At 40.7% G+C, this 288,358-nt stretch overlaps 7 protein-coding genes across 20 annotated transcripts in view; 1 reads left to right on the top strand and 6 right to left on the bottom strand.

Moving 5' to 3' along the window:
- Positions 1 to 27,634: 27,634 nt before the first annotated feature.
- LOC113011702 (potassium channel subfamily K member 5-like) lies at positions 27,635 to 39,556 on the bottom strand. 2 transcript variants are annotated; one of them, XM_026151375.1, is made up of 7 exons: positions 39,492 to 39,556; positions 37,311 to 37,384; positions 37,041 to 37,151; positions 35,458 to 35,572; positions 32,743 to 32,909; positions 32,477 to 32,645; positions 27,635 to 28,472 (listed from the first exon to the last, which is right to left on the bottom strand). In XM_026151375.1, exons 3-7 carry the CDS (start codon positions 37,131 to 37,133, stop codon positions 28,210 to 28,212), a joined length of 807 nt encoding a protein of 268 aa, XP_026007160.1. In that variant the 5' UTR covers positions 37,134 to 37,151; positions 37,311 to 37,384; positions 39,492 to 39,556; the 3' UTR covers positions 27,635 to 28,209. The 2 variants fall into 2 exon arrangements, with proteins under 2 accessions (XP_026007160.1, XP_026007159.1); XM_026151374.1 differs by having other exon boundaries at positions 37,041 to 37,384.
- Positions 39,557 to 43,350: 3,794 nt separating this feature from the next.
- LOC113011704 (potassium channel subfamily K member 16-like) lies at positions 43,351 to 48,594 on the bottom strand. Of its 2 annotated transcripts, none has more exons than XM_026151377.1 (5): positions 47,933 to 48,594; positions 46,123 to 46,237; positions 45,875 to 46,041; positions 44,871 to 45,039; positions 43,351 to 44,771 (listed from the first exon to the last, which is right to left on the bottom strand). In XM_026151377.1, the coding sequence occupies exons 1-5, from the start codon at positions 48,143 to 48,145 to the stop codon at positions 44,563 to 44,565; spliced, it is 873 nt and encodes a 290-aa protein (XP_026007162.1). In that variant the 5' UTR covers positions 48,146 to 48,594; the 3' UTR covers positions 43,351 to 44,562. The 2 variants fall into 2 exon arrangements, with proteins under 2 accessions (XP_026007162.1, XP_026007163.1); XM_026151378.1 differs by having other exon boundaries at positions 44,603 to 44,771; positions 44,875 to 45,039.
- A 4,839-nt stretch (positions 48,595 to 53,433) lies between these two features.
- kif6 (kinesin family member 6) lies at positions 53,434 to 127,423 on the bottom strand. Of its 3 annotated transcripts, XM_026151361.1 has the most exons (23): positions 127,259 to 127,423; positions 123,881 to 123,990; positions 121,458 to 121,532; positions 112,647 to 112,794; positions 112,389 to 112,498; positions 109,465 to 109,594; positions 105,961 to 106,167; positions 102,269 to 102,412; positions 101,910 to 101,996; positions 95,964 to 96,067; positions 92,996 to 93,101; positions 88,243 to 88,402; positions 81,468 to 81,656; positions 70,749 to 70,851; positions 67,065 to 67,120; positions 59,310 to 59,360; positions 58,593 to 58,680; positions 58,335 to 58,470; positions 56,524 to 56,612; positions 55,787 to 55,873; positions 55,560 to 55,664; positions 54,505 to 54,617; positions 53,434 to 53,730 (listed from the first exon to the last, which is right to left on the bottom strand). In XM_026151361.1, exons 1-23 carry the CDS (start codon positions 127,316 to 127,318, stop codon positions 53,714 to 53,716), a joined length of 2,475 nt encoding a protein of 824 aa, XP_026007146.1. In that variant the 5' UTR covers positions 127,319 to 127,423; the 3' UTR covers positions 53,434 to 53,713. The 3 variants fall into 3 exon arrangements, with proteins under 3 accessions (XP_026007146.1, XP_026007145.1, XP_026007144.1); XM_026151360.1 differs by having other exon boundaries at positions 53,434 to 54,617; XM_026151359.1 differs by lacking the exons at positions 53,434 to 53,730; positions 54,505 to 54,617 and having other exon boundaries at positions 54,897 to 55,664.
- A 27,591-nt stretch (positions 127,424 to 155,014) lies between these two features.
- daam2 (dishevelled associated activator of morphogenesis 2) lies at positions 155,015 to 266,605 on the top strand. 9 transcript variants are annotated; one of them, XM_026152814.1, is made up of 27 exons: positions 155,015 to 155,214; positions 196,012 to 196,298; positions 210,527 to 210,616; positions 223,269 to 223,343; positions 229,933 to 230,027; positions 239,799 to 240,132; positions 240,755 to 240,865; positions 241,415 to 241,518; positions 241,931 to 241,997; positions 242,092 to 242,209; positions 242,340 to 242,478; positions 244,530 to 244,553; positions 245,019 to 245,077; positions 245,197 to 245,381; positions 245,489 to 245,791; positions 246,603 to 246,710; positions 248,074 to 248,103; positions 250,858 to 250,964; positions 252,786 to 252,870; positions 253,403 to 253,509; positions 254,253 to 254,341; positions 256,749 to 256,917; positions 257,854 to 257,961; positions 258,176 to 258,236; positions 258,541 to 258,672; positions 264,404 to 264,574; positions 264,664 to 266,605. In XM_026152814.1, exons 2-27 carry the CDS (start codon positions 196,131 to 196,133, stop codon positions 264,874 to 264,876), a joined length of 3,252 nt encoding a protein of 1,083 aa, XP_026008599.1. In that variant the 5' UTR covers positions 155,015 to 155,214; positions 196,012 to 196,130; the 3' UTR covers positions 264,877 to 266,605. The 9 variants fall into 9 exon arrangements, with proteins under 9 accessions (XP_026008599.1, XP_026008596.1, XP_026008602.1 ...); XM_026152811.1 differs by having other exon boundaries at positions 245,486 to 245,791; XM_026152812.1 differs by lacking the exon at positions 155,015 to 155,214 and adding an exon at positions 180,839 to 181,138 and having other exon boundaries at positions 245,486 to 245,791.
- A 6,397-nt stretch (positions 266,606 to 273,002) lies between these two features.
- Positions 273,003 to 274,618, bottom strand: LOC113011919 (molybdenum cofactor biosynthesis protein 1-like). Its single transcript, XM_026151777.1, has one exon. The coding sequence runs from the start codon at positions 274,610 to 274,612 to the stop codon at positions 273,962 to 273,964; it is 651 nt and encodes a 216-aa protein (XP_026007562.1). The 5' UTR covers positions 274,613 to 274,618; the 3' UTR covers positions 273,003 to 273,961.
- Positions 274,619 to 277,298: 2,680 nt separating this feature from the next.
- On the bottom strand, positions 277,299 to 281,299 carry LOC113011918 (interferon-inducible GTPase 5-like). Of its 2 annotated transcripts, none has more exons than XM_026151775.1 (3): positions 279,829 to 281,299; positions 279,062 to 279,645; positions 277,299 to 278,827 (listed from the first exon to the last, which is right to left on the bottom strand). In XM_026151775.1, the coding sequence occupies exons 2-3, from the start codon at positions 279,621 to 279,623 to the stop codon at positions 278,223 to 278,225; spliced, it is 1,167 nt and encodes a 388-aa protein (XP_026007560.1). In that variant the 5' UTR covers positions 279,624 to 279,645; positions 279,829 to 281,299; the 3' UTR covers positions 277,299 to 278,222. The 2 variants fall into 2 exon arrangements, with proteins under 2 accessions (XP_026007560.1, XP_026007561.1); XM_026151776.1 differs by having other exon boundaries at positions 280,719 to 281,299.
- Positions 281,300 to 288,085: 6,786 nt separating this feature from the next.
- The window catches only part of mocs1 (molybdenum cofactor synthesis 1), a 27,879-nt gene continuing 27,606 nt past the window's right edge, over positions 288,086 to 288,358 (bottom strand). The window contains exon 12 of the mRNA XM_026151767.1: positions 288,086 to 288,358. This exon is cut by the window's right edge and continues 418 nt beyond it. Within this exon, the coding sequence (XP_026007552.1) occupies positions 288,143 to 288,358 (216 nt within the window). The 3' untranslated portion in view covers positions 288,086 to 288,142.

Raw genomic sequence — 288,358 nt, 5'->3', positions numbered from 1 at the left:
GATAAGACAAGCAGAAGCGCCACATCAGATAAAACAACATCCACTGTGGGTGAATTAAAACAATGTTTCATTTGGAGGAGACAATCTTTGTAGAGATCTGTTTTGACATTTAAAAAATAAAAATGGTTTCTGTATTTACTGAGAAATGTTAGTTTTAAAGTGCACAATAACAGCTAAAGTACACCATTCAGCTGTTATTTCTTTTCTCTGATCTCTCAAGCTATCGCACAAATAGTCTGTCAGATTTGCAAATAGAAAGTGAAAGAACCTTCTTTGTGGAAGCAAAAATGAAACTTTGAGTTCAAAGTTGGATTAGCTGGCACTGTGTGTACTTCTTCCTCATTGCAAAAATATCCTTTAGGCACAAAGCTCACCCTCCTGTGTAATCAATTCACAGTCAACGGTTATTTCCTTTAAATAGAAGAAAATGAAATACTTTATTCCTAAAGTTGGGATCTTATAGAAGAAGCGATTCAAAAAAACTCAAGTTACTCAATAAGGATCCTAAAAATCATCGTAGGTAAGATGAGAAAATGTTAGAGAGAATATTTAGCTGCACAGTAACCAGTACAGAGGGTGGTTAGCATCTCTTGATTATCCACAGCAGTTACAGTTATTTGGAAGTGCTTTTTGTCACCTGATGGAGGAATCCAAACAGCGTCGATTCAAACAGCAACAACAGTGAATGACGTGGATGCATACCCAAATTTAGTGGCTCAATATTCAGGACATAGAACCTACCTCTTGACAGAATGTCATCTGGGGTCACATCAGTTTTCCACATTTCTTCCTATTGTCCAGGTTAACATCTCTGTCAATGTTCTAAAGCCAGGTACTGTCAGAGGATTGGGAAGTGTGACTGTGTCACATTGCAACGTTACATCGAGGGCATCAAGCGCCACTCATCCTAATCAGCTCACCGAGTTTATTGATATTATTTTTGAAACATCCGCTATGATGATTACTTGAACAGCTCCAGTGCAATGAAACCCTGTCATTTCCTCTTTAGGTCCTCCAGGATTACAGCCCTCACTCAGGAGGCAAAACAGTGAGCACGATCAGCTGGTGTTGCCAACAATGTAATATGACGAAAAAGCACCGGTACACTTGTAAAAATAAACAAAATCGCAACAAGCAAGAAAAACCAGCCTTTTCCAGCAATAAAGTCAAAATTTTAAACTAAACAAGTAGATAACTACAAAAAGAGCTGCTTTAACAGACTGCCACTCAGCATGACACCAAAAAAATGGACTGTGATATTGTTTTATGCTTTTATAAACAGTAGTGACTGAAGGAATGAAATCACAGATACAAGGGAGGTTATTTGAGGTGGTTCAGGCATCTGACTAGAATGGAGGAGGCCCTGTAGCAGACCCAAGACATGCTGGAGAGATTATATCTCTCAGCTGACCTATGAAGACCTTGGTGTCCCTCGGGATGAGCTGGAGGAGGTATCTGGAGGAGGAAGGTTTTCTGCTTAAACTGCTGCCCCCATGAAACCGGGCCTCCGGATAAGCTCCCAGGGTAACTATAGGTGCATGCGTGGATGGATGGAAAATGTCCAGTCCTCCATTCCTTTGGCGTAGTCGCAGTGAGATTCTAGATTTATAAGCTAGTAGTTTAGTGCCAAAACCCCACAGAATAGTTTCTAGTTGTAATAGTTTACTGTGTAAACCTTTAGTCATTTTACTTAACAAAGTAATTTTTAGTGGATAAACAAGATGTTGCTTCATTATATTGGCAGCATTTTTGAGCAGTGTAATATCATCTTTTACAGACTGTAACAAATGTAAGAAGATGCATGAGACATATCTGTCAGTGTTCTTCAGGTGCAATAAATGGCATGTCATTAAAATCTTTACTACAAAAGGATGAGAAAAAAGAAATGATATCATCCAAAAACTACCAGTATGGTGTCGGTACCCGTGACTGGGGACAACCACCAAACACAGGAGGAGAGGACAGGGTCAAAATAAAAGCCTACAGTGAGCACAACTACTAACATGACTCAAAACAATCCAACTACACTGACCATCCTAAAATTAACAGCAGTCATTGCTTTCCCTGTAAACAAACAGAGAATTAGTAAGTAAATATAACGTACAAATACAGAAATAAAACATTACAATAAATAAAACATGAACTTATTAAAGTATCTTTGGGTCCAAACCATATAGCGAACCCAGCACAGTCGAGGAACGTGCACGATCTGATATCCTCGTGTTGGTGTTGTTCCCAGATCATCATACTAAATGTTGTTCCAGGATCAACATTGCAAGTGACCAATCAGAATGTTGTGACGTCATACCTTTGCGACTTTGGGAAAAACCGGCGTAAAACAAAAAACTGTACTTAAGCTGCGAGAAACCGCCTCTGTCCGCCGATCAACGGACCCTAACCCTAACTGTAACCCTTTAATAAACAGTAAGCAGAATTGATATTGTCCTTGTAACGGTTAGTTATGTCTATAACTTCTGTTCCCTGAAGGAGAGGAACGAGGTACAACACATAAGTATGGGATATCACGCCCTCGCGTGTCCTGGCTGAAGAAACCTTTATTCACGCCTTTACGGCAGATGACGTGTGATGACACGCGCAAGGCCCCGCCCGCACATATAGCCGCTGCCATCACCGTCATCCCTCAGTTCGATAGCCGCTCTTCACCGAGCCAACTGCTCAGTGGGGCCACCCTGTGTTGTACCTCGTTCCTCTCCTTCAGGGAACAGAAGTTATAGACATAACTAACCGTTCCCTTTCAGTCGATTCACTCGGTACAACACATAAGTATGGGACCTATATACACGCCCCGCAGAGCAGCCACCGAACCGGAACGGGACCACCACATCCTCAGTGAGTGGTAGACCCAGCAGAAAGGACAGCATGAGCCACCGAAGGGGCTGTAACGTCCAACCGATAAAACCGCACAAAAGTGTGCGGCGACGCCCAATTAGCCGCTGCACAAATATCAGCCACAGGCACCCCTCTAAAAAGAGCCCATGAGGTCGCCATCCCCCTGGTGGAATGAGCTCCCACCCCGTGGGGCAACGCAAAACCTCCGGTGCTGTATGCCAGCGAGATAGCTTCTACAATCCAGTGGGACAGCCTCTGTCTGGACAGAGCTCTACCTCTATTCGGATTAGCGAAGCAGACAAACAACTGGTCACACAAACGCACATCCCGAGTGCGCTCAATGTAGGTGCGTAGCGCACGCACCGGACAAAGAGAATGCACCCTCCTCAGCTCCTCAGATTCAAAAGGAGGGGAGCAAAAGCTCAGCAACTCAAACTCCATTGAACTATAAGATGCAGGCATGACCTTGGGAAGATAGGCGGCATTCGGACGCAATACGACCTTGCGGCCATCAGGAGAAAACTGTGTGCAGGCAGGATGCACAGACAGCGCATGAAGGTCCCCCACTCGCTTCGCCGAGGCCAAAGCGAGAAGTAATGCGGTCTTATACGAAAGAAGTTTCATATCTACCGACTCAACGGGTTCAAACGGAGGGCCACAAAGGGCCTCCAGCACCAAAGACAAGTCCCAAGCAGGGACACTGGACTTAAGCACGGGCCTCAGCCGGCGAACCCCTTTCAGAAAACGCACAGCGAGGGGATGCGCACCTGGTGTCACCCCGTCAAAACCGATATGACAAGCAGATATAGCCGCTAAATAAACCTTGATCGTCGAAAACGAAAGGCCTTTATCCAACAGCTCCTGCAGGAATGTCAAAACATCCACAATAGAGCACCGAAATGGGAGAGTGTGGCGGTCCTGGCACCATCGCTCGAAGGCTCGCCATTTGTAAGCGTACAAGCCTCTAGTAGACGAGGCCCTGGCGCTCTGAATCGTCGCTACCACACTAGGTGGCAGACCCTTAGCAACCAAGTTTAACCTCTCAGCAGGTAAGCATGAAGGTGCCACAGATCCGGGCGCGGATGAAACACTTCCCCCCCCCCGCCTGAGAGAGGAGATCCCTGCGGAGAGGAAGCTGCCAAGGACTTGCTGCAAGCAGGCTGATTATTTCTGCATACCACGACTTCGCGGGCCACCAAGGGGCCACCAGGATCAGAGAGAGGGAATGCCGACGCACCCTCTCCAGAATTGGAGATATCATTTCCACTGGGGGAAATGCATACAGGAGCACGTCTGGCCATTGGTGCGCTAGCGCGTCCAAGCCCAAGGGTGCATCGTGGTCGATTATGGAGAAGTACAGGGGGCAGTGAGCATTCACCCTGGAAGCAAAAAGATCTATTTGCGCCTCGCCAAATAGATCCCAAATCTGAGCCACTATTGAAGGGTGTAACCTCCATTCTCTCACCAGAGGACCCCCCCTGGAGAGAAGGTCTGGCCCCAGGTTCAGGTGGCCCGGGACATGGGTGGCTCTTAGAGTCAGAAAATGAACACTGCACCATAACAGCAGAGAGCGAGACAGCTGCAACAGGGGAAGAGAGCGTGTTCCTCCCTGCCTGTTTATATAAGACACCACTGTTGAATTGTCCGTCCTGACTAAGACATGCTGGCCCTGCAGGACTGGACGGAAACGCTTTAGAGCTAAGAACACTGCTAACAGCTCTAAGTGGTTGATGTGCAGCTGGCGCTGAGCCGCGGACCAGATCCCTCTCACTGACGCACCCTCGCACAGCGCTCCCCACCCACTTAGGGAAGCATCTGTGGACACCACCTTGCGAAACAACACCCTCCCAATCCGAGAGCCCTGGTGCAGTAGCCCGGGCTCCCTCCAAGGACGGAGAGCTAGCATGCAAGACGCAGTTACCGGCAGCCTCCTCCGGAGGTGACGCGAAGCACACAAACGGTGAGAGAGAGTCCAGCGTTGAAACGCTCTCATTTTCAACAGCCCAAGCGGCACTACGGCGATCATAGATGCCATCATGCCCAACAAGCGCAATATCGTCTGGAAACGCAGTCTGCGTCCCAGCTGAAATTGAGCGAGGCAGCGATGAAACGCGGCCACTCTGTGCTCTGACAACCGTGGAAAGAGAGCATATTTCCAGACCGAGAAAAGCGATCTGTTGACCTGGGATTAGCGAGCTCTTCTGAAAGTTCACAGAGAACCCCAGTGTCTGAATGTGTGACAGAACCCGCGACAGCTGCGTCTCCGCCTGTTCTCTGGAGCAAGCCACGAGAGCCCAGTCGTCCAGGTAGGCCAAGATGCGGATGCCCCTCTTCCTGAGGGGCGCTAGCGCTGCCTCGGCACATTTCGTAAAGGTGCGGGGAGCGAGCGACAGCCCGAACGGCAGCACTAGGTATTCGTAGGCTACGCCCTCGAATGCAAACCTCAGAAACTGCCTGTGTTTCGGGTGTATAGCGACATGAAAATAAGCATCTGTTAGATCGATTGTCGCAAACCAATCTCCCGGGCCGACTGCACTCAGGAGCTGTCTGAGTGTTAGCATCTTGAACCTGTACGTTCGCAGGTACGTGTTCAAGACTCGCAGGTCGAGGATGGGACGAAGCCCTCCCCCTTTCTTCGGAATGACAAAATAACGGCTGTACCAACCTTTGTCCGTCTCCGAAGCGGGGACCACCCGTATTGCTCTCTTCTGTAATAGCGCCTGTATTTCCTCTCTGAGTACCAAGGCTGCCTCGGGGTTGACAATCGTGTTCACGACTCTTTGGAAACGAGGCGGCTTGACCCGGAACTGCAACCGGTAACCCATGGCAACGGTTTACAGCACCCACGGAGAGGGGGCGCAAGCGCGCCACTGAGGGAAGTGAGCAGCCAGCCGGCTGGCCTGCAGCACTGACGGCGGGGCGCCGTCGCCCCCCAGTGTGTCTGCAGGGGACTGCATCCCCTGCCTGACCTGGCTCATTTCGCCTGCAGGTTGAGCATTTGAGATTGTTTGAGAGTAAACCACACTCTTTATTGATTGCAACATGGGAACATGTACATTTATACATTTTGTTGGGTGCACCTTTTCCGGGGCATAACAATGAAAAACAGCGGGAACACTCGATGTGGTCGCTTGAACATTCAACACATCTGAACCGTGTGCAGGGGTTATGTGCTTGGGAGACCGCGATAGGGAAGTGCAGCGCCTTCTGGGGCTGACAACCTGAACAGAACTTAAGCGGCACCTCTTGTGCGGCAACAGAGGGGTAAGAGCAGCGTCTCCCTGCTGCCGGATCCCTTCCCCACTCGCAATCACAGCTAGGAGGGCTGAGGCTTCTTCCTCCTGGGCGTCGGGTCCCGTCGGGGGCCCGGGGGAGGGCCTTTGCCCCAGGCCGACTGGCGTGGAGCTCGGGCCGGAGTACGTGCTCTCGCCGGCGGCCCTCCCACTCCAGCAGTGGGCGCCGGTCTCTTGCCAGCTGTCAGAGGAGCGGCGGGCCTGTGAGAGCTAGCAGTGGGCTTGGGCTGGGGCTGGCGTCTGGGGATGATGTCGCGCAGAGCTTCCGTCTGCCTCTTCCTCAGATCGAATCTAGCCTGAATGGCTTCAAGTGAATGTCCGAATAACCCAGCCGCAGACACTGGTGCGTCCAGATACACAGCTCTGTCTCTATCAGGGACGTCGGAGAGGGTCAGCCACAGGTGCCTCTGCGCCACCACTGTCGAAGCCATCCCTCTGCCCAGGGAGAGCGCTGCACAGCGAGACGCACGGAGGATGTAATCCGTGGTGACTCTAACCTCGTTAAGAAGAGGTGACAGCGGGCTGTCCTCCGGAACCAGCGATCCAAGCTCCGCCAGGCACATTGCTTGGTACGTCTGGAGCATGGTGACGGAGCTCATGGCTCGAGCGGTGCCGGCCTGAGCCCGATAAATCTTCTCCAGCTGCGAGGCCGAGAATCTGCAGTGCTTGGACGGCAGAGTTGCGGGGCCACCGACACCATGGTTATGGGACGGGGCCAGATAAGCAGCCAGAGACAGCTCCATAGGGGGTGGGTTAGCTAAACCAGCTCCCTCGGCGCCGTCCAATTCCATGTACTGTCCATAGCCGGGCACAGTGACGCGGGTAGACAGAGGTTTGTCCCATGACGCTGTTAGCTCGCAGAGAAAGTCTGGGAACATGGGGAGGCAGTTTTTGGCCGTTGCGGGCTCCGGTGGAAGGAAAAACCCCGCAAACCGCGACGGCTTCCGAGCTGGTGGAGGAGAGGGCCAGTCCACCTGCAGCTTCTCAGTGGCACGGCGAAACAGGGAGAAAAGAGAGGTGTCATCGTGGCCGACCGGCGCAGCAGCGGCGGCATATTGGGTCGACAATGAGCTCTCCTGCTCATCCTCCGACAAACCATGGATGTCCAGGCCGATGTCCAGCACGTCATCGTCTTCCTGGGGAGCGCTGGCGGGCTTCAACCCAGGCTGAAGCCCGTCAGCGCTCCTGCATGGTTCCGGTCCGTCATCGGCTAACCCGTCAACGTATTCCATGTGGTCAGCCCAGCTAATCGCGGGGACATCGACCTGAAAATTTTCGTCTTCGGACTCGGACGAAGCCGGGGCTCCAGACTCGGAAAGAAGAGGGTCATGCCGTGCGACAGCCGAGCGTCCCAGCACTCTTTCCACAAACGTCACCCGTCTTTCCAGGGTCGAGCGTCGGAGCTGGCGACAAAACGCACAAGCTTCGGGCTCCGTCAACGCTCTCCTAGCGTGGACGATCCCCAGGCAGACAGGGCAGGCATCGTGCTGGTCGCTGTCGTGCAAAGAGAAACCACATCCCTGAGGACAGGGGCGAACAGAAGATTTCTGCTTTGCTCGCTTCGGTTTGGAGTCCATTCCCAAAACGCAAAGCGAAACGCTGCACAAGAAAAACTTGAAAATAGCGCTCCGCGGGCAGCCTACGCACCAGCTGGGCGGTGGAGGCTAACACCAACAGGGGCAGTTAAGCTAGGTTCAAGTTGGCAGACAACGGAGCTAACTAGCAGTAGCTAGCTAGCCCAACTCAGCAGAGGTGTTCTCAGCGAGGTGAAGAGCGTAAGAACTGAGGGATGACGGTGATGGCAGCGGCTATATGTGCGGGCGGGGCCTTGCGCGTGTCATCACACGTCATCTGCCGTAAAGGCGTGAATAAAGGTTTCTTCAGCCAGGACACGCGAGGGCGTGATATCCCATACTTATGTGTTGTACCGAGTGAATCGACTGAAAGGGAACATTGGAATTTCATAAATGCACGAATGGCTTGGCGCGCAAAAGAATAACGTCACAACAATGTGATTGGTCACTTGCAATGTTGAACCTGGAACAACATTTTCATGATGGTCTGGGAACAACACCAACACGAGAATATCAGATCATCCCGAGGGGCACATAGCTGAGAGCGCCTATCACCTATTTAACACTTTGTGCCTCACCTCTGATTGGCTAGTCTCCCACTTAACATCCCTGTGCAACAACACTATAACTCATATTCAACAGGCTAACAAGCATCTGCCCTGTTAAACAGTCATTATGCAAGAAGAGCACACTGCTCTGTATCTGTCAGTGACCTGTGATTTTAGAACAGTGAGCAGGAGCAGTTTCTCAGTACCATTAACTTTACTACACACTCAAAAAAATAATTCATTGGATGAACGTAATTTTATCTTGCCACTTATATTCCATCTAAACAAATCATGTTATATTAATCCATCTTGATTGTGTTGTGTCAACACGATATATGTGTGTAGGTTTAACATAATATTAACATTAACATTCAATTAATTTGACTTTTGTTCAATCAACATGTTTGCACCACGTTAGTCTAATTAAATCTATTTAAATCCATCTTATATTGTTTAAACACTTTAGCACATCAAAAATCAGTCTTGTTACATGAACTAGTAAAATAGCTGTTTGTTACACCAATGATAATCTTGTTGAATGACTGAAATGTAACTTATGTCTGTAGTACATGTTGTATTCATATTAAGTAATGTTCAACCAAAAAAAATCAATGGATTTACAGCAACTTCCAATCCACCCATCTTCTTAGCTTTATCTGGGCTGCGGAAGTGATAGGGCAAGAGGGACAGGGTACATCCTGGACAGGTCGCCAGTCAATCATACAGAGACAAACAATCATTTGCACTTCAACACCTTTGGGCAATTTAGAATAACCAGTTACCCTTACAACTGCATGACTTTTAACTGTGGAGGAAACCAGAGTACGCAGAGAGAACCCACTGCAAACTTCGCCACATTGTGGATTTGAACCCAGGATCTCCTTGCTCTGAGGCAACAGCACGAACCACCATGGCATTAATCTGTCAATACAGACTTAACAAAAGTAGGAAAGCTATGCTTGATGATGCTTTATGTTGTTGTTCTTGACAAGTTAAACCATAAGAAATAGTAACAGCATACACGTGGTGTGGTTGTCTTCCTCTTGTAACCCCACTGATTTTCCTGTGGTTTGACATCTAATGTGATCTTGTGAATTTCGTGAGTCGACCCCCAAAATGAAATTGGGTGGTTGTTGCATGCATAAGATCCAAACTTGTAATTTGAACTAAATAATTCCATGTTTTTATGGTGACCGTAATTAAATCATGTAGGATCTGCATGAAATTCAGCAACTTAATTTGTTCTTGTTGAGATGACATCATACAATCTAGTAAGAGCGGTTAGTTGCCTGGATCCAGCCACTCTTACTAGTTCAAATTACAAGTTTGGATCTTATGCATGTAACAACCACCCAATTTCATTTTTTTGAGTGCAACAAATAATTAAATTTGCAGCTGAAGTATTTTTGTGAGGACATTAAAACAAAATTTAGTTTCCTCTCAATCACTGAAATGTCTGTTTATGGCAGGTTCTTCCTGTTTGTTAATTAATATTGTACGCCAGCCCTTTGTAAAGTGATATTTTTAGCACGTCCGGGTGTATAGAGTGATTTTACCATGTGTAAAGAGTGAGAAACTGCTTCCTACTTTCCCATTGTTTGATGTTTGTCTTGTGTGTTTTCCAAGCTTCTCGATAGGAAGGAAAGCGGCACAATCAGCAAGCTAATTTACCTGGGGTTTGTATGAGTTTCTGTGAATGCACATCGTTACTGTATGTGTTTCCAAACATGAAATAGAGGACAAATGGACAGAAGCTCCCAGGTTTTTCACATAATACTTCTTTAATTAAGTCTTAAACTTTGGGGCTACTAATTTAGCTTATGCTATCACGCTTTCTATATTCAACTGTAAAACAGATGAGTAAAAACTCGTTTTACCAGCTAAGTAGACAGATTTTTAAAAAAGTAACTACTTTAAGACTATTATAAACTACGGCCTTGACTCAGGGCAAGTTGTTACACTCTGTTTACTCCTGCGGTTTCTCTGACTTGTTGCATAACAAGTTAGTTCATCATGCAATTCTGAAGATTCCTCTTCTCGAAGATTCTGGTCCTTTGTAGCAGGACATAGCAGGAGTAGTGCAGTCTAAGTGTTACTATTGCTCCTGCAGATTTTTCTGCAACGTGTTTGCTTGGAAGAAACTCCAATTTGATTTTATTTAAAAGCTATCATAGTTAAATGCGCTCTGTACAAGTTAGCTTTTCATACTAAACATTTTCCAAGCATATGCACTAAATGCACAGAAGCTAAAAGAACACTTTTTACTGTGTTTGTCTGAGAGATTCAAACATTTTGGGAAAAGACCTGAAGCTATGTCTGCTTGGTTTGATTCTATAGAAAAAAATAATACTCACAAATATATTAAATGCCCAAAACACTAAAAGCGTTGTTATAAAACAACAATGTTGCACACTGTGCATGGCATACAGCATTATGAAATAACAGTGCAGAGCAGTCTGTGCATGTCTCATCCCTGTTTGGGCTGATGGTAGTGTGGAGAGGGCATTCACATATGTAAGAGAACGCGAACTGCAGTTCACTGCGGGTGTCATTAATAACAACGGTATGTCGAAGTTACACAAAGCTAATTTAAAAATGTGGCAAGAGTGTTTAAATGTTCTCAATGTGAAGGGATATTCATGGAACAAACAGACTGCTTCAGTCGGACTGAAAAATGTGAAGTCCTGCTCATCTAGTTTAACATGGGGTGTTTGATTCTGGACCACACAGTGGGAACATAAGCAGCTGGTAATGAAGTACGCATAGTTTCATAGAGAGAGTTAATGGGAACTTGAGGCCTACAGACACACATTCATTGTTCCTTATGAACATGTAAAGTGTTGCATAACTGTAATTATCATGGCATATGAGAATGCACCGAGCAACAGGTTGGCACAGGCTACTAAATGTCTATAAATAACACACTGAGAATCTCAGCACTTTAGTGGCCTTCATTGCAAAGTGTCACATACAAAAAGGTTAGTTTATATCGAGATGTTTGGTGTCAGTAGGACGGGCGTTAGCTTCCTGTTTATTACTGAGAGGCTTCAGACTGAGATAAAATTAAAGAACAAGCTGTCTCAGTGACGCAAACAACTTCTGAGAGCACCTAGCTGCTGTTTGTACCAAGCAATATCCTGGATCAAAGTGAATCTTATTCTGCCATTTCCTTACTTTTGGTCGTATATACACTGTCGCAGCAGTGGGTGAGCATCTTGCACAAGGTCAAAGTTTCAGATATTTAGCTCATCACTGGTCTGAGGGCTAAACCCACAGAACATGTAATATTTATGTAAATATTGTGACTTCCAGAGGCACACAGATGTCAGAGTGATTTGAATAATTTTAAAAGGCTGTAATGTAATTTAAAAAGGAAGGCAGTAAACAAAAGTAAATGATTTAAAGAAATATTCTAACACTGCCACTGCACAAATGAAAAGGTTTACTTATTCAGCATTTCGTGTCTTTGAAGTTCAAAGGTTGGATTTTCATATTAGACATAAACAAAAACTAAAATGTGTATATATAATATTCATACAGAGAGAGAGAGTGACACTTTAAGAGGGGCAGCGAATCAGACGATAGTTGTCTTTAAGTGAGCCTGACCTTATAAGGGGAGGAGCTAATAGCTTGTTTTGACAGAGGGGCTAAAGACATTAGAATGAAGTCATTCTGTCTGTTCCTCCATTTACACTTTTGTGGTTGTCTCGTTTTGATAAAGCCCATTGTTTTATTGTTTCATTCTCTATAAGTAGAAGTGATGCAGAGGTGCAAAAGGAGATAGGCTTGACTTCTATTTATTATTATTTGTTTGTCACAGGTCTCTAAATTTATTCCCTTTGTCCTTTAATTTCCTGTCAAATGAAGGACAAGAGTTGTGATTACGTATCAGACCACTGAAGGTCAGTGTAGTAAGTATTTACCAGGCTACACTGCAACGAGAAAAGTATATCAAATCACAAATACACTCCATATGAAAACCAGATATAGATAAGGTTCCTGAGAATGCTTTTCAAACACTAGTACTGGGAAAATGTATTTACTGCCCAAAGTTGTAAGCAATCTCCCAAGAGGCTTTAAAAAAGCCAAGCAGAGGTGCTGACTAAACACCACAGGTTGTTTATGTTGCTGTTCACCTCTCATGCACAGGCTTGTCCACGCTGAAGAGAGGAAATGCTCTGGGATGAGTGAAGGCATGCCATTGGCTTGAAGTATAATCTCTAAATTCACCTTTATGAGATTCCTGAAAAAAGGCATGACAGAGATTATGGTTTCCCGTGTATTAGAAGTGCTTAATTCCTGGAAACCAAAACTCAGCTTCCTTTATCGGAGTTCAAAGTTTACTTATATTATCACACAGCTTCATTATGTGTGTTATTTAATAGCCAGATTACATTAGGGTCACCTCTCACCTGTCCCTCCGTAAATCACAACCTTATCATTGTGGAGGGGTTTGTGTAGTCTAGTGATCCCAGGAGCTGTGTTGTTGAGGGCAGTCTGTCCCTGATAAGGTTTCACAAAGGAAATGGTCGCAAGTGGGGTCAAAAGTTTATCATGCACCTTCTGTGCTCTGTGCCCACCACCTGCAGGAACCACCATAGGGATTTCATGTAATTAAATGGCATCACCTCTCACGGGGAATGAGTCTAAACTAATGCATCGGGTTTAGAGGTGATTAGATATAGTCTGAGCCCAAGAGACGGCCACACTCAATGTTTAAACTCTGTCAAAATCTTTGACCAAATCCATTTTACATCCACTGCACCCAAGTGTCTTTTCTTTTTGAATTAATATCATATCAGAAATGGTTCATTTAAATTATTTTGACCCATAAGGAATCACAGCTACAAGAGTAGGCAGCCATTGAAATGTAGGCAATCCAGAGACCCCTCATGTGGGCTTCATTTTGACTAGTTGCCTGTCAAACATTTTGATATAAGTCTTCAAATTTTTGTGGAAAGCATTTTTAAAAACATATCATCCAATGAGTTACCAGAACAGATGACACATCCAGGAGGTCAATGGCTGCTTTTGTTTCTCTACTCCATAGACGTCAAATTGGTGCAGTTTTGCTATTGCAACTATAAAATACTATGTTAATACAAAAATATCATTATAGAAATTTTTACAAGGCTTCAGTTAATATGCCTAAGACCATTTAAGATTTTAGACCCCCTGGACTTTAAATATTAAAACATTATGAAAAAAAAAGAAGAAAAATACAGTTTTAAGAGTTGCTTTTTAAAGGTCACTGGTACAAAGCTTTCATTCAGCTGTAACAGCCAGTAATAAAGACAGCAAGAGTTTTATTACAGGCTCATATGACAGCAGTCACAAAACAGTTAGTGTATGTCAGTAGAGGCGCCTTTATAAATCTCTGCCCTTTACTGTGAACATGTGAGCAGCAGCCGGAGGAACGCACCCTGTAAGGATGCATTAATGTCTTAAAAATATTTTATTCACACAGGTCTTATTGAGAGTTATGTGGCATGAGTTCAGTAAGCGACGAGGAGGAATGTGCAGTGGTTTGAGTTAGTAAGCTCATCGGAAAACTTGTGTAAACTTGTGGATGATTCAGTTTGCTTTACCAGAAGCCTTTGCAATGCAGCTTGCACAAATTGTGACATTTTGTGTTAGAAAGGAAGCGGACTCTGTGTCTGCAGACTGGGTGTTCCTTTGAAAGATGTTGCACTGTTGCATTTTAGCATTGTGTCTGAACAAGTTAAAGTTCCAGCAAAATTCATAGTATGATACCCAGTTTTAGCATGTTTCATCACATGGGCTTCATCAGGGTCTAAGACAGGTTATCCAATGGGTATTCTAGGCACTTGCTCAGGGTCCAATCCAGAAAGAAGAAGGAAAAAAACTAAAACTAAACTAAACACACTTTTATTCTCTTAAACTTTAGTTCTTGTAGCCAGATTATTTATTTATTTATTGTTAAAAACATGTTTGTACTTCACCTGCCCCTCTATCCCCACCCCTACTGAGACTAACACTCTCTCCAAACTCAGCTATCTATTACACAATGTTGACAAAATGAATGACACTAACAGAAGAGTGCTCACATGACAGAAGAAAATATACAAAACAATGGGGATGCATAACCTTTATGAAAATTGCCATTTTTTTGTTTAGCCAATTCAGAATGAAAACACAGCAGTTGATGTTATAATTGTTGAAACATTATTCGGCAAAATGACACTCAAACTCAGACAGGGAGGAGACAACAACAGGTGTGTGCATGTTATTGGTCATCTTGTTCATGACCCTGAAGTACATGGGCATAAATCAGTTCACACGAGGCTGGATTTAAAAATGAATGTCCACAAACATGAACAAATAGATTACTCCTTTGTAATTATCTTTTGATAGGAGAGTGGACTGTACACGTCTAAATGTTAGCATTCTTTTTTTTTAATGTAAAACAACTGTAGGAGACCAGAGGACATTACTATGCTTTCACATTGACCTCATTGAAGATGGCCTGAGACCTCGTGGAAAAAGTTCCTGTGGTCTCACCAATCAGAAAAATCATGGACGCTGCATCCTATGGGCTAAAGAGAAGAGGGATTATCAGCTTGTTATCAGCACACGACTCATAGCCAGCATCTGTGATGGTATGCAGGGCCGTAAAGCACATGACAGGGATAGCTTTCACATATGTAAGGGCCCATTAATAGTGAACAATATATAAAGACTTTGGAGTGACGTATGCTGCCAACCAGAGGATTTCTTTATCAGTGAATAACGTGCATTTAATAAAAACTGTGTCATTGTAATTATTTGATGTTTTATGTTAGAAATGAGAGGCTCTGAAGACAGTAGAAGAGGAAAAAAGAAATTCATCCAGTGGTTGAAGTTTTGTGGTAAAACAGTTGTTTCTTAGGCTGAGAAATGTTGGGGTCTTTAAAAAAACACCCACACACACAGGGGCCTAATAGTATGTTTTTAAAATGACTCTTGAGAGACAAACACACATATTGTCACTTTTGAGAGATTGCTGTGGTTATCTTCTCCGCTATTACTATGGATTGCACATCCGGATTTCTCTGATACGCAATTTCTTCCGCAGTCTGTGGTGAGTCAATTACGCACACATAAACACGTCTCTGCTGACAAACACACAGTCTCAGACAAAAGTCGTGTTTTTGTGCGCACGCCGTGTAGTAAGTATGTTGTGTGGGTTATCAGCGAGTGTGTAAACAGATCACTGTTTCAGCTCAGTTAACCCAGAAAAATGTTGACATTTAGGATTGAAGGTCAACACAAGGTCAGCTTTTAAGGAAGACTTTGGGTGCGTGCCAAAGACATTTTTCTGTTTAGTGGTGATACTGGTGTTTAAGGTGACATAAAATGAGCAGACCCAGAAAATAGAGACGTCTTTCTTTCTGGTGCAAACCCAAGATAACAGACTAAAAAAATGTCACTTTTTTCTTTTCTTTTTTTTTTCAGACATATTAACTTTATGATCTCATGACTTTTCCTATTTTTGGCATCATCAAATTACAGTTTTAATTGGCAGATTCTATATTGGGCACAGTGACCTTATATAACTGCTATTAGTGTCATTATTTGTTATTTTCTGGCAAGTTACTTCATTTATTCCAAAGTGCTACATAAATACGCTCAGTTCTAAGTCAAATATGTTCTAGTTTTGGAAATAGAAAGGCTGTGTGTAGAGTGCCTTATCTTGTTATATTAAAGAAAGTTATCGTCACCAAGTTTCAAACCAGGTTTACGCTCCAATGTTTGTGAAAAGCATTGTCAGATGGGCAATAAAGCACATTATGGCTTTTAAGCCATCATCATGTTAAGCCTGCCTTGATAATTAAGCTGAGTGAGCTTTGCAAGCATATACAGTGTTGTAAATAATTATTCTATCCCATGCTGTATTTGTAAGTTGGCTCATGTACAAATGAACAGTGTAGTTTCATTTTAATGGAGAGAGAGAAAATGTCATCCATGAATCCAGAAAAAAAAAGATCTCCAAGTAATGCTTCATCCCTTTTTTCACACCTTGGGTCATGTGATGATGCACATGATTAATAGTGGGTCAACAAACACCTTTAGAAGGTGGTATACCTGAGACTCTCCACTCTTTGATAAGAGGTGATCATCTTCAAAAAACAAAAACAAGTCCAATCACCTTCTTTTAAGCTCTTAACAATAAAAGGAAGTTCAAAATAATCTCCTTTAACAAAAGGATTAAATCAATAAGATTTGGACCAGTTTGTAGCTTAGCCAGGCGTTATAAATTATACAAATGTTCACCCTCAGTCTCATTCAGTTGGATGAATTTTGTGGCTTGTTTAACTAAGCTTGCTCTGTTTACATGTTGTCTTTTTGGAGCCCGAAGGGTTTATACTAAGACAAGAGACCAGAGTGCAAAGGAAAAGTTGATATCCCAAGAAAGGTAATTGTGGATGAAGACTCACACAGGAAGAATACAAATGATCCTACAAAGACTCAGAAAAAGAAATACAAAGATGTACAAGCATTATAAAGTGTATATACAAAGAATATAGAGAAGACACGGGAGGAAGTAAAGCATAGATGGAAACAATCGACCAAAACATGACATATAAACTATCAAATTAAAACACGGAATATTTCGGATTTTCACTTGTGCATGTATATGTTGTATGTTTACCTTAGTCAGGATGGCTCATTTTAAAGCAGACTATTGATTTTCAATCCAGTTCTTGTGCAATAGAAGCCTTTGATCTCTGTTCTCTTTCCTTAAGAATGGCTTCTTGACAGCCACCCTCCCACTGAGACCATTTCTGATGAGAACAGTAGATGGATCAACTCAAGAGCCAGATGCATCTCTCAGTTCCTGTGTCAGATCTTTGCTGGATTTTTTCCTATTTCTTAAGGTCATGACCTTCAGATACTACTCATCTGGACACACTGAACACGATACCAAGATATGCCAAGTTGGTGTAAAAGTATAAACTGGAATTGTGTTGCCATTCACTGTAGATTAAACTAAGGAAATGTGAATGAATCTGTGTTTTTGCAACAGGCTGGTATTAACAAAAAGCCTAAGCAAAGAAATTTAAAATGAGTTCTTTGATAAGTTTTCTGTCATGTGTAGACACAGCACTGGTTCTGTCTTGAGTTAGGTACTGTTTTCTTGAGTCAGTGAGTCATGGTTAAGTGGCTTACCAAACAAACAAAACGAAAAAAAACATGCCTCAGAAAATGGCCAGGTACAATGACTGGAGTGGAAACCTGGAGAACAATTGATCAAGACCACAAAACTTCAAGAATGTCTGGCTCCTTGGAAGTAAAACATAAAGAATTAAATAGTAAAGGCTTTTACACAGCACAGTGGTGCCAAAAGGTTCACACACAGTAAACTACAGTACAGTAAACACATTTCCTGCTGAGGTAAACAGTTGGAAGTGGACAGACGTGTAGCTTTGGCTCAGTGTGTATGCAGACAGACATGTTTTGACACATGTGCTGTGAACAGGGGAGAAACGGAATACATGTACCAGCGTTACATATTTAAAATACGTAAGGTGAGGTGAACTCTCATGTTTTGGGCAGGTCAACTTGTCCTGGGAACTTTATCTGTCGACTCTGCTCAGATAGTTTCAGTGTGACCTTGCTCAGAGCTCTGTGTTTGTTGGGCCGTCAAAGCGCCCGTTTTAATGCCAAACATCCTGCTTTCACACGTTCTCTTTCGCACGTTTTGTGTATAGCAGGCGCTCTGATATCAGGGTAAAAGCAAAAACACAGATGTGTAGAGGGCTGGCATACACCCAATACAAAAGCCACACTGCAAAATTCAGCCATCAACATGGAAAAAATTATAAAGATGGGAAATATTTCTTAAAATAAAGGAACTCCTCGAAAAACAGAACAGAAAATCTTTTAAATCAAAACCATTTCTCAAAGAAACCTCAGATTAAAAGTATCATGGGGATACAGAAAACAAGATCAATTGATTGGATATAGAAAATTGTTATAAATTATTAGAATTATTTACAGTTGTCTTAAAAATGAGTTCAAAGGTATATCATTGAATATATTTTTGATAACACCCTTTAACTTTTACAATAGCAAAGCACCAACACAGCAATCCAAGTATCAACCTCTGGAGTCTGCAGTTCCTCTAATGGCCACTTGAGGCTGGCTACAAAAATTATTAAATCCTTATAAACTTTCATGTTAACATTTTAGACGTTTGCAGTCAGATTTGGTAGCTTTTCCCCTTTAGATCTATAGATTTTCCACTTATAACAGTTGTTTTTAATCAATTTTATTAAACCTCAAAAGTCAGTCAGGTGTGGTGTTTTCAAGTTATGGATGGATGCAAGCACAAGTGGATATAGCACCTACCTATCTGCTTTGATGCTACTGAAGTAGTCTGAGTCCTTAAACCGGACCAGTTGATGCCTCTTGGAGTAAATTGAATGCAGTTATCCGATACAAAAATAAGGTTTACTGTACAGTTAACTATACTATTTTTTTATTTTATTTTTTTGTGTGTGTCCCGTTTGGATCTTTAGCCATCAGAATTGTTGTCTTAAGGCCAAGAAAGATGCCAAGCGGATTTATTTTACCAAGTGGATCATCATGGCCTTGCCATATTGGTCCATTTGATTGACCTTTATTATAATTATGAATTTATTTTATTTTCAGTTGCTACAAACGGGACAGACATGACTGGGAGATAGGACAGGGAGAAAGAATGAAAGAAAGAGAGGGAGAGAAAGAAAACCAAAGGGGAGAAAAGACGGTGAGAAGGGGGGGAAGAAAGAAAAAAAACAAAAAAAACCAAAAAAAAACCACCTGGGTCACCTGTATGGAGAAAAAAAACAGAAGAGAAAGCAAACAACAAAGAGCAACATAATAAAAAAAACAGCATCATCACAATAAACTAGCTAGCAGTAGATATCAGTAGATACTAAATAATAAACGATATTGTGCAGCACGCAAGATAGACAGCGCACAATGTGCTTTGAGGCAGCAGCCAAGAAAGCTGTAGTCCGCGTCTGTGAATACCCGTGTGTACACCTGTGTGCATACCTGTGTGGATCAGCATGCTTGCATTCCAAAGGTTTCTCCATGTAACGATCTGCTAGGGAGTGTGGGGGGGCCACAGCCCCGTCCTCCAGGGCGTGAAGCAGGTATGGAGGAGATCAAAACTCCAGACATCCAGAGGCCCCCAGAACACAAGAGACCAAGGAAGACCAACAGAGGGGCAGCCGCGCCACTGTCCCAGTAAGAGCTGAGGAGAGTCCCAGATGAGGGCTCACTCAGCAGCCGCGGAGCAGAAGCCAGGGGGAGTTGCAGTGACGCGCCCGTGAGCTCCGCCGGCAGCCAGCTGTGCCTGAGTGACCGAACCCCAGGCCGAGAGGCCGGGGGCACCCCACCTCCGAAGTGGCCCGAGCGAGCCCCAGGCTCCAGGCCCCGATAAGCGGCCGCCAAGGAGTGAGCCGGTGTGTACCCAGACGCCCACCCCCAGACACAAAGAACCACCAACGCACCGACACCTGAGGGAGTCCGCCACTGGCAGGGGAAGTGGTGGTGGGTGGAGATAGGCCTCCAAACCTTGGAGGGCCTGAGGTGTCCCCAGAGAGGTGGCGTCTGATACCCAACCTGACATATAGACACAGACATACAGGCACACACAGACACAAACATCCATTCCCACCCTCATGCTCTCATATGCACTTACTCCACACTCAACCAACGTGGAGACAGACATAAAGAGACGTTGTACACACGATCACACTCCCCAAGCGTACTCTACAAACCGGGTCTAGGTACCCTTGCCCCTGGAGGGGGGAACTGCACCCAGACCCAGGTGGTGTTACCCTTTTCCCTGCGGTGGGGAGAGGCAGACCACCCCGACTCCGCAGCAGCAGGGAGGCCCCACACTCCAGACCGCAGTCGGACGGCCAACTCCTCCTCCTAGCCCCCCCGCTCCAGCAGGTCGCAGAGAATGGGGGTGAGAGAAGACTCCAAACCTCCCTCCACCCGCTCATTGTAGTGTTGATGCATGTGTGTTGTAAGGTGCATTTAAAACCCAGGAGGGCATGGAGCTACCTGCCAGAGAGCAGCAGGTAAGCGCATAGTCCCTCCTGCTAGCCCTCCATGTCTACGTGTATTCAGTTAACTATACTAACATACCACAAACGAGTCAGTGCTCCAGTTGTGGCAAATTAAATCCTAGCATTTTATTACAATTATAAAAAGACTGAACAAGTATGGCTTGTTTGGAGGGGCTACCAGAAGACAACATCTCCTCACTAGAAAGAACGTGGCAGCATAGCTTAGGTTTGAAAATTTGCAACTGAACAAACTACAAGACTTGTCGAACAGTGTCCTTTGGACAAACCAGACCAAAGTGGAGATGTTAAGTCATCATGGCACAGCACTACATTTTGGCAAAACTCAAACACAAAACACCACAAAAACACCTCAAACCAATTATCAAACACGGTGGAGGAGGGGTGATGATTTAGGCTTGTTTTGCAGCCACATAGGGGAGTCACTCAATTGACCAAAGTATTCTAGACTTAAATGTCCAATATCTAAAGCTTGGCCTAAACTGGGTCATGGAAAGAGCATTGATCCTAAGCTAACCAGAACCTCTACAACAGAGTGGCTGAAAAAAAACCCCAAGAGGTTGCAATGGTCCAGCCAAAGTCCAGACCTCAAGCTGATTAAAGATGTTAGAACCTCAATAAAAGGAGACAGAGCTAAATTATTAAAAAAACAAAAACAAAAAAACCCCAACAACTATTCGGTCATATAGTGTAAATTCAGAATTAATTTCTCTGACTTGTTCAGTTTACCAGAGGCTATCCTGGTTTGGCTTTATCTTTGCGCTGCAGTTTTTTAGCAGCAGCGCACACTGTTGTTAGCTCCGTTCACCTGATTACAGTAATTATTAGGATTTGTGTGAAGTGCAGCTTGAGCCGCGTAAGTAAACAAGTAGGCCGGTCGATCAGACAGGTTCAGAAATGCACACAAACAGAGGTTAGGTATTACGTCATAGGTGAGAGGTTAAAGGAGGGTAAGTGTGTCACAGCAAGGCAGATCTGGCAGAGGAGGAGGGGAAGGTAAGGGAAAATAATGCACTTTAGAGGTCGAATATGCATTTTGTCTTCTCATTGGCTCAAAACAGTAAGCTGAGGTCCAATGAGTAGGATGGAGAGAGGGATACGCCTAAGGCAAACATATCAGTTGACTAATATGAGAGCCAGCTTAGGTAGATAAATACTGATCATTGATCATACCTTCAATAAATATCCTCAAACACTTCTGAGTTTATCTTTTATCTGTCACAGTTTTGGAGTTTTACTGCAGCGTTTGCCCTTTGCAGCAGTAAAAGATTTATCTTTATTACCCAGAGTTATCTGCATCGAGTTCTTTCTCTTTTATCACCATGATTAGAGCAAATGTTCTGCTGGTCAATGACTCATAACCACAGAAAAGTTTAGGCTGGCTGTGGAAGTAGAGCAGATTGTCTACTAATCAGAAAGTTGGTGGTTTGATCCCTAACTGCTCCAGTGTGTGTGCCAAAGTATTCTTGGGCAAGATACTGAACTGATACATGGAAGTGTAATGGCGAATTACATGAGGATAGCCTTGTCCAGCTCTTCTCATGTAATTCGCCATTACATGAGGAGAGCTGGATAAGACCATAGAAGGACATCAACCCACCAGCAGGACGAGCATCTTTTCCTGTGTGTTAAGAGGAATGACCCACAGATTACTCACATGTATATTTCAGACCAAACTGTTAGAAACAGACTCTATGGATATAGCATGAGGGTCTAGCAAGCTTTAGTGTAGTCTTTCTTCACAGCCCAGCCACTGTGCAGCCTGATTTGCATGTACCTGAGAACACCAGAACCTGTAGGTCTGCTGTTGATGCCCTGTTCTTTTATCCATATACATTTTTTCTTTGGTTTAGGTTAAGCTACCAAAACTGCTCTGTTAAGTTCAGGAAGAGGCCATGATTAAGGGTTGAATTAGATGTTTTCACAATGATTATTAGCCAACATGGCCAGTCTGCAAGTTAATGTTTCCTTGGGCAAGGTACTGAATACCGAGTTGGCACACTGAGCGTTTGTGAAAGTGCTCAGAAATAGATAAAAGTGTTGCATGAATGTGTGTAGGAGACTGGGTGAAAGAGACTTGTAGTAAGAAAGCACTTTGAGTGCTCAAATGAGTAGCAAGGTGTTGTATGGGTACCAATCCAATTCTGCTGAAAAGTTGGATGTGTTAACATGGGAGTCTATGGAAACTGACTCACTTTTGGAGCCAGCCTTAAGTGGATATTAAAACGTCTGCAGGTTTGTGACATTCCTCTGCACGTTTAATAAAGAAGTCAAACCTTAGCAGCAGTGTATCCCATTGAGAAATATTCAGGTTCACATTGCTGTCGGTTATAATAACAGTGTCACCTGGTTTTTGCAGCCTGCAGCCTTGTTTGTGCTGTAGGAAGCAATATAAGCAAATGATTTATAAGCTTTAATCACTTACTGTATTATGTGCTTGAGTGTATTTACATAACAGTAAACCCCAAGTTTGCCGTCACATTTACTGTTTAAACAAAGCAGAGGGTCTGAGTGGGGAAAAATGTCTCATGTCTTATATCTGTTCTTTTTAAAATTGGGTTTGGGGTTTTTCAAAACAACATTTCTCAATGAGGTGCCAGAAAAGGCCAAAGAGAACATCAAGCAGGTCACACACAGGAGCACTGAGAGCAAATCTGCATGATGAATAACCCTGGTCTCATGGAAAATCACAAAATAGTCCCGAAATGTGATCTGTTTGTTCATGCACACAAATTTTCCCTTTCTTTGACCAAACCACAACTAACCTCCAATGACCTACCACCTAAAGAGAAGTACTGGGCAGCAGACAGTACTGTGGAAAAAATACCCGTTCTGTTATGGAAGGCTGAAAGTGTCGAAATCAGAACTAATAAAGAAATGAAAACTATTAACTCCACTGCAAATTATGCTAAAATAATTGTGGGCATTCATTAAGTTTACTGAATGGCCATCTTTGAATGACATTCCTCTTATTTACATAGTTAATTAAGAATCAAATGTAGAAAGAAATAAAGAAATAAACAGGTTAACTGCATGTATATGTATGTATAAATAAATAAATAAATAAATAAATAAATAAATAAGAGAAATAAACTGGGGGAAAGAAGCAAATAAGAAGCATTTAAGTGATTTTGATCAAGATGACCAAATGTCATATTTCAGAAATGATTAAATATCTAAAAAAAAAAAGTCAATTTATTTTTTATGTACATTTATTTGGCATATTTATTTGTGTCAGGGAAATTTTTATCCGTTATATGATTTTGGCTGTTTTGGTCCTCCATACATATATATTATGACGTCAACTGGAACCTGAAAACTAACATGGCATTAAGCAAGCTGAAGTAGCACTCCTGCATAAAAATAAAAGTAGCACGTAGGGTCTGGGCGACACAGATGGGCTGTTACAAATGAAAAATAAAAGGTGAAATGTCTTTTTTTTCTTCTCCAGGCTTTTATCACTTCATTTAGCCTAATTATAACCATGAATTCCTGTGTTTCTGTTATAAGTGTAACAACATAGACAGCTATGTCACAAAAAGCTGTTTAGTAAAGTTGTCTTTAGCATCTGTTTTTGCTACAGGGAGAAAGAATAACTGATAACATCAGGAGATAGGTCAATAATCCCGTCATCTTTGGTCACATGCAGACATGTGGTCCACACAACACAACAAAGGTAAATGATACTGCAGCCAGCTACTATAACTAACACTAAGTATCAGCTATTAATAATTACCACACTTTTAGTGTTCTACAAAAGATTCAGGGCACAGAATACTTTATCTGTGAATGACTCAACAAAATATGACTACCCATAGTCATATAGACAACAAGCCCTAAAGTGATTCTCATTGCAGTTATATTCACCTTAATTTCTCAGGTTTTCTCCCACTGCTAGCTGGATCGTCTGATAGAAAATCAGGAAGTGCTTCCCATCTGAGCCAATCAGAATAAGCAGATTGTCTTTTTGGAATTTCACTGTATAAACTGTATTTCGTTACCCTATATTCATACATGTGTAATGACAATAAAGTTGAATCCTAATCCTAGTCAATGAGGCCATGGCTATTAGGTAAAATTTGACACTTTTTATTGCCGTCTTTCTCCAGCTGCTATGTAGATGTTGCCTGAAATTTTTAGGGCCAAAAACGATATTTAAGCTCTGTTAAAAAATTCCACCAAAAGCGCCACTCGCATAGCTCATTGCAATCTAAATCCAAAATCAAATCTTGTCATTGATATAATGAGATTACAATAATTTCAAAAGCAAAACTGAATCAGCTTAATGTTTATGATGTACAGTAATAAAAACAAGCAGCTTTAAGGGTGCAGGGATTGGCCCACTGACCTTCAGGCTGTTAGACGTGGATACCTCCTGAGCTACAGCTGCCCATGTATGCATCCACCCCTCAGCCTGCTTTCGTGTCAAGAAATTATTTATTCTATTCAAAAGAAATTTAACATAAAAAATAAAACTAAGACATAAACTAGTAAACAAAACTGAAATTGGATAGTTTCAAACAATAAAAGGTAAATGGAAACTAAATAGAGCCAACTTTAACTTCCACTAGTGGGATTGATTGTTTTTCAGGATCATAGCCTGAGCGTGTGTGAAAGTGCTTAGAAATAGATAAAAGTGTTGCATGAATGTGTGTGGGAGACTGGGTGAAAGAGACTTGTAGTAAGAAAGCACTTTGAGTGCTCAAATGAGTAGCAAGGTGTTGTATGGGTACCAATCCAATTCTGCTGAAAGTTGGATGTGTTAACATGGGAGTCTATGGAAACTGACTCACTTTTGGAGCCAGCCTTAAGTGGATATTAAAACGTCTGCAGGTTTGTGACATTCCTCTGCACGTTTAATAAAGAAGTCAAACCTTAGCAGCAGTGTATCCCATTGAGAAATATTCAGGTTCACATTGCTGTCGGTTATAATAACAGTGTCACCTGGTTTTTGCAGCCTGCAGCCTTGTTTGTGCTGTAGGAAGCAATATAAGCAAATGATTTATAAGATTTAATCACTTACACTGAAGCACATAATACAGTATTTACATAACAGTAAAATCTCAGTCATATAAAATCTGCACAAACCCGAAGTTTGATGTCACATTTACTGTTTAACCAAAGCAGAGGGTTTGTGTCAGGGAAAAATAGGTCTCATATTTTGTTTGTTTGTCTCATATGTTGGCTACACATATAGCCAACATTCTGGCCAGTGTTAGCTGACCCTAGCTGACAGATGAATTGCAAACTACTTGTAAATCAAGTAGTTTGTGGGCATCTGATTTTGTTCTTATTCTGCTAGTAACATCACTGAGATGTGTATAATTCCTAAAAAAAAAAAAATCCCAAAAACACTGTTTGAAATTTTCACTACAGTGACCAGGTGACACACGAACGTGAACCACACCAAGATAACAGGAAGAAGAGTAGATCGTGTCTTCATCTGTGTAACTAGGCAACACAGAACCCCTGAGACTTTTCTCCATTTTATCTGAGCTCATGCTGGATTTTGTGTTTTTCCTTACATGAATAAATGCAATTACAACATAAACCTGACCATAAAGTGATACCATCTGATAATAACATTACATAACAACTGGTTCTCAGATGCGAACATATGTGGGCTGAATTTCAAAAGGCACCAGGACCAGCAATGGAAAGAAAGAAGTAGGACTGGGGACAAAAACTCACTCTGGAAATGAACTTAAACTAATCTCAACTGTATGATAAACACTAAAAATAAAAACTGATGATCTAACATGAAGCTGTCATAACTCTGGCTCCAAGTTTGGGGCCCAACTATTTTTGATTTTTCCTTGCAGAAAAAAAAAAACATCACTGCCTCCTCTCCCTCTGGGGGTTTTCTCACTTTCCCTCAGATATTTATCCTTTTTCCATCACCTCCATCCTTCACCTTTAATGCCAACACTTTTCCACGCATTCAGTTTTCCTCTCCACCATCTGTCTTTCTCATTGTCTCCTCCTCAGTGCTGACTTTGTATGTGAACATTAGGATACTGACCGATACTGTATGCTGTGCTATGGCAGCATAGAAAGCATGAAAGGAAGTGAGGAAACCAATGTGTTTTGGTTTGTTTGCCTTTAATTTGACAGTAATTTCCCTCCGCACTTTGTATTTGTTGCTTTGCTTCTGTTTTTAACAGCCAGTTTGTACACTATTGGTACAGCGGCGCCACCTAGTGGACATAGACATAGATGTGACTTGCACCCATACTCATGTTTCGTCTTTCTAATCACTTTTATTTCCATTTAAAATGAAGTGAAGACAAGATGTGAAGGAGAATTTATGAAGAAGTTCAGAGAATCTGACAGTACTTTCAGAAATTTCCTAAATTATACTGACATATGTCCGCTGTGGTGAAGCTACAATACCCTGAAGATAGACTAAAAAACCTTACCGTGCTGTTTCATGCAGGTCCTACAAACATTTCATAATTAAGGTTGCAACTTTACAGAAAAAGGAATAATTTTTCTGAATAGCTGCTCATGTTGTCCATTCATGTTCCTAATGGAAAGGTTATCCAAAGCAACTCCTGCTTTCACAAAGGACTCCTGTTAGTGAAGTCTAAAGTTACTCATGTCTGTAACTAATGCAAACTAAATCATGGTGACCCTTAATTTTACTCTGATTAGCAATCTTAATTTACAGAATTGAATAAAGTAAATCAGTTTTATTCACCTATGGAATGGATTAATCTGTCCAGCTTTAATTATCCCTACTGATATTTCAGGGTAAATTAAACTCAGTGAGGAAACTTCCTAAGACTGACTATCTGAACCTTGCCCAGATCCCAAGAGGTAGACTGAAATGTGACATATCTAAAACTAAATTCATGCAATGAACCATGCCCGTTGCAGGTTTTGCATTTAACAGTAAGGAAGATTATATTTTATTTAAATGCAACTTTCCCATCTCTCTCCCTCAGTAAATAAACACATTAAGGATCTAAAGAAGCTAAAGCTTTTTGTTACATTGTTCTGTTTGTATTTTTATATTGCCTTTGACCATCCAGGCAGCTGTTAAAACCGATGGTAACTCTTACTTCCTCTTAATTCCACAGTATAGAAATTGACTGCAGCTGCAAAAAACTAACAAACAAACAAAAAGGATTTTATTGTAATTAACAGCATCGATCACTTGTCTGAATGCATTATGAGGCGGTTGTTGGAGGGACTTCTGTTCTAAGAGTAGAATAACTGTGAACCTCAGCAGTTAGAGCAGTCTGGCAGACAATAAGGAAAAGCAGAGCAGGTCCCTTTTAATAAATATTTTTAATTTGGTTTGGAAGTGTTAAAACAATACTTAAGACAAAAACTTTTTACACCTTGACAAATGAAATAAATTTTCCTTCTCTTGCTCTTCTGTAAGGCCAGTTAATTTACTTCACTGTATTTTATAACCTAGGAAATTCCACCACCTCTTAAAATATGCTGAATAATAATAATCCCCAGGCCTCTGTGGGCCACGGAGTCCCTATACCATACAAAGTAGATCATTTTAAAAGACTGTGGCTTTGACTACAGCCAAGCTGGTGCCACGGAGTCGGTAAATGACTTGTGGTCAGCTAATTAAGTATAGGAAACAGGCTGACTGTCCTGTCTACTAGACCACAGACGGACAGAAGTGCTGAGTCCTTCTCTAAACTTTAATCTAAAGGGTTTTAGATTAACAAGAGGCACTTAAACAGTGCGTGAATGCTGCTGTCACATAAACCTGACTCATCAAAAATGAGCCAATAGTTTAGTGGCAGTTACGGAGAAAATGTCTAAAACTGACAAACAATAACTCAGGCACGTATCAAATCACCACAAACAGATGTAGGTAACTCTATAACTAGGTGGACTCAGTAACTGGAGGCTGGGTGATCTCGTCTTCCTCCTCCATCTGTGTCTCTGGGTTTTTATCAGCTGTACCGTCTGCCTCATCCCCCTGTTGATTATCATTCTTTTTGAACTGCTTTTTAAAGTAGTTGTTGAGCCGCTCCAGGATTTCGATTGAGTGGTTGATAACCAGCGCCAGCCAGGCCATGCCAAAGAAGATCCACGAGGCTATGAGGAAGCTGTACCAATCTGGGTAATATTTGTCTGGATTGCTATCTGGAAAGAAGAAAGGATTTGGGGATTTTACAAGATAAAATTCAGTTTGAGTCGAGTATACAAAACAGATGTGATCAGAATGCGATCATTTCTAAAACGTGGCTTATACTTTTTCAAGGTTTTCTCACTGTGCACCACTGAACCACTTTTCCTAAATCACTTCTTAGAAGTCCTCTTCTAACTTCCTCCTAAACGATGTCCCTGGATTCCAGAGAAGAGAATCAACTTGCATAGATGCAAATTTGATAAGCAGGGTGAAAGGTGAGCAAAGCGTGCTCAAGTTTCTAAACGTAAAATGGGACCCGGAGCTTTCACCTATCAGACTCTTCTCCTGTGTATTAAGTTTGGATCCAGAAACTCTACTCAGCTTTAATATTAAACTCAGATTTTTTTTTCAATAAACCTTACAGTTAGAGCCCTAAACCATCCGTCAACTATTCTTTTATAGGCTCAGACTGATGCATGACTTAATGTGATTCACAGAGTTCTTCTTCTCTCACTTGTTTTCATTTCCAATGTGTTTATACACTACTAGGGCATGCCAGTACATTTCTGTTGTTTCTCTTCCCGTTAAAAGGGAAAATTTAGAGTATTCAAGTTGGCTTTATAGTGATAGTTTTTAAAAGCATTAGCTAACTCCTTAGCAAATGATAGTTGAAGTGGTCAGTTGCAATATTGATCCTGGCCCATAATTATTATGTTGATATAGGAACAACACCAACACTGGGATGTTGATGTGTCTCATATCCCCGTGTTGATGTTGTCCCACATCATCCTAATAGTATTTGGGTTACAGTTCACTATTAATACATATACTATATGTATTATCTGTCATCCACTTTGCAGAGGTGTGGACTCGAGTCACATGACTTGGACTCGAGTCAGACTCGAGTCATTAATTTTATGACTTTAGACTTGACTTGAAAAAATGTTGTAAGACTTGTGACTTGACTTGGACTTTTACACCAATGACTTGGGACTTGAATTGGACTTGAACCGGTTTACTTGAAAAGACTTGATATTTCACCCCAAATATAAAATTTAACACGCATATTATATAGAGATTGAAAATGTGACGTCATTCACGGGTAGAACCGCAAAGGATTCTGGGAACTCGTGGCAAGCGGTAGTAGCGCACGCAGGCTTTCAATTAAAATCAGTCACACAGCGATAAAAAGAAACACAAAAATGTCAAGAAGCTGTTGTATTATTAACTGCAATAGCCGGTCGCATGACAGCCACGGGAAGCCGACGGGTAAAGAGATCGGTTGTTATCGGATTATGTCGTTGAAGCGAAATTGTTCGAGCCATGTTTCCGAAGTAACAAAGAGGCGACTGGATTGCAGCCATTCAAAGACCAATTATAACGTCCCAGAACACTCCAGCTCACAGGTTAGTCTGCTCCAAGCATTTCCACACAGGTCAGTCTGCTGTTGTAGTTAATGCGTCATTTTTCTTAACATAATTGGTGATATAGGTTACAAGCAAGTCTGGCGCTGAACAGAAATTGTCGCGCTATGCTCCTTTGTTTATTGTGCATGAATAGTGAATTGTCCTGACACAATATTGCGTTTCGCTTCTGTTATTATGGTACATTGACAAAAACATATACTTTTATTCACAGGATAAAACAGGTTTTTTGTATCACTAATTGCCCAGTGCGATTACAGCATACAGTATTATTGTCACTGCTACATTTCTGTGATGGGTACTGTTAGGTATTTTAGTACCATGGGAGCATTTACTGGATATTGTTTTATAGTGACATTATACAGGAAAACTCTGTCATTCAATAAGGCCCCTTTGTTTTAGTTATTTTTCTCTTTGACCCAAGAATTGATGTGTGAGAATCACAGGCTGGTACAAGGTTGAAATACCACAGAGATCACTCCCTCAGCTACATTAGTTTCTTAATCTTTTAGACGCCTGTTGAAGGCCAAATGGTTTGTTTCAGATTTCACTAATGAAAGAACTCTTCGTTTTGTGCCTTGAAAATATGTCGCTGAGATAATCACAATTGTAGCTGAACTGATACACTACACAAAGGATGCTTCTTCACCCAAGGGCAGGAAGACGCTGCCTTATCTTGGTCTGTACTGGTTTAAACTGATAAATCTGCTGTCTCATGAATTTTACCCTCTATATAAACTGTTGTACTTGTGAATAAAGTTGAGTCACTTTGGGAAGACAATCTAAAGCAGTCTCTGTTTTCTTGTTCTCCCAAGCTGCTCCCGAGCTCGTACTAACACGCTGAATGGCATGCTTGAATATTACTTGAGAATATATTTGACTGTGTTACAGACTAAGGGACATTCTCTGCTGATAGGTGAAGGTACATTCTCTGCTGATAGACGTCCACGCCTCGAAGGAAGTCGATCCACGGATTAGGCCCTGGAAACAGTTTCCTTCAGGTACCAGAAATTATTTCCACTACTAATTAATTACCGTTGAGCTCAAAGGTCCTATTAATAAACGGTTAACGAATGTGTATTTATGACGACGATTTGTGAGACTGGTAAACTTATGATACGTACGATGGTCTTTCGTTCTACACGGTGCATTTCAAGGTCCTGTACCCATCCGTCGGTAAACTGTACCTGGGCTTGTTGCAGTGACCGGAAGTTACTAAACTTCATGAGTGTATGCACTCACTCCAAGAACCGTATGATTATAAATATGCATATAAATATGCTACGATGAGATAGCTGACTTCATCTAACTAGCAAATGTTTTCCAGGCTACGTTGGTGATTCAGTTTTTTTTAATATGTATGATATTTTTGTCATGCGATTTTAAAGCCTGTCCTACAAGCGCATCCAAGAATAACATGCAGCTTATCTCAGAACTGTCGGTGAAAATTATTCTTGGAGCTAAGTTTAATTGAGCTGCATTTTAAAGAGGTGCAATTTCACAATTTGTGTATATTTTCTAAGTTCACTATTTTGTCATGTGTTGAGAAAAACACAGATTAAAAAATTACATGGTCTAATATTTACATTTAGCATAACTGCAACATGCTTTTTTTCGGGGGTTTTTTAAAGACTCGAAAGGACTTGAAATTCAAAGTTTCAGACTTGTGACTTGACTCGGACTTTTACACCAGTGACTTGAGACTCGACTCTGACTTGCCTGACATTACTTGAGACTTGACTTGAGACTTGAGGATAAAGACTTGAGACTTACTTGAGACTTGCAAAACAATGACTTGGTCCCACCTCTGCCACTTTGTATTGGTAATTTCTTAGAGTGACTGATTTAGCCAATGAATGAGTTCGAGACTTCCTGTTCTGGACAGCGAATGCAGATGACATTTTTTTAGAACTGGAAAGTATAAAGATACTTTACTGGTTATCCATTCCATTTTTATCTGTGCACAAACAAAGCCTGCTCAAACAGGCTCAAACAGATTAGTCAGTAAAACACGGACTGCAAACAGGAACCCAGAAGCTCCAAGTACCAAAGATCTGGTTCCTTGCCAACAAGAATTCTGAATATACAAGTACAGAATTAATGAAATGATATCTGTGAATGTTGATAAAAATTATGGAGTAACAGTTTTGTTAAAATTATAGGCGGATGTTAGAGACCCAGTGTTGATCAGCAGTGCTGAATGATTTTAAAGTCAGGCCACTCTGACTCTAAAGTTAATATTTACCCTCTGCACACGTTTGCCTATGATTTTACCATCAATGTCAATGTGTTAAAATAGGACCGGAAGAGGCCAAGAGGTGCATACAAATTTCACACTAAATATGAGACCTTAAATTGCGAAATCAGGTATGACTTTCCATTTTTACAGGCAATTCTATCTTGCAGAAACCGAGCAAATGCTGACAAGTCTTACGTAGGACTGCTATTTAAGCTCCCTTAGTCTGCCTGGAGCTGCTGCTCAAGTGCAAGCTGTTTTAGTACTCATCTACACCACAGCACTTCTTTTTTCATGCTGTTTCTTGACTCGATTGGTGTCACGTCTGTTCTAAACAAAAAACACAATTCTGCTTTACCTGCCACAAAATCTCCAAAGCCGATGGTGCTGAGGCTGATGAAGCAGTAGTAGATGGCCTCTGCATGTGTCCAGTCCTCTTGCTGCTTGAACACAATCATGGGCATGATGAAGAAAAGAACCACTCCGCAGATGTAACATACAAAGTGGATGAAAAAGCGGGTACATGTCTGCAGCAAGACATGGGAAAGAGAAGCAGTGTTAGTCATCCTCTACAGAATAATCGCTCCTTTTCAAAAGGTTTATCTAAAATCAGGACATCCTTACTTTTCGACTAGTCTTTTTCTCGAAGAAGTCTGAGATGTTCCTCTCTATGGCTAGGATGTACTTGCCCACTCTGTTGAGAACCACAATGTTGAGTGGTATACCGAAGAGCGCAAAGAACACGCAGAAGATCTGGCCACCTGTAGTGCTGGGACATATGTTCCCATAACCTGAAAAACTTTAAACTGTTACTGTGGTGGAAGGAGAATGGTACTATGGAGGGGTGTACTGCATTGTTTAAAGCAAACCTTTAAAGTTATAGTGTTCAAAATATCACAATTAGATGTCTGTAGATCGCAGTCATATCGCAAGTGCAGGGGGCTACTGTACCTCATAAAGGCATGTTTCTACTGCTATCTTTGTTAAAAAAAAAACAACAACATTTTTTGTGCACACTATATTTGAACATATTTAAATAACACTTACACAAACTAATACAGTCAAATATTTTAAATATTTTTTTGGTATTTTAGGTTTCATTGGTAGTGAGTGCACTCAGATAACAAAGTGACTCTAGACCAGATCTGCCCGGGAGTTTTCTCTAAGTTGTCGGGCCACTTTTTACCTCAGCTGTCAATGCCGGGTGAGATGCTCAACTAGTTACACGATCAGAGGCTATAAAACTTTGCAAAAGGAGTCCAAAATGAGTCAGTAAAGTTAACGTCTGCCCAATGAAAGCGATACTAAAATGGTAAATAAATGGCCTGTATTTATATAGCGCTTTACTAGTCCCAAAGGACCCCAAAGCATTTTACACAACCAGTCATCCACACATTCACACACTGGTGATGGCAAGCTACATTGTAGCCACAGCCGCCTTGGGGCGCACTGACAGAGGTGAGGCTGCCGGACACTGGCGCCACCGCGCCCTCTGACCACCACCAGTAGGCAACGGGTGAAGTGTCTTGCCCAAGGACACAACGACCGAGACTGTCTGAGCCGGGGTTCGAACCAGCAACCTTCCGATTACAAGACAAGCTGCCAACTCTCCACGATCGACAACTTTTCTGTTGTTAAGTACAGCTGTTAGCTGCAGTGAAGCCGTCTTTGACATAGATCTTACATTGTTGTACTCTGACACTTCATGAATAAACTCTCATACAATGTGACAATGTAATCGATCTGTTTCTCAGAGAGAAAGTGCCTATAATATTAGCAGGAATAACATTAGCTTGCAACCAGTTGTTGTTATTGTTTAGTGGGCTTCTTGTCAGCTGTCTGGAAATCGGACAGTCACATGCTAAATCTGCTGACAATAAGTAACAGCGAGAATTTCAAGAATGAATGCGCACATGTAAGCAGGCTGTCATGTATTAGAGCCCTGGCTTTAGTTCAGGAGATCAGGCTTGAGGTGAGGAGGTAGAGGATGACATTTTACCAAGATATTGGTAGCACTGTCCCTTTCCTTCACATTTTTGCTTCTTTGGTGAAGAGGACCCCTTCACTTTTCTTTATTTTTACTACTTTCTACACTGTAGATACATACTGAAGACATCAACTATATGAAGCAAGATGGAATTATGTATTATGACAAAAGTGATAAAAACTGATAGAAAGATTATATAAAAACTCATATGGCAGGAACCAATAAGCTAAGTAAAGAGGAACCACCGTCCATTATTACTTTAAGAACTGCAGTTGCAAAAACCATAAGCGCTACGATGAAACTGGCTCACATGAGGTTAGCCCCAGGAAAGGAAGACCAAGAGCCACTTCTGAGGATAAATTCATCTGAGTCACCAGCCTCAGAAATCACAAGTTAACAGCACCTCAGATCAGAGCCCAGATAAATGCCACATAGAGTTCCAGTAGCAGACACATCTCTACATCAACTGTTCAGAGACTGTGCAAAACAGGCCTGTATGGTCAAATAGCTGCAAACAAACCACTATTAAGGAAAAGTAAAGAGCAGAAGAGATTTGTCTGGGCCAAGAAACACAAGGAACGGACATAGACCAGTGGACATCTGTGCTTTGGTCTGATGAGTCCAAATTTGAGATATTTGGTTCCACCCGCCGTGTCTTTGTGCGACACAGAAAAGGTGAAGCATGGAGGAGGAGGGGGTGATGGTGTGGGGGTGGTTTGCTGGTAACACTGTTGGGGATTTATTCAAAATAAAAGGCACACTGAACCAGCATGGCTACCACAGCATCCTGGAGCAACATGCCATCCGATATGGTTTGCGTTTAGTTGGACCATCACTCATATTTAAACAGGACAATGACCCCAAAACATCTCTGGGCTGTTTAAGGGCTATTTGACTAAGAAGGAGAGAGATGGAGTGCTGCACCAGATGGCCTGGCTTCCACAGTCACCTGACCTAAACCCAATTGAGATGGTTTGGGATGACATTAACTGCAGAGTGAAGGCAAAAGGGCCAAGAAGTTCTCAGCATCTCTGGAAACTCTTTCAAGGCTGTTGGAAAAGCATTTAAGGTGACTACCTCATGAAACTCATTGAGAGAATGCCAAGAGTGAGCAAAGCAGTAACCAAAGTAAACGGCAACCATTTTGAAGAATCTAAAATATCAAACATGTTTTGAATCTTTTCATACTTTTTTGTTTACTATATAATTCCATATGTGTTCATTCATAGTTTTTAGCCTTCAGTGAGAATCTACAATGGAGATAGTCATGAAAATAAAGGAAAAACATTTAACATTTAAATGAGAATGGGAAGAAAATATATATATGGTTGTTCCCTTCCCTCATAGCTGACCTATAGTTGTGACCACAGTGGCAGCAAACACAGCTGAGCTGGTGAATTTCCAGAAGCCGTCTGCCGTGTAGTTTCTTTTCAAACTCAGGCCCACCTTTGATGTGTCTTTAACAACCTGAAAAACAAATTAACAATAATAGAAGTAATAACTATAATAAAAATAATAATGCCCACATTTTTATCTTGGTTTTCACTAGTTCTTGACCTGACAGGAACATTTCCCATAAGATCTTATGAGTCACAATTACGTAACTGCTTTGCATACTGGTCCACCTTGTTAAAGAGGTATTGAAACACAATGACCTTGCTATCAGACAGAAAGCAGCAGAAGGTAAATCAATAAGAATATAAGTTAAAATTAAGATAAAGTAAAAAAAAAAAAAGATATGAAATGCAATATATATATGTATATATGGCAAGAATGGAATAAAAACATTAGCAACTAAAAACAATCAACAAACCAACTTTACAAGCTGTCTGCATTTGCTTTGACACAATGCAAATCAAAGCAGCTTACATCAACAGGCAGAAGGTTTCAGCCATTTATTACATTGTGATTACCATTTCTACTCTTACATGCAGTATAATATTCATTTTTGAGGACAACTTTCTACCTTTAAATTAAGTTTATGAGTTTCATGGGGAATTGAGTATAGAATGTAAAGCTTCATAAATGAAGTCTGGTCAAATTCACAGGCAAAGCAAGTGCAGCTGGGAATGTCTGAAGGAGCTGCTATTTGCATGTAAGCTTGTTTTCCTTGTCACATGAAAACATGTTTATAACTCAGGCTCATTTTCACCTGTTTTGACCCATTACTGTTGCCAGTCACTTAAATAATTTACTGAAGGTATAAAAGACTGAGCACATAAACATCCTGCACATCTATTTTGAATGTACTTTTTCGAATTACCCTCTTCAAAATGTAGGTAATTCAACTTTCACCACCAGGGGGCAGCGTTTTACCAATGTGTGCTCAGTTTGATGGTACAAACGTTTTAATAGCTCTAATAATATTTTATCATACCTATACAATTTTCCTTACCCATGACAGCAATTGTAAAACATTGCAATTAACTATAGATAACAATGACTTTTATCCATACAGGAGTAAAATAAAAATCAAACAAACAAGCAAACATGAACAAAATATAATTATTACGTATAGTTACAGTGTATTGATTAGTGTAAAATTACCACAAATTACCGTCAAATTATTGTAACAAAAAACATAAAAATGTGTTGAAGTAAATTAACAAATTTATGGTAGGAAACATTTTCAAAGTTCACAAACAACATATATCAATATATACTAAGCCAGTTTAAGCATATATTTAGATCTAATCACTGAATAGTTCCAAAAAGCAAACTGTAATAAATTAGTTCCTTCTGTCAATGTATTCAATGTTCCACAATGGTGGACTGTCGCCATAAAGGAATATAAAAATGCAAAATCATTATGGTTGTGGTTAAGATGTAAATACAGTGGTAGAGAAAGCTGCAGAAAAGGTCTATCAAAACGCGCAATCATAAATTGCAGATATGTATAGAAAGTTTGTTTCATTTCCACATTTTTGTTTCTCACCTGAGCTACGGCCTCCAGGCCAGCTTGGTTGAGACATGGGTATGTGCTAAGGAGCCTTTCTTTTTTTTCAAGCAAGTAGCTGACGTCCTTCATTCCGAGGTCTCCCTCCAACTTCCAGAAAACCACCCCACCGATCAGCACATATGCCACATAAACAAAGCCGAGCACAAGAATGGAGGGGATCTGCATCAGACTTAACTTTTCCTTTACTCCCATCTTGGCAAATGTCTCAACCTATGCAGCCGGGGACAGACACTGCTCAGGCTTTACCTGCTTTTGGCTTCTCGTGCTGCATTGCAGGCAAATGAACCTCCACCTGTGCTACTGTTTCAATCACACCAGGCCTGCCATGCAAATCCAGAAGGACAAAATAAGAAAAGGCACATGACAAAATCTTAATCTTAGCATTTCAGACCAAGTATGTAGAATTTGCTGATTCATTCTTTTTACCTTAATATTACAGAGAATGGCACAAATGGTAAATGGCCTGCATTTGTATAGCGCTTTACTCAGTCTCTAAGGACCCCAAAGCGCTTTACACTACATTCAGTCATTCACAGATATGATAGTTCAAGGTTGTGTGCTTGTATGGCTGTATTTCAACATGTATTTAATAAAACTACGGCAATTTTACGATTGGGGGGGGGGGGGGGGGATTTCAACACCATGCTTTTATTAGAATACATCAAATTTAGCAAAGATACAATAATGGATTTATTTAAATCTACTTAAGCTCTCACAGTGCATTAAAAATACTTTAAAAATTGGACATTGAATTCTGCTTTCCCCCCTGAAAAGTGAAGACGTCATAAAACTGACAAAACTGCAGTTCCTTTAATGGCCTCTTGAAGCTGTCTTCAATCCCCATAGACTCCCATGCTAAATTCTCAGTTCACTTCAATTCAGTTTTATTTATACAGTGCCGCATCACAACAACAAACACCTCAAGGCACTTCAGATTGTAAGGTAGACCCTACAATACAGAGAAAACCCCAACAATCATTTGGCCCCCTATGAGCAAGCACATTGGCGAATGTGGGGAGGAAAATCTCCCTTTTTAACAGGAAGAAACCTCAGTCAGAACCAGACTCAGGGAGGGGCGGCCATTGGCCGCGACTGGTTGGCGTGAGAGTAGGAAGACTGGATAAAAGACATGCTGTGGAAGAGAGCCAGAGATTAATAACAAGTATAATTCAAGGCAGGCAGGTCTGTTAACACATAGTGAGAAAAGTGGCTAAAGAAGAAATACTCAATGCATCATGGAAACCCCCCAGCAGCCTACGCCTATTGCAGCATAACCAAGGGAGGATTCAGGGTCAGCACCTAACTATATGCTTTAGCAAAAAGGAAAGTTTAAACTTTAAGTAACTTTAACTAAAAGTAGAGATAGTGTCTGTCTCCTGAATCCAAACTGGAAGCTGGTTCCATAGAAGAGGGGCCTGAAAACTGAAGGCTCTGCCTCCCATTCTACTTTTTATTACTCTAGGAACAACAGGTAAGCCTGCAGTACAAGAGCTAAATGCTCTAGTGGGGTGATATACTATAAGGTAATTAAGTTAAGATGGGGCCTCTATGTTTAAGACCTTTATGTGAGGAGCAGGACTTTGGATTCAGTCCTACTTATTTCTTTAATATGTGCATTGAAGGACATATCCTGGTCAAAAATGACTCAAAGGTTCCTCACAGTGATACTGGAGGCCAAGGTAATGCCATCCAGTGTAAGCATCTGGTTAGATACCATATTTCTAAGATTTTCAGGGCCAACTAGTTTAACTAATTGGTGTGTGCTCTCTGGCTTCATGGATAGACAAAGTTGGGTGTCATCTGCAAAGCAGTGAAAACGAGAGTTTGATCCCCGGCACGTGTGGTGCGGAGTGAAAAACCCGGTTAGACACATAGACACCAACAGGTTGGTGGTGTACCAGGGGTTTCTGTTTAAGACTACGCTTCCTCCTTGCCGTCAGTCAGCCATCCTGCTTCCCCGGCTGCTCGGACAGTCTGTCGGGGGTCAGCTAGCGGGGCCTACGCTACCTCCTGCCTTAACGGCTACAGGGGCCTGGCTAGCTACGAGTTTTTCAACGGTGCGAAGCCGAGTCTCCAATTCAGTGAACCTGGCCTCCAGAGCTGCAGATAGGCTACATTTATTACAAGTATCGAGGCCGATGATTAACTAAACATCTGACACAATGAGCAGAAGAACAGACAGGTGAAGAGGCCATGCCGCTAACGAGTCGGCTACGAGCTAAGGTAAGCTAGCGAAACCCTAAAGACCAGTGAGTGAATATTGTCAACATTATTTTGCGAGTGAATACACAGAGTGTGCTGCTAATTAAGCACGTGGAAATTACACTGTGAAATAAGAAGTTATCTGTATCTGTTATCTGTAAGTTTTTTAATTAAATTGCTACACAAAAATACAACTATGTGCTGAAACAGGAAGTGATACTCTACCGTAGAGAGTGACCAAGTGACAGTGCCACCGTGCGTGGAGGGGTGATCATAGCTTATTTCTACGATCGATTCGATTCAGATTCACAAGGTCCCGGTTCAATTTCATTTGAATCGGGGAAATTTTGCCCCAGACAGTCAGAAATATTATAATTCTGATCATTTATCAGGACATATCCATATTTTTTTATCTATAAAAAGAAAGCTGACGCTTGCGAGACTTTATCAAAGGTGAATGCATCACATCAGATGTCTTTGTGTCAAAGTAACTGAGCATAAAACACAGAAAAACATGGAGATTTTCCTGGCCTGGCTTTTTTATAGCAGATAACCACCTTAAAATTTTCTGCAGTAACATTACCTGATGCTGCTGAAGTGAAGCAGAGCAAAGTTACAGAGGTTTAATTAGAGACACAACTAATCATTTTGCAATTTCATGTAATTTTAAAAAGTTTGCATTTCTTCAGTATTAAACAGCAGAAATGAGACTTTTTTTTTTTTGTCAGAAGTGAGTTAAAAAAAAAAGCGTCCGACAGCGCTGTACATAGACTGGTGGGTAATAAGCAAGCGAATAATGCAGAAAACAGAGATTTGACATGGGAAACTGTTCTTGAAGTACACTGAGAGGGAGAGAGAGAGCTGTGCATGAAGTGTGATTTTTATTTCTTTATTTATTTTTATCGTGGTGGAAGCAAAACATCAAAAGTAAGAGGGAATTCACGACGATGTTTACAGTGGGATGCAAAAGTTTGGGCAACCTTGTTAATAGTCATTATTTTTCCTGTATAAATAGTTGGTTGTTACAATAAAAATGTCAGTTAAATATGTCATATAGGAGACACACACAGTGATATTTGAGAAGTGAAATGAAGTTGATTGGATTTACAGAAAGTGTGCAATAATTGTTTAAACAAAATCAGGCAGGTGCATCAATTTGGAAAATAATGACTATTAACAAGGTTGCCCAAACTTATGCATCCCACTGTATGTGAAGCGAAATGTGAAGAGTAGTTTGGATCTTCTTTTGCTGCTGGTTCAATAAATTTTGGCTGGAGAGAGACAAAACCTACAGCTTCAGAATCTAGCGCAAAAAAAGCCAACCTTCTCAAAAAAAGACGTAAACACAAACATATATATATATATATAATTTTTTTTTTTTTTTTTTTTTTTTTTTTTTTTTCAGTGTTGAATGGATTTATTTTTTTTCTTTTTTCTAATAACCATGTTTTCAACCTGGTACAAAAACCAGTTTGGACATCTATACATATACAAATATATGGGGGTAGTTTATTCTATTATTAGTTTTTTAAATTACAGACTGTTGAATTACAGGTGGCTGAGGGCTCCAGCTGTGTGCTAGTGTTTACGTCAGCTATCTGAAACCAACCTTGTTTTCATTTTACTTCCTTTTGAAGCTTTTTTTTTTTTTTTTTTTTTAATTGAAAGTTTTGTAATTATGACAGTCATCTACATGAAGAAAACAAAAACAGCAAAAACAAACAAACAAACAAAAAAACAAACAACAAAAAAACCCAGAAAAACAAACAAACAAACAAACATAATACGCACTGACAATAACATAATGGCACAGTGAAACTCTCAGATCTGCCCGGTCTGGGGGAGCTCCCCTCCACCTCTTTACAGGTCCCATGTCGTCAGGTTTTTGCTACTGTCCACGCAGCACTTTACAGTCCATCCCTGATGATATTCGGAAGGGTATTTCCAGTCTCTTTTATGAGCTACCTTATAAAAAAACGTGACCACGTCCTTAGCAGACCTTCCTTCTTTCAGTAGTTGCGTGAAAATACTTAGTTAAGCTCTTGTTATATAACCCACCACCCCTCATCCCACATTACCACCTTCAACAAATCTCTCCCACTTCCTCCAGTTTTTATGAAATTGGTCCATTTTGAGGTTAAAAAAAAAGTAAGTTTTTCCATTCTATATATTTCCTCCATTATTCCTATCCAATCTTTCTTTGTTGGGGGCTCTTTCTCCAGCCACCTTCTGGTAAGCGCTTTTTTGCCCGCTCCCAACAGGATGTTTATCAAATATTTGTCCTTTAAGGAGGCTGCTGATGGGATATCGCCCAAATACACAGTACAGAAATCCAAGTTTAATTTGAGACCAGTCACCAAGTAAATTGATTCAACCACTTCACTCCAGTATGGTTGGATTATTGGGCATTTCCAAAATATATGAAAATGATCTGCCATGTTTTCCCCACAGTTTCTCCAGCATTGTCCATCTGTCAGTTGACCTTTTTGTTTGTATTTTATTTTGGGTGTTATAAAAAACCTAATAAAATTTTTCCACGTGAATTCCCTCCAGTAACCCAAACTAGTAGTTTCCATCTGTGTCCTGCATATATTTAACAAACTGTCCTCTGATATGTTGATTTTAGCCTCCGTCTCCCATTTAATTTTGATATAATTGGTTGATTGATCCTTAAGTGATTGTAAGTTCTGATAAAGTTTAGCAATCAATTTATTTTTAATCTGACCTTTATAAGCTTCTTTTATAACGGGGACTAGGCCTTCACTATGTTCTTCTGTAGTTTTTATATTACTATTGAAATAGGACCTGACTTGAAGATATCTGAAAAAATCTTGGTTTTCCAAACCGTAGGTGTCTCTTAATTTTTCAAAACTTTGTAATCCTTCTTTTCCTAACAATGAGCAAAATGGTCCGATCCCCCTTGTTAACCAAGTTGTATAACGTCTATCTATTTGTGCAGGGATAAATTCCTTATCATGTGTGACCCATCTGAGTTGTTTGAGACCAGCTCCTGATTTAAGACTTTCACATTCATCAAACCATATCTTTAAAGGAGTTTTAGTCCATTCGTTTAAATTATTTTTCTGTTCCAAATATAATTTTTTATCTCCTAGTATTGTCTGTAGTGGTAATTTTAATTTTGTCACATCTAAATATTTTCATTTTGCTTCGTACGACGGATCACACCAATAAATTAAATATCTTAATTGTGCTGCTTTAAAATAACTTTCTAAGTTTGGGAGGGAAAGTCCACCTCTTTCCTTAGGTAGTTGCAATGTTATATACCTAACTCTGGGTTTACGGCCCTTCCATATAAATCCGAAATCATTCTGTTCCATAACGCAAATTGTTTGGCTGGTATGTGTACTGGTATAGATTGAAAAAGGAAAAGCAGTAGCGGAAGTATATTCATTTTGATCAGGTCAATCCTATTATACAGATCAAGTGGCAGTAGGCTCCACCTTTGAATGTTTTCTTTCAATTCCCTTGTAATTGGTGAGTAGTTTAATTCACAGATTTCTGTCAGTGTTTTGGGAATCTTAATACCTAAATATTTAATTATTTTATTTGTATGAATTTAGACAGATTTTTGATCTTTGTTGTGGGTACATAATTGTATGTGATCACCTGTGTTTATTTGAATGTTTATTTTATATCCGGAAAGTTCTCCAAACATTTCCATCTTTGACCATAACTTAGCTTCTTTCTGGGTCTGTGAGGGTCAGCAAAACATCATATGCAAATAAACCCATTTTATATTCCGTATTCCGTATCCATATCCCTTTAATTTGTTCATCCTCCCTAATAGCTTGCGCCAGCGGTTCAATAAATAAAGCAAACAAGGCTGGGCTAAGCGGACATGCCTGCCGACATCCTCTCTGCAAGTCCACTACTCCAGTTAAGCTCCCATTTATTTTTATTCTTGCTGAAGGTAAATAATATAAATTTTTAATCAGTTGAATAAAAGGGTCTCTGAAACCAAACCGCTCCATAACCAAAAATAAGTAAGTGTTGAATGGATTTAAAACAAACTAAAAAGTGGGACAGGTAAAAGCCATCCTTTTTTTTTTTTTTTACAGCTCACTTCACCATTTTGATTAATGTGTTTGTCTAAGATAGCCCTCTGCATTCAATTCACCTGAATTTTCCATCACTACACAAATGCAGACATGCTCTCAGAGAAACGCACACACACAAGAGTTAATAAAAAACACAAACGTGTAGCAGAAAACATGATTTCCGCCTGAGTAAACACATTCTCTACTAGATCATCTAAGAATATGTTGAAATAATGTTTACAAAACAAGAAAGGCTCTAATGCTGAGAGTCAGCTCATTATGGCGGTGCCTTTAATTGTTTTATGACTAACACTGAAAAAGTTGATCTTCTTAACTTGTGTTTCTGAAGAATGGCTACTTTTTATTTTGCAAGTCACATACTTACATTTGTTTTGTTTTTTTTAATGGCAGTCAGTTCTTGGAGAACCATTACCAACCAATCACACTGGTGGTACTCCTGAAGATTTCAGAGCTGAAGCTAAGTAGAGCGCTAATAGGAGGGATGTTAACCTATACTGATACCAACACATGGAATAACATGGGCAAAAATGTGAGCTGACCCAGTAGGGACTTGGGAGCTACCATGAGTGCAGTATGAAATATCATGGCATTGTTACCACATTCACACTGCCTCTAGTGTTTTACAGCATGAATGTTCCCTTCAGGTTGGACCCATCAGTGCAGAGTTCTGGAAGAACATCCCAATTATTGTGAGGGAGGAAATGTGACAAAAACATGAACTGTGTGCAAGAACACCTGCACAATCTTAAGATGCCAACTGACTCACTTGTCAGATTTTCCATTAAGTTTTGATTTTGACAAACTGGAGGAGATCACAAAATAAAGGGGGGGAAAGGGAAATGAGAAGACTTCTGCAATGAGATCTAAAATCTGTCCAGAGGTGCATGAGAAAATAGTGCTGAATGGGAGATTGGCCACATTTAAATGAAGTCAGGCTTTTGATTTTTTCCCCCTTCTGTCAACCTGTTCTCATAACTTTCTGAGCACACTTTGTATATAATATGTAAAACATTTTGCTCTCAGTGAGAATAATTAGAATTAATTAGAACAGTGTTATTTGTGTGAACTGTTTGCATTTTATGACAGTTCAACGCAAATATTTAAAGCACCGATTGTGTGGCCTGAATGAGGTAGAAGTCATCCTGCTTTGTCTATTTTAGCACAGTCTCGCTAAATATATTTTACGCACTGTATATGGTGCTATCTGCAGTCCATTTTCAGATCTTTGATGTGGCTTCTATTTCACTGGATGGCATGTTCTCTGCCTCCCTTTGTTTCCTGAGGCTCGGGTAAGTCTGGTCCAGCACATGCTCCATTATACTAGCTGCCATGTTGAAGATGAGAGCGAGCCAAGCGAGGCCAAAGATGATCCAAATGCCTGCAACACTGCGGTACAGATAGATGTAGGTCTTTCCAGGGTTGGTACCTGCAAAGACATTACGTCCAAATGCCTTTTACAGTCCACTGGATAGAATCACAAAGGTTAGGTTGACTTCTGTGCTGTTTGTTTGCTCTCTCTACTCACCCACCACATAATCTCCAAAGCCAATGGTGCTCAGGGTAATGAAGGCGAAGTAGAAGCCCTCGCCATATGTCCAGCCTTCCACGTAACTGAACAGCAGAGGGGGGATGACCAGAAACAGGAAAGTGCCAGCGATAAAGAACAAACTCGCTGCAACAGCCTCAAATGCTTGCTGCAAAGGACAAAAGGTTTGATATTATACACAGAGATAAAGGCTATCAGCATGCTGTGGCCTACACATCCAATCAATGCAACAAATGTTGATGTCTTTTTGGCAGCACTTTAGTATTTGATAAACAAATGAACAGAGTAGTTAGAGTATTTCTGTAATCTTTTGTTTAAGCCAGTATTTGCTTTCAGTATCTGAAGCAGGTCCAGAAATGTGATGCTTGGCTTGTAATATCTGCCAATTCACATGGGAGCTGTGTAAGATTAGGTTTTGTCAAAGCTGTTAAAAAAGGTATAGTTTCAGAAGCTAAAAGAAACATTTTGGTGTTAGAGGTTTTAGCCAGGAGTTTGTTTGTTTTTTTTTAAAGCTTTTCCACTTCGGTGTTCCAAAAGGCGCAAAATCTATAAAAAGATGTGATTGTTTACCAAACTTTAAACCTGTCCCTAGATTGGCCAGCAGTTACCTGGTGAAGGTTAGGAAAATAAGTGGTATGTGAAAGTGTGAGGGCACTTATCACCTGTATTGCTTGTTTACATGGGCTCCCAGCTAGTTTACCAAAGAAACAAAAATGCTGGAAAGTTGGTGAAGTTTCTTTCTATACATGTCATTTTTATGTCGTGGTGACCACTGATGGTGCTGATAAGGTTCTTCACATCAGAATCTCATCAACACTGGACATTTTAACACCTCATTTTTATTCTTTGGCTTTTTCACTAGACTGTACTAGATAATAGGCCGACCTATGTTAGCTTTAAATGTGCTTATAAACAATTTTGATTTGATGTGATCCCTAAAAAAATTTAACTCCATGCTGTAGCTAATGGACATGAAGCGGTACCTTGTGAGGAACAACTGAGACCAGTCCCTTCTCCAGCCTCCCCAGGTGGATAGTGAAACACTTCCCCAGCTGTTTGAAGAAGGCCAGGTTCAGGGGAATCCCACAGAAAGCATAAAACACACAAAACACCTGGCCAGACACAGTGCTTGGGGAGAGGTTTCCATAGCCTGTGAACCAGATAAGGAGCCGTTATTAAGCGGGGCAGGCATTTCCCACAAATGGGAAAACTGAAATGTGAAAGTGCTCACCGATAGTTGTGATGACTGTGCTTGCAAAGAAGAAGGAGCTGCTGAAGTCCCAGTTACTGGGGTTTGTGGAGTTTCCTGAAGGATTTACTCCATTTTTCTTGGCATATAAAATGACCTGTGTACACACACACACACACACACACACACACACACACACACACACACACACACACACACACACACACACACACACACACACACACACACACACAAATGCAAGCACAGAGATAGTAAAATCAGGATTAAATGTGCCTGAACATTTAATGACTCATGACACTAAAGGGAGCCAGTAATCTCACTGGCAAATATTTTAGATTAGAACACACTAAATGACTCATTAGGTCAGGTTACAGTCAGCTATTATTACCATGTATTTAACATAATGGTGGGGCCAGCAGCTATAATCCTGTATTCACTGTGTCCTGTATCTGACAACAGCAGAATCTATTTTTACATAATTGAACTGATTAATGTCCGTTGAGATGCATTTAAGGCTGCATCTTCTAAAAGAGTTATTGTCATGATGTTAAAAAAGCTTGTAGTGTAATAATTGATTCTCGTGTAACATCACTAGATATGTAGTTCATTGCATTATTAACATTTATGGTGTTGATAGACATTTATCATGGCACTAGATCTGATGCTGAACACATTTTGGTAGAGTCTGATAATGTAAAGATGCAGCACAAACTTAAAATTGGTAGAAAAACTACTCACATATATTAACTCATTCACTGCCATTGACGTCTATAGCCGTCAATTGCAGTGAATGAGTCAATGGGTTTAACTCATTCACTGCCAATGGCTGGCAGTGAATGAGTTAATTAGCCAGGCAAGGAGGCCTGAATTTTTTAAAAACTGCTGACAATCAGTGATCCACTCTCCAGGATCACTGATTGGAGAGTGGTGAGAAAGCATTTGTTATAACCAAGGTTCACTCTCCTCAAATGACCTCACCAGATCTCAATCCAATAAAACGTCTTTGGGATATAGTGGGCTGGAATCTGCATCAACTGTGTGATGCTATCATGTCAACATGCACCAAAATCTCTCGTGACTGTTTCCAGCAACTTGTTGAGTCTATATCACAAAGAAAAAGGGCAAAAGTGGGTCCAACCAGGTGTATGTAATCTAATCTAAAGTCTCCTGCATGTATGTGTACGGCTCAAGAGCTTGGTCTTATTAGCTACATTGTGGATGTGAGGGGTATGGGTGTAGCAAGAAACTGCGTCCATAATCATACAATTGTTCATTCACTTTCTGTTTTTGGAAGCACTACTGACCTCCCAGTACATTCTTAACCATCCAGACCCATCAGGTTGTCTGTGACAGTCTCCTAGGATAAGTAGCCAGGCAAGTAAATTACAGTTTTCTAATCAAAATGAGCACTCAAAGCTACTTACTGTCAAGCCTTCAACTCACATACACACACTTTATTCTATACTCAAGTGCCTTATCTAATGATTTATTATTGCACTGGAAGGAACTCGGGGTTAAGTATCTTGATGACTTCCTGAGCTACAGCCACATCATTTTTAAAACTATGATTTAAAACTATGGAGAAGAAGCATTCATTTTTGGCTTTTTCTCTTTGCTTTTCATTTCAGATTATTTTATGTTAAATTACACATATTTCAGTCTATTTTCTATCTAGAAGGTCTTACATTTTTGTAATGTTGCTAATTTTACATGAGTACCTTTTATCTTTTAATGTAAAGCACTTTGAATTGCCTTGCTGTTGCCTTGCCATCACTGTGTTGGTAAAGTTGGGACTATCAAACACATGCTGACAGTGTAATAAATGCCAGACCTTAACAAAGTACTCCAAGGCATCTCCATCCAAGCAGGTGTAATTTGCTAAGAAATTCAACTTCTCCATCAGAAAATGGTTTCGATTGTAGTTTTCGGCCTCTCGCTCCAGTATTCGGAAGATGGTGGCTCCAGCCAGCAGGTAGATGAAATGGGACAGAGCCAAAAGAGCCGTCCAGCTCACTCTGACCCGCACCACGTGAAAGCTCGCCATTGACCTCCCGCCACCAACAGAAAGGATACGATACCAATCAACAAACTTGTTGGAGGAGTTGGTTGTTTTTTTTCTTAGTTCAGAAAGAATTGAAAGACAAACCCTCGTTCAGCGTGAGATTCTTTTTGAAAACAGGCAACGAAAGCGGTTTGCTTAAGGAGAAAGCATTTCTACATCACAGCAGGATGAGGGCAGGCTAATGTTTGGTGAAGCTCTGAGTCGATAGGTTATCAGGTCTCATTCTGCTTGGTCAGAGTCCTGTAAATTTATGGGTTATCTGGGTAATGGCCAAACTTACTTCACCTCCATTAGTGACATCTGGGCACACACATACACTTCCAACTGTTTCCACTAATAAGGGAGCAACATCTTGTCAGCATAACAGAAGTTAATGTTTGACCAGCGGCAGCACAGGCCATCTGATCCCAGCCTGTACACAAGCCCAGACTCACCTACCTCTATAACTTTGGGTTTCCCCACATGCCTATTCCAAGTTTCGGCTCTGACTGTGCTCATTATGATTATTAAGGAGAAACTTAAACAGGATTTAGTTTTTCAGTCACGTAGGTTACAATAATTAAAAAAAATGTCAACACATCAAGAAAACAGCATCAACCATTAGGCATATATGGCTTACACACCCAAAGGTTACCAATTATTTAGAGGCATCTGGAAAAAATTAATCAAACAGATGTCAAATATTTGCTCTGTTTTGGTTTCTGTCATATAAAAAACGGACTGGATGTTACCCAGTGTTTTGTGATTTCCTGTTTTAAAGCCAAGAGTTCAACATTTTTGTCGTCTTGAATTTTGAACTGATATTACATGGTTATGAAGGAGCACCACCCTTTTATCCTCTTTATACTTTACATAACAGTACCATCATTTACAAACTGAACATCATGTTGTATTTCATTGGAATAACACTAGTGACTAAGACCATAATCTCACTAGGAAAGTATACTGATCTTACTCCAAAAATCAAAGCAGGAAAAAATGATGCTTCAGACCATTTTTCTGAGATTTCACTCCAGCAAGTTAAAGGGACTCAGTGGTTTGTACAGTCCTCATGTTCTTATATGCATGCTTGACAACATCAGGGCATGCTCATAATTAAATAGTATTCTGGGGGATCTCCTCCAAGATCTGGACCAGGGCATCTTTGAGCTCCTGGACAGTCTGTGGAGCAACTGGGCTCCACAGTGCAGGGAGCACAGGGCCCTTTAAAGGATATTGTGTCATCAGGCCACCTCATGAAGTCTGTTTTTGATTGTCTGGCCTGCTGGAGTTTATTTTGTAGGGTTCTGGCCTGTTCTTCCTTGCACAAAGGAGCAGATACCAGTCCCGCTGATAGGTTCAGGACCTTCCATACCCCCATCCAGCTCTCCAAGACTAACCTCCCGTCTACTGGAATCTCCTCCTTGTTTTGTGGGTTGTCTCATACAGTGCACCTGTTCTTAATTTAGTTAAAACCAGACACTGAACAGATCAGTATCCCAAAGTTTTAACTGACCTGATGCTATACTAAAATTTAAAAGTTGTCCTTTTTTATGAGCAGTGTACGCAAAGTAAAACAGCTTCTAAGGAACTAGTGCATTCTGGGAAGTGCAGCAATCCTAGCACATCCCTTAAAGTGTTCGGTGGGGGGTGTAAAAGAAGAAGAAAAAATGCATGTCATTGTTGGTCAGAAGATTTTTTTTCCATGACCAACTTTAGATCAATCTTTAGATTATTGTATTCTCTGCAGATTTACACAGTTTTCACATTTTATTTTTATTAAAAAACAAAACGAAACATGCTTCAGCTCTAATTAGGCAGTTTTTCTTCCTGGGAACACCCTCTCTATTACAATTACCAGTGAACCCAGTGATCGGAAGTGATGTTCCCGAGGGAAATAACAGGTGTAATGACGTGACCGAAAAAGGACCTTGCTCCAAAGCCACTCAGCCTCGATGCAAAGCGTGCATGTGTCAAACAAATTGATGCAAAGCCATGTAAACCTGTTGACAGGTCGTCTCTGTTTGGACAAATGGCTTTGAGGTAGCTAGGTAGGCAGACACAGCTTATTAGCTGATGCTGATGGAGATATTGATTTTTTTTTTTTTCAAACCTGACAATCTCCCTGAGATAGCAGTAAACAAGCCTCAAGTTAAAACTTATATTATCGTTGCTTACTGTGGAAATAGGTGCAGTGATTTACTAACGTGTAGAAACATGCATGTAATGACAGTATATAAGACAAAAACTGTCTAATGAGTCGGTATTTAGTAAGAAAACCTTAATTATTGAACACAGCCTGAACTCTCTATTTTAAACTTCCTTGTCAATTTTTTATGGAGTCTTCAGAAATAGTTCTACGGGTTACTTGAAAGACATCCAATGCTCTTTTTTGGATGGTGGTTGCTTTTTTTGTTCTCTGGCAGATGTAGATGATCCCACACTGTTTCAATAATGATGAGGTCTGGGTCACAGCAGGCTAATACATGACTGACTGTGTTTCACTCTATATTTTTTACATGCATACTTTCACATTAGCATTTGAAATTTGGGATCAGTGTCATGTTGAAAGAGGAAGCTGCTACCAATCGGCTCTGGATTTTTCTTTTCAAAGGACACGACTTTCAGATAGTGTTCACCTGCTATAGGTTTTAGGCCTGGCACTACTTCTTTTGTCCTTCGCTTGTCTAGTTTCCTCAAAATCTTTAAGGACACACTGCACACCATGCAAAGACATGGCAAACTTTTACCTAACTAGGAATTACTGGAGTGAAAAAATAGCCAATGGCCACAAAAAAACTTCAGAAAGAACTTCAGAAAGACTGGACAACAATTTCTCAATTCCTCCTTGAAAGTATAATATAAAGAAATGAAGGGTGTGTCAAGAGCTTTCGCTGTTCTGTGTCTAATAATAACTATTTAGTTCAGAATCCAACAAGAAGAGTTTGTAACACAATCTGAATAGAGCTTTTTACCGACTGGACACTTCTCCATGGGTGTTTCTTTACCTTTGGCACAGTGCATGCTGGCATCATTTCCCTGAACAGCAGCTCAGATCAGCTGCAGTTCCTGTAGCGTCCACTTGGTGCTGGCTCCAAAAGTAACTCCTATGTTAATGTCAAACTTCATAGCAGAAATAGATATGTTTACAGCCTGTTAACATGTTAAGGCCTAAAGTTTACATTAATTAGAGGTGTGGCTTCCTTAGTGACAGGTGAATACAGACACAGGTGGCTTTAGGTGCAAAGGGAAGGAGGGGCTCAGGAGTCAACCCATGTAGACAGCAGCCCAGTCCTGCTGCCAGTCTTCCAGTGCTGGACAGATCTGCCTGCCTAATTTGGATGGGAGTAAAGGTTCGGAGGCATTTGGAGGGGGGAGGGGGGTGAGTGTGTGTCTGTGTACATGAGAGATTTGAGTGTGTGTGTGTGTGTGTGTGTGTGTGACCAGTGTTCAACTTGAAAGAGTGTCCTTTCACCCGGTTAAGCAAAAGTCAACAGTCCTCCAGGTGATGCAGGTGACCTTGAAGTATAGGAGCAGATAGTCAAAACACAGTCCTGTTATCAGGGAAATTTGTTGTTTTGGGCAGTCTTGGCCTTGACAGTCTTGAGTAGCTGCATGAAGGAGATGGTTATTTGGGTTCAAATTAACAACTGCATTCCAATTTCGCATTTGGTCTAAATGTCCATCACTGGTCATCAGGTCTCTCAATTCCCGATGCAGAGCCGTGAGCTTCTCCAAGATCTTATCAATATTGCGTTCAGTAAACACAGTCTGAGTACTCACGGCTTGACCATGGTCAATCGTGTTGGCCAACCTTGTGGGGTTTTGAACAGCTGTAACCGCTTTTTTTGTTCTTCGATAAGCCAGGTCCGCTCCAGCTCCAATCAGCCAGAATACTGTTATCATGGTCCAGAACAGGTAGATCTCGTTCAATGCTGTCCAACGAGAGTGTCGCCAGGAAATGACGCAACAGCAGCAAACATCTCTGCAGGAGAATCGGGCTCTCATAAGTCTTTAAGTTTTAGAGAACAAGACTGAGAGACTATCTGAGGGTCCGAGTGAATGCCTGATGTAATTTTAAATCTGCTGCACAAAAACTGTTTTTGCTTATATGATCTCATACAGATCATCTTCAAATTTCAGGGAGACCTAAGAGATACTCTAATTTTTTCAGTACAGCTGTTAGAACTATAGTTGACAGTGGTTTTCCACTTTTCCAGTTAAATTCCAAAGTGAAAAAAAGCCACTGTTACACCTATTACATATTATCAAAGAGAAATAAGGAAGCACTCATGAAAAAAGATTTATTACTAATATAAATGGCAAAAGAAAATGAGCTTTGTGCATCAACAGCTATGATCTGTGGATTTTAAATCACAAGGCAGGCAGAGTGGAGAGTTTAAAACTAATACACAAAACAAGAAACTCAGAAGTAAGAACAGCAGTAGTGTGTGTCATAGCATCGCACAATTCTGCTTCATTTTTTTTGTACATTTTAAATAGGAAATGTCCTGATATTATACACTTTTACACCCCTTTTGAATAAAGTAAAATTAGATGGAAATATGAAAGTTATTTGTTTCTGCATCATTTACATAGTTATGATTCATTACTTCCACAAACTGGAGGAGCCGGCTTCCGACTGGCCGCTCCTTCTTCTGATATCTTGAGACAAAATTTGTCAAACAGTCGGAGCAGGCTGTGATTTCCACTCATGACCATTATATCACGTCATTACCAGGAAGAAGCCAGTAACTGAGTGTGCACATTTGACAGCAGGCATAATGTGTGCGCGTGTGTGTGCGTGTGTGTGTTGTATTTCTTGGAGAAGCCTAGTACCCATGTACCGGGTCATGAGTAATTATTTCAACTGGTAGACGTGGTGTCACGGTTCTGGGTCAGTTTCCACCCAGTATTTTGAGTTTATTATATTTTGGTTTAATTTTGCATCAGGGATTGTTTTCTTGTTCTCTTGTTGTGTTAATGATGATGATTATGATGTTTATTATTAGAGTTTCATGTTTCTGTTTGTGTTTAGGATTTGTTCTTCGGTTGTGTCTGCTTAGTATATGTCTAGTTCCATGTGTCATTTTCTGTCTGTCTCTCAATGTCGAGTCTGCGTCTTAGTGTGATGGTTTCTTGTTCCTGTTTTATTGTGAAGGTCTGCGTCTCATGTGAGTGTGTTCAGTTTTACCTCTCGTCTCGTTAATGACTCCGAGCTGTGTCTCCCACCTGTGTGTAATCTCCCTGTGATTCTTTGAGTGTATTTAAGTCGTGTCTTCTGTGTTTGTAGTTGCTGGTTCGTCTGTGTATCCACCCTGCTTCATCTGTGTGTTTCCCTGCTGTCAATCGGTTTCTGCTCGCTCTCGTTCATGTTCAGGTTCGTGTTCTGTACTCAGTTTGTTCCCAGTATAGTTTAGTCTTTGTTCGGTTCGCCTTTTGTCCATTTTTATTTTGTGTTTAATAAACCACCATCACACCTTTACCAAGTGCCTGCGTTTGGATCCTCCTTTATTTTCCACACGGCTCATCTCACTCGCCGTGACACGTGGAGGTCAAACTTGAAACACATCACTGCTGATGTTTGCCTGAAATTCAGAAAACAAAGAAAAAGTTAGAATAAGCTATTGTGTGTCGATGTTCAAATGCCTTTGCTAGTGTTACTACACTTCCCAGAACGCACTAGTGTCTTGGAAGGTGTTTTGGGAAGACGTATACATAAATATAGAAAGAGTAAAAATTGACACTGGTAGTGCCCAAATAAAGTTGAGGAAAGAACTTAGTAAACATTTAGTGGCGAAAGCTATAATGATGGAAGAAAAGACAAAGAAAAACAGTTTAATAAACTAATAAAGCAAGAAAACAAGCAAGAAGAAAGTCAGCAGTTATTTTCCTGATAACTCCTGAGATTAAAAATCTTTTTGCAACAGTGTCGTGACCAAGAGAGATAGCATTCAAGTAACACACATGAATCCATACAGCAAAAATACTGTATTCAATATTAATGTTCAAGCAATTATTGAATTAATTCAACCTCAAATTCGCTCAGTAAGACTAGCTCCCTAAGTTGTAGTGAATGTAAGCTGGTAAGTAAGGTTTGTAATAAACCTCAGGGCTTTGTGAAAGGAGTGTCCACCATATATGTATGCTGTCTGTGACCATAATGCAACACTGTGACAGAGAAGTGGAAGCAACAAGTCTCTTTATTCCCTCAGTGGACAGAAAACGAGGATAAAGAAAGCTACGAAAAGTCCTGAAAGAAGCTAAACTTTATTGTCAGGCCAGCAGAGGGCGGTGTTGAATGCATAATGCATACTGTGCTTAAGGTGCGTTTTTTGCATGTGTGTATCTGTGTGTGTCACCTGCCCTGCTGACGAGATTCTGCCTAGCCCTGATAAAAGCCAGGATGTCAGCATCAGTTTGCTGGTCTCCAGTCAGCGGAATAGAGGATGAGACTGTGGCAGAGGTGAGGGTCCTGAAATGTATGAATAGTTACTGTGACAGGCAGCCATCATCATTCATTGCTTTAACAACCCAGCAGTCCTGTTATTCTTGACTATTCGTAATCCAGAGGTTTATAAGAAACAGGTAACAATGCAGTCTCTGCTGGTGGAACAAAAGCACGAGTGTTTAACTGTGATCGTAAAACGGTAGCTCAGGCAGCAGTGAGGCCTGTTTGATTTGTTAGCACAGTTTGTAGACATTACTTCACAAAGATATAAAAAAATCATAGCCGTGCTCATGACTGAAAAAAAACAAAAACACTGCAAATCTATAAAATCTACACGTCTCTATACAGATTTAAGTGCTTCAAAATGTCGACAATAAATCCAAAGAACTTTCAGTTTGTTTTAAAAATGTAAAAAATAAACAATAGACAATACAAGGACTGTGATGTCTCTTATTTCTAAAGAGATATGAGTGAAGTCAATAGTTCCTCTGAACATGTTAAATGGCAGAACTCTGAGAATATACTGGAAATAAAGCTCTGTCACTTTATTCTTTACAAGTGAAACAATAAAATACATGCACCCCCATAATTAGGTTCATTAATCTGTATTAAATCTCACAGGATCTCCTGTGAGATTTAAGAAATGTAAGCATTTTATTTGTAAGTATTAGTTCAACGATGTCATCAAAACTAAAAACATAATAAAGATTGAAGTTAATAATAAAGATTCAAAGTTAAAGGGCACACGATAATGATCATAAAAACCCCCACGTAGCTACATGTGACAAAAGAAAAAATATTTTTTAGTAACATGTATACAAAGTTATACTTAACAAGGCTGTGTCACTGACACTGTAGGGCCTAAATATGTTGTTCCAAAGGATTATTTTGGCCAGAAATAGTTTAAAACTCCTCTTTTGATTGTAATATTTGTCAACCTTTGTTCCAGGCCACTGATTCACATACTTCCACTCAGAAGAAGGGGTGAAGTCTGTCACCTTCCTGTTCACAGGGTTATTCTGCCACGCTGGCACAGCTGGTCCTGGAGGTTTGCTTTCAAGGGTAAAACTTCTGAAATTCAAAGAATCAGTGTATGTGTATATATATAGTGTTACATATCGTATGGCTACATGCAGTATAACCCATCAGTACCCAGAGCAAATAAATGAGAGGATCAGTGAAGCGTAGCTGACCTGAGCTCCTGAGCAGAGATAGAAGGATCTGGATTCAGGTGTCGGCCTGCTGGCGAGTCTCTCACAGTACTGCTGAGAGCAGGAGCCCTAATTAAAATTAGAAGAGTATTTCATGAAGACTGACAACAAAATACCACAGAACATTATATCATCTGTAGGAAATGTATGCATGTACATGAGCCAACCACCAGAGGGCGCTACAACACAAAAATAGTTTGTAGCAACATTTTGTTAATGGAGTTTCTGCAAAGTTCACTGAGTTAAAACTAAAGCTGCCATATTCTCAGCTCCATTTTTCTAGTTCTTGTACTATATTCCTTATAAAAAATGGTGGTTAATAATTTCTTTAATCATTTTCAACATTTGTGATGAAGTTTAGGTCTTTTAGTATTGTTTGTATCTTTCACATAAAAACATTGTTTTATTGATTTAACATTGTTCCAGCAATTGTTTGCTATTTATTAAAGTAAAAAAAGGTTTTATAGAAACAAGCTGCAGGTTGCTGGCTAAAAATCAAGTGTTCAGGCACGGAAATGAAAAGGAAACTATAATATTATTAATAAATCAGTAAAAAGAGAGTGGTTCTCATTATAACTTCGCTAGTTTTTATACGTGTATGAGCTGAATAGAAGCTAAAAATGTCTATTTAATACACAGTTAATATTAAGAGTGCATACCAGCCAACTGGTCAGACCTTTATTACATCTTTTGCAAGGCTGGGCAAAAAGCAATCTCACCCAAATCCCAGAGCTCGAGGTGTAGATGGCTGTATGGTCCTGTTCAGTGTCCCAGTGTGACTTTGGGCTGCAGCCTCTGACTCAGACTCCTGGTTACAAATAATGAAAAGTTAATTTACTGAAATATTTCTGTACCACTTCTCTACAAACAACATCATGCCAGCCTGGTAACAGTTAAATGCAATGTGGCCATAGTTCTCTTTAAAAGGACCAGACAACCTTAGGTATTTTGTGTCTTCTGGCTTTGTCATAACACAAAGTTTAAGCGATCACATGTGTGCAGAACAATAAACGTGTGAACAAAGCTGATGAATATATACAGGCACGAAAAAGGACGTCCTGCTTTGTGGACTCAAACTGCATGTGTAAGGCCCGTCTGTTGGATTTCCTCTGCTTCCCATTCGTCACTCAGTGACACATTTCCAAACTTTTCTCAGATGTGAATGAGATATTCTTCTCCATTCATAAGATCAAAACCAAAGAGCGGCAGCCAGCGACGTCTGCTCATCACATGTTGGTGCCTAACATCTTCTATGCAGTTGGTTTCCGAAACCAACCACATGACAGCCATCAAGGCTGAGGAAAGCGTGCAAGTGGAGAGACAAGTCTAACTTGGTTTTAGACATGAAATTTTATCAGCTTTTCTCTCTTTAAACTTTTGCACAAGACTTATCTCTTATTACCCACAGAGATCACAGACAGATATAGCCATGTAGATACTGGTAAAGTACTTACACATCATACGGTAAAAGCTCAAAAGTTGGTTAAAGGTACAACTGAATGAACTATATTTGAATTTTTTCTAGTATCTATACTGTGAACTTTTTCACTGTGACTTTGACTGGACCATCGCAACACCGCGATGCTTTTTCTTTTTCAGCCGTTCTGTTGCAGATTTGCTGCTGTGCTTGGGATCGTTGTCCTGTTCTGTGACCCAGTTTGAACCAAGCTTTAGCTGTGAGACAGATGGTCTCACATTTGACTGAGATGTAGCTCTTGGGTGTTTTTACAGTTTTGCTGAGCGCTGAGTGCTCCGGACCTGGGGTGAATTTCCTGGGATGTCCACTTCTGCGAACACTGTGGCATTGTCCCGACACACATCTGAATGCTCCAGACGGCAAAATGCCAAGGCTCCTGCTTTTATAAACCTGCTCACACATCCTGATAATTAATTAGTGAATTGGATTATCAGCTATTTAGCCTCTGAATTCCTATGGAAGCAGTACATAGCTGTATGGAAACTTTATTCTTCACATGTCTGTTAAAGACTGTTAGCCAACAATTTCAATAGCTAAATCTTTAGCTACTAAGATTTATGCAATATTTATAGCGTTATGGCAACTGTTCTCCACTATGTTTAGCTGGCTGCCTCCACTGTGTGACATTTTGTTCCTGTTAATGCTATCTGCTGGGACTGTCCATCATCTGTTGCTGTTCCTCTAAGCTGCTTTCCAGGCTCTTGTTTGGGTCACAAAGAGTTCCATGAAAATGTCTTTGTGTGTATTTGCCTCCTACATATCTTCCCCCCAGGACCGACTGAGCATGATGTTGAACAGAGGCTGCAAGGGTCACACTGGTGCCATAAAGGCCCCACAAGTCAAAGACAGATGCATATCAACTTACACGACCACAGAGCCCTGCATTCAGAAAACAAACGAAAGAAGACATCCATAAACAGAAAGACAAAAAGCCAGAGACAAGGCTAATGTCAAACACGTCTTTAACACTCTTCCCTGGACTTTACATCAGGCTCCCAGATGCTTTATGTGGTGTTGTCACATGGATAGGTAGAGGAAGGTAAGCTCAGCCACCTGCAGACTGGAAGCTTCCTGGCTCCACCACTTATGGAAGTCCTTCTGGAGCTTGACCTTTGACCTCTCCAACAACAGCTGCAGATGCTCAATCTCGGTCCTCAGCGCTTTTAGATGGCCAACGATGCTCTTGTAACTGACAGGAGAAATTAACGGTACTGAATTCAACTTTTATCCACGTTACGAAGGATCTGCTGTATCCAGTCAATGCAAGCAGGGTCTGCCATAGTAATTCATTAAAAAGCACTACAAATTCACCCTTTTTTTTCTTCCTCAATGTGCTTGCAGAGGTTTTCTTCAGCTGGGTCAAACTCCTCCTCAGACCCTGTGTGACTTTCCATGACACCTGTGGTGTAGAATTGATAGGTTGCAGAGAGGACAAAGGAGTTAAAAACAAAAAAGAAACATGGTCATGTTTTATATAAAATGACAAGTGCAAGATTAGAAGCTGAGAATTTGTGTGTGTCATGAGTCCATTGGCTTCAAAGAAAGCATTTAAACTTTTGGCCTCGGATAATGGAAACCAGGCTGCTGTGAAGAGCTCTCTGATGCGGATCTCCAAATAACAAGAAAAGCCTTTGGGTGGGAGGTGTTTGCATGCTTTAGAACCAGGTTTCCCCATCAAAGGTTTTATCTCACTGATCAAAACAGTCAGAATGGAGCAAATGAAGGCGTCTTAGAGCCTGAGCCGCCCAGTCTTTGGCCAGTAAGCTTTCATTCACTGAGGCTTGCTGCAAAAGCTTTGAAGTGGCCACCAGTAACAGTTGAAAAGGGGCCACAATGTGCTCAGGGTTTATCATCCTGTTTTGAGAAGAGTTCAATATCAAAAAGATGATAATAAAAAGACCTGATACTTCCTCAAGCTGCAATCCCAATGCAAAGGCAAGAAATGTGCAGAAATGTGGTGAATTTTAATTGCTTCACATGTTTGTTGTTTAGATGTTGGTGTGGGCAGAAGTTATAAATAATTTTTACCATAAGCGGCTCTCTGTCTCCTCCGCACATCCAGCTGCTTCTTCAGTTCAGCTGAGAGAAGGAGAACGACAACAAAACTTTTTAATTTCCATCAAGAGACTCAAAGCACATCAATCTCCAAGGCCACTGGGCTTCATAACTTAAAAAAAGTCGCCTGGTTCCACATGATTTCATAAAAGTCAAGCAAGTAAATGCATGACATTGTTTATGAAGAAACATTTTGGATTGTCATTCACCTACTTAAAACCCCTGCAATGCAAAACGGTTAAAACCCATGTGCTGCCTAATACAGGGAGTCCTCATAACCCAGAAGAAAAAACATTATTTCAAACATTACTCTTGATGATCGGCATGTTTGATTTGGTAAGACATTCCGAAAGCTCTCTCCCAATTTACCTAGGATTGAGAGTGGCACCAGCTAAACTTCTATCCATAACAGTTCTTTCAAATCTCACACTTCGTTTTTGTAATTCAACTGTAATCAACAATCTCACGCAAATCCTAAAGCTCCCTCTGGAGTTGGCCTGTCAAACTCTATTCTTCTTAGACATTTGAACCTATGATTTATTTCCAGATGATTAACCTTTTCTGCACATTTCTAACTTCTTATTTTTACTCTTGAACTCTACTAGACTGGCTTTGCATGACTTACAATTCAGAATAATTCATATTTACCTTATTTATCTTATAAAGTGCGTGAGTACAGCCCCTCAGTTCATCCTCTGCCTAATATCTATATGATCATCATCATCATCATCATATCGAGCCAAGAATAGAAAAAAAAACTGTGAAACAGTGTTTGGAGGAGTATGAGGCCTCACAGGGATTACTTCTATATACAATGACCTCATAAGTTGAAAAATTTCCCAAGTTTATTATGATTATCTACTATACAGTACTGCAGGAAATAAATCAAAACAGAACAATAGTCAAGATGGTGCTGATTTATAAACTTCCATAGTCCTCTAAATGAAGTCTTCAGTAAGCAAAGAAGCAACAAGAAGGAGGCATTCGGGTGAATGTTGATTCTCGTGGCTATAGTGCAGTCTTTACATATGGGCAAGTCATTTACTGTTGCTGAACTGAAGTGTTTAATTACATTGTTGGAGAAATTGCTAATAAACCGCTTCGGTAGTAGAAGACAGTTGTAAGTAAAGGGACAAAAAATGTCCAGGGATGCTTTTGCCATAAGACGAACACAGGATACAATTTCATGTTTATTTCATGTTTAGATCAGAGCCAGGCTACGAGATAAAAGCAGTGTTGAATGGCAGTATCTTCTGTGGTGTTTCCATTAAAGTCCCACAGGTGTCATTCACTTATAGACGCTGCTGTGCTGCAGCTCTTTGTATAATACAACCCTATCTCAAGTGGAAATCAGAAAATGGGAAATCCAGATGAAGTATGTGGGGGGGAGGAGGGGGGTGGGTTTCTGTAACACCTCACATGACGCCACAAAATGGTTGGATTAGAGCTCTTGCTCGGCTTTCTCCTGTGGAATACTTTAAATCTGTTTGCAAAGTGCCCGTGTAACCAGCTCGTCTTCCAGGACCACTTTTCTGAGGGTTTCAGTAGACAGCAGAGACATGAATGGATGATGTGAAACATTACAAATGAGCAGCCCTGACACAGTGTGCCCATGATGACAGTGTTTTTCCAAATGCCTATGGAGTATGAAGCTGGGTTGTGTGTGGATAGCTGAAAATGTAGTTGTACTGAGACGCCCTGTGGCTTCGCGTTGTGGTGAGGTGGGCAGCCTGAAACTTCACTAACAGACACAGCTCTCTCAAACATGACCCACAACCCCTTTCATAATAACATAAAAGGATTAAAAAATATTTATGCCATGACCACGCTATGATGACAGGGTACAAAAAAGGGGCAGGGAGCACGTGAAGGCAACATAAAAAGCACTTTTTTTTTTTTTGGTTGGCTTTTGTGTTCACTCTGATCCGTACATGGTCATGGCCAAAGTATTCTTTAACAGATCTGTTATATTCGCCCGAAGCCCCTGCATGGCCCCACCCTTTTATTTAGCCATAAATTTTCCAAATATCTTCTGTGTAAACTCGTCACACATCTCTCTTAAAGGCTCATGGACTGCACCCAAGCAACGATCTCTTTAAAATGGGTTTGAAAAATAAACTACAAAAACTGCAGTACTTCTAATGTCCACTTGAGGTGAGCTACAAAAGTGAGTACTGTATTGACTCCTATGGTACAAATCAAACTTTAAAGCTGAACTAACCATCTTTGCAGCCTAGAACAAACTTTTAAAAAAAAAAACTTACTTGTTTAAATTCTTTTAAGGAATAAAGTTTGTATTATTAGGGACGTAGATTCTAACGCAGCCAGTGTTTTTGACACCTTTCTGAATACTTTTAATGCAGCTGTCGGACAAAAATATGGCTCATTTACAGACAATCCAAGAAATATGTTAAGTATGCTCCAGTTTTAGTTGGTAAAGTTACTGTCTATAGATCCATGTCTTTGTCTCCTGCCTTCCTCCGCTCACCCGGTCACGGCAGATGGCCGTCCCTCCCTGAGCCTGGTTCTGCCGGAGGCGTCTTCCATTAAAAGGGAGTTTTTCCTTCCCTTTATCGCCAAAGCTCTTGCTCATTGGGTGTCATATGATTATTTGGGTTTTGACTGTTTTCTCTGTATTATTATAGGGTCTTACCTTACTACATAAAACACCTTGAGGTGACTGTTGTTGTGATCTGGCGCTATATAAATAGAATTGAATGGAATTGAATTAAACTGAACTGCATGTAGCCATCCAAGCTAACCAGTGTCCCATTCAAACATGGTCACTTCTGGCTCAAACACAAAAACAATCAAAAAACAAGAAAGCAACAGGTAAAAAGCTCCAAAACAACACAATAGGTGACAGCACCACTGCTACATCTAACTTTTATGTACAGTCTGTGCCTGAATCAGACAATCTGATTCAATGATTTTGACCAGGATTAGACAAATAACCTAAACAACTACCGGTAAATACCATACCACACCTACCATAAATGCAGCCAAAGTTTGAGATAGAAAATGTTCAATAGTGACTGTGTGAACTGTGTTTACAGTAAAAGACTGAATACTGGCCAAGGGACAAATATCTCTTATTTCTTCAGGATCTGCAGGGTATCAGTGGGAGGGAGGAGACACCATATACCCAATATGACTCTGGTTTCAAAAGGTTTAATGTACAACAGATTTACTTTTTTACCTGTCCCAGCAATGATCAGAGAAATAAAAAAGAATCAAAACTTTTTGGTCACAAAAGCCAGTTCAAGTCCCAAAACAGACCAAAAAAACAACAACAAAAATCCAGGATATTTGTCAAGTAAAGGTGGGGTGCAGACTTCAGTGCTTCTATTCTCCATCCAGGACAAGATTGTGAGCTCAACACCAAAAACTCTTCCAAACCACACAGGGTTTCCCCCCCACACCACCGTCAGTAGACGTGCTGTCGACTTTAAAGGCTGGTTTCAAGCTACAAGCCTCAATAAATATTTGGTGATTTTTGTGGCCGGGAGGTTGAATGTGATATGCCACATAAATACCAAAGTGAGGTGAGATTTGAGCACCATACTTGCAGCCCAGCTTTCCAGCATCTGACCTATGTGTAGATGAAGAATAATATCCACAAGTAATCTGGTAAATGTTTAAAATTCACAAGACAAATAAAGAACCGCAAGAACACAGGAAGCAAGATTTGTTTCTATTAAACAGAGAGCTGCACTAAACATTCTCCATTTTTGTAGGACAGCTGGGTTCATGCTGCTGTTGACTGAGGCTTTGACCTAAACTATGGACTTTTTATAAACCACTTTAATATACGGCTAATAGCACAGGAATTAATCACAGAAACAGTCAGCGCAGTAAAATGCAGCTCATGTTAACAAAGACTACAATATTTCTCTTCTGGTATTTGTTCTAAAAAGTGTGGCACATCTCCGGCTCCATACTCATTTTTCCTGCATCTGTGGGTCACTTCAGCGAAGGTGAAATCAAAGTGATACCAAAGACGGTGTCACATGCTTGGCCCAAATTCCTCAACAAAGTAAGAAACAACAGAACTGCCCCACCAAAACTGGTGTAAAAACAGGTGTGTGTTTCTAGGAACATTATATAAGAAATCTGGAATTTAGAAATTTTTCTCAGGAATAAATATATAACCAAACCACTTGAATATTCAGAAAGCGCTATTGATTTTGATTTAGGACAACCTCCTGCCTCCACAAACATGCATTTGGAACTGTAGCTGCCTTGTAAAAATACGGCAAAGTATTACTGTGCTGCAGAAAACAGAAACACAAAACTGAGACATAAAACAAAACACAGGAAAACTGAAAGGCATCACCAGAATAACTATGAAGTAAAACAAAGAATGAAAAGACTCAAAGATGTCACAGAAAAGCTTGCAATCTGGTAGAATAAAAGAAATCAATACAGTAATCCAAGAAAAATCCAACAAAAACCAAAACCAACACTCCCGGACTATGACAGCTGGGGTTCTTCTACAGTAAATTCAAATAAATAAGAATGTTCAGAATCTACGTTCTTATACAGTGGTTTTACTGATCTAGGTCAAATCTGCACATACAGTATCTATAGCAGCGTAGCATTGGGAACAGACTAAACAGGATATTCCAGACGTCCATCTCCCTAACAAAATGTTCTGGTTCCTCCAAGAATTTCCCAATCCAGATAACATATATAATTTCTCCCTTTCCAAATTGGGAATGCTCAGAAAACCTCCAAAGAAACAGAAGAGCAATAGCTTTATTCTGAGCTCCATCCTGATGTCCAAACTGTTCACCCTATGTGTAAACCTGCATTCATGAGCTCACTTTCCTGACTACTGCTCAGATCTCAAGTACCGATGATGACTGAAACATAGATTGACAGGTGTATCAAAAGCTTAGCCTTCTGGAGCCATGAAACCACGGTCTCAGACTTTGAGGTACTGATTCTCATTCTCGCCACTTCACACAAATTGCTTTAGTGGGAGCTCAGAATCACATCAGTCTCATACTCCTGCTACAGAAGATGTGCATCTGTGACTTTCTAAATAGAAATCTCTTCTTTCGACCTATGGTTTCAGAATGCGTCTCTGCAGTAGGACTGATCTCTAGAGTCATAGTGAGGCCAAGAAATACAGCATAAACTAGAGACTGATGCTTCCTCTAACCCTCAAGTTGGGTCCTTTAGAAAAAAGCACCTCATATTATCCTAAAAGTTTCCATGTTCTCCTTTAACCATGAGACACAGGTGGTGTAAAGTTTCCGAGCAAACCCTCCAAGATGGCATTAAAACACAGCGAGCCACTCTCCAGCCACTAAAAACACCATCTCTCATCCAGGAAGAATGCAGCTCTGTGCACCTAAAAATGTAATAAGCTTTGACAGCATTGAGATGTTTGACTAAGATGAGGAATGTGGATAAATTAGTAAAAATCCAGTTTTTCCTCGCTTCAGCCTCACTGTGTGGTCTGCAGAACACATTTAAAGAGTTAATAATCTGCATGCTGTCAGGGTTGATTTCTGCATGACATGTGACAGATTCGTCTGTGTCAGCACCTCATGCAGTGAAGGCTAAAGACAAAAAAAATGAATTCAGAGGGTGATAAGTGTACACTGGCATGTGTGGTGCTAACGGGCAAATGCTACTAAACCACTGAGCGTGCTCGGAGGCAGCGCTGGTGCCAGGCGTTGGTGTAAACCTATCCATTTCAACGGCATGTGAAATGAGCCACAGACAGAGCAGGGAAATTTATAAATGTAGCTTGCAGTAGTAAACGCAAACCAGATAAAAACACATTTTAACTGCTCTGAGTTTACTGGAAAGTTCAACCAAACATTAATATCATTTAAACTCACTGCCAGCGGCGACAGGACTCGGCTTTTAGTGTTTCTGTAAACAGCAGCAGGTTATGACACAATACTGAGCTTCTAACAAGGCATCTTTTATGATTTCTATATTAAAGTGCACCTTCTCTGCTTTTCCTTTTTTTTCTGTATGGAACAGCTCTAGGAGTTTTTAAAATGAAGGTTTTTTTTTTACCTGCACAAAACTGAAATGGAAAAAAAAAAGCAAAAAATAAAGAAACGCAAAAGTAACAAAAGAAAAAAACAAGAGAGATCAGTAATAACTAATAGTTAAATGCAGAGAGGTGTATAAACACATAGTGAGTGAAGAAGAAGAAGACGAAGAAGAAGAAGACGAAGAAGAAGAAGAAGACGAAGAAGAAGACTCAGTGCATCTAGCCAACATCAAGAAAGTTATCACTGGAATGTTTTCAGATGTCTGTTGCTATTTAACGTAATTCTTTTAGCTCAGTTCCTCAAAAGGCTCTGCATTCTCAGAGCGTTGTTCTTAATGGAAGCCTCATCTTGTGTCATAGAATGTCGTGTTACATGGAAGTATGACAGACTCCTAGTTCAGCTTGTTTCAGGCAGAGAATGAACTCATAAACCAAGTTTACAATACATAAGAATTATTTTGAATTATGACTCAATTAGAATCCAGAAATAAAAATATTTACTTGGAAATAAGAAACAAAGTGCAAATGAGACAGTCTCTGTCTAATCTTCACTTTGGGTCACTTGTGGGCATTTAGAAGACACACATTGTGTAGTGAATATAGTCCCAGACTAACAACATAAGGCTTAGAACCACTAAGCTTTGGCCTAAGCCAATGCCAAGTTTACCCGTTATGGATATCACACAGAACAGCACAAGAGTGACAGCCAAGTAAAAAGCACAGGTTGGAATCTTCAGTAACCGGAAATCCAAATGTGGAAATCTTCAGGCTGTTTCAAATGTATTAATATGGAACTTGTTAAAATAACTGACCAAAATAACTAAATTGGGAAATATTCAAAAGTAAAGACACAAGACAACAAATCCAAGAAAAATAAAACTGCATTATTGTCGCCTATTGTCAGAAAGAAACAGGTGAAGTAAAATATGAAACTAGTTAAATATTAAATATCAATCAAGCTGAGGACGTTATGTTGCCATAGTAACAACAGAAGCTTCCCAACATCAAATCAACGCCCTTTCAGCTTCTTCCTATACAGTGGTATAAAAAGTCTTTGTCCCCTTCCTTATTTCCTATTTTTTTTTATATTTGTCACACTTAAATGTTTCAGATCATGAAACTAATTTTACTATTAGACAAAGATAACTTGAGTAAACACAAAATGCAGTTTCTAAATAAAGGTGTTTCTTATTAAGGGGGAAAAATCCAAACCTACATGTGAGGAGCAGGGGCAAGCACTGTTTTTACACCACTGTATCTCCGAACACACAGAAAAAGAAAAACCTTTTGAAACATATAGCGAAAGGCTGTTGCTATCGCAGCATGAACCTCCAAACTGCTCGCTCTTTGGTCTTAGCTTGCTTCATGCTATGTTAGCTCTTCTGCTGCTGATGTGTGGTAAAGTAAACACAGAAGAACACACCACAGAACTCAATGGAGCGTCTTATCAACTGTATCTCAGTTTCCATTAGGATGATCAAGTCCTTTTGCACTGCTTCCCAGCAATTTGCTCTCCGATGTGTGCCTTTCTCTTGTTTTGTATATATCCCTCTCTTCTGTTTGCTATTAATTCCTGATGATGTCTTTACTATTTATATCTTTCTTTTGAATAGAGGGCTCTATTCTATTCTATGACAGAAGACTGCGCACCTGAACATTACGCAGCTCTTGAGTGCAATGTGTTTTTCAAAAAGAATGAGAAAACTTACCGATTCTGTTTCTGGCTTCATTCAGTTCCTCTCCAAGTTTCCGGGCCTCTGCTGATCTGTTCAAAAGAATCAAAGAATTAAAAGCAAAGTTCACCCCCAAAATCACATTTACATATGCTTCCTCTGGCCTGTTGTGCTGTTTATACATCTGGATTGTGGAAATGTCTGGCATCTCTTAAGGATAGAAAATCCACTGAAAAACAATACAACAATAATGTGTCTTTACTAGAGATGGACCGATCCGATATTACGTATCGGTCCGATACTGACGTAAATTACTGGATCGGATATCGGAGAGAAATAAAAAATGTAACCCGATCCATTAAATATCAATAAAGCACCTCACAAAACTTGCGACACAGCGTAACTCGGCCCATAACCATAGCACGGAGCAGTGTGCTCATGTGATAGAGCGGTTGTGTGTATTTGGAGCCTCCTACCAAACCGGCATTTCATCTCCGAGGAAGTGATCCCAGAGAGAAGTAAAGCAAGTGTGTAAGTTAATATCTGAATGTTTGTAAAGCATTCCCACGTTAAGCTTAACAACCAATATATGGAGCGACTGCCTCTTCTCTCTCCCTCCCTCTCCTGTTGCTACTTCAGTCATGAAACTGATTAATGATCAGCTGATCGGCTTTTCTGTCCAAGTCCGTCTCTCTTCTTTGTTTTTGGCCCACTTTGCGCCAGAAAGAGGAAACCAGTGGCTGAACATCAGCAGAATGTTTAACCTTGATAAGCTGTTGTTAGAATTTATTTAATATTACTTTCTGGACCAGGATCTTTTTCTACGCAGCTGACGGCTGGTAACTGTGCAGGGGCGGATCTAGCAAAGTTTAGCCAGGGGGGCCGATAGGGCAGGGAAATGGGGGGCACAAAGACATACTTTTCTTTCTTATTCTCATTTAAAATGTCTAGCTTTTAATAAATAATTATCTGAATCTTACACCCAAAGTTTTAATCTGATGTAAAATGTATAGAAGTCCATTACTGTATATACAGGGAGTGCAGAATTATTAGGCAAATGAGTATTTTGTCCACATCATCCTCTTCATGCATGTTGTCTTACTCCAAGCTGTATAGGCTCGAAAGCCTACTACCAATTAAGCATATTAGGTGATGTGCATCTCTGTAATGAGAAGGGGTGTGGTCTAATGACATCAACACCCTATATCAGGTGTGCATAATTATTAGGCAACGTCCTTTCCTTTGGCAAAATGGGTCAAAAGAAGGACTTGACAGGCTCAGAAAAGTCAAAAATAGTGAGATATCTTGCAGAGGGATGCAGCAGTCTCAAAATTGCAAAGCTTCTGAAGCGTGATCATCGAACAATCAAGCGTTTCATTCAAAATAGTCAACAGGGTCTCAAGAAGCGTGTGGAAAAACCAAGGCGCAAAATAACTGCCCATGAACTGAGAAAAGTCAAGCGTGCAGCTGCCAAGCTGCCACTTGCCACCAGTTTGGCCATATTTCAGAGCTGCAACATCACTGGAGTGCCCAAAAGCACAAGGTGTGCAATACTCAGAGACATGGCCAAGGTAAGAAAGGCTGAAAGACGACCACCACTGAACAAGACACACAAGCTGAAACGTCAAGACTGGGCCAAGAAATATCTCAAGACTGATTTTTCTAAGGTTTTATGGACTGATGAAATGAGAGTGAGTCTTGATGGGCCAGATGGATGGGCCCGTGGCTGGATTGGTAAAGGGCAGAGAGCTCCAGTCCGACTCAGACGCCAGCAAGATGGAGGTGGAGTACTGGTTTGGGCTGGTATCATCAAAGATGAGCTTGTGGGGCCTTTTCGGGTTGAGGATGGAGTCAAGCTCAACTCCCAGTCCTACTGCCAGTTTCTGGAAGACACCTTCTTCAAGCAGTGGTACAGGAAGAAGTCTGCATCCTTCAAGAAAAACATGATTTTCATGCAGGACAATGCTCCATCACACGCGTCCAAGTACTCCACAGCGTGGCTGGCAAGAAAGGGTATAAAAGAAGAAAAACTAATGACATGGCCTCCTTGTTCACCTGATCTGAACCCCATTGAGAACCTGTGGTCCATCATCAAATGTGAGATTTACAAGGAGGGAAAACAGTACACCTCTCTGAACAGTGTCTGGGAGGCTGTGGTTGCTGCTGCACGCAATGTTGATGGTGAACAGATCAAAACACTGACAGAATCCATGGATGGCAGGCTTTTGAGTGTCCTTGCAAAGAAAGGTGGCTATATTGGTCGCTGATTTGTTTTTGTTTTGTTTTTGAATGTCAGAAATGTATATTTGTGAATGTGGAGATGTTATATTGGTTTCACTGGTAAAAATAAATAATTGAAATGGGTATATATTTGTTTTTTGTTAAGTTGCCTAATAATTATGCACAGTAATAGTCACCTGCACACACAGATATCCCCCTAAAATAGCTAAAAGTAAAAACTACTTCCAAAAACATTCAGCTTTGATATTAAGTTTTTGGGTTCATTGAGAACATGGTTGTTCTTCAATAATAAAATTATTCCTCAAAAATACAACTTGCCTAATAATTCTGCACTCCCTGTTAGGGATGGGTATCGTTTAGGTTTTATCTGATACCGGTGCCAAATCGGTACTTTTGAAATGGTGCCGGTGCTCAAACGGTGCTCAAACCGGTGCTTAAAGAATGGCGAACACAAAATTGGTCCAAAAACCTCTCATATTCAGCTGGTTTTTTGTAAAAAGATAACAAAGTTAGCCTTTTCTGCAGCTATGGGGCATATATGGTATCACTCTTGGCTGGAAGCAGTGCTTAAACAATGTAAAAAACACAAACTTTGTCCAAAAACCTCTCATGTTTAGCTGTTTCCCTCTTTTTCTTTGGTCATTTTAGCCTTTTTGGCCAGGGTGAAGGGAGTATCTGCCATCAAACAAGAAGACAGCCGCATGTAGCTATGATGATGTTTGCTAGTTCACCTTACATGCATTAATGTAATAACGTGGTTAGCCTACTCAACGTAAATTACACACGAACAACATTAAGCTACTCACGCAGAGAAGAACGGCTGCTGCAGCCATCAAATACGGCGCATTTCTCGGCTTTTAAAAAAAAACCCCGCTATGCGTCGCCAGGTGTTTCATCGGATTCGAGGTGTTATCTCCTTTGACAGTATCACAGTATCAGCTTAAAGCACTTGTTGCAGGCTGCTGAGTTTGCATATTTTGCTGTGAAGTACAGCCAGACTTTTGACCGCTTCGCCTTTGGGCATTTTTAATCTGTAGCTCTGCATAAAAGAACGTACGTACCTGGCCCCGCCTACTATCCTCGGAAACGTAAAATGATTGGCTAGAAGTGTATCACAGCTCAGGAAAAAAAAGCACCGAAATAAAGCACCGAAATGTGCGCTGCTTTTCGGTCTGGTTACTACCGTTTATGTCAGAACACCGGTACCCATCCCTACTCCCTGTATATGTAATTTGAATTTTACTCAAAACTATTGCTCCGTGTTTATGAGGGCAAAGAATCATTTTCCTGAGTGAACGTGACTTTGTTAACCACATTCATGTGACCACTCAGACTGATTCCTGGTGTTAGAGAAAGAGGTGCCCGAGAAGAAAACGATATCCTTGAAATGCTGAACTTTGTGGTACTGCTTATACGTTGAAGTAGTCTGCCTTAATTTGGGCATTATCAGGATAATATTTTGTTCTACTAGTCATTAACCTCTGTTTCAGCAGACTCTTGTTGTCTTCAATGGTTAGGTGGTCTTCATGGTCTCTTATGAAGATCTCAAAGGCCTCTTGTTTTCCCATTGACAGCTTGGGGCCTGAAAGAGAGAGAATAAAAATCAGCACTGAGATGCACAGTGTGCTTTATTTTATGAATCAGAAACACTGTGTATATCAGCAGCTCCACGGTAAAAAACATCATCTAACTTGAGCACTCATGCCAGGTCCTGCTGTGCAAATAATAATGGATAATAATGGATTGTATTTATATAGCGCTTTTGAAGGCACCCAAAGCGCTTTACAATACCACTATTCATTCACTCTCTCATTCACACAAATGTGAACATGTTCCCACATTCACCGGTACTCTACTCCAGTCTGGGAGCCAGATGTGCGCTACAGAGCTCTACTGATATGGCTGATTATCGCGGCATTTGATGATTAGCGAGAACATAAACACAAATATAAACAGCAGTTCTGAACATGTCAAGATTACATAGCGGATATACCCCACCCCTCGCTGCTCAACCTCAGCAGTGCATCGCACATCAGGAAACATGATGTTGAACTTCCTGCTCACTGCTCAAGTTTTTATTAAAGCTGTACACATCTGCTTTAAATACTGCACTTCCACCAAGGGGATAAAACACAACACAGCAGAGAGCGTTGATTTGGTCTCCTTCTGAAAATGCGATTGAATTAGAAAGGCTGGATTGTAAATTTTATTCTCAGGAAGGTTCCTAAAGGAGTGAAATGACCCAGAAGCATCTGTGTGGTAACCATTATGCACCATCTCTGTGTCCAAATGCACCTGGAGTCTAACTACAAAGCTATGGTTAGACTAATATAAACACATTAGCAAAGGAAGGATGTTTATTTGTAGGTTAAATAGTTCTGAATAAAAGTTCTTGTTGAGATTCCTGATGGGCAGAGGCAATTGTCATCATATGGCAGAAAGAAGACACCAAAATCGGACCAAACTCGACCTAAGAAAATCCTTGAGAAGAGCCCATCCACAAGATAACGTTAATATGTCACTGCATGGTTTGGATTACTTGGGGAAAGGGGAAAGGATCAGTTGACAAAGAGCGAGCGAGTGAATTCGACAAAGTCGAAAGCTGACGGCAGCTCGCGGCCCTTGCTGTCGAGGTAGGGCTTCATGTGTGACAGACAGTAGTCTGCCTGCTCTTTAGTCAGGTTCTGGTAGAGCTCCTCTTTAGTGACGTTCACATCCTGACCTTAAATACTGACACTGCAATCTTAGTCAGTCAACTGTGATTTTTTTCTGTTGCCTCCTTAAATAACACAATGAGATCAGTACAGATTATATTGGTATTAGAGAAAAATCTTACAATTAGCGCACTGTTATTTTTCATGCTATTACATGATAATAAATCTGTTGTAAAAACTTTATTTCTCTTAGTTTAACACAAAATGCTAAACTTGTATGTAGACATTAAATGACTGGGAGCTATTTATTATTTATAAGTGCTGCATGTATCATGGTGACTGGAATTCACTCTATTTTTTTTCTGTTTTATTAAGAAGGCGAAAAACAAGTTGTTGTTTTCCTCTCTGTTACCAACTGTTTTCCAACTGTTCCTTGGAAAATCCAAAATGCCACCATGATTTCCAATAATCCCTGCACCCCCCGTTAAATCTGTGGACTTATCCATTCTAACCAAAGACATTCGTACACAGGACACTAACTCATGTGAGATTAATCGTGGGACAGTTAGGAATGCTGTTTCTTTATTTTTGGAAAGTCCTGATTAAAACCAACTTAGACGTGCGCTACAAGAGCCAAACTCTACAAATCAGCATGAGGGGATCTTGAGGGGAAATGCACTCCGGTCGACTCTTGTAAAAAAGCAGCATTCCAGGAATATCTAAGGGTGATATAACATCATATTATGTTGTGCTCACAGAATTTGTGGGGTAATGAGATCACACGGTCCTCAGGCCAACTTTCCTCATTTTTCTTTTCCGTGCTCCAAGTGCAGACAAACCACAGAGGTTTGAATGTGTTGTGACTGTTGTTGCTGCTTCAACAAATTTTAGAGGTGAAATGCCAGCAAAGAGAAGAAGCTAGGAGCTTTCACAATTATTTTTGGGTGAATTTTATGTTCCTACTGCACTTTCTCACTCACTGAGGTGTCTCCATTTGGTCCAGATCACAGAAACGTGTGGACGGCCTGCTAGAATCATCAGCGTCTCATTACAAGCTAGCCGGATTTACGTTAAGATCTAACTCTCACTTAAGACTCGTCTCATTTCTGGTTAATTCAATTCTTTAACAGTCTGAGCCACAACAGGAACACCTTGTCTTTCTATCAGCGCTCTATGAAAAGAACAGGAAGGAGACACTGTACATCTGTACCTTCATAAGACTCTAAACACTCCTATTAGTCCTGTTTTCATTGTACAGCAAACGCAGCAGAAATCCAGCTCTATGACGTAATGTGCGCAGAGTGCTTCTACAGAGACAGTGGTAATCAGAAAACCCTTCCTAATGTCCAGGTTCTATTATGTGTTGGCTGAGCTAGGAGGCCAAGAACAGAAGGAAAAAACAGAGTCTGACAGTATGGCTTTCAATCATCACAAATGGTTTCCATGGAAAGTTCATCATCATTATATTTACAGTGCATCTTCAGGGGACAGTGATTTTTATCCAGCGACTGCAGCAGCAGGACCCAAAGATTAGACCTAATTGAAATGTACATAAACAGTCAGCGACCCTCTGAGCATGCGGACATGATAAGTGTAGCGCATTTGTTTTAAATTAAGACAGAATAAAGAACAATGATCTAATGTGCATATAGTTTGAGTCTCCAAGTGGGTCATGGAAACCAGCCGCTGCAGATGAGAAACATATGATATCTGCTCTATTGTTAAAGAACTGCGTCAACTGTGTGTCCCTCTGGTATTCTGCTCATTCTGTGTATTTCATAAAAAATGTATTTAGAGCACACATAAGAAGACGCACAAGGACAGCTGTATTTTTCTTATCCTTTTTTCTCAATGCGTTACTTTTAAATCTATGGGTCTAAAAATTCAATAGTTAGGTACTGATTTACTACTGTGGCATATTAAATAAAGGTAACAACAGAAATAGTAAGGTTATTGGAAAGAGTGCTAAAGTGCTTTGCAAAGAATAAGAACATATATAATAAATAAATACAAAGGAAAAAAACAGATACTATAAATAAATAAAGCTATACAAAAAGTTAACTGTCAGCTAATAATAAAATTCAAAAATCCTAAAATATTCTAAAGATGGAAAATAAATAAATAAATAAATAAACAAACTGGGAAAAGGAGGTTTCTAAAAGATATATATTTAAAGGCACAGGCAAAAGTAGGAATAAATCCGACATTTTCTGATATGAAAATTGTAACTATTAGGAAGAAAACCTGTGAAATGAATAATAATAATAATGATAATAAAAAATACACAGATGAAGGGAGGCAACATTCTGAAAAACAAAAGGATGAGATATGTAAGATTAGACTTCAATTTACATGAAAAAATTGGACATTTAGAAAAATGAAAGCCAAAATAAATAAAGATAAAAAGCTGAAATTCTAATCCACCAGCCTCTGTAAAACTGCTGTTTTACTGCATGAAACTGCAGAAACAACAGATGTTGCACAAAGCTCGTCTAATTCAGTGTGTAATTATGTTCTGAATCCACCCATTTTATGACAGTGTCTCTTTAAAGCTTGAAATTAGAGTTAGAGCTACAGTTATCAGGATTCCCTTAGTGAATTTGACTGCAAAGTGTAATCTTTTTTTGTATATTTTTTTCTAGATAATCTACAAAATATTGTGCATTTTCCCTCAAAAATCTAATCTCAGAGTTTGAGAGTTTTTCTCAGAAATGGTCTCTTTTTAAACAGAGAATAAAGAATGGACCTCATAAATCTTTGTAGAAATGCAGCATGAACACCAAAGTCTAAAAAAACCAAATAAATAAATATTGACCCCACCTGTGCTCCACATAAAAAGCATTACAACTGTAGGAAATGTCTTCTCTGATTCTCCTGTAAGTACTCAGTGTGGTCTTGTGCTTCCCAAAGTTACAGAGTCTCCCTGGACAGCATCAGGCTGAAAGAGTCAGGAATTTCTCATGAAGTGTGAGAAAATTGGTTGAACATTCCTGAGTGGACGTGTAACTACTGCAGGATCTGGAGATTTCTGGGGGTGTGCAACTTTCCCCACAACAGAGTGGACAGTACTAATACTGTTGGCAAAATTAAAAAATGTAGTCATTATATAGTCTGGTTTAAGAATGAAGTCATCTACAAACACCATCTCAGTCTGTGACTCCACAGCAATGCTAAATCAGTCTTGGTCAGCATGCCGTCCACCATTGTTATAATCCTCCAGCCTGGAAAAGGGCACACATTTTATTTTCTTGAGGCAAGAATGCTGCAGCCTCCTTATTTCTGATGTAAACCAGAAGTGCCTCTTTCTTCTACAAAGAGTACAAAATGCTACAAAGTTGCTTAGGTCGTCACCGATGATGACTCAGACGTATGTAGCACCATACCTCTGAGTCTTTATGTAGCACCAAATCACAACAACAGTTGCCTCAAGACACTTTATATAGTAACGTAAAGACCCGACAATAATACAAAGAAAACAGAGAAAACCCCAACAATCACATGCCCCCCTATGAGCAGGCGCTTTGATGACAGTGGGAAGGAAAAACCTTCCTTTAAACAGGAAGAAAACTCCTGCAAAACCAAGCTCAGGCAGGGGCGGCCATGGGCTGCGACCGATTGGGGATGAGTGGATGAAGACAAGACAAAGACATGCTGTGGCAAAGAGCCAGAAATTATTAAAAACTGCAACAACATAACTGCAAAAGGAACAAAAGAAAAAACAAGAGAGATTAATAATAACTAATAATTAAATGAAGAGTGGTGTATAAACACATAGTGACTGAAAAAGGTGACTGTAGAAAAAATACTCCATGCATTTACAAGGGGTCAACCACAGTGGTTGATCCCTCCAACGTTGCTTTGTGGAGAAAAGAAGATACTTCGAGAAGGAAAGCCATTTCTGCAGCACTCCACCAATCAGGCTTGGATGGTAGAGTGGCCAGATGGAAGCCACCCCCCACTAAAACTTTGTCAAACTGTGACAACCGACATGTAGTTTGCCAAAAGGCACCCTAAAGACTCTCAGACCATAAGAAACCACATTGTCTGACCTTATGAAACAAAGACTGAACTCTTGGGGCTGAATACAAAGCGTCATATCTGGAGGAAACCAGGCACCACTCATCACCTGGCCAATACTATCCCTACACTGAACATGGTGGTGGCACCATCAAGCTGTGGGGATGTTTTGTTTTTGTTTTTTTTTTCGAGGGAAAGATGAATACAGCAATGTACAGACATCCCTAGCACACAGTCAAGATAAAAAAGGAGTGACTTTGGGACCCGTCTGTGAATGTTCTTGAGTGGCTCAGCCAGAGACCAGACTGAACAGCTCTGGAGAGATCAGAAAATATCTGAGCACCGATGGAGCCTGAGAGTTCCCAAAAACAGGTGTGCCAAGCTTGTAGCATCATACTCAAAAAGACTTGAGGTTGTAATTGTTGCCAAAACTGCTTGAACAAAGTGTTGAGCAAAGGCTGTGAATACTTATGCACAATAAGTATGCGAACCTCAAGAAAACACTTTGTCACTGTGGGTATTGTTTGCAGAATTCTGATGTGAAAATTTGAATAGAACTGATTTTGGAGGCTTTAACATGACAGCTGTGGATCAGCTGTAGTTGCAATGATCTATGTTCATTAAATTTATTTTCACAGCTGTTAATACCTGGATGGACTGCCCAAGTAAAACTAAGAGGAACCAGAATCCATGGAAGTTCATGTCTCACAAGAGAGAAAGAAAGAAATAAAATGGCCTTTTGAGGCCGAATGAAAACAAATCTTCTGCTGTGACAGCCCATATAATAATGTTAACTGCATATCAGATAATCTAATACATATGGAACATCATTTATCAGTGATTTTAAAAACCCCTGTTCATGGTCTTTGTTACTTCTATAGTCCTTTATGGACAGACTTGAAGTGTGTATTTTGTTTTCAAACAGGCTCTTCTGGTCTTATTACTGCACTGGGCACCATGACACAAAAATGTCAGAGAGGATGAGAGAGCTGTGGTTAGCAGAGACAAGAGCGCAGGCTTGGTTTGATGAGTTTCTGGCTCATACCGAGCCTGATGGCTATGACCAAGCTTGTTACAAAGGCTCAAGTTCATCATCACTCGAGGCTCCACTTAACCAAAATTAAGCAGGAAAAGCCAAATAAATGCCGCCTTTGGCTGGAGAGCTCATCCAAAAGCTTAACTTGCTTAACCTCAGCATTCCCCTTACATTTAAACCAAGTTTATGTCTAAAGAAGTTCAGCTGCAGCTGAAGTTTCTACTTCTAAAGCTGCCACCTTTGGGTCATTGTTATCATGTATCTTTAAACTTTTAGTTCATAAAGGCTGTCAACCACGCTTAGGCTGCCAGTTAAGTAAAACAGTATGGTTCTTTATTATGTACACATTTGCCAAAACGAAAGAGTAAATATCCTCTGGCATATTTACTTATGTATTTATGCATACATTTTTGGATTTGAATTGAGAACTACAAACAAATTACGTATTTGGCATTCATAGACAGGATCTCAGGGCACACTCAGAGTAAGGAGGGTGTTGGTTTTAAGAATCTAATGCAGTCCTTTGGCCTTTCTGAATATGACTGTTAGAACGCACAGTTACAGTGGGGCAAAAAAGTATTTAGTCAGCCACCGATTGTGCAAGTTCCCCCACTTAAAATGATGACAGAGGTCAGTAATTTGCACCAGAGGTACACTTCAACTGTGAGAGACAGAATGTGAAAAAAAAATCCATGAATTCACATGGTAGGATTTGTAAAGAATTTATTCGTAAATCAAGGTGGAAAATAAGTATTTGGTCACCTCAAACATGGAAAATCTCTGGCTCTCACAGACCTGTAACGTCTTCTGTAAGACGCTTTTCTGTCCCCCACTCGTTACCTGTATGAATGGCACCTGTTTGAACTCATCATCTGTATAAAAGACACCTGTCCACAGCCTCAAACAGTCAGACTCCAAACTCCGCCATGGCCAAGACCAAAGAGCTTTTGAAGGACACCAGGAAAAGTATTGTAGACCTGCACCAGACTGGGAAGAGTGAATCTACAATAGGCAAGCAGCTTGGTGTGAAAAAATCAACTGTGGGAGCAATCATCAGAAAATGGAAGACATACAAGACCACTGATAATCTCCCTCGATCTGGGGCTCCACGCAAGATCTCATCCCGTGGGGTCAAAATGATCATGAGAACGGTGAGCAAAGATCCCAGAACCACACGGGGGGACCTGGTGAATGACCTGCAGAGAGCTGGGACCAAAGTAACAAAGGTCACCATCAGTAACACACTACAACGGCAGGGAATCAAATCCCGCAGTGCCAGACGTGTTCCGCTGCTGAAGCCAGTGCATGTCCAGGCCCGTCTGAAGTTTGCCAGAGAGCACATGGATGATACAGCAGAGGATTGGGAGAATGTCATGTGGTCAGATGAAACCAAAGTAGAACTTTTTGGTATAAACTCAACTCGTCGTGTTTGGAGGAAGAAGAATACTGAGTTGCATCCCAAGAACACCATACCTACTGTGAAGCATGGGGGTGGAAACATCATGCTATGGGGCTGTTTTTCTGCCAAGGGGACAGGACGACTGATCCGTGTTAAGGACAGAATGAATGGGGCCATGTATCGTGAGATTTTGAGCCAAAACCTCCTTCCATCAGTGAGAACTTTGAAGATGAAACGAGGCTGGGTCTTCCAACATGACAATGATCCAAAACACACCGCCCGGGCAACAAAGGAGTGGCTCCGTAAGAAGCATTTGAAAGTCCTGGAGTGGCCTAGCCAGTCTCCAGACCTCAACCCCATAGAAAATCTGTGGCGGGAGTTGAAAGTCCGTGTTGCTCGGCGACAGCCCCAAAACATCACTGCTCTCGAGAAGATCTGCATGGAGGAATGGGCCAAAATACCAGCTACTGTGTGTCCAAACCTGGTAAAGACCTATAGTAAACGTTTGACCTCTGTTATTGCCAACAAAGGTTATGTTACAAAGTATTGAGTTGTATTTTTGTTATTGACCAAATACTTATTTTCCACCCTGATTTACGAATAAATTCTTTACAAATCCTACCATGTGGATTCATGGATTTTTTTTTCACATTCTGTCTCTCACAGTTGAAGTGTACCTCTGGTGCAAATTACTGACCTCTGTCATCATTTTAGGTGGGGGAACTTGCACAATCGGTGGCTGACTAAATACTTTTTTGCCCCACTGTAAAGCTGACAATGAGGTGACAGAACATAGTTAGCACCATCAATGGGAGACCATGATTCTCATCCAAAAACAGGAATGGACAGCTGCCTCTGCACTAGAGGAGAGTTGTTGCCAAAGAACTTGAGTATCGTGAGATAATTACTGATACATACACGTTGATCTTATCAGGATATCTCCTAGTTGTCTAACTTTGGATGGTCAGTTGGGAGGAGACCCAGACTAAAGAGATTATACAAGATGTGATCAAAAAATTCTTGGATAGATCTATTTAAAAAAAAATCTAGATTTCAAGATCATCTCTTTGTTCAATTCTGGACAGTATGGCTGCTCACTCTGCAAATGTTCACTCATACTTGTGCCTGTGCAGTGTGTGCTGGATCTCTTCTGGATCTACACAGAAGTATAGAAAGTTGTAGGGAGGCAAATTTGGCAAGTGGTTCAGGGGTGCCTGTGAAGATTGTGTTAGTGTAGTTAAAAAAAGCCTTTCTCAATGTGTTTTGTACAAGCATTTGATGGCAAGCACCACTCTTCGATGTCGGTTGACAACCTCACCCTGAAAGACAGTTTTATAGTGCACAACACGCATGCTTCTTTTCTCGCTGCTCAGCTGAGTCACTGGTTTCAGAATTGGAAACGGCTTGTTTGTAGCAAGAGCTCCTATCACCGTCATCCGTGGGTGTTGTTTGTTAATGTGCGTACCATGCTTGACTTTGAGAACCGTGGGCGCAGAATACAAATATTCAAATCGGGACTTCCTGGATGAGATCTGGGCAAGCAAGAGACAGCGATCTTGAAAAGGAGATTAAACATATTTTAATCAGGTAATCATGAAGCTCATCTGGCTTGGCAGCTTCTCGTGATACTGAGGATGAACTGGATGTAGAAAACTGCGAGCAGGACTTCTGGAATAACCCTTTTTGGCCTGCTTCACAAAGGCACAGACATTCTGTCTCTAAATTAAGTGGATGCTTTCTCAAAAGTTGTCAGTCTAGGTTTAGTGTCCTGGTCACATCTGCATAGCGTCTCTTGTATTTACATTGCAGAAGTCTTGGCTCACGGCCTCGGCTTCACGTTCCAGTCAGTATTACAGGTTTTAAACCCATTAGCTTTTCACCAGCAACAAATTACAGGTTTAAAATACCATACTGTCCTTTTAATACATATAATCCTACTCATGGCATTGTGTAGAAATAAAGAAAAGGGTTCTGGTATGTCAGACCCTTACCATGCAGTAAAATCCACAAATCAGGAATTTGTTATGGCCCAGAGACACACAAAAGGCACAGTGAAAATCTAAGACCACAAAAAACAGCCTACATTCCAACCGAGAGAGATCACCTGTCTGTAGGCTTAGCACCTAATTTTTCAAAGCTTAAAAAGAGCGAGTGTGACGCTTAATGGAGTCAACATCTGTGAAAATTTGATTTAATTCATACAGTGCTTTATTAGTCCATGTGGGACAGGACCTGTTCTGATTATTTTGGTAAGCGTGAACAGCATTAGTACTAGGTCAGCTCTATTTCTGAGGAATATTACCCAGCCAGTTTTCATTTCTTACTTTTAGTCTTGAGCACTGATAGCTCACATATATCAAATACCACACCAAATGCAAAAATGACATTGGTTTCACTCTCAACATGTGGACAAGTGGACACTTGTCTTTAGAAACACTGAAATGCTTTGGAAATGCATAATACTTTAACACACACACATGATTAAACTCTTTTCATGTATTAAATGCTTTTTAAAGATATTGTAACATAATGTAAAACAATGAAACTGTCTCTAACAGGCCTCTAACAGCCTGGACTAAAAACATTCCATTCTACAAACAGTTACATTACTAGTTAGTTGATGGATGTTTTTCCTTTTAATTTGGGTTTTTTTAAATAGTAGAAATAAAAAAAAGACATTTTCTATTGAAAGTAGAAAAATCTAGAGAACATTAGACAAGAAAGGAATTACATCAGAGAATGTTTGCCTATGTTATTTTTTCCTTGAAAGTACAGACAGCTTTTATTGAGATAAGTCCCTCTTAAATACCACTAGTTGTACTACCTGTTCTTTTTTTTTTTTTTTTGATAATTTGGCTCAATGAACTCCTTTTGAGTTGGTTGAACCAAGTTATATGGCCTCATTTTAAGGCCAGAAATTGCTATGTTTAGGAAAAAACATCTGAAAGAAGCTGGACCTGATTCACACTTTGACTCTATATCACAACATATCAGCAGTCTTTCAAACACGATTTTGCATATGTAACAAGTAACATGCCAAATCTTTCAATATTGCCTTTTAAGAAAAGGGGAACACCTTGAGGTTGACGTACCTCTTTTCATGTACTGTATAGCTCGTCCTCTGTGGTCTGCTGAGATGGTCTCCATACTTCCTTCTTGTGACAGCTCCACCGTGGACACACTCGATGTACTCTGACTCTGGCTGTTGGTGATGTTTGCAAGCTGAGCAGCAGCATCCTGGGCTCTTTTTTTCTCCTTCTTCAACATCTTAACTAGGATGCCTGTCGCAAGGAATTAAAGAATGCACTTGTCTTTGTTTTGGAGGTAAGATACTGCAAGAAAATCTCCCTCAATTCAATTGGACAGATCACAAATCAAAGAACTTATGTCAAGCATATATGAGGACAGTTAGGTAGCTGCTCTAGAGTTAATTTTTGACAAAATTGTTATAAAAGTATTCCCAAATGTTTCAATATTTGATAAAGGCTGTGCTATTTGATAAAGGCTGTGCTTCTGTAGAGATTTCCTAAATGACATCCGACCTTAGAGAAACGGGAAGGTGCAATGTCTGGCATGAGTCAGTGGAGAGGAGCCAAAAGCCTGCAGAGATGACACTGCCAAGAATTTCTTGGGAGTCTTTTCCCACTGATGTGGTTGTCTGCTCAAGAGTATAACTGAGAATAACTGAGTGACTGTACTGACTCTTCTTAGATCTTGTCCCAGGGCTGGTTCGAGCTGACTACTCTTAGGTCCAAAAGTATTTGGACAAGGCCTCTGGCCTATAATTTAGGAATTATAGCAGTTTTTATAATGCGTCCCTTTTAATGGGCTCAAAACTAACTGGACACATTAGTTTCATGGCCTGCTTTATTTTTGGCAATGCAAAGGTTAACAAAAAGAAAAGCTTATGTTAAACTAGGAATTAACTCTGAGGGGGAAACAGCACAACACAGAGCTAAGAAACACACTACCATGTGAGGTGAGGACATGACAAGGGACAAGGGAAGGCTGAGACAATAAATACACAGCAAGTAATTAGGAAGACTGAAAACACCAGGGAAGACAGCTGCAGCATATCAGGGGAAGTAAAATTCAATATGAAGCACACAAGATATAAGACTATCAGATTAAAACAGTAATTAGACGCACGCACACACACACGCACATACAGACTGAGACCCACACTAAGACGTGAATCTGACAAAAGATAAAAACAGAGATAAGATGGGAACACAATGAGAATACACAAGGGGAAACGGGAATGGAAAGACCTGAGAAGAGGAAGGCCAGTTTAGAGTTTAGCAGAAAACAAAGAAAAGAGTCTGCACAGTTTTACAAAAAAGGACAAATGAAACCAAGATTTACTTGTATAATGGGAAGAAAACAAGTATGGAGAAAGACAGAAAGAGCTCGCGATCTTAGGCATACTACATTATCAATCAAACATGGTGGAAGCAACATTACAGTATGGGCATGTATGACTGCCAGTGGAAATGGGCCACTGTTTATTGACGATGTGACTGCTGATTCAAGCAGCAACATGGACTCTTAAGCGCACAGGCCTATAGCCTTTGCTCAGATTCAACCAAATGCTGCCAAAACTGATTAGACAACGCTTTACAGTGCAAATAAATAATGACCCAAAGCATACTGCAAAAGCAACCAAAGAGTTTTCAATGCAAAGAAATTAGATATTATACACTGGCCAAGTCAGTCATCTGATTTCAACCATAAAGAGCATTTTTTTTTAAAAGTTATTTACTTTAATACTCAAAGACTCACAAGAAGGAAACAATCAAAGGTTGCTACAGTGAAGGCCTGGCAGAACATTTCAAGGGGGAAAACAGCATTAGTTGATGTGCATGGGTTCTAGACTTCCTGCAGTCACTGACTACAAAAGAAAAGTGTAGAAAGTTATCCTTATAGTTAAAATTGTTTTAAAGGGATTTTATTTTATATTAGTAATATTTTCATTTCAACGTGTAACCATATTTTGATTTATTTATCCTGTGAATGGCCCTTCCCCTAATTTATTAGTCAGCATGAAATAAGAGTTGCCTACCCCTAATTTTGAGTCACACAACTAACAATGAGATCTGCAGACATCTCACTATAGTCAGACTATAACCGCGGGGGGATTTTTAAAGACAAAATCGGCATAACTTAACTTTTATTCCCTTCAGCCATGACAAAAGGGGATGTCAGTGGAAACAATAATATGAAGAAGTAGTCTCTAATTACAATTTCCATTGAAATAAAACATACAGTGTTCTCAAAACTGCCAAAATCTAAACCTAACACACTTCCAAATGACCTACTGTAGCCAACATTTACAGAAAAAGAGCCTGTTTCTGTGGGTCCTGTGTCATTGATTCAAACAAGTCATTACTTCAAACCGCTGTTCATCAGGTTTTTCCATTATTGGCATCTGATATCTTCATTTATGCACAAAACTACCACAGAAGTCTAGTGGAGATAAAAACTTCTATAGGAGCAAGAACGTGAGATCTGTGGGCTGTTTCGCATGCCATGTGGTGAAAATGCTGCGGTTAGATTCAGCTCATGATGTTCTTCTCCTCCTCGGCTTTTTAGTCATTCTCTAATATAATTTCCAACAAGCCAGACATTACAGGAAATACACAAAATGCCTTTAAAATTGCCACACATGGCAGATGTTTGATTTCATTCTCAATGGTGCCACAAACTACTCCAGTTTCAATGTACCACACAATGTATGCAATAAAAATTATAAGGAACAATTTGTTTCCCTACTCTTTACGTTTACGAATACAATGACAGTATTCAAGGAAAGGAAATTAGTGCAAGCAAGTGGAACTCGTATCTTTTGGCCAGCTTTGCCCCCAAACGGGTCAAATATTTCTGTTTCTTGCCAAAATGAAGTGTTAGTTTCTTTAAAGCTCGGTCATGACCATTCTGTAAAATATTTGGAGCCATGATATTTTCCTGACCAAGCAACCGAGTCCTCTCTGGGCTCAAAACCAACCAAGCTTTAATGGCCCTAGCCCAAAGATATTTTTCACATTTTCACCTAAGTAAAAGGAGACCCAAACAGCTCCAATTACAACATCTTGGATGAATTGAACAGCGTAAAACTAATCCAAGTACAATAAATGATCAAAAGCTGATGTTCTCCACCGAATGTGTAATAAGTGACACCCTATGGTACTGCTTTAACAAAGACAGGGCATCAGCACAGGCCTGTCAATTTTAAGTTGTTATCACAGATACAAAGTGAGAGACTATAGTTACTATCAGGAATGAAATTAATGCACAATACTAACATGAGAGGGTTTTTTTTGGTTGTTTCCACGTAGTAATACATGATGCTTTGAGGGCTTAGTATTTACACCAGTGAAGCCATGTTGCTTCTGGGTAGATAAGTCATGAGATCTCAACACGATACACCACCCAGGTCTAACTAATCTATGTTCAGTGGTAGCTGAGTATAGCTTTACACAAGTTTTGAACACCTTTGATATATATCATCACCCACCACAGTATTTGAGTCACAAATGAGACTGTCAGTGATGTTGTCGCTCATACAGCTCACAATTCATCACAGTTCACAGGTTATTTTTTACACTGCAGCCATGAAGTGCACAAAATTACAGGTGTGTCTAAGTATTTTTGAGCTGGATGCTGCAATTTGGGAGGTCAAGGACACAAAATTTCTTATTACCAAAGAAAAGGTGAGAGTTAATTGGCTAAAGCCACCCAATTGTCACTTTGATTATTGTAGAACATGTATTGGATAGGTCATGTGGCTTAAATCCAGACTTTCTGATGTCAGTTTAGATGACCGACCACCGAGAAGCTGCTGTAGAGATGGAAAAACTGGCACAATGCATGACAGAGAAGTGTGTCAGCATGCATTGATATAAACTACAATATATACACTTTGAGTTTAACTAGCATAAACTTTGCTTAAAAAAAAGTGTATAAATAAATTAATTAATAACACTTTCCTGTTAGGAAAACTCGGGATATTCAAGCCCCACAGAAATCAGGTCAATATTTTCTCTATAGGATCATTAGCATGAAGTTTGAATTCTATTGTTTTATATCTCATAAATTCAGATTTCTCTGAAATTTGCCGATCCTTTTTAGTCATCGTTTTTAAGGTGCAATGTGACCACATGAGCTGTCCTCAGAAAACCTTGTCATTTTGACATCGGCTTGTTTTATTTGTCACCCTAACCACTGTGCTTTCTTCGTTTGTTTAAAATCTGCTATGTTTGTTGCTTCTCTGTCATCATGTTACTGGTGGATATCTATTCACTCTTGCAGAGTCAACTAAGCAAAACCAGGTGCCCTAACTCTTGCAGATAGGATGCCCCCCCTTTGTTTTACTGGGAACTTTCCCATAATAAACCCTGTGAGGACTCCTCAGTGTCGCTGTAGAGCCAAGGGCGTAGGACATTCATACAGACATGGGCAGCACAGTAATTAGCTAGCGGATACAGGTTTGAAATCTAGATAGTTATTAGTGATCTGTTTGGAAATAATGTCACTCTTACAGACTATAATGTTACAAAGTGCAGACAGACCACCCTGACTGAAGGATTGACAGTTTAGGCTACTGCAACCTTATATACAAACTTCACAATGAAAGAAGGCAACATGGTCAGGAGAGCATGTACATTAGTGACTGTAATATGCGCCTTTAGACACGTACAGGGGCACTTTTGGCAATTACACGTGCATCATGTGAAAACCAGTATGTGACAATTTGAGGGGGAAAAAATCAAAGAAGAAAGGAATTTACATTCCAAAAAACAGGTCCAAGAAATACTACGGTAAAATATCTGTATGATAATATTCGATTTGTTTAGGAGACCTGCGAATTTTCTGGCTAAATAATCAAGCAGACGTCTCAATTTTCCAGCTAATGTGCAGTGATCTAACGGCAAGCCACAGCAAAAGGGGCTGAGGGTGGAATAATCCCATAAAGCCATTAGAAATATCGTATTCACACACCAATACCATTATTATGATTAATAGTAATTATGATTAACAGCAGTCATTAGAATCTGTGTTTTTGTGGTGTGCTAGTGATGAATGTTAACCTACTTATATTTCACAGAAGTGCAGTAACCCAACCGTGCAATAACACAGACACATTTCCTATAAAGACCTTTTTCCTAATGAAGGCTTTACTATCAGCAGTAAGTGTGATTAAATGCTGAGGTGGGATGCAGAAAGACTAATTTAAATTTAAATCCACTCTGCTCAATTTATTTTCCACCCATTATCACCCAATTTAAAAAAGCCATTTCCTTAAACACTGTAACTCTTGTTTCAGCTAAGCGTGAACAGTGGAAGCTGTATATTAGAGGAATGAGATGCTGTACATCTGGATCTGAATCTCTGTGGTTTGAAATTGCACCAAATGTGCACGCAGTCCTATCAGGTCAATACAGCTCACCAGTCAAGGTGATTTTTGCCTCATTTCCCTACTGATGCATTAAATAAATATCATTACATGTAGCATCTTGACATATAACTGTCACTTCCAAAACAGATGAGTCTGGGCATGTGTGGGTGTGCTAACATGAGTTATCTCCTGAATGAGTTAGTAAAACTGTAAGGTAAAGAAGTAAGAAGCCAGCAAATGTTATGACTTAATATTGTTTTAGATGTTCAGCATCTTCTACCAGTTAGAAGGTTGACAGTTTGCTCCCTGGCTCCTCAAGTTTGCATGCCAAAGTATCCTTGGGCAAAATACTGAACCCACAGTTAATGCCAATGCATCCATCGGAGTGAGTGTGTGTCTGACTGTTAGACAAAGTATAGCAAAAAAGAGCTTGTATGAATCTGTGTTTGATTGGATGAATGAGGCTTATGGTGTTCGAGTATAAAAGTGCTATATAGGTACCAGTGCATTTACTGTATTTAATGAAGCCATGCAAACTTTTACCTTTCTAAGTTACAGGTCTTCAAAGTAATTAAAAATGGGTCAAAGTTTCAGTTTTTAAGTTGTTTTAATGGTACTTTTTCCAGCATTTTTGATTCTCATAATAGATGAAAGAGTTCAATTAAAAACTGAAACCAAATCAATTTTAGACATGCTCCAAGTCTCACAGCCTAAAGCCAAAATCTTGATTTTATTCAGCTTGATTTCTCCTATAACAACTTGGAACTTCAGTATCATGGGATACATCATAGCTTCAACATCAAAACTGCACCAATTTAATGTCCAAGACGCAGAGTAGCAGAAACAAGCAATGGTACCCTGGATGATTGTTCTCTTTCCTGATAATTCACAGGAGAGATCTTTGAAAAGTACATTTTGGGTAAAAACAGTCATTTCACCATATGGGATAGGTAGTTAGTCAAAATAAGTTAAAACACATAAGAGGTTTGATGTTTCATACCAAGGTCCCTAATTATTTTTCCTTTGTTTGTAAAACAATTTTTTAGTACAATCAGATTTTTATTGCTTCTTATTGACGCTCAGTCCAGGAACCTGGCAACTATTCTAATGACTAAGCTTGTGGATGCAAAAGCCAATTTTGCCAAGTTTTCTTGTGCAGCCAGAATATCAAAATAACGGAGAACAGAAATGTAGGCCAAGACGTTGTGTTCTGTGTGCCTCGCTGATTGTTAAAAAAAAAAAAAGTCAGACGGTAGCTGATGGTTTTGAAATTGCACTTCAGAACATTCAATCCCTTATTGCCTCTCCACACAGGCTTTGATCTATGTGCAACCAATGCCCAAACATGATGGATCAATAAAACACAGACTAGAAACAGAAAGAAAAAAGTCTTCCGGTATGAAATGTCAGATATTTCTTTATAGAGATTAACTGGAGCTGAAGTAAGCTAGCTGCAGCAAGCCAAAGGATACTAATCTCGTTATCACGTTGCCCGAGCATCTCTTTTAATTTGGCCACCTCTCCTGCACTTTGGTGGCTGTGTTGAATTTCTTCTTCCCTCCCTGTTGCTGCTGGTGTTGCTTTGTCATCACTGGATCTGTTTTTTCCTCCCTTTTTGTCCCAAATAATTACCTGTACACACACACGCGCGCGCACACACACACACACACACACACACACACACACACACACACACACACACACACACACACACACACACACACACACACACACACACACACACAAAGACAGTTACAATAAAGATTTTGTGATTTATTTATTTTTTACCACAGGTGCTCAGACAGGGTCTTTAAATCTGAAACATATTAGGGGAAATGTAATTTTTGCAAATGCAGAAGGCACAAAAGAGGAGTGAAGCTTGACCCTGAACATTTTGCGCTAGGATGATGCTCCCCAGGCTTGTAAAATAACTTTTCAGTTTCATGTCATCACTGTGGCACAGAAACACAAAAGATAAACTGTTGAACAAAAGCCTGAAATGGTGACAATCAGCGCTGGGAACAAATGAAATGAAATGAAATTCAAACCGGACGAACTCTTACAGGTTCACTGGAGTGCGACTCGGGTGATGCTCAGAGGAATGTAAACTGAACGGGAGATAGAGTTTGCGGATCATAACAAACTGAAGGAGAGATAAACAGACATTCAAGTGGGGTCTGGAACAGCTTCTGGTGGCTGCTCAAACTTCAACCAAACCAAAGCCCAGGGACGACGTGAGTACTGCAGCATTTTCCCATTGCTCAGCAGCAGCAGCAGCAGCAGCACGTCATTGCCTAAGACTTTCTCCATAAATGAGAACTTTTCTACAAACATTTTATGCACAACATGCAAGGGCAAACTGAGTAGATAGCCAAAGCAAAAAGAACTGTAAAAACACAAATTTTCTAACAACAACTCATCCAAGTGTTTAGTTCAGTCTGAGCACCAGCTGCCAGATATTAAATACAACAATACTTCTCTGCACAAGTCCAAACCATCTCCGCCTTGCCTCTCTAACTTTGTCTCCAAGTAACTCAACCTGTGCTGTCCCTTTGATATACTTATTTCAACAAACGTCTCAGGAACCCCTCCCTTTAAAGATACTTTCTGGGATTGAAGGATCAATCTAAAATCTTCACCACCTGGCAGCACCAACCACCTTCACTATTGTGTATGTTTTTGGTATTTCTTTTTAGCTACCGGCATTTCAGCAAAAGGCTTTTTTTGCCTGTTTTCACTGAAAATCAATGTTTCTAACGGTTGAATAAATGTTGTATTAACACAGTGTAGCATCTTGTAATACAAATTGGTATTGCACTTAAGTACAACCCAACCCTATTTAAACTTCAGTTGATATCGCTTCAACACCATATATAAATGTTTTGGACATAAGGTCATGACAGGTGTTCCTTCAAAAGTTTTAAATCATTTTTAAACACATGAATTTATACTTTTTAGAACATTTAAGTCACCTTTTTTAAAAGGTTTGAAAAGCAATCGGAGTTCACAGCCAGAGATATGTGACTCTATAGGGTACAACATAACCAGTGCCAGGCTGATAGCCACCTTACTGACACAGCAGGAAGTCAACACTGATTGTAGATGAATGCCGACTATCAAGTATATTTAGCACATGTATGATTAAAAAGGCTTAAAGGAAGCAGCCCAGTGAGCATCTACAGGGAAAACCACCAGCAGTTAAAAGTACATTGTCATAGTTGGAGCTGCAGGTTCTCCTCTATGAAATACCACAAGCATCAAACAGGTGGCGGTGCTACAGCAACGGCGAAAGAGATTATTTTTTCTAGAGTTGACAGCAACAGTGTCATTACTATAATCACAATCAAAACCTCCACAGGTAAAGAGCCCTTTATCAGATCACTTCAACTAACATGGCACTCTTCAAGCTTCATGTTCAACAAGCTTGAACATGAATAGATGCAATCTTTTCAGCTACTCCCACTATTTTAAAATAATGACAGACAATCTGAATTAAGAACAAGTTAAAACCAGAAGCTTTCTCTATGGAAACTACTTGTTTATTTGACACAATCTCTGACCAACAAGAGTGTTTTAAACAGTTTTGTTTAAAGTTATAATTATTATCCTTATCCTCATAAATTTCTATTGCAAATCTACTGCTAATATAAATTGAATACATTTTGCAGTATTATTATTGATTAACTTCCATAGAAAACAATGAAGATGACCTTTTTTACAGGACAGTAAATATACAAAAGTAGCCAGGATGTAATCTGCTCTTAATGTTATGTTGGTCACTGCTGTACGGTGGCCCTGAGAGGCCAAACGGACTGCAACTTAAGAAAACACCAGCAATAAGAAAAACGCTGTAAAAGAACACAAAACATAACAGAAATAGGAAAAACAAAAACAAAAATGGAACAAACAAAAACGGAAATAGGAAAAAACAGATTTTTCAAAAGCACAAGGGAAGTATTTCTGGAGAGAAAAACAGCGTTTTTCTTATTGCTGGTGCTTTCTTAAGTTGCAGTCCGTTTGGCCTCTCAGGGCCACCGTACTGCTGTGATATTTCCACTCTGTGACACAATACGTAGCCAAGAATTTAAAAAAACAAAACAAAACAAAAAAATAACGGTGTAAAACTGAGCATTTAGAGCAGTTACTATGTGAAACTTTGACCATGTTGGAAAAGAGCATCTACTATTGGAACAGGATTATCAAGGGAAATAAAGAAAAAGCCGAAGAGATCAACTTTAATATTTCATGTAAATATGTTTGATCTCAGTTAACTGTTTCCTTAACTGCTTATCTAATTCACTGTTGAAAGTAATCAAGACCTCCTGAAAAGTCTCCCAGGTTGTCACAGGGCCATCACTTTCATGTAGCTAGAAAATTTCATTAAACTGTGAAAAATACACAACACATCTTCAAATGGCAGTGCCGCTGCCTTCTAGTGACTCGGGTTAGGTGAGTGGGAAAGAAAATGGCATGGATGAGTTTTCAGATGGGTTGATTGCTACGATCAGGTGGAAATTCTTGGAAAGTTTTAACTTAAAGACGTGCATTAAGGGCGGCGTGTCAACATTACACCTAGGATCTAATTAAATGGCAAATAACTGCAAAACTCTGTCTTCAGACTTTAGCCAGGCTATGGGAAAATCAGCCTTCAGCCATCAAAATCAACAACTCTGAGTAAAATCTGACATCACTAAGAAGTAAAACATTTTCAGAGTGAGATTTAGCAGCCACACACAATACCAAAAAGATATTTCCCGTGACTGCGTACAATACAATACATACAATACATTCCTAGTTAATGATTTTAATGTTGGCTATTTCAGTGAAATTACAGTGATAAAATTCTGATTAGTAACCTTCCACAGAGCCTTTAATTGCTTGAAAGCAGGAAATTCATTTAAATAAGTTTCAACCATAACTCAGGGGGTGACAGCTGGGCAAGCAGTTCAGAAGATGTGGGTCACCTGGTCAAAGCTGAGGTGATGAATGGTGGGAAATAAAAATTTTGGTGGTTTCATTAATTCAGTAACTGAAATGTGTGATCAAATTAGTAAAATAATTGCATATTTTAACAAACATGACAAAAAATAAATGATTAAATTTATGATGAATTCACTGAAAATCTGTTGCTCAAATCAAAAGAACCTAATTTTAAAAAAGACATTAACACCAGATTATAGGGCTGGTCGATATAACGATATATATTGGATGACGATATAAAAACGTCTATTGTTTCATTTCACGCTATCATTTGTTTCGCGGTGTCGCAAAATAAACTGTTTACGGCAATATTTTTTCATCGTTTTGATGGTCACTGTAGTGGCTATATTCATTTCTTAAAGTTCTCTCTTTCTTTTATATTTAATATAACCACACTACAGACAGACAAGCGCCTGTTTTTATGTGTTGTCGTTAGCAACAACAACGGTAAAACCATTGCATGTCCCCTTGTTCATATTCCACATAAACCTTTCACAATAAAGCTCAAGATCCTGTTGAGACTTTTCAAAATAAACTGAATCGCGTGACAGAGTATGCAGAGTATTTATGGATGAGAAGCAAAATAAACCTTAGACTCAGACGTTAGAACAAGCTTTTCCCTGCAGCACGCTGTGTAATAAATACTCACAAAGAAAACGGCGGCCGTTACAACTTGTCTAAAAATGTATAGTTTCATGCATCGGTTAAAACACTCGACTCCAGCTACACGACGCACAGGTGGAAACACACAAATCGAGCTGCCCGAGATTCACAGAATTTACAGAAAATGTAAAATTTTTGTGATTTATATCGTTATCGGGACAATAGATGTCTTAAATCGAGATATGAGATTTCGGTCATATCGCACAGCCCTACCCAATTAATGAAAATTGAAAAAAACTGTGTCTAACTGTCCCGTTCACCAGCTGAGGCGACTTAGCAGGACTGTGCAGATTCTCAGTCCTCCAAGTAATGGTAGTCTCACAGTGATTTTACCGAATAATACGGGTAATGACCGATGCCTTGTTTCACACCTTGGGTCATGTGACAAGGCACATGATCAATAATGGGTCAACAACACTCTTAAGGGACAATCCCCACTAGAGTTTAAAACTCTCCACCATTTGGTTTTAAAACTGAAGAAGCCTCTTGGATGAGAGGTGAGTGTCTTCACAAAACTTAAGTCCAGTCACTTTCTTTCCAAGCTCCTTAGACTGTACACATAGGTTACTGTGAATACATTACCTTTAGCAGGGAGAAGCAGTGCTGGATCTTTCTCATGTCTGGTCCCAGTGACAGTGTCACATCTGGATCGGGATCATCCAGATAAGCCTTAACGAGCTCCTCCAATCTAAACACGTGCACATAAACACACAGAGACCATCTAAGCAGTGCCACACTCCCTCTTATATTCTTCCTCACTCAGCACTTAAACAGTTAAGATATACATTTGAGTAGTTTAAAATGTGGGTCTGGTCAAAGAAAACTATTTACTTAAACTTGTGTTTCAGCTCCACTGGGCCGGACTGTTGATAAACTATCATTAAACGATAGTCCAAACATTAGTTCTTCAAGATCTGGAAGCGGCCACAGGAAAAGAGCAGGAGGCAAGTGCCCAAACCCATCCAATGTAGACACGACAGTGTGTGGTTTTTATTTTTTGTTCAACACAAGAACATGCAAGGTTTACATGATGAAGGACTTAAAACAAACGCAGCGGTCCTGTTTCAGGGTTCTGCAAGACATCAGTGGTTTCATGAACCTTAAGAATGCCCTTGGATGCAATGTTCAATACTTTGCAAGAGGAAAGAAATACACACTGGAATCGGAAACTTTCCAAGAAGTGGCTCAACTGTGTGTGATGTGAGCCGTTATCAAGCAAGTGTAGCAAACTAACACTGCTTGTTAAAACATTTACTTTGACTTTAGCTTGTATAGAAGTGGACTGACACAGAAGTGTCTTTTGGAAACACAAAAGCCCAGCAGTCCCGAGGATGTGTGTGCGTTTGGAACTGTGACAGTAAATAACCCAGGATATGTGCAATCGATCAGCGCAGGAAATGAGTGGGGACATCAAATAGAGAGGAAACGACAACAAAAAAACTCCAGCAAATGTGGTCATAATAGATACTATTAAAGATTCCCAGTGTGAGTTTGGCACAAACAGAGGCAAATCAAGGATAATCACCTGGGTAGAGAGGAAATAATAAAACGGGTGAACTGTGGGGGCGAAGGCATGGGAAATGCATCAGCATTTGAGGAGCAATCTGCCAAATCCTCCATGAAACCTCTGGTCTGAACCCTGGCCCTGCCCGACTGCCTGGGTCAGTCTGCCACTTGAGTACAGCAGCAGAAATAAAGCAGCGCTGGGAAACGCCATGAGATCTGGTTAAGCCGCACTGAGCAAGACTTCAATTCAGCACCAATGTGAAGCCAGCACCATAAGTTATATACGCACATTAGGCAGTCCCCAAATACTTATAAATCACCAGACATTTTTCCTTAAGAATCTGTGGGTTTGAGCTTTGCAAATACAAATTACAGTTCATAAAGTATACTCTGCACTTTTCTGTGTGTCTGAGGATCAACACAGCACTCTCTAGGCCTGAAAATGAAGGAAACGCTTCAGTGAAATGCAAAACGACTATCCCAACAGACCTCAATGTTAAATATTCAGCTTTACATCAGAAATAGACATGTTCACAGTTAACTACAGAAAATAGTTTGGTCTCCACTCCAATGATCAAATTAATAATTATAATAATAATTTGATTATAATATTAGGGGCTGATGAAACAATGAAATTGTTTGTTACTTAGCATTAATTAGCAGGTACCTGTACTTCTGTGTAGCACCTATACATACATGCCAACCCACCTGATTTTTCCGTGAGAATCCCGAATTTCAGTGCCCCTCCCGAAAATCTCCCAGCACCACGATTCTCCCAAATTTCTCCCGATTTTCTCCCGATTTTCCACTCGGACAACAAAATTGAAAAACTATATCCCAGATTGGCCCAGCCAATTCCAGTTTCCAACAATGGCTACTACTACTGCAGCTACTTAGCTCAATATTACTCTTTACTCTTTTACTTTTAGCGTATTTTCAGGCGAGAATGTAGCTGTGCAAACTTCAAATATCTGAGCCGACGAGAACAGCAAACTCCCAGCACATTGTTTTCAAATTCGGTCTTTCGCTACTCAGGTTAAACATGATATATAAGTCACTTAAATAACTTAAACATGTTATTGTTTGGCCTTTTTCAGTGTTTTATTTGTTCATGAGTAAATCGATTTGGCTGAGATTAAAGTTATTAGATTAGATTAGATAAAATAAAACTTTATTAATCCCTCAGGTGGGTTCCTCCGGGGTTTTCACACAGCTGAATAAACGTCAGACAGAAAACTGATTAAACAGAAGTGTGAGATGGTCGAAAATCTACGCCGGCGTCTGGTTATATTTTAGATAGTAAGGAGCAGACGGCAGAGTTTCACTTCACCGAAAGATCTCGTGATGTAATTCTGAAGGCTAGACCATCCAATTTCACCGTCACTCATTTCCAGTCTACCCAGCTTTCGAAGGACCTGGCCCACTTAGAGCGCGAAGGCCGGGTCCGGTCAGGTGGACGCAGCCTCTGAATTTGGACACCCCCGCTGTTTCCGGCCGGACAATGATAATGGTGTCATTTAACTTATTTTATCCGATAAATAAACATTGTAAAATTCAAGTGTTTTGTATATATATGTATATGTATACCACCCCCCCAACAGCCCTTTTGAATGTCTCCCTAATTCTGAGGTCTCAAGGTTGGTAAGAATGCAGCTATACAGTTTGTTGATGCAGCTTGCAAACAAAACCGCTTAGTGTTTGCGCTTAACCTTCCACCCTCTAATCCAAATATGGTCATATCTGACTCAGTGAAACTAAATGGCACGAAGATTTTAACTAAGCACTAATTAGCAATATCTGTGTCTGTGTGATCTTCATCTGATCATCTTCTGGCACAGAAAACAACATGATGATGGTGATAACACTAATGCAGAACCCACATATCATTATGTGACGTCACACCGGCTATTTCCATCTTTTACATACAGTCTGTGGAGCTTGGATACACGTTTGAGCTGCTCTACATTCTTAGTTAACTCGAGAACAACATCTGACGATGCAACGATTAAAAGTACGAGGACTTTAAAAAGTAGAGGTGACGTACTTCTGGATCTCCTCTGGAGTTAGTCGGTCGTCTCTCTGCTCTCCAGTCACCATGGCCAGCTCCTCCTTAAGAGACAGGATCTCTCTTTTCAAACTTGCTATCAGCTGAAATACACACCATATACACAGAAAGTGGGGATTAATGCACACATTTGCAAGTACAGTACTCCACACAGACAGACGCTCATACACAAGCACGTGCAGACAGAAACTATCCAGCTGCTGCCAACTGATGAGACAATCCTGCTGAAAATAATCTTGCGGCTTATGTTGCTGATGCTTTCTGAGGTCAAACTTAAGTGATTCCAGACAAGTGGATACTCGAAGAAGAAAAATGCAGAAAGCAAAACACAAAATAGCATTAAACCTCAACGGTGGCTGTCTCTCCACACGTGTTTGGTAAGGACTCAGCAAGCCAACAGGCTGCTGGCTGTCCGGGTCTGGTTACTCTATATATACGTATAAAAAGAAAAGTATGACACCAAGCCCAGACACGGATTCTTAAATAAGTACTTAGATAGCCAGGTTTGGGGAAAAAAATAGTTACAAGAAGAATTTATATTAATGTTTAAAAAATCATAAGCCTGAGAAACACTACTGATCAAAAAAGGTGTTTTTATTTAGAGCAAGAAGCCTCGTTCGAGTGATTTACACTGACAGCAGTATGCTTGTTTATCACTGAGAACCAAGGCTCCTAGAGAGATTTTTTTGATTAAAGAGGCTCAATAACAAAAGATAAAAGTGAATTCACCACCACAACCTTTACTCTCTGGAGATAAGTCTGCCTCTTTTGAAAGGCTCTATGCCTAAAGAGGTCAGTCTAAGCAGCCTCGTGTCAGTCTAGCAGAGGATTAACTGCCATCTGGCTACCTAACACGTAAAGGATTAGTCAGTCAGTGATCACAGATTTGGACACTGCTCATCTCATGGGACAGTGTCAGTTCAGCTTGGTTTCATGAATGTGTTAATGCTCTATTAACTCTGATTAATTCACTAAAACGCGAGATACCAGTGACTCTGGTGATACTGGGGATAATGGTATGATGAGACATGATTTGGTTAATCGTTTAAGGTCCTCTGAACTAATACTGCCAATCACCCACAAAAACATTTTAAACAGGAAATGTGCTTCTTATCCTTAAAGTGTCAGACTGATCAGGGAATTGGCTCCACACGAGGAAAAGATTTGTGTGCAGAAAGAGAACAAATTGTTACAACTTACAAAAGATTTTACTGCATGCTTGCATCATCTTAACACCAAAAGATAGATAAACATTTGACTCTGTGATACTTTGATCAGCAGCAAATTCATTTTTTATCCATTATGACCGTGTTTCTCTATAAAAGTAAAAAAAGAACCTCTACTTTGCAGATGTGTAATAATGCAATGACATGGGACCAATTCACCACAACAGTTACATTGTGCATAGGCAGTACAATATTAAACAGAGAGAAGAACACTAATCAGGTGATTTCCTATGAGCAGCACTTGGGGACAGTGGGAAGGAAAAACTCCTTTTAACAGGAAGAGCTCTCCAAAATAACCAGGTTGAAGGATGATGAGCAAGAGGTCAGAGGTGAGTCCAATTCTCATGTGCCACGACCTAACGTAAAGTGCTATGGTAAACTGAAAATGTAGATCCGGACAGCAAAAACATTGTGAATGACTGGCTCAATAACTTGGTATTTACACACTGGAAATCTGTTCAAAAAGAGGAAACAGTCCCAAAAGAGAAAAACAGAGACATGCAATTACATGTTAATGGTGGGGAAAATAGTCAGTCAATGGATCATGAAATTACTGAAATGAAGCCAAACCCACTGTAATAAAAATTTTACATAAATCCCCAAATGAAACAACACACTAAACCCTCTAAAAACACAAGTGGCCATTGTTCTTTTTGCTAAAACCCCCTTACTTAAGGGTAAATCCTACTTAAATATCTCAACAGCAAAGAGCAAAGGGAATAGAAATTAGCGACTGTGTGCAAGTGTTAGTCAGTGCCACTCCTGACACAGAACTGCTAAAGAGTTAAAGGTCAGTGAGAATTAAATCAAGGACAAAGGTCAGACTGAGTGTCAACCTCAAACTGAAAAGCCAAAGCAGCCAGACACTCGAACACAACTTGAGACGCTTCTGAAAAGAAACAGATCTGTTGTGTGTTTTTGGAAAGGCGTGACTTTGCTGTTTCAACCTCGATCACCCCACATCATCCCATCCCTGTATTTATTGTATGCTTTAACACCAAACACCACATCTGACCACTCTTCACCAGAGCCGCTCCCTGTATCTCCTTTTTGGAGCTCGTGGTCTGATGTAATTCTTCCAGCTGCATCCCCAAAAGCTGCCCACCAGTTGTTGGTCAGCAGAATTGCGCAGTCTATTTCAGAGCGCCAAGCCCACACTGGCACCACAGTTTCAGGGCAGGCTCTGAATAAAAACGGACTCAAACCATGTGACTGATGATGTCAGCAAACCCTATGGAAACCCAACAACACAAATCTGATGATAGAAGAAACATCTAGATGTTCATTTTCCCTCTTTCTCTCTACCTTTATGTCTGTCACAGTCTATGTACTGACAAACACAATTAACTTTGAAACATTAAACAGGCCTAACTTTAAATTATACCTCCTCTTCTTGAAAACATACCCTCTATCCTGTGCACATAACCACCCACACTAAAGTGTAAGCACTGCAGTATAACCCGCAATATAACCACAGGTTACACCTTAAAAATGTATATGTGCAGCGTTACGCAGTATGCCACTCACAAACATGCTGCTATTATGGGGCCTCTTTTATAAAGGAAGATTAGGCAAAATTTCCCATTACAACTAACTGTGTGCTAGGTTTTCATCCTCCACAACAAAATGCGAACACATGGGCTGAATTTCTTGTGTCATATGGCACTACTTTGGTATTACAGACTAAAACAAGAAGCACTGCACTGAACCAGTGATTCCCAAGCAGGAGTAAGAGTAACCCAAGGGGTATACTACTAAAGCACCAACTTGGGGTACAGCTAATCAGAGCTGTCTTTTAAAGCTGGATGTTGTTTGCGTTTTTGTGAATACTGGCTTTAAGTTTAAGAGGGCCCCTAAGTTAACCTCTGCACAAATGCATAACCTCAAGCCAACATTTTTAACCCTTTTAAGAATTAAAGAAATATAAATAATGGGAGCATTAACACATAAATGCATCAGTGCGATGTGACTGTTACAATAGCTGCTGACAATCTCCACTGATGAATGCAGATTGGGATCAGCCGGGTCTAATTGAAGGATTAACGCCAACATCAGTGCTCTTAGAGGAACTAACCGATGCAGCCTTATATGGTGCGGCCACTGTGGCTGACTTAATCATCATCACAGGTCACTTTCAACACCTCATTCTTTGCCTGTCAGTGAGAGACGTGTTCAGTGTTTTGTCTGGTCTGGCTGGTTTCCTGCTCCTCAGGATTTGAAGCCTGTAGGCTACAGTATAGGACCAGGACCAGACAAATCATTGTGAAAAGCAAACTTCAGGTTTTAAATCACCAAAGCCAGCGACTCCAAGACACAGTGCGCCTTCAGACGGGGCAGGCCAAAAATTGGAGTCAGTGTGTCCCCCCCAAACCACAATAAATGACATCACTCTATTCTGCATGCTGCGCTGCTGCTTGCTTTGCATTTTCCTCAGTAAACTGGGCCGAGAGATAGATGAGACAGAAGCAATGAACATAAAATGAGAAATACACTAAAAATCCATAAACAGAGACAAGAGGTTTGCCCATGGAGGTTGGGTTTGCCTGGAGCTGTAACTGTGCCGGACCCGACTGGGAGCAGCCAGACACTGTCACAATTACTGAGCCGGCCGCAGACTCTCTTAAAAATACCTCTGTGGGGTTTGCAAGTGGCCAGCCAACTCTTAGCAGCAGCAGTAATACAGTAGCTGTCGATAGGTTGGGAGCAGAGGAAGTATATACAGGAGTGATGACTCGCTACCATATATCTGCCCATTAGGCCTTTTTAACAACTACCAGGTTTGCAAACTGCAACAGTGGAAGGTGTGACAGGTATTCCAAAGTATCTAGTATAACTAGAATTACTATTTTGTTACTGTTTTTGAGAATTTAAATAAATTATTTCTGTGAGGCAAAGAGTAGCTTTGTTAAGAACAGTGTTATATAGTTTACCACAAATAGTGAAGGAGGGGCATCGTGCCAGAGGTTAACCTGGCTGTGATTATGTGATTTCCTATTATTAGTGAATGAAATAACAACAAAAAAGCCCCCAAGAGCTCAAAGCAGTCTCTAGGCTGCATTACCTTTTAAGCTAATAGTTGTTATGATCCTGGGTCGGTGATCCAGCATTTTGGTTTTTTGTGTTATCATTGAGCTTTGTTTTCTTCTAGGTTTTGACTGATAGGTTGATGGTTTGTTTTGTATTTCTAGTTCTCAGGTCCCTGTTTTCTGTCCCCTCTGTGTAGTTTCAAGTCTGTGCCCTTGAGCCAGGTGTATTTCTTGTTTTATTGTGAAGGTCCGTGTCTTATGTCAGTGTGTTGACTTTGCGTTTCCTCGTGTCTCCTTAGGTCTAATTTCTTCCGGCTGTGTTCCCACCTGTTCCTCGTACCCTCATGTTCTTGCCTGTGTATTTATAGCAGGTGTCCCCAATCCCAGTCCACGAGGGCCGGTGTCCCTGCAGGTTTTACATTTCACCCTGGGTCAACACACCTGAATCATATGATTAGTTCATTACCAGGCCTCTGGAGAATTACAAGACATGTTGAGAAGGTAATTTATCCATTTAAATCAGCTGTGATGGATCAAGGACACATCTAAAACCTGCAGGGACACCGGCCCTCGTGGACTGGGATTGGGGACCCCTGATTTATAGTGTCCACTGTAAGGCACTCATCTCCTCCTGATGAGCCCTGTTTTTTTGTTAGTTTTTGTCCTGTGTTGCTACTTATTTGTGTAGAGTTTATATCCCCTGTAGGCTTTGTTATTATAAGTAAATTAAATGAACTGTTATCAGGTATGTGATTAATGAGTGTATTTTAGGGATGAGGTTAGGGTTAGGGCTGAAATACATAGCTGGATTGTGTCATTCTACTAGATTTCATCCATAACCCGGCATATAGCATAAGAACGCGGACGGTCACCTTTCACGTTCCTCAGGAACGCCGCGGGACTTGACAAATCGTCAGTATATAATGCCTCGGGAGTGAGAACGGGCTGCCACTCTACACCCCTACAAGTTTTAATCAGAATTTATTCAAAACTTCCTGAGGTATTGCTTATTCCTTGCTAAATTAATAATTACCAGTACCACCCCTGAAAAAGTATTATTAGTTAATCCCAAATATATAGATACCAAATAAAAATAATGATGTTCAGCCGACTACCCACTCTTGGTTTAAAAAAAAAAGTCTCCTCATAACTACATCTGGGGAAACACTACTCAGTGAGGAGTGCAATGTGTAATTTCTGCTTCCTTGCATGACTGTGTGAAGGACATATGTATACACCAGCTGAATATTTTCTCAAGAGGCTGGGAATTATTGGGAGAGAATATGCCATAACAGAATTGGAGGCATGTAAACAAGACAGAGAGAGATTGCAAACAGGACGTGTGAGCAGTCTAAATATCACAAGATGGACGGGCGTCCACATGTTGAGGGTGGAAAACGGCTTCTTTCAGACTGACTGTGTCACAATGGAAAAACTAACTTGGTGCTGGAAACCCAAAGAGGACACTTAAGCACATGGTGGGTTACACTTAGTTTAGAAACTGGATTCTCACTGCTGTTCATTTGCCGATCAATTTAAGGTCTGGAAGCTTAAGGGAGGGTCTGGCCAAAATAAAACGGCACATTAAGTCATGGATCTGTGGTGTGATTGTGCAGCTCAGCGTCAGAATTCCGAGGGCCTGGCGAAGCAGCGCGAGCGTCTGATTGTCTCACCAGCGCAGGATCCAGTTCTTCGTTCAGTATCGCCTCGTTCTTGATGACAGCCACACGTTGTGCGAAGCGACACGTCGAGATGGACTCCTGAGGAAAATAGTTTGAAAAATCTGTCAGTGATCTGATCTGTCAATAGGAGGGGGAAAAATGAATACCCCTGATTACACCATAATTTTGTAATCATGTGATACTGTACATTTCCTCAAAGGAATGCATGCAGAGACTCAACAAAGGTAACAACAGTTTCTCTACGAAGCCCACCGACAAAAGTAGTGTCCTAAAACTACAATAAAGTATTGTTTTTTGAGGGAATCTAAGAGACTTGTGTCTGAACATGTCCTCATTGTAACCATGCTTACCTCGAGGTTCCTTCTCTCAACTGCCATAGTGGCAATCATGGTGGTCATGCAGTTGCCCCCAAGACTGTCCCTCAGAACAGACGTTAACATGGAGTTTCTGTAGGGAATATGGGAACGATTCTTCTCTGACAGTGCTATGATGACCTGAGGAAGAGAAAAGTGCTGACATGACTGAGAAATACCACGCAAACCAGGGAAAAGTTGGCACACGGCTCATGATTCAAAAGGCTGCCATTATTTTTGCATTATTTCTACAGTGTTAATCACATCTTCACTACATGAGACCTTTCTATCTGTACGCTGCTTACAGAATTCTACTGGCCAATCAGATATACATCTGTATGAAGAGCCGACGAGGGACGAACTGCAAAACAAAAAGCTTGAAAACAAAAATCGGGCATTCTCAGCCAACAGTTTAGCTTTTTAATATGTAGACTGGAAATGTCCACGCCCAAATCCTACAAATATGGGCCAGAGACTAAAAGACTACATACACCAGAGGTGTGGACTCGAGTCACATGACTTGGACTCGAGTCAGACTCGAGTCATTAATTTTATGACTTTAGACTTGACTTGAAAAAATGTTCTAAGACTTGTGACTTGACTTGGACTTTTACACCAATGACTTGGGACTTGAATTGGACTTGAACCGGTTTACTTGAAAAGACTTTATATTTTACCCCAAATATAAAATTTAACATGCATATTATATAGAGATTGAAAATGTGACGTCATTCACGGGTAGAACCGCAAAGGATTCTGGGAACTCGTGGCAAGCGGTACTAGCGCACGCAGGCTTTCAATTAAAATCAGTTATACAGCGATAAAAAGAAACACAAAAATGTCAAGAAGCTGTTGTATTATTAACTGCAATAGCCGGTCGCATGACAGCCACGGGAAGCCGACGGGTAAAGACATCGGTTGTTATCGGATTACGTCGTTGAAGAGAAATTGTTCAAGCCATGTTTCCGAAGTAACAAAGAGGCGACTGGATTGCAGCCATTCAAAGACCAAATATAATGTCCCAGAACACTCCAGCTCACAGGTTAGTCTGCTCCAAGCATTTCCACAAAGGTCAGTCTGCTGTTGTAGTTAATACGTCATTTTTCTTAACATAATTGGTGATATAGGTTACAAGCAAGTCTGGCGCTGAACAGAAATTGTCGCGCTATGCTCCTTTATTTATTGTGTTTATTGTGCATAAACAGTGAATTGTCCTGACACAATATTGCGTTTCGCTTCTGTTATTATGGTACATTGACAAAAACATATACTTTTGTTCACAGGATAAAACGGTTGTTTTGTATCACTAATTGTCCAGTACGATTACAGCATACAATATTATTGTCACTGCTACATTTCTGTGATGCTACCAGAAATTATTTCCACTGCTAATTAATTACCATTGAGCTCAAAGGTCCTATTAATAAACGGTTAACGAATGTGTATTTATGACGACGATTTGTGAGACTGGTAAACTTATGATACGTACGATGGTCTTTACTTTCTACACGGTGCATTTCAAGGTCCTGCACCCATCCGTCGGTAAACTGTACCTGGGCTTGTTGCAGTGACCGGAAGTTACTAAACTTCATGAGTGTATGCACTCACTCCAAGAAGCGTATAATTATAAATATGCATATAAATATGCTACGATGAGATAGCTGACTTCATCTAACTAGCAAATGTTTTCCAGGCTACGTTGGTGATGCAGTTTTTTTTTTTTATGATATTTTTAAAAAAATATCATTTATTTATGTATGATATTTTTGTCATGCGATTTTAAAGCCAGTCCTACAACCGCATCCAAGAATAACATGCAGCTTATCTCAGAACTGTCGGTGAAAATTATTCTTGGAGCTAGGTTTAATTGAGCTGCATTTTAAAGAGGTGCAATTTCACAATTTGTGTATATTTTCTAAGTTCACTATTTTGTCATGTGTTGAGAAAAACACAGATTTAAAAATTACATGGTCTAATATTTACATTTAGCATATAACTGCAACATGCTTTTTTTCGGGGGTTTTTTAAAGACTCGAAAGGACTTGAAATTCAAAATTTCAGACTTGTGACTTTACTTGGACTTTTACACCAGTGACTTGAGACTCGACTCTGACTTGCCTGACATTACTTGAGACTTGACTTGAGACTTGAGGATAAAGACTTGAGACTTACTTGAGACTTGCAAAACAATGACTTGGTCCCACCTCTGACATACACAGAAAAAGGGTAAGAGTAATGTGTTGAGTAGCATTGTTGGGTTTATTACCAATGGGCTTAAAAAGCTTAAAAATTAAGCCACTGATGAAGTGGCAAAAATTGCAGTTTTTCTAATGGCCACTTGAAGCTGGCTCCAAAATCCCTTTAGACTTTCATGTTAAGATTTCCAACTTTACAGCATTAAAGAGCCTATTTAAAGCCTGGCCTCTTTTTTGACCTCTATGGATACGTTTTAACATTTGCAAGTGAATATTATTTATAACTGCTTAACATGGATAACTGAGATAGGTGTGCTGACACAGTCTGCCACCCTTCATCCATTAGTTTGGCCATTAAACTACATTTTTACACAGTGTTTGTGTGTGTGTGTGTGTGTGTGTGTGTGTGTGTGTGTGTGTGTGTGTGTGTGTGTGTGTGTGTGTGTGTGTGTTTGTGTGTGTGTGCGTGTGTGTGCAGTTGATGCCATTTGGAGCATTTTCAATGGCTTATCTGTGGTATATAGCAGCGGTCTCCAACCTTTTTTGCGCCACGGACCGGTTTATGCCTGACAATATTTTCATGGACCGGCCTTTAAGGTGTTGCGGATAAATACAACAAAATAAAACTAGTACCGGTACCGAAAAAAAGAAAATTTATTCATAACACACGTGAAAAGACCAAGTAAAAACCGAGTAAACAATAAAAACGATAACAAAATAACGCTGAAAACCGATAAAAACCCTGAAAACTATACATTTCACACCTGAGCCTCAACTCTCGCTGCCCGGTACCAAACGACTCACGGACCGGTACCGGTCCGAGGCCCGGGGGTTGGGGACCGCTGGTATAGCGCATCCAAGCAGTCTATGCTTCAGTTTAGTGAGTAAAATTCAACCATTTTATTAGTCCTTTATTTGTTACCTGGTACTCAATATGTGTGTCTGCGCATTGCATCTGTTCAGTTTATGAATGCAGTTTGCTAACCAAACTGCCTCCATTCTCAACAATGTAATGAATTGTACATCAATTGTTACTCTTTAAAAAAGCAATATTCTACACTACTTATTTACTCGATGTAGAAAGTAATTTATTTCTCTACTAGTTTTGCAGTACTCTGCAAAATCTCCAGGGATAAACTGTCAACCTGGCGGAGTGTGCACGATATCATAGGAAACACACTGCAGCCACTCTCAGTATATGAGTGCACAGTGTCTTTGAGTCAGCCCAGGGCTTCAAAACGGGCCTTCACAAATCAGTGGGAGATTTCACAGTGGCTATTTCCATCTTTTTTTATCCAGTCAATGTTATTAACTCACAGGGAGTAGTACAAATGAAGCAACTGAAGTCCTTGGGGAAAGAGCTAAATTTCTGTTTGGTATCAGTAACAAGAAAACAAACATTAAACCAACTGATAGATTATATCTTTACACTAAACATGTTTTTTTTTTATTCTAATCTGTATTAATATATAACAAAGAAAAAAAAGAGCCTACCTGTTCCAGGTAATGGAGAGAGAGGTTGATATACTTTGCATCGGTGAGCAGCTGCCCATTTAAACCAGTCTTGCTAACTCGGTCCGATCCTGCCAGATCCACCAGGTGGAGCTTGGATCGCCGCAGGGTGGCTGAACCAGGTTCACGCCTGCATAGGTGCACAGTGAATATACAGTGGGAACGAGTGGACGCCTGGTTCATGGGAGTCTGAGGATGACAAAAGTGGTCAAGTGACAAGAACAGATTTTAAAATAATGTTGCAGTTGCAGGTTTGTGAGAGAGTAATAATCCTGAATCCTGATAAACTGGCACACGTGGTGAAACCAGAAAAACAAAGGGGGGAATTAATTCTTCATTTCTGGTATTTTCCAATTCAAACAACAACAAAAAAACACGTTCCCTTTGATTCTTTTTTTTTCTTGTTCCCACTCATTTATAGATCAAAGTCACAGCATGTGCAACCAATGCGCGGTGAACACATGGTAGCGGCTTGACAAAAGCTGAGGCTGATTTTCAGAAGGCCACTGGAACAGCAGAAAGCAGGTTGAGACCAGAAGGAAACAGAAATAGAGCATGAGTCACTCTGCACAAACAAGTTTTATTAACTAGAGGAGGATGAGGGCATTGCTGACAGAATAAACGGAGGAAATGGACATTCACTGACATAGCGCTGAGCATGCACTTCTTGCAGTTTGAACACATGATGCAGGTTTTATTAAGCAGCTTTTAATTAGAAAGGAGGTATGACACCTCCTTTCTAATCTCATCTTGTAACTCTCAGTCATCTAAGATATTGACATGAGCCACTTTTTCTCACTGCTAAAAAAGATCACCATAGACAGTCTAAAAAAGCTGCTCTGACTCTGACTTACTCTCGGCATAAAAGTGCCAACACCTGACTGTTAGGGTCATGACAGCTAGTGACAGATCTTTCACTATCTTAACCCTCTGCTGTCATCCCTTTCCTCAGTGCAAATTCCCTTCACTCTACACATGTCTATCTTTTCTCCATATTGTATCCCCAAAGTAACGTGAGGCAGCTCTTATATGTTGAGCTGGGATCGCATTTCTAATAGTTTTGCATAATGGGTCAAGGTTGGGGATAGTGTGTCCATGCTAAATTAGAGAATTTACTTCAGGAACCCTTTTCCATCTGTAGTCTTGTGGATATGGATATATGTTGTGGGACCTACCATGTAGACAGATGGAAAACTTGAGGTGGAAAACAGAGCAGTGATGTAAATGATAAGTAAGGATGATTATTAAATCAGAAAAAGCAAGACAGGGAGAAGCTGGCACAAGGGAGGCTTGCAGAAGCACAGCAAGCTAAAGATGTTTAAATATAGAAAGCATAAATGCTCAGGTTATATCCTGTCTTTTGCCCTGTGGCATTTGGAATGGGCTTCAGCCCCCCTTCCCGACAGGAGGGAAATGGATTGATGATAGGATGGATGAATGAACAGATGGATCATAGTTCCAGAAGTCATAGAGTAACTTAGCATATAAGCATGCAGGCACACTGGGGACACAATGGATATTAATAGTTATAAACAATGTGTCCACAGGGGAAAGTATCCCTATTCAAAACATATAAACTATGGAGTAACATCAGTAAAGTACAAGTTGTCCTCAATGGAGTCATGTCCTTTATTCTCACACATGCAGACCTTATGATAACCTCACACTAACCACACACAGTGTCGCAGGGGATCAACAGAAAGTGGTGCTACAAACTGCTAAATATATAGAGTTTGCTGATCCAAAATACTGAGAGGGAAGCTGAAATTTGGCTATTTGTGTACAAACATGTAAATAATTTTGATTCTGATTGGATTCTATTCTGGTTCTATGCACCCAGCTCACCCCCATAAGTTGGAGGGGAAATCTGAGAGAAGAGGAGAGGTCTAAGTCCGACATCGATGTGAAGCCGAAACAGAAAAGAGCAAATGAGAGGAAACCTTTCCTTGTGAAGCTAAGGTGTGTTTTTTTTTTTTTAAGTCCTGTTCAATAAAGTTGTGGAGGGGATTGTAAAGTCTCAAACCGAGTGAGCTCACTGCCTGCGGAGTGCGATGTGATCCGATGTGTCATCTATTAGCCACATGGCTGGGAGTAACAGAAGAAAGAAAGCATTGCTTTATTGGAGGGTCTGCATGGAGCAAGGACTTGATTCTGGCAGAGACCATTTGACCATGTGGAGGGTTCTTTGTTTGCTTCAGGCTCAAGAGAAACCTTCCTGTGATGAAGTCCCAAAGAGGACGAGTCAACAAAAGTCTGAATGTGGGTGGACAGCGGTGGGGTCTCCCCTGCTGCACATCGCAACCCTTTAAAAGTTTTATAATGAGACTTCTGAGAATGTGTTTGCACTGAAATATCCCTGAAGGTTTCACAGCAATTGACATAGGAAGCGTGTCAACCAAACAGATGCAAAACAAATGTAATATTGTTCAGGGTCCGGGCTCTGACACTGAGGGGGTCGCGGAAAGATCACATACAGAGTTATTTTCCACTCTTTGTGATTGTCCCACCGCCATTAATATAACCTCTTCTGAATTAGTCTCACCTGTGATCAAGTATTCTGTCCATCTCATTACTAGACTCTTATGTTTAACCTCGTCTGTTGCCAAACAGACTTGTTCTTGTCATAGTCGAGCAGGTGCTGTATTGAATTGTATTTTTATTGTTTCTAGTTTTTTTTTCTTCCCTCGTATTTTTAATTCCGCTGAATCCTTAATGTCCTTATTGCAGAACCTTTTGCTTGTTTCGTGGTTTTTAAATGCCTTTGGTGCTGCTCTCTCTGTCTCACATGTTTGTGTTACAATTCCTGTCTAGATGAGGCTCAGTGGAATAACTGCATTATTTGATGTTCATATTTTCCCTCATTTTGTGATACTTGTATGAAACACTACCTACTAAACATATTAAAAAGTTCCAGAAACTCAATCTTAGATCCTGAAACATCTACTATATTTTTTTTACTTTGGTTTTGTTTCATGATAGCATCACAGCCGCACACTTCAACATTCTCATTAAGACTAAAGAGCCTGTTTGAAACCTGATTATCCTGTTCACTTTTACTGTCTGCTATTTACTTACAAACTACCGAAACGAGCAAACGAGGTGAGATCAGCCTTTTGCTCCAAAGCTCAGGTTGCAAAGCAAAAGCTGACCCACCGCATGTCTCATCAGCGTGGGGAGTCTGGGCGTCTGAGTGTGGAAAAAAACAACACCACAACATAAACATAAATTATAGAGAGAATGCTTGGTTTTACTGGGGAAAAAAATGGTAAAAAGGACCACATGGGACCAAAATAATATTTTAGATGGGTCTTAAGGTACCTTTTAGAACGCATATTGCATTTGTGGACAAAAAATGCCTTTTATGCTGCTTACCCCGGTAGTGGTTAGCGATATTTTTGTATGCTGCCTACAATCCTAATTCTTAACACTGCTTTCATAGCATGTAAATTAAAAAGCAGAAGCCTTTATTTCCCTTTTTGCTCTTACTTCAGCGATCATACGATTGGTGTCACCAAGGAAGAGTAGATTTAGAGCCTCCTCCTCATTCACTGACTGCTGCAGGGACAGGTTCCTCAGATGGATGTTTTGGTCTTGATCCTCCATAATCATTACTTTTCTGAAAAAACAGAAAAAGAATCTTTAATGGGGAGAATTATCAAAGACAAATGACCAGAAATCAGACAAAACCCCCAATCATTCCAAGCAAAGCAATTACAAAAAAAGAATTATCTGAGTTATGTCATCCATTTCCCTCTCTTCACCAGGCGTCGCTCAGCTCTGAATCCAAACAAACCACACATGCATGTCAGTGTGGGCTGCGACCCACTTTGTGCTTTATCTATCTGGGAGTTCATGATTTGATAACAGACAGGGCTTGCTTTTAAAAACAAACAGGTGATTGGTTCTTGCCCACATCAGGCACCCTTTGAAATACGGTGCACTTAAGGAACCCCTGTGATCTCACCACATTATTTCCATCCCGCCACAGGGGCTGTGACACGATGGCTACTAGACTGACATGTCAAAGAGGGTGGAATGATACGCGAACACATGCAGACAATTATACTAACATGTGTAGGCAATTGAGGTGGTTTGATAAAACAGAATTAATCTTAATGTGATTAAAAGCTGTGGCCTGGCAGGGTTGTTTTCCTAAACAGCCACGCCAACCCGAAATATAAATGTTTATTGTATTTTTACAAAAACCGAGAATGGATTAAGGTAATTTGCAGACTTCTGGCATCGAGAGGGCGGAAAACTGAGTATGCGATGGAAATAATAAATAAAGAAGAGAATGGGGTACTGTAGGCAGTGAAAGAGAGACATCAGTCAGTGCCACAGCTTCTCCTTGAATCAGCAAGTGTGGCCAGAGCACAGTTAACGACGGGCACTGTCTATTTCCAGAAGACTGTGATTTGTGGGTATCTAAACCTTGAGCTGGATTCTCTGTGAATGGAGAGGAGAAACCTAAATCGAGCAAGTACATGAAAATACTGGATAACACTCTCAGAAACAGAGGTGACAGTAAAAGTCTATTTTTGCCTCTACATGGGTATAACCTAATTACTTAACTTTTCTGAGAAAAAAGGAACATGCAGGAACACATTTGCCTTGATTCTTCTAGATTTTAAGTTGCAAAAGCACAAGACCGACTGTTTTCAGTCTAAGGTAGCAAAAAATAATAGTTTTGCCGTAAGTTGCATGAAATGTAATTTAAAGTAAAATGTAAGTTACATACATAAACCCTGTGAAATCAGCTGCTCTGCTGAACCATTACTGCAGCCATCCTCAGTTACCTGTTGTATGTGGATCTTTCTGCATTCGGTTTTTAAACTGAAAAGCATGCTCTACTGGGTTAACATCAGGTGATTGTCTTGGCCTTTGAGTAGCATCACATTTCTTTGCCTTGAGAAACTCTTGGGTAGCTTCTCTACTTTGCTTTGGACCATTATCTATTTGCACTGTCCAATCAGATTGCAGCATTTGGCTGAATCTGAGAAGAGCATAGACCTGTACACTTCAGAATCCATCCTGCTACTTCTATCAGCAGTCACATCATCAATAAACACTCCGCTGCATTGGCATGCCAGTGCCATAATATTGCCTCCACCATGTGTGATAGATGATATGGAATGCTTTGGATCACGAGTTGTTTCTTTCCGTCTCCGTACTTTTATTGTACCGTCATTCCCATTTAAATTCCTATTTAAATTCTTCAGTAAAAACATAGAAAGCACCCAAGGTACCAATGCCCGCTTTTGTAACTGTCATGGACACTTAATTGGTACAATTTTCTACTGAATCTAGGATATATCCCATCATACCAAATGTCATAGAAAGACTGTTATAAACAGCTATGACAACGAGAACATGAAACTGAATAGGAACATGTGAAACATGGACGTGAAGTAAACTAAACCTGACATGAACATGAAAAGTAGAAAGCAAGACTCTGTAAACTGACAAGAATTGACATGAAGTAAACAGATGACCAAACAATGAACAGAGGAAGACAGAGGACTTAGATACACAGAAGGATAATGAGGGAAGTGGACACACCTGGGGAGACAACTCTGACACAAATGAACAAGATGCCACAGGGGAAGCAAAACTAAACACACTGAACATGGAAACAGAAGACTTTCAAAATAAAAGAGGAAACATGGAGAGACATGAACTGGGACGTGCAAGCTTGACACAAGAGACAGAGAGAGGGAGCGAGAGAGGGACACAGAGGAGAGAAAATACAAACAATAGAGAGAATACTGGGTCGCAGACCTAGTCCCCTGACTATGTGCTTCAATTTACATGGAATGAGCCAGGTACAATATTGTCACAACTACTGATAAGTCCTATCATGGGTTCAATGGCAATACCTCAGAAGGTCCCACTAAAGGTAAAATAAAGTGAATGAATATAAATATTGTGTGTGACACAAACACAATAGGCAAAAAATTAAATGCACAGACCAGCGTCTAGACAGATGGAAATTAGGATTGCAAAGAAAGATGGAGGCAAAGTAAAAAAGAGGATCACGACGGAAAGGAACAAACAAACAAGAAAAAGGTTCTGAGTAAAGCAACAAAAGAGCCCATGAAATCCTGCAAACAAATGGCAGATGGACAAAAAAAGACCGGCTGCAATGACCAGCTTTGAAAAACTATTTATCCACATGACTCTTTTGCTCTCCTGCAGTCTGCCACCAGGTTGACCACATCCATTGCGGTCCCACAGCCTCATTATGTCAGCTGGCAGTTCATAGTGGGCTGCTAAACACTAGAGTCTCCATATTTCACCACACAATAACTGTGAGCCAGGCTGAGGTGGCTAAATTAAAGTTAAAATATACACCATATGACCCTAGTTGTTGACATGTGCAACCGCTTAAAAATAAGAAAATGGGCACTGACGGTAGGTCTTCCAGTCGAGATGCTTCATGTCGGGAATCCAGAAGGTCGTATCCCATCTCATTGTAGATCTCCAGATAAGAGATATGTGTGGTATAAACCATGCTGCTGTCCTGTGGAGCACCAATAAATCACATAAAAGACTTACATATTTTTGACATTTTTCTGAAGCTAATAATAATAATAATGGGTAAAAAGACGATTGTTATGTTCTGCACATAATCAACTGAAAAACAGGCAAATGAACAACAGTTTGCTGACCTGGCTGAACCGTTCATATAGGTAGGAAAGGGTGCGAGGAATAATCCCACGATCGCTGTACCGCTCAGCCCCTCCTGTGATGGTAAAGGTCTTCCCGCTTCCTGTCTGGCCGTATGCAAATATGGTGCCATTATAGCCAGCCAACACACTGCAAAGACACCCACATTATTAGCAAAGTTTTCGCGAATAATTCAAGCTAAAGTCAAAAAATAAAAGTACTACCATGTAAATGAGCCATTAAATAGCTATCACTAATGCCATGTTTATACTTTTCAAGTTGTGCTTGACTCCTTTCTCTAAAAGTTGAAGGCACACAAATACATAAACACAGGTGACAAATTAAAGTAAAAGAAAGCTCCTTGGCATTAAATATATTCTTTCAAAACACATGATAGTGGTGGACAGTGCACTAATATCTCCCAATAGTTTCTTCATCTGATCAATATGAAGGCCATCATTCACATAAAGCTAAAACAGCTTTATCGAGTGAACTGAAGGGCCAAGTATAAGTTAAATGACAGCTGTCTCTTGAACTGTAAATCATGCAGAGTTGCTCTAGTAGAGTCTAGCCATAAAAATATATTTCTGAATGACCAGAATAGGTCCACTTTGAAGTCTGGAAACAAGTGGCACAAACCTGTGAACAATACTTTTTCATTTTTAAAGAAAACTGTAACTTAGCCCACCCTGTCCTGTCCCACTGACGTACTCTCACTTTTCCTTTATAAAGACCTCTGGAAGGAACAAGATCACACTTGGGGCTTGGTACCCAGTGCAGAACAGCAAAGTGAACTGGACTCAAATTTCTTGTCTTGGCCAAATGTGGATGTTTCTAATTCTGATGGCCTTAAATTTTTCAAATTTTAGTAAACTGAGGTTATTGTGTTCACTTCCAGATGTGGTTGTGTCGCGCCTCTCTTGGACCTGGGCCCTTTGCAGCTGTATATAATATCAGCAGTAACGAACCTCAGTAATGCTCACAGTTATGCTCATCTTTTAACGGGTACACACAAACATGAGCACATTTACTCCATCGTGGCTTCCTGCCACTGGTTTCCCATTAATTTTAGGGCCCATTTTAAGTTTTATTATTTGTTTTTATAACTTTTAATAGATCAGCACCAAACTTACATATGTAAGCTGCTGACTGCAAGAGTCCCATTGAGGTCGGTGAGGTCAGTGGACCAGCTGCTCCTTGCAGTCCCTGAAGCTTGACTCAAAACAAAAGGTAACTGAGTTTTTTCAGCCACAGAAGATCCCCTCATTTTTTGCTCCTTGCCTTTTAACTCAGAATGAGAGTGGTGTCTTCTTGCCTTTTGTTTCTTGTCATTTTCATTGCTTTGCTTTGCTGTTTTGGTCCTATAAATAAAACTGGATTTGGTTGGACTTCCCTAAATGTCACCAGTTCTTGCTCATACGCCTCCAATGACATCAGCATTTTAAATCTGAAAAAGACCATTGACTGTACTCTTCAGCAGACACCAGAGGCCTTTGTTAATTGAATGTGACACTTCAAATCCACAGGAACGGATGGCGACGGCGAGCAGAGAACTGCAATGGCGACAGATATCTGCCGGTGAAGGAGGAATGTGTTGGGGTGACAGAAAGAGCCCAAAACCACTCAGCTGTAGCAGGTCCGGTAAATTTTGGTTTGGCACAGAAATGTCCTTCTGCACGTGCTCAGGGCCATGGAAACCAATGGTATTCAGATCTGTCTGAATGAAATGAACATCTAAAAATGATAGAGCTCACATGAGACAAAATTTATAGGCAAAACAAATTTTGTGTCTTCTTGGAAATAAACCAGCTAGTAATGGTAAAATGACAGAGGGGCCTCTGACACGCGAGCTTGGATCAAAGGTGTGGGTATCCTGTGTGCTCCTGACTCTGCCAATAGCAAGGAAAAAGGATATCTTTACACTATATTTTTCGAGATGAATTATAAACGAACTTAAGCCTCGCACTTATTCTAATGGTGTAGGCGAGCCAAGGTTTGAGCAACGTGTGGGTTTCCTTCCCTGTGTTCCACACCCTGTATGAAAAGGGCGAGGGAAAAAACTGCATCTCAGTTAAAATAGAACACTGGGTCCACTTATGAGAACGGCGGTTGGTTGGTCAGCCAACGGGCGTCCATTTAATCTACTGTGAGTCATGGAAGTGATTGGCAGGCGTGGGGAAAAGACACTGGCTCAGTGTTTAGCTTAATGTCAGTACTAATGATGCGGCCTGGGCCCTGCCACTGAGGCTTGGGTGTTTCCCAATGCTTGTTCCTGTTTACACCTCAACTTTCCTGGAGATTGGAGAGTGATCGCTCAAAAGATCCTTGTTCTTTCTGTTGTTTAAATGCGAAGCTGTGTGTCCAACCTCTTCAGGTGCAAAGATAAAACTGAACAGACCCTAACTGAACTTCAGCAGCAGGTTTCACAGCCTTGTGAAATAGATTACTGTCCTGATAGAGGGTTTGACGTGTCAGCCCGACATCATTTCACTGGCTCGTCCCCTTGTGGAGCTATTAATGCTGGTTTGTTTTTAAGCTACTGTGCTGGAGTTGAAATAACTGGTTCCAGTTACACCACAGCACAGACACAGACTTTAGTGCAAGTAAACGAGTTAGAGCTTTTGGCTAAACTTGAAGTGTGCCAAGTATGACAGAGCACCAACCAAAACAGCAACCTGACAGTTACTGCTAGCCGAGATGATAGGCAGCCGAGTTTTAGTGCAACAACAGCGAAACTGCTGCAAATTCCTGAATGAAACAGAATAACAACGATCACCGTTTCTTAAATACCATTCATCGTTTTAACCATGACTGTCAGCTTAATACCTTCATGTAGGTTAACTTCCTTTTCACTAGCATTTCGCCTGTTTATCTCTTATATTTAGCTAAATATTTTGTTTGTGTCAAGGTCTGTGCTCTGTCAAGACCATGTGAAGGTTGAAGTGTGGACCCAAAAGCAGACACGCGAAAACAAAACTTGATTTCCACAAAGAGTGAGCTGTTTATTAGAAACTGGGAAGCAAAAAACAAACAAAAACAAAAAACGAAAGGCAGGAGAAAACAAACACAAAACTAACATGGGGGGACTTGAGCTTGACACATGACAAACAGACGACCAAACAAAGGGAAACTAACACAATATAAACACAGAAGGTAATGAGGGAATGTGCAACAGGAGGGAAACACAGCTGGAACTAAGGAGACAGGGAGGAAGCAAAACTAAATACCCTAAACGCAGAACATGGGACTATCAAAATAAAACATCAACCACAACAAATATGGAGACGAGGACTTAACACTTAGGCCAGGGGAGAAACAGCCATGGGGACACAACTGACTGGGGACACAGAGAGGGAACAGTTACTACTACAGTCACTAGAGCAGGGCGATATGACCAAAAATATTTATCACGATATACATTTGAAAATTTGCGATAACGATATAACTTACGATATAATTGACACTAGACAAACTAGTTTACAACTCCACAACTTTATTAGTGCAAAAAAAAAATCAATGCATTTTCACTTAAACAAGCAGCTGTTTTTATGTGCATTAAAGTTATATAAAAATGTAACAGTGCAAATGCAAATTCATATTGGGCGTACGTATCCTCAGCATAACCATGTATAATATCCACAAAACTTAAAGAGGTTATACACACACAATACTGTAATATTATGTTGAAGCACAGTACGTGTCACTCCGCGAGGCTCCTGCCTACGATAGCCGTAATGCTCCGACAATCCATCAAGCGGTGCGAGTTCGTAGCTTAGCAAAGTCGTACTAAAACATTTGACAGATTTTCGAGCGCCGTGTACGACATAAAATCGTTTCGAGGTCAGTAAACACAACCAGAATTCATACATAAGGCACACAGGATTATAAGGGGCACTCTTGATTTTCAGAAAAATCAAAGGATTGATTTTAAGTGTATTTTCCAAAAAACACGGTAATAACGATCGCCCGCTAGCACGCTCTACCAAAAATAGTGCTTTGTTGTGTATCTGATGGATGAAAGCCAAACCAGTTCCACACCACTGAAGTTGCAGCATTTTTACAACCAATTCTGGTTCATCTATTTCATTCAACGATCTGCTTTCACCCTTCTAATTCTCCGCCATGCTTTTTCCGCCATGTGCGTACCAAAACAAAGGCACTGCGCATGCGCTTTTTACCCATACTCTATCGCGATATTTCATTTTCTTATTGTTGCCCAACATTATACCGGTATTACTGTGAATGGTATGATATGGCCCAGTCCTAACAGTCACAGTAAAAAAAAAAAAAGTACCCTTTTCAATTCTAAGATATTTTCAGGTCTGTTCAGATGGAACTTTGCGAACCTAAACCTGCCATGTTCTTTTTAGAGAAAAGATGCTTTCTCCCTTCCAAACAACACATGCTTGTTCAGTGTTGTTCAGTGTGCTTCCATGAACTTTAACATTCAACTAACTGATACCTGTACAGTCTGAGTCAGCTTTGTGCGGTTTGTCTAAGCAAAACAAGAAGCTGAGCCTGGGGTTGTCCAGTGTCTTGAATGTTTTCCACTTGTGAATAATCTTTCTCACTGTAGAATGATAGACTTTAGAAATGGCATTATAACCTTTCCGAGACTGATGTGCAGCAGCATTTTTCTGAAGCCTGCATTACTCATTATGTTTACTGGACACCTGTTTTTACTCACATGCAATGTGTTTGTAATGTGCTTGTGCACTAGATGCTCACATGCTGCTCAGACATACTTTTATGTACGTCTGAGTTGATGTTAGATGATTCATATTAGCAACCATTGCTCGGCCTTCATGCATTCATTATGCTGCTGTTTATGTTGTGTTTTCAAGAAGTTGAAGTTAGTTGTGTTCCTTTGGAAATCAGACAGAACTTTACAGCACTCAGCCTATGTTGTGTTCTTGATTTCCAATTAACAGACCTTGATGTGTTTTCAGGGACAACCTCATCGCCTGCTGGCTTGCTAGACATTTGACTTTTCTTTTGATGGTCTGATATCTGTTGTATTAAGCATAGTGTTACTCTTCCAGATCCAGAAAATGTCAAGCTTCACAAGAGCTGTGACTGAGATAGACAGGCACGTTGTCAGGCGGTAATTGGGGGAGCACTTAATTTGTTTTTGGTTTGAATTTTATTGGTGAGACACACATTTTGAGTATTTTTTAATAATTTAATTGTGGTAGATTAAAATTGTAATTGAGTTTTAATAATTGTGCAAACTTATTTTGCACTGTTGTCTGGACTGATTAATGACATTGACTTTACTTTCTCTGGTCGTTGGTTTCCACATCATTGCTAGCTTCCTGGGTAGATGGCCTTTGTCTATTAACATTACCATTTAGCTCAGTGGGTGAGCAGACGACCACATGCTGAATGGCTAAAAAGCAGCCGCCTGGGTTCAAGTCTGACAGCTAAGCAATAACTAGTTGGAATAAAGCCATGTCTTCACATTAAGATACTAATGTAAAGATACTGCATTTCCCTGATAGTTTTTAAACAAAGCCCTTACTGTCTTGCTTTTTTAATAAACATCTGTATGTTTACATATATGGAAAGAATACTGACTGATAGACTGAGATGAGTCTTTGTGTTTTTTTGCATACTTGTAAAAGCCAGCAAGTCACATTAGCTGGGAAAAAAGTTTTTAAATCTCTTTTTGATGTTATTGATACAATTGTATGTCTCAGCAATCACTTAAATTGCCAACTGGTTCTCCACCTGGAGGGTCAACTTAACCCAAAATAACTGCCGAGGGGTGTTGCCAACATGAAGACACTTACAAATGGACTTCCTTGATATCAGATTAAAGACTAAACAACTAAAAGATGCTAACTTGAAACTGATACAGCAACACAAAGCCGGGCTGTGACTGCAACTTTTTAACTAGATTTTTACCATATGCAAGAACACAGAGGAAACTGTCGAAAGGTTGCGTGGGGAGAGCAACCTAATAACCTGCGTGAGTCAGGTCAAATGCATCCATATCCCTAGTCAACCAATCCAGACATCTGACTGTGCTGTTTATATGTCTGCTAATGGCAAAGATAATTCAAAGCACTTGTGGGAGTCCATAAATAGCTTCTATTGTGATTAAGACCAGTGATGGTAGGAACGAAACTGAGACAGGACAGGGTTCGACAAGGAGAGGAAGAATCTTGTTCACATAACAATAACAACAGCATAACTTGCATTTGATGACAGGAAATTCCAAGTAAATTCCATCTTGTGTGCTGTTTTTCTGTGTTGAATGTCAGAGCGGGCAGGGGGTAAAGCTCTGTAAGACACAGTGTGTATTTAGAGGAGTCTTAAAGAAGCAAGAAACTGCAGTTTATCACTGAGGTACCATTCTGCACTGTGGGAGATGACAAAATGGTCTATAAAGTCAACAAATAGGGTTATTTCATGAATGCATGATCATTTTTTAAATTAAAGCCCGATATGAGATAATCCTATTTTTTCCAGTTATTTCATTTTCATTGACTTCTATTCTATTTAGCTGTTTTTCTTCTTTTTTTATCGTAGTTACTTTATCTAAGCCTTAATACTTACTACTACTATCCATTAAAAAATGGTATCAAAGTACGTTTTTAAATACATGTTTTATTTTTTTTACAAAAATACTCAACATTCATGTAGTAAGTGTCTCTTACTGTACACGTACATTGTCTGTGTACTACATAGTTTCACTATGTAGTACACAAATAACAACACATAAAAAATATTCAAATCAGACATGGGTTTATGTGTGTGTCTGAAAAAGGAATTCAGCTGATACTGTGTATCAGTCTTAAAAATCCTACACTGGCTGGGCTCTACTCTGTTCTGCTACTTCAGCTTTATTTTTAAGAAGTTATTGGAATGTATATTAGCTTACTGGATTAGCATTTGACCTCCACTTAAGGTAACCTTACTCTAGGTTGTTACAGGCTACACGATTTGAGTTTCCTTGGCTTCTAAAGTACCTGAGCCGGAAAAGGTAATTGCTAATTAATCCAAGGGAACTGAATAGTGCAGGTAAAATAATTAGCTCTGCTGATAAATGCCTTGTTCTATGAATGCTGTCTTCAATATTGGAGTCAAAATAAAAATGAATCAGCTACAGTTTACAGTGAAGCTCTGTACTGTGGCTTGAAAATGCTCTCACATTCATGATGGCACAGTGTGCCATCTTGCCTGCCAGTTCCATCCACTTAGTGGTTTAAGTATGCAAAGCATGCCAAAAATCACAGACACCCTTCATTTACATCTTAAGCCCTACTCACTTCCTGTCAACAAGGCCCTCTGAAGCATGTGTGGTCTCAGTGTGCAGAGAGGAACACTGCACAGGACAGGTGGACAGCGATGGCTGCGGTTTCGAAGTTAGCTGTATGCTATATACTGCATACTTGTACATCAGCGCAATGGTAAAACGACAACAAAGTTTACTTGGACACGATGAAGTTATGAATACCAGATAGATGCCAAGTTACAACTATCTAACTGCCCCCTTGTTGACCGCCATTGCAATATAAATGCTATATAGCTTTGCTTTGTACCATTAAGTGATTAACACCTAGTTCATACTCGCTACTGTCACTTTCACAAACAGCAGCATGCACCAAATGTGACATCAAACGAAGAATAAGGGTCAGTGTGAAAGAGAATGTGTTGGCTGATACTCTGTCTAGAGCACTTTCTCCTTGAATTAAACATTTTGGGGGTAATGTTAATTCTTGGGAAAGGGGGTGTTATGACTGTGATCGTAATCATATGTAAATTTGAGTGTGCAGGTGCTCCTCCGTGATTGGTGCATCCAGGGTGGATGGCTCGCACCGATTGGCTGAGGACCGGGAGGCAGCGGATAAGAAGAGACTGCCAGGGCATTCATCCTCGGCCCAACCCAACCGGCAGACCGTTCACTGTGTCACTATGTTGGTTAATGTAAGAGCATGTAGGGGTGGACCGCCTTTTTGTTCGATCAGTTTTCTCCTGTTTTTGTTAGGCAGGGAGGAAAGTGATTGTCGTTTGGTTTAGTTCTTTTGAGTAGGTAAGTTGTGTTTATTCCTGAGATAGGCTACCTTTTGTTTGTTGTTTTGGCATTGGGTTCACCCTGAAGTTATGATATGCTGCCTTCCTTTGTTTAACTGCACTCATTGTAAATAAATCACTGTCACAAAATATTAAGTGTGTGACGTGCTGCTTGGGGTTGGACGGGGATGGATCACCCTTTATGTTGTGGTCTGGCTGTGCCTAGACGGGCCATAACAGTCAGTTTTTTACCAGCGTTACAATGATTTCTCAGCACAGAGACACAGAAATTCTTGAGTAGAGTGACAGTGGCGCTACAACAGCTTGAAAAGATGACAATTAAAAAACTGATCCTTGCTGGCAATCAGCATTTTCATATGATTTTATAGCAATAGATAAGCAAGTTGTTGTAACGTAGCGACACTACATTAACCTGATGGTTTAGTTATTTCACAATATTAGCAGATAAAATCATTTGAAAATGGTCAATTCAGCCAACTTTATCCATTCAAGGAAGTGTTTTGCTTTGTGAGATAACTTGAAATTTGTGTGTGTTAGCAGGCGATCTACTGTTGGTTAAGATTTGGTAAAAGAAAAACAGTGTGGGATTGGATTTGTTCCAAAAAAACAAACAATCCCTCCATGAAGTGAATATCCTGCTGATGTCTTCTCACTTACAGTGCCATTTTTTATTTTACAATCTGTAAATAACATAGCAAAATTATACATTAAAATAATTACCTAATGGACACTTAACAACTTTCTTTAGAGTGCCACGTCCACTTAAAGTTTACCTGTCTGCAACTGGTTTGGCGATGTTTTCAAATATCTCTTCTTGTTTGGCGACCTGATCGAACACTTTCTGGAACCTGGAAAAAGGTGAGAGGTAAAAAAGGTGGTACGGCCATGATAAACTTGGCATAACAGGTATTTAACCCCGGGGTATTTAACCCCAGGTGTTTAACCCCGAGTCTAATATAGGCAGAGTTGTGAAAAAACTATTTGTCTTCCTGAGTTCTAAGTAAGGGGTAGACAATTATCCAAACCTTTGTTAGATCATAAATTAACTCTGATTAATCACAGTTTTTGGGAAAGTTGAATTCAATTTCATTAACCACTCACAGGCCTGATTACTGCCCGACTTGTTGAATTAAGAAATCACTTTAATAGAAGTTGTCTGACAGTGAAGTAGGCTATCTATAAGTTGGAAGAAAACTTAAAACAGAGATGAACCTTCCCAGGATTGGCCCTCCTACCAAAATTACTCAAAATCGATGACTCACCCAGGTGGTCACAAAAGAACCCAGATCATTAATATAAGAACTGCAGGCCTCACTTGTCTGAGTTAAGGTCATGATTCAACAATAAGAAAGAGACTGTGCAAAAATGGCCTCCATGAAAAACTACTGCTGACCACAAAGGACACAAAGACTCGTCTCACATTTGCCAAAGCACATCCTGATGATCCCCGAGACTTTTGGAAAAACATTTTGTGGACTGACGAGACAAATGCCAAACCTTTTGTGCTGTTACTTCTGATGTAAAACGAACACACAATTTTATAAAAAGAACTGCTGCTTTGTTGCTTCTCGACGACTTGCCATAATTGGTGAAACCTTGAATTCCGTGCCCTGAAGCAAACAGGCACAGGTACATTCGGAGAGCTTTTTCTCTCTTAATAAATGAAACCAGCATTTTGTATATATACTGTTGACTAATATATATATAAAAAAATCTAAAATATGTAAATGTGACAACAGGAAAACAAACACAAGAAAGCAGGAACTTGTGCTGTATATGTTGCTGGTATATCTGGGGTCATGTACCCACAGCAGAACTGAATAAGCACAAAAAGCAGCAAGAATTTAGTTTCCTGAGTGGAAGAGGAGGAGTTTGGTCATTCTGTTTTCTAAAGTAGTCACAGCCCGTCATGTTTTATCCCACAGTAAGATGAGAGAGATGAAGCGAGGAATCCGCCCAGGAAGGTTGTTAAATGTGGAAATTTTATTTCTATAAGGGCACAAGGGAACCTCCACAGGCTATTATAAGACTGTGTGGTTTTCAAGGCTTCTGAGTGTCCAGTGCTGTCTGACTCCCCAACTGTGAATTTAGGGCTTGGAAGCGTGGCATGAGCCCTGCCCAGAGGGTATATAAGGCTGCAGCTTTCACTACCAGCATTAAACAGATGTTCTGGCTCTTCACTGACAGGACTGGGGGATGAATTATTCACGGGAAAGTTCTTGTGCAACATTAAGAGCTTGAATTCTGTGTGTTGTCTTTATTCACACGATCTATTTCAATTTTTTTTTTTCTTGGACATTTTTAATGTCATGCCCTTATTTCAGACTGTAGCTAATTTGACTTTTATTACAGACACAACCAAGCAGTAACGTCCACGTTTAAAAATGAAGCCACTGTGGAAATGACAAACTCTCCAGGTCTTCTAATATCCCCTTGAGGCTGAACCCCATAGACTCCAGTGTTAAATTGCCAGCGTTATAGCAGCAATAAACTCTCTTTGTCATAGCTTTAATGTTTTTTTTTTTTTAGAAGTAGATATGTACTTTTGCCCCTACTGTTATTTTCCATTGGGCTGCCTCTACCGATGGATCTGCATATTTGATTTGGTACAGATTTTATGGTATTGAAAACGGGGGTCTTTACGGTAATGGGTTAACCACTGTAGCATGCAACCACTAGTTCTTTTTAAAAAAAATTATATAACTCTTAAAGCCCAAATTTGCAGTATTAGGAGCTAAAAGGTCAATATGACCATAGACTGCATATGAAAGAGTCATGTATGACTGACAAGTCGCTATTCTATGAGCACAAAGTGCGCCTATTTTTGCAAAGGGTGAGCAGATTCGCCCCTCCTTTGTCACATCCAGTTTCAAAGCACAAAGATAGGTGATGTCAGGGTGGCTACATTCATTTTTTTTTTTTTAGCTCGCTAAGCTTCAGTGAACTGACCTCTCAATTTGTGCTATTTGTGCTGGTTGTACCTTTTAATCCAATTACATGACAAATAACATGGGTTGCATTTGTTACTCAGGGCACACTTGGATTTTACTTATCACTAAGTAGCAGGATTCTGTGTCTATAAATGCAGCTTGCTAAACAAGCTATCTAGCTTTTGTTTGATAACTTAGCACTTCACCGATTCTTGTTCAAAGAAAGACCCTACAACAATACCATTTGATCTCTGGCTGTCACATACCTGAAGTTGTAGCACTCTCTCTTGTTGTTAACAAAGCCATCAGCCAGGTCCTTGGGCACAAAAAACTCCAGAGAGGAACCTGTCTGGTTCTCATTGTCCACAGAGTACACCTGAGGGAGCCAAAGACAACAGCAGAGTCAGTTTTATATAGCAGAGGAAGGCCTAAAGACTTCTATATCATACCACAGGACTATGCAGACGGATTATAAGCACAGGCAGTTATGTTCCAGCTCAGTAGCCACACAGGAATTCGTAGTCTTCTATATGTTTCAGTGTGCATGCTGTTACGGTATGTGGAGCCATACATGCGGCCCAAGTTAAACACAAAGACAATATATCATGTTAGGTCTAAAATATACGTTTAGACGTTTTGTGGCTTGGGTACTGCGAGCCCTGAAAATAAAAGGGTGGAGTTTATGGCGCTCATATCCTGTGGAAACAAATAGAACTGAACAAGCAATCACGATCAGCGTATAGTGTTGGCAAGCCCTGCAAAATCACCTCTACTAACCGAAGCTGAAGCCAAAGTGAGGAGGCGAGGAAAAACGGCATAACATTAAACCAATATAGAGTATTGAAAGTGAGGTCAGTCAGGTCAGCCTAAACACTCCTACCATTCGCTTTTCAGCTTCAAGCTTCAACATATGTTCTGGCATATGTTTCCAATGGACACTGATGCAATTACAAGTCCCTGAGGTTGCAGGAATAAAAGATAAGACCTAAATAACTGGATTGTTTTTCACTGTCACTCCGCCTGCAGTACTGCCTCTTCCATGTGCCAAACCTCAAAAAGCCCCCAGGAGGTAGCTGTTCTCATTTCACTGTGGGTGCCACAGAAAACCTTAAAGAAATAGGCTTATTTGTTTCCACCAGCTGCTGTGCTCACACAATAAAACAAGGAGAAGAAAATGATTTTCCCAGGAGTGCAATGACTATCATTTCCTATTTTTTTAATTAGTTAAACATTTTCTGTTAATTTTTCTCTCTCTCTCTCGCGCGCTCTCTCTCTCTCTCTCTCTCTCTCTCTATCTATCTATCTATCTATCTATCTATCTATCTATCTATCTATCTATCTATCTATCTATCTATCTATCTATCTATCTATCTATCTATCTATCTATCTATCTATCTATCTATCTATCTATCTATCTATCTATCTATATGTGTGGCATTCATCTCACAGCAGGTGTGTACTTTATTGCAAAATAATTCCAAGTGAGTTGGCTGATTATACCTTTTGGCTCATAATTTCATGTTTCATCATGCTGAGTCTGAAGCTCTCTGCAAAAAGATTATAAAGATATTACATCATTACTTAGAATGATTGTAATAATTAGTTTTTATACCCATACCAACTAGTGTGTTTTGTGGACTTGGAGAGGGCTTTCGAGGGTATCGTGCAGAGGGTATCAGTCTCTGTAATCTCAGGATCAACGACCTCCAGTTTGCACTGGGGCAGTTTGTTGTTTCAGTTATTTCTGTGCATTATGTTCACATCCATATTGTTATATAGCGCTGAACTAATCTAAACCACAAACTTTAGACATACTGTTTCATTAGTTCCAAATATTAAACATACAATATTTGGATATTCTGTTTCACAGCTAGAACTCCAATCACTGAATCCTCTTCTATTTGTTGTTTTTATTTAGTTGTTTATGCTGCAAGTCTAGTGTACGTGTTGTAGACTTTTATTGTGAAAGGCAAGACCAGGAAGAAGCCCTCTTGCACATGTATAGAACAAATAGGATTTCCGGTAGGAATAGGGCTGCAACAGGCCCACAAGCTTCAGGTGTTTCTGCAACCTTTGCTATGAGGCCTCATATGCTCAGGGACTTCCATCAGGGCACCACCTGGTACTGTTCACCACCTGATAAAGGGTTGCTGAGGCCCTAGAGAGGCTGGTGTGGATGGCACAGCACAGCAGTGAGCGCACGCTGCCTGACCTGCACCCAGCTGTGCCTCAGGAAGTCACTGAGAGGCACAAAGGACTCAACTCATCCAAACAGCAGCCTGTTGTCCTCCCAGTGCCCTCCGGCAGGGGATTCAAGATCCATAAATCACGTGGGAACAGAGTGATGATCGGTTTTATCCCCACCCCACAAGACTAGTCAATAAAAGACAAACACAAACATACACACAGACAAGTGCAACCTAACTTCTGGGTACTAATTCCTTTTATAAAACATAATCATTATTATATATTCATCTATTTTGTGAGAAAATCAAAAAAAACCTTGTGTTTTCTTTATTAAATTTGACTAGTGAGTCCATGCAATTCAAGGTTATTATGGTGAACTAAAACTAAAAAGAAGTGTAAAAAACTTTCTGGTTCACTGCACCAGGAATACAAAAGTATTATCTTGAATAATTCATGATTTCACTGCTACTTTTACACTTCCAGAGCCATCCAGAGAGCCGAACTGGACCCTTTGGGCCTATTGCGGTGCCAGCTAGAAAGTTAAAACCAGCTCTAGTATTAAACAAGTTGTTTGAAACATAAAGATGTAAAAATCGTATTACTGTTGAAGTTTAGTGTCTTTCCTGCTGCGTTATCTGAATTGTAATGTGCATCTAATGTCAGCAGACTTAATGAATTCAAGAAACTGAAATATACTCTTGAAATTTAATCCACTGTTTTAAAAAGGGTTTTTGTGTGACTACACGTGGAAGCTTGATCAGTCTCTATACAGTAACAAAATCTTGTTTATGTTTTTTTAAACATTTTTAAAAAATAATAAATAAGGCCTTTTCCAGATTTCATTATACATAACAAATCAACCACATACATGTGGTTGATTTGTCCACGGTGCACAGTCTCATGTCTATAACAGTTTTTCTACTATCTTGCATCCAAAATTTTGAATTTCTTAACACTCAGCAGCTTCATAGATCTATATGTATGTAATTACACACACACAGTCCTTTTGCCTTACATAGAGAAGATTAGACCTAAAGATAAAATACTATCTATTTTTACACCTGACAGAGGTGAACTGTTACACAGAGCATTTGAGTCATATCACTGGATTAAGGATTAAACTACTTCCCAAATATGTTACTAAACTTACCCAGCGAGTTTTTTCTTCTTTCTTTGTATCTATCCACCTTAGTGGCGTCTCTGATTTCCTTTAGTTTGCCTGCTGTGTGCAGTAACAACACTGTCGCTCAGTTGTTCTCCAGGTCTCTCAGACTGTTTTGTTTCTTTTCTGGTTCATTTATTGGACTCTACTCCACTAATATAAAAGTAATATATAGATTTAGGTTAGTGCAAAACAAGTGTAGTAGATAAGACTTGATGATCTAATGTAAGGCCTTGTTTAAGCAAAAGAATCTAGCACAGTAGTGTTGGACTAAATGTTACTGTGAGGCACTTACCGCCACATTTTTCTTGGTGGGTTTAATGCGAGCGAATATCTGAATCGTCTCTTTCACCATTTTCCCCCCGGTAAAATGAAACTAAACCGGTTTGTTTTCCTCACAGCCAGATAGCTATCTGGCTAACGTTAGCATCACGGTCCTGCTGGCAGGAGTTTGTTGTATCTGGTTGCTAGGCAACTGTGTTCCGCCAACAAAGATCATTTGTTGATGTCAAGATGCCCCCTTGAAGTAAATTTCGCAGACTGGCAGTTTTAATTAATTTCACTTTGAAACAGTTTACATTTTTGAATCAGTAACACAATATGTAATTCTTGGTCTTTTCAGATAGTTATACAGGAAGTGTAACCACAAAACAAAGAGTCAGGCGGCTAAGAATAGGTGTTATTGTAGCGCACAGTGTGGTGGATGAATATATTAGGTGGCACAGTCACAGGTAAAAACAAACAGGGATTCACAGCTGTGCCATTTTGCTCTGATGCTTCTTATTCTCCTCTAAGAATGCATTTTGTATATACAAGACAAAAGGTCGGCGCAGGTTCAATGACTCATTCAGTGGGCATACTGACAGAATTGTATTCAGCACTGTTGGCACTCCCCACACATAAGGCCGACGGCTCTTAGTCACAATGCAAATAGGTGTGACCACAGTTGCCCAGTCTGGCAGTTATAGATTTATAAAGAGGAAATAGGAAGTAATCATAAAGCTGCATTGCAGTTTTTTACTTTACACATAAACAAAACATGACCAGAAGTAGCAGCAAATCATAGCATTTCACTAACTTTTCTTTGATCCACCACAGACCAGATTCTTTCAGAAATGAAAGATCAGAGAAACCAGAGTGTGTTAAAATGAGAAATGTGAACAACCACACTGCTGCAGTTTTCCCACTGTGTGTTTTCAGCTACAAAGAAGTCAAATGCAGTTGCTATACCTGATGTGTATAGCAGTCTATTCAGGCACAGATATTATACTACATCTCTTTATGTAAGCTTTGCAGGTTAACTTTTATTGCTGTGGTTGGAATTTTTTGCTTGATGTATTGTTAGTGACTGTGAATAAGTACGAGATCTTCTCTCTAATGGAAACACAGATTTGCTTATCAGCTGGTTTTCACTATGCTGCGGGTCTCTCTGAGAAAATGGGTTTGAGATGGGTTGATGGTCGCTGAGCAGCTGTCTCGGGTTCCAGTCTATATGTGTCCTTCTGTTTGTGGTATTTCACCCAAAAGCTGCACACCAGGCGGGCTATCAGAGACTTGTGGTAAAGCAGGATTAAATGAGATCATTTCAGATTTAACCAATGGTTTTTAGTGTTAAAAAAGTGGTCTTTTATTTATCAGGTTAGAGATCAACAAAATCACCGCCTACAGATCAGTCAGATCTCTGGAAATAGTGAAACCCCTGTACATGAATCATATGAGGGTCTAAAGTATTTGTCTTTTATCTTGGTAGTAACTTTATCCCTGTTTTTTTCCTGCTGACTGCAAACCAAAAAACTGTGTTGCTCTATAAGCATTAATATATAATCCTAATCAATGATACTGATTTATACTTGCACACCTTATATCCAGTTTGCACAGAGTATATATTTAGGCTTGAATTTTTATTATTCTTTTTACTGTCTTTTAGAAAACAAAAAAGAAAACAAATAAAACAACAACAACAAAGCTGGAGCTGAAAGAATAAAAACATGCCTATTTATCTCTAAATATTGATTTAAGCAATTTGTCAGATTCTCTGATGACAGGGCTGTTCACTTGTAAAGTACAGCTGGTATTTTCCACCTCACTTCAAATAGGCTAAACTTTATTAATATGGTAGGGCTTACTGATATAGTAGAACCTTTCCAGCTTTACTGGAAATGCACACACATACTGTATTCATGAAGGGCTTTTAATGCCTTTCCCTTCACACACTCGCACTCTGCTGCTTTGTCTCCAGCGTTTGAATTCCTTTCAGACTGTATTGTGTGTTTAACCTGTTCATACTTTTCTGAGATCTTCCTTTGTAAAAACTGCTGCTCTGCCAGTAGACCTGTCCGTGCTTATGATTGGTTACATACTTCTGACTCTGCCTCTTTCACGTAGGAAACTATGGATTGACTTGTTGAGTTGATAGACACCTTCACGTGACCTCTTAGCCTGATTTCTTATTTGTGAAGCCAAATATGGAAAAAAGAAAAAAAAATTGCTGAACTTGTTTCATAGTACAAAGTCCGGGTAATTCAGTGAGATCTGATGGATATCCTAGTGAGGGTATACACTATACTCCCAAAAGTATTCACTCACCCATCCAAATCATTGAATTCAGGTGTTCCAATTCTTGGTTGTAGGTGTGTAAAATCATGCACCTAGGCATACCGACTGCTTCTACAAATATTTGTGAAAGAATTCTAGTGTGGTAATGACCACGTCTCAGCTGTGAAGTGATTGAGCATATAAAATCACAGAGTGGGGTCAGCGGATGCGCATGTTGTGCAGAGGTTGACAACTTTCTGCAGAGTCAATCGCTATAGACCTCCAAACTTCATATGGCCTTGAAATAAGCTCAAGAACAGTGCGCAGAGAGCTTCATGGATTGGTTTCCATGGCCAAACATTTGCATCCAAGCTTTACAGCACCAAGCACAACAGAAAGTGTCAGATGCAGTGGGGTAAAGCATGCCAGGACTGCACTCCAGAGCAGTGGAGATGTGTCCTCTGCACTGATGAATCGCGCTTCTTTCTCTGGAAATCTGATGGACGAGTCTGGGTTTGGTGGTTTCCAGGTAGACGGTACTTATTAGTCCGAATTCTGGTATGTTGTGGGGTTGTTTTTCAGGAGTTGGACTTGGCCCCTTTGTTTCAGTGAAAGAAACTCTCAATGCTTTAGCATACCAAAACAATTTGAACAACTTCATGCCCCCAACTTTGTGGGAAATGTTTGTGGATGTCCCCTTCCTTTTCCAACATGACTGCGCATCAGTACACAAAGCAAAGTCCATAGAGACACGAATGAGCAAGTTTGATGTGGAAGAATTTGACTGGCCAGCACAGAGTCCTGACCTCGACCTGACAGAACACTTTTAGGATAAATTAGAGTTGAGAATGCGAGCCAGGACTTCTTGTCCAACATCAATATCTGACCTCACAAATGCACTTCTGGAAAAATAGTCAAAAATTCAAACACACTCCTGAAGCTGGTGGAAAGCCCTACATATATTAAACTCTATGAATTAAGCCTAGGATGTAATTTAAGTTCATATGTGTGTGAAGGCAGACAAGCAAATACTTTTGGAAGTATACCTTTAAATGAGCTTTGCTCAGAGAATGTAGTGGCATTTCTGGGTCTCATTTCCTTCTCATCTTATTTTTGTGGTAGAATTTGAACTTGTGGATGCAGCAACGAACTGTGTTCACTAATGATGGTTTTTAGATGTGTTCCTAAGCCAGGTACTTTCATCTGCTCCATTATTTCCTGAGGGGTTGCCTCAACAGATGGATCCACATGTTTAATTTGGCACAGATTTTATGCTGGATGCCTTTTTTGATGTTACCCTACCATTTACACTTAATTTAGGACCGGCACCAGGAATACACAAGCTTGTGTCCTCCTGAGGGTGGATTTAGCATGTAAGGCAAATCTTTCAACCAGTGATTTCCACAACAGTCACATCTTCTTCTTTTTTTTAAAATTCAGCAGCTTGTCCCAATTGTGTGCAGAGATTTCTCCAGATTCTCTGAAACTTTTCACAAGATTATGAACCCTAAATGTTGGAATCTCTATTACATAACCTGATAATATCATTCCTGAATATTCAAATAACTTCATAGTTACTTCTGAAAGACTCAGCCTACATGAGGTGCTGCATTATTCAAAGCCTAATCCACAACTCTTTTAGTACTATGTAGCATTTCCAGTCTTTTATTTACACCTCTCCTGACTTTTTCCTTTTCAAAAGCAATAATATTTTTCATTTCAACGTGTTTTTAAATGTAAATCATTGCATTTATGTCATAGTCCGGAGTCTGTGACTCCGTGTTTATGTTTAGTTTATTTGTATTCTGTGGTTTTGGGTACCTTGGGTGTTTATACTCTTCTGTTTCATGGTTCATGTTCTGTGTCCCCCAGTCTGTGTTAAGTTGGTGTGTTATGTCATTACGTGTATGTGTTTCCTGTTTTACTTTGTAGGTCCGTGTCTGTTCTCAGTGTGTTCAGTTTACTTTTCCCCTGTCTCGTCAGGTCGGATTACTCCCAGCTGTGCCCTCCTTTTGTGTCTCATCTCCTCGTTATCCTTCTGTGTATTTTAACCTCATGTCTGCCTCTGTTAGTTGCTGGTTTGTCTGCGTTATTTCCCCGCCGCCATTCTGTGTTTATTCCTCCGGCTTCCTGGTCATTCTCCCTGCAAGGTACCCTCGTTCGTGTTCTGGTTTTGTGTTTAGTTTAGTTTTCCCAGGTTAGAGTTTTTACCGTTCTGTTTCTCGCCACCCTTTTTTGTTGTACTTCTCTGGTTGTAAATAAAGCTCACCCTCCACTTAAGCAGTCTGCATCTTGGGTCCGTTATTAATCCACACGGCCTGCCTCGGCACCCCGTGACAATTTAGCTCTTATTAGAATCTCACCCAGCAATTTATTTGGAAGCTGGGTCATAAGTATACATATACTCCAAGATGGCGCGGCCACGTCCAGACGCCTTCCTGACCGCTCCGCTCCGACTATCCACTTTTCTTGTTTTTTACTTATTTTTTGCTCTGGTTTACATCCCAAAATCCTCTAGTCTTATAGTATACGACAGCGGATCACTTGTAAACATCGGTGCCAAGGTTGCACATCTAATCTTGGACACTTTTAAACCTGACCCTTCCTGGCCGCCAGAGATTCTACGCGGCGCGGAGAACAACAAAGGATGGGCCGCTCATCCGAGGCGCAGAACAAAGAAGCGCGCTGGTATTAGGAACAGACTGAGACAGCAGGCGCATCGCGCACCACTGCCCAGTATCCTACTGGCCAATGTACAATCCATGGAGAACAAGCTCGATGACCTAAGAGCAAGGGTCACCTTCCAACGTGACATGAGGGACTGCAACATTCTGTGCTTCACGGAGACATGGCTGACCCCCACCGTGCCGGACCAGGCCGTAACTCCGTCGGATTCATTCTTTGTGCTCCGCACGGACAGAACGGCAGAGTTGAACAAAACCAAAGGTGGAGGAGTGTGTTTCATGGTAAACAGAAAGTGGTGTGATGCCAGGAGCATTTCTACTCTCTCCAGCGGCTGCTCGCCACATCTGGAGTTCCTGAGCATTAAGTGCCGCCCTTTCTATCTGCCCCGTGAGTTCACCTCAGTCATCGCCACGGCGGTCTACATCCCACCCCAAGCGGACACAGGTATGGCTTTGTCCGAATTACATGATGTGCTGAGCTCGCTTCAAAACAAGGACCCGGGCGCAGCCCTCATTGTAGCAGGAGACTTTAACAAAGCGAACCTCAGACAAGTCATGGCAAACTTTTACCAGCATGTCTCGTGTCCAACGAGAGGGGATCGGATTTTGGATCACTACTACACGCCATACAAGCAGGGCTACAAAGCTGTCTCACACCCGGCTTTTGGGAAGTCTGACCACAACGCCATCTTCCTCATTTCCCCAGTATAAACAAAGCATACGGAGGGAAGACGTGACCACGAAGGAAGTAAAACGGTGGACTGCCCAATCAGAAGCTACGTTACAGGACGCACTCAACGACGTAGACTGGGACATGTTCAGAGCATGCGCAGTCGACATCAACGAGTTTACGGAAGTAGCAGTATGCTTCGTCAATATGCTAGCGGAGGAGATTATCCCCACTGCGAGAGTCACCACATTCCCAAACCAGAAACCGTGGATGGACAGATCGATCCGCACTGCAGTAAATGCCAGGACCGCCTCCTACAACGCGGGTCTCGCCACTGGCGATATGAGCGCCTACAAAGCGGCCTCATACGGCGTGCAGCGCGCGGTGAGCGATGCCAAATGCAGGTACCGGGAACTTCCACCAGGGCGACACACGGAGTATGTGGCACGGACTACGCACCATTACGGACTACAAAGCCAGGGACACTGCGCCGATCAACGCCGACTCTGCATTCACCAACGAGCTGAATCGGTTCTACGCCCGTTTCGAGGTTAGCCAGGCGGCTAATGCTATCTACCGCCTGACTACCGAGGACAGTGACGTCATCAGCGAGAGACCGGTGACCAGCATCGCGGAGCATGACGTCCGAGCGGCACTGAGGAGAGTGAACACAAGGAAAGCGGCGGGGCCAGACAGCATCACCGGCCGTCTGCTGCGCTGCTGTGCTGACCAGCTAGCAGGTGTGTTCACTTACATCTTCAACGAGTCCCTGGCGAAGTCTGTGGTCCCCACATGCTTCAAAAGATCCACCATCATCCCTGTGCCCAAGAACAGCAAACCCTCATCCCTGAACGATTACCGGCCAGTTGCACTGACCTCGGTAGTAATGAAGGTGTTTGAGAGGCTGCTGAAGAACATCATCTCCTCCTCCATCCCAGACACCACAGATCCGCTGCAGTTCGCCTACAGATCCAACAGATCCACAGAGGATGCCATCGCCCACGTCCTACACACCACTCTCAGCCACGTGGACAAGAAACAGGGTAACTATGTGCGAATGCTGTTTGTTGATTACAGTTCAGCGTTTAACACAATAGTGCCCTGCAGACTGTTCACAAAGCTGAGGGATCTGGGACTTAACAGCCGTCTGTGTGCATGGGTGTTGGACTTCCTCACTGGCAGAACTCAGGTGGTGAGGGTGGGCAGGTGCTTCTCCAACAGCATCACCATCAACACAGGAGCACCTCAGGGATGTGTCCTCTCGCCACTGTTCTACTCCCTCTACACTTCAGACTGTGTGGCCACCCATGGCTCCAACACCATTGTGAAGTTTGCTGACGACACAGTGGTGTTGGGTGCCATCTCCAACAACGATGAGGCGGCCTACATGGATGAAGTGAAGAATCTGGCATCGTGGTGCCAGGACAACCACCTCCAGCTGAACGTCAGCAAGACCAAGGAGCTGGTGGTGGACTTCAGAAGGGGTCAGCACAGAGACTACAAGCCCATTATCATCAATGGAGCTCCAGTGGAGAGGGTGCAGTCCTTCAAGTATCTTGGTGTCCACATCTCCTCAGACCTGACATGGGCTGCCCACATTCAGGTCCAGACCAAAAAGGCTAGGCAGCGCCTGTATCACCTACGACAACTGAGGAAGTTCAGGGTCTCTCCAAAGATCCTCAGGATTTTCTATACAGGCGCTGTGGAGAGCATCCTCACACAGAACATGACATCGTGGTTCGGGAACAGCTGTGTGAAGGACCAAAAAGCTCTCCAGAGAGTGATCCATACAGCAGAACGCTGCTGCAGGATTGCTCTCCGCCCGCTTCAGGACACCTACACCAGGAGATGCCGGACTAGAGCAGCGCAGATACTGAAGGACCCGTCCCATCCTGGCAACAAACTGTTCCAACTTCTGCAATCTGGTAGAAGGTTCCACATCTTCCGGGCAAGGACAGAGAGACTCAAGAGGAGCTTCTATCCCCAAGCCATCCGTGCCCTAAACACACACACCCGCCCTCTCACATCATCTATAATTGACTGAGACAGGACTCTTCCAGACACTAAACCAAGGCTCAATGTACATTTCAATTCCTTTAATTTTAAATATGTTTATATTGTCTATCCTGTAAAATAGTCAGATGTCTATTCATATTAATGTACAGAATTCACCTGCTTGCTGCTACTACTGCACATTCACCCAGTGTATATACTATATGTGTGTGTATATATATATAATGTTCTTCCTCTACACCCCCCCCCCCCAATTTTTGCACATGTCGAGGAGTGTGTCAGGCTACATTTCACTGTGTGTTATACTTGTATAACTATGCATGTGACAAATAATAAAGAACCTTGAACCTTGAACCTTGAATACTCCAGGCTATTTTACTTCTAAGATCATACTGAAATTAAATATTCAGGTAGGATAAAGTGATATTCAAAAGGTCAAAGGTGAACTTCATGGTGTCATAAATTTTAGCAAAAGCATATATATTTTTTTACCATTTTAGTCGCAGTATTTCAGGAACAGAAAGAGAGACTGGCCATATTTCAGCTTTGGTATGTTCCTGAAGTCAGATCTTTAATACCCCCCTATTAAATTCCTTTAAAGTCTTCACTGCACATAGTATGAGTCGGCATGATGGGAAGGAGACAGGCAATTCTAGTTTCTCACACAGCTCCTGAAATCTGATTGTGGCCCTTGTTTCACCACTGAGGTGTTTTTATCACGGTGTGTGACACATTACAAATGACAACTCCTTACTGAAATCCTGTTGTCCCACTTGCTAATCTCTTGTGCTTTCAATGCGGTAAAAAAAAAGATAAGGAAGTTGGATTCTTTCATGTGAAAGCAGTGACAATTCAGACCAGCTGAACTCTTTCACAAATATGTCAACAGTATCTTATGATTCCAGGACTGATTCTTTGCATGCAAAATGCAACCTTTTTTCATTTCCAAGAAGGAAGCAGCCACGTCCACTTTCTGCACAGCAGTCATACAGTGTAGTTAAATGTTCTTCCTGGACAGAAAAGTGCATGCCGTAAACACCAACCAAAGGCTGGACTGGGCTTGTTTGGGAGCTGTGAATTCTTTTTTTTTTTAATATCCTGCTTTGGTCCGTGTGTTGTCTTTAGCTTCAGCTGACATAGCTGTGGTTTCTCCCCAATGGAGCAGCCACTGCACGAGACTGACGCACGGAAGCGGACTTCAGGTCCGGATCAAGCACATTTTTGCTCTCAAGAAATGATGGACACTCTTTAAACAGTTTTCAGTTTTACATACATGCAAAATGAATTTTTCTAATGAATGATTTCCAGTAACTCAGCTTCAGTGTTTTTCACTTTTATATTTTTAATTTCCTGTACAGAGTTCACAGGCAGATCAAGTGACAATAAAAATGTACACAGGTTTCACAGTGGATTCAGTGATGATTACACAAGTTGACATGTGCAAGCATGCGTGCGCACGCACACAGACTTGCTCGCAAATGCATGCGTCATCGCCTCTGAAAAGACTAAGGTACAGACTGTTGTTTTGCTACAGACACAGGCTCAGGCTACATGCTTCAATCAAGCACATTTCAAAGCTCATAGGTCCTTAAAGGCAAAGAAGGAAACCAGTTTTTTCAGTCATCTTTGCCAGCATTGAACACCTTTGTCTCTCTAGTGCTTTTCCCTGGCTCTTGATCAAAAAGGTGTGCTCCAAGTCAGAGAATTTTAGCTGACAAACTCTGTGGTTTGTGGCTTTGACCTGCCATCATATCACCCAGTCTCCCTTGAGTTACATCCAGCTCACATTTTTTGCTTCTCCTTTTAAGAACCCATCCTCCTAACTACGTGCAAAACAGTGAAAAAAAAAAAAGAATATTTTTTCTCTTTTGCCTCACGGCTTCGGTACCTGATCCAAATCCAACCCCTTTAGTAGACTGCACAGAAGTGGATGAGACATTAACTCTACTTGCCACTGCATGCTTACAGGACTTACAGTAGCCTGAGAACCAAACACAGACATGTTTGAGTATTTCTGTTTCTCTGCATCTTTGTCTACATTTATATTTATACTTAAAGATAGTGAACATGACCTAATTCATTGTTATTTTACTATACTGATGTTAACTGGTATATATATGTATATATATATATATATATACATATATATACCATATGTATATATATATATATATATGTATATATATGTATACATATATGTATATATATATATATATATATATATATATATATATATATATATATATATATATATATATATATATATATATATATACTCAACAAAAATATAAACGCAACACCTTTGTTACTGCTCCCATTCCCCATGGGATGGACGTAGAGACCTAAAATTCTTTCCAGATACACAATATAACCATCCCTCCCAAACAGTGGTCACAAATCAGTCCAAATGTGTGGTAGTGGGCACATCTGCTATATTGAGATAATCCATCCCACCTCACAGGTGTGCCACATCAGGATGCTGATCTGACATCATGAGTAGTGCACAGGTGTACCTCAGACTGCCCACAACAAAAGGCCACCCTGGAATGTGCAGTTTTGTCTCACAGCAAAATGCCACAGATGCCACAAGCAATGAGGGAGCGTGCAATTGGCATGCTGACAGCAGGAATGTCAACCAGATCTGTCGCCCGTGCATTGAATGTTCATTTCTCAACCATAAGCCGTCTCCACAGGCGTTTCAGAGAATATGGCAGCACATCCAACCGGCCTCACAACCGCAGACCTCGTGTAACCACACCAGCCCAGGACCTCCACATCCAGCAGGTTCACCTCCAAGATCGTCTGAGACCAGCCACCCAGACAGCTGCTGGAACAATTGGTTTGCACAACCAAACAATTTCTGCACAAACTGTCAGAAACCGTCTCAGGGACGCTCAACTGCATGCCCGTCGTCCTCATCGGGGTCTTGACCTGACTCCAGCTCGTCGCCGTAACAGACTTGTGTGGGCAAATGCTCACATTCGATGGCGTCTGGCACGTTGGAGAGGTGTGCGCTTCACGGATGAATCATGGTTCACATTGTTCAGGGCAGATGGCAGCTGAGAATGTCCCAGTTCTTGCATGGCCAGCATACTCACCGGACATGTCACCCATTGAGCATGTTCGGGATGTGCTTGACCGGCGTATACGACACCGTGTACCAGTTCCCACGAATATCCAACAACCTCGCACAGCCATTGAAGTGGAGTGGACCAACATTCCACAGGCCACAATTGACAATCTGATAGACTCCATGCGACGATGTGTTGCACTGCATGAGGCAAATGGTGGTCACACCAGATACTGACCGGTTCTGGGTCCCCAGACCCCCAATAGCGCAAAAAACTGCACATTCCAGGGTGGCCTTTTGTTGTGGGCAGTCTGAGGTACACCTGTGCACTACTTATGATGTCAGATCAGCATCCTGATGTGGCACACCTGTGAGGTGGGATGGATTATCTCAATATAGCAGATGTGCCCACTACCACACATTTGGACTGATTTGTGACCACTGTTTGGGAGGGATGGTTATATTGTGTATCTGGAAAGAATTTTAGGTCTCTACGTCCATCCCATGGGGAATGGGAGCAGTAACAAAGGTGTTGCGTTTATATTTTTGTTGAGTGTATATATATATATATATATATATATATATATATATATATATATATATATATATATATATATATATATATATACACATTGGTAGATTTATACCAGTACAGAGTGATGATATGTTGTATAAGACCACTAAAATAATAATAACAAACATTATATATTATCCTTCCATCCATCCGTTTCCTGCCTCTTATCTGAGTCCATGTCACAGGGATAGTAGTCTAAGCAGAGATACCCACATTTCCCTCTCCCCGACCATCTCACAGCAAAAGCAGTTAAACTGCATTCGATCCACACCGACAGCCTCTGAGCTTTCATCACAGGCCCGACTTTAGCCAAGTGTCTCTTCTGCAGTGTTGACTTTTGATTATAAATGTTAGACGAGATAGACAAGATTAAAAATGAGTATATCAGCTCAGGTCAGGCTGAGTTGGTTTGGACATGTGCAGATGACATTTTATATACTTTACAAATGATTTTGAAGATGGAGCTGTAGGGTAGGAAGAAAAGAGAACGACCTCAGGGGAGATTCATGAATGTACTGTAGGTGTCAGAGTTCTGGGTCGTTCTGGCCCAGCATTTTGTGTTTCCTTGTGATATTTCTGTATTTTGGGTAGTTATGTTCCCTCGTTAGGCCCTTGATTATTTTGCATTTTCCCCCTGTGTCTTTGCACTCTGTGTCTCCCTCTGTGTGTCTGTGGTTTTTGTGGTGTGAGTTCTTGTACAGTGTTTCCCTTAGTCTGTTATGTTTTCCGTCTTGTTTTCCCAGCCCGTCATGTCTGCCTCTCTCCCTCGTGCTCATCTGTGTTCTCTCTCCAGTCTATGTCTTTGTACTTCCTGTTTTACTTTGATAGTCTCCGTCAGTGTCCGTCATGTTGTGTTTGCTCTTCTCCCTGTCTCGTTATAGTTATCCGTGTCAGCAATACTCCTGTGTGCTCCTGTGTTCCTCTTTAGCTCTCTGTGTATTTATGTCAGAGTCTCCCTCAGTTCTGTGTCGCGTCGTCCCTCATGGCTGTGTCTCCCTGTGTGTCTCGTGTTTTAGTTTAGCATTTCCCAGTGTAGTTTATTCTTTGGACATCTTCCACGCCTGCAATAAAGCAGTGTTTTGAGTTCATGTTTTGGTTTCCACGTTTGAGTCTGCATCTGGGTCCTCTCCTGCTTGCACACAGCCGCTTCATGACTGTAGGAGAACCTGCACAGGGTTGGTGTGACACGATGCTAGGAAAGGGAGAAATGCAGGCAGACCATAGTTGCACAATGGAGCCATTGCATAGTTGCACATAAAATGGGACACTTGGTCACTTTGCTAAGGAAGCATCTCACTTCAACTGGCTCTTTTTCATTTGGAGGTGTAGAACAGTAGAACTGAACGACTGAGCTCCAATTTCTAATTTCTAATTTCTAATCTGATTCTCTGCTGTCAACGGACACCTTGTGCAAAATTTGGAAATGCCTGCAGCAGAACAGGGTGAACGCTCTAGTGCAAAATCAAGTGATTCTGAATTTCTATTGCATCTTTACTCCACTGTCAGTATAAAAGTGTGTATTAATTTGGCTTTAATAACATAAGATGAATGTCTGTGTTGTTTTGAATTTCCCCATCTTCACATCTTTTTACTAGTTGCTTTTGAATGATGTACATTTGGATGGATCCTTGTTACTAAAAAAAAAAAAAATATATATATATATATATATATATAGTTCAAATGCTTTCAATATCACTTTCAGTGCATCATAAAAATATATTTAAAAGTACTTTATGGCCAGATGGAGCATAAACCAAAGTGTTGAGTGTCGTTTTCAGCAGTGGAGTTTTTGCTATTTCAGTCTGGGGTTTCAGCAGCTCTCCTGCCTTCCTTTCCAGTGCACCGTTTTCTGGTCAGTCGCTGCGTCCAAGGGAATTCTTTAGGGCTTTTCGCTATGTGTTATTCTCTGAGGCTTCTGCCCTCTGTTATGCTTGCTAGGCCCCGGCATATCAGACTTCAGTCTGCATTCCTGAAATACTGTATATGAACCTCCAAGACAAAAAGACCTGCAATATTGTGGGTCGGATTTGGGGATGAGCCAGGAGTCATGCACAGTAACATTTAGCATTTTCTGGATCCATCAGCATGTTTTTTTTCTGTCAGTTTGAGGAGGAAATAAATTACTCTTCAGTGATTTATTTAAGAATGCCTTGCTCTAAATGAGATGTGTTTCACAGCAGTGAAATGCAACTAGCTGACATGTAGTCTGTCCACAAGGCAAAATGAATGTAGAATTCCTTCACTAAGCAACTGTTTTCCATCTCTTACTTATTTATACAATAAAAGGCAATCAAGGTTACCTGCCACAACATCTCCCAGGTGATTATCTTAAAAAGCATTTAGTTCTGTTAGTAGATATGACACTGTCGCACAACTCTTTCTGATCACAGCTTTTTAAAAACTTGTCAAAATGGTAAAACAATTACTGACGTGTAGAACGGACACATTTGACTGGAAAATCTGATGCACACTTTTTCCTTTTAAAGCAACTCTCGTGCTTGGCATTTTTAGCATGGGGGAATTTTTAGACTGTTGTTGCATAATGAACATTATGTCAAGCATTTTCATTGACTGCAGCCAAGCAAACCTTGCTTTCCTCTCACTTCAGGCCACTGTAATTCATTTTTAACCATCTGTGTAAATAACAGCTTAGTCACCTCAACTTCCTCGTCGTTTGGAAAAGATGTTTCTACTCATGGAAAAGGCTGCACTTCACTTGCAAGTGACCAAACACTAGAGCAGATTCTTGTCAAGCAACTCCTTTTTGGCCATTCCTTCCTCCTGCTCCAACTCTCCACCCCAAATTCATGCGGTCAGGAGTTTGGACAGTGGAACTGGGCGGTCCTGCTGGTCCGGCAATGCTTGGCAGTGGGTAAAGAGGGTGGATTTAATCCCTCCCTCCAAGGCCTGGAGCTCTGAATTCAGAGCTAACCGCTCTAACTGCACCGTATAAATAGAACAAACTTGGTTTTGAGCGAGCCCACATCTTCACTTCACTGTCAAGCAAAAAGGAGAGGCAAGAGGTCAGAGAGCAGCGAGGAGAATGTGTGTACAATAAAACATACTGATTTTATTGAGAAGTGGAATTTCCTTCTAACCTTTGGTCAGCAGTGAAAGAAGAAGGATAGGGAGTGCAGGAATGGAGGGAAAATAAATGGATTTGAAACGAGAGACAGGGTGAAAAGAGCAGCAGAAGAACATCTGCAGCTGGAATGAGAAACTCTGAAAGAACTGCAAGAGTTGGAAATACTGGGCAGGATTTCTACAGTAAATCCACATTCTCCACCTTTTTTTATGTGATGATGGGCAAGAGCCAGCAGCTCTCTGTCCAAGTCCACTTCCCAGCACAAACCAAGTCCAGGTGATGGTCCAGCACATGTGCAGTGTTATGTAAGAACTGTGGAAATGCTTGCTGGCTGATTCTAATGAGTTGAGTGGGAATTTGTCATGAGAGTTCCCGCAGGTCCAAAAAATTCCTGCTGGCAAGGATATTCCAGGATCCAAATTAATCTCCTCATGCGGGAGACTTACAATTCACTAACCTGCACTGCTGAACTCAACGACCTTTAAAGTCATGTTTAAAGAAAAACTAAAAAATGAAACAGCTGCCATAAACTGCAGTTCCTCCAATGGCCACTTGAGACTGCCTCCAAAATCCTCATAGACCCCATGTTAAAATGTTAAACTGTGGGGTCAAACAAAAATGTTAGCCGTATAAACACAAAGTATGTAAAAGGTGGTGGGTAATCAGTAAATCACGCTCCATCCACCACAGCACAGCAATGTATATGTAGCCTGTGTGTAGTGTGTGCGTGGTGGTAGCACTTACAAATTGGAGTTGTGAGTTTGTTTCTTCATTGCTTTAGGGCTGCTTTGCCAAACTGTTACCTCTCCCTTAAAGACTCACAAAGAGAGGGATTGGGTTGTGCTTATGGAGGATGCTCATTAGCCAGATGTCAGGGTAATGTTGATTATCTCTCCTTCACAGATGCTTTTTTTTCTCATTCTATGCGACCTGGCATTGGGTAGCTTGGAGTCGTGGCACGTAAATAATGTAACAATAATGTAATGTGGGTTCAAATCCTGACCAAGGCATACATTCATATTTTAACAAATATGTCTGCTGAATAACTAAATCTTCTCCAAAGGTAAGGCAGTCTCCACAAACTCCCATGTTACAATGTCTAACTTTATAACAGAAATATACAGTGGCCCCAGAGACAAAGCAGGTACAAACTCCAAAGCACAACGGAAGTGCTCCAGGACGCTAGGGGCAGTGTTGAACTCGATTTGCAAAATAAACGGCAAGTTTGTTGCAAACACATAGAGTTGGGTACCGGTGGAAAACACCTGCAAGGATAGAACAACCACACTAATATCTATTCAAATAATTTTTTAAAAAATGTAAAAAAAAAAACCCCAACAACAACAAAAAACTACCACACACCAAATCCGGTCGTTGGTACTTCCTGGCTTGTGTAGCCACTAGGTAACAATAGCTCAACACTGCCCCTAGCGTCCTGGAGCACTTCCGGTGTGTTTTGGAGTTTGCATGTGTTTTGGAGTTTGTACGTGCTTCGGAATTTGCATGAGTTTTGCAATTTGTGCGTGTTTTGGAGTTTGTACCTGCTTTGTCTATAGGGGCCACCTAGAAATAAACCAGTTTACACTCTGCTACTAAAACTGTTTGGGTCTTTGTAGTTAATGCCATGAATTCATGTTACTGTATTTGTGTTAGGGTTTTGTTTATTTAGCATTTTAAATGCAATTATCTAACAAATAATGTGGCTTGTATTGCAGTTATTTGTGTTAACAAACTACCAGGCATGCTGCGCTCCAGTTTTGGTCAAATAAATTTTGTAGCTGTGTCCAAATTCATGGGCTGCATCCTCCTGAGGACCCGGCCTTCGCGGTCTATGTGGGCCGGGTCCTCAGGAGGTCGGGTAGGCCGGAAGTAAACATCTGTGAAATTGGACGGTCTAGCCTTCAGATTCTCGGTGGAGTTTAATAAAATCGGCCGTCTGCTCCTTGCTATCTAAAATATGACAGGACACTGGCGTAAATTCTCGACCATCTCACACTTCTGTTTAATCAGTTTTCTGTTTGACGTTTATTCAGCTGTGTGAAAACCAAGGAGGAACCCACCCGGATATTAATAAAGTTTTATTTTATCTAATCTAATCTAATAACTTTAATCTCAGCCAAACTGATTTACTCACGAACAAATAAAACACTGAAAAAAGCCCAACAATAACATTTTTAGGTTGTCTAAGTGACTTATATATTACGTTTAACCTGAGTAGTGAAAGTTCGCGGTGATCTGGGAGTCCGGGAGTTGTGCCAGGCGTTGTGCCGTTCTCTGCGGCTCCAGTGACCCTCGAGCTCCCGGCTAGCTATCGAGCTGGTGGGTAACAGACGTCTCCGAAAATGTCCAAGCACTTTTGCAAATATGCGATATCTTGATAAACCGAGCAGATATTTGAAGTTTACACACCCACATTCTTGCCTAAAAATATGTTAAAAGTTTATTTTGTGACCCAGAAAGATTAATAAGAGTAATTTTAAAACTTAGTAGCGGCCACCATTGCCGGAAACTGGAGTTTGGCTGAGCCGCACTATGAATTCTGGGATATGGTGGGCCACGAAGGACACACCCGACCCATCCTTCAAATTTGGGGAAAAGGAGGACGCATTTGTCGGCTGCATTCGGAGGAGTCTACGAATTTTGGACAGCCTTCGGCTTTTGTCTACATTATATTGAAATGTTTCATTATTGCAAACGTTTCAAGACATACTTATTATTCTTAACATCTTAACAGATACTCTGACCCATAACTATCGTAAAATGCTTCAACCGGAAGTGGACACCTTTTGCACATGCGTGGTATGGATCGGGTTTCCGGTACGGATCAGGTGGTGACATGTTACTTAGCACTAATTAGCAGGTATCTGTGTAGCGTCTCTTGCTAAACAAGCTAGCTAGCTTTTGCTAAAAGCATAGCACTTCACCATTTCATCCAAATATGGTCACTTCTGATTTCAAAGCAAAAACAACAACAATAACAATAAACCAAACAAACAAAAAACAAAACAGCGCTAACATTTACAGTAAACACAGGGCTTAATAAACCACTTACACACTACTTTTATCTTTTATTTATAGTCAGAGCTTTAGGGCTGCTGTTGTTGCGTGCCACTCCTCACGCAATAACCTGTGGGCTAGTGATGGGTCGTTCGCGAACGAAATGGCTCTTAGAGCCGGCTCTTTGACGTGAACGACGCGAGCCGGCTCCTTATCGCGAGCCGTCACGTGGGGTTTTTTTTTTTTTCTTTCTCTCAGCCTCTCTCTCGCACTTTTTTTCCGCTTCACTCTGCACGCGAGCCTTGGGCAGAGGGGGGAGGGGCGGTAGTTACACTCAGTAGCACAGGAACAGAGACAGAGAGAGAAAGAGAGGCAGGGACAACAACATTAGAAAGGTATAGTAATCATCCACAACTATTTTCGGTTGCAGATGATAAAGGATTGAGAAAGTTTATTCATGCAGCTCCATATGACAGAGAATATGCATGTTCTTTTAGTTTTCATATTATAATTTATATTTAATTGTGTTGTGGTTTGCAGTGTTTTGTGTTCTTTTCACTTTAAATTTGTGAAAGGAAAAAGCTGAAAATTTAAATAGTTAAAAGTTGAAATGTGAATAGTTGATTTTTGTATTATATTATTTATTTATTACATTTTATGTGGAGTGAATAAATAAAAGTATATTTACGGTGGCCCCTAGAGACAAAGCACATACAAACTTCAAATCACATACGAACTCTGAAGCATGTACAAACTCCAAAACACGTAAAAACACGTACAAACTCCAAAACACGTAAAAACACGTACAAACTCCGAAGCACGTAAAAACTCCGAAGCATATAAAAACTCAGAAGCACATAAAAACTCAAAACACGTACAAAAGACAACAGAAGTGCTCCAGGATGCTGGGCGCAGTGTTGAGCCTTTGTTATCTTGTGGCTACACAAGCCAGCAAGTACCAATGACCGGATTTGGTGTGTGGTAATAACAGGTAAATGAACTTTTTTTAAATTATTAGAATATATATATGAGTGCCTGTGTATAAATACACAAACAATACACACATGCTTTCAATTGTGTAATTTAAGTGATCTAGTAGCTCTGCTTTGGAAGTTCAGTTCATGCTAGAAATGTGTTTTGGAGTTTGTACGTGTTTTGTCTCTAGGGGCCACCGCATATATTTATATATAAACATATATAAATAAAACCACTTGTTTTTACGTTAGTAATTCTTTTTGTGCATAATTTTATATTATTGTTAATAATAAATTAATTAAAGCAACAAAACAACCTGAAGAGCCGGTTCGGAGCCGAAAGAGCCGGCTCTTTTTAGTGAGCCGAACCGAAAGAGCCGGATCTCTAAAAAGAGCCGGAAATCCCATCACTACTGTGGGCTGTCACTATTACCCCTGGCAAGCCATGTCATGTTATGTCAGAGAGTCCATGGTGATATTGTAGCTGCCAAACACATTCTGCTTTTTTTTTCTTTTTTTTTTTAAAGCCCAAAACAAAACAAGGCAACAGAATAAATAGTTGGACCACACTGAAAACCATAAAGGGTTTTAAAATGTTTTACCATGCAAATAAAATTATATTTGCTTTGTGTCATTTGACCATTTGGTTACATAATGCTTTAAAATCCACAAGCAGGACTGGGGACAGTTGGTCACAACAATGGATTTGTGCATTGATTGGCAGCAATGTGTCACCATTAATCAGACCAAAGTAAAGAGATCAGAGAGTGTGGAGTGGGATGCTGCTTTACAGCAAGACAAAGTCAGTTTCTTCTCTAGTTGTCATCAGGAATCATTATTTTTGCCCAAATCAGTGTTCATGTAATGGCACTGCAATGATATTTTTTTCTTGAAACCCACGCATTAAAGCATGCACACAGTGTTCCACCATAAACAGGAGAAGATAATAGCTCTACGGCTCTGCAGCCAAAGACAGAGAAACGCAAAGAGGCTTTGATGACAGTCAGGAAATGAAAGGGAATGTATCACACGAGGCAAAAATAGAACAGAGTGCTATCTTATTGATTCTCAGACTCTGTAGTCATCACAATAAATGAAGCAAGAGAAAGAAGAGAGGATAATCTAAAAGAAAGGGTGATGAAAAGCACATCCAGATGACTTTGCATCCTTCCACGTTGAAAGCTAATACGAGAGGTTGGTTGGAGAGCTAATTGAGCTGCACTTTTTGCTTCTGTCTTTCACCCTTCATCAGAGATGGAAAAACAGATACTCTGCATGTCTGTGCCTACAGTCTACGTCATATCAGCAGTCAGAATCTATCAGAGCATGCAGTTCAGTCGAAGAGAGCCGGGCCTCTGTTTTAATGAGTGACTCATCTGAGTCATGTCAGGTGAGGAGTAACAGGAAGGCGTGAGAAGGCGTCCTTCAGGTGTAAGCCGCATGCTTTCTCTTTTTTCTCCTTTTTGACCTTTTATTTAACATCCACTTAATCACTAGTGACCCATTTAGGATTAGAGTTTGCTTAGTAGACAATATAATAACAGTAGATAATATAACAACAACAACAACAATAACAATAATAATAATAATAATAATAATAATAATTTAAGAATATTAAGGAGCATTTACTTTAAACTCAGAGTACTGTGTTATGATGCATAGATCTTATAGTTTTTTTCTTTTTCATCTCATCATTGTGCTATCAGCACTGGTGATAGATAACTTTTATGTGGCATTGATGTTTTTAAATCTGACATGTCTCAAAAAATAACTGTTTTTATTCTGAAAAGTAGAAAATAGGTGTATTTCTGTTAAAATGTGGGGAGTAAAAGCAAAAAGTTTGCAAAAAGCAAACTCTCAAAGTTCTCAAAAATTCTACTCAAGTACAGTATTGATGTATTTGTACATGGCGGTTGATAAATGCTATTGTTGAGGCTTTAAAGTGTCCAAAACCAGGCAGCCAGCAAGGAAAGAAAATGCAGACAGTGTCTTTTTATGAACTCATCAGCATCACAGTCTGTCTTTAAGTTCTGTTGGTTTTTTTTATTTCATTTGTTTAATTTGTTGTGTTCTTATAGTGTGTAAGGCAGTTATGATGATCCCTGGTTTTTGTCCTTGGTTTAGATGGGGTTTTTTTAGGTTTGAATTCTTTGTTAATATTTTTATATCTTGGTTTATGTTTGATGTTTGGCAAATTTTCTAATTCTTCTTTTGATGTCTTTAATCTTTTAGTTTAATGTGACTCTTAGTTCTTATAATCTTGAGTCATTTGATTCCTACTTCCTACTTTATGGTTATTTTTTTACTTTATGGTAATGAGTTTCATTTTTGCAATCCTGTGTTTTGTTTGAAGTCTTGATTTAATTTAGAGGTAATCACAGTTTTCTCAGCGTTTCCCGGTCGGTTTGTTTCTCTGGAACTGATCGGGAAGCGCTGGTCTCATCTGTTCCAGACTCTTTGTTTTTGTTGGGTCTGATGTGAGTTTTTTTGTATTTTACTTTGACATTTAGATTTTGTTTGTATTCTTTATTAGTTTTAATTGCAGGGTGTGTCTTCCCATCACATGCTGATTTTTCTGACTCCTCACTAAACCTGCAGGGTATAAATTGTCCCCGATTTTCCTCTTTGGATTTGAACATGAAAATTCCTCAGACTTCTGTGTGAGTTAAGTTTTTCTGAAGTTTTTAAGAGCATCTAAAGTGTTTGTGTTTCCCAGATGAGCATCAGTAATAAAAAAAGATTCTCTCACAGAACATCCTTCTTTCATTTTTCCCTCCTGTTATCTGCAAACAAATTTTTACAGAAATGTAATTGTTCTTTAAGCGTTAATATATGATTGTAAAACATGTCACTTATTTGTGCTTTTTACTGTTCTACTGTGTTATTTTCTATATATAGACTTTATTGCACATTTTCAATGATAAAAAAGATATTCTCTTCTGTTCCATGTTGAGCTTGCTTATAGTAGAGGCACCTGCTCTGAAAGCCAGGTGTGCTTCATTGACTGTAAGAAGGGAACCACATTCAAAACACTGTAACAGGTTATCCCTGATTAAGTCTGAAGTGAGCCTGTAATCCTGCTTTGTAGTACAAACCTCAGGAAAAAAAAACACACACGGATGTTGTTAAATTTCAACATGTCAGCAAGTAAAATGAAACAGTCAGTTTGGTCTGGACTGACTTTTTCAGAACAGAACAAGCTGCTGGTTTTGATAAAAAGTCAGAACTGACTCATACCTTTAAAATTAGCTCTTTGGTAAGATCTCATACCTAAATACTTACTCTGGCAAACAAAAGGTTGCAACTTGGTTGTATATTTGTTGGCCAGTGAATCATAACATGTGGCATTTTAACACATTTCATCCCTGAGTCTGGCAATGTGCGCCACATGTTTATCTTTGAACGCTTTGAATCTTTTGAATCCTGGAGGCAGGTCTCCTTGGAAAACTGACGTTAGCATGACCGTGGGGGTAGATGGTCCCAGAAGTACTGAGATTTAGATGCTAATGTGTCATTTGGGATGCATGAAGTCATTCTCCTCGTAGCGGCTCCCTTTTATTTTCCATCATCACTCACTCAGCTGAGTAGTGGAGTCATTTTTACCACTTAAACTGAACGTTTCCATCATTTATTCAGCTGGTTTGTTATTGAGGCAGTTTGAGGTAAGGGCCCCTGTTCATTTTTGTACCAGGAGGCATAAGTGAAAAGAATGTATCCGTCTTTATGCAAATAGTATTTGACTGGTATTTGGTTTTTGATTTTGTAAGTTTGTGACATCAGCTGCAGGTGGGAAAGCTCACACACGAAAGGAACCAAACACAATTTACCAGGAACAAGCAAAAGCCTAGAATCTGAATCTTTTTCTGCCAGGCTTGAGGACACAACACAAGTAACAAACAAGGTGTGAAACAGACAAAGACAAGCAAACACTGGAAAGACTAACAAAAAGGATTTTAGCAAAGGTTGTTGAGGGAAAATTCAAGTTAATTGCCTATTATTTTTAGGCTAATGTTATGTGTGATAACAAACAACTCTTTAATATTAAGTGTTGCTCATATTTTGTTTACATAATTTATTGGTGCACTCTGAACAGGTATCGCAACAGTTATAGTTTAGCATTTTCTTTATGAAGTTGACTGACATTAAGACAACGGCAACAGAAGCAAAAATATATATATAAAAAATACAACAACAAAAAAGATCCATATTCTGGTAATTCTGCAACATATGTTAAAATTAAATAAAAGCTTGCAAAACTCAGCCTGCGAAGAGTCCACAGTTTTTAAGCACTGATGACAGTCAGTTTCTGAGACAATAGTCTAGAAACATAAAGATGAAGGATCCCTTTTTATTTATATCCATTTCTGAAGAATTGATGAGATGTTCTCGATCAATGGTGAACAATCTTTAAAAAAATTGCTGGTCTCAGGTTCGAATCAACAGGTCAATCACTTCCAACAGGCTCAGTTTTGCATTAGTCCTATGCCTGGTGTCACTGACATCAGGCTACATGCAGTTTTGGATTTTTATTTATTTATTTATTTTTTAACCTAACATTTTTATAGAAGTCTGGCCCTGTCTTTTAGATTCCTGCTAAGAAACACACAATTTAAAGCAACGTAACAACCTCCTTTGGGGAGGTGATCTCAATCAGCAAAACTGATTTTAATGAATAAAATCTATGGTTCTTAAAGGTTTTTAAATTAATAATCTGTGTGTGTTTACTTACTAAGTCGACATGTGTTTATTCAGTTAGCGCCATTCCTTCCCAGACACCCTTGAGATCTCGACGTGTTGACTGGACCTGTTGACATCTGCAGCCCTGTCAAACTACAAGCAGCCCGGCTCCCGTCTGACGGACAATCAGAATATCGTCCTGTAACTAAATCTGTTTCTCTTGGCTTTATGCATCAGACTTCAGAGTTTCTTCTTATTTAAATGGTTTGACTTGTGCTTGAGTTGTCTGCCTGGACACTCAGGATTATGAAGTCCAGCGGTCGTCATGCCTTCCAAATTTATACTTAGGAGTATTTCAGCTCCACTTCAGCAGAGTCTGGATCTGTTCTCCACTCTGTTCTCCAGCTCTGAGCCTTGGACAGGTTTACTGGAAAAATACTTAATTTGTGGTGGCGTCACTTAAGATACTGTTTACTATGACATGGCGGGTTTATTATATTATATTAAATGTTGTACATTTATATTCCAAACAATAGGATTGTTAAGATAAGTCTGACCCACCACTAAACTTAGAAGCCAAACTCTACATGTCGCCAAATCCAGTTCACTAACTTTAGGGAGGTGGGGGATTGGGTTAAAAAGCTAAGGTTAAAGTTACTGACTGAGTATCATTATCTGCCATTAATCTCACTCTTCTATGATACTCTATCCTCAGTGGATTATAGATTTGACCACCTCCTCCCATTTTGCCAAATTGAGGAGATTAATCAAAGCATTTTGCTTGCTTTTCTCCCACGGCCTGAATCACTCGCTCTCACTGGATAATGTCAACCCAGCTTTGACAGGCCAAGCCACTGAGCTACTGGGCAGCTCCACTCTGGCTTCCTCCTCCTGAAACACATACAGTATACCCTTGTTTCAGCAATAGCTGGCACATTTTGCTCTAGACAGAAAGTGATGATACATAGAGACAAGTGCAAGCTATTTAAAAAATTTTAAGCCACACAGTAAGAGAAAGAATCTGTCTCTTAATGTGTAACAAATGTTTAAAGGGATTTGTTTTTTCAATTAAGGCACAATACCTCCATAGCAACAACTCAAAGCACTCGGTTGTTCTGTAACTCAATGTAAAATAGCATTGAGAGCTTAGGAAACTGGTTATAGTCTAATAGCATGACAGTATTTAAAGAATGCTAAATAATGCGGGTACCAGCTAAGTGTCTGCTTTCAGTTTGACACCTTATTTCCACAATGGTACTGGCTACAGGCTGATATATTTAGAAAATAAGTTCCTGGAAACTGTTTTTATTCTTTCAGTTATTTAAATTTTATTATCACATAAAGCATGAGAAGAACCATTCCCCACCTGCCCCCGTGTTAATTTTGTGATTAGACTGGCATCAGTGCAGTGCATCAGCATAAAATAGCATGTCTATCCTGATGATTGCTAGGGTATCTCTTACTCCTGTGCCACTGTGAAAACCTGAAAAAAAGATGCAATACCTCAACTGACCACTTGAGGTTGGCTCCAGAAGTGAGTCAATCCCCATAGACATGTCAAAATGTCCAAATTCATCCTCTTATGTGAGATAGTTACAATTCAGTGATCCGCAGTGCCGGACTAACTAACAAACTAGTAACTAGTAATGAAGCCATTAGCGTATACTTTTTCTCTTAACTGTTTACAGCTTGGTACTAAAAAAAAGTTGTTTTTTTCCCAAAAGAGCCCCACCTCTTTAAGTTTTGATTAGGAATTTAACTTTCGCATTATTAGGAGCATTGCTTCTTCTTCGACGTGTGGATGCTGACCAAGAAGTAACCTACAGACCTGAATAATGGACCAAATGAGGAAGTTTACTAAACTGCATCTCGCAAAAGGTTGATTCTGTTCATCTGGACGTAGTGTTTTCACCAGGAGAAACATTTTTAATCATCCAAGTGACTTCTTCAGTCTCAGCTGACTGCAGGTTTTCCCCAACATTATAAACAGTACATTTGCACAATAACTAAAATGCAGTTTTGCACAAAAACTGAATCTCCTTTTAAGTCATTCTGTCGCAAGTTACCTCAGAGACTCTCATGCTAAAATGATAAATTTACTTTTACTATTTTCAGTCTTGTACAGAAAACCAATGTTTTATCTTTTCATCCTTCATAACAACTGGGCTCTGGAGTTTGGTTTGAGTTATGGGTGAGGTTACTTTGACTGTTGGACTTTCTAAAATAGACAGCTCTAGCTGTTTGCTCTTACATGGTGGTTGCCAAGGGGCAGAGTCAGTAAGGAAAACAAGAACAGGTAAACTTTAGAGCTTCCATCTATTATACAACCATGAATTCTAACACTCCATATTGCATGTGGAGGAATTATCTCACATGCTGACACCACAGCAGGACTCGTTCTCACCCTCAAACATATAAATTAGTGCTGATGTCCACGTTTGAGCCCAGGTCAAAGTGTATGCCCAGAATTTGCAATTAATGAAGGATCACAGGCTGTGAGGAGATCAAAACACAGCCAGTCATACTGTTTCTTCATATTTCAGAGGATTAAGTGCTTAGCAGCTGCTCCGGCAAGACCTTTGCTTTGTATTTGGGGAACTTTATTAGGCTTTAATTCACAGGAAAACAAGAAATTTGCAGTAAGTTTGAAGAACTTATCTTCTACAATAAATTTTAGGATTTGTGGTTATGTGACATGAATGTTCTCTTCCTGCAGAGAGATATATTGGCTTTTTTGATGTTTATTGAGATCAATGACAGTGTGCAAATAATTATTCACTATTAACAAAATGAGTTGGCTTTACTTTAAAAAAAAAAAAGAAGCAAACTTGCTGTCTAAATTTTGAGACAACAAAGTTACAGTTTCAGTGCTCCAGGAATACTACTTTTAATAATGTATGAATGACAACCGTGAACAAAAACACTGACTGCGATTCATTAATCGCTACAGAAGTCTTAGTCATGGTGGACTGTTAAAAGGTAAACCATTGTGCTATTCTTGGCCACACAAACATATTACACAGCCCCAAGAAGCAAAGTCTAAACACAACATAACTGATCGAAACGCTGCGAGAATAAGGATTTCATGTTAAACATTAGCAGGTCCACGATTCCTTGCGCTTGCATACAGAAGTGTTCTGTACTACCTGTTCTTCATTATTCTGCTTAATATACTTTATACAGCCTTAATTTTGTTGTGTTCCATGACAAGAACACTGGTTTTAATAATGTAAGGACAACAACCCTGAACATGAACACCAACTCTGATTGATAGTCATATCAATTATTAAATAAGGATTTGGAGACAAACAATAAGAGTCCAGTGTCAGCATTGTGGACAGGAGTCCCAGACACCTGAGCATGCTGAAAAAGGTCACTGTACCCTCTCAACTGAACTCTGCTGACTTAGTTTTATAAATATGAATAAAATTAATTTGTTCGATAGGATTATAAACAGTTAAATGCCAACATCAATAAAAATCAAGCCCATGCTAATTAGAGCATCTGATCCAATCGTAGCAGCATGACTGAAGACAATCCTGGATTTTGGAGCGCATGGCCTAGACATGTCAGACCTTGGAAAGCTGGCTACCTCTTACGTCTCTGTTCGGAACTAATAAGAGGCAATCATCAGCTCTGTCAGTTGAAACTCACAAAACAAATTGGCAATGAGTGCACTGTGCATTTATGGTTATTATGTGTACTAGTTCATGATGTTGTTTCAGCTATGTTGCTTGAATTTGTTGTGCAGGCAGCATTTTTTAAAAACCGAAGTATCACAGTCAGTTGAGCCTAATGCCCTCTCTCTGCCTGCCCTGTTCATCTGCTCTGTCACTGAGCCTGTAACAGTCCCATGAGTCTTTACCCTTCTACCATGGCAGAAGTGTTCTTTGTGATTACTCAATACAGTGTTATTTAGTGTAACAAGTATGCATCACTATACTTCTCAGTATGACAGTATAAAGGACAGAGTGGTACTGCATGGAGTAACCAATGGTGGATTGCAACTAAATACTGTTAAATACTTTACTCAAGTACTATTATAATTTACTGGTACTTCAAGTATTTCTTGTGTTAAATTCTACTTTTACTCCACTGAATATCACACTTGATATTCCTTGCTATTTATTGCAATGCGTTAGTTACTTCTTACTTTGCAGATTTGAAATGCAAAACCATCTGCTGCAATACAGCAAGAAGGTTGTGGCTTTGACGCCAGCTGCAGATCCTTTTTTGTAGTCTTTGCGAGTTCTCCAAAAAGGTGCGTGTTTTCGGTTAATTGGTGATTCTAATGGTTGTTTTTCTCTCTGTATTAGCCCTTCAGTTGGCTGGGTCTTGCCCTATGACAACCCCCGACCCTGAATTAGGCTAGCAGTTAAGATGAATGATAATCTAATCTATATTCTATTGTAAATCTACTCGGCAGAGCTGAAACATTAAAATGATATGCATAATGTCTACTTTTACGTTAAGGGCCTAAAGTATATTATCAGAGGCTTTTGTAGAGGAAAAGACTCCAATACACAGCCTTTTCCAGGCTCTTGCACAGCCTGTGTTAGTGTTCTTTATGAAGAGCTTCACAGGAGCATAGAAATGTTGTCGAGTTAGTATATATGGAGCATAAAAAAAGAATTATACGATGCTATTGCATTTGTATTATTTTCCTGTAATGAGCAAGCTATGATTTCATGCGGTCGTGTTCACCTCTCACACACGCACACACCCACTCGGATAGGCAGGCAGAGTGCGGTGACTTTAAGACAGGAGGCGTGGTGCTGCTGTTGTGACCGACTTGTCAGTGCCTTCACTCTCCACTATCATTCAGCTGAATGAACCTCCTCGTACAGTCAGCACAGCTCAGCGGCTCTCTGTTTATCCAGCCCGCTGTGATTTCTCTCCCATATTCCCGCTGACAGCCACACGGGATTATTATTTCCGAGCAGCGACTGATTATCCGCAACGCGTCTGCAAGGTAAGTTTACGTTTCCTCTGCCAGGCAGCCTGGGCTGAGCTGGAGGCTGGGATGGTTCTGCCTTCAGCAGCCGTAGAGGCAATCGGGGCCATCGGTTTGGATATATATTTGAACCCCTGGATGTGGGAAAGTGTCATTTTGATGCTACAGTCTCTGCTGATTAGGACAGATTAGAGTTTAATTTTAAATGTGATCAAAGAACCTTTGCTGTGGCTTTACCTGACTGCCCTTTTTTCCTGCTCAACATGCCAATTAGGATCCAGCACCTGATCTGGAGCCTGCTAGTTCGCCTGCATTAATATTAAAGGGAGAAAATGATTAATGGCTTCAGTTATAACACATCATTGGTGCCATTAGGTGTATATCAGTGCATTTATATGCAGTTTTGCGCATGACAGCCACCCCCCACCGATTATCTTTGATCTGTTTGACGGTTTTCTCACAGTGATGTGATAATTTTGAGATAATAATGTCGCTTTGTGTTATAATGATGGACTGCAGTGAGTTTTGCACGATGCTCAATGCATTTGACCTCGATATTATCCACCTATGCATTCACTGGGCCACACAGCGCTGATGTTAGTTCCTGTATCCGTCTATAGAGGGCGCTGCGCCACCTCCACTGCTGTGTCATCACCCACACTGCAAAGAAATAGCTTCTCATAAGAAGATCTGTTCAAATCAAGTAATTAAAAAAAAAAAGGAAAGGCATTTAGACTTGGGGCACAATTAAGGCCTCTGATTTTTTCCACTTTATTATTATAATTAAATGAAATGGAAAATATTTTCTGCTTGTTGCACCAGATTCAGACTCTCAAACTTATTGGGGGACTCCTGTTGATCCATACTTCTTTGAGTGGATAGGAGTTCCCTTTCTCTTGGACTAAGTCTGGCTACACCAGCTGTTCAAGTTCATTAATTTATTCTCTGTTAAATGTATTTATTTTTAATTTTGTAACATTTCGCCCTGTTGATAACCCTAAACCTATTTATTTCTATATTTCTTTCAACATTTCTTTTCTCATCCAGAGTTAAATACCATTCAAAGTATCATGTGATGGCCTCTTCACTTACTTCTTCACTGATATGATAGTGCAGAGATCGATATGCCTTTCATTTTTGGTCCATTTAATGGGATTTGTGAAGTAATGTGTTTAGTCTTGATTGCAGTTTTTTTTCTTTCTTATCTTTCATACTGTTTTACATCCAGATGTGTAAAAACTTGACAACCTCTCCATCTCTAACCGAAATCAGGCCATTCAAATGACAGATATTAATGTTAAGGATCATGTATAAAAGGGAAGCTTTTGTGAATCTTGCATTGCTATTGGAAAAAGAAAACTGCACTTTAATAATCAGAAGATACAGGCATCCCTACTTAATGGCCACACTGCTTGTCAGAGGCATCAGGAGCTGTTTAATCCGTCTGAACATCTGGCAGTGATGCAGCGTCGGCTGCTCTTGGCCAGCGGTTGAGGCTTTACAAGCACAGCACCATGCTAAGCACAAAATGATCCCCTCCTTCTCGTCCTCCTCTGCCTCCTCTTTCTCCTCCTTACCCACATGGCTTAGCATCATTCCTTCTTCCGGATCAAGATTGTGCTGCATCAAATAAAGCCACAGTGATCCCCAACTTTTTGGCCGTGTGTGTGTGTGTGTGTGTGTGTGTGTGTGTGTGTGTGTGTGTGTGTGTGTGTGTAAAAAGGCCATTATTGGTGAAAGGATTGGGGTGGATTATGGCATAGAAATTACATTTTAATCATTGGTTAAGTAAGTGGCTTGGAGGATTTGTGCATGTAAAGCTGCTGAAGGATTTTTTTTAAACAATGTGTAATGCACATACGTCACAGGCAGGAATAGGTTGCCCGCTGAACCAACAGACTTGTGTTAAAGGATGTCAGTGATGGATGGATTTATTCAAAAGTCCTGTTGCATATCTCTGAGCAGAGCTGAGCTTTTAATACATTATAAGCTCTTTCACAGGCATGCAAAAATTCACATATAAAGCAGGAATATTTGTCCCGTTTAACCTTAAATCAGACTAAGGAAGCAATTTTCCTGGAGTATTTTTGAGTCCACTGTTTTGACTGTAGTGCACAATCCTTGTCCAGCTACCTGTGTGTTTTTAGAGGAGGTAGGGAAGAAAAACACATGTGTAATCCAAGAGAAACAGGCCCGGTGGGCTGAGGTACTCTGCTTCTGGCTGTGCCCCTGCTGACTGAGCAGGAGCTGGACTACTTTTGGATGTGTATGTTTGTTTCTGTGGCCAGAAGCATGAGTAGCAGCCTTGCTTAGCTTTGGGTGGTTGTGTGTGTTTTTACCTGGTATCTGAGTGGCCACAAAGCTGTGGACTGTGCCTGGTCTAAGCTAGGACTGTTTGCCAGCTGGGGAAAGACAGGACCATTGTTCCCGGTGAGCAGTTGAGGGAGAAGTGTGCTCTCTTCTAACAGAGCCAGATGTTTTGGCTGGCTGTTGCTGCTCGTCCAGTCTGTGAGGTGAGACTGTGGCAGTGAGGAGGGGGCAGGAGTGAGCCTTTACTTGGTCATGGGAGAGCATGTCGCTCCTCCTTTCTGCAGCCTGCTGACTGATGATGTGCTTTATCAGATGTTCAGACTCGATCCAAACTTTAAATAAATCACTGTGCAACAAGTGCTGATCATCTCATCATCTAGAAAGCAGAGACACCCCCTTGTGCACCCTTACAGTTCATCAACAAGTGTTCCAAGTCGATATATTTGTCCCTGTCTCCCCTCATAAAACTTTTCATTTGCCTTCTTTACTCGTCCCTCATCAATTACACACTGAGTGGCTGCAGTAGACCTTCTGCCAGTCTCTCTCTTTGTGTGGGGGAGAGGCAGCGTGCTGACTTACTGTATCTGTGCAGAGTTTCTGGCACAGAGCTAAGGAGTCTGGGAGTAATTAGCTGTGAGGTTATAATCTAATACCAGACACAGTTTTGGGTCTGTTGGATGCCCACCCGCCCCCTTCCTCTCCTTCCAATCCTCAGGCACAAGTGGTTATGAGACCCCTCTTCACTCCTCATCCTCCCATTTCCTACTTTACTAGACCTTCATTTATGAGTACATGTGAAAAAAGTGGAAGTGGTTTGATTCTATGATTTGTTTTTACAGCAGGAGGTAACCAAATTTAATGCCATGAATACAGTACAGCCAAGGGTTTCTTCTTCTTCTTTTTTTTAAAGGTTAGAGCTGTACATATGTTCAGAAACACTTTGAAATCCATGCAAGGACACATAAAATGTCCTCTTAGTAGAAAGTTGCACAGTATCTATCCTTTCTGGAATTTCACACCACTTCACTATTGGGTTATGAAGCCATCACTACCTGAGGCTCTGCCTATGGTTCCTCTTGGGTTGTCCATATTGTAATCTAGATTAATGTTGGTGGTGCAATCTAACCACATTCACTGCAGGTGTGTAGATGTCAGAAAAAGATGCCACACTCTGATGTCTTCTTATTTGCAGACTAGTTGATTAGCCTAAATTGAATTTACTGGGACATGCATGCCTTTTTCCATAGTTTTTTTTTTTTTTTTTTTTCCGCGAGGGACTTGATGACGGTGACACATGAGTGTGCTGATGATGTGCTGATATTGATGGCAAACTTGAACTTTGGAGTGTTTTCCTTCTTAGCCAAACCCTTTTAGGTGCAAACAGTGCACACAGGTTTATACATGTTGTGTGGTCACCTTCACCAACAAAACAAAACCCATGTTACACCCCAAAACTGTAGTCCTTCACTTGTGCCACAGTTTGAAATAAATCAGCGTGCTGCTTATGTTACTCAACTAGTTTAGAGCTCATCCAAATGACTGTGGCTGTGGTAAATGGTTATGGATAGTTGATGGATCCTGACCACCCTGTGAATTTTCACTGGACAAGCAACATCTACATCATCTCCACAGAGATGTAGAGATGCAGAGTCTTTGCCACAGTAATTGCATTCATTTTACATTTAAATTATTACCGATATTATTTTACAGATGCTTTTTGGGGGATTTTTGCCTTGTTGATAGTAGAGTAGTGAAGACAGACAGGAAAGTGGGGAGAGAGAGCGAGAGAGAGAAAGGGAAGATGCCCAGCAAAGGGCCACTGGTCAGACTCAAACCAATGCTGCTGCATTCTAGTCATGTGGCATATGGTCTTCTGCTCACCCACTGAGCTAAACCTGCTCCACTATTTTTGCATTATCTGTTTAAGTAAGCACCTTCTTCAGAGCAATTCTTTACTTTTCTGTCCTAAGTTGTTTTTATATATTTTGCTCATGTAACACTGTTTTTATTTTAATCCCAGTCATTTTTATTTAACAGCTCACTGAGCTCAGCAGAAAACAAATGAGTGCATGAAAGGTGTCAGAATAAACTCAACTGGTGCATCATAACAAGATTCAGTACTTGACCAAGCATGCACATTATTACTCTGAAAGAACTTAAATAAGCATTGAAAAGTATAAGTAGATGAATGCATATGGATCTCTTGCACCATTTGAGATTCATTCTGTTTGAGAGACTCTTTAAGAGTACATGTCTCGTTGACTTCAGTCAAAAGCCTGATTTCAGCTTTTCTAGTGTAGCTCCTGGCCACAGAGGCCCAGTGTGCAGGACTTGTTGATGAGCGGTTGCAACAGGCTCTGGTCTGCTTCTCCCATACAGTAGTGAGGTTGTTCTCTGCTGTTAAAAACCTAAGTTTTAAAGTAACTCCAGCATAGCAGGAATGCTCCCACTGTGCCAGAAACCATTGACATTCGACCAACATTGGTGTAACCCAACTGTAAAGGAGTGCTATGATATGATCTTAATACACGTCAGTAATTTACTTTCTCTTTCTCTTCTGTGGATCCTTCTTTTGTTCTCATTTAATTATTGTGGTTTGTATGTAAACCACTTGTATTTATAAGAGTTTACATACATACAAAAAAAACCAGCTTTGGAGGTGTCTTCACTGTCCAGTGGAATCAAACAGTGCAGGACACGTTTCTGCCTTCTGCTGTGCTTCTTCCTCCTTTTATGTCCTCCCCCTCAAGCTGCCACTAAAGTCTTAATTTCCTGTCATTCTCACTAGCAACAGTCACAAGGTAGAAATGTGGAGTTACACAATCATGTGTTTATTAAATATGGAGGAGACGCTTCGCTTTCTTGACCGTTTTTTTGCACATTGTGCCATTGCAAACTTGTTTTTGTGCACTAGTGCTGCTATAGTGTTTGTAGTGGAAACAGTAGCCTGCTGCCTTGACTACCTGATCAGACTTGCATGTTTCCACCACTGGTGTAAATTGAAGGCAATTTAAGTTTTGGTTTCACCATATGTTGTTGAACCTCTACAGAGGGGAGTTTGTCACCACAATAAAGGTGGTATTTTGGGTGATTACCTATTCCATCATATCAGGACAAAATTCAAAAGGAGCAGGTGCGCAGCGAAGATTGCCTCTTTAATGCTCTGAGGAATTATTTTGCCATGGGTGGGAGTGATTTAGCACTAGGGGTAATAGAGGTTGAGAATATCCCAATATTTCTAAACTTACTGACAGTTCCCTCCCCCAAATACCTCTCCCTCCTTGGTCTCAATCTCTGTCAACTTTACCCTGCCCCCCCCCCCCCCCCCCCTTCTGCCATCTAACTCAATGCTGTGGTTGTTTTTGGTCCACTGTCTCCATGTAGTCACAGGCAATTAGATCCCGTCAAAATAGGGTGCAAGAAGGCGGACTGAGACTCGGGCACCCAGACCTTTTGCTCCTGCCACTTACACTTGGCTAATATTACCCTGACCTGCCGAGAAAAGGCCAAATAGGTTTTGTCAGTAGATGGAACAGAAAGAAGGGGAGGGGTATGCACTTGGGACCTGTGCACGTGCTACCTCAGTGAACACAAAGCAGCTCTTTCACTAGGGATCTGGAGCACATATGGAATCATTTATCAAACCTCCAGTGCGTCAGCCCCACCATATTCTCTTGGCTTCAGGTCTCCCCTCACCTCTGCATCTCAGGTTCACTTTGCCTCTGAAATTATGTTGAAAAGTGGCGCCTGGAGATGTTCCTCCTTCGCTCTCCTTGGTAGTCATTGGTAAACCATAAATACACTTTGATTTGCAGTGGCTTGCCATGTAAAGTCCTAAAAAGGTTGGCAAGCTAGTCTTGGCTTTCAAAGGCCAGAAAGAAAGCAAAATGCTTAAAAAAATGACACATGTGGAGTTTAATGTGGCGTTTGTGTTGAAATATTGCTGGACATTTTTCAGGATTATTGACTGGTGAACTCCAGTTTGAAGTTAACACTGGAAAGTTGCTGTTGGTGCTGTAGGAGAGTTGAATGAGACATTGTGGCAAGGATCTCAGGAGCAAGCACACCGTATTTGTGGAAAATTCACACAGAAATAATTCCAGAAAGAACAGAACTTTAGTTTTTTATACTGCAGTCTCATGATGACTGTAGACTTGGATCTGTCATCTGCACATCCATGACCCGAATCGCCACATCCCAAAATTGCTCTATTGGATTGCAATCTGATGATTTTCAAGGCCACTTGAGTACAGTGAGCTCATTGTCATGTCAAAGAAAATGGTTTAAGATGATTTGAGATTTGTGACATGGCATGTAACAGTGCTGGATGCAGAAGATGAGTATATTGTAGTCATAAAGGGATGGATGTAGTTGGCAACAATACTCGCATGGTATGTGGTGTTTAAACAATGCTCAACTTGACCTAAAGGGCCCAAGGTGTGCTGAAAATAGATCTCCCACACCATAAGATCACCACCAACAGCCTGAAGTGTTAATTCCATGCAGGATAGATTGGGTCAACTTAACGATATCTGCATACCTGAATGCATGTGATTAGCTGATTAGATATTTGCAGTTGAGCCGATGTATCTAATAAAGTGGCTGCTGAGTGTATATAGATCTCTTTTAAAGTGATGCATTTGTTCATGCTAATCTTAACTGACAGTGATAATTTTATCTTTGGGTGTTTTTCATTCGGGTTAAGGTTGTATGAACTCAGTTCAAGGTCTGTGCTAACTTTGAGTTAGGTTCACACACAGGGTTTGTTGGCTACTACTTGAATGAATTAGTATCCACTCTAAATTATAAGGACAGTATTTTAACAGTAACCCAATGCCAAAGTGACATCATCTCCAAGGATTGGGCTCTAAACTGCACAGCTGGGTGTAGATAACGGAGCAGCTTGGATGTTTATTTTTTTCCCTTTCTGCATTCCAGCTTCTTATTTATAATAGCTTTGATATCCAGCTCTGGGGGCTACTTCTATAAAAGGAAGTTTGAAGACTTTTACCGACCCACTCGAAAGGAGGCTTGCATGCCACATTTTCGCAAGATGTAACCTTTAGATTTTCATTAGAAAGTAGACATGAATCACACAGGAAAAGAATGTCGTGTTTGGCTTTGGACAAAGCCAGAAACCTAAAGTTATCAGCTCCCTGAGTCGGTTTCTGCTTTTGTGTCATCCAAGAGTGTCTTCAAAGTATTTAAAGTTGTGAATGTTTGAAATTCGTGATTGTGATTGCGTCACCTCTTCATATCACAGGTCAAACTTATGGCTTTGTTGGAAATATACTCCGCAGAGTTTGATGATAGGTGACTTTTGACCTGTTACCTCATCCCAGTGCTTTGCTTGCCCTTCAGGAAATTGATTTTGTTTACAAAGGCCTAGCCGTTATGTGCTTTAGATTGAATTTTCCTGTTGCATTGGGTAGCTGAAGTTATCAATATCCAGGTCTGTATCTTTGTTTTGACTGAGCTGTAATGACAAAGTTCAACCCGTTCCTGTTTAAAATGGGAATATCCTCTGTTTGCAAGCTGAGCAGATTTGATCTCAGTGGCCAAAATGATGCTAAATCTCTTGGTCTAGATTGTCAGTCTTGAGTTTTTATCTTAATGTTGTCTCAAGTTCAGACGGTGCCTAAATTAGCCTAAACTTTTCAACGATAGCAATCCAGATGTCCTCTGTGGCTTGACACCCTGTTTAATGCGTAGCAGATGGTATTTGTAGTGGTGGATTGTGCTGAAAACAGATTACCTTAATGAGGTCATTTACCAATGAACTGTGCAGAGGGGTATCCAAGGCCTCTGGGTTTCTGAAATTTACTGAAGGTTACCTACAGGTTAAACATCCTTGGAATACTGTTGAGACCTCACTTGGATCACTGAATATTCTTTACAAAGCAGTGCATTCTCTTTGAGGGTCCTCTTTACAAGAGATATGGCCTAGCATGTACTTCTATGGGTTGTGTTATTGTAACCGTCAGCTCTTTCCCTCCCTCCCTCCCTCTGTCTCCTTGGTGGACAGGGGTCCTTCGCGCTGCCCTGTGCGGCTCTGTTTGCGTTTGATTGTGGGAAAATTTCTCAACTGTCCGTGAGAGTCCCCCGCTCTCTGGACCGGCTTTTCCCTTGGGGAGGTGAGGGGGGGTCCTCTGTGCTCAGAGATGCTGAGCCCCACTACTCCTCCAGGACCGTTCTTGCCTCAGCAGATCCTAGTGGTAGAAGTGGTGGCAGAATTCCTTTGCCCAGTTTTTAGATTCCCAAACTGGAGTTATTTGCATTATCATCAGGCTCAGGAGTAGGATTTATCTTATCTGGTTGGTGGATCCTTCAAGCTCTTCAGCACAGTGATGAAGAAGCCTGGTAAAAGAACTCACAGCCAATAAATCACTTCAGATTGAGGCCTGAGATTGCGATGTGGGTCTTGATGTGACACAGAGTTTTGAGAATGGGCCAGACTGTGGCAGGTTTACTTTGGCTACCCATGCAAAATATGTTCTGGCTCCAGGGTTGGATATTGAACCTGAAATATGTAAAGTTTATAGCTTGGAGGTTGCTGGGTTTTTTATTTTTATTAAAAAAATTTTTAAAGAGACTTTTCCTGGTTTGTGTACTGAATGTGTCATTTGGCTGGAGGAATTACCTCATTAAACAGAGTTTGTGGCTTTTTATATTTAGATTTTGAATTTCAGTTTTCATTTAATGCATTCAATTGTCGTTGGCAGTGATTTGTTTCCACTTTTGCATATGGATAGTGATGCAGTTTTATTTTCACATTTGCTTTACGGGAAATCCCAGAAACACAGGTTTTGTGTATTTAGTGTCATGGTGACATACTTGTTATGTGTTTCGTGCGCGCGTGTGTGTGGCACTTTATATTGACCAACAACAACAAGATATGACAGGCTGTCAGATAGCCAAGCCTCCTACCCTAATCCTCAATTCAATTTAGTCTACTGTAATTCACTTTGCTAGTGTGACAAATGAGCTTTATTGAAGTGATCTAAGGCTGGAGCATCTTAACAAGATTTAAGAAGTAGCTGAATCACATTTACCCCTCTTGTTTTCCCCCTCTGATCCATCTGAATAATTCTTATCCTATCCTCACCTGCAGCGTTTGGAATCCATAAGCCTATAAATAGTCTGACCTGAGGAAAAAATATGGTTCAGACATGCAGTATCAGACCAAACCTCCCCTGTGATGTCACTTTGTTTAAAACTAAAGGCCATTACTAAACAGTAAAACGTTTTATAAGCTCAACGCCATCATAAATCTCGGGGAGAGTCTTGGATTACTAAATTTGGCTTCTGTATTTTCCCATGCATTTCTTTCTAATCATGTAACGACTTTATGGTGCACTTCAAAGCTCCTAAATAGAAAGCTGTGACAGGCACTTTTACTGTGCTCTACAGCCTCTCTCCCAGGCCCTAATGCATCATCCAAGCTAACTGCCATCTTATTGTGTTTGAGCTCTGAGATAGATGAGCAGATGCAGTCGAGGATCCAAGAACGGTTCTGTCCCTTTGCTACTGAGTAACTAAACAGACAAACAGAATCCAAACAGGGGACCTGAGCCATAGATCCTTCATCCCTGGCGAGTTCTTTTCAAAAACTCTTTTTCGCCAAGTGACAAACCGCGTGGTTGGCAACAACTAAAGCATTCAGAGGAGGAATGAATGGGGTTCTGTCTCTGGAGAGGCCTGTTGAAATGGGGTCTTTTGCTTTTATCCCTCCGGAGAGCAGATTGATCTCGCGCAGGTTTGCACTGGCACTGCACTTCAAATGGACTGTTGAAAGGCAGGAAGGCAGGACGTTTATTTGTGCTGCGTTATAAACTGTGTCCTTTTTCCAGATTTTAAGATTTTGTGGGTGTTCTCCATCGTCTGAAAACACTACCAGGCCATCGCTCGCTCCCCGCACTTGTGTTATTCTTAAATTCACCTGTAACTCTAACCCAGACTTTCCCTCTCAACCTGCTTGTTTTCCATGCGTGCTTGCCATAAGTGACAACAGCATCCTCTTCTCATCTACTCTGCTTCGTCCATACTGATGAAAAACACAGGTACTCGTGTAGACTCTGGGTCCTGTTTTATAGTTGTGCAGATGGAGAGGAAGCTTCTTAAAACAGATGTCATCCTCCTCTGATATACGCTCCATCACTCCCCCTGTGGTAAAGATCACATGTGGACATCAGGTGACCCTCTTTGTGCCGTTTACTCGGTGAGTAAGATACTCCCTTCCTCTTCATGCACCTCCTCGTCTTCCTCCTTTGCAGAGAGTGTGCTGGTTTTCTTCTCCTTCTACTTATGTAAACTAGGAGATTGTCTGCCATCAGCATTCAGGAAGTGTGGGGCTAAACAAATGACAGAAGCCAGTAGGAAAATCTCAGATGACCCAAGAATGTCTTAGCAAATCTGAAGAGGAGGTTATTTTTGGTTAGTGACTGATTCAGCCACAACATTAAAACCACTGTCAGGGGAAGTGAATAATATCAGTCATCCCATTATGATGAAATGTTCTGCTGGGAAACCTACAGTCCCAGCACTCATGTGGTTACTACTTTGCCATGTACTAACAACCTGAATGTTGTGACAGACCAGGCCAACTTGTTTGTGCACTTGTGAGATTGCATGGCTTGGAAAGATGACACTGTGATGTCCTGACATTAAACAATTAGTCATTACAACTATGTTTGAAGTTCTTTAGTCGTGTGGTTTTGTAGCTCTGTGTGGTGTTTTTGCTTTGCACACATCTGCTCCTACTGGTGGCCATTAGGGTTGAGAGACTTTTAGTATTATTTTCCTGTCCCCCCCACAGGGGGCTTTTTTTTTTTTTTTTTTTAGTGGTTTGCCTCTTTGAAAATTAATCTCTTCAGATAAATCCATTATAAAGGACAGTCACTGAAAAAAATATTCTGCTGAGCTACAGTAGAGCTAAACAGATATATTAATGAAAATTTTCATCATGTATGTCTAGTGGATGTAGTGCTGTGGAGACCTGCCATTGTATATTAAGTACATTAAACAGTGGCAATGTGGAAGTCCCCATTTCCTTGTCTGACAAACTAAGTATCAACACTAAGTAACGTTAAGCATATGTTTGCTAGGTAAGCTAGCTGTATTTTTAGGTTTTTGACCAATGTAAGCACACATTACAGGCATCTTTCATTTTCTGAATTTTGGTCCATCAGCTTGCTAATGTAGGTTTGCCCGATTTTAGGGTGTTTTCTCACAGCTGTGCTGTGTCCATTTAAATTAAAAGTTAACTTTCCTACTTGGTGAAATTTGTTTGTGCACGTGTGAACATGATAATCGCACTCAGGTGTGGAACCAACCAGACAGAGACTCACTAGTTTGTTTATGGTGAGATCTGACCTCATACTGACCAGGTGATGCTGCAAGTTTGAGCCGAATGCCTTCCTGTAGCCAGGTATGCTTTGCATTCTGGGATGCAGCAGAGTACCATTGCCTAGCCCATGCAGTTTTGGCTGATGTCTTGCCCAGATAAATGCAAATGTTAGGGATATATCAATTAGGTCCTGTATTTTCTTTTGTCGCTCCAATGACAACACAAAACAGTTTTTTGTACCAGACAGTAAACACATACACTTGGACACTTTATAATGGGAGTCATGGAGCGCCACTCGGTTTTGGAGCCAGCTTCAAGTGGCCGTTAGAGGAACTGCACTGTATCATGACATTTTAATTCAGCCCTAGATATTTCAACAGCCTTCTGCCTTTATATTAGCAAGCGCTGATTATTAAATGTTTGTCAAATTTGAATGTTGTCCAACCATTGTGTCCATTATGGTGCGCCTTTTTAAAAGCAGTTTTGAAAACAAAAGAATTTATGTGAGAGAGATGCAGACCCAGGATGCTAAAAGCTCTTGCAAATGTATGCGTGTGTGTGCACACATGTGTTGAAGGGTCCAGGCTGTCAGCAGTGGAGTGATGGAGAGATAACCCATAAGCCAGTGCTCTGTGTGCCAAGCCATCTGACTCAGTGCAGGAGTTGGCCGGCATTAAAGCTACTGGAGGCTGATATATTTTCTCTCTGTCGCTCTCTCTTCCTGCAGAAGCTTAGATGGGCTGCCCATTTTCAAAGTCTTACAGCCTGTATTATTTCTTCAGGCAGTGATCCATCTAGCAAATGGCTTCTTAAAGTCCAGTCAGTTTCATCCTCTTCTTTACCTCCTCACTGGTCACATGGTCCAGGAGCCACAGGGATTAACTGTGCCCTGTAAAGAGGAGACTCATATTGTGATTATCAGAAGGAGAGAGGGAGCTGAAAAAGGGGAATAGGGATGCTACTGGACTGTAACCATGCCCTTGACTCTATCTTTTGGGGCTGATACTAGTAGCAGGGGGTGGATTAAAGGTATTACTCTGACAACCTGGACCATTGGAACAGACATAAATGCTACCATATCAACCCATGCACACATCACTGCCTTCATAATCCCCAGCATCCACCCTGCTGTGCTGACAGACAAAATCCCCAAAGTGCACAACTAACTGCGAGTGACCGTGACTATTTCAGCAGTACGGAGATTAGCTTTAAAGAATAAAGATGCAACATTTGTAAGTTGATTTTTAGTGGCTGTGGGAGGAAGGATATCTTAGACAAAACTTGCACTGCGTTTGTTGAAGTATTTCCAGGATAATGATTCACATTCAATTAGTGAGAATTAAATGGGATTTTCCAGTTGACCTGAGGGAGGTGGGTGGGTTTTGAACCTCCTAATTGGAAAAAAATAGGTGATGTTCCTGTAATTGTGAATAATCTGTAGTGCAGGAAAAGTGTGCTGTCTCAACTTCATGCTCAAAGATGAAACCATCGGAATAATAAATATATTTTATGTTGATACTTTTGTTATTTTTCACCTAATTTTCTCCCTCGCTCACTTTTTCCAGTCTTTGGATGCCTGCCTCTCTTGTGCTCTGCCCTCATTTGCTGCCAGGTTTCCTTGACAACAAGCTGCAATACATAAACTGGGCAGCGTTCAGGGAACGTAGCACTGCAAAACAGAAAGTCGTTCTCGTTATCTCTCATCCCTTGCATGGTGCTCCCATGGTCCTCGGCTAGGAGCAGGAATCTCACAAGCAAATAGATTGTTTTTCAGTGTTCATCATTTTAAATCAGAGAAGAACAAAATCTTCATTCACTAATTTTTTTTCTTTCAGTGAGATGATGCACTTGAACATAGCTTCAGTACAGAGCATTAAACTGATGGGCTGCATACAGAGTTTAATTTTATTGCTAATTTTCAATCCTTATCCCCAGTTGGGCATTATATCCACATTTTATGATCTTCAAACTCATAAAAAAGAACACACTCTGGATAGAAAACGTCTATAAATGCAAAACAACAAAATTACAATGAATAATGTCTGAACAACAATTTCTGCAAATGCTGAGGAGAGGATGTAAGGTAAAAAATAAGTGTAAAAAAACAGTGTATTACATATTAATTTTTAATTTAAACAAAAGAACTAATACATCACTAACGTTACTTAATTACTCACTAGAGTAACTTGCTACACTACATTTGCATTACTCCACAACATAATATAACACTATAAAACTTAGGATACAGTCTCACACATGAAGACATGCTCAAGATTTTTTTTCTCCACACTTCACACCTGATGGCTCATCACTTCCTTTGTTACCTGTTGAAGGCCCTGGCTCTTAGCTGGGGTGAGCATACGCAGCTTTAACATCAATCTGGGTTCTTCAGTAGCTTTGTGTTTGCATGATGTCTTTGCACATGAGTTCTGGCTGGGCACAGTTTGCACTTTGTCGTCACTTTCTTTCCTGCAATAAAAATGACAGCAATATTTATATCTCCACTCTGCAAGAGTTGTGCAGCAGACTGCTCGAATACTCTCCTCCTTCCTGCACATGAACTGAATCAGGTGATTGTAGTGCAAGCTTGCAGGAAAAAAGGTGTGTTTGAATTTTTCTTTCTACTCACCCATATTGATGCAAGTAACAGCATAATTGCTTACTGTAATATGATTACTAAACTTTATACAGCAATGTGTTAAACTGCAAACTCTTTTGCAACTTGCAAAAGAAAGCTTTAGTGTAAAGTAGAGCTTGAAAGTTTTGGACTCTTAGAAATGCCCCTGTCAGATTTCTGGTAATTTATAAGAGAAAGAGTTCTTTTGTTTCAGTAGAATTTTGTTTGCTCCAATATAATTTTCCTACTGATAAATTCATATTAGTAAACACAACATGCTACTGAAAAATATGATTTATACTTGCTGAAAATGCTAATGGAACTGCATTAAAACCATAAAGTGACCCAAACGGCTGAGCGGTAGTGTTCATGAATGAACACACACACACACATACACCCACCCTACCTGACGTGACCTTGCTTTCCTGACATTCTTTCCAAGATCTGGGGAAGAGGAAAGGTATCTGCTGATTGGAGGTTTGGCCCATGAAACAGAATGGATGGGAGAAGCCCTGCTGTGATTCATTTGCACACACAAACTGTCTTAGAGCGCCACTGACAAAGTATTAAAACAGGCGGTGAACATAAATCTGTCTGAATTCGTTTGGCTACTGGTCAGTGCTGTGCAGTACATTTCCCAGACTTGCCTTCTCTTCCTTTTAATCTTCATTAGAAGCAAACCTTCAGACATGATGGTGCATCGGTTATTTTTACTGTAGTGTATTCCTATCTGTGGTGTTCGACATTGCAAACACCTCTCTGGCTTGGGTTCCCTTTTTCACAATTGTCAAAACTCTTTAAGCTCCCCTGCAGAAAAGGCCTTCAAACAGGAAGCTGTTGACAGGTGAGGTCATTTAAATCCCCCCCCCCCCCTTTTTTTTTTTTCATTGACCTACTGCATCCTTCCTTTCATTACATTCACAACAATCAATGCTCATAATTATTGAAATGGCTCCTTTGGACTGTGTTTTGAAAGGTTACCGAGTTCTCTTATATCACACCCTGCATCGCAACTTGGGGTCTCAGTGCTCCACAGTGGCCACCGTAATAATGCCAGTTCTCACTGCACGTCCTGGTGCTGTGGAAAGAAAAAGAAAACTCAGACTCATTGTTCTGTGAAGGAAACTCAGATGCAAGGAGAGGAAAGGCTGCAGGGGAAGAAGTACTGACCCACATTTTTGCTACAGTGTGCAATGGGATTCGAGGCCCAACCTGACCATTTAACTTTAATAGCATGTAATCTGAACAATGTGTGTTGATTGTATGCCGCCGGAGCAGATTAACCCAGATTTGTAGTGCAGGGGTCAAGGGTTTAGTTTTTTTTTTTGGGGGGTTTTTTCCCCAGTAGGTTTTCATCCCATGGGTGCCTGTGAGTCAGACACCTGTATATTGTGTGAGAGCTTCTCTTTACTTATAACTTGAACCCATATATCTGCAGTGATATACACTAAGGCATGAGTGAAGAAACATCTGCTTTGAATTTAAATAAATACAGTGACTTGGTGATGACTATAGTTTTTCAGTGTTGGTGGATGCTACATATGACTAAAGTGAGGATGGGCCTGACACTCAGGGAGCTTACATCTGCTGAACACTTCTGATTGTGTTAAACATTTCTGTAACTGAATGTATTTTACGTAACGGTGAAGGAAAAATACCCAAAAGAACGTGTCAAAACTGGAATAGTGCTTGCAGCATTGGTGGTGTATTGGAGAATCTGCCATCAATATCTGGGAGTGCATGTGTGTCCACTGCAAGGTCAGAGGTGCAGAGAGACCTTGGACTGCATGATTTCCTTTTGGTATCTCAGCATTAAGACCTGTCGTAGATGACACCCCGGCACCAGTTGCTAGGGATTGTTGGGAAAAACTGTATTTCCACACTGGTTGGTAAGTAGCTGTTGGGTGATGTTGGCAGTTGCTAGGAGAAACTGGACACAAAAAAGTGTCTGGTACTGCTCAGCAAAACTTGTAATTGGGTGACCTCAGAAATCTAAAAATCATTGTTTGCATGGAAGATGATGACTTGTGTGCAAGCACTCATTAAGTACTAAAGTAAAAGTTGTGCCCTTTGAAACATGTTGGTTGCACCAGTAAGGCCACTTGGAAAGTTATCAGACTTTTTGAAGTTATTAACATTTTGAAACAAATTATAAATTGTGAAAAGCTTGAAACAATTTGAACACTTGCCAAATGCAGTGCAGAGAATTTGGACATTCAAGTTGTCCTTGATACAGCATATGGCTTCAAAAAGCTGGTAAGATAGTGTAAACATTGAAACATGAACGTTCTATCCCAACCAACTTTAACATGAAAATAGCTGGTTGTAGGCTTGTAATTCCAACATGGATTAAAAGGGTTTGCGAGGTGATCCATCAAGCATGTATTTAGAATCATCCTGATCCCTTTATCTGGGATTTACACCAAATAAAAGTCCCTGGTGACGATTTGTTGTTGAACATACAGGGGAAACAATATAGTTTACAAAAAAATTAAACGCTAAAGCCATCATATATTTGTTCTGTCGAACATGGAACCTGTTAGAATAGAAGAACTGCCTCTATTGAAATGTATGAAAGGACTGCATATTCTTCAGAGTGAACGTGGCCTCATTTTTTTTTTTTCAAGTAAAAGGAATGAATTTAATCACTGGAAAGTCCTAATCAGCGTCTATGTGTAGAGTGGGCAGATTACAGCTGATGAGCATTGTAGAGAAAGACTTGTTTGTTAGCTTGATTTCATAAGCATGGCGGGTGTTTGGGTGTGTGTTTGTGTACACTTTTAGCTGCAGAACATAAAGCACGCAGCGCTCGATGGTAAGCATGTGTTACTGAGTGACCAGATGGATTTCATGGGCACATGGGGCCGTGCGTGCGTCTTCTGCTACAGGAGCTACCCCGGGCTCAGCTGGCTTTAATCAACACAATCATTTAGCCCTCGTGCGGGCAGTCGGTGCATACTGGAGCCCCTCAGCAACACTCCCTTTCACCACTGCTCTCTCAACATCCCTCTGCACCACATGGTGTGATAGCATATATATTTACATTGTCTCTCTTGTGCACACAGCAGTAACAAGATACACATGCGCGATTCTACACTCATTCTCACTCTGTTCATTCACTCAATCCAAACACCTACACGGCTTGTAGACTATACTCAGCTTCAGGGATAATCAGAGGTTATTATAACTTTAAGAAATCACTTATAATTTCTGCATGTTATAACCATTTAGGAAAAAATGCTGAATTATTATGAAGTTAGAGTAAAAGTGAGTGCATCCTGTAAGACAAGTAAAGCCATAATATTATTGCTATTATACTCCTAAAGCTTGCACACATACCACATTATGTGACCGCACACTATTAAGATGTGTCCATAATTTAGTTATTATGCTGCTACGCCTTATTAACTCCTGACCATAAGTTATTGATCCTGTAATTTTTTCCACCCACCAGATGATAGTCGTGATGCACCAAGATCAAATGTCGGTGTCTCAGGATAACTAATAATAATTAATATTGATGTGTAATAAACAATTTTGGATTGCTGTTTCCTATTTAATGGGCTATTTGGGATTTTTGTGGTTGAACACTGATTTGGATGTTGAATACTGGCTGGAGTTTTGAAGCTTCAGTATGTTGCTCAATCAGGCTTAATAGTAGACTCAGTGATTCATTACTACAGAAACAAATGACTAATTCAACTGTTTATAGGTTTCAGCTTGTACCAGATTGAATTTGAATGTTTTAGGCTGTAGTGAGAGGGTATGTAGGGTGAGAAGTTTATTCTGCAGCCACAATATGTCTTTGTCCGCTGTGACATAGATGGGAAATAGAATGGATTTTTAAATTAAGATTGGGTTCCTATCATTTTAGCCTGGGTGTAATCTCCTCTCACTTGTTTGTATATGTCTCATAGCTTCCTGCGGACAGGGCTGAGTGTTGCTTATCAGCCGAAGCACCAGGACAGTCCCGACCCAGCCCTGAATGTATGCATCTTAAGGATGCTTTGCCTCGGTATCTAAACCGCTAAAGGATGTAACCCACTGGACAACAGTGTAATCCATGTGACCGTACGCTGCAGGATAACTTTTACGGCGCCCCCTCTCAGCTGGGGGACAGGATGTTGCAAAGGAAGAGCTGCTTGATTTAGCGGGGGAAGTAAATCAGTGTTACAACATGTTCGACCCTTCCCACCATATAAGAGGCAGCTGGACAAAGAGAGTCACTGTGTGGTTGGATGGAGCACGAGGCACGTGTGGTTCACTGACGCTATATAGTTCTCCACATAGACCTGTTGGATGCTTGTGGAGAAAAATCCTTAAAATCTGGTCCGTGCTTGCTAACTTTTATCCTCATCTGCCCATGAATGTGTTGACAGGTGTTCTGCTGCCTCTTAAATTTGCTGTTGCTTCTTGTTTTCTGAAACATTAAGACGTGATAACCACTGTTATTTGTGTTGGAATGAACAGTGGCTCAGAACAGACTGTTCTAACTTACTGTAGTGATAAACAGGAAGTGTTTGTTATTACTCTCTTATCCCGGGAGAGCTCGGAAGATGGTTTCACTGTGGTATAGTGCAACACCCAGCTGGGGCGTCATTCCAAGCATTACATTAAGCAAGACTGAGAGAAAAAGTTTTAAAAATGTCATTTATTCTCAGCTGCGGATCTCGCCGTAAACTGTAGCTTTGTTGGAGCCGTCGTGGCGAGCCCAGACCAAAGGCTTTGAGAGTAAAATTGGTGGGCTATTTTTAGGCAACCCACTTCCTCTGGTTTGTGATTAAAATCTTTAGAGAGAGGATGCTTGCTTGGTCACTTTGGCTTCAAAGTTTTGGTCAGTTGTTGCTTTTGCTGTCACAGCATGATGCAAGTACATAATTACAGCGGTATTTGATTTATGTGTGCACCAATCATTGCATCTCCTTGGGCACAACCTATCATTAGCTAATTAAAACATGGGAGCATGCTTTCTGTTTGTTTGAAGCGCTAACGTGATCACTGCACTGTCCAATGCAACGTGACCTTGGCTGATCAGACAGCACTGTCTGTGACCAGTGCTGCCAGTGGGTTCAAAGAGTTTCCCAGCCTTAACTAGAGGTGAAGGGTCAAGGAAAAAGGGTATGAGGCCTTGGATGCAGACGCGCACCTGTTCACATGGGGCCTCTGTTAGTGGAACAGATGACTCCCAGATGTTTTTATCTAGACACTATGACAGTCGTGACCATGTATGTCTGTGGGGTCAACCCCTTAAACTGCGCTGTTTAGAATTGGACTTATGGTTACATTCACATAACTCTGACATTCACCGCCGTACATGGGCCTGTGTTTGAAGGGTGTAAAAGCCTTGATTTATGTTGCTTTGAATGGATACTAAGAAGTGACATTAAGGCACCTGGAACAGCTCAGGTGAAGGTGAAGTTTTGGGTTCAGTGAGTGGTCAGATTTGTGCTTTTTTATTTTTATTTTTTATGAATGGCAGGATAAGGAATTTTGATAAATTGTAATGTCATACAGCCAGAGGAGGAGAGCCCCATGTTGCCAATATAACAGCAAGAGGAATATATCAAATTTGATTTTAAATGGAAGCATCTGGAAAAAGAGCAAAGGCCTTTCTTGTCTTCTTTTGTCATTATTTTTTACTGACAGCCTCTATTCTCACTTTTACAGTTTACACACCTGGACTCATTTTGGCAAAAAAGAGCTGTGAGAAGTGAAGCCGCCTTAAAAGCATGACCTTTTATACATCTTTGTATTTTCCATCTCATATTTCTAAAATTGAAGAGATTTGCTTGTACTGCTATAGACTCGTATAAGCTGATGTTTGGCACCAAATACTTTAAAAAGATTTTAAAAGAAGCAGAAGAAGATGGCAAAAAACCCCAAAAAATAATACTATAAGCAAGTTGCTTAGATGGACTGTACATCTTTCCAGGTAAGAGAGGGGGTAGAAGTTTTTTCTGATTTCTGCTAACATATACTTGAAATATAGTCACATAAAAGCACATTGGGGTTAGCAGATGTGTTTTTTAAACTAAATCTTTCCGTAGTGAACTGTATTTCACTCATACAGTGTGTGTTACTCAGAGACTTCCAATGTTAACTTGGAAACTTTGCAAGCTTGTTATATAAAGATGTCATAAGATGTGCGACTTATTGCAATATCTGATAAATGCCTTCAGCAGTCTTCAGGCTATTGATTGTAGCGTGAAACCAATCATTTGCTTTTGGGGGGGACAAAGTGTTGCTTGCACACTGACGTCAGTGTGAGAGTGGCTATTGCCAGAAATTCACAAATGGTTTGCAAATAGATGTCTCCCATGTTGTTTACCCAAACTTCAATATCTAAAGTCTTGGTCACACCTAGAAACGAGTTTTCAACACCAGATGGTAAGGGGGGGAAAGTGCATTTGCAGAGAGGTTGGTAAGTGGTTGCTGGAAGTTGCAAAAATTATAGACTGCCAGGGGGTAACTGGCTGGTCTCAATCTGTGAGACTGGGGCTTAACATCCTGCCCATCTTAGGAATTGGATAAAGTAGAAATAGCAAGGCTAATGATCTCCCTACTCAAAAAGTGCATCCATCTGGTAATCAGCATGTCCATGGCTCCAAGAATTCTACTTCTCCTCTGGTCCAGTTAGCAGTGTCCTTTCTATCCTTGGTTAGTTTGAGTTAAATTTGAGACAGCACAAATAGAATTATATAAACAAAATAATAATTAAAAATGAAAAAAGGAAAAAAACATTAAATGCAAAAAGTGAATTAACCTACCAGCTTAAATTCTCATATTTCCAGAGTAAACAGCTGAAATTGTTAACCAGTCAAGAAGAAGAAACGCGCCATTGGCGCATTTCATTATGGTTACACTATGACATAATTTAGAAGTTATTCAAAGTCCAATAGCGACGGCCTTCATGCCCAGAGATCAAGGTATTACATCACTGGTTAACATGATGAAGCTGTCATGAGTCAGTCAGTGGAAAGCTAGACCATTGTCTAAACATGACAGCACGTAGCTGGCACATATCCAAGCAGACACTAGAGCCACTGTGGAAGCAGGCAGTTGGTTGACCTTTGACCCTGCCCAGTCTGCCTTTTAAACAAAAGAGCCATTCAGATACAGACTGCTTTTGCAGAACACAAAGGGGGGGGAAAAGCACTTGGTACAAATGAGAGGTAATTGTGTTGAAAAGCGTGTTTACTCTCATTTGAAGTTGGTAAAAGCAGGTGGATTGTCAAACATTTGTGATGGAAAGCCACAAAGAGTCGAGCTAGAAAAAGAAAGCATGAATTCATGCAACAGGGATATAAATAATAAGAGCAGGAAGAAATGTCACCATAAAAACAAAGTGACTTAAGTTAGATTTATGGTTGACTGCTTTGCTGTGATTAGGTTGCTTTTGTGCAGAGGCTTTTGAAAGATGGATAGTATACCGTTCCCCTGCATCATGATTTATAGCTAACATACAATTACACCATGTATAAAAATGTGCACTCATATTTATGCTGTCAAGAGTTCAGGGTTTTGAACAGCAGAAGTATTTTCTCAGGGGCAATTTATTTCTGCGTGGGTGTGAAAGAAAGTGCAAAGTGCTGTCACAAGGAATTCCTCGCCTAAACAAAATACAGTTAAATGAGAGCTGCCTGGTCTAAAGAAGCCCTAAATAATACATTAAGGAACAACACATCGTAAAGCATGACCGTTTGCCATGTTAGCTCTGGCAGCTGCTGGCTTGGAGCGCTGCACCAGCCACTTCTCTTCAGTGACAACCCTGGAAAGAGTCCTCCTGATGCCAATATCTGTAATTTCAAATGCCTCTTTACAGGCTTTTCTCTGGCTGTTATCAGGTTTGACTGCTGCTGCACGTTAGAGGGGTCTGCAGGAGAAAGTGTGGTTTATGAGCCTGGAGGAGACCACCTTGGGTGACCCACTTCTTCTCATCCAATATTCCATTCACCTTTCGTCCAGCGTAACACCAAGTGCCAAGTTCCCTTTTTTTCTTTCTGACTAAATGTAGCACTTGTTGGCCAGGCTGTGACTGTTTCTGTAATATGATGGTGAATTCTTTCTTAAAATATTACTTCATGAATGCTCCATATAGCGGGCACAGAAGGGTTTAGACCAATGATTTTAATTGTTAGACAGACTTTTGACAAATGATTTGAACTACTCTGTTCCTTTTTTGAATCAACCTTCACTCATTTCAATCTCTATAAATTCCTCAGTATGCAAATTTCTTCATTTCCTTTAGTTATAATTATCTTGAATGAGCTAAAATCTCATTTTTAATTCAGTTGATTTCCTTCAATACTTGAGATAATTTGTCCATTAGCTCCTGGTCATGCATTACCACTCCCTGGGGTACTCCTAATTGGGAATCACTGATTTGGAAAGCAGCTCAGGAAGTTTCGCCCAACTGACTGACAAGTGACAGGCAGATTTTAGGGGTAGCTGTGTGTCTTTTGGCAGCACACAGCTCAGCGGAGGAGAAAGCTCCCCGCCTCTCTCTTTGCAGCTGGTTTATCAGTCATGACATTTGCCATTCACTGTGGGTAAAGCCTAACCCTGCTTGAGTTGATATGAATATCCCAGGGTGAGGTTTACTGAAGCCAAGTTAGTAGAAGCTATGATCTGGAGTCATTTGTAAATGTGGAGGTACACATGAGTGTCTAAGCTCCTCTTTTCTTTCTTCCTGTAACATGTGTGCTATTCAGGGGTAATGAAAATCAGCAAACCCTCAAAGAAAAGGAGAACAGATGGAATAGAGAGCTTGTTGGATCTTTCACCCTCTCTCTTTTTTAGAGACCATGATTTTTATCACATGCATGCCAGGCCCATTCCATTTGCGTCAATTATCAGGCTGTGATGGATGATACAAGGGTTACTGGTACACTCAGCAATACTGGAGCCTGTGCTTACCCCAAATAACCCCGGAGGAATAGGCTATCTTCCCTCATTTTGGTGATGGAGAAGTTACCCTCTAGAGAGAGAGAGAGCGAAAGAGAGAGACGGAATGGAGAAGTGATGCAAACTAATGTCACTTTGACACTAGTGAACATCATGGAAACAAGCTGGTTCTGGCGCTCAGCTGGGTTAATGGATGTGTCCCCAGGGCTTCTTCAGGAATGCACCCAAGCATTACCGCCAGCAATTTGGTGTCATCTGTCTTCTGTCCCTAGAGAAAGATGATAAATGTTATTGTGACTGCCCCTTTCTCCACTCTTTAGCATATCAGTGGCTCCAGTTTGAGTGTGTGAATGTCTAAACAATAGTTTCAGTGGGTGGTGGTTCTGTCACAGAGAGTATAATAAACATAATAAATGAATCTAAATAAATATAAAAGTATAATACCAAAAGTATAAAAAGAAAATGTGCTGGATTTTAAATGTGCTGATTGCCAAAAATGTATCTAAGGGTTCAGTCCTGTAGGCCTAGAGACAGGATGGCGAACCCTTTGCAACCACAGGTCGCAAGGGAATAGACAAATGGTTGCTGACTATACAAAAGAACTCCTTTTGATTGCTTTGGTCTCTAGATACAACCGACATATTTCAAACTATGTTTGACTACAGCAATCTGCTAGTGATCAAAGCAATGACAAGGAGGTTTTAGTGCAGCACCATATACCTCTTTTCAACCATTTTCACACAGTAATTGCCAGCAACCACTAGGCAACTGGTTGGAGGTGTAATGGATACATTACACCTCTCCCGATTGACCTGTGGTTGCCGGGGGTTGCTGACTGGTCTCTAGGCCAGCCCTTTATATGTGATTTTTTTTTTTTTTTTTCTAAATCAAACAATGAAAAAATAGATTGGGGGGAAAAGTATTTGGTATACTCTAATGGCCCCCAAGTAACAGTCCTTGTTTAGAATGTGGTCACTTGCTCTCATTTACAGTATATGCATGCATTTATACTGAAGTCAATATTAGAGACAAGCCAATACTTTTTCCAACTTGGTCAGCAGACAGGCAGTCCCATGAAAGATAAGACGACGGCATATGACCTCAGTCTGCATGACCCATGCCTTTAAAGTTACATCAATAGTATTGATGAGTCAGTTGTGGTCAGGAAGCTGTCGATGTCTAAAGATCACGATTGACATGTCAATGTTTTTTCAGACATATTGATCACTTTAGAATGCTCATACTCAGACTTGTCAGTGATGATGAAGCATACCATACTTTATCATATAATTATCTCTACAAGCGATGATAGTTTACTAAATGGATATTATGCTGCATACAATACAGATGTTTTGTTGAGGTAAATTTTCCAGTTAGCTGTAGTGCTTCTAAATGTAATGTTAGATGTAATATTATTTTATTTATTTATTTTTTTTGCAATTAGAAGAGTGGCCCCCTGCTGATAAATTAATGAAACTTGGATTTTTGTGGTCTTTGACTTTATTTTCTGGTGTTAATCTGGTGCTAGAAGCATTGGAAGCACAGTTGGTGATGGGAAAGGGCGGGGCGGGGGGGCCATAAACTCTGATAAACTGCTGCATAGGTGTTTTATTTTGTCTGGCTGAAGGTTTGGGTGTAAGGAGGGGTGGAGATGAAGAGATGATGGTTTCTGTCTTTCACAGGAAGTCTCCGGTGTCTTGAAGTTTTTGTTCGCACTCTCTTGCCACTCATGTTATCACAAGTAACATACTTGAACTCCAATTCTCTGAACCCTCTGTGGTGTGGCCCTCCAGCTGATTTCCTCCCCACCCTTCAGCTCCTTTCCACCCTTCCACACATTACATTTGGCTGAGCTTATACTGCGAACTTGACCAAGCCAAGAGATCTTTGTGTATCAAGGTTTCTGACTCACCTTTTTCTCAATGAACACTGATGACTAAATCACAGGGAAATCCTTTTCCTGTCTGTGTCAAAGGGGTAATTCCTAATGGACAACGCCATATTTGGCACATCAGTTTATGGGCGTGTGTGCTTTTATGCATGTGTTAAAGATGAGAGGACGGGGCAGGAAAGAGGTTTCCTTTGGGTACTGTGTGTGATATCCCTACATCGACTGCTCATTTAGACCTAAATGTGTTGGGTGGAGTTGGAATTGCGGGCAGGCATAGGAAGCACAGGCCGTTGAGGGTCATTTCCTTTTAGCTTGCCCTCTCCCATGGCCTCTCATAACAGACACGCACAGATACTATAGTATAAGGTAAATGCATGTATGGTATATTCACTGAAAATCCATAACATTTTAGCTGACATCCACATGGATGCTGTCATATGCTGGAGCTGGAATCCAGAAGGGGAGGGGAAGGTAGATTAGTAATCCAAAGACAGAGAGACTGTGAGAGAGCGAGAGAGACAGAGCAGGAGAGGGAGGGGAGAGAGAGAGAGAGAGAGAGAGAGGGAGAGAGCGGGGACAATGTCAACAGCTCAGCTCCCAGCACAGTCAGCTGAAATCTAGAGCTCAGCTCAGAAGCTCGGAGAGGTGAAGCAGACGAAACTAAACGGCGTCTGTCAAACTCTGCAAACCCATGGAATTTGGTCATGAAGCTCCAAAAAGCAAAAACGGTTGCGTAGAAGCAGAAGATGCGGGATTGCTTTAAATTTTTCTTCTAACTTTTTTTTTCTTTTGTGGAGTGCTTTTTTTTTTTTTTCATTTGCTAGTGAGGCAACACAGAGACGGTTCATCTCTTAGTGCAACCGGTCTGAAGTGGGTAAGTAGGCGATACTTGATCTGGATACTGATACTCTTAACCCTTCCCGGTCATTGTGAGTATTAGCTATTCGGTAGTCTTGTTCACCCATGACAGGCTACAGATGCTCATGCTGCTTAGTCCAGGCAGGAAAATTTGAAGATTTCTGCAGGCAATAAAATAAACATCAGGTAGGAGTGCTCATAGAGAGGAAGGGGGAAAAAAGACCTGGTGGGCAACAAGGGCTGCTGTTCCCCTGTGATAAAGTTTCCACATTTTGTGCTGTTGTGATTGGAGGGAAGGGCAGTATTTTACAATCGTTTTTCACTACAGTGGCTTTATAGCTCATAAACGGGAGCAAAAGTTGGGTTGTGAAATGAATGTGGTCTTGATGTTTGGGCTCGTTCTCCAACGGTGCTGACAGGACATCTTGCTGTACCCACATGTGTGCTGTTGCACTGTGTAAGAAACAGTTTTGGCTTAATAGTGATGCTTTTGGGTTCAGTTTGACATGAGATTCTAGAAGTTTTGGGAGTTTCATGATTTCATGGATGATCGGAGGCTCAGTGTTATTGCTGCTGCTGCAGATGTGAGTTGGAAGACATCAACATTTAGTTTCAACCAAATCACATTACAAGATGTCTAATGCACATTTCAGGGGAATTGTTCACATTTAAAAGACTGAAGGGTGATGGGATAGTATCATATGTAAAATGGATGCTATTTTGGGACCTAGATGATGAGTGATCACACATCTTCATCAATCACACAGTCATCTTCCATTCCATATTCCTCCCATGCAACCCATTATAGACACTGGGGGCTGAGTATGTATGGAAGACAGTTCTTTTTAACTGACAGTCCTTTCAAAGCTTCCTTAAGGGATGCCAGTACATGGCTACATGGCCCCTCAGAGCGGTGAAAATACCCAGCTTTACTCTTTTGGCTCGTCTGTCAGCTGTAAATCCTTTGCATGCTTTGAAAGCATGGTCATGTGAGTTCATTCACCAGCCGTCCAAATTTCCAACTAAGAAATTGATTAGGGATCCTTTCTTAGTCTCTTAACATCCCTCAAGGTTAAGGTTAGGACTAGGCATAGGCGTGGGATTTGGTGAAGGTTTACCCCTTTTTTTTTTAAAAAAAAAAAAGAATTTTCATAGAAAACTCAAAATGAAAACCTTGCAAGAAACAACTTGTCCCAGAACATGTAAGATGTCATTTGAAACCGGCTGTTTGGCATGTGGCTAAAACAAACTTGACCCTAACCTTAGATGGATTGTTGGTGACATGATGGACGTAAAGGGGGTTAGGGTTTACTGAGGCATAAGTTTTATTTATGGAAAATCTTCCAACTAGATAATATAGCATTTTAGAGTGATGTTTTCTTTTCTGGAGACTTTTATACAGCTAATGCAGCAGTAAAAGCAATATGAAAAAACACGAGACACATGTTATTTCGGTAACACTCATGTAATTCATCCCTTTTGGTGTTTTGCATTTTAAGGTCACTGAACCAGAGGCAAAACTCATTTATATAGTCAAAGGGCCGTGTGTGTTTTTCTTTGATGTCTTTTTGCAGTGTGAACAAGATAGTATTTATTTCCACCACATTAAAAGCTTACTCTGCAGTCTGCTGGAAGACCTCCTACATCCATGTGCGCTGGGGGGCAAACAGAGCGACAGTACTAAAAGATTCAGCGTGCCGGGAGAGCATTAACGAAAGTGTACATATACACCCTCTGCTGCCGTCAGCGCTCTCGGGGCTTTTCATATTTTATCGACCATTACGGATGCATGAACTGCTCTCTCAGGCTTAGAGGGAGTGTGAGGGGGAGTTATTAAGCAAGGGTTGGCCTTTTATCGCTTCAGCCCTGCTGCTGACTGGCAGCTCAATGGCCTGCTCATTAGGATAGGGACAGAGAGAAAAAAGAGATGAGCTCTGTAAAGTTGCTTGGACGTCAACTATCTGATCTTTTGGCCAGGATCATCTTCATGTTGCGTTCACATTAGAGTAGTTACAGTGTCTGGGGGGCAGAACCCTGGAAGATTTTTAGGAAAAATGCTGCTGGTCCTCTCTCCCCTTCACTGGAAGTCCCCACACAGTGTGTGTCAAATGCTGCTATTGTATTTGTGCCAGTGACACACTTTCTGGGGCTTATGATGTGTAAGCATATCTCCTCTTTACAGTGCTTCAGTTCAGTACAGTATTACCGCAGGCTATTTTAAAAAGTGCTCGTCACTTTGGAGAGCTGTTCCTGTCTTCTTTGCTATAACTGTCTCGGCGGAGCATTCCAGACATTACCCAGAAGCCCTATGTCCTCTATGCTGCAGCTGTTGACCTCTCACCCAGGCAAGATTAGTAGCCATTCACATTGTAGTGCAAAGCATGAGAAGTCAGATCATTGCAAGGTGACAAAGGCACATCTACTTAATCGGAGAGCGCAGTTGTGAGCTGTAACATGTATGAAAACAAACTGGTTCAAGAGAACAATCTCTCTCAGCTTTACTGATGGAAATCGCTCATCCTCTCAAGAAGACAAGACTGCAGGGTGTTTGAGGAGCACAGTCTCTGAGAATTTCTGCATCTTTTCCCTCTTGAGAGTCATGGTAACTAGCTCTAAGATTTTACTAGTGCCAACTTTGTTCCCACTTATAATAACACGTCTTTAGCTAGACTGGGAGCTCGTGACTCTGGAACGTTCCTCCCAGATGAAATCAGAAAGCGATTTGACACGGCAGGATGGCGTTTTGGAGTTTGAAGGGAAGGGATGCCAAGTATTGGATTTCATTCTGAGCCCTGTTAATATGTGGGAATGTCAAGGACTTTGGAATGTGGCGTGGCTGACTTTCTTCTCATTCCCAGTATTAATAGCATAGATATCCCAGTGATCCGGTCTATTTGACGAGCAGAGATGTGCCCATTGGCTTTTTGTAGAAATGGGTCAACAGCATGGCTGTATTTTCTATTGCTGGCCTCTGTGCTTGATAGAACCTTCACCCGGAGCCAACATTAACATCTGCATTGTTTGAGTCTCACAAAACAACTGGCAGACTGATTTTTCCTTGTGCAACGTGGATGTCTTGCAGAATACAGTTACTAATCAGGGTTGAGCGACTGGATAAATGTATCTATGAATGTGTCAGTGCATTGCTGTTTTTATTTTTTTCCTTGATATTTTTCCATTAATTTTTATCATTTTTTGGTTTTGTCTTCCTGAGGGTGGGAAAAAGCAAACTGTAAAAATGTCTTTGAAAAGGATGCACTCTTCCAGTTTGTGGTGCTAAACTAAAGTGTTGCAATTCTAGTACAGAACACCCAACAGTAAAAAAAAAGACAGGACTTTTGGGTTACCTGATGTACCTGATGTAGTTTTGCATCTTTGTTGACATGGTTGATCATTTTGTAAGTGCTGTCCTTTTGGTATTAAACACTGAGCGGAAAAAGTCTTTTACTCTACCAAATCTCCAAAATGTGCAGACAGGCTTTCAAAGTCATGTTAATCCCTTGTTAACGTGGCCCAAGATGTCTGTTGCTGGATGGCTTCTTATTTCAGCTTTTTTTTTTTTCTTTTTTCTTTTTCATGTAACCCGTGTCTGTGGTTCGTGGCTTCTGTGAAGGGGTTTACCATGTTTCTAATAATTTGCTTCAAACTGGAACTGTACATGGTTGGGTACTTAAAGGGTGCCCTGCACTGCTCTATGGAGCTGCTAGATTTGTTTTGGTTAAAGCAACAATTTAAAAGCACACTTGTAACAACCCCCTGGCAATTTATGTGGCCTGCACTGTTATAAATGTTCCTTGCATCAGGAAATTGCATTTTTTTTAATGAATCAGACTAAATGAAATGGCTATTAATGACATCCCTGGAGGATTGGAAAAATCTCCTACCCCCTCCCCTTTTTCCAGTGGTTGAGTTGAGGCATTTCCGCTTAATGGGTGAGATGGGTTACTGTGCCTCATGGCCTTGTTAAAACCAACTATGCTTATATGTTTGTTTTCAATGAGGCTAGAAGCTAATAGGACCTCTGAGATAGAGATTAAAATTTACAATGTGATGGACTGATTGATCGGTAAAATGGCACAATGAGGACACCATGGGAAAGTCTGACGATTCTATTGTCTAGAATAACCAATTAACAGCATCCGAGTCCTCAGTTGACATATAGATGTAAAACGTAGGCTGCTCTAAGATGGTCTGTCAAGTTCATACACATAACCAGTAAAGACTCTATAACCATGGGCCAAATCCATATAATTACCCCATCCTTGCATTGGCTGTCTGACAGAGCTGTTTGTAAACAAAATAAAATGAAAAATGCCTCTGTCTAAATTTGATTGCTTTTGCCTTGGAGACAGTCTGGAAATATTTAAGCAACACTATTAACCACAAACCATTAAAGTAATTAATAATAATTGTGGTTGTGGGCAGTTTAAGTGGAGGTACTTTGTTTTCTTGGGGGGGGGGGGTTACTGTATGGAAGCTACTTAAAAATGCCTGCTTTGTGTTATTCTGTGTTGTTCCATCTTTGTTAGTTTGTTGCGTCCATTGTGAGAAATGTGAGGGCGGCCATGAAATTCTTTGTACTTGTGGGTCATGTGTTTCAGAAGTGTTAATTCGCTACGAATTTTCCCAGTGAGTCAGTCTTGAGCCACACTACAGTCATGTGAGAAACGAAGTCTTTTGAGGCAGTGGGCCAAAAATGACCAAAGTGGAGATGTTTGGTCATAATGCAAACATCACAACACAGCACATCATACTAGCTGTCAAGCACAGTGGTGGAAGGTTGACAGTTTGGGCTTGTTGTGCAGACACAGGAAATGTTCATCTTGCATTCATTGACTTGATCATGCATTCTACTGAATACCAAAGTATTCTAGAGTCAAATTTGAGGACATCTGTTTGACAGCTAAAGCTTTGTTGAAATTGGGTCATGCAAAAAGACAATGATCCCAAACACAAATACAGCAGAAAAGAAATAATAAAGCAGAGTAATTGATAAATAAATGAATCAAGGTCTTGCAGTAGATTCCAGAAATTCCAGATCTGTCCAGTTCAAATGCTGTGGCAGGACCTTAAGAGAGCTATGCATAAACAAATGTGTGCAAACCTCAGTGATTGCTGCTTAAGGTGGGTCTACATGCCACTGAATCATGGGGTTGTAGTTCACTTTTTACATAACTGCATAGAATCCTTTCTTTTTCACACGACTGTATGTCCTGGCTGAAGACACAACATCTTTGAATCAGTCATCAGCTGTCTTGCAGCTTCCCTTATCTGATCGCAGGACAGAAAGGAAGTGACTAAAGGGAGGACTTAGCAAAGAAATCAAGAAGGTTGTGAAGGAATTAGTTAAATTAGTAGGGGGTGAAGGGAAGGGTGGGTTTCCTATCTTCCGATTCTGAAGTCCTTTCCTGAAAGATGCACGTAGGCATACCAGCACAGACAACCCTAATCTGTAATGACCTTAAACTCTTGATGGCCATGTGTAGATCAAGGCTTGACTGTAACATTGTAGAGTCCATGAATCTGGTTTCAGTATTGTGTGAGTGAAAATATAGGAAGACTGTGTTGTCATCAAAAGTCACTCTTTATTTCCCTGTGCTCTCTGATAGTCAGATTGGACTTCACTTTATACAAAGCCAGAATTTATTTGTTTTTTTTTAAAAAAGGAAAAAGGTGGTCAAAAGGTGACCAAAATCATGGACTTCCTGCTAAGTTCTGAAAATATCCAACTGTGAATTAAATCAGCTGGTGGGTGTACTCTGTTGTTGGTTTCAGAATAAACTAGTCATTCTGTTGCTTCTAGCTTTCTCTCTGAGTGAATCTTTTCTGTAGCCAAAAATACAGCACAATCTCCATCTTTAAATTCCATGGTGGTATGTCTTTGGTTATCTCTGTCAGGTGACTTCTTCAGAGCCCAAAACATGCTAATTAAGGACAACCGTCCTAATAGAAAAGGCCATTAATACTGGACAGGGAGAGCATGGTGTCATAGCTAAAAATAACTGTCCCCTTGAAGATCAGATGCACATTCACTTGCAGTGTTCTGACGGAGACTGCGCTAACCTACCCCATTGGGCCCCAGCAGAATTGTTCCAACCAAATCTGACCCATTGTCCAGGTCCACATGAGAAAGCCACTCGGTGTACAGACTCTCATGAAAGCGCTGTTGGCCTTCCAACATGAAATCCCTCGCAGAATGTGTGCTTTCAGAACAAGCACAGGAATGCAGCGCATGCAAATGTGCCGTGAAATAATGGCAGCTCCTCCGCTGTCAGCTCTGGTCATTTGTCAACTGAGGCTCTGCTAACCATGGAGCTCTAAACTGGATTTAGATGGGTGATGTCATGCTTCGGGAATGCATGTCACAATGTGTGTGGTGTACTGTGTATTTCTAATTTACAGTTTACGTTATTTAGATCACCAGTGGATCCTGTCTGTTATTCAAGCCAGTTGTTTCAGATTAATCATTATTTATTTCTATAATCTGACCACCCATGGTGCTAAACTGCCTGTAATTGAGGAAGTGATGCATTAATAAGATGACTTTAATCTCTGTTGGCAGAAAGAACAAACTTACATTTACATGTTTGCATGTATGTCTCTTGTAATGGGGGCGGGGGGGGGGGGGGGGTTCTTGCTTATATGTCACTGTTAAGTAAATGATTACAGCATAACCCCTCACTCTAACAGAATAAGATGTATGTGGTGTACATGCCCTCCCCGGGGCAGGAGCATGGGCCGTGGGTGGGCCACATCCTTGAGAAAGTGAATTTTCAGTGTCCCAGGTGATTTGGTTTGCAGCCAGTGGTTTTAGTGTGGGGAGAAAGGAATCAAAGGACAAACAGGCAGACGGTAAAAGGGGTTAGCAGGGCATGCTGCACAGGGCATGTCTGGGGCAACAACAGCCAAGGCTTAATTGTCTTCAGCGGCTGGGGTGAATCGCTACTTCCTGTTAAATTAATCAACACGAATAGTTCACATCCATATACAAGGACAGATGCAAGTTTTATGTATGAAAATATGACTACCAACAAATATGGAGACATGCAGCCAGGACAAGATTTCTGTTGCATTATCACACTTTGTGCTTGCACGTTCAGTTGACTTTTGTCAAACATTTGCTCTTCATTGTCATGAAATCCAGTGTAAGCATTTCTTAATTTCTGTTTATCTAGCCAAGTCTTTTCTTTTTTTAGAAAGATGGAATTTTTGGATTTTCTATGTTCAGCCGTCCCATTTGGTGATTGTTCTTGGAGCTAACCTCAAGTGGTTTCTTTCTTTACTATGATAAGTAATCAAGATGAGGTTGATTGAGCCATGTTTACTACCTCCCAGTAGATGATGCATGTCATTTCCAACACCAATTGGGAAACGCTATAATTAAAATTGTAATTAGAGTGCCACTGGAATTGAATTGAATCATGGCTGTTCCTCAGCATTTATTGGTGTCACTACATCAAGTAGGACATAAAGTGAAAAAAAACCCAACCTAATCCCACCTTTGCCATCTCTGTCCCTGCAGCTTGCTTCAACAATGCCACTTTTTCAGTCAATGGTTCATCTTGTTCCTGTCTGTGCCAGCGTGGCACTGCTCTCCCATCCCTGGTACTGGCTTACATAAGCCCGCCTCCTGCATGGCCCAGCACCCCAAAGGAATGGTCCTCATTTGTGGGACCCAGAAACAATATGTGTGCAGCATAAATGTGCACCACACTCTTCCCTCTGATCTTTTATTCATTGCCTCTGTAAAACATAGTCAATGGCCTATCCTGCTTGTTATTTGTCTCGACTAGTTTTATTGTCGCTTTTTTCTCCTCCACCAAAACGCATTTGACTTCCATTCTTTCTCTCTAAGTATCTCAACTAGAATTCATGCATCCAATGCATCCATCAATGTGTTCACAAGCAAATGACAAAGATACTTGCAGATGTAAAGGTGGATAGAGGGGAAAAAAAAAGAATGACAGGGGAATAAAAGAGTTGCAGGAACTCACTGTAGCATCTTTAAGGAGCGTGTATTGTGCAGAGTAAAAATGACCTCTCGGAGTAAGTGGACAATTCAGCTTGGAAGAGGAATGGGTGAAAAACAGATCTTGATTTTGATCTCATTTTGCATTTGGTTCGAACAGCTTTGTGTTGTTTGGCAGATGTTGTGGAGAGGGTTGAAATTATGCAGGCACAGATGTTTGATCTCTGCACAGATAGCCAGTGCTTCTCTTCTTTGGTCTTCTGCACACACACAAAATCCTGCAGCAGCAGTAGCAGCATGTCTCTCCTCACTGCGTTCCCCTCCTCCTCGTCCTCCTCGTCCTCCTCTTCCACTGACCTACTTCCTAACACTGTGGATGAAGGATGAGGTAGCAGGCTCAATGAGAAGTGGCAGCAATAGTATCTCCGTTCTTCCTCCCTTCTTCCTGTCTTTCCTTCCCTTGTCTCCTTCCCAGCTCTCTCTTTCTGCTCAGACCCTTCAGAGATACGGGAGCAGGTTTCTCACTCTCCTTGACATCTCTTGGTTTAAAGTGTCTGCTTACATTTGAATCTTATATTTGATTTTATTGCATGAGTGTCTGGCTATATAAATGGCATACAGCAGAATATGTCTGTTTTCATGACTTTTACAGACATGGCTGTGTGCGTACAGAAATTCTCTATCTTGACAAGCAGTGACAAATCTCTGCGCAACTATTCCCATTTCGACACAGATGTTTTGAGTCTGTAGAGGTCCACAAACCATTTGCTCTTCAGTGAAAGCTTCCTTTTCCATACATGCATCTGTTTCCCAGAGATGAGCAAAGGCGTGTTAGGAAGTCTCCGTGTGATTTAGGGTCGGCATTTTGGGTACAGCTTCATCTGTTTCCAAGAGAAGAATATGGACTCTCATAATCTTCTTAATAGTAAAAGTTTATCATTATAGTATTTCAAGTTTTTGGTTATTCTAAGTTTATTTTTATCCATGCTTTCCGCTCAGGTTTCAATTGTTCAGTTGTAATTGCAGGGACAGCGATGTGGCTTTAAGCGACATGCCCATAAGTCCAGGGCATCCATGTTGGTACTTCATTAGTAGGTGTTTATGTGGATGTATAGGAGCTGGTATAAAAATAGGGAGCACAGCAAAAGAAAATAAATGTTAGATGATAATGTTTCTTTTTAGCCAACCATGCATTTAAATAGATAAATCACTCCAAAAAGTTCATATTTTTCTGTTTCACACATTCCTTTCTTCCCAGTTGTGCTACATATTGGCTGCCTTCTCCTACCAAGCTACTCAAACCAAAACCAACAAACAGACTGAAAGCAAGAGAGAAGCAGCCTCATTCTTACCAGCTCCTCTAAAACTGTGTTTGCGTTTCCTTTCAGCTATACAAAGTGAAACAATTCCTTGATAAAGATGCACTTCGTACTCTGTACTGTACCCTGGTTCTTCCATATCTTACATATTGTGTGGAAGTGTGGGGAAATACATATAAAAATACAACTAATCCATTAGTCACAGTACAGAAACGAGCACTGCGTATTATTCACAAGGCTGGTTATCTAGATCATACTCACAAATTCTTTCTTCAGGCAAAGTTACTTAAATTCCAGGATCTGGTTAATTACAATACATCCATAATTTTGTATAAAGCTTTTACTAAACTTTTACCGGCAAATTTACAAACTAGATTTGAAATTCGAGAAAAGGTTTATAATGTGAGAGGCTTTGGAGAATTCAAATTACCCAGAACTCGAACAACCCGTAAAGGTTTTTGTGTGTCTGTATGTGGTGTGAAAATCTGGAACAGTCTGAGTTTACAATTGAAACAATGCAAAAATATTCATAGATTTAAATTTCTCTACAAACAGTTGGTCTGGTCACAGTATACTCAATGATGCTTTTAGTGTGCTCTGTAATGTCTGTTCTCTTACCATTGCTGGTATGGATTCCAAAATAAAAAATAAAGTGTGCGTATGTATGTACATATATGTACTTGTGTGTGTAGATATATATGTATGTATATGTATGTGTGTCTGTTACTTGTAGTTATTACTGCCTGTTACCTGTGGTAATGCAATTTATAATTTATATATTCTGTATTCAGTTATGAAGGCTCTAATTGTTGGTTGCGAGCTGCCGCTTAGATGCTTGTATCTGCCCGGGGCTGTTGATGGGTCTGTATGCAATGATGGGCGTAGCTGCGGGAAGTTTATTGTTTTTTTTTTTGTTGATGAGTGAGTATAGGGGTGGGATTTAATAAGTTTTCTTCGTCCCACTCCTTTTTCAGGCAAGTTTTGTTTTTTGTTTTGTGTATTTTATGTTCAATATAGGTATTTGTTGTGCCTGAAAATGAATAAATAAATGAATGAAATGAATGAATACATTAATAAGCTAAGCAATAAGCTAAACATTTCCCGACTGTTGCCCAGAAAGAAAGCAAAGTGTACATATTGAGATATGCTCCCAGGCAGAAGTAACAGCTTGTCAAGGATGGAAAGCATTTAAATGGAAGGAACAGAACAGCAGAAAATGGGGATTAAAGATGGATGGAGTAGATGGTGAGCAGTGGCAAGGACAAATGACAGATGTTACTGTCAGAGGGGGGTTGATGAAAGGACTCCGTTCACCCTGAAAGAGAGGAATAATGGGAGATGACAGGGAGTGAAGAAATGAAAAGCTGGGGGATGAAGTAGGGCTCTCAGGTCACATATGGCAGTGGACACGGTCAATTTGGATTGTTTGTGTGGTGACTCCTTCATACAAAGCATAGTAAAGGTTACACAAATAGTCACGGGTATAGTCTTGGTTCTTTGTATTTGCCATACAGTATATACAGTATTTTTTCTGTGTATATAATGTTTGGATTCCTTGGCCCACTTTCCCAGGGCACAGGCTGGAAGCAGGCCAGCAGACCTGGTGCTGAGTGAAGACTGGCTGCACGTGGGGCTCAGTGGGAGAGTGAAGATAGAAATGCACACAGAGACACTGGACAGTGCATTTTGCTGAATGGCTTTAAAACCCCTGTAGAGCGGCCTCTTTTCCATTAGGCTCGGCCAGCTGTCGGCAGCAGCTATAACTAACTCCATACAATAAAGCTTTGGCACTGTGCTTATATCTTATACTAATAAAATGATAACAAGCTGTCACTGTTACAGTCTGAGGTAAACCAATCTCCTTGATTTATCTCCCTGATGGGGCCTTTATTCAAATTTTGCCACCTTGCCTTTTTAAAGTGCTGTTCTCTCTCATTTTTCCTCCTAACTCGCCACTATGAATTCTCATCTAAGTCCATATAAGGCGTGATCAAAAAGTGCTTGTAAAGATCATCATCTTGTGCAGCTCTGGACCATTTTCTGTACAGCTACTATTCTTCTAGCCTTTACATGTCCAGTTGTGTTTGGGCTTCTCCGATATGTCAAAACGTGATCATTCAATTTTATTTTCATTTTCAGGAAGTTGCGGGGAGGAAAATATGGCTAATAGGGCAGGTGGTGAACAAAGATTGTGTTGATGTGGGTAGAAAATAGGTTTCAGTGCACTCACAGCTGGCACCACCACATTTCAGGACATTTTCTGTGAGTGCTCCCCCTCAGACGTTGCAGTAGAACTCCACATTGACGGTTTCCCCCTTTACAGTACACAATGCTGTGATGAGCATGCTCCTGGCTCACATCATGTGTTGCCTTCAGGCTTAAAAAAACTCTGGACTCTTCAGGTTGAAACAGAAGTTGCTTTTTCCTCTCAGTGAACTTGCAGAGTGCTCAGTGTAAGTGGTTTGAACAGGGCTTCCAAGGAGCAATCTAAAAAAATGGCAGTGGAGCTGAAAGCTGTACAGACATGACACAAATTGCACAACAAATGGAAATATTTTGAGGATATTCCTGTTCCAGTGTGTGGTGACTAAAACATCTCTTCTGTTTTGTACACTTTACTGGCAGAGTATTACAGGTATTGTTTGTATGTTTAGAACTGTGGCTTTCTTTGTAGTTATACATATCATTCCATGATGTCCTTCAAAGTAGGTTGTTTATCCTTGAATTATGTGTTGTGTAGCGTGTTGAAGTATCCCTCGTATATAAAATATATGGACTCGGCTATTTTAAATATTTTTCCTATTGTGCATCTTAGTTATGTTCACATGGTGTGTGTGTAAGTGCAAGTGGAATGTCATGCATAATAACTGGAGAAAGCTTGAAAAAGTGCATTTTGGGTAAACCTTAAATTTGAAACATGGTAATTGGACTGGTTCTTATATAAGGCTTTCCTACTCTACTGGAGCATGCAAAGCATTTTATACAACGCGCCTCATTCACCCATTCTCGCCCATTTATACGAGCACTTTTTTCTCTGTTTTTTGTCCAACATTCATTCTCTGATAAGCATAAAGCAACTTGGGGTTCAGGATCTTGCCCAAGAATACTTTGACATGCAGACTGGAGCAGCCAGGGACTGAACCAGCAACCTTTCAAATGAATGGATGGACTTTTTTTTTTAATGTAGTCATATTTTACCATTCTTGAATTTGGTATACAATGTACATAATATGTATAGATTGGATATATCACATCACTAAGGGGATTTTGGCTTGGATTGTGACTCTTAGAGTGGGTGTAAAAAGGATTTGGTTGTTATATAGGATGATCCAAACTGATCTAGAATAATGAATGGGAGATATCAGAGGTGAATAGGTGCACATAGCTCATTTTTAACCTTGAGCCAAGTTCAGTCCCCGCCTGATTTGAGCGGCGGCGGACTCTGGGATTGTCACCTCGGCTATCATAACACACATGCCGCTGTAGAGTTAAATATACTGCACACACAGGCACAAGATGCCACACATGCTGGAATTCACATTTGAAGCGCTGATGCAATGACTACCAAACAGTCCAAGTACTGGAAGGTGAATTACATGGAATAATTCCGAAATTAAGCCCACTGTTGGACACACAAGCATTTCCATGTTCAACAAACCAAAGAAAACTTTAAGTTGCTTTTTATTTAAAATAGCCTCCGGCTCATTCGTAGGTCTGCTCCTTCTGCCCTGAGAAGGATGACAGGTTCAAGGAGGCGGAAAAAACAAATGAACAAAAAAGATGAAAAGGGCAAAATGGAAATGTAGTGTTTTCTCTGTTCATTTTTCCCCCTTTAAGCGCTTGTCATGGGTCCAGGGCATTCATAAAGAATTTACCATGTGGCTAATTTTAGACCGTGCGGTGAGAACTCCTTCACTGAGCAAATCTGCATGTGAGAGAGTCATGATGTAGTAGATTGTGGCTTCTTCTGGAAACTGAGGTCATAAAGTTTCACTGCCATCTTGAACAGATGTGTGCAAAGCTCCAGATATTATTTAATGCTTGTCAGGATATGTGAGAATATCAATAGAAGCATAACACATGGGAGTAGTTGCTTAAAAAAATCTGGTCCTGCTTCTGCTTTCCAAACATCTTGGACACTTTTTGTAGTTCCCATAAATGGCTCCCAAATTGATTTCTTGGTCAAATGTTTCTGCTAGATTTGCATGCCTAAGGGTTTTGCACAACAGGCCCGAGGTCCTTTCATTCACAAATGCAGTTAACTGTTACATAAAGAAGCGCTCTGCCAACTGTGTGTGCATCTGATAGGACATAATACAGTGTAACGAGTGTGTTATTCACGTAGTGAAGACCACCCGGATTCTTTTCGTAGCATCAAGGAAATCCTCCAGGATGTTTTACACCATTCGATCCTCGCTCATGTTGGTAGAGGGTGTCACTCACTGTTGTCTAAGGGGGGGAGGCACTGCCAGGGCACAAAGACACACATGCACACAGGCAACAAATGCTGCACAGTCGCTATTGTACTCATGGACAAGAGCTTTCTTTGTTGTGGCATAAGAGCAACTAATGTCAAGACTCCTGTTGCCACACAGCGAGAATATCTCTACAATCCTTGGGACATGTTTTTAAGGACACAGTAAAGGCAATCTGGATAAAGAATAGGCTTGGATAAACTGTAAGTTAATGTGCATTTCCAGTCATTCTAGCAGTTTCTGTACATGGAACTGTATTGTTTATTTATGTGGTGGCTGTTGCTGCTCATATCTTCCTGTATTTATGCCAAACAAACAGGGCTCCGGGAAACATAAATGGCTTAACTTCCTGTGCACTACAAATAATTTCTTTGCAAGGAAACATCGACAGGAGACACAGGGCGTGTAGACCATCATAAGGCCTTAAAGATCTGGGAACATTATGAATCCTGTGCTGTATTTGACTGAGAATCAAATCAATAATTTATTGTGCGGGGAAAAATGTCATGCTCACTTGTCTTAGCGTGTTATAAATCTTGGACTGTAGGAGAGCAGCTTCACATGATTCACAGCACAGAATAACGCTTTTTTTTTGTTGTTTTTTTTGTCTCATAAGATTTAGCATCTTGGTTCCTTCTTTGACTTAGACAAGCTGCTTTAGCTCCCTCAGCCCTCACCTGTAGTTTGAGCCAACTCTATTCTGATTGGCTGCATCTTTAAAACAGAAGGTTTGAACAACTGGTTGGTGGGGTTGTTGTGGTCACATTTGAGGACTGAGATGGAAGAAAGTGCAATCACTGTGTTGCAGATGTTGTAGGGGTACCAGAGAGTTAGGAGATTTTTGGGGTTAGGGATTAGGATTAGGGATTGATTTAAAAAATGTTTCCATTTTTCCCTGTTTCAATCCAAAAGTCGAATAGTTTGGAATAAATTATTATAGATTAAAGGCACTGCACGGGCCAGTGCACATCACTTATAACTTCCCAGATGCTGTGTTGCTCACCAGAGGTCACATGCTGTCCATCATTAAACTATTGAAATGTGTTGGTTAAAGATCCAGGAAACTTTAAATCCACTTTAAAGTAACTGAGAGCCATTTGCTTGGTCTTCTCTCTCTCTTTTCCAGATGATGCAACCTAGATAGCAGCCTCGTCCTCCGCTCCACTCCCCCTCCCTGCCCCTTGGCCCCTTCCTCTATCTTCCTGGACCTGCACCGCCACTGCCACCTGTGTTACCACAGCCATCATGCCCCCCAGGAAGAGGACACGACAGGGCCTGGGCTTCCTGTGCTGCTTCGGCAGCAGCGAGCCCCCGGAGATCAACCTGAAGGACACCGTGCCACTGCAGCTGCTGGAGTTCAGTGCGCCCATGCCGCCTGCTGAGGAGCTGCATGCGCGTTTCTCCGAACTGGTGGTGAGTAAAGATAGATTCAACTTGATGAATGATTAAGTAAGCTGTTTTCACACTCACACAGGGCTGCCCTGAACTTTTCTAGGACTTCGTTTTGGATGTTAGTTTTTGTGATGCTGAATTGCGTTGATTTGTGAAGCAAGTAGGCATCACGTGCAGTGCCCCCTGCAGGCTCTATCAAGCCAGCATCCTTATCTAAACCAATATATAGAGTTGCAGGAGTACATCCTGATGATCAAGTGCAATCAAGGAGGGTGTTTCCTCTGGATGCTGCAATGCATTAGTCTTGCAAGCATTAAACGTCCAGGGGCTTCAGCAGGGGAGGAAAATTTATGAAAGTTTTTCACCTCTAAGCAGTTTGGAACTGAAGAAGCTTTTTGGATCGGAAATGAAACATCTTTAGAAAACTTAACAAAGTCTATTGTCCTTCTTATCAAGCTCTTAAGACTACCATAACCTGGATGACTGAGAACCTACACAGAAAACATTTATCCTGCTTTCAGACTGCTGTGCTTCCCATGTTTGTTTTTTGGTGGAGTTGAATTGGCTTTTAAAATCCCATGTAAAAACTGGAAAAACAGAGTGAAACACTGCTGCAGACAGTTCATGCACCAAATAGTAACATAAACTTATATATTAGTCTCCATGAAAGAGATTTGTGTGCTATTTAGTGGTTTCTCAGTCTCATGGCTGTTGAACAGAAGCCTTGCCCTTCTCCAAACATTTTACAAACTGGATAGTTTAAAGTGAAATCACATCTGTCATAAGAATTAATCCAGGATTTGTCCAGCCCAGTTCTTTTTCTTTTCCTGCTGCTCATTATACCAAACAATACGAGATCAGTGTCTCGAATTAGAAGGGGATTTCTTACAGAGGATGCCTTGATGGTTGGGTGAGGCCATGTCTCAATCGCCACTACAAATTCAGAAGCTCATCCTCTCCAGTATGCAGCCCACTCTTGCACTACAGTCCCTATCGTTGTTGGCAGAGGTTGATGTCTGGTCTCTGTGCCAGACTAGGATAACTGTACTTGCATGTGCCCATGGTGTGGACATGGATCAGGTCACAACTGCGTCAATGGAGAAGGCTGCTGTTCGTTTCAGCTGCCCTGCAAACAGGTCATGGCTTTACAGCTTTGCTGTTTCTGTCTCTCCATTTGCTCACTTCCAGTCTCTTGGTTGGTTTTGTTCCTGTCTGCCTCCATCACTCTCCTCAGATTTCCTGCTTCTCTCTGTCTCCCAACAATGTGTTGACTGGTGTGGCCACAGGACTGCTTTTGGCACTGCTGAGTGTTTGGGAATGCTAAACTTTACTGCCTGCAGGATATATCACTCCACTGTTAAATTCAATTCAGGGGATCAATGGAACTTCCGTTTATGATAAGAAAATTATTCAAGCTTATCAAAGCAGATGTTTCCCCCAGTAGTGATTTTTTTTTTCAAGCTAACTCACAGCATTATGCCCTGAATTTGTTCTTTAATAATGCATGAGCCATTAAAGCTTAGCTGCCTGTAGCTGCAGCATATTTATTGGCTTGATTGATGAAAATTCAAGCTTAAAAGCAATCAAGACACTGATTATCTCAATCAGGAGAGAGAAAAGCCTTTCATATTATACAGCTGTGAGGTCAACACAGTAATTTCTGAGGGATTAACAGGTTGCCCTTTGATATGCTGTACATGGCCGTACAAAAAAGTACTTAAACAAATTAGGCTTTGACATTAACGAAACCTCTTTAATGCCAGCAGAGACCAGTATTTCTGGGGTAAATTAAAAACATGCCGTCATATGGGAGCACTTAGCCAAATCATGGCAGTTTTTATGGTTGATAGGACTAAGTGACCCACAGCTTATTGTGCGGTAAATATTTCAGCTAAAAATGAAACTTACAGATTGATGTGCTGAATGAGAAGTAGGGAGGAAAGATTCGTCCCTGAGTTTAAAACCACTTGACTAGTTCAGAAAGATGATTCAGGGTTTTCTCATCGGACCAGGGCTCGTCCACTTTTGAAAAAACTGTAGTTCAGATAGTTGTTAGAGGGCCACTTTTGATGGCCTGTTTGTGCCTCACTGTAGGTTTCCATAACTAGATGCAACACTTAAAAATGCTTTGTGCAACAATGCAAATTACATTTTTTATGTTAGACACTTTTAAATTGGCAACATTGGCACATTACTTGGGGCTACAACCCCAATTTGAGGCAAGTGAAGTTATAGCATCTTTGAACAAATATGTTAATAAAATAAAAATGTATTTAACCGACTAGCATTTCTGATACCACCTATAAAGAGCAGCAATATTTGAATGCAAGTCGACTACTGTGCAGATCTCTAATTGAGAAAAGGTGCTGGATGATGAACAGAAACTTTACATCCTAGGATTTTCCAGGAACATCTAGCCTATAAAAGTGTCTGCAGGAAATTCTTAGGTAGACAGTCAGGGAACACGTTTTTTTTTTTTTTTTAAAGTTACTCTTCACATATTAGCAGTAAAGAAGCAATTTACACATGAAACTTGTGTTGTAGTTGTGCACACAGTAGCTTTAATATTTAGAATGTCTTAAAATTCAATAAAGAAAAATGATGCTCCAAAATAATGATCCCTCAGCCTGTAATAGCTGGATTCATGTCTAGTCTGACCAATGTACGACTGATTCTACCTAATAATGTTCATCTGGGTGAGCTATTGGTTCTGCACATCTGTTTTACTGATCCAGGAACCGACATGCTGACACAGATTTAACTGGGCATCCAAAAGTCTGTAGTACCAGACCTCTTGGAGTCAGCCAGCCCGGACACACTGATTGTTACTCAGGCAGAGAACTGATGTGGAGAGAGGTGGACGGACCTATGTTGCATGGTAGGAAATAAAGAAAAATGAAGAAAAACATAACATAGTATGTTTCTGTGGCAACGGGCAATGGGGATTATTGTTAAATGAAAGCCTTTCCTGAGAAGGAGAATGAGACTCAATGGAGCCTCTGGAGTGGGAGCGACAGATCTGGGCCAAACGGAGGAGTAAACCACCTCCATGTGTCCTCACATTCATAATGGAGTCTTCTGCTGTGTCGAGAGACACGCGGTGCACACTCGGCTTACAGTGTGTGTGTGTGTGTGTGTGTGTGTGTGTGTGTGTGTGTGTGGGGAAGGAAAAACTTCAGCTGACTTTTGGACTGCTGTCCAGTTTTGGATGACAGTGGACTAGAATAGATATAACAGACGTATAACTGTGGCGATGAACCCTATTACCTCTTATGACATGAACAGTATTTTGGCCACTGTTGAAAGAAACGATATGAATTTGTGGCATTTCAAACCTACAGTATCCATGCCTACTTTCAGCAGCAGAATGATGTAAAAATATAGCAAATTATGCACAGTTTAATACTGTACATGCTGACATCTCTAAGGAAATATGAGAAAATATTACTAAAAGGCAACTGTACTTATTTTTGTAATATGAGACTGTATTTTTCCTTTGAGTGCAGAGACTTGTGATAATAAAATACAGTAAATTTTTCAAGTTGTTATTAATATTTTTTCTCATGTACAATATTTAACTGTTTACAAAAAAATATACAAGAAGCTTCTCTGCAGTTTTTTTTTCTTTTTTTTCTTTTTTATAAACACATGAGAATAACAACTCATGCAAGTAGAGTTTAGTTTTTGTAAATCCAACAATGTGCTTGGAAACATTCCTCAGAGATTTTTGTCCATAGTGAAATGATAACATCACATAGTTGCTGCAGGATTGTCGGCTGCACATCCATGATGAAAATTTCCTCTTTCACCACATCCTATAGGTGCTCTAGTGGATTGTGGGGGCCATATAAGCACAAAGTCTTTGTCATTGTCAGTAAACCAGCTGATATGACATGACCTTTGTGACATGGTGCGTTATTCTGCTAGAAACGGCCATCAGAAGATCTCACGAGATGAGCATTGTTGTTGACCACATCCATCCCTTTATCACCTCAGTATACCCAAGTACAGTAAGAAGTAATGCTGTGATGCAGGCAAGGGCTCATCAACTCTCCCAAAGCCATGTTCAAAGTCACTTACATTACTTTTTTTCACCATTCTGATGCTCAGTTTAAACTTTAGCAAGTGATCTTGACCATGTCTATATGACTGAATTCACTGTGTTGCTCACATGTGTTTGGCTGGTTAGATATTTACATTAACCAGCAGTTGAACTGGTGAGTATGGCATGTATTGGATGATTATGTCACTTATTTTGTGTTAAGACTTTGATGTTGTGTTTGTGGGACTGCCTGCCAAACAACAAATAATCAAGTGAGACAAGGGTTCATAAACCCTGGCAAATCTGACTGGGACGTTTCTTACAGTCTTTTTTTTTTTTTTTTTTTTTTACTTTATTAGAAGCCTCTGCCAACATTCCTGCTGTTTCATGATAAACGCAGGTGCTTGGTAATGTAGAAAAACAGAGAAGACATATTGTCTCCAGTTTATAGCTCACTAAGCTAATTTTTGCAGAATAAGCACATGTGGGATCCATCCTTGGTTACCTTGAGTAAACACGGACTCTCCTTTTTGAAATGTGGAACATCTCAACCCGGAGAAAGCCTGTAGGAAAAAAAACGTTTCCAAGTCTCTCATGGAGCCTCCTGTTCATGATGAAAAACTCAGCAAACTCATGCAAATGAACCTGGAAGCAATCCCCATGGATTCTGACACAATAAGTAAAGACCACATCTGAAGGGACTAATGGATCACATCAGTTAAAGTACACATTTGCAGCTGGCTGCACAGTTTCCTGATAGCAAATGCGCTGCAGTTCTGGGTTCTGTTTTTTTGGATCTGGGTGCATTTTAAATGGCTTTTTTCCACCAGTGCTTCAGGACTCTCACGCATAGTTGATATGTAGGCCATGTGGGTTGTCTGGCTGCGCACCAAAAACATTGACAGCTTTATTTTTGTTTATCGGGGCAATTCTCCGCTAACAACTTTTTATCAACAAACTTGAAATTACTCTCGTATTTGGGTAATTGAAAATGAGCTCTCCCTAATCATGTTGGGCACATTTCTCAGTGGTGGTAGTTCACTAAATCAAAATGAAAGTTTGGTTTCTACAAAGAGAAACCAAGTGTGAGGTTGTTTGGGGACAGCTAGACTTGGATTTACAAGTGTCAGCTAATAACAACAAACATTTGCCGTGGAAAGGTCAGCATATGGTGACAATGTGTGGACACATATGCAGCTACAGAGCTCTACTGAACCACGCCAAAGAAAAAAAATTGAGACAATAGAGAAAATGCCACTTCATCATCAACATAGTACTATTTATTTTTGCATACAAGTTGCAAAAAACTTGCATGCCACTCAGTGTGCTGTTATCCATGTGTTTTGAGCTGAGATGAGAGAGGATATTTATACAAATTGGTGCAACTGGATCAGGTCTACTAGTCGAACATCTGGCGAGTGCAGTTCTGGCAGGGTCAGATTAGTGTGCGTCTCTCTGCCCTCTTTTTGTCTGCTTTGTGTTTGTCTCTCTGTGTGTGGGAGCCTCGTTCCTTCTTTCTCTGTCCTGAGATTTGGGACAGTTTTAATCCAGACCGCACTGATCAGTCGTCCAGCTGTCCGCTGTCAGTCAATACATCTGGATGAACCAGCCTCTATTATCATCCTCTCCATGTGACTCTCAGTTGCTGATTTTAGAAGCAAGTAAATTTTGCAGTGGCGAATTTGTGTTTCCAGGAATAGCAGACTCGATAAAACATAAATGCTCTCTCCAGTGTGGCTTTTGAGCCCGGACACAGATCAGAAATGAATTGCATAACAGGAGGGAATGGAAATGTTCTTGTCCCTCTGGGCCACTGGGAGTGTGTTTCCTTCCCAGTGCATGCCCTGGATGCACCCTCTTTCCTCTCCTTCCTCCCTTCCTTCTTCCTATGCATTTCTCTGTGGAGCGATCTACCCATTTCTGATGCTCTCTGTTGTGAAGCCAGTGCTCACTGTCCTGTGCCAGTCTCATTATAAAAGTGGTCAAGCCCTGTTTGTATGAGGGGAGAAGCTGTAGGCTACTAACAGCTACTGACTGACTCATCAAAGCAAGGATACTCTGACTCATCTCAATGCTGCTAAGTGGAGCGAGCCCAATATGTGATGGTTTGTAGAGATGAATGATGTGACCAAATTAATTTCTCACCACGTCTTAAGACTAAAAAAGTCAATCTTTGATCTTTTCTTTGTTGTTGTTAATAACAGTACTGGTCTTTAGGAGTAATCAAGAGGCTGCGTCTGGTATATGAGGCTGACATACACACACAGGCAAACTCACTGAATCTTGTTTGGTTAATAATGGCAGCTATAGCTTCCTGTGGGTCCCCTTGAGGCCTCATATGACTTCCTGCCATCTTGCACGTCTTTCTTCTGCCTTCCTGTCTCGCCCAGAGATTGCTGGAGGATATATACGCACTGTGTGTGTGTGTGTGTGTGTGTGTGTGTGTGTGTGTGTGTGTGTGTGTGTGTGTGTGTGTGTGTGTGTTACACCAGACTAATCCTCTGAGCCAGCACTGTAAGACTTTACATGAGGTAAAGACATTCATATCCACTCTGGAAATGCCACCTCATAGACGCACATGCATTGGAGAGGATGTCATTATTGGATTCCACATTTCCCATTTAGGTGGAACCCCACACACTTTCAGTCACAAAGACACACCCACTCCCACTCCAGTGCCAGTCATTCACACATTGTAACTCACTGACCTCTCATTCTTCCTGCACATTTTGCTTCCCTCCGGTTTCAGTGTCACGCCTATACTCCACATGTACACTGGTCATTTTTTTTTAAAGCAGAAGAGGTCTGCTTTAATGTTTTGTTTTTTTTTATCTCTTATTTGCTATTCATGTTAAATAGACCAAAGTTTCTAATAATGAGGTGAGCGTATGTATAGTACAAGTAATGAGCCAAAAGCTCAGACTTCGGATTGCAGGGGTGGGGAAATCCAAGCCTCAAGGGCGGGTGTCCTGCAGGTTTTAGATATCACCCTTACCAAGCCTCTGGAGAACTTTAAGACATGTTGAGGAGGTAATTTAGCCATTTAAATCAGCTGTGTTGGATCAAGGACACATCCAAAACTTGCAGGAGTTCTAACCCCCCCTTTATTCTGTATCATGGGGCTTCACCCACCTGCTCTCCAAGCATTCTGTTTGCAAGGTAAAGCAGAAGATGGTTGGCTTAAAGTGGGAGGAGCTACAATGTCTTGGATCCACTGAGGGGCTTCACCAAGAGCCAGAATGAGATAAATAGGGATAATTTTGACCTCTGAATAATGCCACGGTACTCTAGAGTTCAAGAATAAAAATATGGAGCTGGAAATGAGCGGACTGGGTCCACTTCAAAGTAGGCATTTCCTCCTCTGTTCTTTGTCCACACGGCACCATGTCGACATGTATACTCAAGCATTAAGAACGTGCCAAACCAACAGGCTTTGATGTAGCCCTAACCCCAAAACCATGTCGGCCTATTAGTTAAAGCACTGACACTATGACTACACAAGGAATATTTTTAAAAGGTCAGTTGTTAGTTAAAAAATGTCTTTCCTTACCTTTTTCGCTCCCATTCTCTGGTCTGTACCCTCTGCCTCCACTCCCACACTTAATTTCTCTTCACTTAATGTTCTCCTGCAGCGGTCCGGCTTTCATAGTTTCATACACAGCTTAGACTTCAATCGCATGACTCATCCCTCTGTCCTATTTTACATTCTTCCCATATGGTGGAGATAAATAATTCAAAGTCCCTGCAGATGTGTTTGAATCATCTGACGTGTGTTATTTCATGCAAATTAATTTTATGTTGCTGTAGAAGTCTCAATATGTGCCAAATGTTTAAAGATATCTTCATCATTACGATTGCTGGCAGTATTGGAAAACCTTCTGCATCTATTTGCTTTAGGTTCGCTTAAGTTTGTGCATCACTCCTAATCTGTTTTTTTTTTTAAAGGAATAGTTGTGTTGTTGTCAGTTTAAGGTTAGGACGATTTAAATAATACCTTTTAATTAAGTTCATTTGTTCCATTACATGACTGGCATGGAAACTGAGTAGACAGGAAGTTTGGGTGTTTGCAATCCCCATAAAACACTGAAATCTACTTTACATCCATTTTACACATTACATTTTACATATTTTCTGGAGACTCTCTCCTCTCATACTGATGTCATAAAATAAAATACTGCTATATTCATATTCATATCTGGATGTTTAAATAATGCTGCCACTGGGGAAATGAAATGATTATTAAAGCAAAGGTCATTGCCTTCATTAGCTATGATTAGTTAGCTAAAAGCTAATGCACAGCTTGCATAAAAAGACCAGGCTACAGAGTAGATCACTGCAACACATAGGCACGGTTCAGGCGCTCTTTCCAGGCCTGAAAAGTGTGGAAGTGCCTGAAAACCTGCACTCTTGCATTTTGTCCCATGGTCACCTTTAAAGGATGAAGGAGGCTACACAGGGTGAGCATTCAGTGTCCCTCGATAACACAGTCAGTTCTGCCCTGCTGTCATGGTATCTGGATTCAAAGCACCATGATGATGATAGCAAAAACTGTTAGTTTGAGACTTCGCTAACTTATGGGTCACAGCAGCTGTGATCCAGATGTCATGTCACCTGACATCTATGATGAAGGAACTGTTCGTTCATTGCACCTTACTCTGTCCTTTTTATGCCTTGTTTCTATATTTGTTCTCATTATGCAGCTCTTAAAAATCCAGTTTTCTTCATTTGTATGCTGAATATGGAAATAGTTTTGCTTTGAATAACTGTCTGGGAACTTCCACTCCTTTTCATTTTATCTCAGGACATTTGAGAAGCCCAACAGTCTTTAGAAACAGGAAATTGAGTGACAGAGCTATCTGTCTGCATGCCTGCATGACACTCGGCGATTGCAACTGTAGCACTTCTTAAAAAATAAATACATTTGTCATATTATTAGATGGGGAGCTCGGGGTGAAATATGAAAGAAGGGCTTGGGAGGCCTTAGGTATGTATTTTCCCCTCTCAGACAGCAGGTGTAACAATATTAGCTTTGCTTTTGTTGAATTTCCAACTGAAGCTTGCTGGAGTGAGAAGACTGGGGTACTTCATGAAGTGGAAAGTAGTTTGGTTTTGTTTTGGAAAAATGAGAAAGGGACCGCATGCTCTTTGGGTGTTGTACTGGTCAGGAGATGCCATGTGATGTGGATGTGGTATTGGAGCACATTTTAAAGGTGATGGAGGGGGGGAACACGATGGGAAATTGCATAACTGGAAAGTGAAAAGTCCTCCTTACAGCTGGCATGACATGAACATTCCTACACCCAGTCGATGTCCTCATTTTCAACTTCATCTCTTTTTCCCCTTTCCTCGATTCTGACGCAGAACAGCACCGGCAGAGCCTGAGAAGTCAACATTATCCTGTTCATAAAGTCTTATGTAATCAATGAATTATATTTAAATGGAATACTATTGTAATCTATGCTCTTCTCACATAATTTCTTTCCATATAAGACCTTAAACTGAGAGGCCTGAGGAGTCTATACGGAGAACACAAAATAGCACAGAGGTCAGCTATGAACTGAGACAGGCTCAACTGCCATCTGGTTCAAATCCACGGGTCTCATTCTCATGATTTCCCCACCGGCTCTCTGCATTAGCTCCTCCAAAGACCAACAGCTTGGACAGCAGGGCTTTGACCCGGCGAGCAGGCGGCAGGCCAGAATGAGCTGCTTTCTTGTAGCCCATGGTTTCTTCCTTTCCACACTTGTTTTTGTGTCTGCTTAACGAATAAAGACCCAAATGGTGACAGAAATATCAATTTATGTCCCATTTTACAAATGAAAAAATATTTTTTCTTTTTAATGTATGTAATAGCAAATTAAGCCATTTATTTAAATGTGAGTTATGTTTTTTGATTTTAGCTGGGGCTCTTTCTGTTTAGAGTTTGTAGTCTCCCTGTACTTGCACGGCACAAGGACGTGCATTTTGGTGATTCAAAATTGCTCGTAAGTGTGAATGTGACAGAGGTGGGACCAAGTCATTGTTTTGCAAGTCTCAAGTAAGTCTCAAGTCTTTATCCTCAAGTCTCAAGTCAAGTCTCAAGTAATGTCAGGCAAGTCAGAGTCGAGTCTCAAGTCACTGGTGTAAAAGTCCGAGTCAAGTCACAAGTCTGAAACTTTGAATTTCAAGTCCTTTCGAGTCTTTAAAAAAACCCCCGAAAAAAAGCATGTTGCAGTTATGCTAAATGTAAATATTAGACCATGTAATTTTTAAATCTGTGTTTTTCTCAACACATGACAAAATAGTGAACTTAGAAAATATACACAAATTGTGAAATTGCACCTCTTTAAAATGCAGCTCAATTAAACCTAGCTCCAAGAATAATTTTCACAGTTCTGAGATAAGCTGCATGTTATTCTTGGATGCGGTTGTAGGACCAGCTTTAAAATCGCATGACAAAAATATCATACACATTAAAAAAAACTGCATCACCAACGTAGCCTGGAAAACATTTGCTAGTTAGATGAAGTCAGCTATCTCATCTTAGCATATTTATATGCATATTTATAATTATACGGTTCTTGGAGTGAGTGCATATACTCATGAAGTTTAGTAACTTCCGGTCACTGCAACAAGCCCAGGTACAGTTTACCGACGGATGGGTACAGGACCTTGAAACGCACCGTGTAGAACGAAAGACCATCGTACCTATCACAAGTTTACCAGTCTCACAAATCGTCGTCATAAATACACATTCGTTAACCGTTTATTAATAGGACCTTTGAGCTCAACGGTAATTAATTAGTAGTGGAAATAATTTCTGGTAGCATCACAGAAATGTAGCAGTGACAATAATATTGTATGCTGTAATCGTACTGGACAATTAGTGATACAAAAAACCTGTTTTATCCTGTGAATAAAAGTATGTGTTTTTGTCAATGTACCATAATAACAGAAGCGAAACGCAATATTGTGTCAGGATAATTTACTATTTATGCACAATAAACAAAGGAGCATAGCGCGACAATTTCTGTTCAGCGCCAGACTTGCTTGTAACCTATATCACCAATTATGTTATGAAAAATGACGCATTAACTACTAAAAAACACTGACCTTCGTGTAAATGCTTGGAGCAGACTAACCTGTGAGCTGGAGGGTTCTGGGACGTTATATTTGGTCTTTGAATGGCTGCAATCCAGTCGCCTCTTTGTTACTTCGGAAACATGGCTCGAACAATTTCTCTTCAACGACGTAATCCGATAACAACCGATCTCTTTACCCGTCGGTTTCCCGTGGCTGTCATGCGACCGGCTATTGCAGTTAATAATACAACAGCTTCTTGACATTTTTGTGTTTCTTTTTATCGCTGTGTGACTGATTTTAATTGAAAGCCTGCGTGCGCTACTACCGCTTGCCACGAGTTCCCAGAATCCTTTGCGGTTCTACCCGTGAATGACGTCACATTTTCAATCTCCATATAATATGCATGTTAAATTTTATATTTGGGGTAAAATATCAAGTCTTTTCAAGTAAACCGGTTCAAGTCCAATTCAAGTCCCAAGTCATTGGTGTAAAAGTCCAAGTCAAGTCACAAGTCTTAGAACGTTTTTTCAAGTCAAGTCTAAAGTCATAAAATTAATGACTCGAGTCGGACTCGAGTCCAAGTCATGTGACTCGAGTCCACACCTCTGGAATGTGACTGTCAGGTCTCCACACTTGTCACTGTGACATTGTTCACAAGGTAGGTGCAATTAATCACCAAATAAATAAATAAAATAAAATAAAAAATACATACGGGTAGAGTGTGCTACAGACCAGAGGACAAATATGTAAATCAGATTTTGGGGTGAGCTTCCCCCTTGATACAGCCGGCCCTGTAGACCCACGATGATGAGCTCTGGGTGTGAATCATGCTGCTGAGATGAAAGCCACTTGAACTAAAGATTCTAAGGCTTCATTGTGGTTTCTACTTGTAATAGACCCTCTTGAAATTCACACCCATCGGACTTTCCCTTTTTTTTTTTTTTTTTTCCTCTCAAACCCACAATAATGCTACTGCTGGTTAGCCCATTGAAAGGACGAGAGATGATGTCATCCTTCATAGTGTCCGATTCTTGGAATGCGGGCCACCTCAGCCCATCCTGCTGAAAAGCGATGAAAGCAAACCCTGCGAATCTGCTGGTCGGCTTTAAAGAGGCCCCACCTCTGCCACTGGTGGTCATCTTCATTCCAGGGGCCCCAGGAGGCTCGCCCTCTTCTCGTTTACGTCATCGTAGCAAAACTATTATGGTGAGATTAGCCTGAGCCGGAGCACAAAGCCCTGGTGATGTAGCCTCTAGTTGTCTCTTCTGTGCCAGCCCATTTCCAGAGCCACATAGCCTCTGGGTCTCTAACCCGAATGCATTTCTCTTTCTGCGTCCTTCCTTCATCTGACTCCCCTTCCTTTAAACTTTTCCTCCCCTGGCACACAGAGACTCATTTCCTGGGCTCATATGCATTTCAAAAGGTGCAGGAGGCTCCTTGTACTGAGCTGAAGAATTGAGTAGAGCAGCAGGATGAATATTAAAACACTTGTCTGTGGGAAGGAGATTTAAATGTGGCTGTGTAAACTCGACTCATTGCTTAAATGTCTGTGTTGTTATAGGGATAAGGAAACAACAGGGCTTCTAGGAATGTGTCCTGAGGGACGGGTTGATTATATTATGTCAGTCTTTAAATGCTACTGGGCTGTTATGTTTGTTTATTCTTAATCACTGTTTTTCTGCACATTTATTCTTGATGAGCTGCAATAAAAACACGAGCCTGTTTTGAAATGTTGGGATGTGTGCTGTGGTGAATGTTAAAAAAAAAGGAACGCAATAGTTTGCAAATCATTTGGAAGTTCTTGTTTGTTTTCTTCAAGAACATAAAATGTTGACACTGGGGGAAAAAAAATTGCTGCCATATTTTGGAAAGTATTTTTAAATGTGATACTAGAACAAAACAACAAGGCAATAAAGGCTAGAAATGTCTGTATTGCAAACCATCACATTTTATCACTACATCCGCAAATGCAATGTCAACCTCTAGCATGGAAGCTCACCTGAGGCTCGTTTCGGGCCTGAGCTCATTTGAGGTGGAGGCCAAGTGGAAAACTGTCCTCTAGTCTGACCAACCAGAATCTTAAATTCTATTTGACAGTCAAAGATGCTGAAGAGAAGCAGAGCCTTGTTATTAGCTTACAATTCAAAGTGTACATTATGATTGTATGGGGTGGGGGTGGGTGTTTATGCACATTGAATGAGTAACTTGTAAATGTGCGAAGGCACCATTAATGCTACATGGCTGCCCATCCAGGTGATGTGTTTTTCAGGGATGACATTGTGTATTTGAGACATTCTGGATTTCAGCAAGACCATACAAAACCTTCTGCTTGTATTCCAACATGCATGGCTCTTCATTAAAGGAGTTCGAGTTCTAAACTACTTGCAATCCATACTTGCTTGTAAACAGTCTGGCTGTGATAAAAACTGTGATAAAATGAAGCAGCTGAAATACTATGTCAAATTGAATGGGGGGAAATTTGGCTAAAGAACTTCAGCAAATAGTCTCCTCAGTTCCCACTCATAGGGTATTATTATAAGAAGATGTGATGACATGTAGTGGGAAGCATGCCACTGTCCCTGTTACTGAAATATATCAGTAGCATCAAATTCATTCCAGGGATATTTTATTCCAAGCATATTTGCACTGCACAAGACATAATGTGGATTGCACAACACTGGTCCCTACATTCTTCATTTCCAGTTAATACTTGTACAGCTGCTGTTATTGTGTATATATTTATTTATATTTCTTCATACATTCTTATATAGTTCTATATTGTGTATTTTGTTGTACAGTTATTTTATTTTCAACTTTAATTTATATATTTTATCTTATTCTTTCCCAGTTAAATTTACCCTTCATTCTAATTTGTGTTGTACAGTTATTTCATTTTTAACCTTAATTTATATTTTATTCCTTCCTAGTTAAATTTACCCTTTTTAATTTTTCATATTTATTTCCTATCTTATTCATAGCCTTTTCCTTTTTTGTTTTCTTTAGGTCACGAGCAGTTGTCCAAGCATTTCACTACATATTGTACTGTGTATGACTGTGTACGTGACAAATAAAATTTGAATTTGAATTTTGAATTCAAAACAAAAACAAACTTTTTTCCTTCTTTTTTTGTTGTTGTTTTTTGCAGGATGAGCTGGATTTGACAGACAAGAACCGGGAGGCCATGTTTGCTCTGCCCGATGAGAAGAAATGGCAGATCTACTGCAGCAAGAAGAAGGTGAGTTGGCCTCTGCCGTCCTTTTTCGTACATGGGCTCTGATCTTTGGCTGGCCCTATATTGACTGGCTGCCTGAACCCACAGTTTAGGGCTAAACTGTCAGCAGTGAATGTTATTGAAGGCAGCCTTTTAACAATTTTCAATCAGCTCAGCCACACAGGCCACCTCTTTTCCAGCTTCTCATTTCTGCATTGACGTAAACATATGGACATATTATGCCAGCTATAGATTGCACAATATTTTCTGCAGGTTGTGGTTACATGCCACAACCTTTTTAAGGCCCTAATTCTCTATACGCAAGCAAGCAATTTCCTCATGCTGCCTATGAATTGTCCTCATACCGTAGACCACAAGAAAAAAATGGTTAGCCCTCTCTTTCACCCCTTTCCCCTCGCCAAAACAACGCTCGTTTTCTTCATACCCTTTAGCGTGTCTCTCCACAACAACTCTGGTCTCACTTTGTGGTCAAACATCCACCAGGAAATTACATTGTGCTTTAGGAGAATTCAGCCCCATCTCCATCCCTCAATTGCAAATTGAATAAATAGTTGTAAACCCTCTCCTGTGTTTTTTTTTTTTTTTTTTTTTTTTTTTTTTCTTTGCTGATTTGTTTTGTTGGCCGAGCGTTTGGTGTTGGAAGCAGAACTAGACCACTCCTTCCACTTTCCTGAGCATGCAAGCTTGACTTTGCTGATGTGATATGCTCTGACAACCTTTTTTAAAAGGGGTAAACACACTGCTTTGTGTGTGTACGCGTGTGTGTCTGTGCGCACCTGCGTGCGTAAAAGTCTCTGCTTGTATTGAGTTACTAGGAAAAAGAAGAGTAGTGGAACTGTGGTGTGTTCAGAGGGATGTCAAGGCGAGGATGGAAACTGGAGCACCGCGACAGTTTACAATGAAATGAAATGAAATGCCAGTTAAATTAATAGCAGAAGAAGTTGTAATCTTTTTATTTTTGTTATTATTGTTAAACCCTTATAAAACGATATTAAAGTCTTTATTTATTCATCTATCTATAGATGGAAGAGGCATATACAATACATGTGTATGTGTTATCATTAGGTTTATTTTTGTGTTCACATTAGTAAGGGCCAGTCATGAACTAGATCTGTGGCGTCTGTCGCTTCGGTCCTGAAGGGTGATAATCGGGGAATAACCTGGTTTGCCCACATCATCAGTGTAATTCCCCCTTCTTATTTCATCCAGTTGAAGGACCGATGAGCTGATGCCATGGCAAAGCATCTGTCATCTGTCCGTTCTGTCACAGTTCACAATAAAACTTGCACACACTGATCCCCTAATGGGTCTTCATCCAAACTGTGCTCTTGGTCAAGGTTACATCTCTCTTTTTATGGGGACATTTCCATTTTTTTCACAAGAATCAATACTTCTACAGTATTGGTCAGATTTTACTGAAACTTCCACATAATTATCATCAGAAGAATAAAATCATGCTCATAAGTGTGTTCACTAAGCTGGGAAAGTATTAGATAAGAACATTTGAAAAAGTGATACAGAAAATGAGATGTACATATGATTCCTGGTACATGTGTATAAATTCAGAGTTGAGGGCCATCAAGAAGCCATTCTTAAGGAAAGGAAGCCAAACTACACAAGAACAAAATGAAAGCAGCAGGTTTGACAGAGTGCTAAATACAAATGTGAAATTTTTGGTTTGTCGGAGTACGGAGGATGTAAGGAGAGAGGTACCACAGTGAGTGTGTACAGCCATCTGTAAAACATGGTGGAGTCTGTGTCGTGGTTTGGGGCTGCATTTAAGTCAGTGGCATTTGAAATTTTTTCAAAACTGATGAAATTATGACAATCAGATTTTAAGCTTCATTTTTCAGCATGACGACGATTCCAAACACACTGCCAATGCAGTAAAAAGCATATCTGAATAGAAAAAACAAAGGATTAACACTATCGTTGCTCAACCGGGCTCCCCACAGCTCAGATCTCAAAGGTATTGGAACACTGTGGGATCATCTTGACAGAGAGCAGAACAAAAGGCAGCGGACATTCAATAAGCTTTGACTGTTCTTCAAGAACCTTGAAGAACTAGGAAAGGAAAGGAAACACCCAGTGACATATATTTAAAATGCCATCTGAGTAAAACTGTAAAGATATGGGTGGTAGAGATAGTACATGTAGATCTGAGACCTGCCTGTATTCTTATTTGGTAGATCTACAGCAGTTGCTGTGCTATGATATCATATAAGATCTCTGATATAACCTTAGTATGCTTTGCACTTTAAATACCCTGCGTAGTAAGGAAAGATTTGAATTTCTGGCAGAATGTGAACCCACATAAAAGTTTTCTAATCCTCCGTATCAGTTATTGAATATCTCACAGAATAGCCACAGACATTTATAAGGATTCACTGTACAGTTGTAGAAGGCAGTGGAAACAAAGTGTTGGCAGCAGCCTGGGCATATTGGAACTCAAATGGTTTGCACTGTGCGGGTTCAGATGTAGGATATATTAGTTTGTCATTCCTCCCCCATCTCTGCTAGTCAGAAATAATTTCCTTTGTGAAGCTAAGGTAAAAAAAAAAAAAAGAAAGAAAAAAGAAATCAGCTGTGTATCCAGGCCAGGAAACAGAGAGCAAAACCAGGGTAACACTGAACAGCGGAAAGCCGGAGGAAAATCCAAACAAACCCTTTATTCATGGATAGAGGCGGCATAATGGAGAATGAGGGGGAAAAAACAACTGGTGTGCAATATCAGAATAATGACGTGTGTGTGTGTGTGTGTGTGTTGCCCTCACATGCACGCAATCACACAAACATGAACCACCATATAGGAAGGAAAAATTGCATGTTATTCAAACACAAGTACAACATACAGCGTTGCCCTCTGTTGCAGAGAATTACAGCATGACAGTGATTTAAACAGAGAGCAGAATTTCCCCTCAGTCTCCCCTCTGAGACAAACACTACTCCCCTTGTTTCCTCCGGCCAACTGTCGGATCCAGTTGTTGTGGTTAGATAACACTTGGAGGCAGCCACCGAGGGCACAACAGACTAACTTTGTTCACCTGCAAAACAAACCGGTTAACACATTTGCAGCAAACTGTAATTAACAGTTCCATTTTGGCGCAGTCTTTTACTTCAGCTGAAGAACTGAAAGCTTCTTTGTGGGACAACAAATACGACTACGGGTCTAATAACAACAACAGATAGCCATGGATCACTTTACTGGGATCTCCTGTACTACAGCTTTCTCATGCAGTTATCTAATTGGGCAATCATGCGGCAGCAGGGCAATGCCTGTAATCATGGCGATGCAAGTCAGGAGCTTCAGATAATTACTGTTATTGCCAAATATCAGAATGAGGAAAAACATAGTGTTGTGGATAAATTTGATCTCTCCTGATGGCAGAAGCTCAGCCTGGTATCAACCTCTTGGCCTGTAGTTCATCTAATGGCCACTCAAGGCTAGCTCCAAAAGTGAGTCACTCCTAGGCTGTAGGCATCATGGGTGGTGTGGCACTCGGTGCTATTTTGACATGAGAAAACACATTTTCTCAGCAGCAGTGTTGGAATTGATGGCCTTAACGTGACCCTGTGAAATAACATCATTGTTTGTTGGTAAATTTAGGGCTATTCATTTAAAGATAAACTCAGTTTGTTATCACAGATTTCATCATAAATGCTCCTGCTGTGTAAACAGAGAGCTGAACGAGATCATAAAACAGACAGCGCCAAACTTTTTATGGACTTGAACACTTGCGGTGAAATAATGAGATATATAAATAATGGAATTCAAAACATTATAGCGCAAAAATTTAGATTAATGCAACCTTAGTATTAATGTTAGGTGGTTAGGCACTTCTCCTGTAACAGGAACGTGCAAACTTTCATGAGCAGTGATCTAAGAGAATTGGACGTAATTATGGTCTAGTGAAGAGTTCATCAGGCTTTACACTGATATCTCTGCTTCTGATCTCAGCCACCCAGTTGGCCACAGCTGGAGGTGCTGGGCGTTTATTGGTGTGTTTATCTGCAAAACATGGAGAGAGGGATTTGTTTTTGGTGCTGAGTACAAGTGAAACAGAAATGGCATGTGTAAATCCTTGAATAAGAGTACTGCATTCCTTGCTTGTAGTCGGGTTTGTGTGTGTGTATGCTTGTTTTTGCAAGCCTGACTTGTATCCTGCAGCCCTCAGGTACAGAACACGATGTAATATCCAATAGCTCCTGATAAGTGTTCAGTGCTGGGAGCCAAACAGGGTCTCCTGACTCCTATTAGCGCTGCACTGACACACAAACACACACTCACTCATGCTGTTTTCAGCTCATGATCACACAACATGTCCCTTTATCCGGGAGAAAACTAACAAAAGTAGTTACAAAACTGCTTTTGTTAACAAAACTGCCCTAAATTTCAATTAAATTAGGCTTTTCTGTTTGTTCCCCCAAATCACCCAGCTGGACGGTGTGCTATGATCTCCTGAAATGGCTTTCCCGTCTGTCTCCAATTATTAGCCACATGTGTTGAATCCCCATCACTTAATGTGACCCCAGGCGAAGAATTCTGCTTACTCTTAACATTTGCTACCTGCAGAAGTGTTACATAATCTTTCAGAATTCAATATCCTGTCCATTTCCTGCCTCCTTAGGTGAGACTTTATATCGCGGCTTCCTCAGATAAATATTCACCTCAGACCTACCGGTTCACTGGAATGTCGAATGATCCTCTCTCATTCCACGGGCGGTAACATATTGTCGTGACAGCTGGAGGAGAAAATATGGAGAAAATATTGACTCAAATAATTGCTATGGATAGACATGTAGGCATTAAGAAACTGCCATTGTAGTTACTGGGCAGCCCATCGCTTATGTCCTCTACTGTACATTACAGGAGCTACATGGAAAAATTCAGTGCATGCACTTATTTAATAACACTTCCTGCACAACTTCTGCCCCCCGCCCCCCCAAAAAATGATGATGCACTAGATGAAATGGTGAAATAGAGATATAAATGTATATTTGATTCAGTGGATATGTCTTCGAAGCTTGACAACCCCCACCCACCCCCTGCAAAAAACCCAAAATGTTGCAAAGAAAAATGAATATGAGATGGAAACAGTTTGACATACTACTGAACACTTGAATCGACTGAGCTCGGCGAATTAACGTTTTTGCTGATGTTTTGTTGCAAAAAACACGTTTTGAAATCAGTCTTCTGCAGTGTGCTCCTTTTTGCTTATAAAGTTGTCTTTGAAAAAAGGGTATTTCACTCAGCACAGAGCTGCCTGCTGGTGCTGTCGGGATTTTGGATGGCTCATGAGAGTCCCCACATTATAGCCAGGGTCCCCCAGGGCCTCTCTGAGCAAATGGGAACAGAGTGTGAGGCGCCTCACAAGCAGGCCAATCGCCAGAGAAACTAGAGACCGCGTGGAAACATGTTAGCATGTCTCTGTGAGCCAATCTATAGATTCTGGCCCTGTCTCAGAACCAGAACAGTTGGACGGCATTTAAGTGAGTGACTGTGCCAAGATGGTTGCCAAAGCCAGGAGAAAATAGTTGGAAAATGTGAACATGCAAATGTGCTGTTGTCAGATGTGTGTTGGGCAAAACATGCGAACACGAGTGATGCTATCGGTTTGTCTTAGTTTGTAGCATGGTGCTATTTCTTTGTACCTTCCTCCCACACTCCTGCTTATCTTTAAAATTAAGAGCATTTGGTATAAGGTTGCCATTACACTTCAAAGTGCTTTGTTTTTAACTGTGGCCAATTGAGTATTTTGAATTCCACCCCCTGTTGTACGTGAAGTTCTGACTTGAAAGGTATATATGCATATAAATCAGTGAGCTCAATTATCATTGTCAGTGAAACTTTTTTAAGAGGTTTGAAATCTTAAAGACTGCTCGCTACATGACAGCAGGGAGGCTGAAATATGTAATTTCATCCTCTCTTTCAACAGGTGCCTCTGCAAACAGTACAGCCTGCCAAACAGACAGGGAAATAATCCTGAACGCTGGTTTTAGGCCGGTATTAGGGCCTTCAGAGAAACGATATATACCTCAACAGATGGTTGTAACAAGAGGAAAGGTTTACAGATACATACCTGATACACTGTTGGGGATTCCTGTCCTGCTATGCTTCAACCTGGGGTGTAAATCATAGTTAGTGTCACCAGACGTGGGTAATGTGTAAGTGTGTAACTGCTGCAGCAGAGTGATGGAGTTGACCTTGAACTGCTGCGACTGAGTACACAGCTGGAATGTTTTTACCAAGGAGGGGACCAGAAGATCACTTGCATACAAAGATGTGCACTTACTCTCAGGGATTTGGGGTCACTTAGGAATGTTGTTGTTGAAAGAAAAACATCAAACTTGCATGTTTTTTGGCTGGGGAGACCTAAAGGAAACCACTGCCGTCACAGGGAGAACATCTGGTTCAAATGCAGAACGTTCTCAATATGAGGGAACAGTGCTAATAAATCATTTTAATGACATATGTAGGTAGATGTAAATATTAAAAGTCCAGATGCATATTAGGCTCCCTTACATCATTAGAAAAGCTGAATTCTTTGCTTATCATCTCAAATTATATTACCTTAAAAGTCACGAGACTATTCTTTTTCTAAGAAATGAAACTATTCCTTTGCTTTGTTAACACAATGTGCACTACTCACTTTACAGAACAGCATAAACTGGCCCTTACTGATACAACAAAAAAGGCGAAGTGAACATTAGGAAAACCTAAAACTGCTTATCTATTTTTCTCCACACAATCATCTCTGGACTTTACAGAGGATGGTCCAAAGCAAAGTGAGTGACAGTCCTCGGGTCCTACTAACTGTACCAGCCTGGGTATTGTTAATAATCATGCCCATCCCTTTATGACCACGTCGTGCCCATCTTCTGATGGCTGCTTCCAGCAGGATAACAAGTCACAATGCTCATGTCATTTCAAATGGCTCACTAGACTGCAATTCAGTAGAGCACCGTTGGGATGTGGGGAAACAGGAAATTTATATCATGTTTGTGCAGCCAATGGAAAAAATCTTGGGGGAACGTTTTCAGTATCTTGTTGAATCGATATCATTAAGAATTACTGCAGTTCTGAAAGCAAAAAGGGAGTTTGACTTGGTACTAGTGTGATGTGTCTGTGAGATCAGTCAAGAATATTTAATTTGGGCTGGTCTATAGCTGAACCCTCAAAGATGCTCTATATGCCCAACAGTTTCCAGCTTTTTTAAAACAAAGCATAAGAGTAATTTTAACGTGTATTAAGCAAACTTGCATTAGTAAAGACAGCATGTCACTGGCGCCCATTAGTAATGCATCCTAAAATTGGGCTTATGGGAGTTTTACATAAACGATTTATGATGAATGACTTTATTAAACATTAACAGCAGGTTTGATGATATCTTGCTATATTTGTTTCAAAGCAAAGACATTTAAAAGTGACCCCAGACATTTGAGTAGTAGTGTAATGCAATAAGCACATTCATGCAAATGTTTACTCATGAAGACAAACACAATCTTCTCTTTCATATCCAGAGCCTGCTGTTCGCACCATTCAATGGTAATGAGCACTAATCTAGGAAGTCTGGCGTCTTATCACAAGGTTTTAAACAGTCATCAAGTGTGATTAACTTCCAGAATGATTTGATCAAGCAAGCAGAGCACAAGAACAAACTTACCATCACTTCACCTCTTAGAAATGTCGTGAAAGGGGCAGAAAATTGAGGAAGTGTGTGCACTGATATGACTAGACTGGCCGAAACAAACCTCATGCTGTCACTATTTTTCATTTGTCCAAAAACACGACGCAAATTATAGTACTTTACTTTAAGCTCATGAAACTGCCAAAGTAAATGTTACATTGGACCGTTTTTGAGGGTGTGTTGACGACTGTTATTCGGCTCGAGGGTCAGAAGGAGGCAGTTAAGTTGTTAATCTCAGCGTCAGGATCTGTCTGGCATCGCGTCCTGAATGTGTCAGCAGAACACTGGAAAACACAGTCTGAGTAGCACACTGAGTGCTATTGTTTTTGTTTTAGCCTAGCTTTAAATCCATGTTGGCAAAGAATGCTGGGGATCAGAAACAATGGTTATTATGAGGCCTGAAATCCACTTTAACCAAACTTAGACATAAGTATAGCTGCTAGAGCGTATGCGATTCATAAATAAGTGGAAATGCTGATTTTGCAGCTCTTTTTTATGCCCACATTTGAGCTTCAATTAGTTTCTGTAGATAATAAGAGGATTTTATATCTGGTGCTGGTCCCAGAAAAGAGTTTTTGTGGCTTAATCAACAGAAATGGGGCCACCATGCAAATATTGAAGCAGCATTTTAAATTATGGAGGGAATGGGTACTATAAAATATAGATTTTTTTTTTCACATCAGGAAGGAACACAGAGACAACTGACTGCTTTCTACTGCAAGAATTCCTTTGAAGTTAATAAAGTTAGACCGAAAACAGACAAAGCATTAACTTTTTTTTTTTTTTAAATAGAATTTATTCTTAAACTGATTTATGGCCTTGTAAAGTTGTATTCTTTTGTATTGGATTTATGCAGGTTTAATACCTTCATGTGCAGAAAATCTGCCTATGTGAACCTCTCTAATGCAGTGTTTGACCCTGCATAAAAAATCATTAAAAACATTTTCCCTGAAATTTGCAGAAGAAGAAAAATTCTAATATCCATCCATCCATCCATCCATCGTCATCCGCTTTGTCCGGGGTCGGGTCGCGGGGGCAGCAGCCTAAGCAAAGAGGCCCAGACCTCCCTCTCCCCAGCCACCTCCTCCAGCTTGTCCGGGGGAATACCAAGGCGTTCCCAGGCCAGCCGAGAGATATAATCTCTCCAGCGTGTCCTGGGTCTGCCCCGGGGCCTCCTCCCGGTGGGACATGCCTGGAACACCTCACCCAGGAGGCGCCCAGGGGGCATCCTTGTCAGATGCCCGAACCACCTCAGCTGGCTCCTTTCGATGTGGAGCAGCAGCTGCTCTACTCTGAGCCCCTCCCGGATGGCCGAACTTCTCACCCTATCTCTAAGGGAGAGGCCAGCCACCCTTCGGAGGAAGCTCATTTCTGCCGCTTGTATCCGCGATCTCGTTCTTTCGGTCACTACCCACAGCTCGTGGCCATAGGTGAGGGTAGGGACGTAGATCGACCGGTAAATTGAGAGCTTCGCTTTTACACTCAGCTCCCTCTTCACCACGACGGACCGGTGCAACGTCCGCATTACTGCAGCTGCAGCCCCAATCCGTCTGTCGATCTCCGGCTCCCTTCTCCCATCACTCGCGAACAAGACCCCGAGATACTTGAACTCCTCCACTTGGGGCAGGAACTCATCCCCGACCCGGAGTGGGCACTCCACCCTTTTCCGGCTGAGAACCATGGCCTCAGATTTGGAGGTGCTGATCCTCATTCCCGCTGCTTCACACTCGGCTGCGAACCGTTCCAGTGCGAGCTGGAGGCCTTCACCCGATGAAGCCAACAGAACCACAGCATCTGCAAAAATCAGAGATGAGATTCTGAGGCCACCAAAGCGAAAGCCCTCCGCCACTTGGCTGCGCCTAGAAATCCTGTGCATAAAAATTATGAACAGAACCGGAGACAAAGGGCAGCCCTGGCGAAGCCCATCACCCACCGGGAACGAGTCCGACTTATTGCCGGCAATGCGAACCAAGCTCTTGCAACGGTTGTATAGGGATCGAATGGCCCGTAGCAATGGGCCAGACACCCCATATTCCCGCAACACCTCCCACAGGACACCCCGAGGGACACGGTCGAATGCCTTCTCCAAGTCCACAAAACACATGTAGACTGGTTGGGCAAACTCCCATGCACCCTCAAGTATCCTGGAGAGGATAAAGAGCTGGTCCAGTGTTCCGCGACCAGGACGAAAACCGCATTGTTCCTCCTGTATCCGAGGTTCGACTAACGGACGAACTCTCCTTTCCAGCACCCTGGCATAGACTTTCCCAGGGAGGCTGAGGAGTGTGATCCCCCTGTAGTTGGAACACACCCTCCGGTCCCCTTTCTTAAAGATGGGGACCACCACCCCGGTCTGCCAGTCCACAGGTACTGCCCCTGATCTCCACGCAACATTGCAGAGGCGTGTCAACCAGGACAGCCCTACAACGTCCAGAGCCTTCAGGAACTCGGGGCGGACCTCATCAACACCAGGGGCTCTGCCACCAAGGAGTTGTTTAACTGCCTCAGTGACCTCGCCCCCGGAAATTGGCGGGTCATTCCCCTCATCCCGAGACTCTGCTTCCTCCTCGGAAGACGTGTCAGTGGGATTAAGGAGGTCCTCGAAGTATTCCTTCCACCGCCTGACAATTTTCTCAGTCGACGTCAGCAGCGCTCCGCCAGCACTATACACAGTGCAGGTAGAGCACCGCTTTCCCCTCCTGAGACGTCTGACGGTTTGCCAGAATCTCTTCGAGGCAGTCCGAAAGTCTTTTTCCATGGCCTCTCCGAACTCCTCCCACACCCGAGTTTTTGCTTCAGCCACTGCCCGAGCCGCATTCCGCTTGGCCTGTCGATACCTGTCGGCTGCCTCCAGAGTCCCACAGGCTAACCAAGCCCAATAGGACTCCTTCTTCAGCCTGGTGGCTCCCTTCACCTCTGGTGTCCACCATTTGGTTCGGGGATTACCACCACGGCAGGCACCCACCACCTTGCGGCCGCAGCTCAATGCAACAGCTTCGGCAATGGAGACGCTGAACATGGTCCATTCGGACTCAATGTCCCCGGTCTCCCTCAGAATGCTGTTGAAGCTCTGCCGGAGGTGTGCGTTGAAGATCTCGCGGACTGGGGCCTCTGCTAGACGTTCCCAGCACACCCTCACTACGCGTTTAGGTGCACCAGGTCTGTCCAGCGTCCTCCCCCGCCACCTGATCCAACTCACCACCAGGTGGTGATCAGTTGACAGCTCAGCCCCTCTCTTTACCCGAGTGTCCAGAACATATGGTCACAGGTCTGCTGATACGATTACAAAATCGATCATCGACCTACGGCCTAGAGTGTCCTGGTGCCTAATTCTAATATTTATGTAGATATTTAAAATATACTTTAAGCTTTGGCAAAAACGTTATCATGCAAAGCTGTTCAAATTTGAGTTAATTCGGCACACTTTAACTTTCCAACTATTGTTGGCATACACACAGTAACAAAAACAACAATAATGCTCCACCAGTACACTAGGCTTAAGCTAAATAAGACCAGATGTGAATGAGGAACGTGGTCTCTGTACTCCCCCTTGTTTTGTTTGTTTGTGGCATCATGCATCCTCGAATTGGCCAGGACAAATTGATCTCAGGCAGAGCTATTTGAAAACAATTGTGCTGCACACTTCATTCCTCTGGGCAGTTCTTCTTTTGAATGAAGAATCTGAAATGTTGTGACCTAATTATTATAGACTGGCATGCCTGATCTATTTAGTCTTCATGTGGATGTTGACGTTTGTGGCCGAGGTAGAAAACAAAAGGGAGGGGCGGGCACAAACAGGAAACATATGGTCCAAAATAGAAAAGTCTGGTCCCCAGTGTGATGATGTCTTCTGTGGAAAAGACACATGATTGACAGAAGCAAAAATATTCACTCAGATTATTAGTATTATTTTTTTTAATATTTTCAAAAACTCATAATCTCATATCGCATACCCTACCCAAGAGGCTTTAGCTTGCCCACAGTTGCTGGGGATATGCAAGCCACTTTACAACCCACCTCCACCCCAGCAGTTTCTCTCTTAATTAATGCCATGTCTGTTGTGTTTAATGTCAGCTTTAGCTGCTCAGTTGGCAGCATTAATCAGTGGAAATAATATCTCACTACACAAAGTATCTGTCCTACTGATAATAACTTCCTTTCCTGACTGATGGAAAATAATATTGATATAATAGATGTGTTTCTTCACAATGCTTGGCTTAATAATCCAAATGTGGATCTAATAAATAAACTGAACTTTAAAACCAGCTGACTCTGGTTAAGTTTACTTCTGCACCCTAACTACCAGTATCAAGCTTTACTCATAGCTGTTTAGACTTGTTGCTGAATATGAGGCGTTTTCAGACGTTTTGTGCTAATTTAGCAGAGCCAACATGCTTAAATGAAATGCATTTGATTAGTGATTGTAACGTCTGTTCAGAAAATGATGGTTTGTGTTGGTAATTGTCATAACCAGTCATTACCATTAGTGAGTTGGCTGCTGCATTTCTAAACACCAGCTGCAATTGTCAAAGTAACAAAGGGTCTGTCTCCTATGGTAACTGGAAAGAAGATTTCAATTCAATTCAGATTTATTTATACGGCCTAAATCACAACATTTGCCTCAAGATGCTTTATATTGTAAAGTAAATAATAAATAAACAATAAATGGAAAAGTGCTTTTACATCGCAATATGATGCAAAGTGGAGGAATAAAATGCATAAAATATATTACCAAGCAACTACCATTAGCATACCGTCAATGCTTTGATAACCCAGGGTCTGCTGCCGGTGCTCAGGCCAGCTGACTGACATCTGAAATCTTGATAAAAGGAGCAAGAACCAACATGCTTAATTTTTGCTTCATAAAAAGAAATGGAATTTCTAACTGTGATCAGCATTTTAGCTTTGTGGGAAAGCGAATGTTTTTTGACTTGGTATTAAAGCACTTTCTTTGTGTCCATGTGCAGGAGCAAGAGGACCCCAACAAGCTGGCCACCAGCTGGCCCGACTACTACATCGACCGCATTAACTCCATGGCGGCTGTAAGTTAAACTGATTCTCCACTATTTTTAAAAAAGATAAGAGAAGACATATTCTGCTTTTGCTTAGTTTGCATCATATATGTACCAGGTACTCTCTTTAAACATCTGTCATAAAATGCCATAGAAATGGTTGTATGATGGTCATCTCAGGAATGCATATTACCCTAATAACTACCATTCAAGCATTGTGTTTGTGAGGGGCCAAATCTGCTTGCTTCCGACCACGCATGAAAAATATCAAGGGCCTATTAAGGGAACATAATAAGTCCCCTTTACAACAGCTTTAGGAGCATTGATGGTACTGAACTCTAGTTAATGCAGACCCCACAGAGGTCACTGTTCGCTCAGCCGTTCTCTCTTAGATATCTTGGCTGGCGTTTTATCATCTCCCTGCTGACTGCTTGTTATATTCACACGAGCACATTCCTTCGCTGTGACCCCAGCATTCACACACACTGCGATGACAAACAGGCCATTTCGGCGCTCAGCAGTTCAGTCAGTGGGAAATACTGTCAGACACATGGAGCAAAGCCAGGATGACAATATTCGTTAGTTCTAGACCGTGTGTCTGCCAATAAAAACGGTGTGATACCATCGCAGAGTTCGCTTCTGCTGTGATCCCCATGTCGCTTTAGACAGAAGTGTTGTTATATGATGTTGTATTATATCAAACCGACTGGTTCGTGCCAGCAGCCTCTCACCCCGAGTCCTTCTGTGAACGACAAGCTGCCTCCCAAATGCTTTGAGATCTTAAAACATGACATTTTAAGCGAGTCTCTTGAAAGGTGACACATAAGCACAAAATGTAGAGACTAGCCAAACCGTCCGACATGTTTGCATTCATAAATCTTTCCAGTGTGAGGTAGAACAAACGGTTGAACCTTAGCATACCATAAACACCGAGCTGAAACGTAACGGCATTTAATATCTGTTTATTGCCCTGCAGTTTGTCGAGCGTAGCTGTCGTCGGTTGCAATTTTTGCAGCTGTTTTTGTTTACTGCCTCCACTCCAGAGATGAGAACTGCTTCTGAACAGCACACTGCTACCTGAGCTGAGCGTAGAGGTCTGGAGAAACGATTTTTCAGTCTCTTTAAGGCTCAGACGCTTGACAGCACGCACACACACTCACACAAACCGTATTTTAAGTAGAGCAGGGAGAAAGTGCTGATTTGTGAGTTGCCAAGAATTTGAAATCCACCAGGGCTGTAGTGGAGCCACTGTGCTATTAGGTGTCAGACGCTCTGTCAGAGTTATGTTTCAGATGTTCTTTTCCTGTTTTTCCTGCAAAACACGGTGATTTTAAAAAGTCTACTGTACAGTACCAGAAGTTTTAAAAAGTTGACATCTATTGAAAATGCAGCCGCCCTTGCTTGAGACTTTTACAAAAAATGTGTCTGGAATAATATCAGGGAGAAACCTGGTTTCAAGCACAGTAGCGTCAGCTAATATTACATCAGTGGGTGACATGCATGAAAAAGATTTTACAACTTGTAGCAGTCTCCTTTTTGCACAAGCAGACCTACTTTAAGCTCCATTATTCACCGACTGATTTCCTCCCCTTCCTCTCCAACTGCATTTGGTCCACCACGGAGCTCCAAACGATCTTCAACATCATTTTAAAATTTGGAGGCACTCCACTCCTACCCCGTGACCTCATGTTTTGGCTCCGGCGCGATCTCACCGGGGTCGGCCCCTACACAGTAGCTGAGTTATTGGATGATCTCATTTTGCCGCCCGGAGAGATTACTGTACAACCGGCATCTTGATGTTCATTCATAAAATTGTGTCAGAGCCCTGAGGTTGTTCGTGGGCCACCGCGTGATAACTCAAACGCCCTTGTGACTCTGACAGGAATTTCTGTAGCCCCGCTGTGCCCGAGTTGTATGCAGAGCTTCAGATCTCCCAGCTGGATCGTTTTTTCTGCAGAAATAAAGAAAAAGGAAAATGCATGAAGGTCTCAAACTTCTGGAAGTAATCACAAGACTGATTGATGGGATGAGATGAACTTTGATATGAACTGAGGTTCTGTGCTTTTTAGCAGGTTGATTAGGTGACACATTTTACAATGTACAGGATTAATTGTATTGCAAATAAACTGCATCGTGTTTTCATAATGTTTCGATTGGAAGCAGTATATCTTTGGAGCCATTCAGAATGATCTGTTAGCTAAATCTCTTTTATTACATTGATTTCTGGATATGATTTCATTAAGTTATTTTTTAATTAGTGTCCTCTGACCTGTAGTGCTATTTTCCAAATACTGTATTAATGTGAGTTGCTCAGTTTTAGAGATCTTTTTTACAAAACAGTCTAGCTCTGAAAAGCGGAGCCAAAGCAGAAGTATTTTAAACTTACATGCTTTCTAGTGACCAGCAGGGGGGGGGCTATTCTAGTCCGCTTTCAAAGAAGCGTATGAGAAAATGACCCTGCTGCTCGCATTGCCGGTGACTACGGCAAATGCTTACACGATGAGTTTATGGTCTCAGTTGCTAGTTCCAAGTCTGAATATGTTTATTTTATAAATTATGGTTCTGTTTACATCAAATACAATGATAAAGTTTGGGATTAGGTGACTGACAAGTTGCTACCATATGAGCGTGCAGTGTCCCTGACATCTGATGTTAGGTATTAAAAGAAAAACAGTCACTTCACTGCTTAAATGCAGGCTATGATAAATTACGAGAAATTTTTTTTAGTCTGACGAGATATGAAACATAAACATATACGTTTACTTTTAATGCAACTTGACGTAAGCCTTCCAAATATCTTCTGATGGTGGAAGATACGATGGCAGCTGGATTTCACTAAATTATTTTGTTTTAGTTAACAAAATTTAGTTTGTCTTGGTTTAGATTAAACTCATCCCTTCTTTTTTTTTCCTTTTCTTTTCTTTTTCTTGGTTGATGCGTCAATGATCCACATGGCCCACATTAAGACTTCGATTAGTAGCATTCATCTTTGTTAACGACGCTCTTATGACTAGCTTAAAGGCATAGTTCTGGCTGGGGGGAGGGCATTTCCCATCATAAGGATTTAGGGAAGTACCGTCTGCTGGTTTACCAACTGGCTCTAATGATATCCTTATGTGCATGTTGGCCACAGGTACGGGTGAGCTTACTAATAGCAGATGTAGGAAGGAGCCATTTGGCTAGACTCACTGACACGGTGAACTGGCTCACAGCACGACCCAATCATTCACTCAGCCCAACACTTGTTGTGTCCAACTTCCCATTGACTATGAACACGCTCATTTAGAGCAACAGGAGCCAGAGCGTTTGGCACAGGGCTCCTGAACCATCTGTACTTGAGGCTAAGTCGACACGATGGATGTTTTGAGTGTACCGTTTCTATATTAAACACTCTCGCACACTGGACAGATCTGAGCTCTTGTTGGAAAATCAAACATTGGGTCAGGATTCAGTTAGATATGTCATGGTAGCTAGTTGGCAGTCTATAAAATAATTCTACAAACGGCGGGTGGGGGGTTGTGTGTTACTTTTTAAAGGGACAGTGCACCCCCAAATCAAACTTACCTATTCTTCCTCCGGTCTTTTATTTTTGCCTTGGTCTAAGTTGCCCAATGGCATTTGTCTATGACTCCTCAAAGCAACAAAAAGCTGCCTTAGTAGAACCAAACAACAGTGTCTCTTTCCAAGGTCCACAAACCTTGTTATACTGCGCTTTTAAACGCTTTCACACACACTCACACATCTGGGACGATTTGAGGTTAAGCACTTGTGCAAGCACCACTTGCAGACTGCAGGGGCTGGGTATTGAACCATCAAGCTAACTTTTAGGTTGATGGTTTTATTTGTTTTGTTTTTTTTGTAGTGGCTTGATCATCACAAGACAAGACTTATTTAGAAATGAATGAGCGAGCTGTACCAAAATTTTAAGGTTTAAAGTTTGAAAGCAATCGCAAACAAGTATCTTTTGAGGGAAATGAATGGGCAGCACTGTGACTGGCTGAAACATGCACTGTTTGGCCTCGGTGCTTGGTAGTGAGCTACCATGGAAAAAGCCTGGAGATGCTAAGCAGAAGGCCTGTGTCACTAACTAATGAGAGCATGACTGCTCTCTGATACTGCAGACAAAATCAGTGAAGTGATGCAGAAATGCATTATCACTATTACTATTCTTTTTAGGTTGATTAGAGCTGATTGTCTGCATAACTTATTTTGGTATGTTGTGTAGCTTCAAACACAATCTGTTTGAGTTGTGGTGCCAGAAGTATAAGTCTGCTAATGAGTCTCTGATTGTTCCAATTAGTCCTAGTATCATATATAATCACACTAAAGACACTAAATGTGTGGTTGCAGTCATATTGCTGCCAAATTACAATTAATATTCTTGTGTTAAAGATAAGCTCCGAAAAGATCTGACACGGTGTCTGTGGATAACGTGAACCCTTAAAGTCTTTAAATATCTTAAATCAATCTGATCTTAAAATTTTAACAGACATAAAAAATTAACATTGCACAGAGCAAGAGGCAAAACACACTCTGATCATAAAATGGAAAGTTTTGTAAATATTGGAAACATACATTAAAAAAAAGAACCTTTGTTTTTTGTATCATCAAGGTCAGGAAAGCAGCCTGACTGAAACTGGTTCTTTTAGGAATCTCGTCTCATGGGAGCAGTCTTCATAATGTCTCCAGTCAGATATTAAGTAGCTTTCATCTAAATATCTACATTAAAAGGGAAAAAATAAAGAACCATACATATACAGTAATCACTGCATGTACAATAAAACTGCATGTAATTTCGCACAGCACTGACACTATATCGAAAATGTTTGCAATAAACAGAGCTGCAGTGTGATAGCAAATACATCTACTCATTAATCTAGTTAAGATGTAGGATTAATTTTGTTCTTTTAGTTTTTCTTAGCATTGTCCCTGAGAAGAGACAGAGGCATTGAATATTTTTGATCAAGTCTAGTAGAAATCTAAATTGCAGTGGGGGGGAAAAAAAATAAACATACTTTTAGAGGGAAAACATTTTAAAAATTGCAGTCATCTCCCACAACACCTCAGAGTTGTTTCCTGTCATAAGATTTTCTGCCCAGATACAGAGATGTGATTGGATGACGGAGAGTGTTGTACATTTTGCTTCACGTGTATTTCTCGCCTTGCAAATTGTGATTGTAAATGTGTTGATGTTACTGTCATTCTATTGGCTCAAATGATTCAAGAGAAGGGTCAGTCATGCAAAATGGCCAATAGAAGCCAAAGTTATTGGCCATCAAAAAGTGCTAAAGGCTATTTTCGCTGTGCAAATTACGATCACGCAGGGACCATTATGCCTGTGTGTGTGTGTGTGTGGGGGGGGGGGGTAATTCTTCCAAAAATATTCAAAAACAAGCATTTTGTAGGCTTGTAAAGAAAGATTTAGAGTCATTTCTGCTCTTCAATACTTAAGAAAATTCAACTCTCACAGACTGTGGCAAAATGTAACAAATTGCAAAATGCCTGGCTACGCCTTCATTAAAATCTCTGTAACTTTGCTGTGTTTCACTTCAGCAGCATCAGTCTTTGTACATATAATGTCAATATGTTGATTCATGATGTTGTGGAGTTTATTGTGTACCGCAGGATATGTCCAAAGGTTTTATATGCTATAAAATACAGGAAAAAGAACAGAAATTAGGCAAGGAAAAAAAATTGTATTTTTCTATTTTCCATCCTCAGCTGCTTTGACAAACTAGCATCTGCTGTAATATTTACAACGCTGATGAAGTCTCACAAGTGTTAGCTTTATTTTGATACCAGGATTGTTTATACAGAGTTTGTAATTGCAGAGAAATACTTAATTCATTTTGGGCAGGAACCGCAGAATAGGTGCTTGAGTTCAAGGCAACTGGACTTCATTTTTAGGTTCTTGAAGAAGCCCTACATATTTAACCTCTCGTGGGGTTGTCACCTTAGACCAACTTCATCATCCACATCATCTTTTAGAACCAAAGAAGCCTTTTGCATGAGAAGTAAAATGTCTTAAAAACCTCAGAAAGAAATGCAGCTGCCTTCAGCTCAAGGACATAAGATCAGCCATTTGTTTTGTTGATTGGCTCTTTGCATTCAAGGTTGGGAGAACCACATCCTTAAGAATTTGAGTTGTTTAAGTCCATATTTCTCTGTTGTAATGTCTCATGTCAGGTAACATACAAGTCATGGTGTATTTCTTGCAGAAAACATATGCACAATGGTAATTGAGAGTGAAATCTCGTGCAGTGTTCCCAAAATTGCCATGTGGTTGCGTGCATTTGGTCTGTATCAACAGCCTACATAAATTAGCTTGTTGGACGAGAGATTCGACTGAACCACAAAAACCAAACAACCCCAATCAGTTGATGTTGTTTGTCTTCAGTTTTTGGTTTGTGTGAAATTGATTTTAAATTTTATTCTGAGCGGCATTAAAAAAGTCTTAAACCCAACTTTCCTCGGGCTGTAGGAGCCCTGCTCTAATTAAAAATGGAAAGTACCAAATTACTACCAGCAGGTAACATTCTCACTTGATGTAGAGTTGGAATTGAACTCTATGAATCTGTTATTTGTCCAGTGAAATCTCCATTTCTCTTCTTATCTGCAGATGCAGACTTTGTTTGCCTTTGACGAGGAGGAAATGGAAATGAGGAACAAGGTGGTGGAAGATCTGAAGACGGCACTTCGGACTCAGCCGATGAGGTGAGTGAAACTTAACTCTTCCATGTGACCTTCCCTTGGGCTGCACACAGCGCTGAGCTCTTTGCTCCATTCCTACAATTTAACTTGTTGAGGTTATACCACACACCGTAATCTGATTTAATAATGGATCTCGTGCTGCAGCGCAGTCTGTCTCTTGTCATGCTAAATGAGCCTATTCTTTACTTCAAACTGAAAAGTGATTAATTAAAGAAATTTTCAGTCGTCCACATTTACGCTGTGGTCATTAGCGGCTTTTGGCCTCACTCGTCACCACAAAGAAATATTCAAGGACACTGGGCATCCCCCCAACACAAACCGCCTACGTCTCCCAGTCGGCACCTCCTTTGGAGCTGTCCATCAGCCCGTGCCATTCTTATGAAGCAGTGGTCTGCCCCAAAATGGGGGGTGTTGAGTGTTCTCAAGGACGGCTATAAAATGACAGGCCTCATGTGCAGAGTGACAAAAACTCAGGGCAGCTCTCACGTCTGGGTCGCGTCTGGGTTGTGTGGGTGTATTTGTAGGCCAAGTGTGTGTGGTTGTGTTTGCTCCATGTGCTGACATGTGGGGATCCAAAACAGAACAAAGCTGGTGAGAAGCAGACTCAGAGGTCTAGACAGAAGACAGGAAATCGTTTGAAACTTTCTGTTTTAGACTTTCTGGCCTTGAATGTGAATCTTTATTGGAATATTATAAGGATACCAGAAATTATTGTCAGTTCCAATAGCAGTGAAATCCCACTACTGATGATATCATGCCTCAATAAAACAAGTCAGTCCAATTTAACTTTAACAGATCTAGACCTCTGACTTTGAGCTGCTTAGATAAGTCTAATGTCTATTTTCTGTCTGATATAATCCTAATTATGAGGCACAGATGGAACAGTGGAGCTATGCTGGTAAGCTGGCACCAAATCAAGATAAACGGGGTTTACAAAGAATGATTTAATCTATGGTATTTCCTTATTAGTTAATGTAAGTTGACAGATAGCAGCTGAACAGGTAAAACATTACAACTAACTGTTTTATCATTTGCAGTTTTAATTTTGTATTTAAAAGAAATCTTCTGCTTAAGTCAGATGGGTTCTAAACATTTTTTTTCTTGTTTATCGTCATTAACATATAGCCTAATCAGTATTTATGTGCAAACAAACAAACTAAATGCAAGTCTCAAAGAGTCACTGTAGCTGAATATGGTGTTTTTAACATAATGTAAAAACAAAAAAACAGTAACATTAAAAATATATTTATAAAATGGACAACAACATGCTATATTTAAGTAATTAGTGGAATTTGCAGGTACTGGCAAAATTCTGGTAATAAAAATCACTGAGGTTTGAACGTGTGATATGATGATTGAAATAATTTGTTGGCAACTAAACAGGACAAATATATTTGTTGTGCTGCTGAATGAACAAATACAGATATATAGTAAACACTCTGTGACTTCTAACTCTTACTTACTGACCACACAAAAAAGAAAGTAATATGAATACAAAGGTGCGCTCGAAGGTTCTGGATAAGTAAGGATTTATAATATATTTAAGGTCAGAGTTGCACTTTTTTTCAAAGCTAATTAAATAAGATCAGCCCTGTTCATGTGGTAGACATCCTAAGCTGTATGTAGCTGACAGGGATGGGCTTTGAGTGTGCTCATTAAAGCTGATTTACAGCCTAAACCTGCTCTGATGATCTCACACTCATCCCACATGGGGACTACCGATGCTCTCTGTGTGCTCAGTGAAACTGAACTTTGAACACAGTTTCAGACACTGATAACCAGGAAAGAAAATCCTAATTAGTGGAAAAACTTCTTGCTGAGCTATATGTACTTTATGCCATTACCTGCTGTTGCGGCAAACAACATATCTGAATATATCGTCACAGTTTTCCTCCTTTGACATATTCAGGGTAGTAGGAATACTTATCCAAGTCTGAGGTAACAGGATTTGCACATTTGTGAAAATGCCATTTTAGTGCCTTGGGCTAATTTATTGAAGAAATTTTAAAGGGTTAGATGATGCAGTGCATTATGAAAGGAGTAGGTTTTCAGGAGGGGTTTGCACAGTTCATACTGCATTTGCAGTACATGATGAAAAAAATGTTGTAATTGTAGCAGGAAAGCAGGACGACTACTTGTAAACTTAAATTTACTTCAACATAAGCATCACTTTGGTGAGATGGCTATCTAGTCTCACAAACACTTGATAACGTTTACCCAGTGTTTATTTGGGAAGTACAGTTAATCTTCTGCAATTTTACTACCATAGTTTCTCTAAAGGCCAAATCCCAAAGTATTTGGCACTTGCAGAGCAACTCAATCCTTGAGAGGCCAAGTTAGGTTGTCATCTCTCTGCCATCATTACCACACTGTTGGTGCTGAGTTATTCCAGGTCTAAACTGACCCCCTGCTGGGCCTAATCATCAGGGAGGGTTTTTTGTACTGTTACGATGTTTTTAGAAACGAGCTACAACTAGCTAATGAATGTCATTAGCTTGGTGTTACCGTAAACTGTTTTTTACACACATAAAGCAGCCTGAAAGAATTAGAACAACAAAGTAGAAAAAAGAAGACCAGGTAAATGTTATGACTTGACACTTTAATTTGCTCAGTCCACTTTTCCATGATAGCGGTAGCCTAAATGATTCCCTGCTTGCTCCCTTTCTCCTATGCTAGGCAACTGTTGTGACTTTGCCACATAGTATGTTACATAAAATAAATGTAGATTTTTTTAAATACATATATTCAAGTGACACCCCACCTGATACCCCAGTGCAGTTCCACGTTCTCCTGTTTTTATTTTACCTAATTTATAGTTTAAGGCTTTTTTTTTATATGTCTCTTTTTCTCTATTCATTTCCTCGTAGTGTTGTATTCACTTATTTTACCTCATCAAAGGTGACTTTGCCAACACTATTCAGAGTCCACCTGCTCCCATGCTGTTCACAGAGTGAGTTATTGCTCATTAGCACGCAGATGTTTTAAAGTAGTGGAACAGCGATGCGGGCAGCAGGTGTGTTGCACAGAATATGGGTGTTCAGGGAAATGTCCAGCCAAGCGTGGGCTTTGTGATGAACGGGCAGTTAAAGCGAAATGATGACTTTGTGCTTTGCTGTCTGGGATACATAAAGCAGAGCCTCACCTGCGCTGTGTGTCATTTCCTTGTCCCGTCGTGAATGTATAGAGTTTTTACGGCCTCATCTTGTGAGACACGGTGGTGTCTGTGCGTATTCGGCTTTGACTCATGCCCAGCTTTGGATGCCTGCCTGAAACTGCCTTGCTCCCTCCCTCCTTCACTTTGGAGAGGCAGCTGGGCCTGGTTGTGAAGAGGTGCCCTTGTTGCTACTCATGCTGCTCTGCAGGGCCACGGGACCCAAACACATTGTAGACATGCAGGGTGCCAGGCAGAGCACATCATCAGTAGGCCACCCACTTTCACTCACAGGCTGTTTTGCTGGTGACATGTTTCAATCAAGTGTTTGTTTGTGTGTGTGAACGTTATTTTAAGATTTGCACATTCTTTCTTCCTGACATTGCTACTTCAAGAGGACAGAATAATCTGGAAGGATCTTTTTGATCCTGGTTGATTTGGCTGTAGTTTCAGTTCCTGGAACAACAAACATGGATTTAATACTACAGGCCACAGAATTTGAGAGCAACAAAACAAACTGTTGTCGTTTTAATAATGAACTCAGCCTAAACGCAGCCGTAATCTGATTTCACAGTCTGGAAATACATCAGCTCGTCTGCTCACTTCAGGCTCTTGGGGCACCAGACAATTTGTCGGGGTCTCTGTTGCAGCCAGCAGGTATCCATGCCAACATTTCTGGCTTTTGCACCAGTCATTGTTTACCAAGACAGATAATTTGAAAATGCCAGTAATCACTTAACTCATCATTAGACAATAGTTGATCACTATCCAGTGCATTTCAGAAAATACCATCCCTGCTTTGCTCTTCATGCAAACTGATTTTCTACAAGAAAATGCAATGCAGAAATCTTCTGCTGCTTAAAATCTTTGGTCTCTTGCCTACAGATCACAGAGTTCAGTGGATGGAGTTTATTAAATGGGTAAGAAGTTGGTGTAGACTCTATCTCTTGTTTGTCTCTTGTTCCTGAAAGAGATCAAACTGATCTGCTGTCTTAAATTTTATAGATGATCAATAATGACCAGTAGTGGTAAACTCATTGACCAATATGTTGTGTAGCTACAGAACAAGGAAGTATATTTTTTGGATGAAAGCTACTAGAGACACACTAGCTGATTATAAGATACAAATATATGTAAATAACCCAAGGTTTCTGGGATCAAAGTGCTGGAAATAGAGGAAGTATGAGATGATGGTCTAGTAGTTGTGGTTGCTAGAGCATGGTGAGGTTTGTGGCTTTTGCTAGACGTCGTTCTAGATCTCATTAAGCACCAATTTCCGTTGGACAACATGCACTTAAATAAATTCCTAAATGTGAATTTTGGACTTGTTTAATTCCACAAAACCTAATCTATCAAACTAGTGGAAAGATGAGACCCAAAATCTAAAAGAAAAAACGACCCATGCATAAGTTTGTCCATGCCTTAAAATGTCAAAGGCTTAGTGTTTATTAAACTGAAGTTGGTAGGCTGGTGCAAGAAAAATGAAATCACTCAATAACAGAACAATTGGACTGTATCGATGCCTCCCTGTAAGAGGAGACCACAGGCGAAATATTCTTTCCCCTGTGAGTGATGCTGCACTTAATTTGCCATTTACCAGAAACCTTTTTTTGATGGTTGGAAACTAATTTAATGGCCCAGATGTCTTCATTCAAATATAAATGTGATTATTTCTAAGCAGCCATAAAAAAGGAGGCATTTTGAAAATGATTTCTTCCCCTCGAGTTAGCAGCTTATCACGCGTCCATGCCGGTAGTTATTGTTTTGTTTACCAGCTGTCAAATGGAGCTTGAAGCATCACACTGCGGTTGTGTATTTACTCACGTAAAGCTGAATCTCAACTCAAGTGGGCATGTGAGGGTAGACAGGCAAACACAAACTGCTGCAGCTATGTAGTTAAATGAAATATACACATTCTGGTGTGCATTTCCAGTTAGCGTCCAAATATTTGAATGTTTACTTGTGGTATTTTAACTATGCAGTTGGATATACTTTCATAATCACTGTTGATTTGTTGAGTCATCTGCACATCTGCACTGATGTTTATGTTCATGTTGATGAGCGTGCTTTGCGCTTCTAAGACGTGACCCTCCTCCATCATTGTCATTTCCGTTGCGACATAACTGCACGAGGACAGGAAACTGAGTTATCGTGGAGGTCACTGAGGCCATTCTGGCCCACAATGCATTGCACTCCCAGGCTCATGTCAGCAGAGCACTGTAGTGCTTCCCAAGGCGGCTCTCTGTGGACATTGTTTCTGCAAATCTGTTCCAGCAAGAATATTTACTCGAGTCGACTGCAGCCTTTCACCCTGCTCTTGTGTCAACAGCTCTTTGGATGTTTCGCTGCCATCACATACAAATATTATCCTTCAAAACATTTTGTCGACAGATCTCTCAAAGGTTCCGCTCAACAGAGGGTGAACTTTATATCTGTTTTCACATATTACCAAATACATTAGTGGGGGAGTAGAGTCTCACACCTTCAAAGAGTCTCAGATGGAGTGTTTGCTTCTCTTAGAGCGCTGATTTCTCTCCCTTTGGTACTTAGTAGTTCAACAGGAAATGGAAAGAAACGAGTGATGGCCAGGTGGACCATGCAGGCAGGTTTGAACAGATGGAGAGTGGGGAAAAAGTGGAGTTGAGCACAGGGGTTATACTTCACTTTCACTTTAATCCCAAACGGCAACCTCATGGGTTAAAGCCAAAATGAAAAGACAAGAACTGAACACGTTTCTGCTCTTAGTGCCTATTTTTAATATAGTTATGGTTTGCTGTCCGGTTAAATGTACAAGCAAACCATGCAAGAAGTCTGTACTCTAGTTTTGGTAAGTGAAATTTTAGTATTTTATGTCCATGAAAAAGAAAAAGTAGTTGAGATCATCTTTTTTGCAAGCAGAAACCACATCCTCAATTAGATTTGACAGCATTTTTTGTAAGATAATAGCAGATGGAATCAGCATGGATGTGAGGCTAGGGTCTGGGAAATGCCTCAGTGAGGACTGGTGGCAGCTCATGGGCTGGGCCGAGGGAGGGCAAGTGAGTCACGAAAATGAGAACAAGTCTTCTACAGTGCAGGAAAGCATACATTACTGGAGAACCAGAAGAGGAGTGTATGAGGTATGGTCCCAGTCCTGAAATTGAGATAAATTATCTTTAATACTTATACTTTATAGTTAATTTCCATTAGGTTTCCATTGAATTACCCTCTTTTGACCTACAAATACAAAGCTAATGTCTGTTAAAGAGAAACACAACTAATTTTACTTTTAGAAACCTGTTTGTAAGTATTGTATAAAACCTTTCTTTCCCCTGGGCAATGCTGGGTCTAGTCCATTAAATTACCCCACATGATGCCATTTGAGACATCATCATTAGTTGGGAAATAAAGGCTTCAACTCTGTGGGTGAATTAGAAAAAAAGTGATCTTATCTGATCGCCCTCGAACACTGCTGTGGTGTGGTCACATGATTTGTACTTCATATGAATTGAGTGTAAGGAGACAGTTGCCTTTTCTCACATGTGGCATAAAGCAGGAGATAGTCAGGTACATTTTCGCAACTGGAAATACTCCTGCTTCATGTAGGCTTGCTGTGGTGCCCTGGTAGATTTAGCAGGAGGTGAGACACATGAACTCAGTCATACACTAAAAATCTTTGAACAGATCAGAAACATCACACTGACTTTGTACAAGGAATCTTTGATCTGTATAATTTGTAGAAATGTTTGTGTGTGGAAAAAGTCACACACATATACACATGCAAGCACAACCAGTAAACCATGATATACTATATATGTACAAATCACAGGTGTGCACCTCAGATAGGGTTTGTATTGTAACTTCTATCTACATATGTGACAGTTTTATGCTCAACCCTTCATTTACCACATCGAGTAAAATGCGAGTAATGTTGATTATCGTATAACTTCTCCTAAAAGCCCTGCAGACACCTTGGTCACGGTTTAATCAGCACCTCTGGAGAACCTCCCGGGCTCTCGTTGTCTTTGGAGACCTTTTATAGTCGAACATGACGTGTGAAAATGCGTCTGGATATAGATGAGTGGGTGTCTGAAGGAGATGGTGAGTGTGCGTGTGATTAAGTGAGGGGTAAACGAGAGTTAGAAAGACACATGATCACTTGAGTTTGTGTGTGTGGAAGTGTTGGCCTTTGATAACTTTGTGTGGTTAGGCTTTGAGGCGAGAGCGAACTGTCGGCCAACTGTCTGCCACACACGGGTCATCCACAGTTCAAAAAGGCAGAATGTCTTGCAGCGAAAAATACGTTTGGTTGGAATGAAATTTAAATTTGAGCATCTGGATTAGCTTCCACACCGTCCTCTGCCTCTGGCTGAGGGGTTTTTATGCTTTTTAGATCAATACAGATACAAATTACAATGTTGTTTTAAAGATAGCAGCACTGAAACTCATTTAATAATGTAAGATAAAGCAAATATCTTAGGGCTTTTTTCAAATTTAAATCCGAGACTTTACCTTTGACCATCGCAGGCCTTGACTTTTTCCTGCTACTCTGTCGCTTTTGTTTAGCCTCATTCTGTTCCAAGTTTTATTTCTTGCTTCTTTCTTTCTTTCATCTGTGTGAAGACCTATTTGTGTGTGTATGTGTGTGTGTTTGGCTCAGCGTCAGTATTGTTCGGCAGCTCTGCCTGTGCTCATATTGTATGCAGTTGTTGAGCTTTCACTGCGGGTTTTGAAGTATGCAGCGGTTGTTCCAAGAGCAAAGGGGGGAGGACAGAAACCCGTGCGCGCCAGTCGGCTGAGCGTGAATGTCAGTGGAGAGGAGAAGACAAGAGGGGACTACAAAGTCAGAGGATATGGGATCCATTGATTCAAGTGCTCACTGGAGAGAAAATAAAGTGAGGAGGAGGAGAGAATTGTTGAATGTCAGCTTACTAGGTTTAGTAACGGTCCAGAGGATTAGTCACTGTTGAATGTTTTAAAGAGACATGCATGTATATTTTTACATGTATCTGCTTAAGCGCCCGCACGGGCATCGGGTTATGCTGCAAAGGTTATGTCGGTGCATACTGGGAAGCGAAGTGAAGCTGGCAGTGAGCGAAGTCTTGAATCTCGTCCACTCTTTTGAACCCAAACTCCAAGAACAACATCTGTCACCCTCAGCTTTCCATACATTAATCACAGTGATGTTCAGCTTAATTTCTCTTCCACTATGAAAGCTCTTTCTCTGAGGTGGGCTCTCGGTTCGTGGACAGGCGCGTGGCCGGCCAAAGGCTTGTCACTGATATAATGTGGAACTTAAAACAGTTGGCTTTGTTCTGACTTCACTGCTTCCACTGTCTGTGCTACATCTGACTCAATTCATATCTCATACGTTGGATTTCTTTTTCGTCACCGTGGTGCTGAGTGGAGACTGCAGCGTCTTCGCTCAAACAGGAAAGTCTGCTGAAAGGTTGCATGAGTGTTCTGAATGCATTGCCAAGAGAGGCTGACTGTATGCATGCGTGCATACTGTATGAGCCTGCTGAAGATCAGAGGATGATATCTCTTTAAGAGATTTACTGGACGTGCCAGGTTGAGTTTCTGTGAGTGCATCTGCTGGAAATCTGGGATTAATCATGTGTGAGCAGAGGAAGAGCTCTGGCCTCGTCATAAAGGATAATAAATAGATTTTTCTGCATTATATTTTTTCACATTTCTTTTGTGCCAAGACAGCAGTGGGAGGGGAATGGTCTGCATACTTCTAAAAGCGTCAAAACAATGTATTTGCTACAATGAATGGTAATAAATCTCAGCACCCTCTTGTCAGACTCTCGCTCTTTCCTCTCTGTCCCTTTGTCTTCTTGACTCCATGCTTCTTTCCTCTTCCTCTGCCCTTTTTTTTCTCCTTACAATCCCTTGTTTGTTTGAAGTAATTTATGAGGCCTATCAGGAATCTTAGCGAGTGGGAAGGTCATTTACAGTCCAGCCCCCACTGTGCTCGCTGGATGTGACATCCCTCACTGTTTACATGTCCTGCCTGCCACTCAACCAGTCTGCTTCTCATCCACAGAGGTCAATAGCTCACTGCTCTCTAATTAGTTCAGCCACTTGATGGTCAGCAGGAGAGAAGTGTCAAAATTGAGGATTTTTTTTCCTTCAAATGAGATAAATGTTAAAGTGAAGTCCATAAAGATATGTCCATAGTGAATCCCCAACCTTTTTCATCCATCTGTGAGCACAGAGGCACAAACACTTTCACTTTCATTATATTTGTCCAGTGCCAGTTCACCACTACTGGCCTCTAACAGAGTTTTATATTCTATGGCTACACTAGAGGGAGAAGAAAAACAAAAGATATGATCCCCTGTGAGCAAGACTTGAGTTTGCTTTAAAAAAGAAGAGAGAAAAGTGGAGCGCAGGAAAACTGTGATTAACAAACAGAAGGCAAAAACACAAACTGCAGGAGAGAAGGCATGGGAAGGGGTCTGGAGGAGAAAGGCCCAGTGTATCACCGGGAACTATGGAAGCAGAATTTCACTGTGTTGTTAAAATATGGGTTAGGTTACAGTTTTAGTATGAACCTTTGTCTTTATATTGTGCGTTGGTTGTAAACTAGCACACTGGCTCAGTCTTTACCCTGCGCTTTTCCTCCTGTCCTCCATTAGGTTTGTTACGCGTTTCATCGAGCTGGACGGCCTCACCTGCCTCCTCAACTTCCTGCGCAGCATGGACTACGAGACGTCGGAGAGCCGCGTCCACACCTCCGTCATCGGGTGCATCAAGGCGCTGATGAACAACTCGCAGGGCCGTGCGCATGTCCTGGCCCACCCGCAGAGCATCAATACCATCTCACAGAGCCTCCGGACAGAGAACTTCAAGACCAAAGTGGCAGTACTGGAGATTCTTGGGGCGGTGTGCCTGGTGCCAGATGGACACAAGAAGGTGCTTCAAGCCATGGCACATTACCAGAAATATGCTGCTGAGAGGACTCGCTTCCAGGTAAGAGAAGCTTCTTTTGTTAGTATCTGAGGTTAACGCAGGGCCATGTCACGTGGCACATTCAGGCTTGAGGAGCCTTTGCTGACAGTGTGAGGCAGACATAGATTATGGGTAAAGGCAGACAAATATTTCTGGGTAATGCTAAAATAAATCAAGCTGCGGTCATTTTGATAAGTTGGAGAATTGTGCCTCAGACGGCTGGCCTTGGGTTACGTCAACACACGTGCGTTATTAAAGGCAGGTGAGGACATCTTAAGTTATGGAGGTCACAGTATGTGTAGTGCTTTAGTGACTAGCAGGACTGAATCAGCAAACCACATCTCATACATCCCCTGGGGTGTGCGGTAAATCATGCCACCTTGGCTAAGCTAACACCACAGGAGCTGAGTGATTCAAACTTACGAGGGCTTTTAATGTTTCTTTGAATTATGATTAAGATACTAAAGAGTGCCAAAGGTCAGTTTAAGAGGCAAAGAAGGGGGCAAGAACTGAGAACAGCAGCCCTGTGCTGCTTGCCTGTTAAATTAAATATAGATTGAAATTACTATCCAATTAATTTCTTTTTTTTTCTCCGATCAAACGCACTTGCTGACTAACTTTGCCGTCTCCTCTGATCTTCCAGACGCTGCTGAATGAGCTGGACAAAAGTACAGGACGCTACAGAGACGAGGTCAACTTAAAGACCGCCATCATGTCTTTCATTAACGCCGTGCTCAACGCTGGGGCTGGAGAGGTCTGCATTCACAGCCTCATGCCTGTTAAACACACTCTAAATAACTGTATACAAAACTTAAGGAGTGTAACTCTCATGGAAAGAGATTTCTTAAATACTTGTAAGAATAGTCACTAAAGCATCAGGAGAGGCTGTTTTTTATGGTTCACAAATAGTAAAGTTTGTTTCATTCTGAGCTTAAAGGTAAATTGAGTGAAATATACGATAAAGTGCAGCCATGCTTTGACTATAGATGCAGTGGCATGGCTTTTGTTTGTGGATCATCATGAACAACATAGATGGTGTTTTCCTCTAAGAACTGTTGACTTTTTAGTTAAAGATTTTGTACCGAGTAAACACAAATAAAAGACAGGACCTGTTAGATAGCAGTGGGTTTTGGAATCAAAGTATTCTTTTTGTAATTATGCTAAAATGCTGCTTAAAGATGATATATACCAAGATACATGCAACACTTTTAAGATTCTGAGGTATCTGATGTCCCATTAAATATGACATATGGATTTATTACAGCTTCGTGTCCTCTCTTATTGTTTGATCCTTTATGTTCAGGACAACCTGGAGTTTCGCCTCCATCTAAGGTACGAGTTCCTGATGTTGGGCATACAGCCGGTCATCGAAAAGCTCAGAGAGCACGAAAACGCCACTTTGGATAGGTGAGTCACTGATGAAGAAATAGAAACTAAATCTTTGATGTGTTTTTAAAAATAACAAAACATCCCACCCTTTTCATTTAATTTTCCTAAAATGGAGTATCACTGCGGTACTGTTGTCTCAAACAGGGTTTATATGTTTATATGCTTGATTAAGATAATAGACGGGAGATCCAATCAAGACCAAATCAGATATAGTGAATCATGCTACCCTAGTACAGTCTAGGAATAGAAATAAGGAGCTGGAAATGAGGAGAGTAAGCCCTCTTTAACATTTGAAACTCTACAAAGAAATGCATTGTCCCCCAATGTTTACAAGCAGTTATTATTAACAAGTAATAAAATTCTAAAGGTAATTAAATAAATACAGAAGTTTGGGATCAAATGAAGGAACATTTTTTATCTCTCTGTTTAGGCATTTGGATTTCTTTGAGATGGTGCGAAACGAGGACGACTCTGAGCTGGCCAAAAGATTTGATATGGTGAGTTTTCCCTGGTTTGACATTAGTGTGTTCCTTTTAGATTGTAGGTAATTAAACAGCTGTGTGGTACCGATTCCTTCTGTTTACTCAACAGACCCATGTAGATACTAAAAGTGCTGGTGCCATGTTTGAGCTGATCAAGAAGAAGCTGAGCCACACTGATTCCTACCCACACCTCCTCTCCATCCTGCAACACTGTCTGCAGATGCCCTGTGAGTACTCACATTTACCTGGGGAGAAAAGACATCAAGTATTTCTAGGCTATACTTTGCTTCAGTGTTCATCTTTTTATATTGAGCTTTTTGAGCTTTTTATTCATGAAAACCCCCCCTAAAAAAACAGATAAGCGTAGTGGTGGCACCCTGCAGCACTGGCAGCTCTTAGACCGGATCCTCCAGCAGATCGTCATGCAGGACGACAAGGGAGAGGACCCTGATATCTCCCCTCTGGACAACTTCAATGTAAAGAACATCATTCGCATGTGAGTGAAATCTCTCATTAATCAACAGTGGACACGTGATCGCTAATGAAGCTTTTTACTATAGTAATGTATTTATATGACAGGATCTTGATTGATACCCTGCCAGGGCTGCTTGTACCTCATGCCCACTGGGAAAAGGTTGGAAATGATTGTTGCAAGTGATGATTCAAGTCAATCAACCACTCAATGCCTTTTTCAAAAGCTTCTCCTCATCCCCCAGTACTGTAAACACTCCAACTTTCTGAGAAAATCTTGTAGTTAATGCATTTAATCAGCATCACTAGCAACAGAGATCAAAGCCCTGATATCATGTGTTTCTTCTATATCAAAGATTGGGAGAGATAAACACTGGAATATGGTGTTTTAGTACAGAGGAGCATATACATATACAATAAACCACAGGGTTTTGCAGGCTATTGCAGAGGAGCACGTGGTAAAAGGGAGCAGGGAATGTAATTTTACAGGAAGCTGAGGTGATGTGAAGGTGGCAGCAGGGGGTCTTGGACTGAATCGGAGGAAACCTTGCTCTGTGCGTGAACTGGCATGGAAGTGGAAGCCAGAGATCAAAAGGAAATTGTTCTAATCGCATTAGGAGGGCTGTTGGGCCAAGTCAGCCATGTTCAGGTGCAGCGAGGCAGACAAGGGGGAAGCGTTATGGCTTGGAAGGAGAAGGTTTGCACAGCCAAATGATCATTGCTAAGTCAGGGTCTCGGTACATGACAAGTGCACACAGACTGAATTTAGAGCTCTGTCTTTGCTGTAACTTGGTGCTGTCATTCTTCTCTTCAGTTCTCCTCATTTTTGTTATTTTTAAAAGCAAGCTTACCATAACAGATGAATGTGTTTAGTCTTTGTGGTGAAAGCACCATAAAACATGTAGCTTGGTGAAGTATTCACCCACTGTTGTTAGTGCAATCAGCACGCTTGAGCAGAATTCTTTCCAGTAGCGATCAGAATGCAAACTTGGATGCTGCATCTGAGCCTGGATGCCCATTGCTATCAACTGAAGATGCATCAGAATGGTTGAAACCTTCCCCTCACTTTACATTTGCTGCCAGCCTCTTCTTGTTTCCATAAACTCACTTCAAATAAATGTTGCCTGGAAAAAGCGTGCATAAGCTGAGATTTCCTTACCGGATCGGCTACACGCAGGAGGTCCTGACGGTTAACGGGTAAAAACATATGACTAGTGCCGTGTTAGCTCAGATGGTGGAGCGCATGTTAAAACAACTGTTAAAACAGCCGGGAGACAAAGTCATTCATCATCTGTGGTCACTATGACGACGGCTCTGAATACTCACACGTGTGCCCGACCCCAGAATTGACGCTCTTGTACAAATCACATTTTTCCACAGTCATGCAAAAATGTTTATTTGACCAGTCAAGAAAAACTGATTGTGTCTTTTTGTTTTAATCAGTTGGATCCTTTTAAACACGACCACTTTAAAGGCCCCGAAACTGACTAATGCCCAGTTTGCTTTCCTGGTGTGAATTGATGCCTTTAAGTGTGAACCATCATCACAGTGGTTGTCCTCTGTGTCATTCTATGGAGGACCAAAAGTGCCAAAATTATCCAAAACTTCCAAAACTATGAAAACCAAATAAATAAATATATGAATAAATTACAATTTATATTTACAATCTAAATCTTTACCTGTTGTTTTTTGGTTTAAATTGTTGAATAGATTATAAAAAATAATGAAAAATAAATGAAAGCAATATTTTAATTATTGTAACTATTGTATTTTAATATAATCATAGTTACATCTATTTTCTTAATGTATTATTTAACAAGTTAAGTTTAAAAAAACAAAAAACAAAATTTAAGTGGGTAAACTGATAAATTCACGCAAATAAATCAAAACACAGCAATTAATGGAAAAATAAATTTCTTCTTTTAAAAAATAATTATGTTTTTAATTATATTATTTATTATTACAATCCTATTTTTGGTGCATTGATTGTCTAATATTTTATGTATTTAGGCTCCTTGTTAAGAACAGCTTTTCTGTGAGTAGTGATGATGCAACATGTTTTTCTCTCAACTCTAGCCAAAGCTACCAGTGGAGCTCAAGGTTTCACTTTCCACTATTCTCCTACAATTAAAAAAAAATCCCACTAAATACAATATATTTATTAACTTACACTTATATCTCATATTTGTGTTTTTTGTTTACATGTACAATAATCGGCAATGCGCATTCCTTACCTCCTTAACCTTAATTTTAAAACTAAACATAACCTCAATCTGAGCCAAGAACCAGGAGTTAGAACTCATAACAGTAACTGACAGGTTTTATTTGAGCACTAATGCTGTATAACGATGCTTAAAAGAGGAAACCGCAACAAACCGGTCAATGCAGGAAATAAATCTCAATCCCTCTCGCAAAGATGAAGTAAAGCAGAAGTAACCCTGACCAATGGGTTTCTCAAATGCCTGTATTGACATGTTTGGACTGAAGTTTCCTCTTATATGCAAGAATTCTTTGCAGACCAGTGTCCACTTTCTCTGTGCTTATTCTTGTCTGTCTGCCTCACAGGTTGGTCAATGAAAATGAGGTGAAACAATGGCGAGAACAAGCAGAGAAATTCAGAAAAGGTAAAGCTAAAGTTCACCAGAATCCATCATGGTTTTATCTTTCTTCTTGCCTGTATTCACTGTTATCCAAATCTGCTAACACCGTGCCAACCCATTGCTCCACCACTGTTTGATTTTAGAGCATGCAGAGCTGCTAGCTAAACTGGAGCGGAAAGAGCGGGAGTGTGAGACCAAAACGCAGGAAAAAGAGGACATGATGAAGACTTTGAACAAGATGAAGGATAAACTACAGCGTGAAGGTGTGGAGCTGCGCTCGGCCCGGGAACAAGTGCTAGACCTGTCGTCGCGCATCAGTGACATTGCTGTGAGCTGCTAATGTTTAATGTTTAATTTATTCATCAATTTAAAGTAATTTGTAATCCCTTTTTTACGGTTTATTTAGTAACTGATCTTTCATTTGACCTCCAGCAGGGCGGAAATGTATCCTTCCCACCTCCCCCTCCTCCTCCTGGCGGCCCTATGCCTCCGCCTCCACTACCTATGACATGCGGCTTTCCTCCACCCCCACCTCCTCTACCATTCAGTTGCCCGCCTCCCCCACCTCCACCTCCTCCACCTGGGGCACCACCTCCTCCACCAGGAGCCCCACCTATTTTTGGAGCTCCGCCTCCTCCCATTCCCTCATCGTTTAACTCGATGAGCAGCATGCACTCCAAGTCCATCCCTCAGCCTTCACATCCTTTGAAGTCCTTCAACTGGGCCAAACTAGGAGAGGTGAGTGAACATGGAAAACTGCATTGTTAAACTAAAGGGTGGGGGTCATTCAAGCCATGGTTTTCCCAAAATTACATAAAAGGGTTGAACTATCGTTTGTGTATAAAAGGTGAACATGCCCGGCCATTAATTTTCTGACATATATATGTTTGTATATTGTTGTCAAAATAAGAAAATTTTCCTCTTTAGTACTTCTAGTATTACTTCTACTACTCTGAAATAGCAAAAATAAATATGAAGTGGATATGAATTATAATAAAACTCAAATCAGCACTTAAAGTGGACGTATTCTGCTTTCGCTGTCTACATTATCATTTTTGGACTCTTCTGGGCATAGACTGTATATAAAAGATGGAAAGATGGAGTCTCATTTTGAAGGCTCAACTTTGGCGTTCTGGTAACTTGCATATCTGCTTTGTGGAAATGTATTTTTTGGAACTTCTACATTTGCTTTTTCAGCCTCAGAGGTTTTCTTTTCTCCTTTTTTATGTAACACTGCATCTTCATTTCAGTTCACCTTCAGTTCATCATATTCTAGGTCCCATCTACCACTTCACTCAGCTTCTGTGCTCACAGTCTAAGCTGTCTGCCTCAGCAACCATGTAAGGATGTCCCCACTCTGTGACATCCCACAGAGGAGAGGATGAAAAAACATCCTGAAGTGGAGTGTTTAGAGCAGTCTGAAGCCTGAAAATTTTGTTTGTACATATGCTGACCTCATATTTTGAACTGTAACAGTTTTAAAATGAGCAGTTGTGAATGAATCAGTGTATATGCATGAACCTCTTATGTCACTCCACCCTGTTTTTAGAACATGGTCAATGGCACCATCTGGAGCGACATTGATGATCTGAGAGCTTTCAAGATCCTCGACCTGAAAGACATAGAGAAGATGTTTTCAGCATATCAGAGACAACAGGTTTGGATTTGTTTGGAAGTGGCTTGTAGTTTTATGACTTGGAAGTGAGTGTGAGAGTGTGTGCGTATAAGCAATTGTTTTGTGTGTGTGGAGTACCATATTGGCCTAGATTCTTGAACTGTGTGTATTACTGAAAGTGTGTGTGACAGGCTAAAGGGTGGGTTGTGTAAAAAGGAACTCTTGAGAGCGCCAAGGTCCAGCTCCGGGCTAACATGAGCAGCTGTTCACTGCTGAATGCCTTATTGTAGAGATGCCACAGAGCTGCTGCTTTGCACTAGTGTCTGCAGAGCATTTGTGTGAGACCTTGACTGGTTCTTCATGGGCTCATGAATCAGGGCGACATGTAGGAAACCGCTGAAGTCACGAGGAGTCACGATACAGGAAACTTTTTACCAAAGCTAAAATAAAGAGGGCATTCACTAAATCATGGCACTAACTAATAGAATAATTGTCTTGGTGGCAACACCATACAGTGCGGCGCAATTACACCCCTCTGTGCCACAAACTAATTGCACACCACTTGTCATGTGGTAATACTGGGTGGAATTACACCAACTGATATATTACACAGATTTAAATATGTTTAAGTGGAATGTTAATTTGCTCTAATTAGTTGGCTCAATGCAAAGTCTCTTTTGAAGCATTAAAATTGTTGAATTCCTTTGTAATGTATTTTACAGTGTCGCTTAAAAGCCTTCTGACAGCCTTAAGCCCATCCTCTCTTTGCAGGCTTTTATTAAAGAGGAATGGGTCACTTGAGGTTGTTTCTGACAGTGATTTACTGTGGGTATTTATTTATACAGAGCAGGTTTTTATTGGCACAGGCCAACGGTTGAATTCAGATCTCTATGGACGTAGCCACATAAAACCCAACATCTTCCTGGCTTTGACAACTCGATTCCATTTGGCTAGATTTGATTCAGCTGGACAGTATTGCAGTGTTTATTCATGGCATAATTACTTATTTTAAGCTTGTCACTGGTCCTTCTACTTTAAAAATGGGCTTTTGTTTACATTTGCCCTCGGTAGGATTAGTTACCGCAGTCATTTTTCATGGTTGTGTTTTTCCACGTCAAGGCAGATGTAGATGCAATCAAAAGAATTCATTATAACAATCATGACCTCTTTGAGAAGACAGAAACCAAATTTATGCAGTACAGAGAGGTTTAGATTCATGAGCCCCTGATGACTCGGACGGTAGATGATTTTTCTCACAGAGGGCTTCCCGGCTTCAGCTTGTAGTGTGCGTAGTTATATTTCTTTGCTCTAGCCACCACCTTTTTTCTGCTTGATGTGCTAATCTTTGCATGTGTTTTCAATTTTTTTTTTTGTGTCTTTCTGCACTCTTCGACTGCCTGGGCAGGACCTGCTCACTAACCAATCCTTCAAACAGGTGAGTTTAAATCCTCTAGCTTCTCAACCATCTTTATTTCTCTGTTATTTTCTCTTCTGCAACAAAGAAGCAGCCAGCCAGCTAGAATAGTGTAATGAATGGGTTTGAATGTATGAACTTTGATCGGCATACTTTAGCATCAAGATTTTGAATATTAATGATAAGTCATACAGTGTAAAAGTTATGACATAAAATTATCCTGTGCAGTTTCCTAATGCCAAAGCATTCTCATAGCTTAACGACAGAACACATGCACTGCAGCCCTGAACGTTTCTCAACATTATTATACCTAAATATGTTAGAACAAAAACATCAGTCAAATCAAATATCTCTCTAGCATTGTGTGGAGTTGATATGCAAAAACCACAGACTGTATATCAAAGATGGATGTGGCCATAGTGATATCACCTTTTGGCTTTGGGGACATTGTAAAGCTGTAAGATTAGCATTACCATTACCACCATGCTGGCTTTTTGGAGCCAGAAGTTACTATATTTAGATGACAGTGGACTAATATGTTAGCAGCAAATGCGAGCTAGCTTGTTTGCAATAGACAGACCCACATATCTGCTAATTTTGCTAACAGACTAAGGAAACATTAAAACCAACCAGAACTGCTGTATGGTCCATACAATTGCACATCCAACAATCATATTAATTCCTAGATATTTATATTAGTAATTATCCAGAAGGCACCAATTTCACAAACATAGTGTAGCAAGACAGCTACAAGCATCCATTACCTATGTGGGCATATACCTCTCTAACAAAGCCGCCAATATCCAGGTGGAGAAGTTATTAAAAAAAGAAAAGAAATTAGGCACTGTAAAATTTTTATGAACCATTTTTTTTACCAAGCTGTACACATGTTTATGTTTGCTGTAAACTTAAATGGTTTAACATGCAAGTTTTTGCGGTTTGACACACTGTGGGAGCTAGCGATCACTAGTGGCCACTAGAGGCCACTAGAGGAACTGCAATTTTTTGTGTTGGCTTTGTTTTCAGCTTAATTCTAGGCTCTAGTACTACAAAGGCAGTAAAGAGAGGCAGAGGGCGTGGTGTTGGTCCAAATCAGATAAATGACTTTTAACCAGGAAACACAAGTTTGTGTGCCATTCGAGATCTTATCTTAATTACTTTTTTTCCATTCTCTGTTTGGTCAGTTTAGGCACCAAAGTGGTCACCTAGTATAAAAACCTATTGATTTTGTGTTTTGTTTTTGCTGAAACAGGCTTACGGTTTCTTTAAGATAATTGTTTTGGTTTTATGGCCCATGGTTTTGCAGTTTCCGTTCAATCTCACTGCCCTTGTTAGCACCATTTCCAGCCAAAGCTTTCTTCACCAAAAGAGTCTCGGTGAGTGGAGTAAAACCAAATTTAGCAACAACATTAACCAGTGAGCACGGTGGAGAATTTGGGGGGGGGGGGAAAAAAATCCTCAGAAAAATTAACTAAAAGTGGTCTTTTTTTTATTTTTTTTATTTTTTTATTTTGAAGCCAGTTGGTCTCAGGTTTCTCCTGGCATCTCTCTAGAAGTGCAGAAAACTTCCAGCAAACTATCTTATGTCATACACGCTTCATAAATCAGATTATTTTCCACTGCTTTAAACTAAGGTTAATAATTCTCCAGTGTTAAAGATATGATTTTCATCACTGGATAATATAATGGTGCCAATACAAATGAGTAGAGGGTCCACATTAATCCCAATCATCACTGCCTTATTACTCCTTATCTTGCCTTTTTGTTATTGTGTTGATTACCATAATTACAATAATCATCTTTAATTTCTTTAATTATTCATTATAATCTCAGCTGGAAAAAGCCTGAATATGCAATTGTAAACGCCACATTTCCATCACTGTTACTTCATAGCTGTTAGAAAAGATAAAGTCTCCAGTTACACTTGGTTAAGTTGGCACAATAGCTTTCACCGCTTGTGCAGAGAGGGCTTTGGCAGTTTTCAGTGAATGGGAGTTGTCCCCCTAACCCGGTGCCAACCTCAGTTGGCTGCCAGGCACCTTGGGTCAGCACGGGCATGGAAAAACGACACTTTCTTTACAAGCCACATCTGTTTTACAAATGTCATACTCAACGACCTCAGGAAGAACATTTTCTGGCAGGGAGGAAAGCAGATCGGACCATAAATAGAATGCGTTTAACATGCAGTCCTCTCAGACATGTGTTCTTTCCCCTGGTGCATTTTAATACTACATTTGTGCAGAGCTTACAGAAATATCTGACTGGCTTACATCAAGCTATCAGCCATGTTTCCTGTTGCTCTGCAAAGTTTATAGGTTTGCCTGCATTGGATTTGCAATGGTGACTCACCAAAAAAATGTCCTCGCCCAAGACCTGCTGTAGAGTTTATTTCTTTTTTTGTTCCACAGCTTGTGTCACATGTTTTCATGCCCCTTCCCATCCTGAGTCAAGGAGTTTATAATGTTTAATGAGATGTGCGTTATGGCCTCAGAAAACTGCAAAAACAGGTCGGGGGAATGACTAAAGTGTTTGGCCAGAGTGCAGCCTTTTAGTCTGAGTTTGATAAATGATTAAACAACTGCAACAAACTGTCTTTGGTAGTTTAAAGCAGAGTTTCGTGAATCTGTTCTAAATTATCACATTGTTAAACGCTCAGAAGGGGTCGTCTCTCAACCAGCTAAAGATGTCATGCAGATGCGAGGAAAAGACGTTACAGTGTGCACGCTTTGCATTTTATGCGAGCAAAACGTAATCTGTTTTTCTGTCTTTCTGCAGAAAGAGACTGGCTCGATGGATGACATATACGTCAGCACGCGGAAGGTCAAAGAGCTGTCAGTCATTGATGGCAGACGTGCACAGAATTGTGTCATCCTGCTTTCAAAGTAAGGGGCTTCGGCTTGAATGATTAATCATAGTGTATCGCATCATCAGTAAGCAGCTGATTAGCATCTGCTGTGAGATCTCGATGCGCTGCAACTTGCAAGGCTGCCTTTTGAGTTACTCTTATACAGATTACACTAACGTATGACATACATGTCAGTCTTCTGTAAATGCTGTAACAAATTGTAACTGTTATGCTAAAAAAGTCCGGCTTTATTTTTTTAATTTTTCTCTTGAATTAGACTTATAGATCCGGTTATTTCAAAGCTAAAGGTTTGTTTGTCCTCTCACATATACATGTATCGCTGACACCGGACTCTTCTCAGCATGCAAATCTCATATGAAGAATGTTGGCTTCATATTTGATTATTTTCTTCAATGAGACGGCTTTTATTTCTTTCTTTATTTTAACGAGCTTGAGAAGGTCTTTCATGCTTTTATTACATCCAGTCTCCACTACAGTCTGGAGAGATTATTGGTTTTATTTTGAAGTGTGCAGGCTTATTTCCTGATAGTTGAGAAGTAAATGTAGGAATATTTTTGCCTATGGTGACAGTGTTATATTGGATACCTCCTCATTAAATTAAGCAATAATTTTATAAAAAAATATTTAAAATATTATAAACAAGTGAAACATATAGCCTCAGGTTATTTCTCAGACCTGGAACACTCTTAAGCCTGGTTCGCTTAGGTCATTAAACCAGTAGCTTTTTAGTCCTGATTTCTAGATTCATGCCTAGTGTAACTCTAACCGGACCTTTTCACTTAGGCCTTTTTAATCTTTTCTTTTTACTCATATTCAGATCTTCTCTGGAAACCTATCTTTTCCAGCTAATTCCTTCAGCTTAGGTCCAACATGACTGTTTCCAAGACTTTCCCAGCTTTTTTTTCCCTGGACTACTTGCAGCATGTTTGTTGTTTTTATTTTATTTTATTTTATGTTTTTGCTTTGTTGTATTTGCAGTGGTTCGAGCTCACTCAGCCACAGTAATTATCTGCTAATTAGTTTTATAGTGCTGAAGAAATGGCCTCAGTGCAGACCACTGATAAATAAGTAACATTAGGTCAGGGGTTAGAGCACTAACTCTGTGTGGGAGCTGCTTGGAATGATGGCCTCATGCATCTAGAGCCAGAAATGTGTTTTTAATGGACACCTAGGCCATCTGTGAGTGTAACTCAATCCATACATCTTTATCTGAAAGCATTATATAGCTAAAGCAACATCTTGGAAAGTAATGTTCTGATTTCTACTGTGAAAATCCGGTCTATTATTACACATTCAGCTACAAGCAGACTCTACATTGAGTCGCTTACATTATATTAACTCGCATTTATTCAACCCTAGTCCCCCACCCAAGGGCTTTTGAATCCCTCTGCATCTGTACCCGAATCAATTGTCATCATTTAAGATCCACTTGGCAATATGGCTCCTATTTGTCTGTCTCCTAATAGCGCTGGTCCGAAGCCCTTTTGAGAATTTAAGCTCTACCCCCCTCTACAGATCAATACATATGCTTTCTGAGCTCTTTGTGTGTCTGACAAAACATCAGCATGGTCCCTGAACTCCTTTTCGAGTCAATAGCAAATGACCCTGGGCTACAGACTAGACCCAAATGGGGTCAGCAGTTGGTCAATAAGGGGTTTGCTGCACAGACTAACAATGCTGTTATTGATTGCAACCCGGCTCAGTGATCAGATGCACTGAAAACAGCTGGCAGTGTTCCCGGGGTTTGTCACTGGTCCAGGCTGGTATTATGAGCAATGAGCTAGTCCACTAGTAGTTCTTTTACTGTAATAAAGTTGTTGTTTTTTTTACCCTTTAGATTAAAAATGAGCAATGAAGAAATCAAGAGGGCAATCCTGGAGATGGATGAGAGAGAAGAGCTTGCTAAAGATATGCTGGAGCAGGTATGGTCCAGTGAAAATAAGCTTTTCAGGTTTTTTGCGACTGGTTGGGTCAAAACAATGTCCCTATACTTGCTTTATTATGGGAAGAAAATGTAATTATTGATGATAATCAAGCTTCAAAGTCTGAGGCAATGTAAAAAAAAAAAAAAAAAAGTGAATAAAAGCAGAATGCAATAGTTAGTAAATCTTAATAATATATTTAGTTGGGATTGGTGCATTATTGTAAAGTAAAATAACAAGGTGAAACATTTCGCAAAGAGTAGAAGTAAAAAAATGAGACGTTGTTCACTGCATGGAGTTTAACAATAATGTGTCTAAATGTAAAATAAAGAAGAATTTGCAGATTATCTGCAGTTGCTAATTTCATGATTAGATTAAGAGCAGCCTGTGAAATCTTTGTACACAAGGCACAAAGCTACAATCTGTTGTTACATATTGTTGCTCCACGGCATTAAAACAGACCCGATTCTGTCGTTTAAAATGCTGCCAACAGTCTTCTGCGTGAACTTTTGGATTCTTGTTGTCTTTCTAGCTTTTGAAGTTTGTCCCAGAGAAAAGTGATATCGATCTGTTGGAGGAGCACAAACATGAGCTGGAGAGAATGGCCCGAGCTGATCGCTTCCTCTTTGAGATGAGCAGGTAAACATAGTGTGATACTCAGCTTCAGGTAACAACATCCATGCTAGGTTAGGCGCATAATTCATATGTTTCACTGCAGTTTTAATTTACTAATTTTAAAGGAACTTAATTTCTAAGAAGCTGCAACAGATTTAATGCAAAAAGAAAAGATCATCCAGTCAGGGAATGGGTGCTAAATTGATAGCTTTCAATGCACGGAGACAAGGGTGGAATCCCAAACAAGCCTCAAGCTTGGGTGTGATTCTTTTTTTTAGCTGAAGAAACTAGTCTTGTTTTGACAACTGTAGTAACACCAATGCCTAAATCAATGCCTTTTTCCTGGATGCTGTTCTAGTTCTCAGAACTCGTTTTTTCCTGACAGACAAATCTATTTGTTTCCTTTTAATGAAATATCACCTTTCTGCTTTGTTTCCTCTGCTACTACCCTTTTGACCACATATCCGCTGGTCTGAGGAACACATCTGGGAATTAGTTAGTTCCTTTTTTTTGCAATTTAATATCCTGAGTCCCTCTTTGAAATCCCCCCCACCCCCTCCTTTGGTGAACTTTTGAGCAAGTTTAACAAATCCATTTGTCAACTCTCCATTTTGATAGGCGCTTATTGGATGATAATGCAGTGAAAACTGAGAGAGGGAGTTTTGCACAGTTGAGTCTCTTCTAGCTTTGAACTTGGACTCCCCTGGAGACAGATGTAACTCACCTCCCCCCATTTCCCCCCTCTGTCACTCTTTTCTCCTCAACAGAATTGACCATTACCAGCAGAGACTGCAGGCTCTGTTCTTTAAGAAGAAGTTTGCAGAGCGTCTTGCTGAAACAAAGCCCAAGGTTGAAGGTAAGAACAAACATAACCTTACAGGCCACTGTAAGGTTATGTAAACATGAACTTTGTTTCTTGGATCCCCATTTTTGTATAAAACACATCAGTGACAGTTTCACTCATGCAAACGGGAATTCACCTCCATTTGTGTTGCCCTGCTCAAACTTGTGCCAATGCCCGGTCATTGCATTGGCTTTCTATGTGCATGAAAATTTTGCTTCATGTTTTCATCAAGGCTTTTCTTGCTACTTCTCTCTGCACCATAGCTGCACATGTGCGCTGATGTGAGGAAACCAAATCCAGCAGGGATTTAAATTTTGTGGCAGCTAAAGGAAAAGAGAAATATGGTTAAAAAAATGTTTAATTATATGAACAGTGAAAAGCAAACAGTGAAAAATTAACTAGATTATTTGGCTTTTAAAACAGAACTGTAATGCCAGTGCCCCTCAGTGCTGCTGCTGAGTAATGAGAGGAAAAACAAAAACACACACAGTTGCCATAAAATGGAGTTATGTATTTGTGACCTATTTTTACAGATTATGTTGAGCAAGAATGGAGCTTGCAGCTGATTGCTTCAGATGGGGTGGAGACAGTCATAAAATATTGCATAATGGCAGCTTTTCCTTAGAAAGCCAAAAATATTAGTTGACCTTAGATTCGATTCATGCATCAGAACTGTCGTCAAACAGTCTTTTGACGCAGTTTGACAGAAAAATGGAAAAGAAGATTACATTTTCGAGCACTTATTTTCTTTTTAGGGCACACAGTTACACACCCAGAAACAAAACAACGTTTCCCACACTAGAAATGTCATCAGCCGCGAACACCAAGACCAAAGCTTTTTCACAATCCTACCTTTGAGTTAAATTTGTGTGTGCGTGTGCATGATGCGAGAGGACGGTCAACTATGTATGGGTTTTTTTCCCCCATCAAGCCAGCTTTCAGGTTACCAGGGAGGCTGTTTTGGAAAGCTGGCCTATGTTAAGAGGGGAGAGCGTCTCTTGTAAATGCTGCAGCTAACTTCAAAGAGTGAGGGAAAAGGCTTCCAGTGAGGTTCATAGCCATGTGTGCATGCACGTGCATGCACAGGGTGTGTTGTGACTGAGTCTCTTTGAGCCAGATCTACTTTAAAGACACTGCTCTGCTAATCCGGAATGTTTTTTCTGGCCTTTGATGAGCATCACATCACTTATGAGAGCAACGTTTTATTTGCTGACTGGTAGTTCAGCTTGTGTGTGCTGTGAGACATTTGTCAGATTGTCTGGGAACAAGTAAAATGTTACAGCTAATCACCAGTGATTGAAGTAGGAGCCAAAAAGCACAAAAAATCCTCATCCTCCTAGTGGTGAAAATCAATTGTCAACTGTCTTTAATGTCTTGCACAGCTTGCAGAGATTGTGTTTTATGTAGCATTAACACACATAATGAATACGGGCAAAATGCTTTTATTAACCACACATACAGCGCGTGTGTAACACTGTTACTGTTACTTAAGTGACATTTTGCATGTCATGTCCACAGTATTTATTCACTTTGGTCACATTCTAAAAATGTCACCGGTGTAGTAAAACATGCTTTTTAGTCATAAACAGCAGCTTCACTTCCGGTCCAGATCTCTCTGGATACAGACTTTATTTGTTTGCTTTTTTTGGATCCCCTCTTCTAAAATGAATTCGGCGCCTCTGCTTCTGATCCCTCGATGGACTGGAAATAAAGTACAGGCATCCTGTGAGTTGGTGGATCCACTCAGACCTCCAGAATCCCAAAATATTTGCAAACCACAGTTTGTGGATGACCGTAATAAAGTGTTCATCCCCTTTTATTATTCATGTTGCTTTGTCATATACTCTGCATGAGTCTATATTTCCCTGGACCACCCAGCAGGTTCAATAGAAGCCTTTCAGAACCCTGACAGCAGAGCCAGAAGACTGATTCCCATGCTGCATCACAGCACAAAGAACTGCAACAATAACAAGATGAAACTTGTTAATGATTTTCACATTCACACTGAGGTTTCCTCTGTGGAGACAGGGAACCACCTGCACTTTGCCAGACCTTGCAGCTCTCTGGAGGAAAGAGGCTGACACTACAGAGTTATGTTTGGAATATTCCCTCCCTCTGCTGTTTTATGGATGGATGGAAGGACTCGATGGGTTTCCCCACCGAGCTGCCCAGTTTTTTTGGGAAATATTGATCACTCATCATGAAGGATGTTAGAAATGAAGGAAAGGATGGTGATTTTTAGGTTGTATGCGTGTCTGTGGGTTTGAGTAGAGTAACAGAATGGAAGGAGATGGTGAAAGCCCAGAGTGTTATGTAATATGAAAAGCTGAGAGTGCACACATATCAGTCACCAGCTAAATGATGTCTCCAGCTGCAACCCTCTCTCTCTCTCTCTTTCTCCCTCTTCATTTTCCTACAGCCATCCTGAACGCGTCCAAGGAGGTGGTCCGGAGCAAACGTTTGACTCAGGTCCTGGAGGTGGTGCTGGCCTTCGGCAACTTCATGAACAAAGGCCAGAGAGGCAACGCCTTCGGGTTTAAGATCTCCAGCCTCAACAAGATCGCTGACACCAAGTCCAGCATAGACAGGTGGGCTGTCTTCAGTTAATCCACTTTGTTACAAGTGTTGACTTGTGCTGCGGGCCTGCTTGTTTATTGGAGTGACTACATTTGGATAAGTGCTTTAGTTTATTTGGATAGGTTAGTTGACAGTTTTAGCAATCTCGGTTAGCAAGTTGCATTTATAGGACTTATGGGTGCATAAAACGGATAGAAATGCTGAATAAAATCCAAGAATATTTCACTTTCTAAAAGCTGACAACAGACTTCTTGGATGGTCTGTCAGTACAGTTACCCGCACAGCAAGCATTAAAAGTTGTAGGTGCATTAAAAATTATCTAAAGAACACCAGCAGCACAAACATGCTCCCGAGATCTAGTTCAATGATCTAACAGGCTGAGCTGAATCCTAGCAGGCAGCTAGCAACCACAGCTGGCTGTGTTTCCATCTACCTGTCAGTCAAAGAGCCCACGGCCCTAATAATTCAAACCTTAAGCCCTAATACAACTGAAACGAGTACATTTGTTTCCTTTTATTAGTTTACTTTACACCTTTGCCTTAGGATTAAGTATCTCAGCTCTGTCTCATGTTCATGTTGCAATTGCTTATCTTTAAATGGTAAAAAAACCCTCTCAGATACTGATGTTGATTGTGCAAAGTTATACTAAATCCTAACTCAAGAGAGCTACTGCTTGCATCAGTTGCATGCACAGAACTGTGCCATGCTCAGCGGGTGCACTCACTGAGCACATCTATCAGTAAATATCATGTACTGCAACTCTTGTGCCAGTGCAATTTCTGTATATGTTGATGTATCTTATAGTTAGTATGGAAATAATAGCAAAGACCTGTGTTTTAAATAAAGTGAGCAAAAATAAAGGAGGCTATTCCTTATCCTTCCATAAATTACTTTGGTTAATTCTGTTTTGCTTGATTCTATTTTTCTTTTTATTTATTATTCGATAGGAACATAACCATGTTGCACTACTTGATCATGATCTTTGAGAAGAACTACCCGGACACGCTTCACATCCAGCAGGACCTCGGCAGCGTACAAGAAGCTGCCAAAGTCAAGTAAGTGTGCAATATTTCACTTGAGGGAAAAGAGCATTTCTCCCTCTGACTGCATGTGGTTACAGTAGGACCGTGTCAGCTGTTACTTGAGTAAAATTGTTTATGATTTTTAATATGTTGAGGAAATTCTTGATAAAAAGCAACAGAGTTGTGACACACATAAATAAACAGCTAACAAATGTTGTCTTCATATTTGTCTTTCCTTCTTCTGCAGTTTGTCAGAGTTGGAAAAAGAAGTGCATAGTATCAGAAGTGGACTGAAGGCACTGGAGGCGGTAAGTTGTTGTGCGTTTGTGTCACGCTCCCTCCCATCGGTTCTTCTCCTGTCTGTAATTATGTTTTCGAGTAGTGCGGAGATGGGCAGCAGGGCGAGGTGTTTAAATGCTGGTAATGTTCCACGCTCTGCGACACAGAAAGCGACATGTCATGTTTTCTGCCACACGCGAACACGAGCGCTACAGCACAAATACGCTCCTCCGAGTTCCAAGAAAGCTCAAGTGAAACTAATTGTAATGAAGCATGCTTCAGCCTCAGAGACCGACCAATCACACGCCTCTCGTCTCGTTTTACCCGCATCAGGAGCTGCACTACCAGCAGAGCAGGACGAGGGAACGAGGGGATAAGTTTGTGGCCGTGATTGGTGACTTCATCACGGTGGCTGGCTTCAGCTTCTCTGAACTGGAGGACCAGCTGAGTGAAGCCAAGGACAAGGTAACCAAATATTTAACCGCTCATATTTGGGTCGTACTGTAAGTGTAAGTTCATATGAGCGTGTGGGTGGCGAGGCAACTTGCCAAGCTTTCATGTCAGAAAGACAGAATAGCAGGAAAGATGAAAATTACAGAAACTGATGGGGGGGAAAAGAAACTTCTGAGCATCCCTCTTTGTCCAGCGGGATGACTTTAGGCAGGTCGGGGAAACCCAGCATTGAAAGATTACCCCGTACTCCCCCCACGTCTTCTCTTTGTGTCTGTCTCTGAATGTTAGTGTTTTAAATCCACACACTTTTCTTTTTTACCACTGGGACAAATGCCCTTTGAACCATGCTGTCTCATGTATTGATGTATAGCAGGAGGTATGTAAGTTGAAGATATCAGTGGGACTTTGAGAATCCCAAAGTGTTGAAAAGATTTATGTGAACGCGTTATTTAATTTCCAGGCCTTGGGAGATCTGCTGCACATTTAGCATGTCGATTCTGGCACACTGAAACCTTATGAATCTTAGTATTAGCACATTTTATCATCAAAATTGTCTTCAAAAAGCCAACAAGTGGCATCACATTGTCCATTTGCATATTTTACATACAGTCTATGCCATGAACCAATTGAAAGGAGGACGTGTGTTTCAGGTTGAGCCTCGTCTTTGCTTAATTATTTGTTGAAGGAGGAGGTCAGTAAAAAAAAAAAAAAAATGGAGGGAAAATGTTCTAGTTGGAATGTCACTGGAAGAGAAGGGGAGGATTTGGGCACCGCTGTAAAACAAAAAGACCTGTGTTCACCAGCCCAGACTGTGCCTGTGTGGTTGTTAAGTGGGGAGTCTGACACACTGATTCAGTGCTTGTCGAGGCCCTCTGACGCCCTGTTAAGTTTCCAGAGGAATAAAAAGATGGAAGCGTGGGCGTACGCTTCATCCTCAACAAGGTAGAAAACGACTAAATGGAGCAGGCAGCCTGCTGAGGCTCACACAGCATCCATGGCAACAAGCATGTCTGCATGCATGTCAGCGATGGAGATACACACAGTGGAAAAATCACTAGAAAGGATTACGGTTGTTCTTGTGAGTTATAGAGAGAGACGTTTCAAGAGGAGGGAATGGAATTATTTCAAAAAAGCCAGGATTGGTTTATATTAACAGTCAAAGATTTTATATAAAGATAAGCATATTTACCCCGTTTCACCCTTCTTTCTAACTCTAATATGGTCATTAATTTACAAAAGAAACATCATGTTGTGTTTAGTAAGACTTGAAACTAGCAGTGGAGACCTTTTTAACTGTTAAATGATCTTACAGAACAAGGTACATTTTCCTAAAGGCTTCTACACGATCACATTTTTACAACCAGACGAGACACCCCCTGCTGGCTGTTAGAAAGAATGCTTGTTTAAAAAACTCAGCACTGGCTTACATTTTCAGACCCATAAGTTAAGAATCAAAGCTTCATGTTTTGTCAAAAAAAAGTCAGAGAGAAAGCCAAGTGAATGAAAAATCAAAAGATTAAAAGAATTATGAGCAATAGTGGTAAAGGTGGCCTGTTGAAAAAGTTCAAGAACTAATGTGAATTTGGCCACCAAAAAGAACATTGCAGACTGTTCCTGGTCATCAATCTGCCTTCATAACAGAGCTTTTCAAGTCACTTTCATTGTTCATACAACCAAACCAGAGTCCCTGGATGTCTGGGTCCATTTGTTTTAAATGACGTTTTTTCTTTATACTGCTGCTAAACCTTCTCCAACGCTTTCTGAACTGTAGTTTTAATACAGTGCCTGTTTTGCCATCTTACAGGTACTTATTAACTCTGTCTATTAAGTCTTTAAAGATCCACATAATGACCACCCTGTAGAGACATGATCAAATTAATCCATCACAGCATTTTTCACATTTGCCTGTTGTTGTTGTTGTTGTCATTATTATTATTATTATTATCCATCCATCAATCCTCTATCGCGTATCCTTTTCAGGGTCGCGGGGGGGCTGTAACCTATCCCACCTGTCTTAGGGCGAGAGGCAGGGGTACACCCTGGACAGGTCGCCAGTCTGTCGCAGGGCTAACACATAGACACAGACAAATTATTCGCGCTCACATTCACACCCACAGGCAATTCAGAGTTTCAAATTAACATATCCCAACTAACTGCATGTCTTTAGACTGTGGGAGGAAGCCGGAGTACCCAGAGAGAACCCAGGCACGGGGAGAACATACAAACTCCACACAGAAAGACCCCGACCTGATGATGGAATTGAACTCAGGACCTTCATGCTGTGAGGCAACAGTGTTAACCACCGTTATTGTTGTTGTCGTTGTTATTGTTAAAGTTAAAGGGTCTGCTTAAGCTTAACTTACCAGCTAGTAGACATATTTTGCTCTTTGCAGTTCTGTTAGAGCCTCTGACTATTTTAAGAAGTAAACAATTGCTAAATTATTTTGAGTCTGACTGGTTGCAGATATGGTAGACTCAAAATCAGAAGCATTGCTCAGATTGTAAGCATATATACCAAAATGAATGAAAGTTGTCTAGAACCTTTACTCATCTGGAAATACACCAGAAGATGTAACACTGATCGTCTTGCTACAAGTTTAAACTGGGAACCTTTAGGTTTCATTGAGCTGTTTTGGTGCCTACATGATCTTAGGCCAGCAGGTTGTTGTGGCTGATCAGTACTTGGATTTTGGAGTATCTGATGTTTAAGCATTGGAGGATGCTTGAGTCAGAGCCAGCACTCTTTTGAGTAGCCAGAGTTTTTCTCAGAAGTAATGTTTACTTTCTAAGTGCCTCTTTAGCTTGCTTGGCAGCATGTTCGTATTAGCCAATGCCTCCAGACAAATGACTTGGTGAGGCTGACTGTGCATGTGCATCCTCCTCTCTGTCAGTTGGGGCCTTTTAGTGTGTCATGCTGTAATAAATGCCTCCATTCAGCAACTGTACTTACCCTAGGATTTCCTTTGACTATTTTTGTAATTAATTAATTAATTTTAAGGTGCATAAATTGCCTCTAAAAGCTGAGTACTGGCAGCATTTATCACTTTTTGTGAAGCTGTATCATCTGCTTCTTTCAGCTGCTACCTTTAGGGTAGGGTATCTCTCTGATGTGCTCATTTCTAATGTTGTCCAATCTGGTCTCCAGACTCTCCTCCCTACTCTCACTAGAGATCATAATGTCATCTGCAAACATCAGAGTCTACAGAGACTTCTGCCCGACATCATCTGTCAACCTGTCCATCACTGTTGCAAACAAGAAGGAGCTTAGATCCCCAATGTAATCACATTCCCACTTTGAACCCATCTGTCACTCCTAGCATACACTTGTCCTTATACATGTCATACCCCAGTCTCACCTAACTTTCTCATAGAGCACAATGATTTCTCCCCTGGTACCCTAGCTCTAGATCCACAAAGACACAAAGCAACTGTTTCTGTTCTTCTCCATCAACATCTCATCTTCCAAAGCAAAAATTACATCTACGGTGCTTTTTCTAAGCATGAAAGCACACCGCTGCTCACTGATCATCAAAGGAGGACCGATCATCTCGTAGAGGGTTTTCATGTTGGATAAAATATGATTTATCTAATGTGTAAACAGATCAGTCATATAGGTTTTCATAGAGTATTTTTGAACAACAAACAGTTTTATTATTTATTTTTTTAAAGTCGTAATTTAAAATCTATTATTAATAAAAATAAGGCACAATAAATAATCAGAGAATGCAAAGAGATAATTGGCTCTCTCACAGAGCTTGCCTGTGTTTATTTTAGTGGTTGTGTGAAATGAGCTGCACAGTGTTGTAACTTCACATTCTTCATTTTATTGTGTGTGCAGGAGTACGTGTGTGTGTGTGCATGCGCGCGCGTGTGTGTGTTTACTCATTTAGCTCAGACCCAAGGGGACGAGAGGAAACAGATTTGACCAGACACATAATTACCAGGAGAGAGAGAGTGATGACGGTGGGGTTGCCATGGAGACTAGTACCATAATGACAGGATGGTTTTATCACAACACGAGGACCATTTACAGTATGATGCTAACCTCATATAAACTAGAGTCATGTTTACTGTCACTGAACTCTCCCTGAAGATGAGACAGAGGATAATAGCACAGTGCAGAAGAGAACAACAGAGGCTGTTTTTACCTAAAGGGTTTAACATGTACCATTTATTGTTTATTGTATTGAAATAAATCAACCAAAAGAGTAAATATATGAAGATTCTTTGTTAGTGATCTGAGATGAGATATATTTTATTTACCGTAAAAGCTGGGGAATTTTGACTTTAAATGTGACTCTGTGAGAATAGGAAGGAGTGAAACAAAAATGAATATGAAAGCAGTGATGAGGATGAAACTTTAATTTAGTGATGAAACTTTTATTAGAAGCTGGATCAGATGACCCTGAACCATCCTTAAGTTATGCTGCTATAGGCTCAGACTATTGGATGCTCCTCTTGATGCACACTCTCCTCTTTTCATTCTCTTTGTCTTCAGCATGGCATATATTTTCAACATTTGCCTGCTCCCATAGTTTGATTTCATTCTTTGTTGTTTTTGTTTTCTCTTCTCTTTTTCCCCGCATTTCCCACCATTCAAGTACTTACAATAAAAAGCACCATGAGATGGTTTGGTGCTGTATAAATAAAATAAAGTTCAACTGAAATTTAATTAACGAATGAGAGAGTACACTAATAACTAAGCTGAACTGGATTTTGAGAAATCACATGCATTTTCTTCAGCTGAGATTTCCATGGTGCCTTTAGCGATATCTAGGAAGTCAAAGTATGGATAAATACTCATGGTTTGGGTTTGGAGTTTTTCCAGGAGATCATGTTTTTCTCCGATGTTAAAAATGCATTGGGTTCATTCCCCCGTGCCCTTGACCTGGGCACAGGAGAATGAACCCTCAAAAGCCCCCAGGTGGCTTTTGAGGACTTGCTTCTCCTAACACTTGGGATGTTTTACATTTTCCCAATGGAGATAAATAAAGAATAACTACCCAGCGTGTTCTGTTCCAACCAAATGGCCAAAAAAAACCAGCTTCAAATGCGCTTTGCAGATTGTGCTTGAATGTAGCCTCACCCTGAGTGTATTTTGAAACTTTATTTTTGCAAAATTTATAAAAGTGCCCAAATGTTTGGGTTTTTTTTTTTCTTTCAGATGATAGAATGAACAGCTGCTACCCTTTTAAAGAATACTGACTCTCACTTTCACTCTTTCAGTGTGGCCTGTTTATCGTCTTAAACCAAATACATGTGTGACAGTTACGCTTTATGAAATCCAAATTTTTCCACAAATAACCTATCACACATTATTTTGCAAAACTGGTCAGATGTGTTGCTAGTATCTGCCTCAAACCATGGCCTCTGCGCAGTACAGATTGTATCTTGTTGTGTTTTAGGACTGTGACTGGGCCTGTGTGTATGTGTGTGCGTGTAGTGGTCTGTAGTACTGCAGCACAAAGCTCAGTGTGGGAATGTAGAGCGTGTTTGGCTGCAGGCTTTGTCCTGGCGCAGAGCACCGAACAGCTTGAACAGAACTGGGTGGACATACGGTGGTCAAATCATGCAGTCATTTCTTACTCGTGTATGTGTGTGTGTGTGTTAATTTCCAGCATGAATGGCAGTAGATGAATTTGAAGAGCAGGCTCATATGCTCATGTCCAGCCTGTATAATGACGCATTTGGTTTCAATGTGTTTAAAATTGTTTATTAATGACGGTATATGTGCTTTGTGCAGTTTGCCAAATCTCTGAAGCACTTTGGGGAGGAAGAAGGGAGAATGCAGCCGGATGAGTTTTTCGGGATCTTCGACACCTTCTTGCAGTCGTTCACCGACGCACGACAGGACCTCGAGAACATGCAGCGACGCAAGGATGAGGAGGAGCGGAGGGCCCGGATGGAGGCGATGGTGAGACACAGAAGCAGAGAATACACCTGAGGCAGTGATGACAGTTAATATTTTTTTTTCCAATAACTCTGTATTCTATTCCTAACCAGCTTAAGGATCAACGGGAGCGGGAACGACGGGCCAAAAAGAGCGGCACCACGGAAGAAGTCGGCGGGGAGTTTGACGACCTGGTTTCAGCTTTGCGCTCCGGCGAGGTCTTCGACAAAGACCTGAACAAGTTCAAGCGAAATCGCAAACGCTCTGTCAATCAGCTGGCGGAGGGTGGCGGCCGGGAAAGAACCGTCACCAAGGTTAACTACTAGGTCGGGGAACAGGAATAAAAAAACCCCACCTTAAATCTGCCATTGCGTTGAGCTTTTAACACCTTTAGTCCAGGTTGTGGGACAGTGACCGCTGACATTGTAGAGGATGTAAATAACAGCTGGATTGGACTTGCAAGAACGGCCGAGCCGTGTTGAAGGATGCAGCGCTCTCCTCTGATTGGTCTTGTAAAGCTATTTCCACTCCGTCTGTTCTGGATGTTACCAGGATGGACAAGTGGACACACCACTGTGACACATTAGCCCATGTCATTTGACCATATCCTTTAACACTGTGCTCAAGGCTCTCACTGTCTATCACCCCAGTCTTTTTCACTTTTCTCCCCCATTCACACATCCTCTGCAAGCTCTCCGGTGCTGAAAAAGCTCTGTCATTTAACTACTGGGCTTTAAAGCACACGGGACATTGGGATCGGACAGTCACACTGTATATAGTCACGAGGCAAAGACAAAGGATTGGTAAAAGGACTATGAAGCGTCTCCAGGCAGATTTCAGGAAAAAAGAAGCTGAAGGGAACTAAAAAATAACCTCGACCATCAGGTGTTCCCCAGAAAAGAGACTTCTCAACCACAGAAAGTCAAGGAGTCGACACGTCCCAGAATGATTTGTAGGCTTCTGAAGGAGTGAAGAAGGATCCAGATTCATACCAACATTCTCCAGGAAGGACGTGTCTATCCCGATGTGCTCAAGGAAACTTCTCAGCCTGATCCACCTGATTTAAAACATGACTGTGCCACATGGGTCAGGCCTCACCTTCACTCTGACCAACATCGTTCTGGCATTAACAGTGCCAAAGGAAAGAGAAAACTAATGTAAATGTATTAATACAAAACATACTGCAATTAGGCATTGATATATATTTATATTTAGATGCAGACAAGCTAATTGCAAAGAGGTCTTTTTTTATGTTTTGGGATTTTTGTACACGCAATGCATTATTTGTTGGTGTTGCAAGTTGGCGTTGAAGTGAATTTCTATACATTTTGCGCTTTATGTAAAAAAAGGAAAAAAAAAAGAGGTAATCGCTCACACTTTTCACATCTGTACGTCTTGTTTGCACTGCAGCTTTTTTGTAAACTTTACACTCAGAAGTCCACAAGCCAATGACAGCGTCCTGTATGTTGTCAGATTATCTGTAACTAACATAATGAAGGAATGCCATGAAATTCATTTAAAGGCACAAGCTGCAGTTCCTTTACTGCAGTAAGGTTAAATTCTCACTCTATTCAGTATCTCTCTGCTTTCTTTTTTTAATTTTCAGCTTTTTCCGTGGTAGAGTCACACCGCACCATGTGATGAATCTCTCATTGTCATGTCAGGGTATAACAAAACACTTAAAGAAGGTAGGTGGGACACACACAGGAAAAAAACATCAGAGCATGTCATAGAAAAGAATTTGTACTTTCATCTTTTTCTCCAGCTTGTCAATCAAGTCAGTCAAATCAGGCCCACAAAGGGAAGCCAACCTCCTTTTTATAAGGTATTTGAAGTATTTAGAGCAGTAGGAGTGAGGCTGTAGTGTAATCAGTATTAACATCTGATTCTTTTTGAAAACAAAAATATATATATAGCAGTGCACATAGACTGTATTAAAAGATGGATGTAGCATCTATGATGTCACTCATTGGTTTTTGAAGTCCCATTATAAAGCCATCTTGTTCTTTTGCTTGTTTTTTGTTTTTCATTTTGTTTTGTTCTTTTAAGGGTTTTTTTGTTTTGTTTTTTATTTTTTGGACCAGAAGTGACCATATTTGGATGAGAGGGTGGAGTGCTAATTTTTTAGCTAACATTTGCTTTAATTAGCAGTTATCTGTGTCTGCTAAGTAACATACAGATGAAGTACTAGAATTTAACTAGTTGTGAAAACTGGAGCACAGATAGTCTGTATGCAATTAACCAGACACCAATCAATGTCTCCAGTTTCCGGAGATGAAGCCTGCCAGATATCTGTCAGTAAAAGAGGCCACGGACCTGATAATAATTATATGTTTAACTTTAATAATGTTTAAATGGGGGAGTTACACAAACAAAATTGTTATAAAGTAGGAAAGTGGCTAAAAAGACCAAAACTATGTTTATTTTTGCTTTAAGCTGGTCATTTTAACATGGGAGTTTTATGGAGATTGACTCACTTTTGGAGCAAGCCTCCAGTGGTCATTAAAGGAATTGCAGTTTTGGGCACTGCGTTGGTTTGGTTTTGGCTTCAGCTTCGCTGCAGAATGTGTTCACACAAAGACGGCTCTAATCGTGGGGTGTAAAGTCAACATCAAGCATACATTTACATGTTAACCATCACATTCATTCAGAGTCAGAAGAGAGGTCTCGACCCACCATGTTTGTATTTCTAACAGCGACTTCCCCAGTTTGTCCTTTCTGGAGTTTTTCTGTTCTTCGTTGTGTAAACGTTCAGTTTTAAGTGCCTCTCATCCTGTTTTCACGTTTGTATTTGTGGCTTCCAAAGCAAACTTACAGAATTTGGTGGGGATATGGTGCCATCTTGTGGCCGATTATAGTGCACTTCACTGACCTCACAACCTGTCAAAAACAGCTCTACCCAGTATCTCCCAAATAACTTCAGCAGGTGCACTTAAATGTTTCCTCAGAAAGGTTTGGGGTTATGTGTTACCTGTGCACAGCTAAACTCACTCACTTCCTTTTATATGAGTTCTTCCACACTTTTAGTTCATTTTCTTCATTTCCCCTCTGAAGCAGAGAGAAGCTACTGTGAGGTTAAAAAAAACATAACGTGAGACAGAAATTGTATCCCAGAGATTAACCAGTGAACCAAAATCACTTAAAACTTTCAGACACTTTTAAAATTTTAAAAGAGGATATTACTTGATTTTGTCTCAATAAACCAGCATCTTGTGTATATTTTAGTCCTTTTGTTTTCTAGCCTCTGATCCTTTTTGAGTTATACTTCATCAGATTCTTTAAACCCTTCATTCAGAGCTTTAACCCGTGTTGTAGTGCGGACTATTTCCTGAGGGGTATTGTCAGTATTAAAACCTTTGTGTTGCTACATGGTTGGATGTCTATTTGGCCATTGACTGGCTGATGATTTTTGATTTCTTTTTTTTTTTTTTTGAGTGTAAAGATGGAAATAAGTAGCTTGTTTCAATGCACTTTGTTGATGGGACATTTCCATTTGCAGCGAGGGCTGAGGTCCCTCAAGAAACTAGAAGGGTGCAACGAAAAAAATAAAAAATTTAAAAGAAGAAGAAATTAAAGATGGTGTTTATAGGAAAGGGAGGAAAGTGAGGCTGAGTATCTGGCTGGGCCGCTTGGAACACTTTAAGAGTCTGTTGAATGGCAGAGATGGGATTTGTGGGGAAACTAAGAGGCGACTGTGGTACAGAGCAGGTCCTGTCTCCTGGTTTGGTGAGTCTGGAGAAAAAAAATTAAAAAGAGGGATTGGGGGGCGGTTGTGGGTGGGGTATTTTATGTCAATACCACATTTCTGTCATTACATGGTGTTGAGCTGCATGCCTAAAGATGGGTGCACAGAGTGTGAATTGTTTCTCCTTTCGTAGAAAACTGCTTGCAAACTGAAACACACCTGTTAAACCACAGCCTGTACTGCCTGAGAAAAGTTGCACCCGTTCTTCGAGCTTGTATAATTGTGAGGAGTCAGTATTTTCATGTTTGGAAGAAAAAGAAAAACGTACCCTCCACCTGAAAGATATACAGTTGGAGAAATAAAAAAAAAGCATTTTGTACACGTTTGTTGATGTTTGAGTTAAGATTAAAAAAAAGATGAAAACATGAGGAATGTTCCATTTTCCTGTAAATTGTACCTCTATTTATTTGCCTTATTTAGTTTGCTATATTTTGTATGTACACAACGCATTACGACAAATGTTATATTAAAAATCAGAATCATTAAACTGTGGTCCGTGTATGATGGATAGTTCTGACACTTGTATGAGAACGAGAAGCTTTTCTTTTGGTTTGATTTCATTTATTTTGTTTCGGTTTTGTTTTTTTCTCTCACCCTGTGTCTTTTGTAGGGTTACAATAAACTTTTGTCCCTTACAACAAATTGTTTTTCTCTTTCCTTCACTCTCATTGGTTATGTCAAGCGTTTGGATCATGAGGAGGATGGGGAGATGCTTGTATTCATTTTGAGTTTAGTGGCAGCCATTCAAATCAAATTCCTGAAAAATGTCAGTGGTTTTCAAATTAACTTGTTCCAATGAGCTTAATTTTCTGATGGGATGTAGGAATAAAGTGGTCAAGTGTCTTAAGAAGATGGATGGATGATTTAACCCTCACGTCATACTTTAAAAAACTTACGTTCATCACCCTGGGGACCGTTTTCTGCCACGCCCGAAAAATGCTATAAAAAGATTATATATTCATATTTTTTTCCACTTTAAATTAGCCAGTCTTTTAAAACTACTTCTCCCTGAAATATTCATGTAAAGTTTTAATTATATTTCGGGGGTTTTAACCCTTTTAATCGCAGTTTAATTACATGAGCGCACCGTTTTTTTTAGCCCCCCAAAACAAAACGAAATATTAAAAAAAACAAACATTTGAAGTAATATTTGATTGTTATTATAGGCCTTTAGATGGACTAAAGATTGGCACCAACCTTCATTTCGATCGCCTTTTTTTTTTTTTCCAGGACCAGAAAATGGTCTCCAGGCGGCAAATGCTCCTCCTCTAGGCCGAAATCAGTGCATCCTCCCGGGTTAACTCGCGACGATGAACGGGGCATGTTGCGTCGGACTCCTTTTTCCAGCGCACACGTCCGATACCACGTCACAACAAATACGTCATTTCCTGTTGATTAAAAAAAAATGCACCCTCAAACGGTCCTAGGGGCCGGAAATGGTCCCGCCCGATCAGCGGGCGAAGCCGCTGCTGCACGCCGGAAATGAGGCTTCGTTTCCCGCAGGTCTGTTTAAGCAGCCCGCTGTTTTCCAGCCCGGGGTCAAATGTGGAGCAAGGGCGCCACCCGGTGGACAAATAAAAAAATTACAACTCTAAGGCCACTACTGCAAACGGAAACAGAAGCATTACCTATCACGATCGATTTGACCGTAATTTTTTTGCCGTGAAAAATAGCGTTTATAATGGGTTTCAATGGGGCACAAAACGGTCCCTAGGGTGTCAAGTGTGAGTATTTTTGCTGCTAAGCCGTGTTAGGCTGATGTAAGAAAATCAGACTGAAATTTTGAATTTTTTACAAAAACGAAACCGGGTGGCAAGTTTGGCTATGTTACACCCAACACAGCGGAAATGGCGTTCATACGAATGAAAAAAGTGGCACAAAAAGAGCCCAGTATGACGTGAGGGTTGTGAGCTTTATGAATACTCTCTGTGCATCTACATCATCCTGAGGAAAGTATTTGGCTCCAGTGATGAAGAAATAAAGTGGCTCCATCCAAGAAATGGTTATTTGTATGTTACTTTATTTATGCACAGGTCACAGCCTGCCTAAATCTTCCTTAACTGGAGCCAGGTTACGAGAGCCTATTGGACTGCAACTAAACTACAACCAAAACATTTTCCAAAGCACTCTACAAACCCCAGTTTGTGCCTCTCATTATGAAAAAGTGAAATTATTCAAGGTAACAAATGGTCCATGTTTAACCGCTGATGCTGATGAATGTTTGGTTTTTACCCTGATTGATCTCCGTTCTTAGTTTCAGCTTTGGTTACTGGTGCTGGATTTAAATTGTAAAAACATTCTGCATAATCTGCGTGTTTGAACCAATATTCAACCCATTTCTCGAGTTATTTCAGAGCAGAGCAGAACGTGTTGTATAAAATGACGGCATGGTGAATTACATTTCAGAAAGACTGATGATCACCTCTCACTGAAACAGATGACAGGTACAAATTTTGGGGGGCAAAGTGTGAGGTTTGCTCTTATATTAATCATTCTGATATGGTTGTTTTTGATGAGTTATTTAATGCTAAAGAAAGGGCGTGTGTTACCAAGACTTACAGAAACAAAGTCATCTGGAGTCCTCATTGCATACACACACACATATGGATGAAAATTCCATCATCCTATTCACGTAGCAGCTCGGTATTTTCGTCTCTGGTTCCGCAACACCTGACGTGGACCTTATTAGAGTTCTCTCTCTGCGTTAAGCTTGGTTAGCGAGGACCTTTACTGGATACAAACACTGCAGGTGAGACTCAAACCTACAACTCCTTTTCCAAAGGGATGGAGTCTTACCACTACACTGTCCAGCTGCTTTTATTCCTCCTTTTATTTCTGGTTATTCATATATACATATATATATATATTGTAACAGGGAGAGTGTATGAAATAAGATCTGCCTAAATAAAATGGCATATGTTACATTAAAAATAGAAAAGATGTGTGATAAAGGTACGCCTAGCCTGCCTCCAAACAGCTGAGAAAGAGGGAAGGCAAAATTGACACAACACACAGACAAGAGAGTATAGTAGTGTAGAGACTAGAGTAGTGGTTAGACCACACGTCTTTGGAGCAGAGGATCGCAAGTTTGATTCCCACCTGGAGTGTCTGTATCCAGTAAGGGTCCTTAGACTAGAACTCCCCCCTACTAAGCGATCAACAGGGTCCGTGTCAGGTGTTGAGGAACCAGGGCACCCTGACAAGAAGGGAGGTACAAAATAAATGCTATGGCAAGGGGGAGCCAGGACGCCAGGTCAGGGGGAGTTATCATCACCCCCCACCCCCATATTAGGTCTGCTAGATGTTAATGCAGCACTGTGTACAATATCTATTGAGACTAACTAGATCACTACAATAGGGCAGCAGTAATAAGTAAGATGCTTGGCTGAAAGGGCAGGAGGCTAAGATCAGGGTAGCACAGAGGGAGTTTGCAGAAGTACAGGAACCATACCTGAGATATGCCAATCAACAACTACACCAGAGAAATCAAAAGCAGGACCACAGAACCAAGGTGTCAACAGCTAGAGATGGATGCAGTGGCCATGATGATCCACTGGACAGCCAACATGAAGATTTTTGCTGTGCCCTGGAAGGAGAATACAGAACCAAGAACCCATATGAAGAGGGTCAGTGGACAGTCGGCCACTGTGATGGTCTCAGAGTCGAGTGGATCATCATGACCACTGCGTCCCTCTCCAGCTGCTGACACCTATGTTGACTACCTTGATCTTAGCCTCTAGCCCTTTTAGCCAAGCATCTCACTGATTACTGCTGCCCTATTGTAGTGATCTAATATGGGGGTGATGATAACGCCCCCTGACCTGGCGTCGTGGCTCCCCCTTGCCATAGCATTTATTTTGTACCTCCCTTCTTGTCAGGGCGCCCTGGTTCCTCAACACCTGACACGGACCCTGTTGATCGCTTAGTAGGGGGGAGTTCTAGTCTAAGGACCCTTACTGGATACAGACACTCCAGGTGGGAATCAAACTTGCGATCCTCTGCTCCAAAGACGTGTAGTCTACCCACTACTCTAGTCTCTACACTACTATACTCTCTTGTCTGTGTGTTGTGTCAATTTTGCCTTCCCTCTTTCTCAGCTGTTTGGAGGCAGGCTAGGCGTACCTTTATCACACATCTTTTCTATTTTTAATGTAACATATGCCATTTTATTTAGGCAGATCTTATTTCATACACTCTCCCTGTTACAATATATATATATATATATATGTATATATGAATAAACAGACATAAAAACAGAAATAAGAGCAGTTGGACAGTGTAGTGGTAAGACTCCATGCCTTTGGAATAGGAGTTGCAGGTTTGATTCTCACCTGCAGTGTTTGTATGCAGTAAAGGTCCTCGCTAACCAAGCTTAACGCAGAGAGAGAACTCTAACAAGGTCCACGTCAGGTGTTGCGGAACCAGAGACGAAAATACCGAGCTGCAACGTGAATAGGATGATGGAATTTTCAACCACATTGACAGCAAAACAGTGATTGCAGCGTTCCATCATTCGGAAGAAGGGAATGAGCTAGAGACTAGCTACAGATTGGGTACCAAGCCATGTACAAGATGAGCTTTGATAACTATGCAGTCAGAAAACCAAGACTCCTTCATTTCAGTTTGTCCTTATAAACCTGCTATAATAAGTCGTAAGGCATTCATTTTACAAGCTATAAGACTTCGAGGCCAAAAAAACCAGGATCGTCCCTTTTAGTGTTTCTTTAATAACCTGAAAAAACATAATGGAACAGGCTGTGTGTTGTAACCAGAGTGGAACCACCCTGTCAAGCCACACAGTCATTGTTATATCCAGTGGATGAACGTTATTATATAACCGGAGAATACTGCCATTCTCTGAGAGGGAAATGAACACAAAACATGCCATACTTCATTTTTAAAAAAAGAGATGTGTGATGATGTGAAGTGAATGCACAGTTAATGCAACCAATGAAAATCATAATAATCTTCAAAAACAAAAGAAAACGGCTGGTACAGACAGCACACAAGTGGAGGGAAGTTACAGGAACACAGACTTTAACAACATATTGAGCAATAATGGGTTAACGTACTGTGTAACGGGTTATTTGTGTTATCAGTCATTTGATAAGTTTATTTTACTACCATCCTCTACTTTAATGTAGTACAAATCTAGTTTGCAGTGTACTACAGAGGTAGGTAGAAAAACATCAAAACTAAAATTTCATATCCTAATTATCTAAAAAAAAAAAAAAAAGCAAGGTTAAAACAATCATAGTGGTAGTGTTAGTCACTGCAATAAAAAGCAAGTTAAGAAAAAGAGCAAGCGAGTATGGGACTGACTGGAATATGCACTGAAACGTTTGCTGCTCTCTTCTTTTGTTTGTGTTCAGTTTTCAAGTTTCATAAATTAAATTCTTTCAAATTTAAAAGCACATTATCAGTGCCATCTGCAATCAGTTTCTTCTTCACTCCAAAAACCTCCAGGGAGGACTATCAATGTAATACTTGTGAACCCTCTGGAGGGAAAAGCAGGAATTATGACACTGAAAATATTGATAAAACTTCAGTAAACTACATATTAGACAAAACGATTCAGACTAGGAGAGATAACTGCCCAACAGGATGTGTTTTTCATTGATGGCACAAAGTTTAATTTGTGGAAAACCATAGTGCAGTCTTTGATCTCATTCTTCCTGTTTTGAATGACGATGAAAGTCCTTTTTACCGCCTGTCTTACTGACGAGTTTTATATCCGTGATGATGATGTCATGGCTCACCGCCTTGCACATATCGTAGACGGTGAGCGCTGTTACAGAAGCAGTGGTCAGAGCCTCCATCTCCACTCCCGTCCTGCCCGTGGTGCGACATGTCGCTGTGATGACAACGGCATTAAGAAGCTCATCCAGGTGAAATGTGACAGCGGTGTGGTCTAAGGGTAAAGGGTGGCAGAGGGGGATGAGGGTGGAGGTCTGCTTCGAAGCCATGATGCCAGCCAACTGCGCCACAGTCAAGGCGTCGCCCTTGGCCAGCTGGTTATCTCGAAGCAGGCGGAAGGCGGTGGGGCCTAAGCTAACGGTGGCACAGGCTACGGCTGTTCGACATGTGGGAAGTTTTCCCCCGACATCCACCATGGTGGCGCGGCCCTGGGCGTCTGTATGTGTCAGCTGAGCTTTGAGATCTGTTGTCTGGTTGCTCTCAGACTGTTTACAAGTGGCAACCTTGTTGCAAATTTGACTGTGGCAGAATCTAACAGGGTGGTTTCTCTGATTTATTTTGGCATCTATCAGCAGTGTGCAAAAAACAGCTGCTCCTGGGGTCCTGGACACGTGGCTCATCAGAACATTAGGACTCACCTGCTTTTATATATATATATATATATATATATATATATATATATATCGTTAGCTTCATAGCATAAGTGCCTAAGTCATTTGACTAAGTCAATGACTTAGGCACTTACCGACCAACTACCGACCAATAACCTGCCTCAGTACTACATGGAAGCTCCTGTCAGGCATCATATCGGCTAAGATGAACAGGCACATGGGTCAATACATGAGCGGGACACAGAAAGGAATTGGCAAGAATACCAGAGGCGCAAAACACCAGCTACTGGTAGACAGAACAGTCAGCCGAGACTGCAAGACCAGACTGACCAACCTGTGCACTGCCTGGATTGATTACAAGAAGGCCTATGACTCAATGCCCCACAGCTGGATACTGGAATGCCTAGAATTGTACAAGATCAATGGGACCCTAAGAGCCTTCATCAGGAACTCAATGGGGATGTGGCGTACAACACTAGAGGCCAACTCCAAGCCCATAGCACAAGTCACCATCAAGTGCGGGATCTACCAAGGAGATGCTCTGTCCCCACTGCTGTTCTGCATAGGCCTGAACCCCCTCAGTGAGATCATTAACAAGACTGGCTACGGATACCGACTACGGAACGGAGCAGTTGTCAGCCACCTCCTGTACATGGATGACATCAAGCTGTATGCCAAGAGTGAACGAGACATCGATTCACTGATCCACACTACCAGGCTATACAGCAATGACATTGGAATGTCGTTCGGACTGGAGAAGTGTAGCCGGATGGTAACAAAGAGAGGGAAGGTAGTCAGAACTGAGGGGATTGAACTACCAGAAGGCAACATTGCAGACATAGAGGACAGTTACAAGTACATGGGGATCCCGCAGGCGAATGGGAACCATGAAGAGGCCGCTAGAAAAGCTGCAACCACCAAGTACCTGCAGAGGGTCAGGCAAGTCCTGAGGAGTCAGCTGAATGGTAAGAACAAGATCCGGGCCATCAACACGTACGCCCTGCCCGTGATCAGGTACCCTGCTGGGGTAATAGGCTGGCCAAAGGAGGAGATAGAAGCCACTGACATAAAGACAAGAAAGCTCCTTACCATGCATGGAGGGTTTCACCCCAAGTCCAGCACCCTGAGGCTGTACGCTAAGCGGAAGGAAGGGGGCCGGGGACTGGTGAGTGTCAGCACCACAGTCCAGGATGAGACAACGAACATCCAAGAATACATTAGGAAGATGGCCCCAACTGACCGAGTGCTCAGTGAATACCTCAGGCAGCAGAAACCCAAGAAAGAGGAGGGAGACGAGGAACCATCATGGAAGGACAGGCCCCTGCACGGTATGTACCACCGGCAGATAGAGGAGGTGGCTGATATCCAGAAATCCTACCAGTGGCTGGACAAAGCTGGACTGAAAGACAGCACAGAGGCACTAATCATGGCAGCACAAGAACAAGCTCTGAGCACAAGATCCATAGAGGCTGGGGTCTATCACACCAGGCAAGACCCCAGGTGCAGGCTGTGTAAAGATGCCCCAGAGACAATCCAGCACATAACAGCAGGGTGCAAGATGCTAGCAGGCAAGGCATACGTGGAACGCCATAACCAAGTGGCCGGCATAGTGTACAGGAACATCTGTGCCGAGTATAACCTGGAAGTCCCGAGGTCAAAATGGGAGATGCCCCCAAGGGTGGTGGAGAATGACCGAGCTAAGATCCTGTGGGACTTCCAGGTACAGACGGACAAAATGGTGGTGGCTAACCAACCGGACATAGTGGTGGTAGACAAACAGAAGAAGACGGCCGTAGTGATCGATGTAGCGGTTCCGAATGACAGCAATATCAGGAAGAAGGAACACGAGAAGCTGGAGAAATACCAAGGGCTCAGAGAAGAGCTCGAGAGGATGTGGAGGGTGAAGGTAACGGTGGTCCCCGTGGTAATCGGAGCACTAGGTGCGGTGACTCCCAAGCTAGGCGAGTGGCTCCAGCAGATCCCGGGAACAACATCGGAGATCTCTGTCCAGAAGAGCGCAGTCCTGGGAACAGCTAAGATACTGCGCAGGACCCTCAAGCTCCCAGGCCTCTGGTAGAGGACCCGAGCTTGAAGGATAAACCGCCCGCAGGGGCGTGCTGGGTGTTTTTTTCTATATATATATATATATACACACATATATGTATATATATGTGTGTATATATATATATATATATATATATATATATATATATATATACACACATATATGTATATATATGTGTGTATATATATATATATATATATATATATATATATATATATATATATATATACATATATATATATACATATATATATATATACACATATATATATATATATAAAAAACACCCAGCACGCCCCTGCGGGCGGTTTATCCTTCAAGCTCGGGTCCTCTACCAGAGGCCTGGGAGCTTGAACGTTTCCTGACTTATTTCTGTTGTAGTTACACAATGTGAACACTGGAGGGCAGTGAATACTCAACACAATCTGCGGGATGCAAAGATCACAGTATGATTTCTATTCTTTACACCCCTGCTTATGACAGTGCTTCACGCTTTATATGCAGAAAGATGTAATACCTTCATGAGCAATACTACAACGTTCTAATCCTTGCTTGATTATTAGTAATGACAATAAAAGAGATACTGATAAAACTGGTTGTAAAAGCATCCTGTTAAAATGTACAGTTAGCTATGAAAGTGCTTTGAATTGAGGGCAGAAACATTTTAATAAAAGATTTAATAGTTGATACTCATCTAAGCACGCTCTAACTGAATGAAGGAATACTGTGAACAATTTTGATCATGTACTTTATTTCAGCTTTGATCTGTAGTAATTACATATACTACATTGAAAGGATCATTCAGATGATTTATCTATGTATCACCATAGCTCAATAAAACAACTCATTCAAGTTGAGATGAGACAGTCTGTAGTTTTGCAAGTAGACCACAATGTGTTCAGCTGATCAGTAGGAGTTATGTTCTAATATAGGGTGATATTTTTGCCTTTTCAAAGTGTGGTTGGCAGAAAAGGCAAATTTTGTTGCAGCTTTCTTGAGAGAAACTAACCAACCAAAGTGAGCAAAATCATTTGTCTCAAGAAACCAACTACAACTAATTAAAAAGGTTCAGGAACCGACTGATTTCAAATGAAATTACAGCAAAGATAGATAAAATATATTAATACTGTATGTCTGTGAAGGTTCTCAGTCATCCAGGTCATCGTAGTCAAAGGAGCTTGCAAAGAAAATATTAATACTGTATAGTACCAAGTATGCAACATGTGTTGATTTCCATGATCATTCCAATCTACACTGAGCAACCATAAAAGGACACAGCAACACACACAAATATAAAACCATAAGGGTATAGGTGATCTAAAAACTCAAGAAAAATATGACATATTGCTAACAAAAACGTTCTCTATTTATGATTAGTTTTGATTTTATAAAATTTTCTAAATCAAATATATCAACATACCCAGAAGGAACATTCGTCTTCAAAGCTTAAAGTCAGATATAGCATAGTACCTCTGCTCAGTAAGAGAGTTATTTTCAAAGAGTACATGCTTGTTGACTCTTAAGTTTTAACTTACTCTGAGTGATGTCAGCCCATCAGGGCTTAGCTGCCACATGATCTAAAACCTTTGTGAAAACCCTCTGTGCATCATCAACAAACATATCCAGCAAACGGTTTATATTGTAGTGTGTTGAGCAACATGACAATGCTGTTGATCCCACAAACCCTATAGCTGAAAAGATATTCAACTTTTCACCCACAGCTACAGAGGCTGAACGAGCTGATAATGAGAGGATATCTGTAAAAACAGCCATGAACTTTTCGTTATCAGCAAGAGGATATTTCATGACAGCTTCTAAATCACTCAAAGGCAGTCCTATGCTATCGGCGAGTTTCTGCAGTGACTCACAATCGAGACCAAACCCAGCTTGGTATTCTCTGGTGACATCTTTCAAAATAGTGGAAACTGGGCAAATAACAGCTTGAGCAGCATAATATTTAATCCTGCCCTGAAATATCTCCTTCTTCTTGCCGATTATCTCCAGGTTGATGATGGGCATGGCCAACAGCAGAGCATTCCTTTTGTGTGCAGGAAGTTGCTTTTCAAGAGTCTCCCCTAAAAGGCTGAAATCGTACTTGTGGGGCTCAGAACTGGACACCAGGAATACTTGGGGGGACTCTAGACCTTCATTTTGAAGCCCTGTATAATAAAGTACAAAAGGTATTTAATGCGTGCGACTTTATGTCATCTAAATATACTGTCAACATTAAAATGTATTAATTTTAATTGAAAAATCTTAACTCTTAAAACAACAAAAATGAAACTAAAGAAAAAAAAAGGGAAAATGAAGAAAATAATACTTTATGATAGTATTTAATAAGGCACAGATTAAATATTTATATATTAATGTTTTGTATTACAAAAGAAACTTACCTTCAATACAGTTATTTCTGATTTTGGAAACAGTCTCCTCTTCATTGAATCCTTTCTTTTTTTGTTCCATATGCAAATCGTTGTCAATCTTTGAGCGAACAAAGTAGAACTTTTTCTTCATCCTCTGAATCTCATGAGCAAGTTTCACATCATTTTCCCTGAAGCGAGTGTCTGAGATAATGATGAAGAAGTCAAACTTCTGAAACTCAACATGCTCTAGGTACTTAGCAGCTGGAAACTTGGTGGTGCCAATTCCAGGGAGATCCCATATTTTAACATTGGGATACTTTGGATGAGTGTATAGTGTGGCCTTTTTGGTGGTTTCAATTGGACCAGTAGGCGCAGAGTTCTCATCATCATCTGATAGGCCTCTAAGAGCATTAACAAAGGTGGATTTCCCAGAACCACATTCTCCAGTGATGGCAATATTTAGTGGAGTGTTTTTCTGCTGATCCAAAAGCTCCATGATCTTAGCAGCCCCTTCTTCCTGGCTTTTATTCATTGCTTCCTTAATTTCTTCATGAAGTTCATTGTTTTCAAAGAGTTCAGATGGAGTATCCATGGCAGTCCCACAAACTGATTTTCTGAGATTATACAGTACATGCTTAATTTAGTTATATGACTGAACAGTAAAAATCTTTTCATTTACTGTTCTACATATTTTACATAACTTGTTTTGGCGAGACAAATCTCTACAAAATGTGTTTTTCAATCAAAAGGGAGAAAAAAAGCCCTAGACAAAAAACGGAATATTAGCAGATACTCACTTGAGGCACTCCTTCCTTGCTTTCGAGTAGAGATGATACTTTTAACCAACGGATTACTGAATTAACTTCTTTTCACAAAATATGTTTTTCAGTTTTTCGATGGGAGAAATATTAGCTTCAAAGGTAAGTGAATTTGGATTAAAGAATGTCCTCTTTCTTTCGACTGTGGAACAGGTTGTACGTAAAGCAACCCGGATGTGCCCTTTATAAAAATGGGAGGAGCAGCTGTTGTTTTTTGTCTGGTGAACTTTGGATTTTACATTCATACGTACAGTCATACTTTTAAAACCAAACAGAGCTATAATTAAATAAATATTAGATAAACTGAAAGGTAATTCCCCCTTCTGAAAGACATATTAAGATCGTGATTTAACAATTGAGTTTATTAACAGTGACATTACTATTAACAGTGAATAGGCTACTCCCTTTTCAAAAGCAGGAGGAGCAGCTGTTATTGTTTCTGTCTGCTGAACTTTCGGTTTTACATTCATACATACAGTCACACTTTTAAACCAGCTATAATTAAATAATTTTAAACGACAGATAAACTGAAAGATAATTTCTCCTTCTGATGAGATGTAGATGTTATTTTATTGCTTCCTTAATTTCTTCACGAAGTTCTTTGTTTTCAAAGAGGTGAGATGGAGTATCCATGGCAGTCCCACAAACTGAAAAAACTATAATCATTTTCTGGTTTGATTCAAGAGATTATACAGCACATGCTTATTTTAGTTATTTATATGACTGAAGAGTATAAATATTTTCATTTACTGTTCTATACATTTACCACAAGCTGTTTTGGTGAGACAAATTTCTACAAAAATGGTTTTTCAATCAAAAGGGGAAAAAACAACCCGTAGACAAAAAATTCAATAGTAACAGATACTCACTTGAGGCACTCCTTCCTTGCAAGACTCGAGCACAAATGGTACTTTTAACCTATTTAATACCGAATTAACTTCTTTTCACAAAGATGTTTTCAGTTTTTCGATGGAAGAAATTTTAGCTTCAAAGGTAAGTGAAATTAGATCAAAGAATGTCCTCTTTCTTTCGATTGTGGAACTGCTTGTACCTGAAACAACCTGGATGTGCCCTTTTTAAAAATGGGAGGAGCAGCTGTTATTGTTTTTGTCTGCTGTGCTTTCAGTTTTACATTCATACGTACAGTCATACTTTTAAACCAAGTAGAGAGCTATAATTAAATGATTTTAAATGACAGAAAAACTGAAAGGTAATTCCTCCCTCTATAAGATATAATTAGATCAGGATTTAACAGTTGCCATCATATTGTTTGATTTGAACAAAGTGTTGATTGATTTAGGTTTTTTTCTGTATTATACACAGTTTACTAACAGTCAGATGACATTAGTTACTATACTGATATGATAAAAAGGAAAGTTTCAGTATCTGAAGCATAGGGAGGTTCCTCTGTTTCTGCCTTTATAAGAAAAAAAAACTGATAGCAACAGAATTTTGTTAAAATGTACAGTTAGCTATGACTGTGCTTTGAATTGAGGGCAAAGAAGAACGTCCTCTCTTTTCGGTTGTAGAACTGGTTGTACCTGTAACAACCTGGTTGTACCCTTTTCAAAAACATGAAGAGTAGCTCTTTTCATATGTACAATCATACCTTTAAACCAGCAACAGTTAAATAATTTTAAATAACAGATTAACTGAAAGATAATTCCTCCTGTAGATGTTGATGTTACTTTGTTGTAAAATCCTGATGTATCTCTCACTTAAAGCACAATAACAATGTTATTATCCTGGGTTTTAGACCCAGCATTTTCAGTTTTGGACGTGTTACTGGCGCCAACCTAGGGGAAATCTTGAAAGGCAGCAAATGGCACACAGGCTAGAGAGCACTGCATAGGCAATTTTAAACTGTGGATTAATAGAGTGGACACTGAAGTTAGCGTTTTGCTCAGGGCCGAGCTCATTTATTTCTAAGCTGTGCATGCACGGAGCCTGTAGCTATCTCAGGAGCCATCTAATTTATTGAGGTCAAATACACATACACATACAGATACACTATGTTGTTAAGTTTGTGTTTAGGAGTTTTGTTTTTGGGATGAACCAGTTTTTGTCTGTGTGTGGCTGAAGCCTCCTATGTTAGTGATGTGCCATGAGCAAAAGCATCCACTCTTAGAGCTTTGTAGTGAAAGAGAAGACCAGACTCCCATCAAGTGAGAGCCGACTCCCGACTTTTTTTTTTTTTTTTTAAACAAGGTTTGTTGTGTTGCCACGGTATTTAACACATACATCGTACACAGTATAATTTCTATGCTGAATGTAAATGCAGTTATTATCTGTGAACAAAGTCAAGATTGTGTGTTTTGTGGTCTAATGTTTTGTGCCTTGGGTTTCTCATTGGCTCACACTCTTGCGGAGGCGTAGCACGCACATGTATGAGAGGCGGAAGGCAATTGTAGTTCCTATTTACAGGGTATTAGAATAGAATAGAATAGAATAGAATAGAATACTTTTATTTGTCAATTTCTTCAAATGTACTTGCCATACAAAGGAATTGAAATTACGTTTCACACTGTCCCAAAAAAATGCGTAGGCATTGACAACAATAAGGTGCAGATGCACAACAAAAACAAAAACAGCCCTAACAATAAGATAATAAATAGTAATATAATAATATAAATAGTGCTAAAAGAATACTAAAAAAATATATATAGCAGCAGGTGTGTGCAATTGCAATGCAAGTCAGGAATGTTTTCAGTTCTTGGTTCAGAGAGTGTTTCCTTGTTGGAGAGTGTGGGGGGGTAGAGTCCAATCTGTCTACTATACTTCTGCCAATCTGGTGATTCTGCTGGCTGGGAGCCGGGAGGGAAGAGAGTTCAGCAGTCTCACAGCCTGGTGGATGAAGCTGTTGGTGAGCCTGGTAGTGCGGGAGCGGAGACTTCTGTATCTCTTTCCAGAGGGCAGGAGGCTGAACAGACAGTGCGCGGGGTGGGTTGCATCGTTGACAATTGTGATGGCTTTGCGGGTGAGGTGAGTGGTGTAAATGTCTTGCAGGGAGGGGAGTGGTACACCAACTATCCTCTCAGCTGTTCTCACAATGTGTTGTAGAGTATTACCGACTATCCTGCTAATTGCAGAGTTTACTTTTGTCTGTATGTCATATTTATGATTACAAATTTAAATTAAAAACTTTTGCTGGTATTGGAAGTACAGTGGAACCCCGACTTACTAAATTAATTCGTTCCTGAGTTTCTTTCGTAAGTCGAAAATTTTCGTAAGTCGAAGCACCCATCGCTCCTTTTGAGTGAGGCGATGCTGAACGATAGGCTATAGGCTAATTGCTAACTAGAACAACAATACGTTGTTCAAGTGGAACAGCGAAGCGCAATTACGAAAGCCAAGGGGTTGTCACATGATTCGGAAGGCATTGTGGGCATTTTGGGCTCGGCCAATCAGAGTCAGCGAATTTCGTAACACGGGCATTTTGCCATAACACAGGCAGAAACATTGCTGTTCAGTGCCTTCATAACTTGAATTCTTCGTTTAACGGGGTATTCGTAAGTCGGGGTTCCACTGTATCAATATTTCAGGCTCGCTGTGCCGATCACTACAGTTGGTGAGTGAGACAATAGCAGCGAGGAGGAAAGTGCAAGTGCATCACAAAAACAAATATGACTGACACCCATAAACGAAGCAGCATTGCATGCAGTTTAAAGAAAAAGCAGATACTACCTAAGAGAAACTGAATCAACCCATCCAAGGTGAGGCATCTAAGTTTTCTGATTGTCAACCTGCACTGAGGACATACTGTTCAGCTACTGAGTTTGTTTCCGTTTCTGTCTGCAGTGTTTTTGTGTGTGCGTTAAATTAAAATTAAAAGTTTGATTAAAATATTAAAGAAAAGTAAGAATGCCCGCTTTCGTAACAGAATAAATACACAAAATTAGGCAATTATAAGGCTTCTCGTAAAAACACTAAATGCAAAAGGGTTTATCAACACACAAAGCATTCATATTTGCTAGAATATGATGCTACAGATGATAATATTTTAAGAGCCATTTGGGAGCCAAAAGAGCCGGCTCTCTTAGAAGAGTCGAACTTCCCATTACTACCCTATGTCAACTGTGAACAACCATCTTCGAACAGAAGCGGTGGTTTACGACACCGACTGTCTGCCATGTGTAATCCAGTTTTGAGATCCCTTCCCAGATGCCTTAACGCTCACTCACATCCTGTTAGGTAGGTTTCACAGTGGGTTCACCCGAAACCTTGGCTGATTGTGACTCACACCTGTTTTCACACCTTGGCTTGGAGACACTCCCATAGGGCTTAAATCTGGGGCTCTCCACCCAAACTAAACAGGTAGCATTTTCCAAGACGCTCAGTTTTCTGTTTGCTATTCTTTGTCTGACTTGTTTTGTTGTAGTTTTTTTCAGTTTTGAATATTGTCTTTGCTTAGGTTGTGTTTTTGTTCATATTTGCTTTTGTTAGTTATCATTGTTAGCAGTCCTCATTTGTTCATTATGTCTAGTCTGTGTTCTAGGTCTCCCATATTTAGTCAGTCCTGTCTTTGTGGTTATCTTTTGTCAGGTTTATGTGTCTTAGTGTCCATCTTTGTTATGGTATTTGTTATGGTTATGTTATGTTATCTTATTTTGATACTCTCTTGTCCCATTGTGTGTTGTGTCAATTTTGCCTTCCCTCTTTCTCATCAATTGATTCTGTTCAACTGTGCCTTGTTTTCTTCAGCTGTGTCTCTTCTCCTGATTTCCTCATGAGTATTTAAGCAGTCAGGGTTTTTTTCCCGCTCAGGTTTAATCAGGTGGGGTTTTTTTTTTTTTGTTTTGTTTTTTTTTTAAATTGTATCATACTGTTAGTCTCCCTAACAGACTGTTAGTCTCCTGAGTGTTTCCATCAAGAGACGAAAATAACAGAATGAGAGAGATGAATTACATGAATAGGATGACGGAATTTTTATCCACATCGATGGCGTAACAGTGATAGCTGCTAATTGTCCAACATTTGGAAGAAGGGAATGAACTGCTAGAGATTGAAGAGCTCAGTTTAAGTTAACGCTCTTTCTGGAACAGAAAACCTAGATCTGTTTTTCTAAACTATGCCACCCACCAGAGAGATTTTTAGTAGCAATTTCACAGTGAAATATAAGACTTCGAGGCCAAAAAACCCCAAGACATAGTGTTTCTGTAATAACCTGACAAACATGCTGTGTGTTGTAACAGTGTAAAGCCACACAATGCTCAACATTTAGATCCAGTGCACAAACCTTCTAACCAGAGAATACTGCAGTTTCTCTAAGGGGGAAATTAACAAAACATGCCCTCATTAACCTAAATTTAAAAAAAATATAATAATCTTCAAAAACAAGAGAAAACGGCTTGTACAGACAGCACACAAGTGGATAGAAGTTACAAGAACTCAGACCTAAACAACTTTTTCTCACAAGAACAATAACCCAAATTCATACAACCAATGTGGGGGAGAAAGGGACAGTTGGGTTTTTTTTGGCACAACCTACCAAAAAGACTAAACCAAAACTTAGCTGAGCTCTTACCCTAGAAAAACAAAAACAGGGAAAAAAGACCCTAATCTTCAACTCAAAACAAGCTCAAAATTACATGGGTGGTACCAACCTACCTACTTATCCTAGTGTTTCTAACAGAAAGGACTCTAGGTGAGTAAGTGTATGGGGTCCCCAGACTTACCTAGTCCTCTTTACTCCCACCACACCCTTCAAACAAAAGAAATACACCACTGGAGCTTTACATATGTGCCAAAAAATTCTAAGCAAGGAAAGAAGAGAGCCGCACCCAGCCACAGGTGAGTCTCCTTATCAAGGTGTGCACTCCTGGTTTGTCTAATCAAAGCCTCCTTCCTCTAGTTAGCTGGAGATCCCCAAATTAACACCAGTCTGCAGTCTGTGTACCTAAGGGCAGGGCAAACAAAAGGAGGGAAGGAAAACATGCAACTTACAGACACATATCTTCAGAAGTTTTCTGATGACTCTGCGGTGGTTGGATGCATCAGCAGGGATGATGAGACAGAGTACCGGGCTGTGGTCGACTCCTTTGTCACGTGGTGTGAGCAGAATCATCTGCAGCTCAACGTGGCAAAGACCAAGGAACTGATCGTGGACTTCAGGAAGACCAGGAAACACTTGACCCCTGTTTCAATCCAGGGGGTCAGTGTTGACATTGTGGAGGACTATAAATACCTTGGAGTACACATTGACAATAAACTGGACTGGGCTAAAAACACCACAGCACTTTACAGGAAGGGCCAGAGTCGTCTCTATTTTTTGAGGCGACTGAGGTCCTTCAACATCTGCCAGAAAATGCTGAGGATTTTCTATGAGTCTGTTGTGGCCAGTGCGATCCTCTATGCTGTTGCATGCTGGGGGAGCAGGCTGAGGGTCGCAGATGCCAACAGACTTAATAAACTGATCCGTAAGGCCAGCAATGTTGTGGGGATGGAGCTGGACTCCCTCAAGGTGGTGTCGGAGAGGCGGATGCTGTCCAAGATAAAGACAATGTTGGATAACACCTCCCACCCACTCCATGACATGTTGGTCAGTCACAGGAGCTCGTTCAGTGAGAGACTGAGATTACCGAAAAGCACCACTGAACGACACAGGAAATCATTCCTGCCTGTGGCCATCTCCCTGTACAACGCATCCACTTAACACACTGTTTGCTGCTACAACTACACATGTTTCTTTTCCAAATATTTATTTATAAGTGACTTATGTATGTATGTATGTATATATATGTATATATTGTACTATTCTTAGTTAGCGTATTGTCTGTCTTGTCTTAATGTTGGTTTAAAATGGAGCACTGTAACAAAAAATAATTTCCCCCAGGGATCAATAAAGTATTCTGATTCTGACATAACAGAGCTTCAGCCTTTTATACCCGCAGGTGCACACAATCAGCCAGTCATTTCCTCTTGGAGTGTCATGGGATCCCTACGCAGCCAATCATCTGCGTGGAATGGCACACTTCAATCTGCATAGAAGAGGGCTGGCACAGGTCTCCCAGTAACCAATCATCCACGAGTCCTAGCACACTTGGATTTGCATAAATATAAAAAAAAATTCTCACTCTTAAGGCTCAGGGTTTATTTATATTAAGCTAACAGCAGCAATAGCGTGCTTTATTCTGTAAGGTAAAGACTCGACAGGATTCTTAGAGAAAATCCCAACAATCAAGCACTTTTAAGATGACGGGAAGGTAAAATCTCTCTCTCTCTCACTCTCTCATATATATATCTATAGATAGATAGATATAAAAACACCCAGCACGCCCCTGCGGGCGGTCTATCCTTCAAGCTCGGGTCCTCTACCAGAGGCCTGGGAGCTTGAGGGTCCTACGCAGTATCTTAGCTGTTAGCTGTTGAAGAACATAGTGGAACATGGTGTGTGTTGTAACCAGAGTGGAACCACCCTGTGCAGTCACACATTGCTCAACATTTATATCTTTATGATATAACCGGAGAATACTGCCATTTTTCTGAGGGGGAAATGAACATAAAACATGCCATACATCATTTAAAAAAAAAAAAAAGAGATGTGTGATGATGTGAAGTGAATGCACAGTTAATGCAACCAATGAAAATCATAATAATCTTCAAGAACAAAAGAAAACGGCTGGTACAGACAGCACACAAGTGGAGGGAAGTTACAGGAACACAGACTTTAACAACATATTGAGCAATAATGGGTTAACGTATTGTGTAACGGGTTATTTGTGTTATCAGTCATTAGATAAGTTTATTTTACTACCATCCTCTACTTTCATGTAGTACAAATCTAGTTTGCAGTGTACTACAGAGGTAGGTAGAAAAACATCAAAACTAAAATTTCATATCCTAATTATCTAAAAAAAAAAAAAAGCAAGGTTAAAACAATCATAGTGGTAGTGTTAGTCACTGCAATAAAAAGCAAGTTAAGAAAAAGAGCAAGCGAGTATGGGACTGACTGGAATATGCACTGAAACGTTTGCTGCTCTCTTCTTTTGTTTGTGTTCAGTTTTCAAGTTTCATAAATTAAATTCTTTCAAATTTAAAAGCACATTATCAGTGCCATCTGCAATCAGTTTCTTCTCCACTCCAAAAACCTCCAGGGAGGACTATAAATGTAATACTTGTGCACCCTCTGGAGGGAAAAGCAGGAATTATGACACTGAAAATATTGATAAAACTTCAGTAAACTACATATTAGACAAAACGATTCAGACTAGGAGAGATAACTGCCCAACAGGATGTGTTTTTCATTGATGGCACAAAGTTTAATTTGTGGAAAACCATAGTGCAGTCTTTGATCTCATTCTTCCTGTTTTGAATGGCGATGAAAGTCCTTTTTACCGCCTGTCTTACTGACGAGTTTTATATCCGTGATGATGATGTCATGGCTCACCGCCTTGCACATATCGTAGACGGTGAGCGCTGTTACAGAAGCAGCGGTCAGAGCCTCCATCTCCACTCCCGTCCTGCCCGTGGTGCGACATGTCGCTGTGATGACGACGGCATTAAGAAGCTC

This window comes from Astatotilapia calliptera, chromosome 19 (assembly GCF_900246225.1).
Source record: "Astatotilapia calliptera chromosome 19, fAstCal1.2, whole genome shotgun sequence".
NCBI lineage: Eukaryota > Metazoa > Chordata > Actinopteri > Cichliformes > Cichlidae > Astatotilapia > Astatotilapia calliptera.
The sequence above is the reverse complement of the archived record's forward strand: the minus strand, read 5'-3'. Positions and strand labels throughout refer to the sequence as shown.

Excerpts from the sequence above, each read along its gene's own strand:
- LOC113011704 (XM_026151377.1), bottom strand. The coding sequence starts at position 48,145 with ATGGCGAGCTTTCACGTGGTGCGGGTCAGAGTGAGCTGGACGGCTCTT. Across the intron at positions 46,042-46,122 it reads CACAGTCATCACAACTATCG|GCTATGGAAACCTCTCCCCA; the intron begins GTGAGCACTTTC and ends TCTGGTTCACAG. Across the intron at positions 45,040-45,874 it reads TCTCAGTTGTTCCTCACAAG|CAAGCATTTGAGGCTGTTGC; the intron begins GTACCGCTTCAT and ends TGTCCTTTGCAG.
- LOC113011702 (XM_026151374.1), bottom strand. The coding sequence starts at position 37,256 with ATGGGAGTAAAGGAAAAGTTAAGTCTGATGCAGATCCCCTCCATTCTT. Across the intron at positions 35,573-37,040 it reads GCCTGGAGGCCGTAGCTCAG|GTTGTTAAAGACACATCAAA; the intron begins GTGAGAAACAAA and ends TTTGTTTTTCAG. Across the intron at positions 32,910-35,457 it reads CACTGTGGTCACAACTATAG|GTTATGGGAACATATGTCCC; the intron begins GTCAGCTATGAG and ends AAAGTTTTTCAG.
- LOC113011919 (XM_026151777.1), bottom strand. The coding sequence starts at position 274,612 with ATGAGCCACGTGTCCAGGACCCCAGGAGCAGCTGTTTTTTGCACACTG.
- kif6 (XM_026151359.1), bottom strand. The coding sequence starts at position 127,318 with ATGGTGAAAGAGACGATTCAGATATTCGCTCGCATTAAACCCACCAAG. Across the intron at positions 58,681-59,309 it reads GAGACAGAGAGCCGCTTATG|GTGTCATGGAAAGTCACACA; the intron begins GTAAAAATTATT and ends TCTACACCACAG. Across the intron at positions 55,874-56,523 it reads CCTCGAGCTCTGGGATTTGG|GGCTCCTGCTCTCAGCAGTA; the intron begins GTGAGATTGCTT and ends AATTTTAATTAG.
- daam2 (XM_026152811.1), top strand. The coding sequence starts at position 196,131 with ATGCCCCCCAGGAAGAGGACACGACAGGGCCTGGGCTTCCTGTGCTGC. Across the intron at positions 196,299-210,526 it reads CGCGTTTCTCCGAACTGGTG|GATGAGCTGGATTTGACAGA; the intron begins GTGAGTAAAGAT and ends TGTTTTTTGCAG. Across the intron at positions 210,617-223,268 it reads TCTACTGCAGCAAGAAGAAG|GAGCAAGAGGACCCCAACAA; the intron begins GTGAGTTGGCCT and ends GTCCATGTGCAG.
- LOC113011918 (XM_026151775.1), bottom strand. The coding sequence starts at position 279,623 with ATGGATACTCCATCTGAACTCTTTGAAAACAATGAACTTCATGAAGAA. Across the intron at positions 278,828-279,061 it reads CAGAAATAACTGTATTGAAG|GGCTTCAAAATGAAGGTCTA; the intron begins GTAAGTTTCTTT and ends TTTATTATACAG.